This window comes from Telopea speciosissima, chromosome 2, assembly GCF_018873765.1.
Source record: "Telopea speciosissima isolate NSW1024214 ecotype Mountain lineage chromosome 2, Tspe_v1, whole genome shotgun sequence".
NCBI classification, from domain to species: Eukaryota; Viridiplantae; Streptophyta; class Magnoliopsida; order Proteales; family Proteaceae; genus Telopea; species Telopea speciosissima.
This window is the reverse complement of record NC_057917.1, coordinates 80,478,012-80,763,967: the sequence shown is the minus strand read 5'-3', so window position 1 is coordinate 80,763,967 and position 285,956 is coordinate 80,478,012. Positions and strand designations below refer to the sequence as shown.

Genomic DNA, 285,956 nt, shown 5'->3' with positions numbered 1-285,956 from the left:
CCCGGGCTTCCCGCCGCAAGGTGTTGATTGGATTTACACCCATAGTTCAAAAAGTCGGTGAAATTTCGAATATTTCGGTAATTTCGAACCCTCGAGACGAAACATTATATGAAATGTTGAAACCCAAAACAGACAATGTTTCGACCGATAACATAAACTGACAAGAAAACTGAAATAATAAAGGAAACTGACTCAAAACAGGACTGTACCTATAGAATCTTAATCCAGCCTAATTAAAACACTTAATAACAATTAAAATAAACACTTACTTAACTAATTCCATATGCCTAGCCTCTACCCATATTATAGGCCCATTAAAGTGGCCCATTACAAAGAAAACACATGGGATCAAAGGGCCCAACACATACATATCCCAACCCAAAGCTTACATTTAATAAAATAAGCCCATTCAGGTGATTTACCTACACCAAAGGGCTCTCCCCCCCCCCCCTCCCCAAAAAAAAAAGTCGTCATTCACTCATTCCCAAGCATAATCAAAGGGAGAGGTTTTCCTTGACGGTTCCCAATATCTATCATGAGGCAGTTTGACAGGTGGACCCACAGTCCCCCAGTTGATATATCAAGTATCAGACCAAACGGAGGTAGTCAAGGGGCAAAAGGGCAAAATAGAGCTATGGTTGGGATATGCTAGGTTTACTGGGAATTCATTTTGTTTACTACATGTAACTAATATTTGTTAGTATGTCCTGCAGCAGCCCTCGGTTGGATGGAGAAGTTTGCCCTGATTTGGATGGCTCATATGCAAAAAGAGGCTTTATTAAGCCTAATTAAGTTATTGGCTAGGTTATTAATTGGTTTTAACCATAATGGGCTTAGTTATAAGGGACAAAATTTAGAAAAGTTTTTCAGGATGATTTGGTAAATTTCTTTGTAATGTAATGTCAGCTCCTGGTGGTGCATATCGTGGTCCTACAAGCAGTACGACCCATAGTTATCAAGGCGTCGCCTTGAGCACCTTGGGCGCCATGGCAGGCGCCTTGCCGCCATGATGGTGTCGCCTTGATTTTTGACCCTCTAAAACGCCATGGTCGCCTTCCCGCCTTGATAACTATGGTACAACCACCTCATCCCTATTAAGAGTCCTGATAGAGTTAAATATTGGCTATATATAAATATCTATGTAACTACATAAATAATGAATTCAAGTGATTGAAATAAATAGATGTGCAATTTTTTAAGTTGTGTGTGGGTGGTGCCTTTGATTGAAACAGCAAGGGAGTTCCAAGTCTATTAGTTCTCTTTTTCCAATTGATATCCCATTGGAAGGGGGGGATTAGGTAGGATGAACCCTAAACCCTCCAAGACAGGATCCCAAGCAAACCTAAATCAAAAAGTCAACCTTCTCAGATGAAGGTCACTTTAGGATTCAATCACAAACAAGTAGTAAGAATGTCCTTCAGAAGAGTAGATTAAAAGTAATTTAAGAATATAAAATCTGAAAAGGACTTTCAGCAGATAGAGATTCTTAAATTAACTCAAACCAAGAGATCAAAAAAGCCCTCAAAAATTCAGGTAGAGTTTCAGTCAGGATGTGTTAAACCCAAAATCTGGAAAAACTTGAATGGCCAGATTTAAAATAATTAGTTCTCAAGTCTGGATCAGAAAACCAAGCAAATAAGGAGATTTTGGGTACCAGCAGATCTGCTGGTCAGAACTGCTTCAAAACCTTGGTCGAGTACTCCTCTTCGGAGGGCCTTGAACTTCCCAAGATCTAATCCTAATCTGATCAGTAAAACAATCTCAGGTGCAAGAACAAAGTTGACTGAAAACTGGGTTAAAACAGGGGTATCGCTAGTAGTTAAATCTGAGAGTTATTGAAGTTTGAAACACCAAGAATGGAAGACCAATAATAATCAGTAAAACAATCTCAGGTGCAAGAACAAAGTTGGCTGAAAACTGGGTTAAAACAGGGGTGCCGCTAGTAGTTAAATCTGGGAGTTATTGAAGTTTGAAACACCAAGAATGGAAGACCAATAATATTCACAGAGCTGAGGATAAAATCTAAGCAACCCAGAGAATGAAATCCAAGAACAGAAAGACTAATCGATGAGTTGTTGAAACAGTACCTTTATTGCCAGAAACAAAGTATAAGAGAGATAAATAGAGGTAACAATGGCTTCTCACCAATGGATCAGATTCTCACTGTCCAAGGCATCACACCCAAGGCTTCTTACCTCAAACCACTGAACTGCACTGCTCCATTGAATAACCTCCAAAAAAAATTTAACCTCAAAATAAATTGTGTGCAAGCCAATGGCTTTTACAATCTATTTAAAAAGACACCAAAAGACTAATCTTAATCTGAGTAGCAAACTAACTCCTATTACTAAGCAACATAAAGAATCATAATAAGAAAAAGAATCCTAATCCTAAAAGGTAAATATGCCCACACGCAAGTGAGAGTTCAACTAAAAAAATATACTTGAATTAAATAGAAGACTACTAAATAACTAAGCCCACGAATTGGATGGACTTAGCCACCATCGAGCTGGGCCTGGTTCTTCTCCTTGTTCCTGCATAACCCGTCATCATATCTCCATTATTATTTAAGAAATATGCATTCCTATCTTTTCTCTGTTACATCTTTTTCACCTTCTATTCTGTTTAGGTCTCTTTTTCTTTTCAGGTTCAAAATCAATTAACACCTGATAGATCTCTTGCTGCTTTGTTTTTTCTTACTGTTATTTCTATATAGACCTGTCTTCTTATCCTAACCTCCTAATCTTCTTTCCAAAGCATCTTTGCTTTTCTTCTTTCATTCTGGTTTATTTCTGATTTAATTTATCAGAGTTTATCGATCTGAATTGCGAAGCTGGTTTCTAGTTCTTGCTCTTGATTTTTACATCTGAAAGCCAAGATAAGATCCCTCTCTGTACATCGAATTCTCTTTCCATATCGGAAATTTTTCCTAACCCTCTCTTTTATCATTTATTGTAAGGATCCCTTACCTGCAAGCTAAAATTAGGATATGTTGATCCCCTACCTGCATCAATATTTGTGCTTGCATGAGCATGCATGTGTTATGTATATAAAAAAACAAGAGAAAACCATAGCAGAAAAGTAGAAGGATAAACCAAAATGTAAAATTCTCTAATATAAGTCAAGCCGTCAAGGGCAAAAGGTTTCTGGGTCCGCACAGTATAGGTAGTTTTCCTGGAGTGGACGCCCGATTTTGCCACACGAAAGAACGATGTGGCTACTCCTACCATTGAGTGTCTAATGCTCCGGATTTTCCACGTGTCAAATTTCAGAATCAAATTCAGTTCTTGTTCAAAAAATTATTTATCCACCCATGTCCCCCTTTGGATAGTCTGCCATGTTAGAGCCATAGTACTATATCTCGCGATATATCGGTATCTCGGGCCTACCGAGATATCCGAAATATCCGAGATATCGTGAATATTCCCGAAATATTGCATTTTTTCTGCAATATTTCGGGGTCCATCTCGGGGTATTTGGCCATATTTAGGCTCGAAACTTCATGGACAGCCTTATTTAAGCTTAATAAACACATTTAAACCATAAAATTGTAAAAATGTGAATTCAAATTGGTGTTTTGGGCTTGCACCCTTGATTGACATACGGTCGCCGACCTTAATGTATAAATAGTTAAATACACATAGATTAATGAAATCACAACTTAAGTTACAAATTACAAGTGCTAAACTGCTAATAGTAGTTGCTTTGTGCCTCCCTGGATCAATCCCACTCATGCCTCGGAGTCGACGTCCATTGCTCTCTGCTTGAATGACATATGTGGACCACGGTATAGAATCGGAGAAGAAACGAGTGTAGTCATCCACAAGTGTCACGTAAATGGAATCATCAACGATCAGAGGTAACCTATCCTAGGATATAAACTAGGGTTACCAATCGATCCATCCGTGAAGAAGATGATCCACCGTGATATGATGTTGGCGCCGCGCAAAAGGCGATGGCATTGGCTGCATGTATGGCTGGTGAGGTTGGTAGCTAGGTCCGCTAGGGTATGCAAAGATGTTATCTACAAAAGATGATCCAAGATGTCCTCGGGACTGGGATCGTAGTCATAGTCCCCTACCCCACTAAACGCCCTATGATGATGATCCATATCCATATCCACCGTAAGGTTGTGATGCACCATAATCCGATGCCAATGGAGTGGCATGTGCGCCAAAAGATGGGGCACGCCAATGTCGGTCAGTCCTCCCTCCCTATCACCCATACTCAAACCACCAATGTAGCTAGATAGGTTATCAATGTCCATGCGATCGAGTTGAATGTGTTTGTCGAACCCCTACGCTTCTGTTGTATGTATGTAGGGGCCTCTCGAGGTGGGGGTGGGGGGCACGTGCTCCGTGGTCCGTATCTTGTGTGGCATGATCAAACTGTGTCTCTCCGGTGAATCGGAGTGGGTCTCACAGTGTGCCAATCCTGGGCCTCCTGGCCTACCACATAACGCTCTCGCATGTCGTCATATTCTTCACCAAAGATCACCACCACCAACATCACCACCACCAAAGATCACCATCACCACCACCAAAGATCACCATCATCACCATCATCATCATTTGAGGACTTAGACCGCCTTCATCATCAAGAACATTGCTACCAAGGTGGAATGGAATGGTATGGGAGGCTTCCTCGCATGTATCCGACCCTCGTCGCCATATACTCGCCCTCGGCACCAATCTCGGAAGCTATCGTGGGGTCGGGCCTACCTCCCTCCTCATCCAACACTGGCTCACCTCTATCCTCACCCAATCCACAATAGGGTCCTCATCGCCTGAAATCACTTGAAAGATGTCGGCTAGATCAATGGTGCCCCTCTGTCCTCATGTCCCATGCGTATGTGTTGCGGTTTCGACCTCGGTTGTGTGCACATACACCATGTCGGATAAGCGTTGAGACCCCAATCATTGCGCTCTTGGGTGGATGAGTGCAAAGGTACTCGAGTTCCTCTCAACCGGATGCGAACATGTTTGAGCGAGGACTTTAATTGCTATTCTTCTTAAGTTTTCAGCCGATTCCCCTTACAACACCCCACCATTCAATTGCATTACAAGTTTACAACAAAAAGACATGTGTCGAATGTTGTTTCAACTTTCAACTTTCAAATTTCAATACATATGTAATTTAAAACTTAAAAGAATTACCGCAGATCACCACGTGCTCGCCTTGTATCGCAGCCTCGGTTCCAAAACTTCCCAATGCATCCCTAAATACCTTGATCTATACCCATGTGGAAAATTAGTAAGTACTTCTTCACTACTTATTTGAAAGCATCAATAAGTTGAGTTTCCAAATGAACTCACTTCATTGTTGCAAATTGCTTGAGTGCACCATCCGCTCCAACTTCTTCACTACTTGTTTCCAAACATCAATAAGTTGAGTTTCCAACCCAAGCCTATTGTTATATTGATACTTAGGGTTCAAGTAGTATCTGAAATATGACATATAGAATAGAGGTATTGTAAATGCATAGGTAATTAGTAAATAATAATACTATGAATTAGTAAACATAAAACAAATTTACTTCACCACCTTATACGGTGGATGCATAAGTTGATTCTCCCAATGAGCATTTATGATATCTAAGAAGTGTTTTATCATGCGAGGACCCACACTATGACACTATCTTTCATCAAGTCTATTGCAAAGATATAGGACTGGCATGGTTGGGCCCTTCGAGTCGAGTCGCATGTAGAACTTGACATGGCTCTAAAACTTTCACCACTTTGCTTAGTTTGGTCCGAAGTCCTCGAGATGACATCGTTGTTGTGCTTCCCTCCCATTTGCAGTCTTGGAACCCTTCCATTGAAACCACTCCTCGAAGCAAACATGCTTCTACGGCCTTCTTTGTCTCAATGCTTTTGAGGGCAATGTAGTTGGTGGCAAATCTTGTGATGCCAGGCCAACCAAGTCACCCCCACATTTTTCCCTCGATAGATTGAATGCATAGGAGTGGTTGTATACAAAGTTGGTGACTTGTCTTGCGTTCAACCACAGCCTTCACCAACTTTAACTTTCCCATATCTTTTAGCATTAAGTCAATGCAATGGGCTGCACAAAGAGTCCGGAAGAGCCGTACTTATTATTGTTCATCATCTTCTCACCGGCCACTTGAAGTTACTTCCATTGTCCATTACAACTGGACAACATTCTCAATACCCACATCTTTTTCCACTACTTCCTTTAACAATCAGAAATATATTTTGCATCCTTTATCTCTTTGGATGCATCCATGATTGAGAACATTGTCCTCCCATCACAATAAACCATGAAATTGATGATGGACTTTCTTTAGGCCACCATCCATCCGCCATTATAGTCACCCCATATGTCTCCCACATATTCCTCATCTCACTAATGTACTCATCAATCTCACTCTTTTGTTGAGGTAGATAAACATTCATTACCTCGTATGGGGTGGGGCCCTTGAATCCTGGGCGCCACTGCAATGGTATCTATCATGGTATCATAATGGGGCCTTGTGCATGATTGTTGCTTGGGATGGTATGGTATAGCATCCACTTAGCTATTGATTCTTTAACCAATCCCTTCATCCCCTTCCATGCTCCTTTGATTAAGGTTGATTGCTTCATTTCTTCTTATGCAATTTAGGATCGGATGTTGATGGTGGTACTTGTCTTGGTAGAGGTGTTGGGGTTGCCCTCACACTTTGTGATCTTTTAAAAGGATTCAAAGTTTTAGGACCTCCGAAGCTGCCACTCCTCCACTACCCCCTACTCTTTGTCTCTGCTGATCATCTTGAAAACTTCCTCTACTCCCTTGAAACAGTCACCTAAAATCCCTAGCCTCCTCTGCTTGTTTGTATGTCATCGAGTCTATGATGTCATCATCGGAGGAGGAGGAGGAGTCATCATCATCATTGTATCGTCTTCCTCCTCCCATCGAACTCCTCACTGTATCCTCAAGTTGTTCTCTTATCCTTTGCTTGTCTCGCCTCTTCCTCTTCTTTTTTTCCCTCAAACTATCACCAATCTCCTGGCTACTTCAGAGGGACCATATGACAACCTACAACATCTTTAGATCCTCCAATGATGTTGTTTAAGTCTCTGGACCCACCTCCCATAAATTGCATGTACATAATAATTACATATAGATTTTCTCTTATCCCCATCAATGGGAGTACCATGTAACCATGCAATGTCACCCTATCTTTGGCTGGTTGGTCTCTCTTGTTCCCTCTGTTCTCTTTGTTCCGTCCGCCCCTTTGTTGACTACTTTCCCCACCTTTGCTTGCCCTCGCACGTTGTCTATCACGATCCGCCATAATGATACTTGTTTACTCGAATGTAAGTAACACAATAATTAAAAAACTTAATGTAGATGCACTTCAATTGACACTTTTAGATTACTAATACACTTGTATAGTTATTTAATATTTTTCCCCTAACCCTTATATTTTTCACAAAATTAAAACCAATTTTTATATATAATGTTAATATAAGTATTGACCTAACACAACAAAACTATGAATTAGTAAACATAATATACATGTAATGCATCTCAAAACATATAGAAATAATTTTCATATTTTTTCATTATTTTTTAAACTTAAAACTCATATTTTTCCTTATTTATTTCTGTTTTTTAATTTTTTATATATTTTTCTTAATTTTCGAAAATTAAAAGAATTATTTAAGAGCAGAAAAATAAATCCGAACATCGTGAAGCCGTAGATCGCCATTGGTGTCTAACATATATTTAATTCATTACCATCTAAGTCATATTACCCCTAATTATTTCCTATTTTAGTTGTAGGAAAATGAATTTTAAAACCAGAAAAAAATAAAAAAATACATATGGGAAAAAATTTCGACACCGTGAGGTGTAGATCGGCCTCCGGTGTCTAACATATATTAATATCATCAACATCCAACAACATTTGTACAAAGTTTTTAAAAAAATAGTTTTAGAGAAATATAATTTACCTTAAATAATGAAAATAGGCTTGGATGATGAGCTTAGATGACCCTCCGACGTCTTCCCGGCGACAAGGAGCTTCAATGAGGCTTGGAAGGGAGGAAGAAGAGAAAAATTTCATTTTCAGCAGCTCTCGGTCGAAATATCGACCAAGAGCGCGAAATATGAAATTTATAAGGATTTTGAATGTGACACTATTGTTCACTTTACAATATCTCGCGATATATCGTGATATCTCGCGATATATCGTGAGTTCCACGATATATCGTCGAAATATCTCGATATATCGACAGTTATTGTACTTTTTATTTCGACATTGTTTCGTATCTCAGTCATGTCGAGATTCTCAAATATCGCGATATATCGCCGATATTTCGCGAGATTTTATACCATGGTTAGAGCTCTATATGATATACATATTGTTTCCTCCCTTTCCTATAAGGTCGGCCTTTTAGAGGAAGCGGTTTCTACAGTTCTTATTGGAATGCAGTCTCTCGGTAGTCCAAGTATTGGCATCAACCTTTTCATAGTTTTTGACTTTTTTATGATTTATTTTGTCACTTAATCAATTCTGTCCAGGCTGAAACTTGACATGTCAGTAGGGCACCAAGAAATTTTCAGCCACATTCAACCTGCTATGTGGCAGAACCAGGTGATGCAGATTCATCACCAAAATAAGCTTATTTTATTAGGAATAAGTCTAGTGTTGGGTTATATACATGTTGGGCCTCTAATCCCATGGGTTTTCAATAGGCTTGTAAACGGATCGGATTCGGCTCGGATACGGATCGGATGTAATCGGATTCGGATATTTTCTGGTCGAATACGAATACCTCTAAACGGATTCGGATGCAGATCGAATTCGGATTTTCGGCCATCCGTTTACACCTCTGCCTTGTGTAACCCGAACCTTCCTCCCCCTAGTGGATACAATTCACTCTCAATCCATAGTTTAAAATCATGATTCTATTTTTCTCATATTCTAGAACCTGTTGAATCTTCAAAAACCTCAAATATCATTATTTACTTAATTTTTTATAATTAAGTATTCGGATTCGGATTTTTATCGGAGTATTCGGATTTTTGTCCGGATATCTCTAAACGAATTCGGATGCCCCTAAACGGATACGGATGCGGATCTTCGGTTACCCATTTACAGCCCTAGTTTTCAATGTAATAGGTCACTTTTATGGACCTAAAGCATGGGTAATTAGGTTGCATACGGGATTAGCTTCTATACTTAGTTTATTTTCATGTTTTAGTATTTTAAATTGAAGCAGTCCAAAACTGGTTTGAACTAGTGGTTCAATTTAAAGGATTTTACTCCTCTCCATTTCCAGATCCATAATTTCCTCTAATTTCCACCCTGAGAATGCGACACGTGGCGGGGTGAAATCCAACGGTCCACTTTTAAAACCCTCAAACTAACCAAGAATTAACCACAGTTTGTGTAACCCAGGGACTAACCAGCTTTGGTAACTAAACTCAGCCTTAAACCGTGGTTACCTCAAATTCAAACTCAATACCATGTTCTCTTTCTCTCTCTCTCTCTCTCTCTCTCTCTCTCTCTCTCTCTCCTATCTTTCTCGGTAATCTCTCTCTTCTCGATTCTCTCTCCTCTCTACCTCTGCAACTATGCGAGAGAGCCTGCAAGAAACAACAAAATCGGAGGGGATCTTTTGCTCTGCGAGAGGGATGAGAGCCTGCCGGAAACACAAAATCGGAGAGGATCTTTTGGTCTCCCTAGATCTGCAACCTGTAATCGCTTTTCTGTCGAAGAAGTTCTCTTCGGACCGCTCTCTCCTTTCTGGATCTGCAACCTCGCGAGGCCTCTTCAAGTTCGAAGGAAGTCTCGCCTTGCCCTTGAAAAACCTCTGCAACCTCGCTCTCTTACTTTGCGCCTTGCCGGGGAACAAGTTATTTTTTAGGTAAGTGATGTTTCCTTTTTAGCTTAAGCCAATATTTGTATTTTTATGTTAGTTTTAGTAGCTTAGTGAATCAACTATGTAATAGCTTGGAGATTAGGTTATTACCCTTTACTGTTTTATTGGAAATTAATTCATATATTCGAACTTGAAGAGGCCTCGCGAGGTTGCAGATCCAGAAAGGAGAGAGCGGTCCGAAGAGAACTTCTCCGACAGGAAAACGATTACAGGTTGCAGATCTAGGGAGACCAAAAGATCCTCTCCGATTTTGTGTTTCCGGCAGGCTCTCGTCCCTCTCGCAGAGCAAAAGATCCTCTCCGATTTTGTTGTTTCCGGCAGGCTCTCTCGCACAATTGCAGAGGTAGAGAGGAGAGAGAATCGAGAAGAGAGAGATTAGCGGGAAAGATAGGAGAGAGAGAAAGCAAGAAAGAGAACGTGGTATTGAGTTTGAATTTGAGTTAACCACGGTTTAAGGTTGAGTTTAGTTACCAAAGCTGGTTAGTCCCTGGGATACACAAACCATGGTTAAGTCTTGGTTAGTTTGAGGGTTTTAAAAGTGGACCGTTGGATTTCACCCCGCCACATGTCGCATTCTCAAGGTGGAAATTATAGGAAATTATGGATCTGGAAATGGAGAGGAGTAAAATCCCAATTTAAGTGACTTAAGTCACCTTTCATTTATTTGTTTTAGAATTATAAGTTTGGGTCCACACATCTCCACGAATTTTAGAGAGAGAGTGTTTTGTATTTAGACACAGCCTAGGATTCATACTCCTAGGCTGCATAGGAAATTAGGCCTTTTGGCTAATATAAATAAAGGGATTGTGGGGGGGGGGTGCTCACACCTCACAATTCTGAAAATTTTCTCTGCTTTGCAAGCTGCTGCAACTTGTCTTCTGCCTTCAAAGATTGTCTTGTGTTTAATCAAAGCTGGTGGGATTGGTTTTTGATCCAATCGACACCTTGTGGTGTGAAGCCAGGGTGGTTCTTTTGAAGTTTTTCTTTTGGTGTTTTTGTGCAAGATTCAATTTTTATTCAAGTTTCTCCATTCAAACAAGCTGCTGCCAAGGATTCTCTGCAACAACAATAAGTTTGAATCATCCCATCCCCAACCCTTCTTCTAATCCTCTAAACCACCAAACCCTAGCATTCCCCCATCTCCAAACCTTTTTCACGTAACCTAATTTTCTGTCTAGACCAAACCAACCATCAAAACCTGTCCATATTTGGATCGAACAACCCCCTGCCCCATAGGATAACTCGATCCAAGTTGCTGCCCACTTCACTCATCCTAAATTCTAGATTCCCTCATTCTGCCGATTCTAATTAACAAGCCTAGACTTGTTAAAACTTAACAAGACCTTCACTAATAGACTCCCCAACACTGACTTGACCTAACCCTACCATCAAACCCTGACCCTAATTTCACAATTTTCGCTTATTATGACCTAGCCGAATTACCTAGTTCATAGCAGATCCTGGTTATTGACTTCTTCTAGTTGGTCTCCTACCAATCTAGAACTACATTACCAGGTGTGCAGTCCGGGAAATACCCTCCAGACTGTGCAGACCAGGAAAACTGAAAAAAGTATCGAGATACAAAAAGTAGTACAAAATTAAAATCCTTACAAATATAATAGGAGTGTGGTCACAAACATTCAGGCTTTTCTCTGACATATAAGGTTTTCAGTCAGACACAGGTTAAATTGTGAAAGTCCAAAAGCCGTGAATTAATCCAATTTACACGAATAAATAATGCAATGAAGGGAGGCCAGCTGGCAGATCATATTTCCACTAATGAAACGAATTCCCACATTGCAATAGAAATCATTGTCTACAACGTTAGCTGATGCTTTAATATAGACTAATTATGAGCCAGAAAATCCAGAAAGAGACTAGTATTTACAAAACCACAGAATAGAGAACAGACGGAGATAGTTTATATCTTGGAACAGAATACTCAGAATGACTCAAAAGTCAGGTCGAGTGATCTATTTTAATAGAAGAACATACTTGCAAAACTTGACAGATTTCTGATAACAGAACAGGGAGTTATAATAAATTCCTAATGCTACTACGAAAACCAATACAGGACTAGAACAGAAATTTTTAAGAAAAGAATCAGAACTTCGGAGAACAAATTATCAGAAATTTATATCTCAGGTTCGAATCAAATCAGAACAGTAATCAGCGAGAGAATTAAAGAACACAACCAGAAAATTAAGTGAACACAGAGTGCCGCAGATGAGTAAAAACCAGAAGATTTTACTAACCTGTTATTGAATAAAGTAAGATAGAAGAGCTGGAATCCACCTGCTGTAGTTTTGGCATCCACCAAAAACCACCCCTTGAAAACCCAGTTGAACCTGAGAATCCACTCAGAAAAAAAAAAGAAGTGAATCCACAGTATTTGAAAGAAAGAAAGAAAAAAGAACGTCCCAGTGCACGAGGCCCCCGCTATTGCAGGGTCTATGAGAGGCAAATGTGTGCAACCTTACCCCCAGCTTTGCAGGAGAGGCTGTTGCCAAGTTTTGAACCCACAACCAATAGGGTTGTATTAGCGCAACTTAACCATTGCGCCAAAGCCCGCCCACTAATCCACAGTACTCGAAAAAAACTTCAATAATATTACTCATAAATCCGCGTGTGAGGCCATAGGCCACTACATCCATACATAAATTCATAAGCTGACTCTCTAATAGTCCTAAAATAATTTGGAACTCATACTACCATTTCGAATAGTAAAATCAGACATGTATTTAACACTCCTAGTCAAACTAGGACTCTAAAAACAGAACATAAACTTAGAATGTAATCTGGACTCAAATTCCTAATGATTCTAGGACTCAACTCAGCTAACTTCTGAACATAAAGAGGACTCAGATAACATCCTAATTGATTAATCTTTTAGTCCTAACTCCTACCATATTTAATCCCATTAAATTGCCAATTACAATAAAAACCATTGGACCAAAGACTTATTTACCCTAAAACAAGCCCACTTTTGTGATATCTCTGGCATCATATCTAGATTCCTATAGGTTGTAAGAATGGAGGCACCAAGATTAAGGATACAATTCCCATGATGCTCACATTCCCCTACATTTGCTGTTGCTAACGTAAATAAGTGCGATTCTCCGCTGTTTGGATTCTCGCAATCCAAACTGAACCTAAGAGAAATGAATTGAACTATGTCAAGCTGAGCAGTGAGAGACATTAAGCCAGAGGATGAAATAGGCACAGGCCCTTCTATTCATTGAATAAGCTAATCCATGAAAGAAAGAAGTCTAGATTTCCAAGATAAATTGGCAGGGCCCGTGTCAAGCTGGCTTAAATCCAGGGCCAACAAACAGAATATACTAATTACTAAACTAACAGAAATGCCATGCATTAGTGTTCCTTTATAATAAGTAAATATACAAATATGAAATTAATGGATCATGTATCTTCTGAGAACAGAAGCATTATTGTCTTACCAGGGATGGCCCTGTAGAAACTCCTTTCAAGATCTTCTTTGTGCTTGGAGAGATAAGCAGCTTCCCCCATATAAGCCAAGACTAAGCAAGGGTAAACAAATCCCACAAATGCTAGCTATCATCAACAACATGTTGTAAGGTAATAAATATTAGAAGAAAACTACATAAATGCAGCTAATTCTGTGAATAAGATAAAAAGGAAAGTCATACATATGCCAGATAAAACAAAACTTAAGAACGGAGTTCAGAAGAGAAAATTTTAATGTCAAACTTCACAAAATCAACAAAATTGATAATTGTTGGAGCTTATAAAAAAGTAACAGCAATAATTGTAGGACTTTTCAAATTTCCTTTCCTTTCTTAAACCAGCAGAAAAATTTACAGAACAGCAGATTAAAAAATGTTACCCTTATAGAAAGATGGGAGAAATGACCAAGATCAGCAAACATAGCCTCAGCACCTGATAAAATATAATTTCCATTGTCAGCCTAACTGAGAAATAATTAGTTTAATTTAAAAACATGGTTAAGTTTAGTGTAAGAATACAAATCAACCTGTAACACACAGAACAACACCTCCAAGTGAACTCCACCCATCTTTTCCAGCTTTTCTAAAGAAGTTAAAGACATAATATGGTGACAGAGCAGTGACAACATTTGGGTTCCAACGTCTTATGTTATAAATGCCAACTCCACTGATGCATAGAAGCCAAACTACCAAAATTGGAGCAAAAAGAAAGCCAACCCTGTGTGTTCCATAGTGTTGGAGAGCGAAAAGGCCCAACAAAATAACTGAGGCAATAAATATGGTATAATCTGTATTGGACAGTGTTAAGCGAATTTCAGTTACGAATATAAATTTCAAAAAGCTACATAATGCCCTACTATTCCTAGGTAACCATGCAAAGCCCCCCCATTTTTTTTTTAAAAAAAAAATCAGAAACAGAATTAATAATACTAAATCATCATGACAATTAACAAGGAAAAATATACCTAAGATATACAAACTTCCAAAATAGGGGGGCTTCAATCATCTCAATTTCCTTCTCTCATAGAAATAGAAAATGATTCTGAACTTACTCTCATGTAAATGTGGAACCTTAATTCGCATACCATAAACGGCAGAAAGGACTGGAACACAGAAACAAAGAAAATTATATATCATAAGTTTCTGCCATCACAAGGGCTTCCATAAAAGAATTTGTGAGAATAACACAACCAATAGAAATCTCAGATCATAACACAAATTCAAAACATTTTTAAATTTTCAAAAAGGGATTGTCTGAATGATCTCTGTAGGTATATTTAGAACATGTAACCTTCTTTTGATAGCCTCTTGTCTTATTCCCAAAAGTTCTTTAAGTTGGGAGTAAAAAAGAGTTTTCAAAACTACTTGAAAGTGACTTACCAATATGTCATTTCCAAGAGTTGTCATTGTCTCACATGCCTTCCGAATACACATGTAAATAATGGGTTTTACCCTCACTAAATGCTAAGGTGTTGGATGACTTCAAACTTCGGTATTCAGGAGATCATAGTAATACAGGCGGAGTAGGCATAATTGTGAACAAAGATCTAAAGAACAATGTAGTAGAGGTCAAAAGACTGGGAGACAGGATTATGTCTATCAAACTGGTTTTGGAGAACGAAGTGGTCAATATTGGTTGCGCTTATGCACCCAAAGAAGGATTGGATGAAAGTAGTAAGTGCCTTTTTGGGAACACATGGATGGTGTAATGCAAGGTTTTGGCTAGGATGAATCGATTACTATTGGAGGGGACCTGAATGGACATGTTGGGAGTGATTGTAGAAGTTATAAAGGTGTCCATGGTGGTTACAGGGTTGGGGAGAGGAACAAGGAGGGGAACTCAATCCTAGACTTTGCAGTAGCTTATGATCTTTCCATTGTAAACACTTTCTTTGGAAAAAGAGAGGAACACCTAGTAACCTATAAAAGTGGGAACCATACCAGCCAAACAGACTTATTCCTAACAAAAAGGGCAGATAGAACGATGTATAAGGACTGTAAGGTTATTCCTGGGGAGAGCCTAACCACCCAACATAGACCGGTGGTCCTAGATTTATGTCTTAGTGCACAACGGACAAGGACAGAACCTATGTACCCTAAGATAAGGTGATGGTGTTAGATATATGGCCAGAATACCGTGGGGGTATTCTGGACCTCTTTTCTTTGTTATTTTATTAGTTTTGTATTATATGGTTTAGTCCCACATTGCTACCATACAGATGTTTACTGTTTTATTACTCTTATAAATAAAGAGTGCTTGGGATGAATAGATCATCCAAGCTTTCCCTAATTTTAAATCTGTCCACATGGTATCAAAGCAGATTTCGAGTTAGGGACAAAACCCCTCCTTCGAATTTCAGTTTTCTTCTCCCTCTCTCTTTCGATCTTCTTCTCTTCAATTTCTCTCTTTCTTCTCCCTTGTTCTCCATTCCCATATCGGGCAGCACTGATGAGGTGATCATACGATCCAGTTGCTGCCCCCATTACCTCTTTTATGCACTATAATTCTGCTCGATAAGGACCTGCCAAGCCTGTCTGCGATATTGGATCTTCAGTTTTTTTTGGAGCTTGCTTCTACAACAACTACAAGGCATTAACTCCTTCCTTTGAAGACCACAAACTGCAGCAGGATTCCTTTTTTATTGGTTCAGTTCTTATCTACAGATTTGAAGACCTCCTTGAGATCGATCCTACTATCACAGGGTTTTTTTGCAAAACCCTAACACCTATCGATCTTGGAGTTGTTGCAGCCCAGTGTTCCTGATTTTTCTGCAGGCTGTTTCTTCCAGTATAGAGGGTTAATTGACCTCAGTTGAAGCCATTTTTCTGCAGAATTTTGGACTCCTTATTATCCTCATCGATTTCAGCAATTCAGGTTTTATCAAAAAAACCCTAACATTATCGATATAGGACTCTTCACTGCTGCTGTCTCTGATTTTTTGGAGTTAGTTCAGCCTTCACTTGAAGACATTATTGGACTTCTTTGCGGCGTATGGGTGACTCTCTCAATTCTTCACTACTTGAGATCAGCCACCTACCGATGGTCACCACAAGACTGACTACCACAGCTTCACACCAAATCCTATTAAACTTGATGGCTCGAATTACCTTTTATGGTCCAGATTTGCCTCTTTTGCCATTGCTGGCCGTGGTCTCACCAGCCATATTAATGGCACTAGTGTTCAACCTACTGCCCCAGGCCCTGCTCAGGACAGGTGGCTTGCTAATAATGGTGTTCTCATGTCCTACTTAATTGGTTCAATGACTACAGATTTGCAGCATAACTTTCTTCTTCTAGACACAGCTGCACAGATTTGGGCTGCTTGCAAGGAAACCTACGGGCAGCTTGGCAATGATGCCCAGGTATATGAACTTAGGCAGAAGGTCCTCCTTACCACTCAAGGTGAACTTTCATTTTCGAAGTACTATGCTACTCTACGCAGTCTGTGGCAGCAATTAGACCACTTCTCTGACTTCCACCCGTTTACAGTTGCTGATATTGCTTCCTATAAGAAGCATGTGGACAAGATCAGGGTCTATGATTTTTTGGCTAGCTTGAATGTGGAGTATGATCCAATTCGTGTTCAAGTGTTGGGCCATAAGCCTTTTCCCACACTCGAACAATCTTATGCATTGGTTTCATCTGAGGAGAACCGTAGGGCTGCCATGTTGCACCCGCCTATTCGATAAATCAGCTCTCGAGGCTCTTGCCCGGCCCCTTCGCACCTAGTGGCACTTGCTTCTCTTGGTGATTCTACTACGAGGGACTGTTGTTTGTGAGCAACATCACAAATCCTATCACACCAAAGAGAAGTCTTTGAAACTTCATGGGAAACCGGCTGATTTTGAAGCTAAACGGGCTGCCAAGACAAAGATAAAGACAAAGACCAAGGCCCATCAGACTGAGACTGTTACTGCAGCCCCTACTATTGACACTAGTCTATCCCAGGATGATCTACAAGCCCTCCTACGTATGCTCAGGACTTCCGCTGCTGCGCCTCTACTACATCGACTCTGCCAATTCCTCGGCTCCTTCAGTTCACATTTTGCCCGGTCGGGTATTCCATTTGTAAGTCATTGTGCTTCTGTGGCTTCCCATCCTTGGATCATAGATTCTGGAGCTACAGATCATATGACTGGTTCCGCTAGTCTGTTTCACAGATATTCTCCCACTTCTGGGAAAGATAAGGTCAAAGTGGCTGATGGGTCCCTTTCTTCAATATCTGGAAAAGGACTCATCAACTGCACTTCCACTCTTCCCTTGTCTTCTGTTTTACATATCCCTAATTTTACTACTAACCTTCTTTCCATTAGTAGTATTACTCGTGATCTTAAGCTGCAAAGTCACTTTTTTCCATCTCATTGTGTGTTTCGGGATCGGACTGGGAAGACGATTGGATTGGGTAAAGTGCATGGTGGCTTGTACCTTGATGACGCCGCTTCTCTCCACCACCATTGCCTTCTCCGCTATCAAAACTCCTTGGTCTCTTCTGAACTTTACCAGTGGCATTCTCGGTTAGGTCACCCCCCTTTAGGAATTTTAGCTCATTTATTTCCTAGTTTGGTCACCCTACATACTAAGGATGACTTTTTTTTGTGAGGTTTGTGTTCTGGCCAAACAGACACGTTCAACTTATCCTATTCAAATAAAAGGAATTCTTCTTGTTTTAATTTGGTACATTCTGATGTTTGGGGCCCTAGTCGCAAGCCCTCTATTTCTGGTCATCGCTGGTTTATCTCTTTTATTGATTGTCATTCTCGGAACACTTGGGTATATCTTTTGCACACTAAAAATCAGGTTTTCTCATGTTTTCAGCATTTTCATAAGATGATTCAAACTCAGTTCCAGGCTACTCTCCAAATATTGAGAAGTGATAATGGAACCGAGTTTACTGAATCACAATTTCAAAAATATTTGGCTGATCATGACATTATTCACCAAACTAGTTGTGTTGATACCCCTGCCCAGAATGGTGTGGCAGAAAGAAAAAACCGCCATTTGTTGGAAATGGCCCGGGCTTTGATGTTTGCGAGGAATGTTCCTTCTCAATATTGGGGGGATGCGGTTCTCACTGCCGCCTATCTCATCAATAGGCTCCCTTCTCGGGTTCTTAATTCCCGTACCCCCTCTGATATTTTACTGGGACATTCCTCCTTTATTGTCCCTCCCAAAGTATTTGTGTGTGTGTGTTATGCTAGGGATACCAGATCTCCAGGCAAGCTTGAGCCTCGTGGGCTCCGTTGTATTTTCTTGGGTTATTCTCCAACCCAGAAAGGTTATAAGTGTTACCATCCCCCTTCCCGTCGTACCTTGGTGAGTATGGATGTTGTTTTCCATGAGACCCTTTCTTATTATTCTTCACCACCTCTTCAAGGGGAGGGTTCTAGTGAAGATGTGCCCTTTGAGATTCCTCCACTAGAGGTTCCTCTGGCTGCTGTCCAGCCTCCTTTGACGGCACCCACGGCTGCTGCCCAGCCTCCTTTGACTGATGCCCAACCTCCTTTGGATGATGTCCAACCTCCTCCGGCTGTTCCTCCCTCACCTAATGGGAATCCTTTACAGGGGGAGACCATAGAAAATAGTGTTGTTAATGTTCCTATTCAGGGGGAGCTGACTCCAGTCCAGAGAACTATTGGTGAATTTCAGAAGAGAATTGACAATTCCAACATACTCACCTACACAAGGGGAGAACCAACAGAGGGCGTTGCAATCCACTTTAGCACCAATACCCATCCAATTGCGGCTCCAGATCCGAGATCCTCCATCTCCTGGTAATCCCTCTTCTTCCGACCTACCTATTGCTCACCGCAAAGGTACTAGGACTTATACTTTACATCCCATATCTCGTGTTGTTTCTTATAGTTCTCTTTCTCCATCTTTTCGTGCTTTTGTATCTTCTCTTTCTTCTGTTTCGATTCCTAAAACTTGGCAGGAAGCATCTACAGATGGAAAGTGGAAGGCAACAATGTTGGAAGAAATGAGAGCACTACATAAAAATAATACATGGGAGCTTGTGACTCTTCCTCACGGGAAAGAAACCGAGTTGGATGTAGATGGGTCTTCGTGGTCAAACGAAGGTTGATGGTTACGTGGATCGATATAAGGCACGCCTGGTTGCAAAGGGTTCACTCAAACTTATGGAGTTGACTATCGGAGACCTTTGCACCGATGCGAAGCTCAACACTGTCCAAGTGCTATTATCTTGTCTTGTAAATCTTGGGTGGGATCTTCAACGATTAGATGTAAAGAATGCCTTCCTCCGTGGGAAGCTTGAGGAGGAGGTATATATGGACATTCCACCAGGCTTCTCGATGCAGGACCAAGGGCGAGTCCGTAGATCAGCGTGCGCTTTATGGGCTGAAACATGACCTAGGGCATGGTTTGGCGATTTCACAAGGCTATGATTTCAGCGAGGTTATAGGCGAGTAAATGCTGATCACACTTTGTTTATCGAGGCAGTTGGTGACAAGGTAACTCTTCTCATAGTCTATGTGGATGATATTGTGGTCACTGGTAATGATGGTGATGCTATCAGGGATTTGAAGCTCCTCCTTGGCCGTGAGTTTGAGGTCAAAGATCTTGGTCCTCTGAAATATTTTCTAGGGATAGAGGTTGCTCGCTCTTCAAAGGGCATCTTTCTTTCTCAAAGAAAATATGTCCTTGATCTATTGACTGAAACAAGGCTGCTAGGCTGTCATCCTTCAAATACTCCTATGGAAGCTACTACAAAACTTAGGGAGAAAGAGGGTGAGCCTGTTGACAAGGGTGTTTATCAGCGGTTAGTGGGCAAGTTAATCTACCTTTCTCACACACGACCTGACATTGCAGTTGCTGTGAGTTTGGTGAGCCGTTCATGCATGATCCCTATTCCTCTCATATGGATGCAATCCGTCGTATTTTGAGATATTTGAAGTCTGCTTCTAGGAAAGGGAATCCTTCTATCTCCCACGGGTCACCTTAAAATTGAAGCCTATATCTGATGCCGATTGGGCTGGTTCTCCTGACAGAAATCTATCTCTGTTCTTGTTCCTTTGTTGGTGGGAACCTTGTCACGTGGCGAGCAAGAAGCGAGAATGTTGTGGCCGGTCTAGTCTTAAGCCGAGGTTTCGTGCGATGGCCCAAGGAATTTGTGAACTTCGTGGCTTAGAGGATTATTACAGGATATCGGTGTTGCTGTCCATCTTCCCATGATGCTTTATTGTGACAATAAAGCAGCCATTAGCATTGCTCATAACCCTATCCAGCATGATCGTACTAAACACGTGGAGGTTGACCGACATTTCATCAAGGAGAAGCTTGAGGCCGGCCTCATTTGTGTTCCTTTTGTGAAGTCTCTTGATCAACTGGTGATGTGTTCACTAAGGGACCGAGTAGCAAGTCGTTTCATCCTATCTTAGTCAAGTTGGGCATGCATGATATATATGCTCCAACTTGAGGGGGAGTGTTAGATATATGGCCAGAATACCGTGGGGGTATTCTGGACCTCTTTTCTTTGTTATTTTATTAGTTTTGTATTATGTGGTTTAGTCCCACATTGCTACCGTACAGATGTTTACTGTTTTATTACTCTTATAAATAAAGAGTGCTTGGGATGAATAGATCATCCAAGCTTTCCCTAATTTTAAATCTGTCCACAGATGGAGATTAAAAGGGGAGTCCCTAAGGATATTTACTGATAATGTGATCAAGAAAGGAAAGTGGGACTTTGAGAGAGACACCAATGCAATGTGGAACGAGATGATGACTTGTATTAAAAGGGTTGCCAAAGATGTGCTAGGGGAAGCGGTAGGCGTCAAGACCCCTAGCGAGACTTGGTGGTGGAATGATGAGATCCAAGCAGCCATTAAGATCGAGAAATATTGTTTTAAGACATGGCAAAGGACTGAAGGAACAGAGGATAAAAAAAAGGTATAATGATACCAAAAACAAAGACAGGAAGATTGGGGGGATGGTTACGGTAAAGAAATATGAGGATCTCTATACCAACCTAAACACAAAAGAAGGGAAAAAATTATATATAAGATAGCTAAGATGAGAGAAAGGAAGAGTAGAGATTTCGATTAAGTGAGGTGTATCAAAGGTGATGATAGAAGAGTGTTGGTAAGGGATGAGGACATTGTGAAGAGATGGGATGAGAATATTTGTGACCTATTGAATGGAGATATGTTGAGTAGAGACGACCTGAACGATTTCATTATTCAACAAAACACCACCCGTCATAGATATATACAAAGGGTTAGTATGGAGGAAGTTAAAGAAACCTTAAGAAAGATTAAAGTAGGCAAGACACCAGCACTGGATGAGATTCCAATAGAAGTGTGGAAACCCTAGGAGGTTGTAGGGTATATTGGTTAACCAACTTGTTTAACAAGATCATGAACACAAGGAAGATGCCAGATGATTGGAGGAGAAACATTGTAGTCCTAATATACAAAAATAAGGGTGATATTCAAAACTGCAATAACTATAGAAACATAAACATAGTTATCAAGGCGGGAAGGCGTCCATGGCGTTTTAGAGGGTAAAAAATCAAGGCGACACAGCCATGGCTGCAAGGCGCCCGCCATGGCGCCATAGGCATCCAAGGCGACCAAGGAGCCTGGACGCCTTGGCGTTGCCATGGCATCGCCTTGGTGACGCCTTGATAACTATGAACATAAAACTAATGAGTCACACTATGAAACTTTGGGAGAAGGTAATTGAAGATTGAGAAGAGAAACTCAAACTTAGAGAACCAATTTGGCTTTATGTTAGGTAAATCCATGACAAAAGCTATCTACCTATTGAGGAAGCTCATGGAAAGATATAGAGGTAGCGAGAAGGATCTCCATATGGCCTTTATTGACCTGGAAAAAGCTTATGACCGAGTCCCTAGAGATTTAATCCGACATGTTCTAGTGAAGAAGGGTGTCGAGTAAATAAGTGGATGTAATTAAAGATATGTATGAGCTCATAGTGACTAGTGTGAGATCTGTGGGAGGTCAAGGCAAAGATTTCTCAATTACGATTGGGTTACATGATTACATCAGAGTTCAGTCTTAAGCCCTTATCTTTTTGCACTTATCATGGATGACCTAACCAAGGGCATTCAAGACAAGGTACTGTGGTGTATGCTCTTCGCCAATGATATTGTTTTTGGTGGAGAAACAAGAGCAGGAATTAACGCTAAGCTAGAGCCATGGAGATCAACCTTGGAAACAAGCGGCTTTAAAATTCGTAGAACATAGACGGAGTATATGATGTGTAATTTTAGTCACACTCCAATGGATATTGGCGTGGTGCGAATTGAGGAAAGAGAGATACTGCAAAGTGACAATTTTAGACATTTGGGGTCCATCATAAATAAAGAAGGGGACATAAAAGATGATGTTTCACAAAGAATTAAATTGGGATGGTTGAAGTGGAGAGGTGCGTCCGGAGTGTTGTATGACCGACATATTCCTTGAAAGTTTAAAGGAAAGTTCTATAGGACTGTGGTACGACCGGTTATGATGTATGGGGCAAAATGTTGGGCAGTTAAGAAGTGTCATATTGAGAAGCTATGTGTAGCAGAGATGAGGATGTTAAGATGGATGTGTAGAAAAAGTAGGAAGGATAAAGTAAGGAATGAGCATATTAGAGCTGACTTGGGAGTTGCCCCGATCAACGACAAGCTCCGAGAGAGCCATTTGAGGTAGTATGGTCATGTTCAATGGAGGCCAACGGACGCCCCAATAAGGAGGAGTGATATGATTTCGATTGAAGGAACTAAAAAAGCTAGGGGCAAGCCTAAAATGACCATAGGAGAAGGAGTGAGGAAGGACATGCATAGTCTAGGTCTTGTACCATGTATGACCTCAAATAGAGCCTATCGGAGGGCAAAACCCCATTTAGTTGAGATTCTCCTGACTTATTGGGTTGTGTCTCTTTCCTCTTACTGTCATCTTTCATTTTTCTTTTTTTTTCCTCATTTCACATTCCTCTTTACCCTTCTCTTCATTCTCCTTTGTTTGTTTAGACCGCAATTTTACCTACTTTGTTTTGTTTGGATCCATGTAGCTGACCCATTAAGTTGGGATAAGGCTGAGTTTGTTGTTGTTCCCTCACTAAAAGGAAAAAGTGTGCTAGACTAAGAAGGGAAAAAATAAGGCTACAAATTATTTAACACCTTAAAGGGTGTCAATAAGAAAATCTCTTTTAAAAATAATATGATTGAATGCACATTGTCAAACCATACCAACAGTAAGAATAAACAAAAAGGCAAAAACAATTAAACACTTTATAACATAACCATTTATAGATCCTAGGACGATATGGGAGTTTTTGGTTTTCTTAAAGGCTGAAGGGAACTATATAAATGCTTTGATCATGCAACAGAATCATACCAGACATTGATGGAGTGAGGACCCCATCACCAATAACCATGCTAGTCCCTAGAAGCACAACCAGAAGCAATACAATACGAGATCCACGACTCTTCTCAAAGAACTCCTTCAGACGTCCACTTGTTCTTGTAACCTTGAGGGAACTTCCAGTGCTACAGTCAGGTATATGATCATGTGCAGAATGGGATGTGCTCAGAAGGCCCAACTTAGAGTGCCGACAGAGTAATGAATACAAGGCAAAGGTTCCACCTATGGAAATAAAACCTTATTATGTGGAGAAGAAACGCAGCCAACAATTTTCAAAGTAAACAAAATGACAATAAACGATTATGCAAGTCTCTGTAAGCACCTTCTCCATTGTCATCTGCTCCTAATACAAGTACAACGTATTTGCACAGTGGTATTATAGTCAAAGTCCAGAAAATCAGAGAAAGTACCCCAAAAATCTCTTCCTCCTCCTCGTGAAGATGCAACTTGCCTGAGAATGTGCTCGTGAAAACAAAGATGGGTGATATGCTAAGGTCGCCATAAACAACCCCAAGACTCTGGTAGGCTAGCAATAGAGTGGTCTTGTGCAATTTCTGGACGGTAAGGTAAACACGAGACAGTTATATTCTTTATAAATCAAAATGGTCATTGTTTTTTTCTTTTTCTTTTTTTTTGGCGGGGGTAATAAAAGGTAATTGAGTTTATTACTGAAAATACACACACACACATGAAAGGAGAATACCATCAGAAAAACAGAGTGACTGAATAAATGGGATGCGAAAAGAAGTAATTCAAAGAGAGAAAAAGAAACCAGATCATAAATGTTTACAGTATTTCCTTCTCTCCCCAGTTGGAGGGGGCTACCCTAATAAAAGGTAATTGAGTTTATTACAGAATTGCAAAAAAATTCTCAACAAAATTGAGCAAACGAATTAAGAACAACATCCAGAATGGGATGGAAAAAATCTCTTAGAGAAATCAAAATCATTGTTGCAGAGTATTGATACAGTTCACAACAAACACAGAGACCCAAATTCACAAAACATACAGAAAGAAAATAAGAATAACTTAACCAAAAAAAACCTAAGAAACAAATTGAACTTGAAAACAGAAGAGTATTATCCACAATAATAAGATTCAGTTCAAACTTTTAAAACATGAAATGCACAGAGAATTACAAACAACCATGAGAAACCATAACTTCAACTCGTTACTAAAATGGGTGAAACCAATTTAAAAAACATGAAAACATAGTAACAATAAACTACGACTTGAAAACACGCAACATAACGAAACAGTAAAATGAAAAAAAAAGAACTTCCAACAAAGTAAATCATTTTCTAGAATGCAAGTTCGACATGCAACTATTCGCGAGAAAGTCTAAAAAGAACTATAACTAGAATACTTTAAAAAAAATCAAGAGTCCTGAAAACCGATCCAAAATGGTTAAAAAAAAAAAAAAAAGGAAAACCGCCATGAATAAAACTTCACATTTAGAATCCACTATAGAAGTTCATAGTATCTGACTATCTGGTTTTTTTTTTTTTTTTTTTTTTGGGGTGGGGGAGTGGGAGGTGGGGAACACTCAGTCACTCACCCAACGAGAATCCCGACTCTGACCACCAGACTCCGGATCCATTCCCAGTAAACCTAAATCTTCTCCCCTCTCTCCAGAATGAAAGCTGAAACCGTAACAGTATAGATTCACTAGCCACGCTTAAAATACTCTGTTCAGACGAAGCGATTCGTACGAATAAGAACTTTTTTACTTTCCTCCCAAGATTAAACTGGTAACCAACTTGTTTGCGAGAACTCAAAAGAATCAATGGATTTGGATTTGGGATTTGGGAATGAGGAATGAAGATTTGAAGCTTTTTTTTCTTTCTTTCTTTCTGAGTTGATTATTCCAACTTAGATATTCTCCATATGGCCCTAAATGGCAGTCAAGCCAGAGCTAGAGAGAGAGTATATTGTTTCTAGAGAGAGAAGTCTTCGTCCAGTCTTCTCTTCTGCTATGCGTCGTGTTCGTGTCAAGCAAAGAAAAGTGGATTCTTTTCTGAAGCGCCAAAACGCCCTCCTTCCTCTTTTTTCTTTTTTTAATTTTTTCGTTTTTCCTTTAACCGCCCAACCAGGTGAAGCAGGACACTACACTTGCAATTTCCCAAGTTCCAACTCCCAGAGCAATGGTCTTCAATGCCAAGTGTTATTAACATGCAAGATTAACCCATAGGCCATAGCATTAAGTGGAAACAACACTTTTTTCACGTATTCAAAATACTCTGCAGTATCGATGAAGTGGTGATGCACATCCGGTGGCACAGCAGAGGTCATGTGTGCTACACTGCTACCTGGCCTCTGCTATATTATTTTGTTTTTCATATATAGATAAGATCGATGCTTTGGCCTCTAGATTATGTATGCGTGCATCAATCAATTGGGTAGGATACGCAAACATCACCTTGGGTGGAATTTCCATTTTTTTCATGCAGATAGCGTTGTATTTTCGTACGCTTATGTATAAGCGCATAAGCATACAGAAGACAGGCTTTAAATTAATAGGGCATGAAGTACAAGTTTGCCAACTGGCATTTCTATAATTTTTGCAAAACGTTCAATCTCCTTTATAACTCATCTACTTCTGTTTTGCATTAAAATTTGACCAGATAAAAAAGGCTTGCAGTCCTTTATTACATGGATGCAGTCATGGCTATCTCTTTTGTTTTTTTGTAAAAGAAGTCATGGCTATCGATATCCATCAATTGATGAAAAAGTTTGGTATTATGATAATAAAAGCAATAACTACATATAAGAGTGTTAGACGGTTCGATGCAAGGATTTCTATGTGAAATTAAAATCAAATTATTCATAAAACGGTTTCGATTTATCGATCTTAAATGATTTTTGTCACCGTTTTAAATACTTGGTTCCTAAACAGTCTGTCTGTTTTACATTGAATTTAAGATAGATGAGGTGTCCTTAGATAAACTATGGTTCAAAATTTTATTATCCTATCTCATTTATATGGCTCATCCATTGTAAATTAAACTTTATTCTTAGTTGATAATCCGAGTAAATCGGCCAATTAATCTTTTAGATTCCAACCACTGAGTTATTTGATTAGTAATCCGATCCAATGGTGTCAAGTCAAAAGGGTGTGTAGAAACTCAATTTTTTCAAATCATAAGGCTCCAATCTATCATATGGCCTAGCTTCTATTACCTTTATTTTTATCCCTTCTTACTTTCAATGGAATCAAATTGGTCGTGCTCAACAAACTTTTGGACTTTTATTACGAAGCATATAGATCTTCCTTTTGGATTGAAACTTTATTTGCGAGTTAAAGAAGGCTGAGGTTCACTTAGAATATTCCCTGTAATTCTATGTCCAGTCTAGTTCCCCTAGTGCCCCTAACAATTGGGGCACGATGACCATTCCACCCTTGCCCGAACACTCTACCCAAGTGGGGTCCACCCCCCTCTTATTACAAGCACTAGGGAATTGTACCAGACATGGAATTGCAGGAGATAATTTTCCGGTTCACTTATGGCAAAATCCTGGCTCGACTAGGCTTGGCATGTTGTCACTTTATGGAGGCATAATATTGGCTAATTGTGAGCGAGGTTTCAGTCAAGCCCAAAACAGAGATAACTTGGATCTCGTTTCTAGGTTTTGACATTAGTTTTCGACTAAGCCTCATTGGGTTTCGTTTCAGTCAAACCCAAAAACTAGATAACTCGGAGATTTCAAGTGGTTTCGACAAAAAAAAATAGGCAATTATTATCATTACCCTATACTTAGCCTATATTTACTAAAACTACCCTATCTTAAACTTGCTTTTTAACTTTTACATCTCCTTCTACCCCTATGTTTTTAAATACACAGATTACCCTTCCTTTGCCCGTAGTAACCTGCTAATCTATTTAACCTATCATTCTTCTTTTATTTTTTTACTATTTTTATGATTAAAATAGTAAAAAATGAAAGCACCACCCCCTTCTTCTCTCTCCCGTTTTTTATTCCATTCATTTTTTTTTCAAATTTTCTATTAAATTAATTTTTTATTCAACATCTCATCCTTGTTCGTATCGTGCTACCGATATAGTATCGGCACGATATCGATATTAGTGACTAGCAAAACCGGTACAAACCGCCTGTATCAGGCGATACGATACCAATACTTAGAACTATGATTTGTTCGAAGAAGAACGATAAAGATGAAATGTTGAATAAAAAATTAATTAAATATAAAAATTGAAGAAAAAAACAAAAAAGAAAACGAATGACATAAAAAAATAGGAGAGAGAAGAAACGGGTGGGTGCTTTGATTTTTTATTATTTTAATAACAAAAATAATAAAAAAAATAGAAGAAGAATGGTAGGTTAAATAGATTAGTAGGTTACTAGGTGAAAAGGAAGGGCAATATGGGTATTTAAAAACATGAGGGTAGAAGAAGATGTAAAAATTTAAAAACATGGTAGTTTCAGAAAAGAGGTTTAAAGTATGGTAATTTTAATAAATATAGGCTAAGTGTAGGATAGTTATAGTAATTATCCAAAAACAAAGCACTTACTTGCAGTAAAGAGAAAGAAAAGTATAGATGTAGCGCGGTCGTCCCTTTTAGCTCATCTTTGTGTAGGCTTGAAAGTGAGACAGTGCTTCCGGCCTTGCATGGGCTAAAAGCCTAAAAGATTGCTTTGGGTTCATTAATGTATATAATAAGATTATTATTGAACATTTAGGTTCATTAATGTTCTATCTACTTTGCTCTTCACTCCTTCCTTATTCATCTCTAAACATATCTATATTCACATTTCATTCTTTAAGTCAAGGGTCCATAGCAATTAACCAATCACCTTCCCAACCTAAATTCACATTAAATCCCACTCTTATATCTTAATATGTAGCGATGATCGTTAATTTACAATCCCACTCTTTCATTCACTCTTATTATAAAAAAAAATAAAAAATAAAAACTCTTCCTGATTGTGTCTCTGGCATTGATCAGTCAACCCAACCCTCCCTCTGGTCGATCGGTTTTATCTTACATAACAGACTAGAAGTTTCATTCCGAAGTTCGAATTACTTGTTTGATATCTCGGATCAGACGTCTTTAATGACCTAGGCTTTGACTATTTGTATTGAAAATAAAAAATTTCCTCTACCTTCGCTATCAACTTAAACCCCCCTCCCCCATCTAACGTTTACATTGTATTCTTATACTACCCTCTAACGTGCTTTTATTATCGAACCATCATTTAGTCTTTAAAAATTCAAGCTTGAAGCCTCACACAACCTTTAGTTACTGCGATGTACTCTATCAAGTTGCCCGAGAAAGATAGTATCAGGATTGATCACGCCAGGTGCGGAAATGGTGAAGTAGCCACTTCCATTCCAAGGATGAAACGCAAGAGATTTAGGAAAACCAACCTAACCCAACCCAGAGTAATTGTTAAGAACCAGCTACTTTGAGGGTAGCAACTAGCAACCTCCTTAGACGGAGAGACGAAGAAAGAAAGTTGATATTTCTTGATGAAAGCTCGTCCTCATTACATTCTTATATTATCCTCTAACATCCTTTCCATTCTAAACCAAGGGGTGATTTGAGTTTTTTCAAAAATCAGGGGGTGATCTAAGTTTCATTTGAAAATCAGGTGGTGATGTGTAATTTACCTTATATTTTATAGTATAACTTAAAACAGGATCGGGTCAGGCCGGGCTAGGCCAGGCTTAGCCTGAGGCCTCAACCCTAATTCGAACCAACCCTGATTCAGGGTCAGAAATTTCCAACCTTGACTAGCCCTCAGGGCCAAATATCTCAACTCAAATCCTATTCGGGCTCAGGGTGGACCAGGGCAGGTTCGGGCCAACAGGGCCAAACTTGCACCCCTATGCACAACTTATAGATCCCTCGCCCTAAAAAGCAATAGAAATTTCCTTTCGCTTTACCTGGATGATCAATAGCCACTCATTTTGATAAAAGTCTTTATAGACTCCTCCTCGGTATGATTAGAAGAGCCGTGTGGTATTACTATATGATGTTACTATCAAATACTACTTACCCTAATTTCATAAAGAAAATTTGTAGCAGTTTGTATCAAATGTAAATTATAAAATGGGAGAAAGAACATTATTTGCTGTGTGCGATGCGTAGCCCCTGCGCATAAACACAGGCTGCGCACCATACGCCGCACGTGATCAGGGAGTGTTTTATTTCCCTTAAAAAATAAATCACTTTTTTTTGCCAATATTCTCAATCCATATAGGTATCAGATAGCATTGTTCCAGTAATATCAATGTGTATCGGCCGATACGTTACCCATCGTTTAAACTATACTCAAAAATAACTTCTATTGCTTCCTTTCTCCTGGAGTCGTGCAAAATTCGTAGCGTGTAGGACTATTTTGTCAATTAATAAGTTTTATGGGATATTTTAGTCAATAGAATCTGAACCGAAAGTTCCGTTTTTTATTCGTGGTTCGCGCTAATATTTCTTCGCCTGGATACTACTATGCTATCTGTCGCCATTTTTTAAAATTTGAGATTCTAAATACAATTCGATCTGCATGTAATAAAATTTCATCGAATTTGGAATTTACTTCCTCCATTGATCTCTGCTACTTTTCTAGGGCATCGAATCTCATATTTCCCTCCAATTATTGCCTTTTTTTTATGCGTATCTTTATGCAATTATACAAGAATTTGTTCTAGAAGTTGCGTTTCATCTGTTTAGAACCTCAAATCCTCTTTATAGACACGGTTTGATCAACAATTTTGAGCGGAAAATTTTGTTGAGGTCTGCGAATTAGAGTCGGAGAAGATGGGCTCTATGCATCTGTTTCTCAACAATTCAGTTTCACCAGTTGCTGATCTTCCTCGTTTGTTTAAGCTTGGTAATGGAAGACACTTTGTTCGACCCAATGCTCGGAGAGTTTCCGCTTCTCTTAATCTGGACATACAATCTCCAGTTTCTGCGAACCTGGACGATTCGAGACTAGGGTTTGGGGGGAGTAAGGGGGTTATGGATATGGAGGCCAGTGTTCTTGTGGGAACTTATGCGAGAGCTCCAGTTGTTCTGTCGAGTGGAAAGGGATGTTTATTGTATGATGTTGAAGGGCGAGAGTACATTGATATGACTGCTGGCATTGCTGTGAATGCACTTGGCCATGGTGACCCGGATTGGGTTAAAGCGGTGGTTGAGCAGGCAAATCTTCTCACTCACGTGAGTAATGTCTACTATTCCATCCCTCAGGTCAGATTCAGATATCCATCTCTCTCTCTCTCATAGGCTCTCGTTGATAAAGATTTTAAGTTACTATTTTTTTTTGTTTTAATTTAATTTGTTGTGTACTAGTATGTGTAGATGTGGTTGATGAAGAAAAAAGGACTAATTATTTGATTGAAATGTGAAGGATCAGTTAATAAAGATTAATCAGTTCTTAGTTTTTGTTTCTAAATAAAATGTAATTTTCCTCATCTAAGTGTTTAAAAATTTTAATTGAAAAATCACCTAAATCATTGTTTTTTATGTCAAAGAAATATTTCCTCTTCTTACCTAAGTCCTCGCAAAATTCTATTTATTCCCCCCCCCCCCTACTGATGCTTTACGAGGTTGCATGCCATTTTAACCTCCGTAAATAGTTCCTAAAGAGTCAGCTTCACTTTCAAATGCTTGCAAAGTTAATTATATGATATCAAAATTCTATGTGATTTTACCAGTTTATTGTATCATACAAAATTATGGCTCTGCAGATCATTCATTACCTCTATTAGTTGCCTTACCAGAGCTTTTTTTTTTGCACCTTCTGTTAAACGAAAGAAAACTGTTTAGTTGCAGCTTCAACTGTTTACCTATATTAATGTTGTGTGGTTCAGATTCTAGGATGGAATCTAGAATCGAAATAGATATTATTTTAACTATGAAGTTTGAATGGAAACCAAGCAACATGAAAGAAGAAAAGAAATATATGGGAGAAAAAGGATCAGAAAACAGGGTATCCACCCAGATGATTAAGAAGAAGAATAGAGATGAAATCAGAAAGACATAAAAGATCCGAGAGAAGAAGATTATCAGAGGAGTTTGGAGAGAGCACACTTGATAGAATGACTCAGATTAGCCAAGTAGAAAGAGAGAAAACCGGTCACATGACCAGCAGCTCAGCAGCATGCCAGCATATGGAACTCACAAAACTTGTATTAATTTCATTGTAAGTGATGGCTGGGGGTAGGTACATACTCTATATTTATATCTATTTGCTAAACAAAATTTTAATTCAGGCGTGGATTCGAAATCATAATCTAAAACTGATACAAAGTTTAAAATTAAACTGGACTCCAATGCCAATTGACTGCCATTAAAGATCCCAATTATAATTAATTTCTGTTTAAAAATACCCCCAATAAAAAAATAAAATACCATAATTATCCCTACTAGATCTAGAGGCCTAATTTGAGCCTGGTTCTTCTTGGCTTGGGCTTCCTTATGGGGTCTTTTTTGTCCTGCCAGGTTAGTAATTTAGTGCTACTACATCATTAAGTCCACAAATTTATAGTGGTTTTACACACACACACACACACAACAATATATGAAAAAACATGGGATTGGTGCCAATACTTCCTAATGCTATGCGTACATTAGTTGGTGGCTTGGACAATCCGATCCCATGGCCTGCGGTCATAGGCCTTGGAATGTTGAGTGACCAATGGGTTGTACAACTGAATATGGCCACTACTGTCCAGATGATTCAGATAAATTATTGGGTCAGCCACCCAACATATGGTAGCATGGTAAGTATTTTTAAAAAAATAAGAAAAGGGAATGTAATGGTGCTACTCAAACCTCCCACCTCACATTGAAAATTTCAGGCTTAATGATGACTATTACAATTTAAAATCTCATTATTATAGTCCTTTTTTGTAAGATTTCACCAGAAACCTGTTACCTGATTGGACTGTCCAGACATCAAGTACCAGATCCCGACCTTTTTTCCATTTGTACTGGTACTCCATGCTGCATTACCGTATACAAATGGGCAAGTGAAAGAATTTTGTAATGTTGATTGTATCCATGGGAGTTGAACATCCATAGCCACGTTATTGCTTAGTGTTTTAATTTCTTCCATTGTGCTTGTATTTTAGACCAGCTTTCCACAAGCATCATCAAGGAAACTTGGGAATTGTGTAGGATTTTTTTTGAGAATTTAAAAGTGAACTTATAATGTTTTATTGTGTATAATTAAATGTTGAAAAAGATAGTTGAAAACTCAATGGAGTCAACTATAGCGATCTTGCTACTGTGAAAAAATATACTAGACGGCAAACTCGCTCAATTGGTTGAAATTTTTGAATTAGATTGTGCCCTGCTCCAACAATTTCAGGACATATATTTTAACATCATACATCTTGAACAAGAAAGAAAGTTATCCTTTATTTTTGGACTAACATTTGTAGTTCTATGTGGGGTTTTTTTTTGGTCAATTGGCCTCACTTTAGTCTTATTCAGTGTTGTGTTTCATGGTGGTTAAAATGCAAATATTATGTTTGATGTAGGTGGAACTTGCAAAACGTCTAGTGGAGTGTTCTTTTGCTGATCGTGTTTTTTTCTCGAACTCTGGTACTGAGGCGAATGAAGCAGCCATTAAATTTGCAAGGAAGTTTCAAAGATTTTCTCAGCCTGATGAGAAACATCCAGCCACAGAATTTATCTCTTTTTCCAATTGCTTCCATGGGAGGACAATGGGTGCACTTGCCTTGACCAGCAAAGAGCATTACAGGTCACCTTTTGAACCTGTCATGCCTGGTGTGACCTTCCTAGAATACGGGAACATTCAAGCTGCAAAAGAAGCAATTAAACGTGGAAAAACGGCAGCAGTTTTTGTTGAACCTATCCAGGGTGAAGGGGGTATATACAGCGCCACAAAGGAATTCTTGCAATCATTACGTAATGTGTGTGATGATGCTGGAGCCCTCCTGGTCTTTGATGAGGTAAATGCTCATTTTTTTTAAGGATATTTGTGTAACAATGAAACTGGAAAGTTCCTATTTTAGGAGTCAAATTGAGAAGATCTTCTAGGCTATGTTTGGATGCCAAAAAAAGAAAAGAAAAAACATAATGAGACAAAAATCATGATGATGCAATGATTGATTTTTCTGTGTATCTCTCTCCTCAAACTCTCTTCTTTTTTTTTTTTGAATTTTTTATTTTCTTTCCTTGACATCCAAACATAGCCCTAGGTAAAAAGCAAACCTGATCATATGGCATTTACTTGGTTGATCTCTTATGTTCTTCTAGAAGGCACAGAGTGGTGGGGAAAATGTTCTTGAATTGAATGGTTATATATCGTATGGTATAAGTTTTTGGGGATGAAGTGCATGCAAGCCTTTAAACTGCCATGTGGGATCCAAATTTGATGGACATGTTATCCACATCAACATCTGTTCTCTGACCAATCTAACATTATGTGTCATTAAAGAGGTTAAAGAAGTTGGAAAAGTCTAGGAAGTGAACTCAACATAGAGCCCAACATGAGCTCAACAGGAATCTTTGAAAATTCAAGGGGGGGGGGGGAGACCATACATGGTGAGCATATGATTGGGACTTGGATAGGCCACCAAATTTGATAGGTAACCTATCAGGGGGGACTCCAAATACATCCAATGGTCAGCATTGCCAAATTATCAGTCACATGGCTGAAAAGTAGCTGATGCATTATCCAACAGCTGATAGAAAAAAGTGGAAGCAAAGAACCTACAGTTTAGGTTGGACCTAGTTTGAACCAGTTTTCTGCTTCAACTCTGGTCATGTTCTGGTTCACCCAAGAAACCAAAAATCATGGGTTGGCTTTAGGAGTATTTATGACCTTTGTTTTATTATTGTAATGTTGCTTTAGTTGGACTGGATTAGATTACTATAAATCCAGTCTATTTCAGGTCTCTTTTATTTATTATTTTATAGAATCCTAGTTAGTTAAGACTACCTCCAAAGCAAGCTATTGGCCAAGGGAGTTTTAGGCTTAGTTTGACTCTGATTTGAAGTTTTATCAAAATTTATATAAAGGTTATGCCCTACCCATGAATTTAGTAATGAAGATGAAGCTTTGGCTCAGTTATCTGTGGTTTATGGATCTAGGATCTAGGTGTGAATGCTGTGGATTCAGCAAGGGTACTGTTGGGTTCCAACCCCACGTCAGGTGGATTCCTGATCATATCTTTTTCCTTTCTTATTCTATTCTTCTCATCAGCAGGAAAAACGCTGAGTTGTTGTTGTCGTTGTATTCTATTCTTATCGAAATCTGGTCAAATTCTCTCAATTTCTTATCTTGAGCATTCTTGATTGGCGCAGAAGTTTGATTGCTGGGAGCTTGAGCGCGCTTATGGGTTGCACGCACCTTTCCCAAATAGGGGCCTTTAGCTATAGTGGGGCCCTTGATTCTTGCTATAGCTTTATTTTCTCTTTAACTGTCCCTTAAAACGGATTGATTTTCTAGAGTCCTACTTTCAGTCTACTTCTTCAAAATCTTAGCTTTCTGGTTTGATACTTTGAATGTGATTTCATATTACTGTTTATGGGTTTATACTGCTGTTAATCATCTAATCTGTCCTTCCATCGATTCTGTTTTGAAACTTTGAAAGCCTGCGATCGGTTTAATGGTTTTCCTGAGTTCTCACTTCTCAGTGTCCTTGTTCCATTAGGAAAACTCCATAACTTTGAAACTGGCTCTCAGATTTGTCTCATATTTTACAATTCTGTTCTCCCTGTTAAGATAGCCTTTCGACCAGGATTTCTATCCCATCAGACGAGTCTTTAGTGAACCATTAAATTTTGCAGTTGCTGGTTCATTGTTCCATCCCTGCGATTCTGGCTTTTTGTTGAGGTTTCTTAACCCTAATCCCTAGGTGACCTTGAAAGCCCATCAGTTGAGCCATGCTGGAAACATTTTATCTTAGTATTTGACTTCCAGATCATTATGGTATGAACTCTAATATTGTGGGTTCATCTCCCCTGCCACATGTAGAGCAGATTCAGTGAGCATACTTTGTTCTTGTCTAGTTGCCCTATCCTTAATGGATAAGAGTCATAACGTACCCAAACCAGTAAGGGGGGGGGGGGCAGGTGCTGGTTTAAGCCGCCCTATTGCCATCCATAGGTTGATAAGAGATGTTACTAGTGAAACTGTTTTATGTCTTATTGGAAGATAAATTTCTCTCTGTTTCTGTTTCTAATTTTCTATTTTAGATTTGATTCATTATAGTTCTCTTCTAATTGATCTTCTTAAAACTTGCTGGACTCTCAACCCATTTTGGTGAAAGGTCTCCAGGCAAACTGTTCAGTTGGTCAATAGAACCACTCAACTCTTTAACACCTTTTGACAAAGCAGGTCTTTGGAATCTTTGGGAAAAGAAAGGTGACTTTTTTCTGGCTGGTTGGGGGGGGGGACATGAAGGGTAGATCACTGTTTTTTGTGACTGGTTCACTTGGTTGACTTAGTGATCTGGCTGGGTCTCATGACATTGCAGCTTTGTTTTAGTTTTTGTATCTATCAATTGATTTATTTTATTAGTCTAGAGGAGTCTTTATATTGTTTCCCTTCCAGAATATATTGTAGAGATGCCTAAAACGGCATGCATGCATGCAATTTACAGTTGTATGGAAATGATTGGAAGGTGTGTACATTTGTTTGAGGATGCATTCAACAGTTTATGTAAGTAGTTTTTATTGTCATGCTGGGAAGTCAAATGAGATATGCTGTTCAGTAAAGAATTTCTCTGCCTTCTGAATTATGGTTGCATCCTTACTGTTAAAACTACAGCCTACAGGCATAGTTTTTGCATTGTATATTCAATTGGTGTGTTTTTGCTTTTGAATTGAAATGGGAAACAGAGCCTAACCTATTTATGTATGTACATGAAACTGTGAAGATGGATTACATGAGTTGCGGCTGATTGTGTGGTATCATGGGAACTCTAGGCAACTGTAGGGTTTTGTTTGTCTTGTCTGGATTCCAAATAGATCCTTTTGGTTCATAGGGATGAGTGGCCTCTGTGCCATTCATTGTTCTTATGGAAAATCTATGTTATTCCTACCAAGAGTCTTTTCTTGGTACTGAAGTGAGACCTTTATCACCGTCTCTTTGTTGACAATGGACATCAAAATCTCTCTCTCTCTCTCCCGCACAGTTCTATGATAGTTTTGTGTGGAGGTCTAAATGGTTATTGTTCAAAGAATTTGGTGGTGATTCGACTAATCTATGTGAACATACTGGGTTTAACCATTTTCCTATTGTCCATTCCTCTCAGATGGATGGGCTGTCATGAAACAAATTATCTATCTGGCAGTTTTCATATTTTCACCTTTAAGGCACATCTGACAGGCATATCTTTTCCTTTTCTGTTTCTTTAGGTTCAATGTGGATTAGGCCGAACTGGGTACCTCTGGGCCCATGAGGCACATGGAATAGCCCCAGATATGATGACACTTGCCAAACCTCTAGCTGGAGGTCTACCCATTGGTGTCGTCCTTGTGACTGAGAGAGTTGCTCTTGCCATAAATTATGGAGACCATGGAAGTACTTTTGCAGGTGGGCCTCTTGTATGTAATGCTGCCCTTGCTGTGTTGGATAAGATCAGGAAGCCTGAGTTCCTAGCCAGTGTCTCCAAGAAGGCCCTGTACTTGAAAGAACTACTAGCTCAGAAGCTAGGAGGAAATCCACATGTGAAGGAAATACGAGGCCTTGGGCTCATTGCTGGGATAGAACTGGATGTGCCTGCAGCTCCACTTGTAGATGCATGCAGGAACTCTGGCCTTCTGATTCTAACTGCTGGAAAAGGGAATGTTGTGAGGCTTGTTCCTCCATTGGTTATATCTCAACAGGAGCTGGAATCTGCAGCTGAGATTTTGTCAGAGTGCATGCCTGCACTTGATAAGAGCAAGTTGAAGTAATAGAAGAAATACAGATAGTCAAAGTTTCGTTACAGGTATAATGTTTTACCTTCCTAGTTTATAATGTTGGAAGTATGTATCAATGTTGTAACTTGAAATAGTGAGATAAAGGAGACCAGAGCGTGATTTTCTAAGTGTCAATATACAGATGGATGTCTAATATGGTGAATCCAAACCATCCATTTTATAGATGTGCATCCACATTGGCCATATCTTCGGTTCCTCTGCCCAAGGCAACTGAATTCACTTTGGTTTTTTGGACCATTCCCTTTTAAGTCTGGGAGACTACCCAAGATCTGGGATTGAATATTGTTTTCAGCTCTAAAGGCTTTTTTATCTATCCACATTAACATGTATTGCTCCATTAGTGAGTTTCTCAACTGATGCACTCAAGTCATCAGCTTTTGAGATCGAAGATTAAACAGCAGAGCACCTTCTTGAAACTGATTTATTGATCTGTTTAAGAAAAATACAAGAGTAGTTGGGGAGAATTGTGGCTCCTAATTCAGACTGGTTGATATTTTGTTGTCAGGTTAGGATGATATAACTTTTTTTTTTTGATGAAAGGTTGATTTGAACATTAAACACCAAGTTAAGGTCTCAGTACTAAGTACATAGAAAAAAGGTCTTCAAGTACTGAACCCAGACCCTAACTCTTCTTAAGTTTTCGATAGAAAATGCCTAGTTGCCAACCCAAACTTGTATTACTGGATTGGGTTGGTGTGGTCAAGAATGGTGGCCTGCCCTATCCGTTCTAGAATGCCATGTGGAAGATAATTTTTGCCAAGTATATTGTTTTGTACAACCACCCCTCATGGTTATAAATAGGAGGAAAACAGAGATTAAGATACTGATGATGATGAAGATGGTTCATGGATGATTTATACTGCAAAGGCACGTAGGGTTGTAACTTAACTAGTTATTGACCATCATCCTTATAAATGGTGATTTGGTAGCCACACCATAACGGTGAGCTTTTTTTGGATTAAAAGAAGAGGCAAAGAGAGTATCTATTCTTTTCTTTTGGGGGTGGGGGTGGGGAGAGTTTCCACCACCCCAGTTTGGGGGATTTTGTTTTTTTTGGTTAGCACCCCAGTTTGGGGGATAGCCTCTTCTCTCGAAACAAGTATTCCTTTGCGAATTGAAATGATATTTTTTTCATTTTTTATCAGGTAAAAGCTAACCCATTCAACCTACTATTCGCTCTGAAACTAAAGTGGGGGGCGGCCCTAGTGTTAAAGGCTCTGAGCTCCCTGGTGGAGGATACTTCGATGGAGGGAAATTGCAGTGCGACCGGTGCAAATTGATTTCTTTTGGTTATTCTTGATCTACCAATCATAATGAGGATCCTACCTACTTATATGACTGATAGAATCGCTATTTAGTGGGGAAACTTTTTCCCAATTATTTTTTTTAATGCGGTGGCCCTGGTTTTGAAGGCGCTGAGCTCCTCAGCAGAGGATAATTTGGCTGGGCAACATTACTTGATTTTAGTGATAAGCTGCTATTCTTTTTTTTTTTTTTTTTTTTTTTTTTGCGTAGACTAAGCTGCTATTCCAATTATTATATTTCGTAAGCTCACTAACCTTCGTATAAGAGGGATGAGGAAGAATTGATTGGGGCCCACAATACCCATTGAGTCCAAGGATCCAAGGACTAGGGATGCAGTACCCACATGCCAACAATCACTTTTCCTTAATAATGGCAGTACCCTTTTAATACGTTTCCAGCACCATGAACCATTTTTAAAGGAAGCAAAGGGATACAAAAAAGGTTATAGTACTTCTGAAGTGTAACGCCTTTAACATGGAAGCCCAAAGAGGATCAGGGGAGGTTAGTAGTCACAAAGATGGCTTGAGAAGAAGAGATTGGTTATGAACAACACTAGTACGGAAACTAAACAAACAGTCAGTTTGGGCTTACACAGAGTAACATGAAAATGGCTTATACTTTTTTTTCACCCACCATTTTACCTCTCCAAAATGCCATGCTAATAGAGTCTAATTGTTTGCAAATTGAAGAGGGAAAAGAGAAACAAGACATCAAGTATGGATTCAATGTAACACCGATTTAATGAGGACCGAAATGACCGGCTTGAGAGAGAAGAGGGGTCTTCCAATTAGCTGGTCTATTCTTAACCCTGTCAACCAGATATGAAAAAGATATTTCCATAGAAGTATTTTAATGAATCTTTTATGTTTTTCTTGAGTTGATTCAGTTTTGATGGTTTTTTTGTCTTTGGGTGTGACCATGTTGGTTAATATTTTTTCTAAAACATATTACCTTAACAAGTAGTGATTTTCTTTGTAATGAGGTTATTTTTCTGTCAAATTAATAAAAATCAAAACCAGAGCCCATGGACGTAGGCAATAAGGTGGGCCTGCAAATAATAGCAGAAAAGATCAAATATAATGCACCATCGATTCAAAAGAGGGTTTAAACAATCGGCTGTAATCAGGATCCGGTAAATCACGCCCGATCCGAATTGGTGCCGCTGATTCGGATTCGTATCAGCCAATTCACCTGATACAATTCTGATTACTAAAACCGTGTTGTGGAGATTTTTAAACTACTAAAATTTTCTGCCCGATCTTGGTTCTCCTTTCCCATGGCATAAATATGAATCTGTTTATTACATAAAATAAGAAATAGATCAATTTCAAACCACAAAACTAGCAATTGAGAGAGAAATTGAGAAGCCATTAGTTTGTTTTACTTACCACCTGAGATTAACCCTTTAATTACTTTCAGATTCCTGCTATTTACACCACATAAAAAAATCCCTTACTGTAGCGAACGGGTGGATGGGAATGTCAATTCCTATCCTCGACGTGGAACACCCAAGCTGCATGACCTGTTTAACCCATGAGCCTGTTCAGGGGAACCGGCTCTGATGTTAATTGTCTGTGATCTCATCACCATGGTCACCATCGATGGCGTCTCGTATCCCATTACCCCACTCATGTTCTGATTCTCACCTTCTCTGTTGAAGACCATGGTATGTGTTGCTGAATCCCCCCTTGTTGTAGCCCTCTGCCATGAGTGTGAGCTCAAGCCTGAAAGCACATAAGCCCTTCCTGTCTCCTCATAGAGTTCTTGGCTTGCCATCCTATCCCTTATCTCCTTCAGTTCAGCTTCAAGCCAGTTGCACAGACCATCCCCTGCTTGAGCTGATGCTGAAGCTAATAGGGCTGATCTCCTAGCTGCAAGAATGGATTGCGCACCCTCAAGATTTCCCTTCTCAGCCATGCCCTGAGCCTCTGTGATACCTTCTGTGACCCACAAACGGTTCCGTTGCCGGTCAACCTCTAAGCTCATTGTGTTGTCCTCTGAGGATAGAACCCCCGGCCGACGTATCTCCACTATCTTACTCTCTGCCTGGACAATCTCCTGTGATAGTGGGTCCTTGTAAGAGCACTCCACAGACAACAATGGTGTAGTTGGCACTCTTTCCCCACACTCCTCAGCCGAAAACACAGGGACAGAGACTTGAACAAGGAAATCTTTCTCTTCATCAGCATACAAATCCCCAACTTCAACTAGACCCTGCTGGCCTTGGTTTAAAATCTCACTGGAGTATTTTCCTGCAGGTATTGAGCCAATGCACACCCCTGGAAAGATTGAGCTCACTGTGAGTCGCAGTTCCTGAGCCACTACACTGAGAAGGCCACCAATGCATCTGGCGAAGGCATCTTGTATTATGCTTGCAGATTGTATGAAGGAAAACGTCCCACCTGATGCATCTGATATGGCATGCATGGCAGCAGCATCATGATCCAAGCCAAAGCCAAATGTATGAACTGGGAAAGGTGCTATGCGTCCCTCTTCTCTGGAAGCACTATTATTAGGACAGATGGAAGATGGCAAGAGGCTTAGATAATCCAATACCCGTCTTGAATTTGGAGAAGCTTGGTTATGTGGGCTCTGACGATGGTTTTGATTGCTAACATTGTAGGTATCCTTACCATCAGAGAGGACGATGATACTTGCAACTGGGTTCCGCTCACGCCGTTCCTCAAGAACCCGGACTCCTTTTTTGAGCCCTTCAACTATGTTAGTCCCACCAGTTGATCTCAGGGAATTTATCGCCGTTGTAGCATGATCACGGCCAGTATCAGACATCCGGCAAAGTGGAAATATCCGTCTAGCAGTTGACGAGAAAGCAATTATAGCAAGGCGATCTGCAGGTCCAAGGTTGCGTATAACAAAGCGGACTGCACGCTTGAGGAGTGTAAGCTTTGTACCTGCCATGCTTCCACTGACATCAAGCACTGTTACAAGGTCAATAGGTGTGTGGTCATGGTGGCGGGTGTTATCAGGGAGGGCCGGTGCCTTTACACCTATAAGCACGGAAAATGCATGGCGGTTCGCTGTAGCCGGTACAGCAGGGAACTCAGGAAAGGCCCTGACAGTTGGAACTGGGTGGGCTGAAAGTGAGGGAGAGGTTGAGTCTGGGATGGGGGTATTTAGTAGGGGTTCATCATCAGAGAAGTGGTGGGGTTCAGCATAGAGCAAAGGCAGTTGTGGAAGTTGACGATGGAGGGAAGCATGAAATTCATCTAGAGGGGAGTCCAAAGGTGCAACACGAGCCCGTCCAATGCCGTTCAATTGAGGATCAATGACACCAGTGGGGGCTTGGAAAGGGATGTCTTTCCACTTGGAGCGGCAAATGGGGCAGAGTTGATTTCCATGCTTCACACTAGAGGCAATGCAATTGAAGTGGAAAGCGTGGGAGCACTCAGCTGTGAAGATGGCATGTCCTTGCCCTGGTTTCATGTTCCCTAAGCATATAGCACATGTTCTCTGCACCCAAAAGCAATTTTCATAGTACTGTCAGAGCAATTATCATAAGCCTAAACCTAGACTTCATCCTGCAACATTATTAGGAAAGCTTAATAACTATATACAGTCACTGACTGTCTAAAATGCCTTTGGCAACAAATACTCCATTATATTAATAATATCTTCGACAGGCATACATTTTGCTGGGTCTTGATTAACTTAAACAATGCAAGCATGGCAACAATGTACACTCCCATAGGCTTAAAATATACTTTGCAATATCAAATGCAAAAAGAAAGTGCATTGATTCTGCATAAGAAGTTAACAATTTTAACCCCTTCCCCTGTTCATAATCACAGGAAGTGCATAGAACAAACAAACTTTCAACAACAGATGCTGTAGAATCCCATTCTTAGAGTTCCACACTTCAAATTTCGTGCAGAAGATATTTTCATCAACAAGTGGATTTTCGAAAATAATGATTTAATGCAATTCTTCTACCAAACAAGCTCTAAAACCAACAGCCTCCTGACAAGATTTCTCAAAGTAATGAGTTGACCACTGAGGTTTGAAAAACTCAAAGATTAAAGTATCGGTATTGGGCACTGCATCAAAAAGATGATTTAAAGAAACGTCTCGGAGATGCATTAGAGAGACGGTTAATACGCTTAAGATACACTTTGATACACATGGATATACTTAAGATACATGTAAAACTACTGCTTAAAAGCATAATGCATCATAAATAAGTGATAAATAATTCTACTCAACCAATGGGAGGTTGGGTCCTGAAAGGGCCTCCGCTTTGAAGGCTAGACTTTCCACCTTGCCTTAATTCCATTTTCTCAAAATAAAAATCTATTTTTCTACTAAGAATTTAAGATACTAGCGTACAGCAAACTTTAACGGTCCAAACTCTGCAAGCAATATATAAGTTTTAAATATTAAACATACTACTAAGAATTAAGTAATATACATTTTAACCATTCTACACCACTAGTAACATATTAAGTAATACATAATTATATTAATAATGAATATTTAGCAATTGACATGGTACATTATAGATCACAAATCATTCATGATGGATCACATCTACCAAATTATGCACTTTTCAATTTCAGATCATTTGCACCCAAAAAAAAAATTTCAGATCATTTGGCGAGAATAAAAAAAAATACATTATATTTTAGTTTCCAAACAATATATAAAAAACTCAAAGATAGGAACAATTGAACATCCACAAAATATTCAAGAACATAAAATATTATCTATTTACAATGGGTGGAGGTTTTGTTTGGGAGCACAACCCCAACGCTAGCACAGGCCAATGGGAGCAAATACAACAACATCAACAGGGGTGAGATTTCTGCTTTTCATGAGGAGCAGGGTGGTCTTTTCATCCTATCTTGTGTCTCCATGCAGGAGGTACACTCCCATTTACAATTTTACATGTTACCACTTAGCAGAGTGGCTACCCCGTGGTATGTGCCGCTTTACTAATCAAAATCCTCTCTGGTGTACGCATCTTCCAATGTCAGTGCGGTGCAGTGTGGGTACCAGAGCTCGACACCTGACAGATGCTACATCCAATGGTGCTAAGCTCGATTGACCCAAGTTTTTTTTTTTTTTTTTTTTCTTTGAAATTGGAGAGCTATAATAAAGGGGGGGGGGGGATAGGCCCCAAGGTGGCTTGAACTCATGACCTCTTATTTGAGGAGTTGATCTTTTGCTAACTGAGTTGACCCCAAAAGGTCAGATTTTTTTTTTTCCCCTTCTTCTCAATCTCGACACTGTAGGATATTGCATCTGGCAAGTGTCAAGCTTCAGTGCCTGCACCGGCAGATGCGGGCACAGGATCTTTTTCCCCATATTTAAAGGCATTTTTTGACCATTCCAACAACTATAAACATTTTCAATTTTGACCAAATAATCTGTTTCCCTTGGATTACCACATTTAAGGGCAGTTTTTGACGATTCCAAGAACTAAGAACATTTCTAATTGACCAAATAATATCTTAGATTTTCACCCAACAGTTTTTGACCACTCCAAGAACTAAGAACATTTCTAATTGACCAATATTATCTTACATTTTCACCCCCCAAAATAAAAACTTAGATCATGGAAACAACATTTTTTTTAAAAAGACAAAAAATTCCATGCGATATTTGATCGTAACTCGATCTCAACCCGTCCAAATAAGGCTTCAAGACAATGAATGAAAGGGAGTTTCTGTAATTATGACACAAATCAAGGACATTTATTACACACAGTGGCAATAATATTTTAATGCCCACCAAATCCAAATTCCCCACCCAATCTCACCCAGACTTTCATTAAGATACGGAAACCAATTTACCAAAAAAACCTTGACACGTTGGTTTCGCAAATCCAACGCGCGCGCAAATCCCCACACGGTTGAGAACTCGAGATTCCAATTCCCAAGTAACCCTTGGGTCCCACATCGTACGGGACAAACCTTTTCTGCCTGTGTCCGGCGATGTCATTTCCCATTATATCAAGGGCTTTTCCGTAAAATTAAGAATCGGTTTGGCGCACAAAAAAGCACAGCTGGCACATTTTAACATTTCACCACATCGTCGCCGGCCAGAAAAGTAAAAAACAACCGCCACAAAAACGAGATCCCTTTAAAAAAATTCGAACAATAAAAAATTTGATTTGATTAAAAAGATTAATAAGAAAAGAAAACGAATTCGAATCGCGAAAACCAAATTCCATCCTCCAAACTAGAGATTATATAAGGAAAAGCGACTAGAAACAAGAGGAAAAGAGAAGAAAAAGAGTTGGTATCCGAGTTACCAACCTTGGAAGATCTGCCGCTGCAGCTATTCGCTCTTGAAAGCCTTAAACCAGATGAAGATGAAGTCGGCGTCGAAGCTCGGAAATCTTTCTCAGAAATTTCGGACGAACGAGCAGCTTCAAGTGACATCGAAGAAGACTGAGAAGAAAACTTCACAGACAGAGATTTCTTCAGCTTATTCCATGTATTCGACATACCTAACCACCTATGGAAACCAGATCAAAAAAAGATAGTGAAGTTTGTTGTGGAGGATTAGGGTTTCCGGAGATTTGCAGAGTTAGGGTTTGAATCGCACATGGCGATATGGATTTGAAGAGAGGAATGGAAGAGGAAGCCAAAGCACAAAATGAGAAAGAATTGATTTGCCTTTCGGTTTTCTCTCTCTCTCTCCCTTCCTTTATTAATTATTAATTTTGTTTTGCTCTTTATTTATGTATTAAAATATTTTTATTTTCCAACGTGGGCTTTAAATAGTATCGGAAAAAAGTGCGACAAAAGTGAACTTTCTAAAACTCAGAAATAGAGTTAAATCTAAACGGGTGGGCGGTTGAAGATTGGAGTATTGTTTGGCACAAATTAACTGGGGAAAGAAGATTTATTAACTAGCAAAACTGCCTAATTCTGATCTGACGGCTATGAAAGAGTGAAATGTTTAGAATTGTATTGACTTTTTTTAATTAGTGGGTCCTATATTTTAATCTGACGGGTAAGACAGAATGAAAGGACATCAAATATGGTGGGGTTTTGCAATAAAGTATATCAGTTCTTTTACGAAAAATTAAAAAGAAAGAAAACGCTAGCTTGGTCGCGGGCGGCCCATTCGCTAGATACAAGACCGCGCGAAATGACTGTTGCACATTCAAGGATTTTTGTATTTTCTTGAATGTGATGTACATGTGATGTTAAATGGGAGTTTATCCACATCTAGAGTTCTGGTGCCACACCACAAGATATGTAGTGCATCCCGCGCTACAGAGGAATCGGATCTAGAATCATCTACTTCAAAATGTTCAAAATCGAGATCAAACTTGGCCAATTTTGATCCAATGAATTCCAATTTTTTTGTAACAATAAAAATTGAATTGATGGTACTGACATATTCAAAATCTGTCTTCTAAACCAATGAGAATGTGAGAAATATAATCTTCTTGTAACACCCAAATCAAAACGGGTATGTCGGCAATTCAGTTTTTCAGATTTGGTTGAAGTTGGTCGAAGTGGGAGAAGACCAAATAGAGAATTTATATTTGATGAGCAAGCAGCCTTTATTTTCGAGGGAATGGGTTATGCAAGTTGGTACCAGTATCGACACCTGTATCAGTTTCGGCTAATTTTAATACCTTTACCAATTTTAATATCGATACTGTTATGGATCGATTGTATTGGGTCGGATTAGATCATTTTACCCTTTAAAATACCAATACCTTGGTTTCTTAGACTATTTTATACTCTCCTGTTTTGATACCACCACTGTTATTGTATCGACATGGTATCACTATTAAGTATCAATCATACTGATATGTATTGGACGATACGGCCAATACAATACTACGATACTGATACTTAAACCCGTGATCGTATCTATGTTTTGATTTGAGATTGAATTAGCCTGTTAGGAATTGGTCAATGAAATAAGGCTATCAATCAATACAGTATCCGGTATTTGGTATATACATTGCACATGTACCTCATACCAATACTATTGTGTTTTCACTCTTTTGTCCATATTGATATTGTTCCAAATATCAACTCGGTGCAAATATCTCATACCGATATCGTATCGAATTTATTCGATACAGTTTGGTGCAGATAAATTGATACGGAATCAATATACAACATGCAACACACATTGACACCCTTAGTTGTACCCTAGAGTCGGATGTGACTCTAGGGGCATAGAAAGATCAAGTTCCAAATCAGTTCTGTCTTTATCGCCATCGGATGTGACTCTAGGGGCAGAGAAGGACTTCGAATAAGAGACAGAAAGATGTCCCACGGTGAAGAGAAACTTTCTCCCTAGACTAAATCTAATATTTTTTTAGTTCCGTACTCAAATTTGATTTGAGTCTTATTCATACTTAACTTTCTAATAAAGGTTTAATTTGTTCAACTTTCAACATCTCACAACAATATATGCTCTTCTATGGTGAGAACACACCAAAGTTGGACATAAGATGATGGATTTGATCAAATTAATTTTTCATTATTTTCTTTTTTAACCCCATAGAATTTAAAAACCGAACCAGAGGGTTTAATTGTAACCAGATACTATTTCAATCTTCAGTTTCAATTAGTTTGGGTTTTACAGTGGAAAAGGAACAATTAAACAAGAAACTAGGGGTGTCCATCGGGCAGTTCCTCGTGTTAAACTGGTTTTAGGCTGGTTTTGGGTCAAATAAAAAACCAAATCTTTAAGCCAAAGATTGGTTTTCGGTTTATGTTTGATTCGGTTCGATCTTTTATCGAGTTGGCTCAACGGGCCGTTCTCTTGCTACTATGGGTTTCAGTTTTTCATATTAATTACTTTTTTATGTTTTTTAAATTGCTTTTTCAGTTTCGGTTCACTTTTTCATTTTCAGATGGTCTAGTTTGGTTTCAATTTTGATCAGTCTCATAAACCCGAACCATAACCAAACCGATAGGGGGTTTTGTTCAGGCTGAATTGGCCGATTTCAATAGGGTCCGATCGATTAGCAGGACAAGGCCCACTTATAGTTTGGTTTTTGAAATAAAGGTTTGAAAAATTGCATTAGAAATTTTCCCTTTAAATGAAGTGTAACAAAGAATTTCAACAGGAACAACATTTCTATCACGTAGAGGTGATGATTTGATAATTTTAGTTTTTGATAAGTTAGAAGATATCTTGATGTAAGACATATTAAATTTGATGATCTATTTCAATCATATAAGTTATTGTGTATGTGATTTTTTTCTTTCTCCCTTTTCAACTATTTGTGTAATTCAAATTAGAAATAATTGCTTTGTTTTTTCATAATTTTTAAGTATTTTATTGTATACTTAAAAATGTCAACTTAACCTAAAAAATAATCTATCAAAATGATGATGTAGAAGACATGTCCACGAAATTTATGTATCAATAAGCATTGCCACATGACTAGAGAAGGTAACTATGACCAGCTTGTCCATTGCCTCAATGATTTAGTGATTATATCGCTTATCATGAGGTCAAAGGTTCAAGTCTTGGTGATGGGATGTTATAAAGAAGGTAACTATGTTAGAATGCTTTAGAGACATTAATAGTACCAAACACATCACTATAATTTGGTATTTCAATTTAGTCTTATGATGTTTCAAATTGAAATTGTCGTTCGGTCATGCCCAAAGCAAACTGTATTACGTCTTATAATTAAAGTAAGGAAAACAATATTTGCCACAACGTTAGTGTGCAAATTCTTGCACACACCATATCGCATCCCTCACTGGACCCACTTTCTCTCTTCTCATTAAAACCCTTTATTGGACATTTTGGTTTCCCACCCCATTGGTGGGAAACTGTACTCTGGTGACGTGTCGTACGATCCCTCTCTCTTAAGTTAATTAATTATAAAAAATATAAAATTAAACTTGTAGGGAGGGTTTTTTTTTGTGTGTGTGTGGATTGAATAGAAGTCAAATTAAGGAGTTATTACCTCCAAGAATACTCTTAGAATTTGGATAATCTTCTTATTGATGGGTATCATGTCAATACACTATCATAATTCTAGAACCCAAAAGTTTATGCCTCTTGAGCTTGCACGCACTCTCATAATGATGTAATATGCCTTTTCTTGACAGAAAAGAATTTTCTTTTTTAAAAGAAACCATAGAAACAAATGTTGAAGAGGGAGGGCTTCCCATGATGTCAGTGTAAGAAGGTTCTGCACATTATACAAATGAGGGTCTAGAGAATGTTATCATCTATATGGGATCCACATGGAAAATAATATCAGAATAAGCTCGAATGTTTATTATATGAAAGGAGTATATAGGAATCTACTCAAAGGAGGTGCATGCTTCTTTTTATCAAATGTTGAATACTACCAAGTCTTCTACCCAAAAAGAAAATAAAAAAAAATACTACCAAGTCATCACTTATTAAGGTAAAGCTTAGTCAAATGAATCAAAGTTCAGATTTCCAAATATTAGATTATTGACTTTCATTATTATCCCCAAAAAAAATAAAAAAATGAATGACTTTCATGGAACTAAATTTGGTTCATATAATATATTTAAAAAAAAAATAAAAAGTTGGTTCACATAATACAAGTCATGAAATTGTATAGTTCAATAGCTAAACTTCAAAGTAATCTTATTTACGACTCTAGATATGTAGTTCAATAGCTAAACTTTGGTTCATCCAATTGTTGTTTTTAGGTTTTTATTTATAAGTGTTTATAATTAGGGGATGGAGTTTATACAGTCATCACAGTATGATCCAAGAATGATGATTCCAAGACACAAGCGTGATAAGTGTTTACAACTAGGGGATGGAGTTTATACAGTCATCACAGTATGATCTAAGAATGATGATTCCAAGGCACAAGCGTGAGTGTATACACTTATGTATATTTGATTGGATCATTTGAGAATATTGAATGGAATATTGTCAGATGTTTAAAAAGATTATCATTGGTAACTTATGATCGATTGCTTGACTTGAGAAGTATTTATTGTAACAATTAGATATTATGGGTTTTGGTGTAACAATGGTTGATGTCTCTCGGACTATAAATTGATGCGGTGGATTCATGATGTCAACTTGTATATGAAAGAGATGCATAATGATCGCCCCGCTCCTTATAAAAAGTGAAAATATGGCCCTCCCATGATGCTTCTACGCGCACTCTCATATTGGCCCCCATGCATACAAGGCCACGATCCCCCATAGAGAACACTCCTCCATTCTTTACTCCAATCCATATTCTTCTCTCATTGCCTTATCTACCCATCAGATACTAGATTGCCCAGCGATAAGCCTCGATCAATCAATTTAAAGCAAATTACTTAAACTTCTCCTGACCCTTTTTGATAATGTAGGGATCCTCCCCTACCCTTTTGACAACTAACCTTCCCTACTTTTCAAACTTGGTGTCATTTGACCCAAGTCCATTAGTAATTTAACCTTGAGTTAAGGGATAAATTTGAAAAACCAAAGAAAATTGACGATGATACTTTTTTGCCCCATAGAAAGTTACCCTATTGCCTTTGCACAGTTTCCCTTTCTTCTTCTTTCTTCTTCTCTGCTACCTTCCATGTTTAAAAAAAAAAAACCCTGAACTTGCAACTCTAATCGATCACCCAGAGACAAGAGAAGCAGCAACACACGACGGCAAACTTTGTTGTTGTCCCTCCGGCGACCTCGGCGAACCTCGTTTTCTGGATCATCGTGGAATTCTTGTTCACTAGTAGAGATTGGCTGCGGAGCATGATCTATCGAGTCATGCTTTCGAGTTGACCCGGAGATTGAAGAAAAATTGGTAGGATTTATGGAAAACTTTGAATCAGGGAAAGGAAAAAAGGCAAAAAAGAAAAGAAAAAGAAGACTTCTGAAAAGATGTAAAGGGCGGAGATTGATATGTATTGATATTTCCAGGTTCGATAACAGATTCATCGTCATTAATGTTTGATGACATGTTTCTGGTTTCCCTGGAGAGAGATCAAGCAACAAACAAAATACTTTATCAGATTCTCCTTCTTCCTTCTTTTGTAATTTTAAATGAAACTAAAAAGTCCTTTCAAGTAATTAAAGTTCCAAAAACAGAAAATCAATCAAGAATATGTCTGATGTGTTAAGAGATCGGGTGAAAAAACTGTAGCAGAATATAAGATACGGATTTGGGATAGGTAGTACAGCAAGATCTACAAGAATCTGCTGAGAGAAAGAGGTTAGATTTGGGGATCTTCCATAGGAAAGCTTAAAAATTTTTAGATGGTAAGGGAAGAAAAAAAAATCGCTGGTTAAATGAATAGATTTAAAGGAAAATATCACGTACCTCCCCTGAGGCATGACTTATGTACACTTTCATCCATGAGGTTTGGAAAATTTCAAGTACCTCCCTTACTTTCCAAACTAAGTAACAAAATTACCCACTCTGTTAATTATAGACGTTAAACATTAGACTTTTGATTTAAATGGCCAAATTGCCCTTGGATTTGGAAAAAAACATAAATTCAACCATCTTCGCCAAAATAGATCAAAATGCCCTCATCTTCCCTAATTTCCCCAAAACCTGAAAACCTAAACCCATTTTAGGGTTTCAAAACGACGGCAAAACCAGAGGGCCAGAGGGCCAGAGGTCTGGATGTTACTGGCGAAAGATTATCGTGCTCCGATGACTGCGATGCCAGCATCAAATGCTCCCCTGTAGATTCCAAAATTGGCTGGCTTCAACCAATTTCTGCAAAATCTTCACTCCAACATGGCCAGAAAGGTGGCCAGAAAGGAGAGTGCGCCAAAGAGATTTTCAATTCTCAAGCTTTTGTTTTACAAATTAATGGTCCCACCTTGACCTTCATTTAAATCCTCTCTCTCTCTCTTCCTTGTTCTCTTTGTTGCCCTGCGTTTTTTTTTCCCCTCCTTCCTCCACTTCTGCTCACAGAACTTTAAACAAGGAAAATTGGGTCTTTTTTAAACAAAGCAGAGAAAGCATTATTTAAAAAAGCACAGACTCATGCACATGGCCACCCTCCAGTCTGCGCAACCCTCTTCCCTATTCTCTTCAAAGACACCAACCATCAGATGAGATGCCTTCGAAGTCTCAGATCTATTGCCAACGAAAGTGAGAGGAACCGGAATGGGTTTAGGGTTTCAAAATTGCAGGTGAAAACTTGTAAATTGCGGTTAAACGTAGCAGCCATATGCTCCACAACTTCCGGTGAACGACCTCTAATGTCCAGCGATTAAAATCCTGGCCTGAGATGCCGGTATAACTGATCAGCTACTGTGAATCAGGGAAAAAAATCTTTTAGAGTTTTCAAAAAATAGAACTAGCTGCCTTTTGCTGATTCTTCTTCTTCTAACTGATAACAGCCCTTACCAAATTAAGTTAACGAGACTCCAGAACGCCGAGAAGGGAGTGAAGAGGGTGGAAAGTGAGAAATTCTCTAAAACAAGAAGTACTTTGGTGGAGATCCAGCGGGAAAAAGGAAAAAATTGTGTACTTGTATTGCTTTTTTCTTCTTAATCCTATATTTAAACATCCTTATTTATGCCCTCACTCCATTAATCATTCCTTCTTATTAAATTACTTCTTCCTATTCACATTTCTGAAAATTGAAACTCATAGAGACTCCATTGTATATTTGTATTTGTCGAAGGAGAAAGCAATAGGAAGATTCACTCTCTGAAGAACCGCTTTATTCTTCTCTGCAACATCTCTTCGGTATTTTGATTCAGTTTTTGGGGGTGGGGCTGGGTTGCAGGAAAGATACTGGTCGCTGGAACATGGTTATTACTCACCGGGGATCTAAAGGTCACCCGTGAGCTAATTTGGCCGTGGTTGGCGCCGATAAGCAACGATCAAAGGGGATTTTCCCCTGTTTTCCTTTTTGGTTCCTTATTTCACGTTGAGGATTGAAAGGTTTCAAACCCTAATTTGGGGAAGAAGATGAGGGCAATTTGGCCATTTAAATCAAAATTCTAACGTTTAACGTCCACAATTAACGGAGTGGGTGCTTTTGTTACTTAGTTTGAAAAGCAAGGGAGGTACGTGGAATTTCTCAAACCTCACGAGTGAAAGTGTACATAAGTCATACCTCAGGGGAGGTACGTGATATTTTCCCTAGATTTAATTCTCCATAGATCGTCGGGTGTGGATCGAAAGAAAGACAAATTTTGGTCATTTATAAGGATATTTTAGTCACAACAGGTATTTTATTAACACCATTAACGAACTGGGATTAAGTGAAATCAAGTTTGAAAAGCAAGGAGATCTGAATAGTTGTCAGACGGACAGCTCTCCTAAATTGTCAAAAAGGTCAGGGGAGGTCCGAGTAATTTGGTTATAAATTTATCATCCAATATTGAAGAGGTAATTTGCTCAATTGAACGGTGGCTTTCAAGTAGAGTACATGCTCTAGGAAGGGTTTTTTTTTTTTTTTTTTTTTTTGAGAAAATTACATCTCCCTCCCCTGTACTTTGCCCTAATTATATGTTTCTCCCCTTGGTTTTCCCATCTTACACCCAGACCCCCTCTGGCTGACGGTGTTAGTTTACTGTTAATTATAGTTTTGAAAAGATTATTTTACCTTTATACTATCATCTTAATCTACTGTTAGTTATAATTTTGAAAAGACTATTTTACCCTTACACTATTATCTTCTTCTTCTTCTTCTTCTTCCTGCAACCCCACCGGCCCCACGCCCCTGCAATCCCGTCCTATCGTCAATGACATCGCTGATCTCACTGCCACAACCGGTATTCATTATGGTTTTGCGGAACATTCATGATGGAAGAGGCTTGAGCACTGGAACATTCAAACAACAGGTAAAAGTGAAATCAAGAATAAAATTCAAGCTTTGCCTCCATCTCCTTTCTTCAATTCCCTATCCATATTAGAATGGAATGACTTGAATTACCAACATTTTTCGTTGGTGCTTTGATCACGTACCCACTCCACTGTCTATAGTCTGAGAAAGACACCTTGCTAGCTGATCCGATTGATGGGGAAAGAAAAAAGATGAGCTTATGTGTGAATATTGAATTTACTGACTCGTTAATCTCCAGCCATGAATTGATCTATTTCCCTAAGATCAACAACTAAAGGTTTCAACTCTAAAACATCCTCTTTAAGGGGGGACACTCTTCTTTCTGTCCTCTCCTTTTTGTTCAGATTTTTAACAATCCTCATCTTGTGCAGCAAAATAAGTTGGGAAAGAAGCAAAGAAATATCTAGTTTATTGTAAATAGCATCCTTAATAAACACTTGGAACTTGGTCTCTGACCCACATCAAGGTCCTTTTTGGATGTATCTTGCAGACCCATACATTTTGAACAGTGCACTGCTTCCCATCCATGCGCCCAAGCATTTTTTTTGCCTTTGAAAACCTTTCCAGGATCATCTCGTTGACCAGTAGAATCAATACTTTTCGATCGATGAGCTAATGAAGTACCATGAGACCCAGGCATTCCTGTAAATCCCCATCTTTTCATACCACCCAGAAATCCTTTCCCATGAGTAATCCCTGTTACATCAACATATTGGCCCGGAACAAAATGACGAACAGTTATCGGAGTACCAACAGGAAGAAATGCATCTTCTGTCACCGAAAACTCTCTCACCTTCCTCTTCAATAGAACTCCTTGAGCTCTATAGTGACCCAATTTAGGTTTCGTCAAATGTTTCGCCTTTTTCTGTCCGCACCCAACCTGTTTGTGATTCCTTCCTTCTCGATAATCACAGGCTGAGCAGAGAATCTCTAAATTGATAACTACTGCTAATTATTGTTGTTGTTGGAGCAAATGAGAGAAGACTGGGACGAGAAGTGAGGCCTCTTGAAGTAGCAGACATAGCAACGAAGCTAAGAGCAATGGACAGAGTTGAGATAAGGCATTCAAAGTGCTCTTCTCACAGAATCCATGGCAAGAAATTCAGTGGAAGAAGAGGAATTAGGGCAACCTTGTCGGTCTTAAACTAAACTTCCCATCTCATTCTCCAAACCAGCAAGAGCCATGGCTACCTGTATATTGAAGCAATTTTAGGTTAGAAAGGAAGAAGATGGGGTTTTGAAAGAGAAAAAGGTTGAAACCAGAGGAAGAAGATGGGGTTTTGAAAGAGAAAAGGGTTGAAACCAGAGGAAGAAGATGGGGTTTCAGACATACCTTCTCCGTGCCTTTCTTCGCTAGCAGCATAGCATAATACTCAGGCAATGGTAGGGGTATCGTCGCCGGCGATTTCAAAGTTCAGAGGTTGAAGATGAACTTGGGAGATAGGAGAAAGGGCAAGTCATTCTCTTCTTATTTTCGTTTTTTATTCAAAGGGTAAATGGGTCATCTCATAATGATCCAAGGTTAGTTTGGTATTATAAAAAATCTAATACCATATCAGCAGACAGATACTAAAGGTAGGGAAGGAATTAATAATTTTTTCAAAAACCATAGGGGAATTGAATGTAAGGTGGGAAAATAAAGGGGAGGAACGTGTAATTAGGACAAAATAAAGGGGAGGGGATGTAATTTTTCCTTTTTTTTTTTTTAATATATAGGTTGAATGATGGTCATTAGCACTGAGGCAGTTCACACTTCACATGGACGAATTGGTCATTTTGAATCCTATAAAATCACTTACCCTTTCAAGCAACCTTGGGGGCCCATTTGTTGAAAATGGATCAAACCAATGTTCCCCTATGGGGGGGGTACAATAGAACTATGTTTGAACACTTATAAAGGAATGCCTTACCTCACCCTTAGCTTTATGGTTAGACATCTTAAAAGTCAAACGTGAATTTGATATCATATTCAAAGGAAAGTCAAACGTAAATTTGATATCACATTCAAAGGCTTCCATGAAATCTGCATTTATCTCATGGGCTATGACTCAATTTGCACATGAAGAACTCTTGGTGTGAATTGTGTTTGTATTTTTGGTCATGGGTTATGAGTCATTTTGCACATGAAGTTCTCCTATATATGTGAAGTCAAACATTCCTTTGTCCAAGCCACCAAACTATGTCCCAACTTTGACCTATACCACTAATTGTGAAATGCATGGGTTTTCAAAAGAATGGAGGGACAACAATTATTGGAGGTCTTTTGATTTGGAATTTAATTATAACTTTGATGAATCATGAACCAGTTTAGTCAATTAAAGGAGCTCATTGCACCTTTTCCTTTTTGTTTGATCAGCTCTTTTTTTTTTGACATTATAATACTTTTATTTTAAGGGAAGAAGAAATACAAGTCGTCACTTGTCACTTCCCTCTCATATAATTAGTTTCGCTATATACTGTTTCATTATGTACTATTAGCTTGACATTTTAGATGTCAATATAAACGGACAACATATAAATCTCTATCCTTGTTTAATGATATTTTCTTTATTAAAAAAATAAGACATGGTGTTGAGGGCAAATTGGGAATGCTAATAGTGCTACCTTTAGTTAGTCTCACCTTCATTTCATGAGAATTGAGAAGCACTTTAGGTAAGGTTTACTAAGATTGGTGCAGTTTAAACGTCAAGGGGCTAGCGCAGCTGGCTTGGAGGGGACATGAGACTCCGTCTCAGGAAGCAAAGTCTCGTGATCAAACCTTCGCCGCTGCATAATTTCTTGGGGCCACCCGCCTGAGGTTCACTAGGGCCCAGAAACTCCTGGTTCGTGCGTGGCACGAGGGTCATGTACGAGCCCAGTGGGACTTAATCGGCCTAGAGTCGGATACCCGACCAAACTATGCTTGGGAGTTGGGAGAGGGATATTCATCTTTTGAGCCAAGAAGAGAGAGAGAGCATTACAAACATAGGCATTGGGCAATCCAGAGGGGTGGTACGAACCCAAGCAGAGGCCTAGTAGGGCTGGTTTGGTAAGCCAAAACCGATCTTTTGGTTTGAGCTCTCCCAACCCAAATCCATAGTCGATCTCCTGTTTTCTAAGCTTGGGCTCTGGCTCTTACTCTTGATTGGGCTTCGGGCTCGGGTCAAGACTTGTTTATAGAGGCCCATTTACAATTTTACAATAGAAGATAAAATAAGTAATTTAAAGAGTTTATGCAGGCCTATATCATCGTATCATCATAAATTTCATTTGAATCTCCTTCAGATGATTTTAAATCATGATAAGTCTCTAGTTACTAATATCACAGTGGATCCGTTCCAACCGACCCACAGAATGAACATATTAGAGAGAGAGAGAGAGGAAACCTTCCATCTTGTAATCCCAAGATCTTTCCCAAAGTTGGCCGATGTGGGATTGGAGTGTGAGAAGTCCGAGTCCATGACACTAGGGAGCGGTAAACCGTGAAAGTTGTAGCTTCATTTTCATATCTGTTGTCCCAGCTGAGCTCTGCTGTCAACTAGTTATAATCAATACAGAAAACAATGGGATTTGATCTCTAAACAACGCCATGCTGCTATCAACTAGTTATAATCAATACAGAAAACAATGGGATTTGATCTTTGAACAACGCCATGCTGCTATCAACTAGTTATAATCAATACAGAAAACAATGGGATTTGATCATTGAACAACGCCATTTGCACTTTTATTTTCCTCATGAATCTGACTTGTGATTGATCGAAATCATAAAATTGTTATCAGTCATAGACCCATCAACCTCTACAACATTGCATACAAAATAATCTCCGAACCATTAACAAACATTCAATTGGTTTTGCTATTTAAAGTATTTAAACATAACAAATCAAACGTGAGATACCTTTTAACATAGTTTTTCCAAATATTAGAAAAATGTAATTTACCTCTTGTCATGGTGGTGGCTATCATTCCAATAAAACGTTGACTTAACTCCTCTCTCTTAACAAACATTCAATTGGCTTTGCTATTTAAAGTATTTAAACATAACAAATCAAACGTGAGATACCTTTTAACATAGTTTTTTCAAATATTAGAAAAATGTAATTTACCTTTTGTCATGGTGGTGGCTATCATTCCAATAAAACATTGACCTAATTCCAAGAGAGAGGTTGTTGGTTCGACTCTTCCCTCATCAAATGATAGACATCCTTATTTTCCTCCCTCCCTCCACCTTGAGCTGGGCCGCCACCCTGGCTGCTTTCTTGGGCTGTCACCACTCCTAATGGCGGATCTGATGAAAAAAAAAACAAGAAAAACTTTGTGGGTCTCATGTAGCTAACACCGTCCCCACGTCACAGCTGGTGTGGCCGTGTGGGGAGCTATCTCCCTTTAGTTTTTAATTTTTTTTTTTTTTTTTTTTTGATAAACTTTCCCCCTATGGTTGGGTAGTACTTACATTAATCATAACTATATTAACTATTATTTATATTTACATAAATACCCTTAAATGCTGATGAGGTGGCAACGGGTGGGTCTCATAGCACTCCGAAAAAATCGGCAGAGAGAGAACTTAAAAAAAACAGAAAAGGGAAAAGCCTTGCAGTCAAAGTAGATCCGGTTCCGGTCACCGTACGGCGTACGCCTATTGAGTTAATGGCGATAATGATTATATTATAATTACTCTGTTTCCTTCCTTCTGAGAGAGCAATTCTGCCGTAGAAGAGTGTTGATGAAAGCCTTTCCGGTGCGGTGCGAAAACCTATTGTGGAAGCTGGGAAACTATTTACAGTAGAGCCATTTCCACATATTAATCTGCGGCTCCCTATTTCTAGGCAAGCTGCGGTCCTACGTCGGTTCTCTCTTTCTGGCAACCCAAGTTATTCGCATAACGGTAAAGTCCTCTCTCTCTCTTACTCTCTCATTCGGGCTCTGCAGAGAGATTCTGGCACCTGCAACTTGTTTCTTTTTTCCTGTGAAAATTTCAAGTCAAAATTCATGGATTTTTATACTTTTTTTCTTGGTAATTTTCAGTTCTTTAGTTCTTCTTTCTTCCTTCACGTATAATTTTCATTTTTGAACATGTAAGTTTGAGAAGAATACAAAGTTAGCTTCGCTCTTTTTTGTTTTTCCTTGCCAAAGTACAGTTTTGATCTTATTTTTCCTACTTGCATTGAGTTTTCTGTTATTCTTTCCCAGTTGCATTTGATTTATTTATTTTTTGGTTGCTTGTGGAAGATCTAGGGATTCTACTGTTGAAAATATTTGTTTCCTCCGTAATGTTGTTGCTGATCCAATTATTTTCAAAATTTATGATTGTAGTTTTTCCTTATTTAGTTATATAAACTTTTGGTTCTCATTTCAAAATTTCCTTGTATCCATCTAAAATCTCTTCTTTACAGGAATCTCTCCACCATATCAGCAAGATCGTAGAGAAAAATCTCCATGATGAATTGCTATTCTGAGACAAAGTTCACATCCGAAACAATCTGAGAAAAGAATAAATTGCAACAGCTGTCCAAGGCATTAATCAAATGTGATCAGACAGCTTTCCAGTGCACCAACGTAATGTGGCCTGGTAAATTTCATTGTGTTATGTAATCTAGTCCATATTATTATAAGCTTCTATTTCAATTAATTTGTAGTTTACCAATACATTAAATATTTCAACTTCTAGACCAACAATCATGAATTCCACTTTGATGCTCTAAATTCAATTTACTAATCCCTGGTTGTAGCTTTTATTTTCATATCATTTGAACTGGAATCAGTGTTCATTTTTTCATCATCAGAGGCTTTTTATGTTTGGTGTATGCTTATTAGCTGCTCCCCTGTATATAAAGATAAGTAATAGTACTGAGTTCTCCCATCAGTTGGTCCTTCTGGGGCTCAACTACTTGTCTTGACTGAAGATGCTTTGAGCGGTTAGAGGAGTTGTTTGGGGTATACACTATACACTGTGGCAACCAAACTGAAAAATGTGGACAGTAATTTTATTTGGAGGTTGTCATTGGTATATGGTCCTCACAGTCTAAGAAAGCAGGGTGACTTATGGTTTGAATTGAATGATATTTGTCAATCATTGGATGACACCTAGTGTCTCAAGAGTCTATAACAAATTAAAATCCATGTCCTTTGAACTGGGCTAACAACCACTACTGATCTGTGAGGAAAAATAATGGGAAGCTGCAAGCCCGAATAAGATAGAACAAGGCATAATCCCATGCAATAAGGAGAATATATATATATATTTATAGCTTAGACAAACCACGAGCTAACTTTCCATACATGAAAACCTCTCTGAACACATCAATTGTCATGAAAACCACTAGACTGACTGCCAAAACGTTAACATATAAGTGAGGTAACATAAAATCACCCTCTAGCTTACCGCTTATACTAGGCGGTACCTTCATTGCAAGGCCTTAAGCTAAGCAGCATGTAATATACATAACCACTTATACTAGGTGGCATGAAACCCTCATTGTGACCACTTATCCTAGGTGGCACACACACACTGCTTATGCTAGGCGGCATGCAACATAACATCATGTATACCTCATCCAGCACCTTACCTCCTGATGGAAAAGGTTACAGTCAAGTCCAAACCAAGAAAATCATAAATCATCCATCTCTTACATTCACATAAAATCATGCATTATCATTTCTTAGGTGACAACTTTGTCAACATACCATCTCACATGCTTGAAAAATCTTTACATTGAAAATCACAGCAAAACATATAAAATGGCACACTTGAATATTCTTAAACAAGTAAAATCATGAAATAACTTATCATAAAATATGAATTCACGTTTCTTTAAGAAAACTCATTGTAAATCGTAGTATAAAACATAGAACCATATAACCATAAATACATAGGTGACAACAGGCCATGTTCCACACAACCCCTATTTTCTCTCCCTCTTCTGTTTTTTTTTTTTATCCTTCCTTTTCTCCCTCACGGCCTCACCTAAACCATGAGCCCTTCCTCCAAAATCTTAAAATGTGGAGCCCCTCCTCCTTCCTACTCCTCCTACTCTTTTCCTTTTTTTTCTCAACACAATTGATTACATAGGACATGTTTCCTTCTTTTTCTTAATGCACAATCACAAAGACTGCCCATGCGTATAGGATGAGTCCTATTATTCTTAAAATAGGTTTCTTGTAGATACTCGATCAGCATAGGATATTTAGAACCCAAATAACCATAGGTTTCTAGGCTTGGATTGACATAAGATTTCTGAATTCAGTTGGACAAAGTTGACCTTTTAAAAAGTTAGCTATTGGAAAACAGAAATATAGGAGATGAGGGACCTTCTACTTTTCCAACAACCTTCCCAACTCAACACTAATGGCTGAAACTTATTGTCTGAAACAAAAATCAAAGAAGCTTCTAAGTTAACAACTCCATAAGCTGGCTGAATTCTTAGCTAACACAGCTGAAAGCTTCTGGTTTAACTTTCACACTTGCCAAGTCCAAATGGCAATTGATCTTCACCTCAAGTGCTGGCCAATTCAAGGTCTAAACCTGCCAAGAAAAAGAGCTGGCCGAATATCATCATAAATCGCTGGACCAAATCCCTTTCATATAGGACTTGGTAAATAATAAACCAAGCTGGCCCAAAAATTTGATTGGCTCATGGTTAAACCAACCTCTCCTGTGTGTACCAAACATATACACACACCCACATACATATACTTCATTTTATAATTTGTGCCATAACATGTATACCATCTGGGTTTTCCAAAAATTTGGGATGTTACATCAATTCAGTGACAGTTTAGTGGAACTAAATCAAAATGATTACCTAATGGGAGTACATTTGCTCTTCACAACCCAGATATAACCCCCCCCCCCCCCAAAAAAAAAGAAAAGAAAGAAAGAATTTTCTTCATCCCTGAGTTTGAAGAATATCATATCAAAATATTTATTTCTTTTGTCTTGCACCATTCAATTTTTTGTTGATCATTTGTGATATGATAATTTGGCAATAAAGAAGATGCATATTATCAAGCCCACCTGAATTAACTTTACTTTCCCCCCTACATTTTGATTCATGCGGCTTGTATCTCTTTGCTTTGATTTTTAATACTATTACTTTTGTGTGTTCAGCTGGACGGACCAACATTTTTTAACTGTAGGAAAAGATGAAGTCTTGCTAACTATCCTCCATGTAGAGATGATCAAAAGAAAACTCTTTTTATGATAGCAGGACCATTCCATGTCTTCAACTTTATGACCAGGACAAGGAATTGAATCTTTTGCTCTTCATCAGTAAGGATGAAGGGAGGAAATCTTTATAGATTGAGAGGGAAAAAACTCTCTTTTATCCTTTCCGTTCTCATTTGCACAACCATTCTTCTTTGGGCATGGGAAAAGACTCCCCTTGTCACTTCGTTACTGCCAGCCCAAGATCAGTTTGTGATGCCATACTCAGGTTTGTCTTAGTCTTCATCCATATTTTCCTGGTCTTTACCTTCATAGGGTATTTTCATTTTGTTATATATTATACAACCATCATATGAAGGGTTGGGGGTAGGTAAAATTAATTAATTGAGAAATAGTGAGTATTATATAGAATATGTTTTTAGTTTTGTTTTGTAGAGTTTTTAGTTTTGTTCAGTACAGAAAGCCTTTGAAAAGAGATTCCACACTGCCAATGTGCCACCTTGGTGCTAATCTTGCTTTTGGCTATTTGTAAATCCAATTAAAATTATGTTTAAATAACCTTTCACTCTCTCAATTTTAGAGGAAGCAAGACTCTAGTAATCATAACTTTCATTAGAGATAGAGAAGAAACATGCATAAGGTCTATTTTCACTTTTGACTAACTTCATTTTATCCAAATTTTCATTCTTATGTACAATAGATATGTTATTCCAAAAGTATGTGATTTCCATCTCCTTTAAAGCTTAAGTTTAGAACTGCTGCCCACATGACATATCATGTGGAAAATCATCTGTGTTATTATCTCATTATCATCATTGTCATTATTGTTATTTGTCAAGGTTTTCTTCACAACCTCTAAAGGCAAGAAGGTCACTGTTGGATGAACCGTGGGTCAGAGAGAGGGAATAAAATAATGGAATTGCTTGTATTAATGAGAGAAAGGCCCCTCTATTTATAATAGAGGGGAAGTTACAAATAATCGAAGCTAGGCGATGTGGGACTAAAACCCACATAGCCGACATAAGCTAATAACACTTAATAACATAAAATTAACCCTAAAAGGACCAGAATACCCGGTATTCTGGAGTACATATATTCTAACACTCCCCCTCACGCTGGATTTTACAAATATGAAAGAAGGAAGATCCAGCGTGGACTAAAGAAAAAAACTCTCTCCATAACAATGCTAACACTCCCCCTCAAGTTGGCGCATACAAGGTAATAATGCCCAACTTGAATAAAATGGGAAAAATAAGTTGTAGCAGATTCCAGCTTCAAAATGAATGCAGCTCCCAAATAGACCTTCAAACTTGGACAGACTTGATCAGCAAAAAGGCATCTCTCACCAATCTTTGTCCAATAATGAATCTCTGTATTATAATCTTGAAGATAAGTAACTAGGGTAGTTGTCAGATGAGTCAAGTAGCAGTAAAAAACAAGCAGTGGAAGAAATCAACCCAATTTGTAGAACCTCATATAGGCAGGTAATAACCAAACATCTTCAAAAATAACCAAACATCTTCAAAACTTTTAACACCAGCCTCCCGCTTACGACAAACCTAACCCAATAACAAAGTAGATACCCTTTGGCAATGGTGAAACTTCTGACCTTTTTGGCAATGGTGAAACCTCTGACCTTCTATGTATTGCACCAAGTAAGTGTCCCTGCATGTTCTGCTCTCTGCAATGGCTGTAGGTATACCGTATATAATCCCCCCTCACGTGTAGTGCACATGGACATAAGAGAGATGATTGCAAAACATAACATTCCAGAGTTTGGCAATGGCTGCCAAGTGTAATGGAAAAAGAAGAAAAGGCAAACAAGAGAATACCATGATCTTCCAAAGTGTTTATGGGGAATGCCAAGGTATGTTTCGGGAGGTGATGAAGGAAAAATAGCAGTGAGATACTGAAGTAGGAGCAAATGATGCAATATATAAAGTTCCAACCATCTTCCATCGATCAAACAAACACTTTTGATAGAAACCTCTGCAGGGGAGAAACTCCTAACTCCAATGGTCAAATTTGAGAAGTATACAGATCTGATTTGAAGTAAGGAAATGCTCCATCTTTCAAGGCTTGATCAATCTTCAAACAAGAAGGAGCAATTGTGCGAAAAACTCCAAGGTAGAAACTCCCACATGCTAAACAGTACTAACAAAGATATCCGGACAGCAGTTGAAGAAGCTTCAACAAAAACTGGATCAGATCTAAATCAGTAACAATGCTAGGATTCAAGCTCCAAAGTAAGCTGGATTTGAACCAGAAAATCTCCACATAACTGAATAGGTTCGTAGGTGCAGCCAATAACCGTAGAACACACTGTTGTAGTCCCAAAGAAGCTGATCTCCAAGGTAGCAGATTCGAGTCTTCCATAACAAAAGAAATTCGATCTCCAATAACAGGAAACTCAGTCACAATCATAGGGCAGCAGTATTCCACATGAAAGCAGCAGTAACACATCAACTAGTCATGCTTACAGAAGCCAATCAATAACACCAGCTAGGTAGGTAGTGGAGCTCAAAATAACCAGCAAATCTAAGATAAATAACCAGATAAATCCATAGGCAGATGAAGCAGCCCGCCATAGAGGAATAAGTAAGTGAACTAATGTATAAATTGAAGAAACCAAGCCAACAGAATGAACTGTAATTTTTACTAGAAAAACCTGATGAATGATGCTGAATAATGGGTTGAATACTCTTCTGATGTTTATAAAACTCTCCTAAAAAAATCAGCAATAGTGGACTGCCCTAACCCTTAGATCGATTATAGCCAGGGTTTTGTAAAAAATCCTGAAAGTGAATATCGATTGTAGGGAAGGGGGCTTCAACAAAAGTGAGGATGACTTGTCAAAGGTGCAGGCTTATTGTAATACAGGCTGACCTCAACTGCTGGAATGGATCTCCAGTTCGAATGACCAATCTTCTTGGTAATTGAGACTTGATCTTCATGTGGGAGAAATACCAAAAATCGCAGAAAAAGAGGGCAACAGCTATCTTGTGCAGTCGACCTTCTTCAAGCCATAAATAGTTGAAGTAAAATGTCCTTCTTAATGGTAGAAACACCAAAAAATTCCAATAGCAGCAAACAACCCTAACCCTAAAATCGATATGGGTCAGGGTTTTGAAAAAACCCTGAAAAGAAGGATCGATTGGGGTTAGGGGTCTTCAAACACTTGGAAAGAGACTAATACTGAGGTCGAGTGATCCTTGTAGGTGGAGTAATCATCCCTCCAAAAGGCAGCAAAAATTGAAACCTGTAACCCTGCTGTCGATTTGAGTTAGGGTTTTAATAGGGAACCATAAAAGGCAGGATGAGAAGAATTTGCTGTAGGGAAAATCCAGCCATCAGATTGTGTTCAAACTGAGGTCGATTAGGGCTTGGTTTAGTTGGGAAATATCCCTGAAATACTGGCTACATTTGACAAGGGAAACCCCAACATCGATTGGAGTCAGGGTTTTGAAAAACCCTGACAAGGTGAAATCGATTTGGGGATCTAGGCTGGAAAAAAAATAACAATTGATGGAGATAAAGAAAAAGGGAAGTTAGGTTTAGGAATAGGGTAGAATAGGGCTGGAAAAAGGCTGCATAGGGTGTTCCTAAATTAGAAGATCAGGTTTATAGAGATCTGATCTCAAAGAAGGGGAACTCCAAATCGCAGATGAGGCTTCCAGCAGGGTTTTTTAATAAAAAACGATAGAAGAGAAAGGGGGGCAGCACTAAATCATCGATATTATGTCTACCTCATTAGTGCTGCCCCTGTTTTTGGGCTGAAAGGGAGAAGAACAGGAGCAGGAAAAAACGAGAAAAGGGAGAAGAGGAGGAGAGATCGATTGGAGGAAAAGAAGGGAGAATATAGGGTTTTTCTCTCTAACCTAGATCAGACCAGCTCTGATACCATGTTGGATGAACCGTGGGTCAGAGAGAGGGAATAAAATAATGGAATTGCTTGTATTAATGACAGAAAGGCCCCTCTATTATAAATAGAGGGGAAGTTACAAATAATAGAAGCTAGGCGATGTGGGACTAAAACCCACATAGCCGACATAAGCTAATAACACTTAATAACATAAAATTAACCCCAAAAGGACCAGAATACCGTGGGGGTATTCTAACAGTCACATCGATAACCCTAATATCTGCTGTTTGGCAACTTATTTGGGGCTCAACTTTTGTGGGGATGTTGTCCATATCAACATTTAATCATGTGATTAGTGTTTTGCCCGTTGCATTTACTTGTGGCTATACAGAGCTTCAAAAAATTGTTGGGAATTCAATTTTGGATTTATTGGTTTAATGGCTGGAAATACAAAAAAGCAAAGTTAATACATGGTGGGCCATTTATTGGCTATATCAACCTACATTTTACCTAAGAGATGGCTGTCAAGGCGAACTTCTTGTGATGTGGCAATGTAACAGACATTTCCCATTTCTGTTATTATTATTGTTGTTGTTCCTGTTTGACTTCAGAAGCAAATTAAGAAACTTATACCAAATTTAAAATATTTTCTGCTTTCCCATGTAAATATAATACAATCGAAAAACCAGAGGCAAAACCCGTCCTCGAAAGCCTATATATTTTTTCATTATTTGAGCATGAAAACCTGCAGTGTAAGCCCAAAAATTTAAGAAAAACCAAATTCTCAAATTGATTTGTTCCAAATTGCATCTCTTAAATGAATCCTTTTTAATTCTGTAAGATAATATTCCCAAGAAATAAATCAGAAGAGCAAAATAAAAAGGGTTGAGAAGCATTTGAGTTTAATAACAGAAAAGAATCTTCGTTTGAGCTTTGATAGAAGATAAAAAGGCAAAGCATAGTTGTCAAGGCGATAGGCAAATCAAGACTGTCAAGGGGTGAAAAAACTTAAGGCGACCCAAAACAAACCGCTTGGATGCCTAGGCGACACCTTGACAACCTTGAGGCAAACACATGAAAAGAATGGTAGGTTAACAGAATTTGGATGTTTTACAATGCACACCAGGTCTATAATCTGGAGAATTGGGGGGGGGGGGGGACAGTTAGAATGAGAGGATGTTCTAGGGTAAACTTCTGTGGATTTGACATGAAAGAAATATCTTGTTCTTTTTCCGTTTATTTTCTGGTTAACCAAGCCAAGTTTGGGCCCTAGATGCATCCCTTCCAGTTTATATAGTCATGACTCAATGACTCATGAGGATCTTGTCCTTAGGAGGACAGCCTTCTGAGGCAAAATTTTCAAATGGATTTTTTGTCCTGAGGATGAATCCTAGGCATTCATTCAGTCAAGCAACCATCATCTTTATAATATAATATACCAATCTTGGGATCTTGACGTTGGAGGTCAGTAGTACTGCTATTGGGGAAATCTCTTAATACAATCTGAAATGATGAACAAAGCCTATTTTGATATTACATGGGTTGGAATAATCAATTTTGTGGGTTTCTTTGTAATGGGCTATATTTCAATTGACCTATAATATGACTAGAAGGTAGGATTCTGGCATTTAATTATTTTCCTCGTAAAATTAGGACTTTGTTGGTCCTAGTTTTGTTAGGATTTTAGAATTCTAGTTTTCCTTGTCACTTTAAGAGTTCAGTTATGGTTTTTTCAGTCTATAATTGGTCAGATAAGTAGTGGTTTGAGTTGTATTTGGATTAAGACAAATTTCTAAGAGTCAAATTCAGATTTTAAGAGTTTTATATAAGCATATGTTTCCTGCCCTCTGGCCATATGAGATTATTTTCACAATTTCAATAGAAATTTGTTTTTTGGGTACTTTAGCTTGCCAACAACCAGACCAGCTGTGACTGGATTTAACCTCTGTCGGTTTTCTCTTTGTCCTCTTTTCTCTTCTTTTTCCTCCTTATGATACCTTCTTCTTATCGTCTACCGCTGTTACTATATTGCTGCTACTAAGAATTATCAGACATTCATTAGCAGGTCAGATTTCTTCTTTCTGGTTTCAGTTCTTTTAAATTGTGCCGCCCATTTTGTACACCTGTTCTGTGCTGCTATCAGTCTTCTAGTTCAGTCAATTTGAACCTCAAGTCTGTTCTCTGGGTTTGCTTTATTTATCATCCTTAAATTCTGGTTATAGATCTGTTAGAAAGTTCCTATTGTTTTATTTATTTTTGGTTAAAAAGTTTGGGAAAGGACTGAATGAAGATCCACTTGAAGCTGCAAAGCCTCAAGAGAAGGTTCTCACTGACTTAAGGAAGCAAAGGCGGTCAGATTTGTATTTCTCAACAATTTTGTGAAGAGGAACATATAGTTGCTAACATTGTTCCAGTAGTTTGAGAGATGTTCAAAGTTTTTGTTGCGTTGAAGGATAGAGTTGTTTGTGTGGTACTGATGTGTTACTCGACTCGAGGTTGAGTCTTTTCCAACCGCTTGGCGAAGGGGGGAATAATGCAGTCTGAAGTGAACAACAGAGATTATTTTGATATTAAATGGTTTTTGGGTTTATTAGTTTTGTGGGTTTCTTTGCAATGAGCTATTTTAATGGGCTTATAATATGGCTAAAAGTTAGGCATACGCAATTTAAGTCTTCTCCAGGTAGCATTAGGAGCTTAGAAGTCAAATTGGTTGTTCTGTCTAGATTCTGAATTTGTCATGTGCTTTTTCAAGCTATTATCGTTCAGATATTTGAGTTGTATTAATTAAGCAAATTTCCAGTCAAATGAGTCAGTGATATATGAGCTATATAAGCTGTCCTCTGGCTATATGAGGTTTTTTTCTTATTTTTTGAAATAGAATTTCTGTTTTGTACTTTGCTTCTAAATGAGCAGATCAGCTGTTCCTGGAGTTTCTGTTCTCCTCTGTTCTCTTTTATCTTCCCTTTCCTTCCCACGATATCTCTCCTCCTTTTCTTCTACTACTGTTTGCTGCTGCTAAGAATTATTAAACATCCATTAACATGTCAGCCTTCTTGTTTCTTGTTGCAGTTCTTGTATTATGTTTGCCAGTTTCTACGCCTGTTTTGTGCTGCTATCAATTTCTTCTAGTTTCAGTCAAGCCCATCCTTAGTCTGTTTTCTGAGTTTGCTTTATTCTTCAGTTGCTGTTTCATAATTTGGAATATGGACCAGAATACAGTCTGGTCCAATTGGATATCCAGGAAGCCTGAGTCTTTTGTTAATTGGGCCCATTACTGGCAGGCCTATTTAGGATGATAGGATCTATGATCCCTTGCCCTAGTCATCTCTATATCTGGTGAGTAGATAATAAGCTGTATAATAAGAGTAGGCATGCCTATGCCCCAACCACGTTTATCACTTGAGCCAACATTCAGAAGTTAATTGCAAAAATCAAGTGAGACAAATCTAAGCTGATAATATGTAACTATGATTTTCATGTGAATGAAGAAGCACCAAATATAAGACATGTTTCCGTTCTAAATCTTAGAAAACGAAAAGAAGGATTGTACAAAGCTGTATCAAATGTAGCTTGTGCCATGGAATACATAATTTCTGTGTATGTTTCTTATACATTTCTTAATCTTCAGTGTTACTATATCTTGAATTGATATCCATTTTAACTTCTTCAGTATGTGGATTTGTTGGTGGAGAAATATTCATTAACCTGCTTGCGTTTGAACATTAAGATGTGTTAGCAGCCACATAAGCTCTTTCAAGATCTTTGACCTTTTATGTGCTGTTGCAGAGTATCTAGTGGATTCTCATATGAAACCATCCCAAGTTATAAACCCCATGGAGCATTTTGAGGAGGGCTTTTCAGATGCGATCGCGACAGGAGAAACAAGAAATGAACCGTTGGTACAAAATTTTTCTGTGCCACCAATAAGTCTAGCTACCTCAAATTCCACTAAAAACATAGAAAATATTCGTGATTTTGCAAGATCCTCTGCGGAGACAAAAGGTATTTTGCATTGCTCCAATCACTTTTCCCCCTTGTTTAAGAGTGTAGGTTCATTGTTTGGTAGAAATGCAGTTGCCTTTATTCAATCTTCATGCTCGAAGGGGCAAGAATTTCATTTACAAAGGAAATCCATCTCCTCAGGCATAGAAGAGTTCCAGTCCCCAGGTATAGGATGGCCTTGGCTCATCTGGCTAGCTTGTGGGGATCCTCCACCACGGGGCCACCCTTTTTTTTTCTTTCGTTTTCTTTTGATTGATAATAATGAGTTTTTCATAGTTAAAGAACAATAGAGTACAGATCATAGTGTATAACTACAACAAGAAAGGCCCAAGCCTGAGGTCCCACAAAGGGAACTAAAGAATAGGATACAAGGGTTCCTAATTACTCCCTGCCAGTTCAATGTCAACCGAATTAGCAGATTGCATGCTCCATGACAAAAAAATACCTTGGTACTGGGAAAACATTGCTTTCCTAATGAAGTGTGTTTTTAGGGACCACCAGAATGATCTTGCACCCATCTAGCACTGTAATCGAGTCTCATTCAATGATGGTTTCTAACCAGCCATTAGGTATGGAGACTTTTCTATCCATAACAGCTGAGCTGTGATTGAATTCGAAGTTCAAACAGGACCAGAAAACCAGCGCAATACTGCTCTCATCTTTTCTGAACATGCCACCTATACCAGCAGGGTCTGGATTAGCATTAACCATAGAGATACCATACACATTCAATTTGAAGATGCTAGAGGGGGTATATCCAATGGTGCTGATTCTGCAAAGGAACCATCCTAGAAGAATCCCCAAGGACCAGGGTCTCAAGAAGATAGTGAATAGAAATAACATGAAAAGCCTCCAGAATAGTGACTCATGTTGCTGCCCTCAACATAATGATCTCAATCACTTCTTAGAAGGATCTCACCTAGCAGCTTTTGGGCTGGCTCATTAGCGTCTCTGGGTACATAACCACCTAGAAGGACTGGAAACTTTCCCATCAAACCTCTGATGTCAAACAAACATAATAGTTGTAATCTCTTGAAGCAGACTTTGACAGTCAGATAGTATTCTCAGCCTTGTTGCTTGCTTTTTAAGAAGTTGTTTTCAAGCCTAACCTCACTACAAAGGCTTCAACTTCATTGCAGAAAGAGGAGGGGGGGGGGGGGAGGCTCAGTCGCTTCCACCACCAAGTGCACCTTATAGCATCCATCAAAACCACCCAAAAGCCTTCATTGCCTGTTTCTGGATTTGATCTCATATGTTGAACATGGGGTGTCTTTTGGGTTCAAAAATCACTTTCCTTCATTCATCAATTGTTTTGCCCACAAACTAAAGCCATCTTTGAAATGGAGGAGATTGCCTCTTGAACAATTTCAAAGTTACCTGGGGCACAAACCGAGCTCTTTGAGCCCAAGGTGAAACTGCAGAGGCATGCTCAACCCTCTCTGCTAGCTCTCCACATCTGGGGCAAATATGACTTCTAACTACAATCTTTGAACAAGGTTAACATTCACTGCAATTGCATTGGAATTTGCCTTCCATACAGATTTTGAGCTTTGGAGGAAGAGAAGCTGACCATATAACCTTCCAAAGCTTCTTTGGGATATGAGAGCATCTAATATGTGTTTTGGTTGTTGGGTCTGATCATTTACCAACAATTTGCGGGCAGTAAACTTTGAACGTACATGAGCTTTTGAAAGTTGTAACATAGGTTAGGAGGACTGACGAGTACCTTTAGTTGGAATGGTTCTACCTCGTAATTTATTTTTTTGTTTAATTATGGGCCCAATAGATTGGGTTGTTGGCAGGGTTTTAAGTATCAGTGCGTATTGTATCGGTTTCAGTGAGTATCGATACAGTACGGTACCGATATGATACTTAAAAACAAAAACCAATTGTATCTTCCCTGTATTGACCAATATGGTCCAATTCGGGTCGATACAGTCTGATATGGTCAATACAGGTAAGATACACTAGATACGCCTCCTCTAAACCTGCAAAACAGAAACCTTGAGTGAGATATGAAACCGAGAGCAACTGAAGACCTTGGAAACTTGTTTTTCTCTTCGATCTTAGTTGGGGGAAATCATCTAGCATAAAAAAAATGACCCTAACCTTCACCATTTCAATGAGTTTTGGGGATTCACAGTGCTTAAATCGCGAATTGGAGCAGATCTAGGCAAAAAAGAGGTAGAATTGCAGATCTCTTTTATTTATTTTTGGTTATACATCCCTAGATTAAGAAAAGAGACTCAAATTCTTGCATCAAACTAATAGATATTTATTTATTCCATGATAAGGTGTTTTATGCTTCAAAATTGTATCTTGCATGTATCCTAAGCACATCCATGCGTTTCTTGAGCATTTTCATGCGTATCTTTAGCGTATCTTGCATCTCTCTAATATGATACGATACGTCTTTAAAAATCACCCTTCCGATACGATACCCGATACCGATACTTTAAACCTTAATTGTTAGTTTTCCTTTTTTGATTAGGTCTTGATTTGCTAGTTGTGTGTGCCCCAAGTTATCTAGAAGGTTATGTCTTGAAGAAAGTTTTTAGTGTCCCTTTTTTCTTAGTTAACTTTTCCATTTTCGAATTTTGAGTCCATACAAGTTAACCCCTATCGATTTTTGTGGATTTTGATGATTTAGTTTTTGGAAAGTATTTTCTGGTTAGCAAATTACATGTGATAAGCCTAGGTGGCTCTCTTTCCCCACAGTGAGATCTTCCTCTTCCTTTTTTTCTCTCCCCTCTATTCTAGTCGCAACAAAACCAGTTGCTCTCCTTCCCCAAGGTGAGATCTTCCTCTTCCTGTTTTCTCTCCCTTCTATTCTAGTTGCAACGAAATCAGCATCTCAGTCCAACGAATCCCAAGATATCATCTTGCTACTGAGATTAGCTGAAATGTATGATCCTTATACCATTAATGTTACTTTTGAGAGACTGAATTGAAATTCTAAAATTACCTAGAAATAATGAAGTGCACACATCCTGCATATGATAGCTAAAGAATAATGGCGGTATCAAAACAAGTTGGAGTGGAGGGTGGTGGATCGATATTAAACCTTTAAGCTACAGCTAATGAATGTGAGATAGAGCTTGAACTGGAACATAAACAAGCTGGGTCAGACCAGTTAGCATGATGGGTTAAATCTAGATTGATCAAATGGCATAATATACCATTTCTATATTTTATATATATCCTGCTGCAGAGCATCTTGGGCTCTGAACGTCGGTGTTTCTTCTTTTCAATTTCCATGTACAACTCAAGGGAAGTCCTGCATTTGTGGATTTGCTGTTGCGGTTATCTTTTCCCAAGTTTCATAATGGGGGAAAACTCATTCTCGTGGCCCGTTTCGGAAGTCCTTCCTAAACGGTCCATTTTAAACGACATGCAAGGTGTCATGTATCTTTATTGGTTGGCATATTCAGAGGGTGATTTTAAGGGACGTCTCGGAGGCGTATCAGAGAGATGCTAAGATATGCTAAAGATATGCATGGAAATGCTTAAGAAATGCATGGATATGCTTAGGATACATGAAAAATACTGTTTGATGCATAGTACACATTAAATAAGTAGTAATTACTTTTAATTAGGTCCAACCATAGAACGTTAGGTGGTCGGACCCGATATCTGCCACGTGGCAGATTAGTTAGAGCCCAAATTTTGTGTATAAATATGCTCCATAATACCGTGTTTACCTATAAATTTTGAAAACTCAATCAGAGTTCACCTTGTGGTAGTATTAAACTTTGAAGATTCATTACATTTTGAAAAACAAATGGATGGTTAACAACACAAGGGAAATATGACAATACATAGGTGGGAAAACGTTGGAGTTTTGTTGTGAAAATTGGCATATAACCAATCTAGACCATGCCCTTCTTATTCAACGGTTGAATTTTCCATATCATCCTTCCATGTGACACATTAGGTGAGAGTGCATGGAAGCTTCCATGGGTGGCAGACCACAGAAAAAGTTAACTAAATATAAGACCAGTGTGTTTTCTTCTTCGTCTTCTTTGCCAATGCCTTGGTGGTGGTGGAGAGGTGACAAAGAGAAGACACATAAATGAAATAAGTGTGGCTGAAATGAGGATGTTGAAATGGATGAGTGACAAAACTAGAAAGATAAAAAAAGGAATGCCTCTGTTCTCAAATTTCTCCAAATATGATTTGCACCCTAAAATTAATCTTAGTACTTCCATATTTCGACTTCTATCTTTATTTCATGCATCAGAAATCCGCATAATCAATGAAAATATTCTGATTTTCTTATGTATGCCTGCAAATTGACTCTATCCTATATACCATTTCTTTGCATCATAGTTGTCATGCCAGGCGATCCTAGGTGCTGGAGGAGGGAAGAAATCAAGACGACCAAGGTGCCCTTCCAGCAAAGGGCACCTGGACGCCTATTGACAACTATGCTTTGTATGTATGTAATATTAACGTTTTAACTCTTTTTCCTCTCCACATGCCTAAGCATAGGAGAAAGATGGATCTCTGGTTGAGTAACCCAGGCTGGGTCGCACACCTAATACTGCCATGTGGAAGGATGATGATACGGCAATTCCAACTATTGGATGTCTAAAGAATAGTCAGTATTAGCCATGTGTCAATTTCCAAATACAAATTCAATCCTCATATGTAATGCCTCACTCCCATGTATGTCCATGTACCACTCAGTTGTCCCCTGCATCCTCTTGGTAGTCCAGTATTTTTCAATGCTTTCTTTTGCCTTTTTTTTTTGGATAATAAAAAAATAAATTAGATAAAAAACAGAGAAATGTCTGCATTGTTTCCTTGGAATACAAAATTCTGCCTTTCTTGCAAGGCATATTGAACCACTTTCCTTTGCCACTTGGTCAGCTCAGATCTGGCTGAAACTTGAGATGCGAGCAAGGGAACTTGGGATGTACCTGTCCACTAAATTTCAGCTCCATATGACCCGTCGTGTGGCACAACTAATCTTAGTTGTGTGAGCCAACCAGAGAACCCACTCCTGTACAACCTACTGTGTGGGTGCTCCAACTTGTCTGGTTTGTTGAGGACTTCTTCAGTGCTTCTTATGTTTATCCGTTCAGCAAGGCAGTCTGGGTTTGAGATAATCCCTTCCTCCCTACCTTTTGGTGATGCTACCATAAACTATCGAAATATAGAATCTAAAGTTCTGGTGGCAAATTGGAAATATTCCTTTTACTTGATGAACTTTGAACTTTCTGAACCTTTCTGTATTATTAAGGATGGTAAGGAATCATCTTAAGGAAAAAAACATATGAAAGAATTGAGATTGGACTAACCTTTTCTTTTCCAGCCATGTCATGAGAAATGCCCCCAAATTTGTCCTTAGATAAGCTCATTGTCCATATATCTCTTGTTACGTTCTAAAAGAAAATGACATGTTTGTATTTTCTACGGATTTCAATGAACTAATTTTCTTGTTGATATTGGTTTGGTCAAAATACGGATCATATTTGTTTTGCCTTTTGATTTGCGAGATTTGCTGACAATTGTTTTAGCTATAAAAAATGCCAGTGATTTTACTCATCGGTACAGTTTCATCTAATTTGATCCATATTAAGGGCTTTCATTTTTTCGTCAATTCAGTTTGTAACTATGCAAAGGGTCGTTGGGTTGCGGATAACAGGCGGCCATTGTATTCTGGATTTGGATGTAAGCAGTGGTTGTCAGGAATGTGGGCTTGTCGACTGACCCAACGTACAGATTTTTCCTATGAAGGGTTCCGGTGGCAGCCAAAAAATTGTGAGATGCCAGAGTTTGAGGGATCGGCATTCCTGAGGAGGTAGTTTCTCCTTTATTCCATTTGCATTTCTTTTTGCTTTTGGGTCTACCCTCATTAATGAGAAGTGAATCTTAGCCACTTTTGTATATTGTGATATGCCATTCATTTTCCCCCCTTTCTTGGTCCAAACTTATGAGTTCAGGTATTCCCAGTGCTCTAACATTGATCATGGACTCCAGGATGCAGGACAAGACTCTTGCTTTTGTTGGGGATTCCTTGGGAAGGCAGCAGTTCCAATCTCTCATGTGTATGGTAACAGGTGGTAAAGAGAGCCCAGAAGTCCAAGATGCTGGACGTGAGTATGGTCTTGTCAAAGCTCGTGGTGCTATTCGCCCTGATGGTTGGGCTTATCGGTTCCCAAGCACCAATACCACCATCCTTTATTATTGGTCTGCGAGCCTCTGTGACTTAGAGCCCCTGAATATCACAGATACAGCCACCTCCTATGCTATGCATCTTGACAGGCCAGTGGCTTTCTTGCGCCGCTACCTTGATAGGATTCATGTTTTAGTTCTTAATACAGGACACCACTGGAACAGAGGGAAGCTTAGAGCTAACCGGTGGGTGATGTATGTGAATGGCATGCCCAACAATGATAAGAAGCGTGCAGAAATTTGGAATGCCAAGAATTTTGCAGTATATAGTGTTATCAAGTGGGTGAATTCACAGCTCCCTCAGCATCCACAGCTTAAAGCTTTCTTCAGGACCATCTCACCTAGGCATTTCCGTAATGGAGATTGGAATACTGGGGGTAACTGTGATAATACCATTCCATTGACTGGAGGGAGTGAAGTTTCTCAAGATGAGTCCAGTGATCCTGTTGTTGAGCATGCTGTAAAGGGCACAGGGATTAAGATGCTGGATATAACTCCTCTCTCTGAGTTGAGAGACGAGGGTCACATGTCCAGGTACAGTAACAAAGCGATGGAGGGTGTTAATGATTGCCTGCATTGGTGCCTACCTGGCATTCCTGACACATGGAATGAAATCCTTGCTGCACAGGTGTAATCTCCAAGTGTTTACCAACTGGGTTCCTGAACCAATTCAGCCCAGCATCTCTTCTTCATCAATAGACTAGGCGTACTTGATGCAGCATTTGAGATCCTTTTTCATTCCATTCATTGATATGAATCGATTTTCACCAAAATGGTGAAATAGAGAAGCACTCAAGGTCCAGTAACGTTTACAACAGAAATAGATATCTTTGGAATTGCAGAGGTGTTTTTGAGTCTGCAGAATTAAGAATCTCAAGAGAGGTCTTGTTGCAGAATTGAAAGATTCTGCTATCTACCTGTCCTGTGTGCATGACATAAAAAATTTATGGAAGAGGACATTCTGATGGTTTCCTGTCTCTAATTTTGTCATACATGTACTCTCTTTTTTTGCGTAGGGTTCCTCCCTCCCATCTTGTATGTTCAATTTTCCTAAGAAGCATTTTCATGTTATTTTGCATATTTTTTGGGGATGACAATTAAACAAGTGAGATCATAAGAAATACATACAATCTATTGTTCAAAGACTGGAGAACCATTGAAATATATTCTTCGATAAGAAAATAAAAATAGGAAAATGAACAGATTTTTTGGATTAACCCTTGGGAATGGCAAGGTCGAAATGCAACTTCATGTCTTAGAAGGGAATTGATTAATTCCCCAAAAGAGTTGATAAAAACCAACTGTAAAATATTAAGAATGACTTAGTTATGTATAAAAAGTTTCGGGCATTGTTCTCTGTGCCGCAACGCAAGCTGCACCCAGGCACATGGGGGTGGGCGCATTAACCACCCTGCCCCCTTTGCATAGGCCGCCCATGTTCCTGGGAGCAGCCTGCGCTGCGGCACAGAGAATATTCTCCCAAAAAGTTTATATTAGAAAAAAAAATAGTAAAAATTGGTAAAGTAAGATTCTCACAGTTTCAAATCTCACAAGATACCTATTTTGGCATGTGGATAGATGGTGTGTCCATTCCAACCATTGGACTGATAAGATATTGATCTAGATTAACCATGTGTCAAATTTCTTGAGTCTAATTGGATCAAATACCTTCCTTTCAATAGGCATGCTTCCTGTGTATGGCTGTGCATGTGTATTAGTATTTTAACCATTACTATGTACTCTAAACTTTGAGCAGAAACAGACAGTTTAGAGAAGAAAAACCATGAAAATGGACGACTCAGATCTGTCTTTCGACTTTCAGAACATCACAATGTTATGACACCAATAACTGACCAAAAAAATTATTAGAAAACATAAGAAAGTGAAATGAAAATTTTTTCTTAAGGCTGAAACTGCATAAAGAAGATTTTATTATGGGAAAAAGGAGCCTATCTAGGAGCGTGGCTCCTTCACCCAGACACAGGCCCTGGTGAATTGACAGCCCCTCCCCCATGAAAGGTGGAAATCTCGTCCCAATTGATGTTTCCACGTGCACTCCCATTAACCCCCGTGTTGGCGCAGGGGCCACACTCTTGGACAGAGAACTCTCCCACAATTACTGGGGAACAACTTTCAAGAGCCAGAGATCCTAATATAAGTAAGGCGAAATGTGCACGGACCTATCCCCCCTCTCACAATAAGGGGTCGAAAAGACAAACCCCCTCCCCTAATCCCCACCTCTCTCAATAATATGCAGTAGAAGTGATGATCCAGCTCCTCTCAATCAACCTTTTCAAGTAAGATCGAGTTTTCCTCAAGACACAGTAAAGGAGGAATTCCTTCACTGACGACCATCATTGTGGATGGATGGGTGCCAAGGAACATGTAAAGGGCATTTTGGACTTCCAACAAATAGGGGGAGGGGAGGGGAGGGGAGGGGAGGGGAGGGGGGGTGGGGATGGGGAATAATAATGATGGTAGATTTGTCAGGTGATAAAGATCCGATTTGTCGGTGCCTCCTTCACTATGATCTGTAGGTGAAAGAAAACTGTCTTTTCAAGTTTTTTGGTAATAGAGACATAAGATTCTTTCTCTTCTCTAGTAATAACCACCCTTGTGATTTCAAGGTTCATCTTAATTAAAACCTAGGACATGCAAGCGAGTATCTATTAAATTAAACAATTTAGTCTTAGGTGCTGTGAGAACAATATGATCAGCCTGGTGAAAATCTTAGCATATCCTTTAAAGATATTTCGGTAAAACAGTTGCAGATAACTAAATAAGAAATTTTGTAGACAAGACCGACCTAGGGACTTAATGGATCGAATTCAAATTAAATATAATACTATTCATATCTGCATCTGATTAGCTTTCGAACAGATTTGGATAGTTTCTGGAAATGGATTCCTCTAAACAGATACGAACACGAATCAAATATGGATTTTCAACTTCTATTTACATCCCTATTGAAGATTGGAGAGTGGAGTTGCGAGTCTAGAGAGAGCGATGATGCGCTCTCACTATCTACATTGAACAGTGGAAAAGATGAAAATTCTAAAAGATAAGAAGGCAAAGGACTGGATCCATTACCCCACTAGAGTAATATTTAAAATTAGGGACAGGATCCATTACCCCACTAGAGTAATATTTAAAATTAGGGTGAATCACACATCACCCCCTGGTTTTCAAACGAAATTTAGATCACCCTCCGGTTTTTGGAAAAACTCAAATCACCCCTCTACAGTAACGGTATTAGTCTGCTATTAGTTATTGGTGTGAAGGGACTATTTTATCCTTGTACTAAAACATTAAAATTAAATTTACAATACTACCCTTCAAAATCTATGTTTGGATGTCAAGGGTAGTTTAGAGATTTAAATTTATTTAATTGGCTGACATCATCACTTAACAACATAAAACTAAAGGTAGGGACTAATTTATCATATTGAGGTCTAAACCAGGGGGTGATTTGAGTTTTTTCAAAAACCAAGGGGTGATCTGAGTTTCGTTTGAAAACCAAGGGCTGACGTGTAATTTACCCTTAAAATTAAATAGATATCCTTATGAATTTTTTATTTAATTTCTTGTCCAATTACTTGTAATATACTGTAAATTTGACAAGGTTACTATAGTATTACAAAGAATTATTTATAAAATTATTATCTATAAAATCACTGTTTAATCTTATTCTTATAATCGTTCTTAAACAAATCGCATAATATCTGGTCTAAAATTGAAATATCCATATCCACTTTTGATTAACTTTTGAACGGATTTTTTTAAAATATATATTCCCCTGTATGGATACAACCACAAATCAAATACAAGTTAACGACTATCCATATACATCCTTTGTAGAGCTCAAGGTCGCTTGCTCAAATGTCAAGTTTCAGCCCTGTTAAAAGTGATGTCCTTCCATTCGAGTATCCATTTACATCCCTAAACATAACAAAGCATTGAAAAATTCACAATTATACCAACTATCGTGAGGATGCATCGATATACACAAGAGTTTATGTGTATGCCTTTATATGGACAAGTACATGATGACCTGTAGCCAATCTATAACGGATCTGGCTCTCCTCCAGCCGTGACAGGAGCTGGCGGGTCCAGTGTTCAGACACCACCCAAAAAAGGGGGGGGGGGTTGGTCATTTCACAGGTTTTGCTGTCATTTAGCGGGCCTGGACCCTCCAACCCCCGACACGGCTGGAGGAAATCCATTTCCATCTATAACCTTCCTTAGACATCCAACGGTCAGAATTGCCACAATCACAGTTTCATGTGGCAGAACGACATGCGCACAACTGTTTAGAATTCCATCCAACAATGTGCAACTGATGGCATGCCATGCACATGAATGTAGAGATACCTGAAACATTCTTCAACATTTTTAGCTTTAAATCCAAACTGTCAGATCCATTAACCTTTTCACACCATATGTAATGTTTGGATGTTTGGGAGTTGGACCACCCTGATGAATCAAAAATAAAAAAAAATTAATAAAGAAAAAAGAGGGGGGGGGGGGGGATGCTATGACAACGAAGTATTATGTGCTTTTCCTATGCTTTTACTGGTCAAATTTGAAAGTGACAATCTCTGCTCTATGAACAAGCTGCAAGCTAATGGAACCTGCATTATTTTACAAAGATCCAATCCATCTCACGAGCTTCTGCAATTTAATCGAGGACAGATGGTATTAGCTTTCATGGTGGACTTTGATCAGGATTATAGGAACTGAGACACCTGAGGAAATATCAAGAACCTAGGAATCCCTTCAAGTGATTCATGCATCCACAACTGATTCCTAAGTGAAGTTCCTGCAAATCAAGTCACTAGAAAAATCAGTTACAGGAAGTGGTCATAACAGCTGGTGCACCAAGTCAGCAACTGCATCAGCCACAACTGAAAAGGCATATCTCAACCATTAAATTATTAGATGGTGCTTATACTCACCTTAGCCCAAATGCTGGTTCTGGTGAAGAGAATGACATTATCTGACGATATATTCCATATTGGAGGATTTCTTCCAATCTTAAAGAGGAATTCACAGCTTTTGTGTGTCATTAACCCTAGTAGAAATCTTGATTGATACATCATACAGTGACCAATTGCATAGTCAAATAATTGATATTGTAGATCATAACAGCCATGAAATCATGACAAGGAATAGTATTCACTTCACTCGCCGTACACCAACAGTCCTTACACGGAACCGATACTGAGGTTGACCTTCATCGTCTTCATCTTCGTCATCCTCACTTGAATCATCTTCAACTCTGTCCCACCGTGAATAGTCCAGGTTAGAATGTCCCTTTGGTTTTGGGATTGCTTCCCATGCTCTGGAATGGTCGGGTGAGTCCTTGAGGCTTTGAGTTTGCGAGGTAGGAACTTCGGGATCAGAGCTGGTGCTTGTAGATTCAGCTTTCTGATTACTGCCTGCTCTTACACCCACTGGTTTCCCTTTCTCTTTCTCACCCTCCTCCTCTTCCTTCTCTTCCTCATCATCTTCTTCTACTTCTTCTTTTTCTTCTTCTTCCAGCTCAGGCGTCAATGACTCTTCTTCAGATTCAGGTATTGGAGCAAGCGACTTTACTCGAGGAGAAACCATATTCAATTAAAGTCATATCAGAGAAGATTGATTATTAAACTACTATTTTGACTTCTCCATTATTCAAAACAATAGCTGATAAATCATGCAAAGTTCAAATGAAACTATGATGCATCCTTCATCACATGAAATTTAGTATCTTTAATAAAGAAAAGTTTGGATTGACAACGCATAGCTTAATAAGCAGGTCATGTTTAAGATTAAAAATACGGAATTCACTCACAATTAGAGTACCTGACACAGTTTCATACCTCACTTTGTCATCCCTCATCAATCAAACCCACCACAACTCCAGCTATGAATGTAGAGCATAGGGGCTCAACAACCACAGGACTGGACGTTTATAAGACAAAAAATTTGATATCGGAAGAAAAAGATATGGCATACAGTCCAACAAAATTAATTTTTGGGACATGAACATTATAAACTATAATTGCTGGGTAGAGGAACCCCACAACATGGCTGCGTGGATGTTGTCATGAACAGGTATAGAACCATAGCATGTAAAAATAATAATATGCGCAGCATACATGATATGACCAAGAATCTTTTCTTTTTTTTGGGGGGGGGGGGGGTTTGAAATATGACCAAGGACCAACACTATCTATTTCACAAGATTTATTTCATATCATATATGCCATGATATTTTATTACAAATGAGGAATGAAATCATTTCGTATGGTTTTGCATGGTGTTTGGATCTGTAAGTCATAGTCTCATCTGGATCCATTTGGACTGTTCACCAAAATGTAAATAAAACAATGAAATGAGACCGTTTAACGATTTCAAGAAGTCTACTATTTCTCTATTTATTGTCAACATTCAAAAAATGATGATGGAGATGAATCCATTGTAAGTGATGGAACCAATGGGTTGACAATATGCAACACCAAACTGAAAGGATTTTATTCCTTATGATTTCTAATGCAACATCACTTACTCGTTTGCTTTGTTACTGCAAAATATACATAAATGGCATATTCTGAGATTTCCTTAAGGCCCTTTTTAGGGAGAGGGTTGGGCATGCCGCTGGTTTCCTGGAGCTAGTGGCTGTGCCCAACGGAGGATGGGATGGGGAGGGCAGGGAGATCATTTCCATAGGGGGTGGGAGAGAGAGAGACTCAGGATGGGCACAGTGCCGCCATGCCCAGCCTTTAGCCCCCTTTTTTATTTTGTTGTAACATTTTCACAGTATATAATATTTTACATGAAAAAATTAATCTATATAAATTTTTTCTTGTTTATCAATGTCAATTATTATATTTTACGTCAAAACAAACAGCAGATGATCCTATTTTCAAAGAAAATTTTCCTTTCCACCTTTTACATGGAAACAAATGGAAACTAAAAATTTCCTGAATTTGGCAGGATGTACAAAAGAAATATCTAAATGGTGCTTGGAGGAAACTAAAGAAACACCATGCTTGAAGAAAAGCTCCAATATCTATGTGTTCTAGCTTTCAAGAAAAGAAGTCACATCCTATCTCCCAAATTAGTGTGCACCCATGTCAATATTTTGAGCATCCTAGATTGCAGCCTTATCGTACAACTTTAACTGGCCTTCTGGATTCCTTACACAGCTTATGCAGAATTTACATTGATTTTCATTTTTTTATGGGGAAGCTTCATGGTCAAACCCCCAGTGGCATACATCGCAGAGTCCACAAGCAGTGTCTTTGGTTGGTAGTTTAAAGCATGATAGATTTCAGAAAGAAAAAATTCAAGCAGAACAGAGGAGCAGAGGCTACCAATTGTGTCCTTAGACGGGCTTCCAGATTCCGATAGACTTCTGATGATGGGTTCAGCTCCATGAGCCTATTAACATCAAAGAGTGCGGAGTGGTATTCCCTGAGGGTGACCAGAGTCTGTGCCCGCAACATTAAAGCTCCAGTGTGTTTGTGATCCAGCTCAAGCACTGAAGTGCATTCTTCTGCTGCCTAATATGACAGTCATACCATTAGTAAAAGCAGGTTAATGGAAGTTTAAAAGATTCAACACAAACATGAATAAATAAATTCAACAAAAACATAAATAAATAAATAAGTCTAGAGAGAAATGCAGGGATTAGACTTCTTCATTTTTCACCTCTGGAATAAACAACAAATAATTAATATCCCTCTCTCCCTCCACCCCCGCCCCAAAAAATAATAACAATAATAATAGTTACAGATCTCTCAAGGATTTAATGATTTAATTAAGATAATTGAGAATTTTAGATATTAGATGGTTACAGAAGAAAATAAATACATCACAAATCTTTCATCTTTTATTTAATTTTTTTTTTCACCCAGTTTTGATACTCCATTTTTCGCAATGCAGTACATTTGACTATAGTAGATTAAGAGACTTAACTCCGTAAGAAAAGTGAAGATGCCTCTAAACTAGCCACCTTTGTCAATCAATCAAATAAAGCAGTTAAAAGATTCTCTTTTCCCCTCATGAAGTTGGAGTTCTAAGGATACGAAGAAGCTGGTTTGCAGCAAAGAATGAAGATAGCAAGTGCCCAGAGCCCATAAGGCCCAATCTCCTTTCAACCTTTTGTTCAAGTCACTTATGTCCTTTTTCTTCCCTTGGTACATAGTACCATCTATAGGGCCCTAAAGGTCTCAAAAGTACTACACATCTATCCCGCTCATTAATTCACTTTAGCGATTAAGAAATTAGAAGTAGAAATGTATTATTTCTCTGCTTTCCCGTCACAATCCCAGATACAAGTCTAGGTTTTTCAATAGTAATGTCGATTTGATAAAGCCTTTCATATTGCGACAATTCTAGGTTTTTCAATAGTTATGTCGATTTGTTATCCAAGACCCTGCGGTACTCTATTGGAATTAGGCTTGCTGTTGTTGATCTCAATAAGAGGAGTGTCCCCATCATGATGTGGTTATGTTATGTTTCCTTATTTTTCCTTATTAGTTTGTGACTAGGATTGCACTCTTGAGTATGATTCCTACTTAGAGTCTGTTAGTTATTTGCTAATAATATAAATACCGGAGGGAGGACTTACAGTAGAGAGCTCTCTGGTTCAGCATAGCTTCTCTTCTTCTCTCTTCTACTTTGCACGTACTGGTTTCAGATCCTGATTTGCAACTCATCTGATTTCATATTCAGCCTTCATACATGACCTAAAACCTGCTCTAAAATCAACCCAGCTAGTTTTCCAGTCCAGCATTCAAATTCCCACTACCTATCCAATCATATCACCCATCCAGCCCTGTCTTATCCATCTTAGATCAATCTGCCACTAACAAGAATCCATAAGCCAAGGACATTTCTTTGTCATCCTGTCTCCTAAATAGAAATCTAAATTCCTTATTTAATCCTTGACCAGACAACCTTAAGAATCAAGATCATATTCTCTTATTCCTACATCATCTTACTATTAATGAACACTCCCCACTTTCCAATGCTCAATCCCACATCAAAACAGGATCCCTTCAGCAGTGCATAATCTCAAATGCATCATTCACTGGATCATGTATTGCATCTTAAATAACTTTATTTTGTCACTGCTACAGTGCTTTCCGTTGTTTCAGCAAGCTCACTTACTAATATTTCACTTGATCATAACAAAATACACTTGCACCAAAACAACAATTACCTCAACCTGTCTGTTGAAAACAAAGGCTACCAGTCACCAAAATTTCCTCAGTTCTCAAGGCTGTCTTTTGTTCATCCTGATCAGCAGAGACAAGGCCTGATTTGGTATGATTTCTATTTCAATTTCGGATCTATTTCATGAAATAGTCAATAAAGAAATAATTTATCAAGAAATTGAAATTGTTTTGGTTTGCATCAAAACAATCAGGAGAAGAAGAGGGTGATGTTTTATCTTTAACATGAAATTACTGCTTTGCCCATTAAAGTTACCATTTGCTCATTAAAGAGCAAGAGTGAAATCAATTTCGATTTCAAAATTGAAACAACTCTCCTCAGTTATTTCAGAATTTCTATTCCATTTGATTTCTATTTCACTGAAAGAATGGGCAAAAATCAAACTAAACAATTTCCAAAATGAAAATCACCCCATAAAATTGAAATAGAAATCATAGTCTAAATCCAGAAGAATCACAATAAAGAAACTGCAAATTTCAATAAATTACACGAGACGGGGCACGATTAGGACCTTCTTGAAATCCTGCAGTTTCAAATAACAAGCAGCTCGATTGCTGTGTAGAGCGATCTTCTGCGCTTTTGTCTTCGCCATAGTGAGGGCTTCGGTATAAAACGATAAAGCCTCCTCATACCTTCCATCACGATACATCTGGTGAGCTCTCTCAATCTTATTCAAAGGTTGTGTTGCCATGTAAACGATACTGAAGCGACGAAGCCAATGAAACCAATCTGGTTCTTGGATTTCGTGGATTTAAGAAAAACGAAACTGACAGAGGAGATCAAAAGGGACCAACGAGAAAGAGAATCAGATATAAAATCACAAAATGGAGAAACAGAGCTGAGATTCACAATTTTGAGAGAGAGGCGCTTGCTGTTTTTGAAAGAGATTTGGCGTTTAGCCGTTTCATATATTAATAACATTTCCTTTTTGTCTCTTCTTCTTGTGATGGATAACATATGGGAGTATGAAACTTCCGTCCTTTCTAAATGAAATATCAACACCTATCAAAATGGGGAATCGGATCGGTGAATCGGCCGATTCGGTTAATCAAATATAAAACAACGTTTCTTTTCGTGTTCGTGCAACCCGAAACCCCTCAAAGCCTTTCCGTTACCTTACCTCTGCTTGGTCTCTGCTGGAGATCCCCAAAAGGCCAAAACCCTCGCGACTAAAGCGTCGTCTCCATTGTCGCCATCGCCATTGCCGCTTCGTCCTCCGCCGGACGCCCTGGCAATCTGGCATCCCGGCTCAGTGAGGTACTCTCTCTTTCTTTCCCTGAATTTTCTTTCTTGCTTCTGGCTGTCCGGATTCTGTAAATTATGTTTGGTTTTCAATTATTTGGTCTATATGGGATACTGAAAGATCAGATTTTTTTTTACTAAGATTATTGTACTGAGTATTCCTTGTATACTTAATACTGAGATTGCTTGTAGAATCAGATTTTTGTTTTGCCTATTAGTTTTCTGTGTATACTGCTTGTATGGCAATTATACTGAGATTTTTGTTTGGCCTATGGGTTTTGAGATTATTGTTTGTATACTGAGATGTTATTTGGCCTATGGGTTTTCAGAGTATCATCATAGGCTTAGGACTCAGAGTATTGCGTGTATACTCCCTGTTGCAACCCTCGCTTGACTGATTCTTCATTGCCTCTGTATGCCCCATTGGGACTCGGGTTGTAGTGGGAAATCTGCATTGCCTCTGTATGGGAGATCCTCAGCGCCTGTAAGGTGATGGCTGTCAGAATTCTCCTCTCGCAAAACAGGAGCCTATATCGTCTCCTCTTTCAACCTCTTCATTCCCAAATCACCCAGAGCCATAGAATTGGTCTGTGTATGATCTCAGCTTGTACTTCAGATTTGTCAGTCCCTGCATTTGGTTTTAGATTATCCCTATTTCAGAGACTTTCTTCTCAAACAATTGGATTGGATCCAAACATATCATCAGCAGAGGACGTGAATGAGATTTGCAGAGTGCTGAGTGATTTCCGTAGCCTACATCATGACATAGAATCTGCACTTGCTTGTTTCTCAGGAAAGATTTCAAGTGATTTGGTTGAGCAAGTATTGAAAAGGTGTAAGAATCTTAGTTTCTCTGCACACAGGTTCTTTCTGTGGGCTAAAAAATTGCCGGGTTTCATTCATAGCACAGAGAGCTACCACATTCTAGTTGATATTCTTGGCAGTAACAAACAATTTGCTCTGATTTGGGATTTTCTTTCTGAGATGAAAGATGGAGGTCATGAAATCAAACCCAAAATTTTCTGGATTGTCTTTCGAGCTTATTGCAGAGCTGATTTACCAATGGATGCCATCCGGGCTTACAAGAAAATGCAAGATTTTGGTCCTAATCCGAGCATTGATGATCTTGACAAGCTGCTCTTCATGCTTTGTAAGCGGAATCACGTGAAGCATGCGCAAGAATTCTTCGATGATGTTAAATACAAATCTGCACCAAGTGAGAAAACTTACAGCATTCTGATGAGGGGTTGGGGTGAAATTGGTGACTCTATGGAGGCTTGGAAACTGTTTGATGAAATGCTTGAGCGGAAATGTCCTATAGATGTGACTGCCTACAACACTTTGTTGGATTGCTTGTGCCGAGATGGAAAGACAGAAGAGGCGTATAAGCTCTTCAGGGAAATGGGGTCTTATGGCTTTCAGCCAGATGCTTGTAGTTACTCTATCTTCATCCGTGCTTATTGCGAAGCCAATGATACTCATTCGGCTTTGCGTGTTCTCGATAGGATGAGAAGGTACAACTTGGCACCGAATGTGTTTACTTATAACTGTATTATCAAACTATTTTGTAAGAACGATCACGTGGATGATGCTTATCTGTTGCTAGATGAAATGTTTGAGAACGAAGTGAAACCAGATGCATGGAGTTATAATGCAATCCTTGCATTCCATTGTGATTGTTATGAAGTCAATCAGGCTCTTAAGCTGATTAATAGAATGGATATAGATTCATGCTTGCCAGATTCCCATACTTACAATATGGTGCTAAAAATGCTGATCAGGGTCGGAAGGGTTGATCGGGTAACAGAAGTTTGGGAGAGTATGGAGAGGAGGGGTTTCTACCCTTCAGTTTCTACATATGCTGTCATGATTCATGGGTATTGTAAGAAAAAGCATGGACTTGAAGATGCATGTAGATACTTTGAGATGATGATTGACGAAGGGATTCCCCCATATCTTAGTACATGCGATTTGTTGAGAGACCGTCTCTTACATTTAGGATTATGGGAGAAGACACAGATACTGGCCGAAAAAATGCGGCAAAGCACATCATGTTCAATTCAGGAGCTATCAAGCTCAATGGAAAGCAATAAGGCTACTGCAAGATTGAGAAAATTTGAAAGAGAAAATTAATGTGTTTGACCTATTGAGATTGTGGAAAAGCTGGATGTTTGCATAACAATCTCTTCATGGAGTAGATTTTTTACTCTATAATTGGATCTGTCTCAAGAAGGCTCGTCATATGTTATGTGTTATGCCCTTCACCCAACATCAGCTGCATTGCTTTTGTTTTGGCCAAGCTCTTTCTGGCATGGATTTAGTACACGGTATTGGCTCCTATATGCATGGTTCATCTATATGCCCCATTCTTTTATATTTAATATTTGATCTGGATATTTGGTCTAAGTACAGTATTTGGTATGATGTATTGAAAGTACACTGCCCATATGTTCATGCGGAAATGGACACATGATTATGAGAATGGCTCGGATGGAAAAAAAAAAAATTGGGTGTTATTTTTTACATGTCCAGCATGAGAGGATCAAGCTTGGTCATTTATTTGGGTTGATGAGTACAGGCACGGATTACATGCAGACCACGACATCCATGCACGTCCCTATGTGACGACTCATAGTCCAGTTATTGGAGATGTCCCCATGCTTTATGTTGTTTCCTGTATAATCATCTTTTTCATGTGGGTTCTTATTTTAACATGCATTGTTATTCACATAACTATGCGAATTTTATGCTGGAATTTCAAATTAAAACTAAAGACATGGACAATATTTTAACTTCATTATGTACTTTTATGAGGCATTTTTCATAATTATTACCAGTGTTCTTATTAGTTTGGTAGTGTGATATGTGATAATGTCAAATTTTTTTTTTGGCAGTTATATAAGTGAGATGTTACAGTGGCACTTTCGTAATTATGTCCATTATCATTGGTCCAGTGGTGTTATATTAGAGGTTCTGGCATTTTAGTAAATATAGATGAGTGTTGGAAGTGATTCTGTTAAAGTGCCTGCCAAACACCATTCTATTTTCTTTCAGTCTCAGAAGCACTTTTTTTGCCAGGTTACCAAACGCTAATCTACTCCCTAATTACTCTCTATGAGTAGAATCAGGAAAAAGTACTAATGGGCCAAAAGTACTTTCTGAGAGCAGAATTGTTACAAAACACAGCCTAAGGACACTAGTGTTCAACTAATGTGCTTCTCCTCTCTCATTCATGCAGGCCTATACATTTCATGTTAAGGTCACATCTCGGCTGCTCACAGGGACCTTCCTTGAAAATCTTGATTTCAAGCAACAGTTTCATACGACGGGAAGGCATTGTACATGCAAATCACTTGTTTGTGCACAGAGACTTGTTCTCCCTAAATGCTCTCCTCAGTGCCCATGTTCGCAAGGGCAATGCTCAAGCTGCATGGGTTCTCTTCCATCAGATGCACCGCATGCACCTCAACCTCGATGCTTACACTTTCACGTCCATTCTTGGCGCATCCTCAGCTCTTTCAAATGTGAAGGGAGGCCAACAGGTCCATGCCTTGGTCATTAAAACTGGCTCAGAATCTGAAACTGTTACAAAAACTGCCCTTGTTGACATGTACTCTAAGTGTGGCCTCTTGAGTGATTCGGTTCGTGTCTTTGAGGAGGCAAAGTCCAAGGATGCCATTGCATGGAATACCATGATTTCAGGCTTCCTCCGCTATGGCCTTGCTTGGAATGCCCTTGAAGTTTTTGGAGCGATGTGGAAGAGTGGGATTCAGTTTACCAGCTTCACACTGTGCTCTGTTCTGAAAGCGTGTGCCTCTCTGAATGCTCTTCAGCAGGGGAAGCAGGTTCATGCTTTGGTGATTGTTATGGGTAATGATTTTCTTGTTCTTGGTACTGCTCTCATTGATTTCTATTCTAACTGTGGATTAATTGGGGAAGCCATGAAAGTCTTCTGCCATTTGAATTGCAGGAGAGACAATGTTATCTTTAATTCCTTGCTTTCTGGGTGCATTCGAAATCAGAAGTTCAATGAGGTGTTTATGCTTATCAGACAGATGAAACCAAACTGCATTGCTCTTACTTGTGTTCTCACTGCTTGCTCAGAAAAATCAGATTTATCAACTGGAAAGCAGGTACACTGTTTGGCAATACGTCTTGGATTTGAATTGGATACCCAGTTATGCAACGCTTTGTTGGATATGTATGCAAAATGTGGAAAAATATCTGTTTCTCGTGCTCTGTTTGATCGAATCCCTTATAAAAGCGTGGTTTCTTGGACCAGCATCATAGATGCATACGGAAGTAATGGGCATGGAGTTGAAGCTTTTGAGTTGTTCAAAGAGATGGATGAGCAGAGCAGTATTTCACCCAATCCTGTGACATTTCTTGCTATTTTATCTGCTTGTGGGCATTGTGGACTGGTGGAACAAGGACAAGAATGTTTTCTTCTGATGAAGGAGAAGTATGGGATTGATCCGGGTCCAGAGCATTATGCTTGCTTTATTGACCTTTTAGGTCGGGCAAGTCGGATTGATGAAGCATGGGATCTCTTACATGATATGGGTGAGAGGGGCACTGAGCCTACACGTGAAGTATGGGCAGCCTTATTGAATGCTTGTAGAACTAATTTAGACATCAGGAGGGGTGAATCTGCAGCAAAACAGCTACTTGAGCTACAGCCAGAGAAGCCTGGAAATTACATTTTGCTTTCGAACTTCTATTCTGCCATTGGGAGATGGGATGTTGTGGAAGAATTGAGGGGTATGATGAGGGAAAGAAGACTGAGGAAGGAGGTGGGGAGTAGCTGGATCACTGTTGAATGTTGTGAGAAAAATATTGATTGCAATGGATCGGGAAAAAAGCTGATCTAAATTTAGTGCAGGCTGCGCCTTGTCATCTGAATCTCATTAACTTTGTACATGATCCATGCCATTCCCATGAAGGCTTGCTAACATTGCACCATCTAAGGATACTACTGGGATCAACTTGATTTCAACCAGCAAACTTGCTAAGGATTCTAATTGCTCTCTCTTGTTTTCTATGTCCATTCTTGCCCTATACAGGATTCTCACTCTAGGATTGTGATTGGGAAGGGTAGAGAACAGAGCAGCTTATATTATTTGATCCCGAAACATAGAAGCACAAGGATGGCTGATACTACTTCTTCACCTCATCACCTCATCGGCTACATAGGCGCTTGTGATTGGAAAGGATACGTAGAGATCGGGATGACCTATATCATTCAAGTATCAAAATTTCGACCGAAGCCTTATCAATTGCAATCAAGTTTGGTAATTATTCAATCACATTAACTATAGATAAATGGCAAAAGTTATATTTTAATCAAGTTTAGGGGGAAAACTCAAAAGAGTAATTAACAGGTATCATGCACCCTCACTCTTTCTTCTCCCTGGCATGGGGGTCCCCTGCATACGCATTGTGCGATGCCTCCTCCTATGCTCTTATTGGCTTGGCACGGGAGATTCTATCCCACACCGGTAGTGTGTCAATCCCCTGCCCTTTCTTTATATATCATATTCTCTATATGCTTGAAACTCATTGTTCTTTAATAGCCTGCATTGATTAGAGATCCCAACCCAACACAAGTGAAGGTTGGGATCTCTAAATGGCATGGATTCTGAGCGATGCCAATGGGGACCAAGAAGGGAGCAATGCTTGAAAAAATGGAGAGTGGAGCCCTATTGGATTGACTAAAGCAGGTTTGCTAGTCCAACTTCAGGTTCAAATTTGAACCACCGGATCTTGGCCTCAACCCTGTTAAAAATTTAACAATCATGTTACTCATGCCCATCTTGGCCCAAGTTGCATCCCTTGACTCAAACAAACCAAACAATTAAAAATCAAGGACATTCATTTTGGCATTTTCTACTTTGTGGGTTTTCATCTAAATAAAAAATGTATAATGGCTCTTCTCTAGAGATCTAGTGGGAGAATGAGTCAGGAGTCGAAATCCTCCGGCAAGGTCCACACTCTCACAGGCTCAGACCCAATTCTCTCCTCTCTAGACACCTGAGAGGATCCTTACAATGGTAAAGGGCATGGTTTTCATGGACGCTGATCCCAAAATGGAACCGTTGGATGGGCATCTAAATCTGTCATGTGAGAGGGCATGATTTGATGTTTTCGATGAACTTTTCACTAGGGTCTTTTGCCTCAGACTATTTTCTTCCAATGGAAAAGGGCGCGAATTTGATGTATGTGTGGTTTTATATGTTTGATTGCAAGGGAAATGCAAATATTTTTTTTTATCGGAAGTACAGTTATTCTCCTTCACTTCCTTCTATCAAAATTTGTAATAACCCATTTTTGTTTGTAATTCTAGATTGTGCCCGGGCTCACTTCAAACAAATATGAGCCCAGCCCAGTATGAAAATTTCATTTCGGGCTACCAAACATTGCATTTTATTCAATAAAATTTGGGCGGAACCTGATACAGCCCAACTTTAAATTTCCTCCAAAAGCATTTTTTTTTTGCCGGGTGGGGGTGCACGTAGAAAAAAGCATTGACAAAATTTTGCTGCTACCCGGTTCACGCCCAAAGAAATGGAATCATAAAGGGTAGTTTGGAATCAAAACTTTTTCATGGGAGACAGGATTTCGACCTTTGATAAGGGGAGGGGCGGTCATTTCGTCCTCCATTGTGTCTAAGCGTGGGTGGTACACTCTCTTACAGAATTTTTCTCCTATATTTCTTAAAGAAAATGGATTGCCAACGTGGAGGGTGTACTAACACTCTATTCTCTCTCCTCCTCAAATAAAATGAAATCTCTATCCCATATATAGGGAACCATTTCACTGCTAGTTCCTCATTGGTGCACTCCCTAGAGAACACTATCCTCGTTATTTTATTTATTTATTTATTTTGGGTGGGAGATCTGACATTAAATTATGAACAGTAAAACTTAACACTTAATTTATGTTCTTGAAAAAAAAATTCTATTCTTGCTCTACAAGAGAATCCATAACATAAAACTCAAGTTGACATTTAATTATTTTGCTAGAAGAAAATAACATTAATAGCTTTTAACTCAAAACTTCAAAGTTCATAAAACCCTAACTCATACTAATAATCTGCAAATAAAAAGGAGAGGAATAGGTATAAGGTAGTAGCAGTATTAATTAATTAATTGGGTGGATTGCTCGATCAGTTTCTCTCCTCAATCTCATTCTTCCTGGTTCATTCATTCAGTGTTACATAATGTAACATCCGTTTGGATTATCTTCATTGAATGTCTCTCCAAATCCTTGAAGCGTCCTACATTCTTCATGGTTATAGCTGCTGGGCTGGTGCTGGTGGCGATGATCAGAACCTCCATTAATGTGACATTTGTAATCCTCATATTCACACCAAAGACGTTCAAAAAATTTATTTTGTACTTCAAAGTAAGCAAGATTTGAATCCACTATTCCATAAGAAGATGATGATCCAGATTCACTTTTCTTTTCTTCTTCTTGTTCTTCTTCATTGACTTTCTCTTCTTCTGTTTCTTGAATTTTCACTTCTTTAGCACGTTTCTTCTTACCTTCAAAAACAATAAGATAAAAAACAGATCCAAGTAAACATAGAAGATGAGGGGAGAGAGAAAGAGCACAATAGAATAAGAAAGAACAAGCAAAGAAAGGGGAAGTCATTACCTTTGCATTTAGAACAAGAGCCAAACAACCTATGCAAACAACCCATTGCTCTCTCTCTCTCACACATTCTCAGAGCCATTGTAGCTTTTATAACTTCATTAGAAGAGAGTTTTGGGAAGTGAATCAGTGAGAGAGAGTCTCTGTAGGTGAGATTTGCTATCCCAACCTTCTTTTTTTATCCATTTTTCTTACTTACTTTTGTATGTTTTACCAATTTTTTTTCCTTGTTAGATTGAGTAGGGTAAATGGGTTTTATAGTAACTTTGTTTCTATTCATGTAAGGGAAGGAAGAGAGAATTCAAATTAATAAACCCAATGCTTTAACAATTGATTTTAGCAAGTTATAATTTTTTTTATTTTGGCGACTTATAAATTTAACTTAGTAAAAATAAATAAATAGGTAAATAGAAGAAGGAAAGTGGGGCTCATCTAGAGAGAAAGTTTTGTTGAGTTGACATAATTGTTTATACTAAAGAGAATCTCTTTCCGAAAACCTTTTATACTTTCTACCTTTCATATCTACTTTCTTGGTACCCAAATAATGAAATTTTAGAAGGAAAGAAATAAGGATAAAACTGGAGCAAATCAATTTATGGTAACAGTTCATGGATGGTCACAAGCTTCTACCAACTTGGGTTGGACCAGTTCAAGAACTGATCACTAACTTGGCCAAGCTTAGTCCCAAATAGGGGTTCAAGTTTGGCCCAGTGAGCCCGAGCCCACCTGAAGCCTACCAAAAATCTCAGGGCTTGGGGTTGGACTTTTCACTCAATGGGCTAGGTTAAGGATTGGGTTTGCAACTTTGCACTAATGTATAGATGTATGGCAAGATAATCTATATTTAATATATTAAACATAGAAAAATAACTATATCTGGTCGTGTGGCTCCTGTGCCTAGACACATGAGTACATTAAAGTACTGCCCTGCCTCTCCCCCATGAAATAAAAAATCTCATTGGCCCCCATGCTAGTGCAGGTGCTACATGACCAGACAATGATCTCTTGCCCATTATACATATACATATTTAGGTTAAGAATTATTTTTCGTAATTTTTGCATAAAAATAACATGAAAATGACAAAAATAGGACCAAGGCCACTACGTCTTGAGTCCAATATAGCCAAACCTGAGCCAAGATAGCCAAGCCTGAGCTGAGTTATATAATTTAATTTGTAGGCTCAACCCAATACTGTATCTGTGTATGTGAGTATGCATATACGTACTTTTGGAAATATGTGTCCATCGTGCCCATAGTTATATGAGGATTGATGATTTGGTATGTTTACTTGTAAGGGTGTCAAAGTTTAAACCGATTGAACGAAACCCTTATCGATTTGGTTTCGTTTTGGAGATTTATGGAATTGGAAGCCACTGAAACCAAAATAGATCAACTAAATACACCAATTGAAAACCGAAAAGCTGATCTCCGAACCTGATAAAAATTTGAGACTGGTCTGATAGTAACCTAGTAAGAAACCCAAAACACATTGCTAGTGTACCCTTCACAGTTGGCTCAGAGAACATTTTTCCTTACGTATATTTACTATGGGCAAGAGAGTGGTGCCTGGTTGCGTAGTCTGCACCGACGCAGGGGCTAATGAGAGCATGTTCAAGAGAATCAACATAGATGTGAGTGGGGGAACAATTTTGCACACTCCTTTGTTTGAGTGTAGGTTTCATTTGATCAGTCAACATTCTTTTTCCCATTTACTATATATTTATGGGAAGTAGTTTTTTGTGCAGCAGTGTGGCCTATGCCAACACTCCCATGTGTCTATCTCTCTCTTCCTCAAAACAAGGGGGCAAATGTGTCTTTTCAGATAGGGAGGAGAGAGATAGACTCATGGGAGTGTTGGCGTAGCCTACACTCCTAGACAAAGTTCTTTTTCCCTATATTTGTATAGGGCAGAGTAAGGCAGGGCAGGACTGGGCTGGGCTGGGCTGGGCTCAGTGCAAGGCAAAGCCCAGGTCCAAACCAACCCAATATCGGGTATAGAAATAATACGGGTTCGGGCTCAAGCTGGCCAAACTTGAACTGCTATGTTTAAATGCCCAGCTTGGGTCGGGTTGTTGAGCGGACATGGGTAGATTTCCAAGACCCAAGAAGAAGGGTCTTATTTCTAATTTCACAAAGATGACCGATGGTAGTATTGCGTATTTACGTGACAGAAGTCAAAGCGCCATTAGGACTTGGAGTTATGAGTTCTCCGTATGGAATTTGGATTTCCTTTCTTATTTATTTTCTCACACGACGATTTCCCATTAGAAATCTCCACCCTAAACATCGAAACCTCTCTCTCGTTTCTGGATTTTCTCTCTTATCTTACCTTCTTCGCTTCTTCATTGTGACTCTAATATCCTGTTCCCTCGTACCCTATCCCTTTCTCCCAGAATCGAAACCTGCAAATCAAATTGGCTCGAGATCTGATTTAGAAGGTAAACGTTCCCTCTTCAGTCACTGATGTGGCTGAACCTTAATTGCATTCAACAAGTATCGAAAGAGATCTCTCATTTGAAGTTCCGCTGGTTTATATTGCCCAAGTCAAGTGCCGAAGGTTGAAGAAGACTCCAATCGTGGATTATTTCTAACTTTATTTTATATTTGTTTTCAAAAGTACCTCCCTTTTTTTACTGTAATTCTGTTCTGTCTGATACCTTATAATTGCTTTCAACATGGTCCCCCATACAAAATATATTAAAGACCTTTCAGTCTTAATCCATATCCACCTTCCAAGGTAGTCCTTTACAATTCTGATTATTTACCAGATTGCTACTCTCCTTGCTACTTTTGATATAGTTACAGAATTGCCATTATTTCTAAATCGAAAATTCTGTTATTTGTAATTGTATAATAGTTCTGTTGTTTTCCCTTCTCTCTGGTAAGATAGGTAATGAAAAGGTACAACATAAACCGTTTTTGCCCCATTGTTTTGAAATTTTCTGTTAATCTATGTTCACCCTTTATGTATTTCCCCCCCCCCCCTTTTTATTGGTTATCAGATATTGTTGATGTCAAAGGATTTGATATGACTTTTGGTCATTTGGATGTTATAACTATCAAACTACTATCATTTTTTTTTTTTTTACTTTTCAAATTTGTGTTTGGATATTGCTTGAAACTGTTCATAGGGTTGTGAGTCTTGTGACATTGTCAAGAAATTTGATAAGAAGTTCAAAGAAACCTCAAGCATAAAATAAAAGAAGAAGTTGAACCTGAAATTATTGAGTTCTTATGCCTTAGTTAATGACATATAAGAGCATTATTGAAATTGAGAAACTGGCTTTAAGCATGAGGTAATAAACTGCCTGGTAGATATTGTTCCTGAATATAGCTAATGGATTTTGTTTTGTTGTCAAACCAATGACTCGATTAAGTGACTCCTATTATTATATCTTAAATATATTGTGCTTCTATTGTCAGTTTTTTCACACATTTGTCTTTCCAATATGCAGGACTGCACTTTTTTCATACGGAGCTTTATAGTGAAGGCTTAGTGCAATAATTGATTGAATAGTTTCAGCAGGATGGAGGACTGGGGTAATACTCATGTTCTGATGTATTTGCATACTTGTTAAAAACTTATTGCATGTATCTTGTATCTGTAATTGTATCTTACGTCATTGGATTGAAAAGTGATTTGACTTGACCATTGCATCGATTATTGATTTATACATAGGAGAAAAATATAAATACTAACATTTTGTTGTACCATTTTCTGTAAGTGACATTTTCCCTTTGCAATTCCCTCCCCATCCACCTCATAACATTATTTTTATTAGAAGATTGTGCCCAACAAGTCTAAACTGCTCATTTGTTTTCCATGGACTCTTCATTTGAGTGTGTCTCTGTGTTGTTTGTGGAGGGTGTATTGCACACTGTCTAGTACCTAGTAAAGGGACTCGAGAGTTGGGAAACGGTGTTTTATGATTTTATTCCTACAATATTGAGGTTATTGAATAAATTCCTGTGTAAATTAATGTATGAGTTATGTTAATTTATCTTTACTTTCTCTAGTTGGACTTGATATTTTATGGACCTTATGGCTTAAACCTTTTTCTTGATAATTCTGTAATGAGTTATTGATGTTCTAACTTTTACAGAGGATGAGGCAGTACCTCCCATTCTTAAGAAGGAGCAACCCAGGAATATGTGGGATGATGAAGATGTAGATGAGAATGATGTGAAGGATTCGTGGGAGGATGAAGATGAACCTACTCCGGTATGAGACAGTTCTTATATGCCCAACTCGTGCATTCCCTTCCATCCAGTTTATTGGGGTTGCAAAAAATACGAAGAATAAATCTTATTAGAGAAAACTTGAAGTCCAAGTGAGTTAATTAATAATTTGGGGTTTAGGAACATGGGTGAATCAAAGAAGCTTTATGAAATCATTTTGGAGTACACTGAAACTCTGCAATACAAGTCATAGGAGGGGGAAGTTGAGGAAAAAAGAAATCAATTTCTCTTACAAAATGTGGGAGTGAGTTGTATTAGATGCAAATGAAACTTTCTTTCTCATCTCTTCATTTGTATTTATAATTTGATTTTTCTGCTGGAAATTCATCTCTTTCATCCTTACTGGTTCTAATTAAAACCTTGTAGCAATACTCTAGAATCATAACCTCCCAATCCAATTACCTTCTAGTATGCATTGTCTCTGGCTTCAGAGTTCAGACATCCTCAATCTTCCATTTCATTTTCTGGTTTATTACTCAAACCAACTTACATTCAATCAGCAAACCATATTACACCTATACCTTGTAAAAATCCCAATCCCTAATCTTTCTTTTTTGGTTGTGTGTGTGTGTGTGTGTGTTTAAATTTAAGTCAATTTGTTGGCCACAAAAATGATGTTACAGTCATTGATGTGATAATGAGTATGATATGAAAATGCCATGATGTTTATCAATACCTTTATCTAACATGTTTTTTGAAAATAGACATCTAATTCTGTGATCAATTCCTTAATCTAGTGTGCTTTTGCTGATGCACTTTTATTAATAAACTGTGCTTGTCATATGGATTTCTCTGGAGAGTTGTACATTAGTTACTGTCCTTTAGGCAACTGACTACTTGGCTATTCTGTCAGAAAAGTTTTAATTTGGTTATTGCAATCTCCTGCAACCTCCTGCAATGCATCTTTCTGAGAAATCATATGGTTAGGGAAGAACATGCTTTAGTATAGCTCTCCATTTGAAATTAGTGCCTTGCAAAAGTTCTTACTTAAGCATCATTGGCTTTAGGCACCTGCACCAGAACCTCCTGCAGAAAAGGTGTCAAAAGAACCTGCGACAAAAGCTAGTGACAAGAAAGGAAAGGCTGCCAAAGTATCGAAACAAGCACCTGCTTCAGTGCCCCTTGATCCTGTGGCAGAGAAGCTTCAACAACAAAGGTAACATTCCTTCTGCTGTTCCTCTTGTCATTCAGACTGTTTTTCTTGCTCCTGTAATTAGGGTTTAGATATGGAGAGTTGAAGACTTGGTGCATTCATGTAAATTAAGGTGCCAAATATCTGCACATACAATGACTCGCATACAAGCTAGGAACTAGTTATTTGAAAATGGAGAAAAGGAGGAAAAAATGGAGCTTTGAACTTAATAACATGGAGGATGGACATTTGAACACCCTTTATGGACTTGATAATAGGGAAACTTAGTAATGGACCTGATGTCATCCATTGACAGAGAATAACACAAATACACACATACACATGACCCAATAAATTTGCATGGTGTGGAAACCAGGTGATATGGAGCGCAGGCTAAAGAAAAATTCAAGGTGGACATGACATCTGTTTTCCACAGTCAACTTCATCCTCATAAGGTTAATGTGGCTCATGACAATTCAGTGGGCTGATGATTCTTGACCACTAAGTCAGTCATTCACTACTTGAATGAGGCATGGTGTTAAAGAAATAAGACCAAGAAGGAGTGTCTCAACTTGCTTGACTAAACAGCCCTTGCAGTCAGGTGAATTTGGTCATCACCCAGAATTATTTTCAGTGCATGAGTTGTCTAACAAAGCTTGCTTCTTGTTCAGACTGATATTAGTGAGCCATGGATGGGGCTTTCCCATCTTCTGAACAGTACCTCAATCAGTTCCCTGTAGAAGTGACTTTTTTGAACAATTTTTAGAGCACTCTGTTGATCTGTGGATAAGTGAGATTGGTCTGAAAGTTAAGCTATGACAACATAATGCTGTGGGTTACATACATGTGCACTGAATTTAAGATAACCGAACTGTCATGTGGCAGTTTGGTTAGATTAAGTTCTTGCCCTTTTTGTGCTGGATAACTGCCTCCAAATGTTATTCCGGCTGATGAAACTCTATTGACACTAGATAAGTGGAAGCATCAGACCGCTTGGAATAATTTTATTTTCTATGTTCGTTCTATTTTGTAACTGTGGAACAATTTATTTGCAATAATGTTATTTGATTCAGGAATAGGCATTTATACACACATACAAATAGGCAGAACCATGAAAGAGCTCCCAAGGTAGTTCACTGATAATGGTCCAGTGGGACTGGGGAGGGGGGGGGGGAGTAATTTGGTGCTCATAAGGCATTATATGTTTCATTCACAAATGGTGACTGAATAATAGAGTTCACAACAAGTGTGCCTGCTTAGGTCTCGTTATAGATCCCCATTATGTTCTGTTACTTCTTCACAGACTGGTGGAAGAAGCTGATTACAAATCCACCACGGAACTTTTTGCTAAGAGAGGTGACGAGAAGACTCTTGATAATTTCATACCCAAAATCGAAAGTGACTTCATAGAGTATGCAGAGCTTATTTCTCAAAAAATCAGGCCATGTGAGGTATGTTCAATTTGTTTTTTTATAGTGTTCCCTATTCTATTGTATTATCTGATAATGAAGCAATGGTATGTTTCATTGGTTAATCATGTCTTTCAACATATTGCAGAAAAGTTTCCATTACATCAGCCTACTCAGGGCAGTGATAAGGCTATCATTGACTACTCTTAAAGCAGCAGATGCAAAAGAAGTTGCTTCATCGGTATCAGCAATTGCTAATGAAAAGCTCAAGGCAGAGAAAGAAGCCAATGCGGGTAAAAAGAAAACAGGTGTGCATCTTCAGAGCAAATTTTCTTTCCATTCTAGTTGAGGTATCTGTAAATTAAATCTCAGTGATAGCCTGCATGACCACATGGCAAACTTTTGTGTTGAGTGTGTTAAACATTAGCAAATGCCTTGGGAAATCCATTCATGAGATCTATCGATTGAGTAGCTTAGATTTCCTATCTTCATTTATAGTTTGCCACCAATTTATATCCTTAGTTATGAGTTCCCTGAATTGTTGAATCTGCGTTGTTACAGGTGCAAAGAAGAAGCAGCTTCACGTAGGTAGACCAGATGATGATGTGGTTGTTAATTCTTATGATGCTCTGGATGACTATGACTTCATGTAATCCCTTTCAGAAACTATTTCTGTTTCATCTTTTCTCCTGTCTACTAGGATCCAATTTCTCAAACGTGAATCACAGATGAGGATCCTAAGGCCTTGTTTTCTCCAGATTCTGGAGATTGATTTTGAGCTCTGTGATTTGCGGGGCTTTTTGTTTTTTGGGTGAGGAGAGAGAGTTAGGTTCATCATACAATGTCTTGGGAAAGTTTCTTTCATGTTTATGAACAAAATTTAATTTTCTTTAACAGAGAATAGATAAGCTAATATGATTTTAATTCATTTTGTAAGTAATTTTTCCCTTTTGGTGCTAACTTTGTAAGTATTACAGTACATATTTTAATTACATTGAATATATTAAGTGAAATGTTCGCTTCTTGGACCAAAACCATATATGAATTTGAGTATGAATTTTGACTAATGATTAGTTAATCTAGACTATATACTGTGACATGTGGAATTGCCATATTATTAGTCAATGTGGTTCAAATTGATGGACGGCCATTAAAAACAGTTTTTTCCTATTTATTTATAGTGAAAATGTTGTCCAAGTCACTAGGGCAGGATACGCTAGCACTTGTGTCTATCTATCTGCTCCTCATGTAAAATGTCCTTATTGCCCTCCTATGTGCAATAAAAGTGTATAGGGTTGGTATTGGTGAGGTTAATTGTACAAACAGGAAACCCACGATTTCGATGGTCTCTCTCCATCAGTGTCCATGTGACTCCATTATATTTGACCTAGGATTGTATATTTTTTATACTATTTTTCCACTTTTAAAAGAGAGATTCCAAAATTCACTTTCGAAAAATATGTATATATAAATAAATAAATGGAAAATGGCATCTCCTCTATGAACACTTTCAAACATGTAACCTCCAATATGCTTTACAACTTTGTATGAAAATTTTGAAGAGCATAATAAGAATTTCTTCATTGAACAACTGGTTTTCAAGAGTCTAAGACACTACATAATTATTAAGTACAAACTAAATCTTGATTATCTTTCTACTTCTACCCCACAAATGCCCTATAAGGTGGTGCATCTACGACGATGTAAGGCAAATCAAAGTTGATACCTTTAATTGATTGATTACATGGAAATAATCATTTTAAGAGTGAATGTAATTCCACCTCTAAAATTAACCAATGTAACCCGTAAGCTATTATGACTCCTACCAAACATGTTCAAAGTTAGCATAGTCAAAGGCATCACACGATATAAAATGACACTCTTAAGAAGTTTGTTTATAGTTATGGTAGTTTGCCCCCTCATTGTCTCCTTGACACATCTTGTTGAATCTAGAATCTACACCTTGGCAGTCAAATCATTTTATATGCCTTGTTAAATGGAATTCCTCTTGTAAGAATAACATCTTTCACATAGTATTTATAATAAACATGGTATAAAGTAAAATTATGTTCTTAAAAGAAAAAAAATATTACTTTTCACTTATTAGAAAAATTAGATGGCTGCTGGATTACCATGGATGGGCACTTGGGTGGGTTTACCTGAACCCACTCTAGCCTAACCCAAAAACAATCCTATATTGGGTTTGGTTGGGATTGGTTTGAAACCCTCGATAATCCAAAACTTTTAACTGATCCGAGAACATATACACTTACTTGACATGTATGTGTTATATTGTGATACTATTTAGGTTGTGTTTGATATGCATTCTTAAAATATATTATGGGTCTAGAATATATTATGAAGTGAGAAAATAGAAAAGAATAAGATTTCAAAATGCGTTGTAATTTTGTAGAGTTAGAATTTATTCAAAAAATGCATTTCAAATACAACCTAAGTAATTACTGTAGATCCAATAATGGTAACAATGGCAATGTTGGAGACATGATATTGTAGTCATATGTTTCTTTTTTAGGATTCAATATTCTTGTTTTGATTCCAATTATTCTACCCCTAATATTTAGCGAATTCATGAAAGACTGCTATGCCGAGCGAGATGACTGCTTAATACCTTCATATTCTCATATCATGATATGCCTTCTGTTTTGGTAGATAGTTTGGTGTCATAGAGAGTCAACTTTCCTCTATTTTAATTCTGTAGTGGCTCTTCTATATGATCAAGATGTAGCATCTATGGGAAATCTTTTAAATATGAATTGATGCAGATCAAATCGATGAATCGGTTGTGATCGGTTTTCTTTTAAGATAAATTGAAAGACAACTAGCAATGGAGACGCAGGGATAAGGAATAAATGGAACCCCAAGCCGAAAGGGAGAGAGGAGAGAAATATGGGTAAGAGAGGGGATATAGCGTGATCTAATATGGAAACCTTGGAACAAAAAACTATTTAAAAAGTCGAAATGGACCCCACGTATTGGATAAACATTACTGAGTTCACAAAACTAGATATGAACCAGCTCTTGGATCAAATCCATAGTTTGAATCGTAATTTGAATCAAATTAGGTCCTACCCTAAATAAAACCAAACCAGTCTTGCATCATTCATACTCTATATTATTTAGGATGGATCATTGTTCTCACATGTAGTAACAACTCTTCGCAAAACTAGTTGAGTTCAGCAAAATGATGTGGCGGATTATTTTAATTCTTTTAAAGTTGTAGGTAAATTTTGAATGCTTGGCATGAAGAGTTTATTGGGTCAAATACGCAAATACGAAGAAGAAACCAAACAAATAATCAAAAACAAAGAGAATAAATTTAACGTTGTACGACATGAATACCTACATCCACCTAAGTGATTAGATAATTTTCCACCAAGCCAAAAAAAAAACATTATAACTGCATGAACAAGACAAAACTCTTAAGAGAGTAAGATTGTTTTCTTAACATCAAAAAGAATCTCTTGTAGTTTATTTATTTATATATTTGGTGATAAATCAATTGTGAGAATGATGCATTGTATTCCAGCTTTTGCTTGGAAAGATTTCCCACTTGACTAATAAATTGCTTCTGTTATGTTGTAAGGTTGGATACTCCATTTTACCTTCTTTCTCTCTTTTCTTTTTTATTTTTTTATTTTAATGATTGTCAAAAAAAAAATCCATGGATTTCACATCAATCCATTTTTTTTAAATGCACTCTCAAGGATTGAGGATTTTTTTCAAGAGATTCTAAATCAAGGGACTGTAAAGTGTTACTAAAAGCCAAAACAACCATAACGGATCGAAAATTCAAATCAGCAAAATGGAGATTTTCAGGGAACAACGTATAGATTTATATAGATTGGGCTGGATTTCGAAGCTATGGTTCTATGCATTGGTGTATCGGTCGATACATATATGTATCATTATAATTCGATAATAATACGATTGGTACAGACCGGGTGAATCGGGCAAAAAGTGATTCAGTTTTGAAATTATTGATTTGTACCGGTTTTAAGAGTGTAAATTTAGACCTGAAATTGAAATTGAAATCGACCATTTAAAACTGAATTTGGTTCAGCTTTAATTTTGAAAAGTGAAATATCATTCGGTTTGGTTCAATTTCAATTTTAGGCTGAGACCTGCCTGTTTGAACCAACCTAATAAAATGTAATATGTATAAACCGAACCTACAGTCATGTCAATTTATCTATTATGTGTTTCTTTGTTGAGTCACGCAACAGTAGTTGAAAGACACTAGATTTGACAAACAATGTTTTTTCACCAATCTTAGGGTTCACAAACCCCAATAGGGTTTTAGTATAATTTTCAAAGTACCATCTTGATACCTTCTCACGCCTATTCTACAGCCCGCGGCAAATGGATTCCCATTCATCGTGGTTAAAGGAAAACATGGTCCTTATCGTAATGTATCTTCGTAAGGTTGTAATTTTCTATCAGTAGGTTATTTCCACTTAAAATGAATTTGAATCGAATTAGCAAGACCATGTACACGTCGAATGAAAACAAATTAATTTGATTCGCTTTTGGTTTTGAATGCTATCTGGTCGCATGTGGTGCGCAGACCCTTCACCTAAACACTAGGCCTCGCGAAATGATCATCGTGCCCCCATGGAAATGTAGAAATTCCTGAGAGTACGATGATCATTTGACACGGCCTTGTCTCTAGAAGTAGAGATTGTGCACTGCACACGACTTGATAGCCCTCTCTTTCTCATAATTCAATTTTTAGTTTGTAAATATTAAATCTTGAATCGAATCGAATCCAAATCGAATCAATTGACACCCTTTTTTGACTAAATGCGTAGACGGGTCAAAATTGATAACGGTCCCATCATCCCAGTTTAAATGCCAGTTTGGATCGGGTTTTATAGCGGATACGGTGAATATCCAAGACCCGAGAAGAAGGGTCTACTTTTTTTTGGGGTAAGAAGAAGAAGGGTCTACTTATAGTACCTACTGATTTCGAAAAAGAATACCGGACAGTAGTACGGCACAGAAATCCAAGCTCCGTTAAGGGTTTTTAGTTCTGAGATTCCATTTCTCGTATTTTCTCTGGCACCTAATCAGAAACCCTAACCCTAAAAACCGATTCAGACTCTCGACTGCGAGAAATCTCTCTCCCTCGCAGGTTTCAAATTTGTCCTTTAATTTTTTCTTAATCAAGTTTCGGCGATTCAACGAAATCGAGTTCTGAGGTAAACGAAAGCCCTAATTTTTTTATTCTCTTTCTGAATTTTATTTGTTTCGCTACTAATTTCTGTATTATTTTTCCTCTTTAAGTGTTAGGAATTGTTGGCATAATCCCGTTCGGAGCTCTCGGTTGAGGTGAGTTTTCGGTAACACTTCCACCACCATATCTCTTTATATCTAACACGATTAGTCGATGTTTCTCTCTGTTAAATAGCTGTGGCTTTCCGCTTATGCTATAGATCTAAGTATCTAACTATGCGTAACCTCTATTTATTTCTCACTCTCTACCCGTAACTCTTGAGAAAATCGAATATCTGTTATTTTCTAATGGTAAAAAGTTCTGTTCTTTTTCATTCTCTCTGGTAGGAAATGGATTATGAAAGATAGAACATCAACCGTATTCGTCCCCTTTTTTTGAAAATTTCTGTTAATCTTTGTTCACCCCTAGGGATTTTACATCTGTTAATTTGTTTGCTTTTGGTATTCATCGCTATAAAAAAGAAAAACATAAAAAGCCAAATCAAGAAGGGATTGTTTTTTTGCGTGCCATCCCGCCGAGGGCTTTTGTTTAGCTGATTTTTGCTCCATTCCTCTATTATATTTATTTTCCCCCCTTTTAATTGGTCATCAGAAGTTGATATCAAAGTCTGGATCTGCTTTGAATTTTTGTCTTTTGGATGTTATGATATCCAACTGCTTGCACTTTTCTTTTCGAATTTGTGTTTGGATATTCCTTGAAACAGTTAGTTGAAATTGAGAAACTTGCTTTAAGCATGAGCTAAGAAACTGCCCAGCAGAAAATATATCCGAATATAGATAATGGATTTTAAGTCATTGTGAAAATGATGACTCAATTGTGTGAATTCTGATCATTATATCTTAAACATATTGTGCCTCTTATGTCAGTTTTTTTCACATATTTGTCTTTACATTTTGCAGGACTGCACTTTTTTCTTTACAGACCTTTACAGTGACAGCTTGGTGCAATAACTGATTGAATAGTTTCAGCAGGATGGAGGACTGGGGTAATACTCATGTTCCGTTTTATTGGCATACTTGTGAAACACATAATGCATATATCTTGTATCTGTAATTGTTTCTTTTTTCATTGGATTGGAAAATTGAATTGACAAGTGGTTGGACTTGAACATGGCAATAACTCTTGATTGGCACTTGATGTTTCCTTATGCTTGTCTTTTGTATCTGGGATAAATAAGCATCTAGTGTACATAGGAGGAAAATATTCAATGCTAATATTTTTTTCTACCATTTTCTGGAGGCATATGAATGATACAATTTACTAGATACTACATATTCAAACATTAAATATCGTTATCATTTTAGTTATATAACATTTTGTGACTGAAATATTTTTTTCTCTGTCAATATGAGTTATAGGAACCAGATTTTTTAGGTTGTGAGGTTAGATCTCATACATATGTCAAATTCTTACTCTTGTTCTGTATCTCTGCAGCATATAACTTGGCTCTGAAGGATGTAGTTTGATCCCAGTTTTTATTTTGCGGACATAATTTGTTTGTGCTGGAAGTGGCTTTCCATCATCTATGGCTATGTAAATAACTGAAAAAATTTTAAAGTAATAAAAAATCTATAATTATTTCGCATGTGCTTTTTTGGGGTTTTTTTTGTTAGAATTTGAAGCCACTTTTTTCATACATGGGAATTCCTATAGGGGCAAGCCCTATTTTCAGAACTATTTGGAATCCACTGAAAGGGCGATGAGGAGTTTTGCAGGTTGGAAGAGATCATCTTTGCTTTTAGGTTGTTTTACTATGATAGACAGCATGCTTGTTGGTATTCCAGTGTATCTCATGTTCATTCTTTTGGTGCTGGCTTGTGGCCAAGAAGATGTCGAAACTTTTACAGACTATTGTTTCGGGACATAAAGGATGGACATGTATTAAAAATTCACTTTGTTCCATGGAAGTTTGTTTTGTAGACCCAAGTTGGTGAAAAGTATTGGAATCTGATTGGTTAGTTCAGTTTGATGATAGAACTTTCACTTTTGGCATAGTATGATAGAGCTTTTGCTTCTGGCATAGTGGTCCCAGTGGGAGGCCTGCACTACAGGCTATTAGCTCAGTGGTAGGGTGGGCCTTCGATAATTGCGCTGTTGTACCTGGCCTGCACTGCTTGCAAAGTGACTTGTTGCTTAATTTAGAGATAACAGGTCATCGGTGGGAAATAACATTTTTCATATATGGCACAAGGCAGAATTTGAAGGGTTGAAAGAGTACACCATATCTTTTACAGTACAGAGTCCCAAGTATGGATTGGATGGAGGGTAATGCTTTCAGAGGAGAAATTAATCAAGGAAAACTATAGAATATAAGTCTCTTATTGAATCTCCTAGTAGTTGAGAATGAAGTTACATGTTTAGTATTATAATATGTTTGGGCACCATCTTTAGAGGACATCTATCGATGAGAGAATCAAAGGCATGGATGTTTTGCTTCAGTAGATGCAGGACCATTTTATTTGTCTCAAATGTTCGTTCTGGATGTATGGAGATCTGTGGCAGTTCACTTTGTTATCATATTATGACTTTCTCCCCCTTAAAAAGATCTTGTGGGGTATACGATAGCCTAGAAGGTTTTTGGTGGCCTTTGTTCCTTGATGGAATAATTGAGCAACAAGTGTATTCAACTAGCTAATAGATGTGACATTTAGGGGGAAACTGTTCCTCACCTATGCATTAATGGTGACCATCATTTGAGAGAGGGTTATTGTTTAAGGAACTCCACATTGTGGCTGGAGATTTCATGCATCTTTTGGGCGATGCTGTGGTGTTTAAAATGATGCATGAAAAGGGTGTTAGATGTAAACTACAGAGTGCCCTCAAGTCATGTGCTTATGTTGGCTTTTGCTAATAGACTGGGCTTCTTTTGCATGAGAATTCTCAGTTGTTAGCCCTATATGCTTTCATAACAGTTGCATGTGGATGAATGATTGAGCTGTTTGCGTGTATACGAACTCCTGCTGTTATGACTTTGTGTTGAGGTGATGCTTTTCTGTCATGTGTATGATGTTCCCACCCATGTTTAATGCCTTACCTTGCTTTATGGCATTCTATAGGGTTCGGCTTTTGGACCATTAGGAAAATTGGGGACTCTACCTTGCTTTGATGTTATATTTATGAATGGCGAGAAGGAACCGACACGAATCCCATTTCCATGCCCGTGTTCGTTAGATTGGGAGGGTTCATTGTATATGACATACCCATCCCCATTTCATGTCGTGCCTGACAAATTTACCTTGGGCAGGTTAGAATGTCCCAGTATTATAGCCACCAAACATCAGAGATAGAGCATGTATCAGCCAAAGAGAAAGGACACTGTTGTTCAAGTTAATGACAGATCCATCCTATATATGAAAAAGCTGCAGTCATTAGTAATCTCAAACCCTGTATATCAAATTATCGACAATTAAGATCTTTTCTTCTCCACAGGCAAAAAATTGAACCTTCTGGGAGTTTTTTTTTTTCACTTTCAAATCCTTTTGTAATAACTAATAGAGGTTGCTTTGTCTTGTGCTTCAAGGAATATTTCACGTAAGTTTGTGAGGACTTTATCTTAATTTCAGTCAACCACTTCAATTTGTCTTTGATGTGTAGGTATGAATAATTATATCAAGGCAAGCATTTCATTTATGGAAGGTTTTGAATCTCCCAGTCATTGGGTTAAGTGGAAAATCTAGACTCCTAGACAATCTCCATCACCTGAAAAAAAAAGGAAAATCGTAATTTTGTTCTTTTGTATTGGATTTCCATCCAGCAAGTCTAAAAAATCTTACCAACCTAATCTGGAGGGATTGTTCTCCATATTGTGTTTCAGTCCAGCAATTAACATTGTCGTTTTGCTTCAGCTGTAAGTTCATTTAGCCCTTTGCAAGGCCCTCCCCAGCCACCTCATATCATTATCCTTATTAGGTAGTTAATCCGGAAGAATCTAAACTGCTCCTATGTTTTCCACTGACTCTTCAGTTGTGTGTGTGTGTGTGTACGTGAGAGGTGTTTTGCATTCTTACTGTCTAGTAACAATAGTAAAGGGACTGAAGAGTTGTGAAACAGTGTTCCATGGTTATCTTCCTACAAAATTGAGATTATTGAATAAATTGTTGTTTAATTTCATGCTTGAGTTCTGTTAATTTATTTTTACTTTCCCTATTTGGAATTGATATTTTATGGTCCTTATGGCTTATTCTTGATAATTATGTGATGAATTAACGATGTGTAAGTTTTTTACAGAGGATGAGCCAGCCCCTCCCGTTATTAAGAAGGAAATACCTAAGAATATGTGGGATGATGAAGATGCAGATGAGAATGATGTGAAAGATTCTTGGGAGGATGAAGATGAACCTACTCCGGTATATTACAGTTCTTATATGCCCAACTCATGCAACCCCTTTCATCTGCATGAGAAAATTGCGTTGAAGTAGATGTAACACATCAAAATTAAGCTCGCAAGTGTAAATCTGTAATTCAAGAACTTTTTATGTCGTATAATTGTGATGCTTTTTTGGAAAATATAAATCTGGATATACATGGGCTTACAAAAAGTATGAAACAGGTGTTGTTTGGTTTATGTGTGCTTTCCTCCTTTGAAATATAGAAATGATCTAGGAGATGTGGGACATGTCAAACTAGACTTATAACGAGTCTTCAGAAAGTTGAAACAAACGAAGAACTTGATTGTTTTGCAAAACCATGGAATAATAGTTATGTTTTCTATATTATATTTAACTGATTTGGACTCCTAATTTGTATCCAACTGCAATTTTAAGAACTGGCAAGCGTTCACTCCATGCTTGGGTAGATAAGAATAGAAACTTGAAAGTATGCTATTAATCTTACTCATATTCAAATAAAACTCCTAAAATATATACCCTGTCTCAGTTTGAACCTTGATATTTTCCCATAAATTTTCCCATATAGCTTGAAATGCAACTTAACTGAATGTTGGGCGATAAATAACCACAATGTAAATAAATAAGTGTAACTGAGATGAGGATGTTGAGATGGATGGGCATTAAAACTAGAATAGATAGAATAAGAATAAGAAATGAGCTTATTAGAGGTAATTAGGAGTAGCGTCAATGCATGATAGGTTGAAGCAAAGCCATTTGAGGTGGCATGGATGTGTGCCATGAGGATCTTTAAATGCATCAGTATTTAGTAAGGACTGATGTGATCCTTTTTTTTTTGGGGGGGGGGGGAGCAAAAAAAGCTAGTGTCAGGTCGAAAATAACTGTGGAAGAAGCCAGAAAAGATATGCATGGATTAAGATTAACAAATGTGGCTATGACTAAAGTTGAATGGAAATAGGACGTGTGTGGGTGATTTGGTGGGACAAGGCATAGTTGAGTTTGAAACGTGTCATCGTAGGCTTGTTGGAAGTTAATTGAATGAGCTTTCAGATAGTAACAAGTTTGTGTAGCTCTTGTGGCATAGAGCATCTTATACCCTTTTTTTTGGAACTTATGGAAGGAAATTGAAAAGAAACTAAAGTAAAATGGTTAAAAGTTAATTTTTTTGGTAGGGTTCTTTTATTCCCTCTCAAACTTGGCACGATGCCCCAGAACTTCCCTAATTTTGCTTATAATGCTATGCAATGTTCTTATTTGGAAGTTGACTGAATGAGCTTTCGAATGGCTCCAATACGAAAACTTGTATTCTCCCCCCCCCCTCCCCCCACAAAAAAAAAGGTGTAGCTCCTGAGGCTTGGAGGGTTTAATTTGCCAACAGTAAAATTATATTGGCCCATAGGAAAAATAGCCAAAGAGAAGTGACTGGAGAAATTTGTTACAGATAGCAATTTGCTTGCAATTATTCCATTGACAGAAATTAAATTGCTGTACACATTATCCATGTTAGAATTCTAATTTAGAATTTCTATATTTTTCAGTTCATTTTATTCTTCCTTGTCATGAATGTAGAATTCAAGTTGGAATACGCGAGTCTTGTGACTTTATTTTTGGACTCTCTTCCGTTAAATTCTTATCGTTGGGGCTTGCTCAGCTAATATCAAGGATTGGCTTATTATTTTGTAGCTCTTGAAACTTGATGTACCTTTGTAGATTCCAAGGATTTAAAGATTTGTATGGGAGGTAGGATTATCCTGGACCAACTTATCTGGATTGTTCCACTCGTGACAGGAATGCCCTCCTCATGATTTAGTGCTGTCTTGTGTTTCGACAACCACAGTTGACTAAGAGTCATTAAATGTTTAATGTTTAGGGAATGGAACTGATGGGACTGATTTACACAGCAATTCTATAAAGCTGCCATTTCTCCAGCCTGAACAGAGAATAAACATTGTGAGGAGTGAATTCAATGAAAACAATGTATAAACATTGTGGCTCATTTATTATCCCTTACTATCCAAAACAAATCTCTTATTTATTATCCAAAACAAATTTTCCCCATTCTTGCTAAATAAGTCTCTAAATGCTGATATGTATAAAAGAAATAAAATTCAATTTGTACTAGAGGTCCAAGTTTGACTTATCATGGCTAGACTTCCTCAACTTGCTAGTGGGGCTTCTATAAAACAATTTTTAAAGACTAAAGCATACCTCACAACTGGACTTTTTTAAACTAAAGTGAAATTTTAGAGTTACCCACTTACCCGTGGAAGAAAACCACTTGTTACCCCCCAAAAGTGACTTATTTTTTGGCCTGGAAAGGGGCCCTTTTTAGTGGAAAAGTTGGGATTAGAAACTATGGACTCAGGCCTACGAAGTGGATCTGATTTTTCCAGCGATAGGAGAGCTGCTGTGTCAGAATTTAATTGATCTCAATCATCAGTGAACTAGTCAGCAGTTTTTTCTGTTGGGTTACTTGGTTTGGAAAGACTCTGGGATATCTCAATGGCTCTGGACCTCTGATAATAATCTTCTGTAGGATTCTTTTATTTTTCCAACTTGGGGCTAATGAGCCCAAAGAGAACATAATTTTCATATTTAGAAGTAAGAAATCTTCCACCTAGTTTATTGGGGATGCAGAAAATATGGAGATGAACATTATGATAGAAAATTTCTTAAGTCCAAATGAGTAAATTATTAATTTAGGATGTAGGAACATGTGAGGAATCAAAGAAGCTTTATGGAACTTTTTTTTTTGGAGTACAACGCTAAAACTCTGCAATTCAAGTCATAGGAGGGGGTCATGAGGAAAAAGAAATTAAATTACTCTACAAAATGTGGAAGTTAGTTGTATTACTTGGATGCGAGACTTTCTTCTCTCTTAATCTATATTTTTAAATTTGATTTTTTACTGGAAATTCATCTCTTTCATCTTTACTGGTTCTACTTAGAACCTTGTCTCAAACTAGCAATACTCTAGCATCATATCTTCCAACCCAATTACTCTCTAGTATGTATTGCCCCTGCCGTCAGACATCCCTCACTCTTCCACTTCATTTTCTTGTTTATTAGTCAAACCAACTTACATTCAGTCAACAAGCCATATTACACCTATAGCTTATAAAATCCCAATTCTTAATTTTTTTTTGGGGTGAAATTTCAATTTGTTAGCCTCAAAAATGATGTTACAGTCACTGATGTGATTATGATTATGATATGAAAGTGCCATGATGTTTATCAAAACCTTTTTCTAGCATGTTTCTTGTAAATCAATATCTAAGTCTGATCAATTCTTTTATCTAGCATGCTTGTGGTGCTGCACTTTTATGAATCAACTGTCGTTGTCATATGGACTTTTCTATAGAGTTGTACATTGGTCACCAGTCCTTTAGACAACTGGCTGCTTAACTACTCTGTCAGAACTCAAGTCTTAATCTGATTATTGCAATATCCTGCTATGCATCTTTCCGAGAAATCATATGGCTAGGGAAGAACATGCTTTAGTATAACTTTCCATAAGAAACTAATGCCTTGCAGAAGTCCGTACTTAAAACATTATTTGCTTTAGGCACCTGCACCCGAACCTCCTGCAGAAAAGATGTCAAAAGAACCTGTGAAGAAAGCTATTGAAAAGAAAGGAAAGGCTGTTGAAGTATCAAAACAAGCACCTGCTCCAGTGCCTCTAGACCCAGTGGCAGAGAAGCTTCGCCAGCAAAGGTAGCATTCCTTCTGTTACTTCTCTTGTCATTCAGGCTGTTTATCTTGCTCATGTGATTAGGTTTAGATATGGAAACTTGGTGCATGCATGTGAAATGAGGTGCCAAATATTCCACACTGACACTCACTCACATTCAAGGTAGGAAATAGGAATTGGAAGTGGAGAAGAAGGATGAAGAAATGGAGCTTTGAACAATGACATGGAGGATGGACATTTGAACCCCCTTAATGCACATGATAATAGGAAACTTAGTAGTGGACCTGATGTCATCCATAGACAGACAAAACACTCGCACAAACACATGCACATGCCCCAAAAAATTTGGGTGGTGATGGTGGTAGTGTGGAAACCAGGTGATATGGAGAGCAGGTTCAAGAAAACATATATGATGGACCAGAGTTCAGTTTTCCACACTGGACCTCATCCTCGTAAGGTTAATGTGACTCATAAGTCTTAACAATTCATTGATATGAGAATTCTTGACCATTAGGCCAGAAATTCACTTCTTGAATGAGGTATAACCAAGAGGAGTGAGTGTTTCAACTTTCTTCACTAACAGTCCTTGCAGTGAGGTAAATTTGACCATTTCCCAGATTTAGTTTCAGTACAGGAGTCGTCTAACAAAACTTTGTCCTTGTTCAGACTGATACTTCCTGCCTTTTCAACAGTATTTGAAACAGTCCCAACCAGAAGTAATTTTTTTGAACAATTTTTTTTTTAAAGTTTTAAAGCGATCAGTTGATCTTTGGATAAATGACAGTGGTCTGAAAGTTAAGCCATGTCAATGTAATGTTGTGGGTTACCTGTGCACTGAATTTAAGATCTAACTGAACTGTCATGTGGTCGTTGTGTTAAGTTCTCGCCCTGTATGTCCCAGATAGCTGCCACCCGCCCTCCCCTCAAAAGTTACTGCGACTGATGAAACTCCTTTGACACTAGATAAGTGGAAGCATCAGACAGCTTGGAAGAACTTTACTTGTTTGTAGGTTCCTTTTGTAATTGTGGGAAAATATATTTGCAATGATGTTCTTTGACTCATAAATAGACATTAATACAAAATAGATACAAATCCGCAGAACCATGGAAGAGCTTCTAATTTACTTCATTGATTACGATCCCCTGGGACTCATTGGGCTATTAATTTGGTGCTCATAAAGCACCATATGTTCCATTCTACAAATAATATCTGAAGAATGGAGATTCACAGTAGGTGTACCTTCTTGAGTCTCACTACCTAAGATCCCCATAATGTTCTGTTACTACTTTACAGACTTGAGGAAGAAGCTGATTATAAATCCACCACGGAACTGTTTGCTAAGAGAGGTGACGAGAAGACTCTTGATAATTTCATACCCAAATCCGAAAGTGACTTCATAGAGTATGCAGAGCTTGTTTCTCATAAACTTAGGCCATATGAGGTATGTTCAATTTGCTCTTTTATATCTTTTCTATTATGATATTCTGATAATGAAGCAATGATACGGCTCAATGATTAATTGCGTCTTCCTACTAATTGCAGAAAAGCTTCCATTACATTGGCCTACTCAAGGCAGTGATGAGACTATCAATGACTTCTCTTAAAGCAGCAGATGCAAAAGAAGTTGCTTCATCAGTAACGGCAATTGCAAATGAAAAGCTCAAGGCGGAGAAAGAAGCCAATGCTGGTAAAAAGAAGCCAGGTGTGCATCTTCATAGCAACTCTTTTTTTTCATTCTAGCACTCTATGGAGGTATCTGTATATTAGGGCTGTGTTTGGTATGCATTCTTGGAATGCATTCTAGGTCGATTTTGCATTCTCGGACGATAAAATCAAATATTTTTATCATTCGAGAACGCAAAAGCAATCTAGAATGCATTCCAAGAATGCATACCAAACACTGCCTAGATGTCGGTGATGGCTGCTGCATGGCCATGGGTAGAGTCCAATCTCTTTCAAGGGGTCCACACACTAGGTTATGACTTATGAGTCCATTGAACTGTTAACTCCGTCATGTTGCAGGTGCAAAGAAGAAGCAGCTTCATGTAGATAAGGCAGATGATGATGTGGTTGTTGATGGATATGATGCTATGGATGACTATGACTTCATGTAATCACCCTTCCAGAAATTATTTCTGTTTGATCTTTTCTCCTGTAGACTATAGGATCCATTTGCTCAAAAATGATTCATAAATTTAGGGTCCTAAGGCTTTGTTCCCTCCAAATTCTGGAGATTGATTTGAGTGTGATGATATGCGGTTTGTTGATTTCGAGAAGAGTTAGGTTCATCAAACCATGTCGCATAAGGAAAGGTTTTTTGATGTTTTATGCACAATTTTCAATTTTATTTAACATACTGAGCTAAGCTAATATTTTTTTAATTTAATTTTGTAAGTAATACTTTTTCCTTTTGGTGCTTTGTACGTACTACAATAAGGCTGTGTTTGGTGTGCATCTTGTAATGGATTCTGGGTCTAGAATGCATTCTAGAATCCGATTCTTCTTATTTTTACTTTTTTTTATTTTGCTTCAGAGTACATTCTACATCCAGAATCTATTTGAAGAATGAGTACCAAACATAGAGATGCATGGGAGGATATTTGAATGAATTTTGAGTATGAAATTTGATACATGATTAATCCAAATCATATCCTCTGTCTCAACATTTAGAATAGCAACATTACCTCTCGATATGGTTCAAATTAATTAAAAATTAACAGGAAACTCATGATTTTGATGTTTACTTTGGAGGATTTGGCAGTGGACATGGTCCCCGTCAATGCTTCCATACTCGTTACTCGTTATCAGAATGCCACAACAGAGAAATATCAAACAAAGGAATTGTCCTAAAAGACAAGAAAGGCAATAGGTGTGGCTCAATCACAACTTACTGGGAAAATAGTACTCAACTCTAAACTACGCTTTATATCCACTGGGATTGCCGCCTTTACATGGAGGCAAGGCAGTCTGTGTGTCTAGGTGTGGGAGCCATGCAAGGTGCACGACTGGATAGCACACTATGTCAACACTCCCATCAAGCCCAGGACTCACATGTTAGACCAAGTAAAGGCCCAACTAATTACATACCTACGATCTAGGGATATCAGATTGGACGAATTAGAGGCACCCATACTAGGGGCTTCCATCGTAACTCTAGTAAGGGTTACGGACATGTTAGGCATGGAAAATTCTGTGGGAAAAAGAACACAAATCGATCGTGTGATTCCTGCATACGTGGAAAATTCTGTGGGAAAAAGAACACTAATCGATCGTGTGGTTCTTGCATACAGACACAAGACCACATGAAATTATTGTTCAACCCCCATTGAACTAAAAAATTCCATTCAATCAGAGCACATGCTCTTATTTATATACTAGCAAAACTTTACGTGCCTTCTATACACACAAATAGGATCTTGCATACACATGCTTTGAATCCCAAATTATAAACATATGGGAACAAGACATATGTTCACCATCGAATTCCTGCAGAATATAATGATGAAGCCATGGATGCCGTACTTGTTCGTATCGCAGCAAATCCTTCGAAGCAACGTCTATGTGACTTGGTCATGTGGGCTAACAAAATAGATAGGGTATAGATAATATATATTATTAAAAATATCTTATAAATATTGCACTATTACAACTAATATTTTTCAAGATTGTAAGTATTCATAGTACTCATGCAACAACCATCTCATACTCATGAGAGTACCTTTCTTAAGTGTTGTCCCCATTCATTTATCATACAGTGATACACAAGTTAATAGGTCCTCGCGCGGCTTCTTCTATAGAAATCCTAATAAATGTCAAAATGTTGGAGTTTACTATGTTTGATAGAAGATTATATGTTATTTTCTATTAATACTATGGGCGAGTGGAGGAACTTAGAGAACTTTTTTTTTTTTTTGGGTAAAAGAGGAACTAAGAGAACTCACCAAATATAAGGGTGGAATGGATTTGATGGTAACCACTAAACTCAAAATGAACAAACAACCCCACGGCTTTTTCGTTAGCCCTCGTTTGTTTAAAGGGAACTTGAGACGAAAAAATATTGATGTGACATTTCAAAATCTTATTCTAATCTTATTTGGTTAACCTAGGATGGTGAACTTACAAAAGCTTAGAGAACATCATTAACTATTTCTACTGATGTAGCACTTCAAAATCCCACCCCTATCCTATACAAAGTTATTATCCCATAACCCTATGAAGGGTTCGGATCTATCCCCACCCGTCCCCATGTGGATAGCAAATCTAAACTCTGGGAAAATTAACTTGAACATTTTCACCTAACGAACTCCCCACTAACATGTGGGTCCCATCTTCCCAACAATCCCACCCACCTTTTCCTCTAAAAAAACCAAAAGTGGCCTAATAGAAACTTCATATGACAGTTCATTGTAATAAAGTTAGTCTCAAATTGACAATAATGAATCATCTCAGAGAAAAAAGATGCCAAAAGAAGAGGGAGAAATTGGTATTAAAATCTTCTGCAATATCGGTGGGGCGGCAGTGCACATCCGACAGCACAACAAACGCCCTGTGTGCCCCACTGCCGCCCCGTGGGTACTGCAGAGGATCCTGATCCGGAGAATTGAGGGTGTATATTATCCAAAGTGTCATCATTTTCCTTTCAAATCAGAAATCATTCTCTACAATCAATTTTATTCTCCTTACAAAGAGTTCCCATGGCCCATGGGTGGGTTTATACTTTATAGTCAATCACTAGCTGGTGTGAAATGGAAGAAACCGTATCGACCAGATACTGCTTATAAGTCTCGGCATCCTTAGCTAGCTCTGGATTCCTCCTAACGATGATGTAGATGATAATATTTTTCTACGCACAGCCGCCATTACAGTGCCGTGCGAGATTTCCCACACTAATAGCGTGGATAACACTCTCCATATAATTATTTTCTACACGGAAACGACGGGCGGATTCGGTCGTTACTGCTGAATTCGTGAGGTTTAATCATTTTATTTTTCAGGAGTGGTTGTTAGATCAGATGTGTGTTTTTTTCTAATCGTTTCTTACTCTCTCGTCATAAGTGCAGTACACAGAGCTTTAATTCTACATTGTAGAACTTTATTTCGGTCATTTGAAGAGCATAAATAGTTACGGACTTACAGGGGAGGGTGTAGGTTCTTCTGTTATGAGCCTCGTTTCCCTGAAAAGTCTATTTTTTTTTTTGGGTTTGAGTTTCAGGCATGATGAATCTGTGAAATGTTGAAAAGTTTGGGGAGCAAAGGAGATTGAGTTTGCCAGAACTGACGTGAGTGAACCAAGTGAAGCTCTCGCTGTCAAACGATGTCTCAACTATCTAACTTCTATCTCCTTGCTTACAATTCTCTTCAATTCATAGGATGGTCTCTCTGTCTCTCTCTCACTCTCTCTCTCTCTCTCTCTCACACACACACACACACAAGAACACTCACATTTGTCACATTTATTGGCAGGGGACTTTCTTTATTTTGGGTTTTGAGAAGCTTAATCTCCACCAAGTCCTTCCATGGAGCATATGCTTCCAGTGGAGATTTCATCTGTAAGTTTCTGCCATTGTTTTTGGATATTGTCTATTCTTAATTTTAATAGACTAGAACTAGGTTCTGATTATTTGTTACTGGTGTTTTTTCCCCACCCTCTGATGAAAGGTTTTCTGCAAGCTGTTTCATTCCTGGAAGTTCTACATGGGGCCATTGGTAGGAGTCCTCAACTTAGTTTCGATTTATTTTATTTGGTCATCTTTTTACTGTTTTGCAACCATATCAGATCGATGAAGGGGTACATAAATCTAATTTGAGCTATTCATTTTTATTTTGTCAATATTAAGGCCTTGTTCGTAGTGGGGTGCTGTTTCCTCTGATGCAATGGGGTGGGAGAACGCAATTATTATTTTTAATTGTTCGTCAAATCGTGGAGGTATTTATCATCGTTCTGAATTCCTGGTTGCTTTAAACATTCTCCGATGCATTTTGAGGGGAAAATGAACTCTTATTTTGTTTACTGGTCAAATTCTATAAACAAGGATGTATGCATAGTTTTTTTTTTTTTATATAAAAAAAAAATAGAAGAAAGAAAGAAATACAAATATTTCTATAATTTCCTAAACTTCTGAAAATATGGTTATCATTACCTACTAATCACACTGTATTTTTTTTTTTTCTTTTACTCTTCTACAGGTTCAGGAGCTGCCCTCAGTTTTTATAACTTTTGTGGCATGGAGTCTAAGTGAGGTATTCACTTCTTTCCCCTTTTCCCTGTTAAGTATCTGCAGTCTTTTATCTGTGAGCAATGATGGTCTTCTGTCTCATCAATATTGATATTCTTAATTCTGTTCATACTAAGTATTATAGAAATCCCCACAATCTGAGTTCTAGTTGATGAATTTGGAAATGAAACGAAGGTCACCACCCTGGCATGAAGCGGAATCTGTTTGAAATCATCATCTTTGCATGCTAATAATCCTGATGCCAAGAGTGTGCTTTGATACAAAATTCATAAACGTATACTGATTTAGTAGAAGCCTCTACATAAATGACGGCTAAACCTTACAATAGAGTATGTTATTCATTTTGTTTTAGGGAATGGTGATTTTGGCACTGCCAATTCCTAAATAGGTAGTACCGGTGTTGTTGAAGTTAAAATTAGGGGTATGTTAGCATCCCAGTCTTGGTTTTCCTATCAAGATCAACCCAAGGGGAATCTAGTTTCCCTTTGAAGTGAATATCTTAAAAAAAAATATTATCCTATGCATATATTTGTTTTAGAAATTGAGAGTGAATTATCCTTGCTTGCTTTGAACTAGGATTAGTGGAGTTTGGTGGTTCATTTAGGTCAGGTGTTGACACATGTTATTAAAATGTGCGATGTACATGCAGGAATCATAGAGATGAAAAAAACTACGTAAGTTGAAGAAACCTGTCTAGAATCATCAATTCTTTTCACTTTTATGCTCAGTTGCAGTAAAGTTATCTCTTTGATTATGGAAGTACCAATCACATACTTCAATTATATGTCAGACGAGACAGTCTATCAAACTTGTAAAGAATTTCTACCTCTATTCTGTGTAATGTAATTACACAGTTCTTGTCCTGTATCCGGTTGATGCAGGGTCAATGCAGGATGAATGTAAGAATAGCTACCATTTTACAAAGCCTTTGGCTTTGTTATTTGTATGCCAGTTATGTAATAGATCCATCTGAATTGTCGACCCACAAAATGAAACCGAGAAGGGTTAAATTACACTCATCTTGTCAGGGAATATATTTGTATGAATCAAGAAGGGTTGATAGATTGTCATTTGTGTGTGCTAAGTGGTATTCTAGTCCATAAACATTTTTCACCAGTATTGGTGCAAGTTAGTGTGCTTCTTAATTTTTTTAATGTTAAATCTTCTTGCTTTTTCATCTCATGAACTTCTGTGCTGGAGGACTTTGAAAGTCCATAGGACTTGGTCTAGGTATCTCTATTTAGTCTGATTCATTGACAAAAGTAGAAAACTAGCTTTTTATTATCAACTTTTTCATTTGTCACTTGCTACAGTTTTTAAAATGCACCTCTTTCATCCTCTTGATACTTGTTTGGGTTCTATTTTCTGTTTCATTTTTTATGATTTATAACCTTTTCACTTGTTACAGTTAATCAGATACTCGCATTATGCTTTAAGTAATCTTGGGAATTGTCCATCATGGCTCACCTATCTCAGGTTTGACTCTACGTCATTTAAAGAAGATCGACATATGTCTATTCCATATGTGTGAGACTAACAGTGCTTTCCAATCATCAATTGATGCCTTTCTTCCTTTTTACCTAAGGTACACTGCGTTCATTGTTTTATATCCGATCGGTGTAGCACCTGGAGAAAGTGAGCCCAGTAGACTCCCATTGATGTTTGTTTATAATTATTTTGACAAATTTCTGTGTTTCCATCTTGCATTTTTTTTCGCTCTCCTTTACTGGTTAAATTTTGTAAATTGTTTACCAGGTTCTGATTATTTCTCATTTGAATGCAGTGTGGCTTATGTATGCAGCTCTTCCATTTATAAAGAAGAAAAACCTCTATGCAGATTTCTTTAGTGGATTGCCTTTCAGCTTTTATTCTTCTGTCATGGTAAGTCAGGAAATGGATTTGTGGAAATGCGTTTTTATTTACAGAACAATCTGCCATATATGTTGTTACTAGAGCTTCTTGATATTAAATTGATCTAATAGTTTTGAATATGTTAAGACTTTTGCTTGGAACATATGATGAAGATTTTGTGATATTTAATCAACATACTGTGTATCACATTAAGATTGTCCAATTAAGTTTATGTTTGTTTGTAGATTTGCCACTGTTGGGAATTGGGGTTCTCTGCATTTCACATTTCATATGCATTAGGGTTTCTAGTTTCTGGCCCAGGCCAAATAATTTTTGCCTGGATACACCTACAGAAGCTACCCAAAGACCTAATACATTATGACCAGGCTCACATGTATGTCATATTCTCCGGGCTGCCAACCCAAGTCAAGCATTGCCCGGTCTTCATTATGCTCAAAAATGTTTTATCTTTCCACCTGATCTGTTACAACTTACAACTGCTTATCCCAAAAACTCGAGTTGTTCAGTAAGGACTAACACAATGTATATCCACACACATCAACACCTTTTCGCACATGCAGAGCCACATACACAGCCACACCATCATGTGGCACCAAGGGGCACAAAGTGTAGGGGCACAACAACACATAACACAAACTCTTTGCACTTACAAGGGATCAAACATCCGACCTCCTGGCTCTGATACCAAGTTACAACGGCTTATCCCAAAAGCTTGAGCTATTAAGCAAGGGCTACGACAATGTATATCAACACACATCAACATGATCATGATACATGCTGTTTGGTTAGCTCTTTTGAGAGAAGCTATTCAGGAACAGATGGAACACTTTCTACTTCTGGAACAAACATAAAACTATAAGGTCATTTTCTCGTGGGTATTCATGCATTCAATCTCTATAAGCTTTTTCTTTCCCTCCCTCCCTCCCCCTTTTAGGGTAAACAGTCTAGGTAACTTGGACTATAAAACAGTATATTTACTTACAAGATTCACACTACACAAGTCGCCTTTAAAGTCAAATTTAAACTTCCTGAAAAAGGCGTACCCAGCGCACGAGGCTCCCATCACTATGGGGTCTGTGGAGGGGCAGATATGTATGCAGCTTTACCTCCACTTTGTGGAGGCTGTTTCCCTATTCGAATCTGCAACCACCAGGTCGTGATGGAGCAACCTTACTGTTACATTGAGGCCCGCCCTCTTAAAGTTAAACTTACTATGTCTACTTTTTTGATACAGAATAATTAACAAATTGATAGGCTAATGAGCTAAAAATACCTCGACCTTAGCAGAGGTTAATGGATATTTCATCTCATATATTAGAGAGGCAATTGCATTACTTTGAGTAGAATATATTTCAAAGCTGGCCTAAAATTGTTAATCTTATACATATAAACAAGGGATAAAGTTCTCTGCACTGGGGGCACAGGGTACGCCCAGACACATTGGGGTGGGCGAAATGACCAGCCCACCCCCTCCAATGACCCAAACCTCCCTGTCCCGCCCCATGTGTCTGGGTGCAGCCTGCGCCCAGATGCACTTAGAGAACGTGTGCCCATAGAATATACAACTTCAAGATGTGGCCATTTTTCATTTTCCTGTCAGGGACTCTTCTTATCTGAAGTTGTGGCCAGGCTAAAGTTACTAAAATGCTGTGCTAAACACTACCCAAAGCCAGTCCAGCTGTCAAAGTGGTGCTCTTTGTAAACTCCATAAGATGCAGTTGTGCCATGGAGAAACGTTATTTCCTATCTTGTCAAAGATGCAACGTGTTTCCTCCATCCTTGTTGATCTTTGCATATATCACATTCGTTTGGGTCTTAACAATCTTCATTTTATACTGTTTGATGTAGGCTTTGCTTGTATGCTACCCATTTATGTGGTTGAAGCTTTACTTGCACTTGTTTAAGCAACGGAGATTGAAGCTGCAAAAGCTTCCTGAGAAGAAGAAAGCTTGAAGGTTTGGATATAGATTCTTTCAGTTATAAATTCTGATTAACCTATGTAAAGAAAAATCTGATCATCTTTGCTTTTGTACGAACAAATGTAGATGAAGTAACTTCCAGAGAAATGGATCTCTTCAAATTGAATATTGGCATGATAAACTTTTGTATCATGTTTTATATTAGTAATAAATCTTTTTATCATGTTTATATATCTGGAACTTTCAGATTGACCAGTTATACTTTGGACCATGGAAAGAGAACTCGGTCGAAACCAACCGAAACCACCCAGAGATCTCGGTTTCACAAGAAACTAAGACAAGTTAATGCATTTTTAGACCATGATTACTTTTAGTTGGTTCAATGCATTTCTAGACCACATAATGATAATTTTTTCCTTGTTTTGAATTTGCATGAATCTATTTGTGTCCTGATGACCTTTTTCTTGTTGCTCTTGAAGGTTTGAACTATGACTTCCCAAAGATGATGAAAGTAAGAGGAGTAGTGATTACCCTAGTAACTGTTGGCTAGGAATGTTAATTAGCCGAGCTAGCTAATTGGGCTGTTGGGCCTGCCACACCCATTGGCATCGCCTAAAGCCAGACCCCATTATATCTCCAAGTAATGTAACAAACAACATTAAGCGATGCTATTCTCTCGACCCTGTTTAGTGCATGCTACTGATACTCAAAGTGGGTTCTGTAGTGTTGTTTAGCGGTCTATACTTGTGAAGTAAAGGTAAGACACCCTATATGTCCCTAATCAAACTGGACATATTGCGTCTATCCGATTTAGGGTAGCAACACTATACCCTCAATTCCAACTTTATAACTCACAAATATTAATTCAATGAATCAAATCACTCTTCTATACTGGAGCATCTAAAGGCCTCCATTGAGTAGGGTCATGCTACCTCAAACGAATTTTTTGTAGTTTATCATGTATCAAAGCTACACCAAATAAGCTCTAATTTGATCATTTTTTACTTTATTCTTAGTTTTGTCACACATCCATCTCCAAATCCTTATTGCAGCTACACTGAGTTTATCTATATGATGCTTCTTAACTACCCGACATTCCACATCAGACATCAAGCAAGTCACATGATTGTTTTATAAAATTTTCTTTTAACTACTCTTCCCCTCGATTATCGGCTAAGGATGCATGCCAATAAATGACTTGACTACAAAATATAAGAGAAGATGCCAATACATAGGAGTGAATATAATTGAAATTGAATATGAAATTTGAGGCGTCGCCAATCAAACAATTCCCTAAATATCTACTGTGTGGCAAATTAGGGGGCTGGCATTTTAGTGAAAGGTAAATACATTCATTCTTACTTATATGTCAAGCTTGAGTTTGTTTTAACTCTACTGATTACCCAAAATAAATAGTAGAGAAAAAAAAAATATTTGCCTAACTATGTGCAACATGCTCCAAGACACAAGATCACACAAAATGATTGCCCCTGTCCATGAAATGAAAAAAATCCCCCCCCCCCTCCATTGATGCTCATGTGCATGGCTCTCTTGATTGTGCAAGGGCCACGCAGTCTGGTAACGTTCTTCTGCCCCTTAAAAATACACAAATCTGTTGAAAAAACTTGTTACTTTACAAATTTCTCAAAACTCTGTGGCATTCATATATAGAGAAAAGCTATGTCTCTTCATATCTTCTTCATCATCTAGTCATACGTTTGCTTCTACACACAAAAGGATGAAATTTTTTGTCCTCCAATGGCTTAAGCTAGTCCAACCTATTAGCTTTAATTAAGGCTAAGCTTTGGTGGGTTGTAATACACATAGGCACGTTGTACCAACAGCCAACTTATTCCATCCAAGGCTTAAAAATAAGGTTAATGGTTGTAATATTTTTCTTATGTAAATGTTTATGGCAATAAGCTCTAAGACGTGCTTTTCAATATTTATTTTATTTATTTATTGGGTAATTATTTTATTTATTTATTTATTTTAAGTTTTTTTTGTACGAATTTATATATATAAAGTTATAAAAATAGAAAAAATCAAGAGCATCTTCTCCATTATTTTCCCTGCACTCGCGTTACCAACCCTTTCCCTTTTTATTTATAATAAAACAGAATTAAATCATAATGGTAGGTCTGCCCTTATCCTAAACTGCTAATCCCTTTGAAAATATCAATTAATTGAATAGCCAAGTAGATCTTAAACAAATGTTAATGGGGAAGTATAGGGTGCCAACCGGTCGGTCCTAGTTAGTTTTGATCACGCCTAATCGGTCCCCGATCACCATTCTAAGCTCAAATATCGGGACCAGACCATTTATCTAACCGGTCCCCAGTCCAAACTTTGACTGAATCAAAATCGATTAGTCAGTTAGCATATCAAACCAGCTATAAGGCATCGGGCTCCTCTCCAATGAGTGTCCAATGAGGCATCTAACGACTGGGCTGCCTGAATGTCCGTTGGACCCATGCAAGGACACATCCTGGCGTACGCCCACTCAGCCCAACCACTGGATGCTCATTGGGCACTCAATGGGGGTGGGGTGCTCATTGGAGAAGAGCTGGATCCGGCTAAGTTCATATTTGGACTATCAATTGTCTAATATATAGCATAAGGACGGAGTATACTTCGGGGAATGAACATATTGATTCAATTTCAATTGGGTTCGTTCGATCGGTTTTAAGTTTCGGTTGGTTGTTGGTCGATCTATGATCAAAATCAAGATTGTCTGCTAGCATGCGATACGCAAACGACGTGCCTATCCCTCTCCCTATTAATACTTAATTAATTAGACATGAGTTGATTCCACAATTTATGTGTGTACATGATCTCTTTTTATGTCCAGTATTTTTCAACTAAACTTTTAAAACTTGTTCCGTACTTTTTTTCTTTTTTCTGAATTTTTTGGCTATCCTGAAAATGTTCAACCGTATTTTTTTATCTGTCTCATTCAAATGCTAAGTCATTTTAAACACATTATACCGAACATAATTTTTTGGCTATTCTCATTTTAACTAACTTTTTTTTTTTTTTTTTTTTGGTAAGACTCATTTTAACTAACTATGATCTATAGTAATAAGCATAACAATATGTTGAGATCAATGGCATTCTTTGTAGTTTTCACAATTTCGAATCAAATTTCCAATAATATTTTCATGAGAGGTAGAATCTCCAAACGATGAGTCTGAGAAGGAATCACCAAGCATAATGAATCAAAGTCGTGGGAAGGGCAGTTTGAAAAATATTAAAGGAAAAAGAGGATAGGAAGAGAGAATGTCGAGAAAAATTCTTTGTGGGTGAGTGTACCGCCCACAACCAAACACAATGGGGGTGGGATTGCCTTGTCCCCTATGAAAGGCAGAAACTCCACCCCTATGATGCTTCCACGTGCACTCTCATTGGCCCCCGCACTCTCCCACTAAGAATGTTCCCCAAAAAAAAAAGATTATGGAGGGAATTCACAGAAGATATTTTTCTATTTTTATTATAGAGAAATTTGACCACCAAAATGGATGTAGAGCTCACGATTGGATCCTTACTTTTTCATTATTAAATCCATAAAACTATATCTATAGATTCATGTATTTCCCTTCTCTTCTATGAAATGAAAGCCTTTATATCATTTTCCTAAGAAATAAAATAAAATAAAAAAATTAGATGGATATGGATCCTCTATCACATAGAATGATAACAATAGTGGCAATTCACTAACTGCTGTGACATTTGACAATTAATATTAATAATTAAAAAATATTACATAATATTAATTACTCCTTCCACTAACCAAATAGAAAATCAAAGTCAAAGACGCGCTTTTAAGTGATAAAGACTATAACCAAACACCCTATAAATGAAACTTTTGCCAGCAGAAACATGCAATATATGCACTCTCTGGTGAGTGGTGGAGGGCTTGGAAACTTTGGTTTTCCTATTCAATACAAAATCTGGTGGAAGGTTTAGAGGCTTTTGGTTTTTTCATTCAATCCTAAAATCTCTGACTCATTCAATTCAAAATTTCTGAGGTTAGCTTTTGTTCTCTATAAACTCCTAAAGAAGCTTCTTTTGAAGGGTTACTTATTGTTCTTATCTTTTACTTCTCCCTTCCCATCTTTTGGTTCTCTTATATGATTTTTTTGTTTCTTTTGGATTCGAATCCAACTCTCCACCACCACTTCTGATCATTGATTGAGAACTTTCTTTATTTTTGCAGGTTCTCAAATCTCCTGCATCTAGCTAGACTGGTTTTCTGGTGGGAATTTTGTAAGTGAAAATTTGTGTGATATATGCATTTGTGAAAGTTTTGTCTATCTTCTCTTTGTTATCTCTATATATAAATATTAGAAAACAAAAGATGCCCTTCCTTATATGAATTTAGCTCACCTCCGGGGAGCCCAGCATGCCCAAGGTGCTGTCAGCCGTTTAGCTGTGCCGCACATATCCCTTCCATATATGGGCCTAAATTTATGCAGATAAAAATAGCCTTGTTGGATTATTCAAGCTGCATTTGGTATGCATTCTTGGAAAGCATTCCAAAAAATCATCCCAAACGCAAATTAAATTCAAAATGTTTGATGTACGATTTCAAATGCTTTCAAAGTATAGTTGTATAGTTCATTTTCTTTATCCATGATTTAGAGTTGAGATCTTAGGGGTGGATTGCCCAGGACCCACAAAATGTTGAGCTTGAGAAGATGAGATAACAAATATATGTTAAATCAATTGTGGGTCTAGATGTTTAAGATGTGGGTTGGAATTCTACAGCTGTGTTTGGTATGATTTCTTAGAATGCATTATCGGCTTAGAATGTATTTCAAGAATGCATATCAAACGCAACTTAATTAGATAGAATAAATTAAGCATACAAAAATTTGGAAAATTCTGAAAAGGTTAGGAACTTTTGTACCCAAGTCAAATGACACTAGATACTTAAGGTTGTGTTTGGTATGCGGAATAGATTCTGGGTCTAGAATGCCTTTTGAAGCGAGAAAATAGAGAAGAAATGGGTTTCAAAATGCATTCGAGACCCACCAAACACAGATGATCCGCTCTCTCTCTCTGTCTCTGTTATTGTATTTTTATGACTTTGTAAATACTCTTACAGGAAGGGCCATCATCAGCATTGAGGTTGGGAACTCTTAAGTACTCAAGATTCAGGAGAGGCAGGAGGGTTAATTTTTCTCTTTAAGATGCAAATTTTTGTTAGATCATTCAATGGGAAGATCATTACATTGGATGTTGAGAGTTCAGATAAGATAAAAAATTTGAAAGTTAAATTAAAGGAAAAGGAAGGTACTCCTTTGGAACAACAACGCCTGAAACTAGGTCCTAAGTACTTGATGGATAGCCATAGCCTTTCAGATTACAATATCCAGAATGAATCAACAATTGAGCTTGAGCTTATACCTTCAGAAGAGAAGACATTGGCTGACTGGTTATATAATAACCACAATGAGTTAGAAGAGGATAGAGCATTAGCATATGACAACATTCAGAGCAAATCCAAATTTAGGTATCTTTGTGGATGTACTGTGATAAGAAGGAGAAGAAGGTTGAAGAATGAGATATAAATTTTTCAAGAATTTTCATTGCCAAGACAAGACAGTTTTGTGTTAGAAATCAAATTTTTTATTTCTTGTTTTCATCTTTGTGGGTTGAAGAATAATAAATATTTAAATTTGAGAGTATGGTGATGGATTGTATAATTTAATATAAATCATGTCTTCTTCCTTTTTTTTTGTCCCTTTTTAATTATGAGTGGTTGTGTGTCTAATCATTATCTTAAGGATGGTGGTCGTGAACCTTAAAAAAAAGGAAGAGAGTTTTATGTTTGGATTCATCACTTATCAAATTTCAAAAGTCAATTCAATCACATCCCTTCTCATGTATTGATTATGCATTCATCATTATTTTTACCGTAATAATGATGGATCCTCGAATCCAGAAGACACATTATGCAGAGGTAGCTGGATTAACAAACACTAATGTTTGGAGAAGGGTTTTAAAACTAGGAATTGGGGGTGGAAATGGTCTCGATTCGAATCGGGTCTTAATCGGCTTCAATTGGCTTAAAACAACTTAAGAAATTGGCTTAAAACAACTTAAGAATCAGTAGATCTCACGAATATTCCAACGATTCTAGAGTTTTTCCCCTCGAAATTGATCGTATCAAATTGCCAAAAAATGGGATCGGTATCAGCCGATTCCCAATCCGATTGACCAATTTTTTAATCCCTGATTTGAAGAGTTTTGGGGATTGTTGACTGGAGAGCTTCAATCCATACGATGGCACACATCCCGATGCACTGGCATATGGATCGAGACCTCCCCAGCTGCATGATGTGCGCTGCACACCGTGCCGTATGGGAAAGGAGCTCAATCCATTGTTGGCCCAGTCTATTGAGCAATACAATTACCTTTGACACATTAATTGGTTAAAAGTTTAACAATCACAATCACATCAAATCTTGAACAAAACAAGATAATCATAAATAGAAGTAGAAAGAGTCTAACTGGGAGCTGTGAATTCCAACAGTTTAGTATCCCTTAAACACTAATCCCTAAATAGTCCCAAGGGGTTAGCGCAGCTGGCTTGGAGGGGACATGAGACTCTGCCTCAGGAAGCGAGGTCTCGTGATCAAACCTTCGCCGTTGCATAATTTCTTGGGACCACCTCGTCTGAGGCTCACTAGGGCCCAGAAGCTCCCGGTTCATGTGTGGCGGGGGGGAATTTAGTCGGCCTAAAGTCGGTTACCCCTCCTGTATAAAAAAAAAAATCCCCCTAAATAGATAAATCTGTGTTTCACTGAGTCGGGTTACTAATTGTTTCCACTGCAGCGTTAACGTTCTTCTTCTCCTCGGCTGATGATTTACCTTCTTTGACAGCTTGGTTGCCGGAGTTGGAGGTGACGTTGACGTTGGGCCATTGACGGCATTGACAGCGTTGTCCTTCTGGGATCTGCTTATAAACCGAGGCCGTATGCCTCCCACATCCGGCCCATGTTGTCTTTCCACAAGACGAACATTTCGTTGCGAAACACATCCTTCTTTCCTTGATGATCGAGTTTGTAGATGGCAGAGAAAGAGAACTGTTTTGTAGTTTCTTATATTCTATCCGAGAGCTTTTGCTCTTCTCCTGTTTTCCTTGTTGATGGAGCCTTGGTGTAGCTTGTTTATGTGTATATAAGCATCCAATGGAAACTTCTTAAAATGTTCTTCTCATGAAAATTGTTGACTCTGTCGAACACATTACAAGGTCATTAGGCTACTTGGACTTTGATCAAGCATTACGTACGCATCCAGGGAAGGGGCAAGGGAGGCATCTAAAACACTGCACAATATGTATATAATTACTGACCAGAATTGTTATGTTTGATCTAATGGTAGACCAGGTAAAAGTGTCTCTCCTATGAACATCTATTTTCGATCGGGATTGAATCAGAATTGATTTGAATTGGTCACCAAAACCCTAGAATCGGGGCTTCAAATATGAAACCCAATGATCCAGACTCAAAAACCTTAGAATCAACCGTTTTGGAACGGTCAGAATTGGTATTAGTCATGGCCAATTCTGATCCGAAATGTCATATTTGATCAATCCGATTTTGAATTTTAAAACGGTGAGTCAAATAGCAAATCTGACGATTGGATGCCTAAATGATGGTATAGATATAGCATATGTCCAATTTCAAAATCAAATTCAATCATTTATCGACTCCACCTCCCCCTTTGAGGTCACCTGCCAGAGAGGAAACTCCCTGGTGGTGAACATGGGTTTCCTCTCTGGCGGTGAACATGGGGGCCCAGTATCTCTCGGAAGGCCGGATACTTCTTGTTCTGAAAAAACAAAAAAATTCAATCGTTTATCCCATGTATAAGTATGCATTCCCATATATATTTATGCACAATTACTGATACTATAATCTCTATTGGATCACTTTTGTTTCATTCTCTTTATTTATTAAAATGGAAAAAAAAACGCCACCTGGTCGAGCAGTGCAAGTCACCCCTGCGCCCTAACATAGGGGGGCATGCAAAATGACTGCCGCATCCCCTGAAACCTTAGAAATAACCAAGGGTATGACGATCATTTTGCACACCCCTCTGTCAAATTATAGGTGTGACGTGTTTGGCACAATTGACCAGATGGCATTCTTTCACCCTTATTAAAAATTTCCCCTTCTTCAAGAAGATCTGGGTCAAGAAATGAGGACCTTTATCTCCCCCAGTACTACTAGGGGTGCTGTGCGCATCGTGCGGCACAGCACCGCCCATGTGTGCATGGTGGGCCCCACTATGCACACATGGGCGGTGCTGCGCCGCACGATGCGCACAGCACCCCCAGTAGTAGTAGGGGCGATAATTTTCCAAGAAATGACTGGATCTTTATCACCTCCAGTTTGCTGACCGGCCCAGTTCCCCAGTTCCTCTAACAAAGGGGGGCTGAAATGACCTCTCTACCCATGCCCAAACACCCTGCCCGGGTGGGGTCCACCATCCCCCTATTAGAGGAACTGGGGAACTGGGCCGGTCAGCAAACTGGAGGTGATAATTTTCCAAAATGACTGAAGTCTACCCAATAACAAAAAAAATTGACTGAAGCCATTTTAGACTATTGACTGGGTCAACTATACTGGCAGGTCATATAGTCTTGGATGGAGCAAGTTTTGAGCCGTGCCAAGCCTAATCTTAAAAACCACTCACGCTCAGGTTGTCCTTAAATCCCAGTTTTAACCCAAACCATGGTTTTAGGTATCGGGTATCATCTAGTTTAGTTTTGGTACCGTTATCATATTAGTACGGTATTGATCGTATCAAACGGCTTTACCCTGATACCGATACCTACACAAGTTATGAACCAATCTTACAATTCCAGTCTGCCCATCATCCCCCTTCTGGAATGACCACTGCGAGTGAATGGATTAATGAGGACTCATGTAGACTCTGGGGCTTGCGCTGAGGCTCTCCACGCTCTCACTCGCCTGCACCATGCAGGCCTTAATGCCGTCCACAACTTCACATTCCCAATTGCACTTAAAGCTTGTGCTTCTCTCAAAGCCTTGAAACAGGGCCAGCAGATCCATGCCCTCGTCCTAATCCTGGGTTTCCAATGGAACATCTACTCAGGCAACGCTCTCATCTCTATGTACTATAGTTGTGGCAATACTCAAGCAGCAGCTAGAGTGTTCGACCATATGCCCCAAAGAAATACCGTTACTTGGAATTCTATAATGAATGGCTGCATCCACAATGGCCATGCCCATGAATCTTTCTCCTACTTTCGTAGGATGATAATGGCAAAATCGTTGCTTTCGTCGTCCCTCGAGCAGTGGCCTGACTCGGTCACTATGTGCACGATCCTAAACGCTCATGCCCATCTTGGACCCGTCGCTCTTCGTAGCGGCTGGGCTGTTCATGGGTACATTACTAGACAAGGACATCGAATTGTTACGAAACCAGATACAACGAGACCATTTGTAAAAAATGCTCTGATCCACATGTATATTGAGTCGTTATGTTTGACATATGCAGAAAAAGTTTTCCAAGGGATGGCTGCAGAAGAGAGGGATGTGGTTACTTGGACCACAATGATTTCTGGGTATCTGCATTACAAACTGGAAAGTCGAGCGCTAGCGACATTCCAATCCATGTTGTCGGAACACCATGGAAATGCAAGCCTTGATGCGGTCACTGTGGCTGCGGTAATTCCGGCTCTTCGGTCTCTTCAGCAGGGGAAAGAGATCCATTGTTTTGCAATCAAGAATGGTCATGGCAGGCATAATATGTTTGTTATCTCGTCTTTGCTTAAAATGTATGTTGAATATGGCGCCATTGAGTATGCCACCAAGATTTTCCAAAGAATTAAGGAGAAAAATGTCGTGGTATGGACTGCCATGATCATGGGTTATGCCAAGCATGGCTTGAGTGAGGACTGCTTGAGACTGTTCGATGAGATGCGGCTGCAAGCAGGCGTGATGCCAAACGAACTAACCTTCATGGGTGTCCTTACTGCATGCAGCCATGCTGGCCTTGTTGAAAAAGCTCAAGAATGCTTCAAGTGCATGACCCAAGAGTATGGGTTGATGCCTGATTTGCATCATTATGCAGCCATGGTTGACGTGCTTGGTCGAGCTGGAAGGCTGAGGGAGGCTCTGGATCTCATTGAGGCCATGCCAATGGAGCCAAGCTCACCCGTTTGGGGGTCTTTGCTAGCTTATTGTGGCCTTCACCAAGATATGGACTTGGGACAAGAGATAGCCAAGATTGTGTTGAGCATGGAACCAGATAACCCGGGGAATTTTGTGCTGCTGTCCAACATGTTGGCCCAGGAGCAGAGATGGGATGATGCTAGCATGGTCAGAGAGACCATGAAATGCCTTGGGCTGAAGAAGGTGCCTGGTTGCAGTTTGGAACACAACCATTAAACATGCTAGATAGTATTAAGTGTGAATGAGGTGGGTGAGCCTTGGTGCAACAGTTAAGTTGCACTATTGCAACCTGTCGGTTGCGGGTTCAAAACTTGGAAACAGCCTCTCCTATGAAGCAGGGGGTAAGGCTGCATACATTTGCCCCTCCCAAACCCTGCAGTAGCGAGAATCTTGTGCACTGGAACACTCTTTATTAAGTGTGAATAATAAATTGTTGTGGACCACCTATGTGGTCTTCTAGTGGAAGATGAGGAAAGCTTTTTACTATGAGTCTCTTACCCTTGTTTTTGTCTGATTCTACAAAAACACCACTAAACTCACTGCTCTCCAATCCAATGGACCAAAACATCAGAGGTCTTTGTCATATTTTTCTGGCAGCATATCCGCTTTCCTTCATTTTTGTAATCATAAACGTGATGAGGCTGTAAGACCTACAATGGCTACAAAGGGAAGGTCGTCAGGATTTGTTGCTGCAAGTGGATTATCCAGACTTCGATAGGGTTAATGGATCTATTGTTAGTGTTTTAACCCTTCAGAGGTATGGTCTACTCATCACCGAATCTGGCTCAGTAAGGATTGCAAGTTGCTACAGGTGTTCAAAGTGAAGGACCTGCCCTCTGCCGATAAAGGGCAAAGGAATGCAGTCCATGGAAGTGTGGCACCAAGTGAGGTATTTTATTTGTTTTAATGGATGGCTCAAGGATCATATTGATTGGAAATGCTCTTTGCCTGTTTCTGTAATTTGTTTGTTTTACCTAATTACTTTTGGGGTGGAAATGAACTTACATTTTCTTTTTGCAGGGGACTAGTTCGAAAAGTACAACTATTTGGATTTATGCTGAACAGTTTGAGAGTCTTCTCCAAACATGACATGGATGCTCGGACAGGATTCAAACATCTGTTAGGTTGGCTCACCATCATTTTCATAATCTGATTTTGTTACATCTTCAATTATATGTTTAGAATTTAGCTTTGGTATTCTCAGTTTTGAAGCTAAGACTATTCTTAGAATTGGAGGAGCCTAATTGTGATCACAAATAGCCTTTAGCTATTATCATTGCACATAATAGTTGCTTTTGATTTTGGTTGAATACAAGTGTGGATTCCATCTTTTTGTGCTCTCTTTTACATATTATTTTCTTCAATTTTGATTGGCTTTACATATGGCTTGTTTTTGCCTTGAAATATGCCATAACCCATGATTTAAAAAGGAAAAGGGGGAGGGGTGTGGAATGAAATAAAAGGGAATCTGTTTATTATGCAAGTAAATTATAATTAATAAATTTATTATTTTACCATCATATAAATACAAATTAAGAAAAAATGAGAAGTCGAAGAGGGAGAGTTTGATTTGCGCAAATCCAAAATTGAGTACAGAATATAGACCTAAGGGGTGAAGACTGGAGAGAGATTGAAATGGAGAAATACAATGGTGTTAGAGGGAGAGATTGACTTGTAGAGAGAGAAAGATGTTAGGGTTTAAGCACAAGGTTGCTTAAAGCATTACACCCTAAGTATCTAGTTTGGAAAACCCAGATTGCTGCCTCCAGCTAGTATTTATATGAAACTAGGGTTTAGGTCAAATGGGCTAATTACTAGATTGCCCCTCACAACCTGAGTATAAATACAAGTAGGATTATATTAGAACATATGAAGGGATATTACATAAATACCCTTACAAAAGAGAGACAGAGAGATCAGACTAAGGGAGAGATTTTTCAGAGAGAGAGAGCGTGATAGGAAGAACAGAGATGGGGGTGGGTAAGGGAGTTAACTGAGCTTTAGCTCCTTGACGGGTGAGGACTGGAGGGGGAAGGGCTTGCTCTTAGCAAGTGTTGGAGGAAGAAGATGGGCTGAGGTGCACGTATGATTCTCTATCAGACCGGTTCAACATAGTTGATTTTCTTGAAGGAGGGGCTCCTTAGAGGAAGGGAGACCTTGACAGTGGAGATGCTCCCTAGAGGAAGGCCTCCCTGATCCCAAACATGTTCAAAAATAAATGCAATGAGGCTTTCTCTAAGTTGAGGCCTTGAATGAACCTGAGATGATTATGGCCAAACCTCCAGTCTTAGAAAGTAGGCAGCCCCCACCTCCACTCTCTAGGAAGGGATAGAGAAATTAGTATTAAAAAAAGGAAGAGGAAGGGGTTCATGCATGATCGAACATGGGGAAAGGAATCATTCGTCAAATAGGGGGGATGGTTTTGGTCATTTTGACACCCTATTGTCCTCATTCGATGTTCTGTGTGCACCGTGTATGGTGCAGAGTCGTGCACAGAACCTTTGGCCAAAAAAGAAGGAATGGTTTGTGTCATCTTGTTGCAGGGCCAAAATAGAAAAAGGAAAATAATAAGACACATAAATCAATCATTGTGTCATCATGGTTTGTGTCAGCATGGGGTGTGGCCGTGCTCCCTCTCTACCATTCTTAGAGAAGCCTCTCCGTTATAATACTTATATATACATGTATCATCAGTCAGAGTTTCAACCAAATACATAGGGTTGGAGCATTATCCAAAGATATAAAAAGTTGAGGGGAGAAAGATAGACACAGTGCCCACTTATGTTGATATCTTACATGTCAAGCCAATAACAGCGAAAATGAGAGTTTGGTAGATGTCGATACATCATACAACAGAGGTTTATACCTTTAATGAGGAGAGTGATCAAGAGAGGGAATTACACATTGACATTATTTATAGAAATACCATATTTTTAAATATATAGTTGGAAAAGGTTCTCTAAGCCACTAGAGCAAGGTATGTTTGCACCTGTTACTATCTCTCTTTTCTTTACATGAAATGACCTTGCTACCCTCCTATGTATAATACCATATTGTCACACCTCATTGATGTGCTTCCTTATACAAGTTACTCATAAGACCTCTCACATATATATAACAAGGGAAAGAGAACACTACCTGGTCGTATTGTGGTGTGAGGCCCCTGAGCCCAGATACAGGGCCATGCAAAATGATCTTCACGTCCTCAAGGATTTCCTCCTTTTCATGAGGTCACGGCCGTGCATCGCATGCAACTAGGTAGCGTTCTTTCTCCCATATAATAATAAAGATTAATGAAAATTTTGTGTTTATCACAAGTTTGGAATTCATAAGAATCTTTGACCCATTGGAGCATTACTCATTTCGGGTCAAGATTTGTCCAATCAAATCAAGGAAGAGGGGAGAAGCTGCAGGCTTTGCTCAGCTAGCAAGGACCAGGTCCCAGGATTGAACCACACCCCACCCTCGCGAGGCATGCGCCCATTCCCCTCCTTGCATGATATGCGCTCCCTCCCCTGCTTTTGTCACCCCTTCTGAGGTCAGCCGTCAGCCTATGAGACTTTGATGTAATGAAAAAGCATTGGAATCTTGTTAATAGCTATCTTGAGCTAGCTGATGCTACAGAAAACTTTACTAGTGTATATTTTAAATGGTGTGACTATGAGGGTTATCGTCCTCTTCTATCCTTATAGTCTTTTTGTTTTTGTCTTTTTTTCCATTAACAAAAAAAAACGTATAGTTTAAAAACCTGCAAAATTCATTAAGTAGAATATGGAAGGCTGATCTAATTGGTCGGACAATTGCATAAACAGATTGCAGCTTCCTCAAACAGAGCAACCAGGCTGGTTGGGCATCAATCTTAAATACTGGAAAGGACACCTATCATATCTTCTTTGATCACGGAAATCCAGATTCAGCTGAAGAAGCAGAAGGGAGAGCAATTGAGCAAGGAGAAGAGAGCAGAATGGAGAGCAAAGTGCATAGGGATATGGACAGACTCGGATTGCATGGAGCACTGGCTTAAAAAAATAGAACCAGAGGCCTTGTGGCCTTGTCTCCTCACAGACATTGTCTTTGCTCAATAAATTTAATTCTGGAGCAACTAGGAAAGTTAGTAGAACGGCTGTTAGATTATCAAATGATTTGGCATGTACGGCAAGGACTTATTCAATAACAGGATCTAGAGTAGGGAATGTTCATGATAAATGTATGATGATTTAGTTGTAATAAAGTTAATTAAAGAATTTAACCAACAGACCAATGGGGGAGTTAGAATATTTAAAGCATACATGAACAGCCTCACTCCAAAAAAAACCTATCGAGTTAGATATATTGAAGCTCAGATATAACTATTTAATACTGTTATAAATATTGTACCTTCTCAAATATAATTTGCACTTCAAAAGGGACATCCAGCTACATGAATCTAAATATTTATTTGTTTGATTGATAGAGTTAACCATTACATTTGTTGACATTAACAGTATGGGAAATGCTAAGAACCAGCAGATGAGGCTGCATCATCTTTGTGCTTGATCATACCCGAATCAACAAGGATAGGCACCTCTGCTGCAAGCCATGGTGCAAGACCTAAACAAAGAGCATGTGCAATACCGAACCTGGGACTGCCAAAACCAAAAACAGAATTAAAACTGTCTAAATATTCCTCCCCCTCCCCCTTCAAAAAAAAAAATAGAAGAACGAAAGACAAGAGGAGTGTTAAAAATCAGCATAGGTATTATGTCTTTGGTCAAAAAATACCAGTGAGATGAGTGTGTGGTTCCCTGTCACATGGACGGACCCTCATCTGTCGGAGTCTATCATGTGACAAGGGAGCGTTGCTTGTGATGGGGACAAAGTCTATAAACAATTCTGACAATTACTTCTAGCTAATTAACTAAACTAAACAAAACTGCGAAATAGCAGTGTTACCATTTTAGTGAACAGGGTTCAGGTAGTGCAACTTTAGGAAATTATAAATGTCGTTAATACAAGAGAAGACAATGCAAAACCCTAATTCAAAGGGGGGGGGGGTGAGAGATAAGAAGCAATGTGTTTTAAGAAATCAAATAAGAACACTCCCTTGATTTCTCCAAAACATATTTGTAATCCCATCTCTAGAGACTACTGAATTCGGTCAAAAGAAAAGGGGCAAAAAGTAGCAAACCACCCATAAATATATAAATTTATGGGATACTAAAGAAAGTAAAGCTTGTTCTACATCTCGCTAAAATATTAGAAGATGGTGCAAAAACAAAATTCCAAAACGGCAATATGTTTTAAGTAAGCAATCAAGAATATTCCTTTTATACTCCAAAACATGTTTTTCAATCCAGCGGGGGACCATTGCTTGAGAACGGCCAATTTTGCACCAAAAATGCCGAAGATTAGGCCCTTCTCCAAACCCCTCCCAGGACCCCACATAGGCGGGACAACCAGCACTGGGTAATGGCCCTCTATATTTTCAATCCAGAGACTATAATCAGTCAAAAGAAGACAGGAAAAGTTTTGCAAACAATACAAAACATATATAATTTAAGGAGAACCAGAGAAAGAAAAACTTGCAATACTTCAATTTCATGCATTTTGATGTCATGTGTTAGAAAATTTCAATGGAACTGATGTCTGAACGTACCAGTTTTTGGCCCACAACGGCTTGAAGTGCACAGTCAAGCAGATCTTCCCACCCCTATACATCTGAACATCCACAGGCCCAAAACATTCAGAAGATAGGGGGAAAATGTAAAGAAAATAAATGAGTGTAAAGAACATAGTAAGATTATTCACACCAAATAGAAAAATAATGAAACTATTATGCATAGAAACTTGATAAAACCCAATCCAGCCCAGCGCTTGGGAATGGAAAATTTTGGTGATCCTTAATCAAACAGGAGGCTGGGCTACACAAATACTAAGAGGCAATTTATCACACACACGCACGCAGGTGCAAACAGTCATGCACACGGCCATATAACTATATTAAGTTATGGGACCCTATTGAATTTGATGATACTACAAGAGGAAGGTTGGTACATCAGTTCAGGAGCCGGCACTGTAAAAACTTCAGCCTTAGCGTGGATCCTAGAGCTTTGAATAGAATTGATTGGCAAAAGAGGATACATGTAGCCGACCCAATTTAGTCAGGATAAGGCTGAGTTGAGTTGTACAAGAGAACAGGGAATAAGGCCAGATGAGGAAGGAGAAAATGAAGAGCATGCAGGAGTAGCATTTTTGCCAATTAAGGTGCTGGCTCTTGTTGAGAGGGGTGAGCAGTTTCGGCATAGTGTGAAATCTTCATTTTTTGGTAGAGGCAGGGGTAATGGATCTAGGTGTAAAGGGGCTGTGTTGTTATTCATGTATAGGGCATTGGTTGATTTTTCAATGTTGTTTGCTTTGCTTTAGTGGGCTGAGTTTAGTTTGAACACAGCATCTTTTTCCCAAAGGCTAGCACACCTTCTTTTTTTAACTTTTTTATCGCCCCTTTCTTCGCTTTGGGGTAATGCAGTTCTAATAATCCTAATACTAGCTTAGTATTTAGGCAATAGGAATCTTCTGTGACAGAGAAGAAATAGGACCCAAACTAATGTACCGAGTAGGAAATACCAGCCATTAATAGTGATGTCAATATGATACTAGAAAATAGCAGAATTTTCAAGAAAAAATAGGAAAACAGATGGTGCAAGGTGAAACCCTAACGCTGGTTAAGATAGGGGCAGAATTTGCAATAGGCTTTAATGGGCAGAATAGGCTAAATAGAAAAGAAGAAACAGTGATACCAGGGACGATATGGCAACAGAAATAGATTATATACTAAAGAGATAATAGAGAAATTGATAGTTCAGCAATAGGGTGGAATAGGATAAATTTGTAAGTCAAAAACTAGTAATTGTTAGGCTAGAAACTTGGGTCAAGTGACCCCTGTAATTAGACCTTTTGACAGTCAAAGAATGGCAGATTTCTCTGATTGATAGAAGGGTGCAATTGGGAATGATAGGGGTTTTAACAGAGACAGAGCAGGGAGTCTGCATGTGGATAACAGAAGGTACAAATCTAGGGTTTTATGGACTGAACTGAAAGATAATGACTGCCGAGGCATGGCTCTAAAATATAAAGCAAACCGAACAATATACAGGAAAATATTAGGAAATCAAAATAGCCAAATTAAGTACCAATGACAATTCTGATTTATGTAAAATAGATCTATAACAGATTAAGAATATGAACTTTCTGACCTGATTTGGTTGGAAATTAGAACTAAAATACATTGAGAACAGAAACCAGGGTGGGAAGAAAAACAAAGTAGAAGAAGATAGGATTCCACCCATGAAATTGGTTTGACAATCTACCCATTCCCTTTGGAATCCACCTCAAATGTTCAGACCACGTATTCATACGGTTTGCAGCAAACAGACTCCACACCTCCTAGACCCCAATAACCCAAAGTTCTAACAATTTGATTAAACCCAACATAATGAAGAACAATAAAAGACAAAGAAAGGTGAAAACCTTACCTTGTGAGTCTTTCCATCGAGTTCAGGGAGCTCGAGCTCAGGAGCGGTAGATGGATAGGTCACGGGGATATCGAATTGCAGATCAAACTCGTATTTGAGAAGATTGTGAACGTACCAACACTTTCCTGTCCACCTTGTCCCCTCAGGATTTGCGGCAGTGATCCTGAACCAGTCGTTATCGTTGGACTTGTTCATCTGAGTGTAGGCTATCAACCCTTTATACTCTTCCTTCAGCCTCTGCGTCCATGCCGCTCCGTCCCTTGGACCTGCCTTTATCGTCAATAATGGAATTTTGGTCAGTGTCGACTTCGTATTCGGATCCCAACCCTCCATTGCTAAACCCTAACTTTAAGCTTTCTGTGCTTTTTTCTCCACACCCTTCTCAGCTGCGTTCTTCTCACGCCGATCTATCCCAAACGGTTTCTGCTCTCCTCTTTTTGTTTTTTGTCTGCCAGAAGAAGGCAGTGGAGCCGGAGCTAATGGGCATTTTTCTGAAACGGATTGACCCGAAATCCAATAAGGGTTGCTCTGCTGGTCGGTTCATGGATTTAGAAGTTCACATATCAATCCGACCGATACAATCGATCAAGTATTTGTATCGATGACCTATACCGATATTGATATGAATCAGCCGATACAATCAATATGATACAAATTCCTAAAGTCGTGGCTTAATTGTAAATTGTAATGGAAAAATCTGATTGACACGCCTTTTCACATAATGAGTCGTGTGATTTACACTATACTCTTCATTACTGAACAAATCCATCTCTCCCGCCCTCTCATTGGTGTGGTTTCTCATTTTGGCATCATGGGAAACCTGTACCTATTCTATAAATGTAAACTCATTTTGGACGCATTTTCATCACTTGTCTAGACTCTAGAGATTAAATGTGATCAATAAGACAAATATAGTGTATCTATGATGGATCTACCCATGTTGGTAGGGATGTAAAGGGATTGAAAATCCGAATTCGATTTGCGCCCGTATCCTTTTAGGGGTATTTGTTTCCGTTTAAGATATCCAGGAAAAAATTTGAATAACCCGGAATAAAAATTTATCTGATATGAATAGATATCCAAGTAATAATAAAAAATTAAGGGGCAAGAGATTTCTACTTGGTCGCATGGTCTCTACACAAGCGTCTGGGCCAATGGCTGAGCATGCCTGGATATCTACCCAGAGGGCAGAGGCTTCATCTCACAGTGCCCTGTGAGAGAGCAGAGGCGTCCTCTCACAATACCCTGTGAGAGGGCGTAAGAAACACCACCAAGCAGAGATTTTTTTCCCAAAAAGAAAATAGCTAATGATCTTGAGGGTTTTTTGAATATTCGTTTAACAAGTTCTAAGGAATGAGGAAATGAGAACTATGAGATAACGACAACTGAGAGACATGGATTGAGAGTGAATCGTAGCTGCCGGAGGAGGAAGGTCTTGGTTACATAAGTCTGGAATGTAAATGGATGGTTGAAATTCGAATTACATCCGTATCCGTTTAAGGATATCCATGTTCGGTCATGGAATATCTGGATTCGGTCACATCCGATCCAAATTCGATCCATTTACATCTCTAAATGTCATTGCGTCACGGTTTGATGAAGTGGGTCAGAATAGGTCAAAGGGGGTGACCCGTACTAGATTTCTAGGTTTTAGGCCGATTCCAACTGAATGTTGATCCCACTTACTTGAACCTAATGGTGCCTCCTAGAAAAACAAAAATGACTCCAAGATGAGCAATTAGCTATGAGGTTGGGTTAGGAGTGTAGAAATGAGATCCTATACACAATATGTAAAAAAATAAGAGAAACAGAAAGAAGAAACGATCACACAATCACAACACAAGGATTACGTGATTCAGCAAGATGCCCACATCCACAGAGAAATGAGAGTGATGTTCATTAACAATGGAAAAAGGGTTACAAGCTCTCCCCCTCACGCCTCAACCCAATTTGACAAAATACAATACATCAACCCTCAACAAGGAGTTCATTATGCCAATGTAGCAATCAAGGATCATTTGTCTTTTATTTGATATGGTCTTAGTTAGCGGTATCGGTGCCATATTGGTACCATTACCAATATGGAGACCCTTTTGCCCTTCAAAATACCGATACTTTGGTTTTTTGGACCATTGTACCTTCTTATGTATCGATACCATTGCTACGATATCAATATCATATCAGTGTCAGCCACCAATAATAACCATACAAATTAGCCAATACGATCGACACGATGTGGATATCTTGAACCATGAATTGAGCTCCACACCTAACCTCACCATCAATTTGGCAAAATACGAGCAGGCCTCCCCTAGGGCAAACCTTGTTACTGCAACTACATGCCTGTAGCCCATGATCCTTCAGAGATAAAGCATCTCTTACTTGAAGTTCTTCTTATACCTCTAGACCTTCACCTTCATTCAGATTAGCTCATATTCTGCTGTGGGCAGAAGAAGCATAGATTTCAATATATTGAAATTGGGAAAAGAACTGTGTACGGGAGTGTGCCCTACGCCAGCACTCCCATGAGTCTATCTCTCTCTTCTCTATATGAAAAGACACCTTTGCCCCTTTGTTTTGAAGAGGAGAGGGATAGACATATGGGAGTGCTGACGCAGGTCACACTCTCGGACAAAAAACTACTTCCCATTGAAATTACAAAATTATCCACCCTGTTATCTATAAAGTTCAAGAAAAAAATTAGGTTATATAACAATAGTGAAACATTTCACTCCACTCTCCATCATGAATTATAGGACGACCCTTCTTTAAGTGTAAAATTTTTCATTTTTCTTCTCTTCAATTTCCTTGCAACCAAATAAACCCATTAATAATTCTTCCCGAGTTTTCCAGCCAAGGTGTTGATGTCATGACGAGCCTTTCTAGGTCATTGGATATTTTATGCCCTCCGCTGATTAGGCCTCAGTTTTTCCTACTTAATTTTGTTTCGATCTATGTAGCCGACCCCATTAAGCTGGGATAAGGCACGGTTTCTTGTTCTTGTCGTAGAAATTTCTGACAGTTGGATTGGTTTAGTCACGATACGTAACGCAACGAGGGTTGGTTACACGTATCATTTTCTCAAATTTTAAACCCTACTAGTCATTTTCCCAAATGCTTTTAACGGTTCTTCCACTCCGTCTCCATTCCACAAAGCTGCGTAGCTTAGTACTCTGTGTGTGTGCGTGTGTTCGTTCGTGAGAACAAATCTTAGCAAAGGAGTGATTTCTATGCTTAAGCAAAATTTGGCAGCTCTGCACGTCCGCTTGTTCTCTGAATCTCTGTCTATGTGAAGCAAGTAAGAAGTTTTATTTTACTTCCTTTTTAATCTTTTTGTTCTGTAACTTGAAATTGAGGCTTTTTCTGCAACATTAGCTTCTTCTCCCACTACTTATAATAGTATATTGGCTTAGGATTTTTCCTTTAGTTGAATGTTTCGATTGTGTGCCATAGCATCGCTGCTTTAGATTAATAGTCATCCTTCCATTACTTTAGATGAATGAACCGCATTGCAGCACCTTAAGAAATTTACTTTGGCTCATAGTTGATGGGGTTGATAAAATAATCTTTTGCCAGTTTTCCGGACTTATGCTTTATCTATATTTTCTGCTTTCCTAAGTCTCATTCGACCATGTCCAAACACACTAGATGCATACACTCTCTTGTCTCAACTCTCAATGTTTCCACCAGATTCCACTTTGAGAGTAGTCTCCCTGTGAACTTTTTTGGGCATTAAAATCTATTTATGTCCAGTTATTTTATTTAAATATTACATGAATCTATGGGTAGAGTCAGTAATGTAGTCCTAGATAGGTAGAAGGCCTACTAGGAGCCAAACAACAAGATCAAACAACAAAAGGGGCTGCTTGTTTGAATGGACAGCACTAGGATTTAGGTCAATTCCTAGGGTTTGGGTTGGATATTGGGAAAGGGGTTTATAGGGTATTAATGGGCAGGTCTAGGGGGTCAATATGGTATTAAAATAATAGGATTTGGGAAGGTTTTAAAATTCTGCAATTCTGGACAGAATTGAGTTGCAGATTTTAGGTTTAATGGAGTGGGGGAATGAAGGGGTTGTAGTGGAGACTAAGGGCTGTGTTTAAGGTCGAGTGTAGGGAGAGGTGTGGAGAATATAGGCTGGAAGTATGGTTCGAAATTGATGGCCAGATCTATAGTTATGAGGGAGTCCTAGTTGAGGTAGGAGTTGCAGGTTTAACGGAAATTAGGGTTTGATGGATGGAGTGGGGTGTGGATTAGGTTAGAGGATGAAGAGGGGAAGGATATATGTAAAAAACTAAGATTACTTACTAGTTTGATCTCCTTCAAAGGCAGCAGCAGCAGCTTGAAGAAGCTCGATTGAATAAGAAGAAAGGCCTCCCGATCTACAAGATGCAAGGAGTCGATCGGAGTCCACCAATCCCTTGAACCTTGATATTACTCACAAGGCACACTCACGATGGAGCAAAGGCAGCAAGCATAAAGCTAATTTTTATTAATCAAATTCGTATGTAATGCTGGCCCCCCTTACAAACTTATATAGAAGACTCAAAAATAGACTTAGACACTAAAAAGGAATGGCCTAACCTTATCCCTAACCTATTAGGTAACTTAAACCAACTAGGAAACTAAAATACTAAAATAAATTGACTCAAAACATGGCTGGATTTATAGAGTCCTCATCCAGTCCAACTTACATCACATGACCACTTAAGTTGTCACATGACCACTTAACCAAGTCACATGATCACTTAAATTGAACCAATTGGATGCAACCAATTTGAACCGGTTCAATTAAGAAACATAAAAATAAACTAAGTATTGGGCTAATCCCGTATGCAACCTATATAACCATATTTTAGGCCCATAAAAGTGGCCTATTACATTAGAAACCCATGGGATCAAAGGCCCAACATGTATGTAACTCAACCCTAGACTTATTCCCAATGAAACAAGCCCTATTTGGTGATGAATCTGCATCAGTCAGCTTCTTAAGCAAACTACTTCTGAGCTTCCTTGAGCAAACTACTTCCAACTTGCATAAGATACAAAAATTATGCTCCAAGGATTTAAATGGGACTATTGATATCTTTGGGTTTAACAAAGTATAACAAATAAAAGCATGCACTGAGTGTGGTGTGTGTTGTGTATACCTGCCATTTCACGGTCCTAAAAGTAGGTTAACGTTTTGAAATTGGTGTGTGGTTTGTGCGATATCACTATCGCAAAAAAAAAAGAAGAAGCATGCACCCATTGATATTTGATCTCTGTGTGTGTGTGTGGGTAGTTGGGTGGGTGTATAGTTTTCTTCATTATATCCCCGAGAATATCAATAGTCAATAAAGAAATACATATGTAATCCCTATTTCCTGTTTGCATGTCTGTGTATCAAAATCTGGGTCTTGATTTGAGATAGGTAGTATGTTGAATTGTTGAGGAAGCTCATATTGTTGAGGTTGGAGATTAAGAAGTGTTGTCCAATTATCTGAATGGATGGCAGTAAGATGTTTACTTTCGAGTATGATTTTCGATTCCTTGCTTCAAATCCTTTAATTGATTGGTTCTCTTAGAGTGCTAAGTTTTTGTGAAAGTTTCTAATCTTCTATGAATTCCTCTTTTCATTTTGCAGTTTAATGAACTAAGATCTTCCTTCCCCCTTTAGATTGTACAGAATTGAAAGATGGAACAGAGATTGGCTAACACTTGGTGCATGACAGTGAATGAGAAGAAATTCATTGAGACTGCTCTGCTTTCAGACCTCAGAGTTGATGGTCGTCGCCCGTTTGACTATCGCCACTTAACTGTTAGTTTCGGAAGGCATGTATGATTTCTTAACATAGAGATACTCTCTTGGTTTTATTAGTTTCTGCCCCACTGCATTAGGGATGGCAATGATTTGGTTCAAGTGGTTGGGGCTTTCCTTTTTGGGTTAGTTGTCTTCAATATGGATGTATACTAGCAACCCGATTTTAGGATATTTGTTGCTTCACTGTTATCTTTCAAGATTTACATTTAATATCATTTGAGAGAGATTTAATTGTGACTGCATCACTAGTATGCTTGAATTTTGAAGTCCTGAATCTGTCAATTCAGCAGTCTAACATCGTTAAAAAAGCATAATTCTATGAAGATGAACATATGAATGTCACGGAACTGTTAATTGACCAATCCCCAGCTTCCAGAACTGGCACATTCTTGTTGCAAGTGGGAACAAGATACATGTGGATGGATATTGCTTTGAAGTATCCAAGTAACTTGTGATACTAATTTGTAATTTTTTTTGTGCGTCTCACATATGTGGCACAAAAACTGAGTTTTTTCAGCGAATGATGACTCAAATGACTTGCACCATCAGTGTAACAATTAGCTAAGAATTGTATTATACTGCAGTCTTTGTGGGCTGGACTGTAAGAGAATGCAACTGTGAATATCCTTGAAACTTGGATGTTATCATGTTGCTAGTCTAACCATGAAAGATGAGGTGTTTTTTTTTAAATAGAAATAACGTATATCATTTCATTTGATGGTTGATAACCATTAAAGATTAGTTGTGGCATTATTACTTTGGAACTTCTGGAATTGCTTGTACCTTTGCATCAATTCTCCTGCAAGATATGTTTTGCAGCATACTTTACAGGTCCTTATATTACCTGGTTGTGGAGTCCTAGTAGTGCTTTGGCTTTCTGGATGCAATATTTCCTGTAATATCTGTGAAAGAAGAATAAGCATTTATGGACATTGGCCTGCTTGTGAAGGTACTCATCCTTCATCTTTTTCTCTAATAATTGTATTGAATCTGCAGAGAGGATGGTTCATCGGAGGTGCAACTGGGTCAGACTCGTGTTATGGGTATTGTCACTTCTCAAATGGTACAACCTTATCGAGATAGGCCAAATGAAGGGACTCTGTCAATTTATACTGCATTTTCACCAATGGCTGACCCTTCATTTGAGGCAGGGCGACCTGGGGAGTTTGCTGTGGAACTGGGACGTATAATAGACCGTGGTCTAAGGTGAATCTTCTCTTCTTTTGTAAATGTTTTGAACATCATGCCATAAGGTTGTCATTACTCATGCTGCTGAAAATTTTGGTAAGAGAAATGCATGATGGATTTTGTGCTTTTGCTTTTTCACTGATCTTACTGAGAAAATATCCAAAATATCATAAAAGCAGTGAACCTAAAAAATGAGCTCTAAAACCTAGAAAATTTGTACACCTAGAGTCTAGCACACCTTAAGATCTCATAAATGTGTGCTGTTGTTTCTTCAGTAAATACTTAGAAAATACTAAAGAAGAGTTCTCGACAGAATAAATATTTTCTCCCAAATAAACTTAGTCTTAATGTTTCAAATGACCCTTTCTAAAATATCATTGAAATTTGAACCATGGGTATGGGAATCATTTCTACTGCATCTCAGGTTTAATTTTATGATCCTCCTAAGGATTTATTTTTCCCCCTTCTTATTTTTACCACTTGCAATTTCTTATAGAAATACGGACCCTTTAAAAGTTTGAAAGTACCCTTGCAGGGAAAGCAGGGCTGTGGATACAGAATCACTCTGTGTTGTTGCTGGGAAGTTAGTATGGTCCATCCGTGTTGATCTTCACATTTTGGATAATGGAGGGTATGTTGTGAAGTCTATCTATTTGGACTAATTTCCATTCTCTTTGATACCACACTATAGTTATGTTTTTCTGGTCTCAGGAATCTTGTTGATGCTGCTAATATTGCGGCTTTGGCTGCACTTCTGACATTCCGAAGACCTGAATGTACATTAGGAGGAGAAGATGGTCAAGAAGTGATAATTCATCCACCTGAGGTTTGCTCTTCTTACATTTTCTCTATTGAGGAATGAGATCTAAGGTACCTATGTGGTAAATTGTCAATATCAATTGCATAAGTGTAAATTTTTTTTGGGTGAATAAGAAAATATATTACAAAAAAGGGAAAGAATACAAGAACTCCCCAAGAAAGGAAGGGAGAAAGAGTGGAACAATACAACACAAAGCCCCGCCTCAACTATGAGGAGCACGGGGAAGATACAAGGAAAAAGGAAGACCAGTTAATGCACTAGGGAGGATAACTGGTAACTTGCTTCTGATGTCAAAGGAGATGGTGTCCCAAATCTGCTGGAAGGATATGGAGTTGGACGTCCATCTTCTAAGGTTAGGCTCAAACCAGATATGGTAAGTGGCGGCACCAAAGGCCAGCTTACCCACAACATCATAGCTGGAGTTGCCAGCAAAGGCCATATCCACCTAGTTCCATTCTCTATCGAAGGGCAGGATTCTTCTCCTCTGAGGTCAGCACTTGGCGAGAAGCCCCTTCCAAATAGAGAAGGAAGATGGTTGCTAGAAAAATACATAGGTAAATGGAGGTACGAGGGTATTTCTCTAGAACTTGACATGTGGCCAATCCAGACCTTGACCAATCTATCCTAATGGACTTGCCATTTCATCTTGCCACATAGTAGAATTAGGTGGACTATCAAGGGAGGTTACCCTTGGCAAGGTTGTGTATATCATTGACAGTTGTAAAGAATAATTTAAGTATCCAAACTACAATTTCACTCCAAGATTTCTGAGAATACAAGTGGGTGGGAGAGAACAGAGTATTTTCATTTTTAGAAACCCAAAACAAGGGAAAATGAGCTCTATAATCTTGAAAGATCCTATCAATCCAAAACAAAATTTGACAAGGGCTAATTGAAAATTATGTCCTCAAAAAACTGAAATTTTAGAGGTGAAGCTTACAATATTGATGAAGATTGGGGAGTGGGGATTTTCAAAAATCATGGTTTCTAGGTGGAGCCAAACATGGTCAACATCAATCAATTTATTAAATTTTATGTAGAGTATTCTCTCCTTCAGCTACTGTTCTATGTGTGAAGTTTTCTGAAGAGAGAGAGAGAGAATTATGGTTGTGTGACATAATAGAGACTGATGGATGCTCTTGTTGTGGCATTTCAAAGTTAAGAAACTAGTATCAAGCTGCTTGATTGTCTTCTATTTTTAACTATGCATATTCTTTTGCATTTTGATAGGTGAAGGAGCCTCTTCCACTGATAATACATCATCTACCCATAGCAGTGACCTTTGCATTTTTTGGTGATGGTAACACTGTGGTAGGCATACTGAATCCTAAAACATGTCCTTTAATACTCGGCTGGTCCCAGTGAAATGCTTAAAGAGTTTGGATCTGTTTTCTCGAATTAGTCTTTCTGACTCGGTGGTTCTGTGTAGGCAATAGATCCTACTCACTATGAAGAAGCTATAATGGGAGGAAGGATGACTGCTACTTTGAATTCCAATGGTGATGTTTGTGCAGTCCAAAAGGCTGGTGGAGAGGGTGTCATGCAGAGTGTGATAATGCAGTGTTTGCGTATTTCTTCTGTTAAAGTCACTGATATAACAAGCAAAATAAAAAATGCTGTGAGTTCTTTCTGTATACAACTTTCTTTGTCCAGTCTTCTGGTATTTATTTCTGGAGAATGATGTTTTATGCTTAAAAAGCTAATTTTTTACTTCCCAAATGTTTCTTGATCGTCCTGAATAGTGAAGCTATAGAAAGTATTTTTATGCTTACTCAAGTTTTCCCTTCTTTTTCCCTTGTCTAATTTGTCATCTATTTGTGGGCTGAGTTTAGGCTCTGAATGCCATAATTGATGCAAATTGCTTACCAGAGTTTGGAGTTTGAACAAAAATATTTTAACAATCACATACAAAATGCTCAAAGCATACAAAAATGTAAAATTGTCAAGTATGATTATAGATTATGTTAAAGTACCTGTACAATATTATTAAGGCATCACCTTGGCACGAAGGCATCCTGTGGAGGCTAAGGCATTAGGTTGCCATGTTTGTTGGATATGGTTCTTGCCTAGGTTTTCCTAGGTGACCGAGGCTTCATGGTTGCTTTTTTTAGTTATTTTGGCTTGGATGGGTACCATAGTTAGTGTCTGTAAGTTTTCTTTTTTCTTGTCTTTTTTTATTTATTTATTTCTATTTAATGGTGCTCAGTAGTCTGCTTTCACTTTGCTGCAAGCCTTCAATACTGTTGTGTCGTTTATTTGAATTGTAAATACAAAAGTACCGGTAGTGCTTTTGTTTTTGCTGAGTGCTGAATTTAAAAGTGAATAAAAAATGATTTGTTTTAGTAGTTGATCAGTCTTCTCAATTCTCATCGAGGTGTTGGTTTCACTTCTCACCCATTGAGTTTGTTCATTCCTGTTTCACATCTGAGTTTTTCAGTGCAATTGTTTAGGTTGAAGCACACAACACAGAAAGAACACTTAGGAAAATTAAGCGTCACCCAACATCAGTTGCCATGGATGTCAATGGTCCTGATATCAGAATGAGAGTGCACCAGGAACAATCTGTTGTAAAGAAGGAAGCTGGTATGCATACCACAGAGAGATTAAAGGAAAGACCAGAGGAAAGCTCTCTCACTGTGGGAAATGGTATGGAAAGTGAAACCCAAGCATCTCAACCTGTAACCAATGCAAGAGGTGGTGATATTAGTTCCATGAGCCATGAACTAGGTACGTTTCATGCTTAAAAATTTTGTTTGATGTTACTTTGAGTATAAGAATAAAATCTATTTTGAATATCTTCATGTAATGTTAAATATCTTGGAAGCCCATATATTGAGTGGTATTGTGAATGTCAATTCCAAACTAGCCAAAAAAAAAAACTTTCGATACCGCAATCCAGTACTTGAATAATTCTGACTTGGTTGACTATAAACCTCGTTGATCATGCTGTTGTGCTTCATCAGAACTTAGAACTGGTTCTTTGTCTTCTTTTATTCCTTTAGGGATCATACTCAAAGGGCATTGATCTAATTCCCATAGAACTTCTCTAGCTGTATCTGGTATCCAAGTTTAATTTTTTTATTCTTTTGTCCTTTTCTTTTTGTGTTTTTATAGAAAAAGAGACACCTTTTCTTTTCTTACTGCTTGATGTAAATGTAATTTCTGGTTGTTGAGTTCCAGTTAGAATCTAAGAGAGAGAGAGAGAGAGAGAGATTGCAAAGTTGTGCTTTCTAGCCTCTTAAGAACATTTTTATTAAGTGGGTTTCAAACTGTCTGTATAGGCAGGATTTTGATGCTATATTGGTTTTATGGCTGTTGCTTTATTTTCAGGAAGGCATATAAACTTACCTACCTTTTTTGATACACAAAAATGTACTAGTTGTTGCAGATATTAAAAGATTTGCATGTGATGCAGTGACACAGAGACGAAACAAGGAACAAAAAGTATCAAGACATGATAAAAGGCTTACCAAAGTCGAGGCCGAGGAGCCTGTACTAGATGTTTGTGATAATAGGCCTGCCCCAATTGAAGCCAGTGGAGCACAAAAGAGTGTGAATGAAGATAATACTTTGAAAGATGCTGTGAAGCCGAAAAACAAGAGGAAAAAGAAAGTATCTTCCACCTCATGAAGTTAAGACTGACCATAGTTGTAAAGGCAACCAGGCAACTCAAGGTGCTGGAGGGGGCTTGGACATCTAGGTAACCCAAGAAGGCGTAAGAGGCGTCTGTACACCTAGTTGACGGCTTGACCAATATGAAACTGACCAATCTTTTGATAACAGTGTCATCTTATTGAAAACTGGACTGGATATATGCGTGACACATTATTGACATATTTCTTAGAAGGAAACCTAGTTAAAGGATTTTGTCTTTGCTACAAAAAAACTGGATCAATCCATGTAATATATTTTTCACAATATAGAAGCATTGTGGAATATATTTCACTTCCCAGAGAAACTTTCCATATTATAATGGTGAAACGCAATATAGAAGCATTGTGGAATGATTTAATGACCAACAGATTTTGCTTTCCTTTACCAAAAAGTTTAGTGAGAAACAGCCAGCAAATTCAAAGGCAAGGGGAACAAATTTTAGAGTTATTTCATGCTTACAAAGTCTCATCCATCTTAAACATGCACTTGAAGATGGATTAGGCAGAAGATGAATACAGTTCCTCCATCATAAATTCTCAATTTTGCCCCTCCATCAGTCCGTATCCCCATGGTTAAATACCTCTTTTGTCCCTTAAAATTCACTTTAGAGAATTCCCCTAGATGTGTGAAATCACCCAGCCGTTGGATGCCTCATTGGAGAGGATCCTTATCCCTCTTTTACTCCTCTCTATTGAGTCTCTTATCAACTCTTGAGTGTAACAGTAACAACGATGGCCTCACTCTTTTCTGGACTTGGCTCCACTCCTCCGAGGGCATCTCTCAAGGACCATCCAGTGAGCTCTGTGAGGGTGACAGGTGGATTAAGCAACCCAGATTGTGATCCGACAGCCCTGATTAAGCTACCCAGATTCAAATGTTTTTCACCCATTTAGCTCAAATGCCTGGCAGATTTACCAAACCCGATTCTGGGTAGCTATTATCTCTATTTCCCTCCTTTTCCCTCTTCATCTTCCTCGACTCAAACCTGCAAGAAGATTTTGGTTGCTTAGCCCTGACTACTCTGCAATTGTAGAACATCGGCAACATCGGCGGAGATCAACAGTAAGAGAAACGATCGCTGTGGAATAAATGTCAACGGAGGCACGAGCCCAGCACTGATGTGAAAGATATAAAAGCAAAACATATCTAAAGTTTGTACCATAAATATAAACCCACAGAGAATTCAGAAAGACCATGATGAGGCAATGTCAGGAATCTTATTTTTTCTACTACTGATAGGGCTGGCTGGATCATCAACCCATGTCTACACACTAAGATGTCCAAGGGAAATAAGTCTAACAGATCTGCAATCAGCATTCATTAATTGAAGGGCCTAACAACAAAGATCGGAGATCCAAAGAGTACAATGGTTCAAATGTTAAGATCTACACATTAAGCCGCTGCCTTCCTGGGGACTTGGTGGCCTTAGAAGGTGACTTTGGCTCTTTAGTGCCAGTCTTCTCAGACTTCTTGGACAACAAAACAGGGTTAATGTTGGGAAGGACACCTCCGTAGGCAACCAGCTAGGAATTTCCCAAGGTCCTCGTCGTTCCTCACTGCTAACAGTACATGCCTTGGTATAATTCTGTTCTTCTTTTTGTCCCTGGCTGCATTTCAAGCCAACTCCAAAACCTATTCACCATTGAAACCCAGATCACATCAAAATCACAAATCAAAGAGAATACACACAAACCAGAATCTTCTCAGAGGTTTGAGTAGAGGAAGACGAAGAGGGAAAAGGAGGGAATAGAAAACCAGAATCGGGTTTGGATAATTCTGCCGAGCATTTGAGCTAAATGGGTTATTCAAAATTTGAATCTGATGTTTAATCTATTTTCTTTGCGGTGCTGTGCTGTATCACTTTCAGTATTTGTTGAAAGGATTCTGAAGCATATTAGGCCATCATACTACCATCTTCCGGACTTAAAATAATCTACTGAGTATGCTTCTTGTCTTTATTGTAAGCAACAGGTTCTCTGTCAAACATTCTTTGACTGCTAAATGCATAAAAATCCTACTTATAGTATGAAATCTTGCTTATTTTTTTCAGGGTATGGAAATCTTAACCTTCAAATACCACACAAGTTTCTTAGGTACCTGACTTTTTATCAAAGTGTAGGCATAAAATGATTAGGTCTTGTGTGGATCTGAATCTAGATTGGATTTTTCACTGGCGGGTATGAATCCTACTTGCATCCATAGCTAACCAGAAATCCAAGTGAATCCCAAATATGGATTTGGTTTGGATGTATATACTTGATTGTAAAAGGTCCTTGTATACTACATAAATAACGCATGAGCTTCATGATGCAATGTAAATAAGATTTGAATGAATGACTTAGACCATAGTTGTCACAGTGACTAGGTGACCCAAGGTGTTGGAGGGGTGCCTAAGCTACAAGGCGCTCGCCTAAGTGCCCTAGGCATGCAGTATTTGAATATGTAATATAGCAATGATAATTTTATATCAATATGAGAAAACCAACACATAATAAACAATAGGATTGGATGATCATTGTGCAAAGAAGAACATGATTAGTTCTTGAACTTAAAAAATATATATATATTCCTATAGAACTTCAACTCATTGTACTTCAGTTTCATTTACTAATCTTTTTTCGGTGGTTCTATCTATTGACTCAAAATCAACTACAAATCTGTGTACTTATCTTGGGTATCTAGTTGCATATTCCCCCACATATGAAAGGTAGATGAATGCCCATATGTTCTTGTCTACAAACTTCCAACAAAATTTAGATTTATAGTTGAGTTTGCAAGTAAATACAACCAGAAAATAGGGCTCATGTTCTCTGTGCCGCAGCGCAGGCTGCGCCCAAACACATGGGCCTGCCACTCAGGGGGGCAGGGTGGTCATTGCGCCCACCCCCATGTGTCTGGGTGCAGCCTGCGCCCCCCGGCACAGAGAACATTCTCCCCAGAAAATAATACAAAGTAATTAATATTATGCATTCACACGTATCTGAGACCTAAAAATGAAAGAAAAGTAAAAAACATTGGGAAGAAAAGATTGCACTTCAAAACAGGCATATCCTCATTAGCTCCAATTCCCAAACATTACTGGTACTGAGGAGAGAGGTGACCACGTTCAACAAACTGTATCATAAGCTTATTTGCTTCTTCTGATTTTCCTTCCAATGTCAGTTTCTCACTTACTTCTTTGCATAACTTTAAATCTGGAACCAAATTCCTATTGAACATTCGACATGCTACTTTATATGATAATAACGGATTTTTGTTACTCAAATAACTCTTCATAAGCATGTGGCATGTATTAGCATCAATTCTTGAAGCTGTTCTCAAGACCTTCCCCAGGAGTCTATAGGCCTCATCAAGGTTCCCGAAACTACAAAGCTTCTCAATAACTTGATTATAAGCAGTTCTGATTTCCTGCCTTTGAAGCATTTTCTCTAACAATTTCAATAAATCTTCCACCCTACCCTTCTCACAATACCGATGGATAACTGTTCTGTACGTAACAGGAGTAGGATCTATGCCCTTTCTAAGCATTTTCTTAGTAAGCTCAGTTGCCTCTTCAAACCTACCTTGCCTTCCCAGTGCATCAATGACTGTTGTATATGTGACCACATCAGGATGTTTGTTACTTAGATACATGTCATCAAGCAAGGAGAGAGCAGCTTCCAAGTCATTTTCTTGACAAAACCCATGGATCACAGTTGTAAAGTTTACCACATTAACAGCACATCCCTTACTCAAACACTCTTCCAGGAATTTCTTGGCTTCACCTGCCTTCTTCTCACGACAAAAAGATTGAATTAGTAAATTAATTTCAACAGGGGTTGGGAAAAATCCTTTTCTCACCATCTCCCTTACCAACTCGCAGGCCTCAGCCAACTTCCCTTCCCTACGAAGCCCATGCATCACAGCACTATATGTGATGGCATTTGGAGTCCACCACTCCTCCTCACTCATGTTCATCATCTGTCTAGCCTCTAATGAATTGCCAGTCCTACAGAGCCCATTTAACAATGCAGTGTATGATACAGTATTTGGCTTGCAACCATGTTTATACATTTGTTGAAGCATCTTCTTAGCTTGATCCACCTTTCCTGTCCGACAAAACCCATTGATAACAGTAGTATATGTCACCACATCTGGGTTGCAACCCTTGATGAACATTTCATTCACAATTTCTTTTGCCCTATCCATCCTCCCATCCTGACAGAATGAGTGAACAATTGCGCTATACCCAACCTTATCAACCCGAAATCCTGTCTCTTCTGCCTCCTGCAAAAATCCAAGAGCATCATCCGCATGCCCATGCTTTGAGAGCATGTGGATAAGAGTGTTATAAGTAACCTGGTCCAGTAACAAATGGCTATCCTTCACCATCTTGTCTAACAGTTCCCTCACTTCCTTGATCCTTTTCTCTTTACAAAGGAAACCCATCACAGTATAGAAACTGATCTTATCCGGAGAGCAACCTTTTAGAGGCATTTCATCAATCAGCTCCAAGGCATCTTCAACCTTATGTACATCACACAATCCCTTGATCAAGCAGTTGTATGTCACAACATTAGGGATAATCCCAACACGCTGCATTCGATCCAAGAACCTGAACGCCTTCTCCAACTGATTTCCCATCACAAGAACATGAATTGCAGTGTTACAGATCGATAAATCAGGCTCACACCCTGCTTTTTGCATCAGGTTCAAAACCCGCATTGCATCTCTCAACATGCCAGCCCGGCTGTATGAGACCATCACATACCCAAATGCTTTAGGCCAACGCTCAATCCGTCGTCGAGCCATGAGTCGAAGAATCCGCTTTGAGCCTTGGCAGAGTTTAGTTTTGCTAAGGACCTCAAGCATTGCATAATATACCTCTGGCGCATGCCGGTACCGCCATTGACGATCAGCCCAGTAAAAGAAGTTAAGAGCAACACGCTCATCAGTCAGAGATCGAAGAACTGCACAGACTTGTTGGGGTTTGAGGCTTCTCAGTAAGTGCCTCAGCTCTCCCTCGAGCTCTGGATTCCATGCCGCCCGAAACCCAATTAATCTACAAATTTCTCGAACTAAAGGGTGTCTGGATACATCTTCATCATATTCTTCAACTTTCTTAGGATCTTCCTTTTGCTGTCTATTCTTATCAAACAAATCCAAAACCCTAAAATCATCCTCCTCATCTCCTTCTTCTTCGTTTTCAATTTCATCATCTAATGCATCATCCTCATCATCAGAACCATCCTTGATATCAAAATCACATTGTCCAAACAACCCTTTGTTGTTTCTCTCTTCAATTCCTTCCTCCAATCCTTCCGCATCATAACTTGCTGCAAATGGGGCACAAAAACTATGCCTTGAGTTGAAATTGGGATTAAGGGTACCAGAAGAAAATGGAGAGACGAATATGGTATGTTCATTTAGAATAGTTGGGGCAGTGACACCATTAATGAGCCTTTTGGGAAGCTCTCGACCATCACTGAATGCACACCAATGGATGAAAACCCTAGAATTATGAGATATTTTATGTACTCCTTGACGAACTTTAAAACTGGGGAACATAGCAGGCATTCAGACCTAGTTTTGTTGTATTTCTTCAAAATGATTCTGCAGAGAATTGCACTTTTCTGGCTCCGAATTCATTGGAGAGGTTCCAGGCTCCGAATTGTATTTAACCTAAATACACGTGATCTGCCCCCATTAGAACAGCACCGCATTTCAGAACTCCATTCGCTACTTCTTACTTGTTGACTGCCTCTACAAAAGGTATGTCTCAAGTCCACCCTACATGCTTCTGTGTTTTATTCAACTGTGTCACATTTTGCCCATTTACGTATCAAGCATTCAAGCTTCCCAGGGTACTTTTGAGGATTTTGTTGTAGATGGAGCTGTTTACCCCATATGAAAGAAAAGGAACTAAGACTAAGTTGTATGTTCAGTATTCGTTTATGCTAGAATAATCTCTTAATTGAATTTCTCAATGAGGTTCTGGCTTGGTTGTTTTCCTTAATATCAGTGTGTATGAGAGATGTTAACATGTTACATGAAGTTAATACTTTTATACTATAATCAAGTTTGATCAGTGTTAGGTATATTAGGTAATAATCTCTTAATTTATATAATTTTTATTCTATGCTGTAATTGCATGATGCTGTACTGTATCATGCGACGGCTCAGAGACCATGTGCCCCATGTGAGGCTCATTATGCTATATGGCTTCTGCAGCGTCGCACAATGCAGACAAGACCATACTATAACAACAGAGGTCCAGAGGAAAACGATTCAAAATTACGAGTATACTGCCATTTTTTTTCTTTTTTTTTGGATCTACGCGTTTAAAACCGTTGTTTGCTCGTGTTTTGTTGACCGTATCGTATGCCGTTTTTCTCCGTGTAAAACCTGTATTATACGACTCCATTTTTGCTAACTAAGGGACAGGCCGATTCAAAGCGGCTTGAATCAGATCGCCTCGCGTATTTGCATGATCCGATTCAATCTTTTACACACTGGTTAGGACCACTCTTATCAAAAACACGGTTGCCGTTGCAATCGTTTAAAACACATTTTTTGCCGTATGATTGATAACAATACGGGGAAAAATCCGTTTAAAACACGTTTTAGATGTGTATCCGTTTTTTAAAGGGCAAGGTGCAGTTTTTTTCTTACTCATTAAAAACAAAAAAAACCCTGCACGACCCTAGTCAGCAGTCCACTACTCCCGTTTCCTTCTCCCTTCCCGGCCGCACCGTTCCCGGAGATCAACTAAACCAGAGATCAAATATATGGAGAGAGAGAGACGCAGGGGAGAGGACGAAGGAAGTGGGGAAATTCCGAGCGGCGCCGGCGACTGAAGCCATTTCCCTTCCCTGCGGCGATACCTTCGTTCCTGAAACTTAAAACCATGCTGCCCTGTGGTGATACCTTCGTTGGTGGAACCTGAAACCATGCTGCTCTGCTACCTTCGTTGCTGAAACCTGAAACCATGCTACTTTGCGGCGACTGAAGCCATTTCCCTTCACTATGGCCAATACCTTCCAACGTCTGAGATTCGAAGAAGCATTTCCCTTCCTTCGACTCACTACCTTCCATTTTCCTGCGGCGACTGAAGCGATTTCCCTTCCAATGACTCAATAGGTATGTCTCATTGTCTCTTGCTTTTTAAAAAATTACAGAAGGCATAGTTTTTTTTTTTTAATTTTAAAGGATAATGCTTGAAGTATTTCCATTCACGATCTGGGGGATCCACCCCTTAGTTAGTAAGTTTGGGAACGGCAATTGAACGGAGCGGATACGCACGGCAGTTAAACGGATTAGGCGGTAATAATACTTTTCAAAAATCCGCTTCATAAAATGCATACGGTAATAATACGATACGCGTTTAATACGGATATAATACGGCATAGACGGCAATAATACTTTAAAAAACGGACTATATTCATTATATAACATGCATTCACCACCTAATAAACAAAATAATATCATGATTTTATTAACTAAAATAAACACAATAATATAATATGCTATATAACATCTCTAAGATTATCATTTAACATACCAAAATATCAATAATCTACAAGAAATGAATGTAGATTGTCTAAAAATGACATGAGCAAGTTGAAAGACCGGAGAAACAAGAGGAGAGTACAAGACTTAAGTGCCGCTTTGTTGAACGGAGATGGCGAGGATGATTGGAGATGGAGGGCGGCTACTTTTGCCGCTACTACGTTGGATGTTCAACGCAAATCGAAAGGGACGAAAGGGAAAGTGAAATCGTTTCCCTAAATTCTAATCTTTTGGATAATTTTTTTATATAAAAAACGTATAATACGTGTATTATTCGAGTATAATACGTGCTTGCTTAAAAACGCGTTTTTTTATAAAAATACGGGAAAATACGGGACGGGAGTATTATACGTTTAAAAATATAGGAACGCGTATAATACGCGTATGATACGCGACTTTACTAACTAAGGCCTGTCCGTAAAGCTTGTCTAGAACTTTAGGGTTATGCCTGATCTTGATCGGCAATATTTCAAATCAATTTTTGGCTGATTCTGAGCTGAATTGGATCGGAAGCAATAGCCTACTAATTAGCCTTCCTTCAGTAGATTGGTCTTTGTGGGGTATGGAGAGCACTGTTTCAGAAATTGGAATTAAATCGGTCAAATTGGTTGATTCAGAACTAAATCCACCGTTATCAATCTCAGTTCCAGACATTTTGGAGCAGCCAATTCTACGGGCGTTGATCAAATCACTAGGTTTTCAGAATTGAAGGACTTATTCTAAGGTTTTAGAGACTAATTCCAATCCGGATTGGAATCAAAAGGGACCAGTTCAACCCTGATTTCGAGTTTAAAATTCTTAGTTGGATAGAGGAGTTCACAGTGTATTGAATGTAAATCTTCTCCAATTCCCTAAAGGTGTTGAGAGATATTTAGTTATAAAAAAGGGATTTTTAACAAATGCCCTCTTGAAAATGCCTATTTGTCCAATGCCCCCTCATAATTTTTTTAATTACAAATGTCTCTCTAAATTCAAAATATTATAACACTTTGGTCTAGTCCGTTAATTTACTTTGGTCTAATCCTTTAATTTAGAATGCTAGATGTTAGTTTTAAGAAATCTAATGATCAAAATGCTCTTTTAATAAAAACCCACCACACTTAAAGAATAAAATGATCAAATTGTCCTCATCTTCCTCAAATGGTTTAGGGTTTGAAATTGAAAATCAAACCACAAGCCATTTGGAGAAGATAAACCCTAAAATCAAACCTTCAAAATTAAAGTTTCAATGAAGAAAGTTTCCCATCAATCAAGATCAGGGATGAGGAAATTTGTTACTGAGATCGTTTGCAGAGATGTAGTAACCATGATCAAATCCCAAAACTGAATATCGTTTTCAAATCATTAATCTCAGTATCTGCCACTTTTTCTATCCCATTGACTTGTTGGCTTCTTTCGATCAAACTATGAGTTGAATTTTTTTGGAGGGGTGGTGGTGGGAAGGGGGGCGGGGGGGGGGGGGGAATTGGGGCAATCAAAACTTGGAGAAATGCCAAGGATACTGCCCTCATCCCTTGCGTCCCCTGTCTATAGAATCAGGCAATCATAATGCAATTCTAGAGTTTAAAAATGGTTGCCCTGAGCCCCTTACTCTGAATGCAGGTGGGCAACAGAACCAGGAATGTAGAGTGATCTCCATTATTGCTCAGCCGGGAAGAAAATAAAAATATCATTTCTATGCCTTCCGTATGCAATGAAGATTGACTCAAAAATCATTTCCATTTGCTTTCTAACATCTAAGTGTTTAACAATAACCAATAACCACTGGGTTATCTGGGAAAACAGTGGACTCTATGTTTAAATGAATTTCAGAATTCGATTTTATTATTTTTAGTGTTCAATTGGCATCGATGTCTGTAACCATGCAAAAGCCAGTGACCCACTTGATCATTTGTCGCAAAGAAGAAGAAGAAGAAAAAGTAACCGATACCCATTAAGAATCCAAAACTCAATGGTCAAAGACATTGAGACCCAAAGGAGCATCATCAGGAATGTCCTTGGCGAGATATAGAGGATACCATTCCTCTCGCCAATCGTAATCCACAGCAGCCTTTTCTCCAATTTCTTGTTCCTCCACGGTAGACCCTAAAAGAACCTTGTGATCATCTTCTGATTCTGTTCCTTCCTCCTTTCCATCAACAGATACAAATCCACCTACACTTAAATGCCACAAGGTTCAATGGTGAAGGATTTGGGAGACAATGTTGAAAAAGAGTTTTTTTTTAAGGTTTGATTTTAGGGTTCATCTTAACAAAGTCGTTTAGGATTTGATTTTTAGTTTCAAACCCTAAATCATTTGGGGAAGATGAAGGCAATTTAGTCATTTTATTATTTAATTTTAATGAGTTTTTATTAAAAGAGCATTTTGGTCATTAGAATCCCTAAAACTAACCTCTAACGTCTCAAATTAACGGACAGGATCAAAGTGTTATAATGTTTTAAAATTAGGGGGTAATTACAATTAGAAAAATTGTAAGGAAGCATTTGGACAAATGCGCATTTTCAAGGGGGCATTTATTAAAAACCCTAAAAAAAAAAACCAGAGTAACCAAACCCGAGCCCAACCAAGCCCTCGTCGAGAAGTGAAAACCCTGGTTCTCACTACTTCTCCATCTCTTCTTCCTGCGGCGAGTCGGCGACTGTGGTTCTTCAGGCCGGCGATTGCAGCAGGTTAAGGTATTTTCCTGGTTCTCATTTCTTCTCCATCTCTTCTTCTCCTCTCCTGATTTTTGAATTGGAAAACCCTTTCTCATCCCCTCCCTGATTCGATTGTGATACAAAAAAAAAAAGAGTTTGAGATTTTTTAATCAACTGTGGAACTTCTAGCTACTTGTTTGAACTTTGAAGATACCCTCCTCTCTGCCGTCATTCTGTTAATATTAAGAATGATCTTATATTCGAATAGTCTACTAAGTATCTCAGTTTTAGAAATTCTCTGGTATTCTAGTGGGAGAACTCAGTCATTGGCCTTATTTATTTAATGGGTCTATATAAAGAACATTAGATCCAGAAGGAAAACAGGAGATTTACTAATGAATTAGACAAAAAAAAAAAATTTATTGATCTTTAGGGTTGTTCAACACTAATTTCTACAAGCTGATTGATTTATTGATTTCAATCACAATGACTGTAGTCATTCCCATTATTGGTTATTGCCACAAGATACAGAAGATAGTCAGTGCAATGTAATTATTATCTAATTTTGAATTCCAGTCCGGCCATTTCAATTTCCTGCAAGTAGCTCATCTGGGGCATCATAAATTATATGTCTTCTACAGGCAATGGGGATCTCATACATGTAGTGCAGTTGCAAAGTGGATCCTAATTACAATTAACATGCCGATATCCTTATTTGCTGTCAATTGTGAATTGTGATATAGATGTTAATATCCCTAGTGGATGTTAACACTTAACAAGCTATCCAAGTTTCAAACCTATTGTTAAACTTGTTACAACGTAATGATAATGGAAATTCAATTTAGAAACACTATATCATATATATGGGTTAATATAGGAACCAAAGTTTGGTTATTCTTTCATTTCAGCTATTATTATTGGATTTTAAGAGGGATATGATCAATATTCATTAAGATCGTAATGTGGTAGTCTATCTAATTCCTTTCAATAATCCCTTTTGATTGGTCATTCTAAGTTCTACAATGAAGAATGAATCCAATCTAGGCTTGGTAATCAATCAAACTATATATTTAGGCACATTAGTAAATGCTATTATTGTGTTTATTAGGTGTACATGCTTGTTGCATAGTGAATATATGCCCGTATTTTTGCTCTCGGATTTTTACAGAGTGACCGTATTAAACACGTACCGTATCAATGCCATATGCGTTTTATTGCGCCGGATTTTTGAAAAGTATTATTACTGTACAACCCGTTTGATTGCCGTACGTATTTGTTCCCATATTATTGCCGTTCCCGAACTTACTATGAGCTTGATTGACCCATTTTTTTTTTTTTTTTTTTTCTTTTCTTAACGAGCTTAGCCTAAGGTTGCAGAGATGCACAATGTTATGTTGCTTTCTTCTTATTAACTCTTTCATCATTTATATAAGTTTTCTCTTTTGATTCTTTTCAATCATCCCTTTTGATTGGCTATTCTAAGCTCCACAATGAAGAATGAATCCAATCTAGGATTCTAGGCTTGGTAACCAATCAAACTATATATTTAGGCACATCAGTAAATGCTATTATTGTGTTTATTAAGTGTACATGCTTATTGCATAGTGAATACATGCCCGTATTTTTATAGAGCAACCATATTCAAAACGTATTAAACACGTACTGTATCAATACCGTTATACTATACACTTTTTATTGCATCAGATTTTTAAATAGTATTGGCGTACGATCCGTTTAATTGTCGTACGTAGCCGTACCTTTATTATTGTCATTTCCGAACTTACTAACTATGGTCCAAACATTAATCGTCCGATTGGTTTTAGTCTTTGAATGGTTTTTTGATATGGTCCGATCGGTTTTAGTTGGTTCAATCAGTCCATTTCATTTTTTCACTCCCTGATTACACAAGCAAAACCCTATAGAAGGAAAGGAAATTGTAAAATAGGACTACCCTCGCCAATTCTCCTCCCTGTGGGTCTAGCTCTACTTCTAACCATCCGGACAACGTGTCTAATCACACAGCGTCCCTTGGTACAAATCTTCAATAATTTGTTGGAACAGAGGATCCATAGCGAGCATGTTCAAAACCCTCGTTCTCTGAAGTCGTGAACGTTTAATTCGCACTATGGAGCAGCAGCAGAGAAGAAATCGACTTTCAAGTTGGGACACAAGCTGGTGAGTCTTCTCACTGTTCACTACCCCCGTAGGTGCATTCGTCGAAGATTTGGGCATTAGGTTTTCATCGTAGCTTCTAAAATTTATGCTGAGAATTACAGTCAATGCCTGCCTTATACTTTTTTCAAAATTGTTTTCAGCTCGCTTTTACTCTGACTGACCGACCTTTCATGTTGGAAAGTTCTTATTGATTAAAGCAATTTATTATGGATTATCATAGAGACTGTCGCTTCATGTCTGAGGACTTACAAATTACAATCAAGGCTGAATTGGCTTTCTCTGGTCTGTTAGGGATAGAGATTTGCGTTGCACAATGGAGCTATTTGTGTGATGTGAGTGGGAAAATTGGTGAGCTGGGTATCTCAGGATCTTTAAGACAATTTTTTTTTCCCCTTTCAAACTTGGGACTTGCTCTGAGACTTTGATGTGTATACAAGAAGAAAACATTTAAATATGGTTGATTGGGGAAATAAATCTCTTTATGTATATGTTGCTGAATGGTTTGGAAATATGTTTAGGAACAACTGCTAATTACAATACATCATGACATTACTTGTATGATGAAGATATGAATCACCAACTAACTTATGAAATTTTGATTGATAAGAAAATGGTGTAAAACACATCTTTTACTGGTAAAACAGTTCATGTTTAAGGGTCTTTTTGGTATCATTTTTTATTTTCATTTTCTGACAAATTTTCATATGTTTGGTATTTTTTTTAAACTTGTTTTTATTTAAAATATATGAAAAGACCCAAAAAATGATAATTGCTCATTTTTTGCTGAACTTAAAGTTGCACACTTGCACATGTTCTAATGGCGTTCTTTTGAGGGTAAAATGGTAAATCGACCCTTATTTTATAAAACTCTGTACTCACACCCTCATCCCGCGGCTTTCTCCCTGTCTTGTTCCATCATCGTCCGGCTTTTCTGATGATTCAATCTGCAACTCCCTTCAGGTAACTCTCTCTCTCTCATTATTTCCTCATCCTGCGGGTGTAGTGTTTGGGTCTTCCTTTCTCCTCCATATGTCGATAGTGTTATTCAACAGAGTTCATCATCTCCCGCTCCGATGGCAGTAGCACACTAGCACCTTTCCAGATAAAACTTGTGCTACCCACTTGGCCTGTATCAATCAAAAGCATCATCATAATTATATCAACTAACCATTGTAGGTAAGCCCACAAAAGATAGCCAAGGAGCCAAGCGAGGTGGAAAAACGTGCTTGTATAGGGGGCCAACTCGATTATCCTCGACAGTCACAATTCCATTTTTTTCAAGAAATGGGAAATTGTATTTATACCTGCACAACTTTGGTAAGTCAAGACAGAAAACATAAAAGCACTTAGTTGAAGTAGTGATGTTGCTGCACTTTAACCCCCATCAGCTCCACCTATCCTCCAAATCAAGGTTCTCTTTCTTAACTTCTAAGATCATAGGCAAAATTGAAACTGTAGAACAAAAAAAATGAATTACAGAAATTACAGACAAGTAAAACTGAAGATGGGTGATGGGATAAGAATCCCCGTTCCTTACGGTTTAGAGTTGATTTTGGGAAAGAAGATGGGTGATGGGAGAATTTCTTCACCCACCACTAAAATATATATGGGCTTTGGGCCAATTTTTCTAAAAAACAAAGCCTAATTTCAATCTGAATTTCCATGACTTGGGTCCATTTATTAAAAAAGGTTATAAAAATTATTTACACATGGGTAGTTACCAAACTTATTTTTCATTCTGCAATCTATTTTGTTTAGTAGTTACCTAACAGTTTTTATTTTTTGATCAAAATGGTTTTCAGTAATGATTTTTTTTTAATAGACCAAAAACAAAATGAAAAATGATACCAAAAAGACCCTAAGTAACTGTTTTTTGGAATTCAAGAAAGATGGACAGCTGTTGTCAAATATACATGGAAGCCTATCTTCTAAAATTTTGCTAAATGGAGTATGTTTGATCAGTCCGTTCTATTATTTTCAGGTTAAGAGTATGGTAATTCAATCGATTGTATAAACAGTTGCAAGCAGGCTTTTCTGCACAAATACATTTCCAGGTTAACATTTATCCAAAATGCCAATGAAATACATATAAAATGCTTTGTGGAATAGGGTGTGTAGCAGTGATATAGTTAATTGTGAGATAATCTTTGTAGAAGTTATCTCCAAAATGAATATATATAGCGCATTATGATGTGGTGGATGTTATTAGATAGCCAGTGTTATACTTTCTTCATGGTTACATTTCTGGAAGAATTATTTAGCAAAGAACAGTTGGCATTATCAATTTACAGTTAGGAATGTTTTTCATTTTTTGGATCTGTGATTGGTATCAATTTGCTTGTCAATAAGTCAGTAAACTTCTATGCGACTATACCCATGTCTAATTCTGATATTGTTTTTGCAGTTGAGCTAGCATATCACCAGTCATTTAAGACCCTTAAATAAGGGGTCTGTGAGCTTTTGCCTCCTGCTCTCTTTGAAAACTCGGTAGAAGATGTCAGTTCTTATTGTGACAAGCCTGGGAGATATTGTTATAGATTTGCACACAGATCGATGCCCCTTAACCACCAAAAACTTCTTAAAGCTTTGCAAGTAAATGGTCTTCGTCCTTTCTCTCATCCTTAAATGTTCTTGTTTTGCTGTATCATTGTTCAATCAAGCTTGATATCATGGTAAAGATGAACCTTCTCAAATTAGTGACTTTAAGGTGATTGATGGCAGTCCTTTGCCAAGTCTTGTCATCTAGATAAGTAGGGGTCTAAAGATTCTCTTATTTAATTTCATTTTCCTTCCTTCTTGGTCGTGTTATAAGGAAATGCGTTTTTTTTGGACTACTTGTTTGCATTTTGGTATGATGTTCTCACTTAATGGGTAAGATTTTATCCGTGTGAATGTTCAGTTAGCTTATCATGAATTCTCATGTCACCCGATGTATTGCATTTAATTTTTTTTCTTTTTTCTGGGGTGGGGGTGCAAGGGTATTCATTGAAATCCAGGGGCGCTTCCTTCTGGCAGTTTTAATGAATAAACTGTCATGGGAAGGTAGAAGTTTGTCTGAAATAAGTTCACATTAATCAGTTAATTCTTCATTTATCTATAGTCAAAAGTTGCTAACAATTAACATATCACAACTTTGTATCTTAAATACAAATTCTTATAGGAACAATATATTGTCACATTAAGACAGAGGTTAGCTTATTAGCTTACGACATTCTCCTGTATTACAGTATGTTGATAGAGGTAGATTGTTTCTGGATGGGAAATCATATTTTGGCGTAGTATTTAGCTGATGGCTTATGTTTCTGTGTTTTAATCATGGGTTTGAAGAATCTCGCATTAATCATTAGTTGCAGTTGAAAACTTATCATGTCCAGATTTTTTTATGGGCTTTCATTAAAGATAACTGAAAGTATAGAATTTTATGAGGGGGGGGGGTTGAGGCTTTAATCCCCAAGAAAACAAGGGGCCAACCACCCTAAAGATTTCAGACCTATCACCTTGATCTCTAGCTTGCTCAAAATCATTGCAGAACTCGTCTAGGAGACTCAGAAAGTGTTAGAATGTGTGATTTCTCCAAATAAAGCAGTTTTGTCAGAAAAGACAAATTTTTGATAGGATATATGGGCCAATGAGTGTGTGGAAGATATTAAATTGCTTGAGTGAGAAAGGCTTGGTTATTGAACTTGATTTGGAAAAGGCATAAGACAATGTTCCCTTTGATTTTTGAATTTTTTTTTGGAAGTGAAAGGTTCAGTGTGAGATGGAGAAGGTGGATAAAAGGATGTAAGTGAAATTTTCACTTATCTATCTCTCTTTTGGTATACTCTTGCGTAAAAACACTCCCAATAAAAAAAAAAAGGATCTTGGAAAAGGAATTAAATCTCCAGTGTGAGATGGAGAAGGTGGATAAAAGGATGTAAGTGAAATTTTCACTTATCTATCTCTCTTTTGGTATACTCTTGCGTAAAAGCACTCCCAATAAAAAAAAAGGATCTTGGAAAAGGAATTAAATCTCCATTGGTGGTAGATAAAGTCCACTTTTATTTTTTTCCCTAGCTTCCCTACTGATTACATGTTTGACTTTAGGATGCCAAAAAAGGTGGTCAGTTCCATTTAAGAGATCATTTGAATTTTTTTGTGGGAACCTGAGGAGAGAAAGATGGATCAGATAATTGGGTGGGAATGTGGGATACGGTTACTGTGCTAGTTAAGGAAGGGAATTGGTGATTGGAAATACTGATACACAGTTTGCTTTCCAAATCGCTCTGGAGATTAATAAATTAGCTGAAATCTTTTTGGCACATTATGATTAGATCTTTGGAGATATCAGCTAAAGGATGGAATACATATGTTGCTAGGAGATTACTCTTAGAGGCCCCCTTGGAAAAGCATAAGAAGCCTTCTTCCCTTATTTCCTGTCGGTTTGAACTATGAGGTGGGCAAAGGGGAGAATATCAGATTTTGGTTGGACCTTTGGTGTGCTCAGTCTACTCTTAAAGATGACTATCCTAGATCCTACTGTTTATCTGATTTTAATTAGAAAAAGATAATAGATTGTGTGGAATTTGCTGAGAAAGGCACACTTTGGAACTTAGATAATAGAAGGGGTTTTAGGTACTGAGGTTCATAGTGTTTAGTCTCTTACTGAATACTGATAATTGCCAAGATGTTTTCCTTAGAGATGCCAAGATAAAATAAACTAGACTTTGAAAGCAAATGGTTTCTTCTTCTAAATCTTTAAGTTCTGGCACATCTTTTGTCCAAAGGACCCAGACCATCTGTGAATGGCATATCCTTCCTGAGTCATTTGGAGGCCTCATGCTCCATCCAAGTGCAAAGCTTTGTGTGGGCGATCTCTCACAAAAAGATTCTGATGGCCCATGTGGGCCAACAGAAAGGGGGGTGGAGGGGGCAGGTGCCATCTCCCTATGTTTGTTTCATGTGTTTTGAGAATGGGGAATCAATTGATCATCTTTTTCTTTTCTGTCCTGTTGCCTCTAGATTCTGGAACCACATGAATGCCTCTAGATTCTGGAACCACTTTTTGATGTCATTTCAAATAAATTGGGTTTTTCCCAAGGACATTGTGGAGTTTTGTTGGTTTTGATCTTATGCACCTTTCATGAGGAGAGGCAAATTTCTTTTGTGAGGACTCATAATTTTACTAGAATGACCCCTCCACTCCGACTCAACAAAAGCATTTGGGAGGGGTAAAAAGTCACAGTGAAGTGATCTGCTTCACTAGGTATAGTGACATTTTGAAGGACCCATAATTAAATATCACAATCGGATTTCCTAACTACTAAGCAATTCCCAGCTTGCTTACTACAAATGCGGGCTCAGTTCCAACTTCACCTGTAACCTGTTTACCATCAACCACCAACCTGCTCAGGTATCATAAAAGTAGGGGGAATCTTTAAGATGTACAAGGTGTAGAAATAGATTAAGAGTTTCAAATTATAGTTTGTTTTACCATTAGTTTCTTTCCCCTGTAGTTTTGATTTTCTTGTTGTTTGGTCTTGCATAGTGGGATATGAATGTTCACTCCTACTGTTTTGAAGTACTTATTTATCAAGACTTACATCTAGCGTTTTTCTTGTGATTGCAGGATTAAGTATTTTAATGGGTGTCTGTTTCATACGGTTCAAAAAGATTTCACAGCACAGACTGGTGATCCTACTGGAAAGGGCACTGGTGGTGATTCCATCTACAAGTAAGGAACTTCAAATGGTTTATATTGTTATTGTTAGAATATATGTACTCCAGAATACCGTGGGGGTATTCTGGTCCTTTTGGGGTATTTTTATATTATTAAGTGTACTAAGCTTATGTCGGCTATGTGGGTTTTAGTCCCACATCGCCTAGCTTAGACTATTTGTAATTTCCCCTCTATTATAAATAGAGGGGCTTACCTATCAATACAACAAGTAATTCCATTATTTTATTCCCTCTCTCTGACCCACGGTTCAACCAACATGGTATCAGAGCTGGTCTGATCTAGGTTAGAGAGAAAAAAAACCCTATTTCTCCCTTCTTCTCCTCCAATCGATCTCTCCTTCTTCTCCTGTTCTTCTTCTTCTCAGTCTATAAAGGAGCAACACTAATGAGGTAAACAGAAAATCGATGATTTAGTTGCTGCCCCCCTTTCTCTTCTATCGTTTTTTATTAAAAAACCCTGCTGGAGCCACATTTGCGATTTGGAGTTCCCCTTCTTTGAGATTAGATCTCTATGAAAACTGATCCTCTAATTTTGGAACACCCTATGCAGCCTTTTCCCATCTCTATTCTGCCCTATTCCAAAACCTAACTTCCCTTTTGTCTTTCTCTCCATCTGTTATTAAGTTTTCCAGCCTCAATCCCCAAAATTGATCTCACCTTGTTAGGGTTTTTTAAAACCCCGACTCCAATCGATTTTGGGGCTTCCCTTGTCAGATGCAGCCAATTTTTAAGGGATAATTCCCAACTAATCCAAGCCCTAATCGACCTCAGTTTGAACACAATCTGATGGCTGGATCTGTCCCTACAGTACAATCTTCTCATTCTGCCTTTTATGGTTCCCTGTTAAAACCCTAACTCAAATCGACATTAGGGTTACAGGTTTGAGTTCTTGCTGCCTTTTTTTGAGGGATGATTACTCCACCTACAGAGACCACTCGACCTCAGTATTTACCTCTTTCCAAGTGTTTGAAGACCCCTAACCCAAATCGATCCTTCTTTTCATAGGTTTTTTCAAAACCCTGACCTATATCGATTTTAGGGTTAGGGTTGTTTGCTGCTATTGGAGTTTTTTGTTGGTGTTTCTATCATCAAGAAGGACATTCTACTTCAACTATTTATGGCTTGAAGAAGGTCTACTGCACAAGATAGTTGCTGCCCTCCTCATAGTTGTCACGGCGTCATGGCGATCCAAGTCGGTGGAGGGGTGTCACGTCGATATATCGACATGTTGTCCGCCATGGCATTGCCATGGTGAGCATGTCGACCATGCTTTATTTTTTATTTTCTCTATTTTTAATGTATTAATAGATGTATACTCAAGCCATGTTTTATTTTTTCTCTATTGTTTCTCAAGTTTTAAGAAGAAAATTCAGAAATCGAAGAGGGAAAGAAGACAGGAAGAAGAAATCGAAGAGGGAAAGAAGAAATCGAAAGAAATTGAAGAGGGAAAGAAGAAATCGAAGAGGCAAGAAGAAATCGAAGACAGGAAGAAGAAATCGAAGAGGGAAAGAGAGACAGGAAGAAGAAATCAAAGAGGGACGCCATGGCGTAGGTCGCCATGCAACCCTCTCCAGCGCCAGGACGCCATGACAACTATGGCCCTCCTTTTCTGCGATTTTTGGTGTTTCTCGTACATGAAGATTAAGTCTCCATTACCAAGGAGATTGGTTATTCGAACTGGAGATCCATTCCAGCAGTTGTGGTTAGCATCTATTACAATAAGACAACACCTTTGACAGGTCATCCTCACTTTTGTTGAAGCCCCCTTCCCTACAATCGATCTTCACTTTCAGGGTGTTTTACTAAACCCTGACTATAATCGATCTAAGGGTTAGGGCTGTCCACTATTGCTGATTTTTTTGAGGAGAGTTTTGTAAACAACAGAGGAGTATCCATTATTCAGCATCATTTATCAGGTTTTTTTTGCACAAATTACAGTTCATTCTGTTGGCTTGGTTTATTCAATTATCAACCTATTTTTCCTTATTCCTATATGGCTGGCTGCTTCAACTAGCTATGGATTTGTCTGGTTCTTTATCTTCCATTTGCTGGTTCTTTTGAGCTTTACTACCTACCGCGCTGGTGTTATTGCTTGGCTTCTGTAAGCATGACTGGTTGATGTGTTGCTACTGCCTTTATGTGGAATATTGTTGCCCTATGATTATGACTGACTTTCCTATTTTGGAGATTGAATTTCTTTCGTTATGGAAGACTCGAATCTGCTACCTTGGAGATCAACTTATTGGGGACTACAACAGTGTGTTCCACGGTTGTTGGCTGCACCTACGAACCTATTCGGTTATGTGGAGCTTTTTTGGTACGTATCCGGCTCACTTTGGAGCTTGAATCCTAGCATTGTTCCCTAATTCAGGTCTGATCCAATTTTTGTTGAAGCTTCTTCAATCCATTACTGTCCAGATATCTTCGTTAGTACTGTTTAGCATGTGGGACTTTATACATTGGAATTTTTGCACACTTGTTCCTCCTTGTTTGAAGATTGAGCAAGCTTTGAAGAATGGAGCATGTCCTTACTTCAAATCAGATCTGTATACTTCTCAGATTTGAATATTGGAGTTGGGAGTTTCCCCCCTGCAGGGGTTTCCATCAAAAGTGTTTGTTTGATCGATGGAAGATGGTTGGAACTTTATATGTTGCATAATTTCCTCCTACTTCATTATCCCATTGCTGTTTTTCCTTCACCACCTCCCAAACGTACCTTTGGCATTCCCCATAACCACCTTGGAAGTTAATGGTATTCTCTTCTTTACCATTTCTTCTTTTTCCATTACCCTTGGCAGCCATTGAAAAATTCTGGAATGTTATGTTTTGCCCTATCTCTAAAATCATCTCTCTTATGTCCACGTGCACTACACGTGAGGGGGGATTATATACAGTATACCTGCAGCTATTGCAGAGAGCAAAACATGCAGGGACACTTGGGTGCAAAACATAGAAGGTCAGAGGGTTCACCATTGCCAATGGGTATCTACTTTGTTATTGGGTTAAAGTTTGTCATAAGGGGGAGGTTGGCCTTAAAGTTTTGAAGATGTTTGGTTATTGCCTGCCCATATGAGATCCTTAAAGTTTTGAAGATGTTTGGTTATTGCCTGCCCATATGAGATCCTACAGTTTGGTTGTTTTTTTTTCCGCTGCTTGATCTTTACTGTTGCTTGATTCATTTGCCGGCTACCCTAGTTTCTTATTTTCAAGATTATAATTCAGAGATTCATTATTGGACAAAGATTGGTGAGAGATGCCTTTTTGCTGATCAAGTCTGTCCAAGTTTGAAGGTCTATTTTTTTCAAGTTCTTGAAGGTCTATTTGGGAGCTGCATTCATTTTGGAGCTGGAATCTGCTATAACTTATTTTTTTCCATTTTATTCAAGTTGGGCATTAGTACCTTGTATGTGCCAACTTGAGGGGGAGTGTTAGCATTTTTATGGAGAGAGTTTTTTTCTTTAGTCCAAGCTGGATCTTCTTTCTTTAGTATTTGTATAATCTAGCTTGAGGGGGAGTGTTAGAATATATGTACTCCAGAATACCGTGGGGGTATTCTGGTCCTTTTGGTGTATTTTTATGTTATTAAGTGTACTAAGCTTATGTTGGCTATGTGGGTTTTAGTCCCACATCGCCTAGCTTAGACTATTTGTAATTTCCCCTCTATTATAAATAGAGGGGCTTACCTATCAATACAACAAGCAATTCCATTATTTTATTCCCTCTCTCTGACCCACGGTTCAACCAACAGTTATCCTAGTTAGAAGCATGTCTTCGCATGTGAACTCGAATGGCGTATTAGTAATTTTATTGGAAACCATGTGCTTTTCACATGAAGATATAGAAATGGATATGTTATGTATTTATGTTAGAAGTATGGGTCTTGTTAATATTATAGTAAAACAACATAAGAGGAAAAAAGAGGGCCTTAAACATGTGGCCTTTAGGAGCCCACATAAACATGTGTTATTTTATGGATTAAGGAGGTAGAAAAGGAAAAAATGGAGCTTATAACCAGGAAAACTGATTCTTTTAATGTTGGTAATAGAAAAGATCAAAAGAAGATGTTGGAAAAAACGAAAGTTGTGCTAGTTTTATTTTTATTTTAATGTTATCAAGGAAAAAGGTCAATGTACTAATAACATCAGTAAAAAGAAGGTTTGATGAGAGGCCCATTGCTCAAATGAGTACTATAAGTATAGTATTTGCACATAACTAACGTGCAATTATGCAGATACCTGGTTGTTTTTATTAGCAAGTGGAGGAGTGATGAACTATGTATAAGAGAAAACTGGGAAACACCCAAAGTTAATTAAAGAAAGGGGGGAGGGGGTATTACAATTCTTAGAACTAGAGTTGGAGATCTTTAGGAGAACAAAAGCTAGTGATTGGGCACATGGACTATCATCATACAGGCGCATGCCAGGAAACAAAGCTTACTTTCAAAGAACTAGAGTTGGAACATTTGTTATCAGCTCAACCAATTGCTTACTTTTTTGGGGGCTTCCGCCTTACACACGGAAGATTGGATTGAAGAAAGCTGGGATTCTTGCCTTCCTACCCGGAATGGACTGTTTTGACTACTTTGTGCTTTGAAATACTAAAAAAAAGATTATTTGGTTTTTAGTTTTTTCATTTAGATAAGATATGCACATACTGTTCCTCCTTCATTGATTTGATTCTTTTGATAGATCCCAGGATCCATATTTGGAAACAATCAGATACCCAGGAATTAGATACTTAAGAGTAAGAATTTATATTCGATTATTTCACATCGATCGGAATCAATGCAAATCAAATGGATGTAGCGAATAAATAGAATTAGGATGCTTCTACCTCTCTCTGCCTGCCTTCCTTCGTTGCTTCACTCTAATCTGCTCTACCTTGCACTGATCTTCCTCTGCTGCCTTGTCCATTGTCTGTCTTCCTCAATTTGCTACCTCTTGCTGTCTCTCTTAATCCCATCTGCTAGCAATCTTCACTGCTTTGGTTGAAATATTTGACACTTTGTACTCCTGCCTACCTGGAAATTTTGAAACCAGTGTCAAAGCAGGATCCTTAGCCCATCCTTTCTTTGAGCCTTGTCAATGATTGAACTTAAAGATATGTACTGAGTGCCATTTGATGAGTCACTGAGGGAGAGCGATGCAGATACTTGGCTGGACCGGTTTTACCCGTTGGGATTCCTAGATTACAAGGAACAGAGTCCAAACCTGGTTGTTGGTTCAGTAGGATAGTTAGGGAGATTTATTTTATTTAGGAGAATATTATGTAATCTTTTAGTGTGGGTTAGCTATTAGATTACGTAAGGGATTAGATTGAGTCTAACTTCCTTTCTATTTCTATTTAGTTTCCGTAGTAGGAGTCTTTTTCTTTTATATATGTACGCAATTCAACGTAATGGACTGAAATTTGAATATGGAATATTGAATATTGGGGTAGGAACTGACGGTGTGAGTGTTGCGTGCTCCCTTTCTCTCCCCTTCCTCTGCATACAATTGTACTATTCTTCTTTCTTCTCTTTCTTCGGTGTTCTTCTCCCATCTTCCCTCTTTCCTCTTCACTCTCATCAGCTATCTCAGCCCATCATCTTCTCACCCATGGTATCTCACTAGTGCAACATCTCACAACTTCATCAATAGCTCTTTTTTCTTCAATATCTCTCTTTTTCTGTTCAGCCACATGCATGTATTTATAATAAAACCTAAGACAACTTCTAGGAATAAAAAATCCTAAAAGCAACTAGACTCTAACTAGGATTCCCAATTAGGATTATTTTATTTTATTTTATTTTAATTAATTAATTTTTTAAATAAAAATTTATCCCAATTAGGATTACAACTCAAATAGGAAACTAAATAAATGTCTAATAAAAAAAATAACACCAAAAATCAACTCCCTAAGCCAGCAGTCCATATCGGCCCCCACAGCACTGTTCATGTGAACAGTAACTCCCCCCCTTTTGTCTTCTTCATGCTTCGATCTTCATCAGTAACCCTTTACAATTCTGGTTATTTACAAAATTGCCATTACCCTTACCTTTTGAACTGTTGATCGTCTAGGTGGGCCCATAAGCGATTCGAACGAGGGTCTTTGAATCCTGGATTGCATTAGAGAGGGATATAGAAAGGATTAACTAATGAAAGAGGATGTCATTGCTAGTAGTAACGACTTGTCAGTTGTCACAATCCATTGGTTCATATAGAATCCATGTCCTATGTATATCAAAAAAAAAAAAACAAAACATTTTTTTCTTGCTTAATCTCATATATTTGTTCTGTATCTTGTTGTCCTTTCAGATTTCTTTATGGTGATCAGGCTCGGTTTTTCGGTGATGAGATCCATCAAGATTTAAAGCACTCTAAAATAGGAACTGTTGCCATGGCTAGTGCTGGAGAGAATCTTAATGCTTCTCAGGTATGAGAACTTTTTTCCAATAGGACACATTAGTAAATTTGCATTTTCCTAATCATTGAAGCAAAATTCATGGCAGAGATACAGAAATGGGGAATGAGAACTCCCTACAACCATAGCAGCAGAACGTTTGAGTGCTAATTGCTCCTACTTTCCCCCTCTCCCTCACATTTATTTGATATGAGAATAGTTTAGTTTTATGAGATATTCCAAATTTTAAGGCATCATTTGGATATGTTTCGCTTGTTTCTGTTTATAAATAGGAATAAAAAAAAAACAGAAACACTGTTTTTGTTCTGAAAACTATACCATATCCCAGACGGAACCAATTTTTCGAAACACATAAGTAGAAACAGTGATGAGGTTCAGAGGTTATAATAAGATCTACAAGATCACAGAGGTAGGGAACACACTTAGAACCAGGATCCAAATTGAAATTTTGAAGGAAAAAATGACAAACTGGACAAAACTTCAGAATGAATGCGATTTCAGAAAATCACATTAATTATGTGTTTACCAAACACTACCTGAGGGCTGTATTTATGAGTAAATAATTTACTGATTTCAGAAATTAGAAAGAAGAAGATGAGACAGTAAACTGGATCTTAAGAAGGTGCTGTAACTTCTCAAATAGCATCGCTCAGGTCTATTTGACAAACCCAAACCAGAAAATAGAATTTTAACGTAGTTTTGGATGCTCCACAAAGTCGGGGTAAGGCTGCATACATTATGACCCTCCCCAGACCCCGCAGTGGTGGGAGCCTCGTGCATTGGGTATACCCTTTAATGTAGTTTTGGGTGGAAAGATGGGTTAGTTGCAGAAAAAATTCATAATAAAGCTAGCTTGTATGATAGGTCTATAAGGTGATGGATAAACTGGAAAACAAGAGTAGATTCTAAGAGAGAATAGCAACCGAGTAGTAGTTACTAAGGTCCTGTTTGATAACGCTTCTATTCCACATCAATGTTTCTGAGTCAGAAATATATATATTGTTTCTGTTCATTGGAAGTATTTCTGCAAGTTAGAAGTACTTGTTGGGTAACATGGAAACACTTCTGATGTAAATCGGCTATCTAAAACCAGCCACAGGTGTAGGGATTCCTCCGTACACTAGTAGTAATGTTGGTGTAGGGATTCCCCTACACCAGCACTAAATCGCGGGATTAGGTTTAGAGTTTATTTAGTTTTTATTTAGTCTTTTATTTGAGTTCTATTTGGAATTGTAATCCTAATTGGGATCTAGCTTCGAATCCTAGTTGGGAATCATAGTTTTAGTTTGAGTCCTAGTTTAAGTCTGTTTCTATTCAGCCATGATGCTATAAATATGTAAGATCTCTTGAGATCCCCCACGATTGAATGATAAGAATTTGTTTGTGTAATTGAAATCCTAGTGAGAGGATGAGAGGATGAGAGGCTGAGAGAGCCATCCCCCTATCCCCCTTCCCAATTTCATCTCTTCTCCAATCTTCTTCTCTTTCTTCTTCAAAGTACTGTTCAAGAGGGTGACTCGATCACTGTTTGAAGCAGATTCAGATCACAGTTCTGTTGGGAATTTGGGTTTTCTCCATTGAAGCTCGATCTGCCTGTTCCTCGAAGTACTGTTGCTGCAACTTCTGAGTTTTACTTCAATTTATTGAATCTGGTTTGGAGCACAGCCTGCAAGCATTATCTTCTCTTCTCTTTTCAGATCTGATATTCAATTGGTTACTGGTTTGTTTGAAACCCTAAGTTTCTATTTTCATTCTACTTTCTAATTCTGTGATTTCACCATAGCTTCACATCAGACCATCAAAATCCATCCAAACTTGGACCGAATCTTCGTCACACCTAGTGGGAAACTCGATCTTGGTTATAGCCCCAACAGACAACCCTAAACCCTAGATTCCATCATTATTCTCTTTCCAGAAACCCAGAAACCTAACCCTAAATTGCTGCAATTCAATTCCAGCACACTTTCCCCACATTAAAATTTAACATAACCTTAACTGATAGACTCCCCTACATCAACTTAACCTAACCTTGCACCAAACCGTAGGTTCCACCAAACCCTAACCCTAATTTGACCAAAATCCCAATTTTGGCCTACTGATTTACCAGTTCATAGAAGATCCTGGTTACTGGCTCCTTGTTGGATTATCTACCAATCTAGGACTACATCAACTTCTCTCTTTGCTCCTCCTCTTCTCTGTCCGATTTTGCTATCACCCTCTTCACTGACTGGAAAAACCCTAAAGTCATGAGACAAACTCCATTATGCATACCAGGGGACAAAGATGAAGATGAAATGCAAAAGTGTGTAATTGTGCATCCCCATCACCTATTTGGTCCATCATCATCATCATCGTCTGTGATGCAGTGAGGGAACGATAGTTATCCAGGCTTTGTTTTTTTCTGCCCATTGCAAGCGCAAGTGTGCCAAGCAAGTGTTTTGTTTTGGACTTTTGGGTGGGCTAACATTAAGATATCACAAATGAGGAAGTCGAGAACGTTGCTGCAATTTTTTTCGTCTTTTTAGGTTAAGGAGTAAATCTATTTCCCTGATTCCAGCAGGTTCATTGCTGTAAATGCCAAGTGGCAGTTGATGTTGGAAAGTGGAAAAGCCTCTGAATTGACGGAGAGGAGGAGAAGCAGTTTATAGGATTATTATTGTCTCTTGTTGTTTGAACAACCAACAGTCAGTAAGAGTGGCGCAATCAGATTCAGACCATCTCTCAATGTGACAAACTCAAGAAGTCGATTCCTTGGAACTTTGATTCCCTTTGTAATTCGTAAAATTCCATTCATGATTCACTTCCCTACCAGTACCTGCAGATGAAGGAATGGGGATGGGGATGGGTGGGGGAGAGGAGGGAGATGAGAGAGATGAGGAGAGTGGGGGGATGAGAGAGACGGGGTAGTTGTAGAGGGCCAGGGTGGGCCGGAATTGCGAAGTGCTAGGTTGGAGAGACGGTTTTTTCTTTTCAATTGTGTTTTTGAACACAGACAAATTTAATTTTGTTTCTCTGTTTCTCAAAAATTGTGTTCCAAATGTCTGGTTCATCACAATAGAACAGAAAAATGAACTGGCATTACCAAACATATATTTGTTCTAATATTGTTCCTTCGGAACAAAAAAAACACAGTAATTGATGCAGATAAGTCACCTAAAGGGCTTATTTTATTGGAAATAAGCCTTGGATTGGGTTATGTAACCGTGTAGGTGTTGGGCCTTTGATCCCATGGGTTTTCTTTGTAATGGGTTACTACTTTAATGGGCCTAAAATATAGGTAGAAAGTAGGAAAACAGGATTTACTTCATTAGTATAGTCAGAGTCCTGTTTTGAGTCATTTTCTTTCATTACTTTAGTTTCCTAGTCAGGTTATGTTACCTTATTGGTTAAGGATTGGGTTAGGCCTTTCTTTTTGAGTGTTTGAGTCTGTTTTTAAGTCTTATATATAAGTTTGTAAGGGGCTACAGCCTTGTACTCGTGATTGATTAATGAGATTGAGAAAAAAAACATAGCTTTATGCTTCAGCTCTGCATCAATATGCCTCAACTCTAGGAGGGATCAGCTTTCCCCATATTTCTCAGTTTATCTTCCTTTTTTTTGGGGTCTACTAGACATCTCTCTTCGGATATTCTTTGGGGCTAATTGATTGATTCGAACCAATATAGATTATGCAGAAGTATCAGCACCCACCTCATTAAACCTGTCACTTGCTTGTACACAATAAGTGATAGACTTTTAGGCTGTTTAATCATTTATCTTAGTGGTTCTGTGATGGCATAGGAACTAAAGCTTCCTAGTTCTTTTCTGAATATGCATATATTAGGCTTGGGGAAGCTATTTTTCTTTTTATCACTTGATAGGCTTAGCTAATGCTGCTTTTTGTCTTTGTTAACAGTTTTATTTCACATTACGTGATGATCTTGACTATCTTGATGGAAAACACACTGTGAGTCCTTTTACTATTGATTGTATTTTGAAGGCTTTAGGTCTTGTTTGCCTGCCCCTACTTGCATGCTTGTGTGCATGTGGTTGGTTAGAAGGGTTTCTGTTCTAGTATCAATTTATCAAACTCATGGGGTTTGACTAGTATTATTCCATGGATACAGGTGTTTGGAGAGGTTGCAGAAGGTTTGGAAACCTTAACAAGGATAAATGAAGCATTTGTGGATGACAAAGGAAGACCGTACAAAAATATCAGGTTTATTCTTATGCCATACCTTCAGCTGGTTACTGAAATTTTGTTATATTTTTCTTGATTTTTTTACTTGCCTTTTGCTTTTAATGCTTATGATTCATGTTTCTCTTTCACTGTAACATCACAGAATCAAACACACATATATATTGGATGACCCTTTTGATGATCCTCCACAGCTAGCGGAGTTGATTCCTGATGCTTCCCCCGACGGAAAACCACATGATGAGGTAGCTTTTTTGCATGATTAGGTTGTTCATTATGGTTATGGTTGGTAAGAATAAAGTTTCATAAAGAAACATGCTACTATGCGGTACAAGCTCTAAATCAGAGCTATCTTATCCAAGAAAAGATAGTTCCCACCCTCCCTCTTGATAGGCCAAGAGAATTTTTTATTAGAAGGAAAAGAGTAGATACGAGTTAGCTAACTGAAAATTATTTACACATTCTTTACGGAAAGACAATAAACTGAAACCAAAAAGCTCCATCAGGCACCGTTCAAAGAGAACCTAAAGATGTAGTTGCACTTTCCGATCTAGATTTACCCAACACGAAATGAAATGTCTAAATTAACATACTACTTGAGAAACACCCAAAACTTATACTTTGACAATGGAATCAGAAATGGAGAAAGGCCATATATGAAGATCCAAACCACCAATAACGCCCAAAAAGGAAACCCCAGTTTAATGCTTCAAGCCTTCAACAAAATTGACACCGTACTCCTGTCCCAACGAGACTGGCCTCTCTAGAGTTCTTTGATGTCCCAAATTCTTTGTCCATTTTGGTTTTTAATGCAGTATGCATTTCTTTCATTCCCAAGTTTCCTTTGTTAGTGTCCTATTAAAACTTAAGAAGTGAGTAAAACAATAAAGAGATTAGTGGGGGATAATATTAGAAACTTAAAATAAAATTTGTGGGTAATTAATGACAGAACTACTTCACCTTAAAATGTTAGATTTGTCAAAATGGACAGTATTTGTGGGAGGGGGGGGGGGGAGTATTTTGGAAGAGATATCAATATTGAGGATGAGAAGAATCAGCTATCCTTTCTAACTCTTTTTTTTGTAAAGGGGCTACATCTGATTCTTCACTAGCTGTCAAGATCTCCCTGTGAAGCAATGCTAGTAACTGCTTCCAAACACGATATCCTTTACTTGTGCTTGCACTGGCTTGCTGCTGATTGCTTTTATGGTCCCCCTTTGCTGCTTGCTTCTCAAGAATAGGCTGCAACAGTTGTTGGCGGTTGGCTTGGGCAACTTTCAATCTTGGTTTCATGGCTGGTACATTGAGTGGATTAAGTACCATAGGCTTCCCCTTGAAATCAAAGAAACATTAGTTCTTGGTACCTTCCATCAGTACATTGTTGTCATACATCCATGGTCGTCCGAGTAGGATATCAGTCAGTAGGATGGGTATAACATCACACCCAACTTCTTCATATTCTCCCAATTTCTACGGCACCGAACACCTTTTATGGACTTCCAAGGCATCGTCATTGAGGAGGAAAACTTTATAAGGTTGTGGATGAGCCTCTGTTTTCAGCTGTCTTTCAATGACAAAGGCTTGAGATACAACATATACACAGCTTCCACTATCTACGATCACCTGTGATGTCAACGGTCCACTAGCCATTAGAGTGTAGAAGATGCAATGTCGTGGCCAATCTTCACCTTTTGCTTCAATGACCAGAATTCTATTCACCATGTTGACTTCATAGATCTCTTCAGTGTCATCATCTATGAGGTCGTCGTTATTACCATCAAGGGCTGCGTTAACTGCCCAATCATCATGGACTTGTGGCACGCAAACCTGTACATCAGGGTTGGCTTCCTTAGCGGCAAAGACTGAATTTGACTTACCCCGTTGTGCATTGTTGTCAGCGGCAGATTTTTTGGGGCCTAGGCGGCTGTCGCCTTATAGGTATCAAACACCTTGGCTCTTATTTATGCCAAATATCATTTAAGTAATTTAATTTAATTAAGATATTATTCATAAATAAGCAAATACCCCTATTTGAATCCAATGGAAATAGTTAAAAAAAAATCAAAGTCCGAAAGGATAAAAAGTCAACCCCTAGTTCAATAACAAAAATTAGATTTTTGGCGGTAGGTGAAATTTTCAACTTTCTAATGTTGGGGGTTTTCTCAAAATCTAAAATTTCCATAACTCTTGATATGGTAAAGCATTGTTAAAAACCAAAAGAGCAGTAAAATGTTAAATCTGTTTTGACAGCATTCGCGCACACCAAATAAGGTTTGATAGGAACATAACTCCTTTAATATAAATCAGATTTAAGCAATCTTGGATTTGTTGGAAAGCTGGTTTTGTGCTCTACCTAATACAAAAAGTCTCATGTAAAAATAATATCATTGGACCAGTCAAACTTATTAGAGAACAAGAACATTTCTCTAAATCGAGATCAATTTAATTACTTATAGATTAGATCATATTTTCTAAGAACCGTATAAACCAAATGTGAGACTAGATGTACCATGACAATGACCAAGTCCAAGAACAGTATAATCCAACTGCATTTTTTGATTGTTTCAAACTTCCAATAGCTTGCTTTTTCAGGTCTGCTGTCTTCTAGTTCTATGTTGATTTTAATAATTTGATGTGGCTTAATATTGATTTTGATGACTTAATGTGGCTTAATGTTGATTTTTGACAATATAAGGTATATATTGTAACATACTAAATAATGTTAGAAAAGAGGGGAAACAAAAAAATAGCACTTGGGCACTGTCTAGGTGGCTGCCTTGTCGCCTAAGCGCTTAGGCACCCCTCCACAGCCTTGACAACTATGCCGTTTTGGGCAAATTTTTTTGTATAATTTCCAAACCTATTACAATGATAACACTTCGTGGCACTTCTGTTTACCATAGGAGCTTTACCCTTATCTGTTGTAGCTTGTGAAACTCAGGTAGGGCTAACCGATTTATTTGTTGTGAAGCTCTTCCTGGCATCTCCAATTGTGAGTTAAAGCATTGAGGTGCTGATTTGAGTAAATCTTCCACTTCTAGTGCCTTCTCAAAACAATTGTTCAAACTGAGGATACGGGTCACACCCATCTTGTGACGAATATCAGTTCGTAACCCCAATTTGAAGTGAGATAAGAGATGGTCATCTTCTTCATCTACACCTGTACGTGCCAGAAGGTCATTGAACTTGTCTTCCACAGTTATCGACCCTTGATGAAGAGTGTTCATCTGGTCATGTAATCTCCGTTGAAACTTTGAGGGCAACTACGTCTGTTTCAATATTTCTTTCATGATGCAGATACACTACCTTGGACCAACCCAAACCCAGTTGGGTAGCCAAACCAAGGTGAACCGGGTCCCAACCATGTTCTGGTTCAGCAGGATATTTAGAATTAATTCTATTTGGGAAATATATGTAATCTTTTATATTGGGGTAGCTATTAGACTTATAGTGAAATTTCCAATTTGAGTTTCTATTTTAGTTAGTCTAAGTTTTAGGAAGTAATTAGGAGTCTTTATTTTTAGGAGTCTTTTATTTCTCTTTATATATGATGTAATTCCCCATCGTTGGAGACAGATTTGAAGAATGAATTGAATTTATGGTTTGAGTATCCTGAGTTGTAGGCTCTTGTTGACGACAATACATCTTGTCTTCATGTGTACACCACCACTTTCTTTCTATCCCTGTTAGCTTGGTACAGGCCAGCTTCATCTTTCGCTCTCCTGTTAGATTAAACCAATCAAAGTAGTCATCAAGGCCTCGAGGGCACACAACCAGTCATAGAATACCTGTGGGTCGTGTCTCCCGTTGTTCTACTCCGTTTCCAACTTCACTTTGTGCTTATCATCACTATGCCGTCGGTTCAAGTCACGATCATAATATGATGTAGCATCATCTTCTTGGAAGGTTGGATTGTTGATGGTTCTTTGTGTTCTTGGAAGAGGTTGAGGATGGTTGACTGTAGTTTGCTGTTGTCCTCTCGTTTGTGCAGTGAACGAGTCCAAGCACTGCTCCATACTGGTCAATTCTTTCATCCAACTTTCGAACTGTCTCAAGTGATTTCACAGCCTGATTTGGGGCATTAGAACTTCCCTCTGCCATAGTTCTGATACCAAATTAATGCAAGACCAGACCTGTAATAGTGTACTAGACCTAATCTCACAATAGGATCTCAAGAACAAGTCAAATTCCTCAAGGTCAGCAAAAGTCAACAGAAAAGTCAACCTTCTCAGATGAAGGTGAAACTCTAGTATTAATACCATTCAGAAGATGAGAGATAATGATTGGATAGTTTGAGAATAATTAGAGAATTTCAGGTATGGGAGAGAAATTTCAGAAAACATCAAACTGAAATTAAATCAAATCAGCAGGTTAGATCTTCACCAAACTCAGGTCAAATCCTCCCCTTGTATAGCCTTACTAACCCCCCCAAATATGTGGCTCTAATCTAATGGTTAGATTAGGAGTAATTAGAAGAACAAAAATTCTGGAATTCAAAAGTTTCTGGTTTGCGTGATTTTTAAGTACCAGGCTAACTAGTGTTAAACACCACCAAAACAATGTCGAGTTTCCCTCTAGGAGTGCTCTTTGATACCCCAAAGTTTGAAGAGAATCTGATACGTAGAACCGACTCAGGAAATAAAAGATTAAATTCTCAAATTGAGTATTAAACGGAGCATCCGCAAGATAGTAAATCAGATTTTAGTAGTTGAACCTGATCTTTGATGGAAGAAGTATAACAGTAATTGAATGATCAAATAACTCAGTTGAAATCAAAGAGAAAACTTCAAATCAATCGAACAAACTCAGAATAGTGTGTATATGGCGGTAAAACAGAGGAGGAAGAAGAAGAAACCTATCTCAGGTTTAGGGTATCTCATCCTCTCTCTCTCTCTCTCTCTCACACACACACACACACACACACACACACAGATTCTTAAGGCCAAAGGTAACTCAAAACTTCAATAATCAAAGCATGTCTGTGGCTAATGCCTTACATTGCTTACATAGACTGAAAATAAACTCCTATTCTAACTAGGAAAACTCAAAGCAAACTCCTACCATGAATAGGAGTACTTCAAAGCTATTACAACTGTGCTGAAAAAAAAAACAACCACTAACTAACTATTCCTACTTGAACGAGGAATGAAAATAAGCTACTACTAAGCCTAATCCCGTATGCCTACCTTGTACCCACATGTTAGGCCCATTAAATGGGCTCATTACAAAGAAAAACACATGTAATCAAAGGCCCAATACATACATAACCTACCCAAGGTTTATTTCCAATAAAATAAGCCTTTCTGCATCATGGCCCTACCTAGGCGACGCTGAGGCGTCGTGGCAGGTGGTTGGTACATTGCCTCTCCATGTCGCTGTAACAACTATATTGAATTGATCTAAATTACCATGAATCCATAATCTTCTGTCCTCTTCTTCCCTATTGGATGTTTCTGTTCCAAGCCATGTAACCACAGACCTATGGATCTCAATTTGAAACTAGGTGGTGAAGGCAGTAAAATGTTGAAGAGAAGCATAGATATCGGCTTTGTATCGCAATTCGACTATTATCAGGCCAGATATGTCATTTGTAGTCATAGTAATTAGTTCGTTCATGGAAATTCCAAAGCAAGCAAGTTCATCTAGAATTAGAGGCAGTATATTGATTTTTTTGAGGTATATCTTAGGAGTTCGCTTGGAAAGGGATTCATTTATCAGTCTCATCAACTTTTTGTGGTAGATTCTTTTTTTTTTGGGGGCTTGATCAAATATGTTGGAATTTACTAAAATAACAGTCATACAACTTGAGGTAGTGAATTGTGATAGTTTATTTCTGCAACAAGTTTTCTGTTCTTGATGAATTTATGATTTTAAAAAAATTCTAATCCTGATTGGAGTCGAATCCCATCTCTTCATTTTTCTAGGTTGATTTGACTTTGAATTGTCATCTTGGTCTCTCTCTTGACAATGATTAGACATATTAATAATTACTTCTTGCCTTGTGATCTCTCTTCTCTGATGATCCATGTGGTTAGATTGATGATGATGTACGGCTTGAAGATGACTGGGTGCCTATGGATGATCAAATGGATCCAGCAGTGCTTGAGGAGGTTCTTCGTGCAAAAGAAGCACATTCTAGTGCAGTTGTTCTCGAGAGTGTATGCATCAGATGGATATCTTTGAATTTAAGACTTTGATGCTCAAAATTTGAGCAATTTTTCATCTAATAGAATAACTGAGATTGACTTGTCTGCATCACAGATTGGTGACATTCCTGAGGCTGAGATAAAGCCTCCAGACAATGTATTATTTGTTTGTAAGCTTAACCCAGTTACTGAAGTAAGTGCTTGTTTTCTCATGACTTGTATTGAAAGTTTACCATGTTAGGAAATGTAACGACTCAACAGAGATTCATCTATTACAAGTTTAGGAAGTTTATTTAAAATATTTTCTGTTTCAGTTTTCAAATGCAGCAGCAATTTCTATTCTATTAGGCTATTAGCATGACAAGCTTTGTTGTCTATTATAGTAGTAATATATTTGAACGCTGTATAATTAAAAATTCGATGTTATCTTTAAATTGATGCAGGATGAGGACTTGCATACTATCTTTTCACGTTTTGGAAATGTGATATCGTAAGTCATGAAATATTTTGAAGATCAGATTGGTTTCTTTTCTAAATAATTTAAATATTGTATTTATACCTTATGTTATTTTTCTTCTCACATCATAACTTCACTGTCTCAGGGCTGATATAATTCGTGATTTTAAGACTAAAGAAAGTTTATGCTACGCTTTTATTGGTGAGTTTAATTCATTATAAATACTTTTATTTTTCATTTTTTTTGGGTGGATAACTTCGAGTCTATCTGATGCAACCTCACCATTAAGATCCAGCATCTTGATTTATAGGTCCTTTGAATTAACTTGCTGATATTTCTCTGCCTGTTTACTTTAAGTTGTGATGCACAAGGGTTTACAAATCTCTTGATCCGTCCAATTGATTGTGAAGTCAACATGTAACTGAGAGTTGGTGGCCCAAGAAGTCAAGTTTCCTGAAATAATTCCACGTGGCTTTTGACAAAGGACAGATGGTGTGTTTCTTCTACAAGATGGCAATGACTATCATGTAGATAATCTGATCAGCTTATTAATCTGCCTTTTGTCGTCTCCATCTTAACACTCAAAGGGAAAATTGCTCTATGTTGTATACATTTGGCAAATCTTTCATGGTTCAACAACAACAACAACATCCAAGACATATCCCAACTTAATGGGGTTGGCTACATAGATCCAATCATAGTTGTTAAGGCGTCTACGCGAACCAAGGCGATGGAAGGGGAAAAAAAACAAGGTGGCACCAGCAAGGCGACAAGGCGTCGCCTAGGCGGTCAAGGCGACAACAGAAATCAAGGCGAGAGAAAGGCGCCTGGACGACTAGGCTTGACAACTATAGATCCAATAAGAGACAATAGATTAAAAATAAAGTAGTAAAAGGGGGGGGGGACAACATGGACACAACTACATGGATCATGGATGTCGATATAATAAAATTAAAGAAGTAATAAGGGGGGGGGGCATACAACTTCGACACAAACTCTAGAGCATCGACCCTTCTTAGCTACATACCGCTTCTTAACTGCCCAACATTCTGCTCTAGGTCTCGAAGAGGTGTGAATACAAAACAACATCACAACAACAAAGTCCAACTAAATGGGTTCGACCGCGTGGATCTTTGATCTCCAATCAGCTCTATTTGAGGTCATACTAGGAGTAAGGCCTAGCCTAAGCATGTCTTTCTTCACCGCTTCTCCTAAGGTATTAGGCCTGCCCCTGGTTCTTTTGGTTCCCTCAATTGGGATCATGTCGTTTTTCTGGACTGGGGCCCCTAAAGGCCTCCCCCATACCACTTCAATTGACTCTCTCTAAGTTTATCATGTATTGAAGCTACTCCCAACCCTGCTCTAATATGATCATTCGTTACTTTATCTTTCTTAGTTTTCCCACTCATCCATCTCAACATCCTCATCTCTGTAACTCCAAGTTTATTTATATGGCACTTCTTCACAGCCCAGCATTCCAACCTGTACATCATGGCTGGTCCAATGACAGTCCTATAAAATTTTCCTTGCAGCTTTAAAGGGATACGCCGATCACACAGTATTCTAGTTGCGCCTTTCCACTTCATTCACCCTATTTTAATCCTTTGGGCAACATTGTCATCTATGCCGCCTTTCTTGTTAACTATTGATCCCAGATATCTAAAGTGGTCACTTTGCGGGATCTCCTTCTTGATGCAGGTTCATCATAGAAATTGGCTTATTTCTTTAGAAATAGGCCTAGGGTTGGGATATATATATGTTGGGCCTTTGATCCCAAGGGTTTTCTATGTAATAGGCCACTTTAATGAGCCTAAACTAGGGGTATATAGGTTGCATACGAGATTAGCCCAATATTTAGTTTATTTTTATGTTTTTTAATTGAACCGGTTCAAATTGGTTGCATCCAATTGGTTCAATTTAAGTGATCATATGACTTGGTTAAGTGGTCATGTGATGTAAGTTGGGCTGGATTAGGATTCTATAAGTCCAGCCAGGTTTTGAGTCTATTTCTTTTAGTATTTTAGTTTCCTAGTCAGTTTAAGTTACCTAATAGGTTAAGGATTGGGTTAGGCCTTTCCTTTTTAGAGTAGAAGTCTATTTTTGAATCTTTTATATAAGGTTGTAAGGGGGCAAAGCCTTGAATACGAATTTGATTAATAAAAAATATTGTTTTGCTGCTGCTGCTTCTCTCTTTAGAGACTGTCTTGTGTGTCATATCAAGAACCCCCCCTTGTGAGTAATATCAAGGTTGAAGGACTGGAATCCCCAATGACTCCTTGCATCTTGTAGATCGGGAGGTCCTCTCTTAGCTTTTCTTCAATCTGCTACTGTTGGAGATCAGTGTTAATTCAAGTAAGTAGTTTTATAATTCTGCAATTTCATTCCTCTTCTTAAGCCTCCACTTAACCCTAATCGATTCCCATAACCCTAGCCTCACTCTAAAATCTGTCCAGCCTTATCCCTCCACTCGATCTCAGTTGCAGCCCAATCTGTCCATCAAAACCCTAAATCCAATTCTGCCCTAAATTGCAGAATTTCGTAACTCATCCAAACCCTAACCTAACCTTTTTATACCAAATTAACCCCCTAGACCTGCCCATTAATACCCTATAAACCTCTTTCCCAAAATCCACCCCTAAACCCTAGATCCTGAAAACACTCCATTTTTACAAGGCCTCTAACCCGAAACCCTAGATTTCCAACTTCATCCAAATCAATCCAAACCTACACCAATAGACTCCTAAAAACCTGCACATCATTACCAAATAAAACCCTAGCTCGAAACCTTAACCCTAACCCTAATTCTACCCTAATTAGCCTAAGTTGTCCCAATCGGCCAGCCTTGTTTGGTGATCCTATTACCCTGGTTCCTAGTGGGACTACTTCTACCTAAGACTACATTACTTCTCCTGAATATTCACCACTTCATTATGAAGTGGTCCAACATTTCCTTTAAATCATTCCAGATTGAACTCTATCGTCCATCAATAGGATAAGGAATTTTGGTCACTTTTAACATTAGCAAACCCACTGATGTGTTGGGTACCATCTTGAATGCATGCAATGATGTAGACTATTATACTGAAATCTAGTGAAAAACTGATTATTAAATTGGAAACTCCTAAGATTTGAGTTCTTGAAATTTTGGAAGGACAAGGAAATCCCCACTGCCTCTTGATTTAATTTGAGTGAAAGGAATTGCTACAAACTTTCAGTTCTTGTGTACAACAACTATGGTTAACTCTTTTTTTCTAGTGAGTTCTGTTACAGGGTGTTTGTTTACTTTGTATGGTAATGAGTGTTCCACCTTCTACCTTACTTCCCTTTTCCATGAAGTTTAGAGAATTTTGCTTGAAGAGATAGGACTAACTGGGTAATGCCACAGTCCTTGCCAAGGTTGCTTGACATTGGGAAAGGTCATTTTTCCAGTTACTGGGATGAACTTTGGTGATGTAGGTTCATCATAGAAATTGGCTGAAATAGGCCTAGGGTTGGGTTATATACATGTTGGGCCTTTGTTCCCAAAGGTTTTCTATGTATTAGGCCACTTTAATGAGCCTAAACTAGGGGTATATAGGTTGCATACGGGATTAGCCCAATACTTAGTTTATTTTTATGTTTTTTAATTGAACCGGTTCAAATTGGTTGAATCCAATTGGTTCAATTTAAGTGATCATGTGACTTGGTTAAGTGGTCATGTGACAACTTAAGTGGTCATGTGATATAAGTTGGGCTGGATTAGGACTCTATAAGTCCAGCCATGTTTTGAGTCTATTTCTTTTAGTATTCTAGTTTTCTAGTCAGTTTAAGTTACCTAATAGGTTAGGGATAGGGTTAGGCCATTTCTTTTTAGTGTCTAAGTCTATTTTTGAGTCTTCTATATAAGTTTGTAAGGGAGGCCAGCATTGAATACGAATTTGATTAATAAAAATTAGCTTTATGCTTGCTGCCATTGCTGCTGCTCTTTGTGAGTGTATATCCTTGTGGATCTCAAGGTGGATAGGCTGGGTGGACTCCTGCGACTCCTTGCGTCTGTCCAGTACCGAGAGGTTCTTCTTCTTCTTCAATCGAGCTTCTTCAAGCTGCTATTGCCTTTGAAGGAGATCAAACCAGTAAGTAATTTTAGTTTCCTGCATATATCCTTCCCCACCATCCATCAAACCCTAACCTCCATTAAACCTGCAACTCCTACCTTAACTAGGACTCCCTCATAACTATAGATCTGACCATCAGTTTCAAACCACACTTCCAGCACACAACCCCCACACTTCTCCCTACACTCGATCCTAAAACCCAGCTCATAATTCCCGCTCTATCCCCTCCATTAAAACCCAAAACCTGCAATTCAATTCTGTCCAGAATTGCAGAATTTTAAAACCTTCCCAAATCCTATTATTTATATGCGATAAAAGCACCCTAGATTTGCATATTAAAGCCATATAAGACCCATTCCCAAATTCCCATCCTAAACCCTAGAATTAACCTAAAACCTAGTGTTGTCCATTCGAACCAGCAACCCCTTTTGCTATTGATCCTGTTATCCGGCTCCTAGTAAGTCTCCTACCTATCTAGGACTACATTACTTGGCCTTTCATTCTGGCAGCTGTCACTTGGAGCCTTTGCCTAAAGAAATACTAGGGCTTTTGATAGCTACTCTTGGCCTTCTTACAAGGTAGCCTACAAACAAAGGCCAAGGAGAAAATGGTTATGTCAAGTGTTAAGTGCCATGTCTATTGCAGAGATTAGAAGGAACTAAATCCCTCCCCTCCCCCTGTTCCTTGTATAGTATAGAGGCCTTTCCTTATAAACCTGTCTTATCAATGGGGCGGTGGGGGGGATCCTAAGATTCAACTCAAATTGTCACACTTAATTCACTCTTAAAAATTGCCTTTTTCTTGGTATAATCTCATGAAGCATGACATATTATGTCCTGAAATTGTGCCACAGCTACTTCTGGAGATAGTCTTGAGGACTTCTAGTGAACTAAATAGAGATTAACAATCTGTCCAACTGCCTATCAATTGGAGGGACTTGATTGCCAAGTGCATTGTGTATTCTGTTTTTTTTTTTTTTTTTTTTTGGTGACATTGTGTATTCTGTTGATAGGTCAACAAAGCTCATTTCTCTGGTGACTGTAGAAAACGCATGTTGTTCCTTTCTTTCTCTTGTATTTCAATTTGCATTATTACTAGGCTATTCATTTAATTGTGCTGCTATTTTAGTTCCCCATCTAATCCACTTGTACATTTAGTTGTGCTTTGTTGCGATTTCCATCAATATTGATAAAGATTTAAAGAATGATGTAATGGATGTTAAAAGAATTGGTGATATGATTATATCCATCAAGTTTGTGTTGGAGAAAGAGGTGGTCAATATAATTAGTGCTTATGCACCCCAAGTAGGATTGGATGAAAGTAGTAAGTTACAATTTTGGGAACATATGGATGGATTAGGGCAAGGTTTTAGTCAAGGAGAAAAGATTATTATAGGGGGGTGATCTGAATGGACATGTTGGGAGAGATCATAGAGGCTATTAAGGTGTACATGTAGGATATGGTTTTGGAGAAGAATGAGGGGATTTCAGTTTTAGATTTTTCTCTGACTTTGATTTATCCATTGTAAACACATATATTGAAAAGAGAGAGGAGCCTTCAAAAGTGGGCATAGTAGCCAAATAGATTCTTTCTAACTAGAAGGTCCGATAGGTTGTTATGTAAGGACTGTAAGATTATACCAGGAGAGTGCCTAGCCAGTAACCACACAACATAGATTAGTGCTCATGGATATATGTCTCATTACGCAGAATCATAAGAAATGTGAGCTTATTTGACCTAGAATAAGGTGTTGGAGTTTAAAAGGAGATACCTTGACTTTATTTATTGATGAAGTGGTCAAACAAGGAAAGTGGGACTGTGATGGAGACACTAAAACGATGTGGAACAAGATGATTGCTTGTGTTAAGAAGGTTGCTAAAGATGTCCTAGGTGAATCGAAAGGAAAACGTTATTCTTTCTAGGGAGACTTGGTAGTGGGATGATGAGGTTCAAGCTGCCATTAAGACTAAGAAAACTAGTTTTAAGACATGGCAAAGGACTAAGGATGTAAATGATCTAAAAAAGTATAAATTAGCCATAAATGAAGCTAGGAAGATTGTGGGAAAGAAAGGGCAAAGAAATATGAAGATCTTTATAAAAGTCTGAGCACAAAGGAAGGGGAAAAAGTTATCTATAAGATTAGCTAAAATAAGGGAAAGGAAGAGCAGAAATTTTGACCATATTAGATATTTAGATGTATTAAAAGTGAAGATAGGAAAGTACTAATAAGGGATGAGGACATTAAGAGGAGATGGAAAGATTATTTCTACAGCCTACCAAATGAAGACATTTTGAGTAATAGAGTCTCGAAAGACTGCATTACCTATCAAGGCACCACATGTCGTAGATATATACGAAAAATTAGGGTGCTTGAACTTAAAGAATAGCTTTAAGGAGGATGAAAGTTGGCAAGGCACCAAGGTTCAAATGGGGTCCAAATATAAGTGTGGAAGAGCTTAGGAATCTGCGGTTTATCTTGGCCTACCAAGCTGTTTAATACGATTATGAGCACAAGGAAAATGCCAGAGTAATAGAGGAGAAACATTTTGGTTCTGATTTATAAAAATAAAGGTGATATTCAGAGCTGTAGAGGATGGGTCTTGGTGCAACAGTATGGTTGCTCCATTGTGACCAAGTGTTGACAGGTTCGAGTCTCTGGAACAGCCTCTCCGCAAAGCAGGGTTAAGGCTGCATACATTATGACCCTTCCTTGACCTCGTAGTGGTGGGAGTCTCGTGCACTGGGTGCGCCCTTTTTGTATTCAGAGCTGCAATAACTATAGAGGCATAAATAATGAGTCATACTATGAAATTATGGGAGAAAGTTATTGAAATTTACCTGAGACAAGAAACTACTATTACAAAAGGCCAATTTGGTTTTATGCTAGGAATATCTACGACAAAAATTATTAGTATTTACTTACTTAGGAGACTCATGGGAAGATATAGAGATTTCAAGGAGGATCTCCATATGGTCTTTATTAATCTAGAATAAACTTATGATAGAGTCCCTAGAGAGTTAATCTGGCAAGTACTAGTGAAGAGAAGTGTTTCAAGTAAATATGTGGACACAATTAAGATATGTATAATGGTGTGGTGACTAGTGTAAGAACTATGGGGGATCAAGGTAGTGAATTCCCAATTTCAATTGGGTTACATCAAGGATCAGCTTTAAGCCCTTATCTGTTTGCGCTTATCGTAGATGAATTAAAGAAAGACATTCAAGATGAGTTTTCTTGGTGTATGATTTTTGCCAATGATATTGTTTTGGTGGATGAGATAAAAGCATGGATTAACGTCAAGTTGGAGCTATGGAGATCAACCTTGGAATCACAAAGTTTTAAAATAAGTAGAATGAAGACAGAGTATATGGTGTGTAACAATTATACTAGGACGGATAATGAGGTGGTGAAAATTGATGAGAGAGAGATTCCGCAAAGTGATTATTTTAGGTATCTTAGCTCAATCATAAATAAAGAAGGTGATATAGAGGATGATGTTTCACAGAGAATTAAATAGGATGGATGAAGTGGAGAGGTGCGTCCAGAGTGTTGTGTGATCAGTGTATTCCTTTAAAACTTAAAGGAAAATTGTATGGGACAGTCATACAACTAGCTATGATGTATGGTGCGGAATGTTGGGCAGTTAAGAAGCATCATATAGATAAACTCAGTGTAGCAGAGATGAGGATGTTGAGATGGATGTGTGGCAAAACTAGGAAGTATAAAGTAAGGAATGATCATATTAGAGCTGATTTGGGAGTAGCTCCAATACATGATAAGCTACGAGAAGTCGTTTGAGGTGGCATGCCCATGTTCAACTGAGGCCTTTGGATGTTCCAGTATGGAGGAGTGATTTGATTCAGATTGAAGGAGCTAAAAGAGCCAGGGGCAGACCTAAAATGACTGTAGGAAAAGAAATGAGGAAAAACATGCATAGCTAACGCCTTGTATCAAGTATGACCTCAAATAGAGCTGATTGGAGGGTGAGGATCAATGTCACCGTCCCCATTTAGTTGGGATAAGGCTGAGTTGTTGTTGTTGTTGTATTTTGTAATGTTCTGCCATTGCTATTAGGATAACTTGGAATATGTATTGAGTTTAAAATTGACTTTTGATGGATAAGTGGCCAAGTATGAAAGATGAACTGAAAAATAAATGCATATGAAGAGGGTGGGAGTAGCCCCAATACGTTATACGATAATCAGCTGAGATGGTTTGATTATGTACGATGAAGGCAAATGGTGAAATCCAATTCATGCCCAAAACTCAAAGTGTATTAAAGCAGTATGCTTGGATGTATAATTTTGAGCTTCAATACCTAAAACTCATAGAGGGTGAGCCTTGGTGCAACGGTAAGGTTGCTCCATTGTGACCAAGAGGTCACGGGTTCGAGTCTGGAAACAGTCTCTTTGCGAAAGCAGAGGTAAGGCTGTATGCTTGGATGTATAATTTTGAGCTTCAATATCTAAAATTCACAGAGGGTGAGCCTTGGTGCAACAGTAAGGTTGCTCCATTGTGACCAAGAGATCACGGGTTCGAGTTTGGAAACAGTTTCTCTGCGAAAGCACAGAGGTAAGGCTGCGTACATTATGACCCTCCCCAGACTCTGCAGTGGCGGGAGCCTCGTGCATTGGGTACGCCTTTTTAATGTCTAAAATCACACTTCATTTTTATTCTTTATTTTTAAGTTGTATTGTTGGAGTAGAGATTTCTGCTTTCGTAGGCACCATTGGGGAATGCTGTAAAGATGAACAGAAAAGAAGGTTCTATAAACCACAATTTTGTAGGTTGGGTGTCAGATGTGATGGTTTGGCTACGTACCAATAAGTCAAAACTCAAAAGGTGAGATATTATTCGTGTGCGTTATTCAAAATTTTAAACCAGACTGCATTAGATCTAAAATTTTGGGGTTGAAACCCCGATCTCACATTTTATACTTATTTTTTTTTAAATAAATAATGTTGGCGAGTGGAGATTGTTTGTGTACGCACCATTGGACAATCATGTAATGGATGACCTGGTAAAGAAGGGTTTGCAAACCATAAGTTTGTACTGGGTACCATTTATCTTGGTATTGTTCTGATTTTACTTGTTTGCTTTTTAGTTTAATTGCCCATTTGGCCATGGCTCTCCGTCTATTACCCTCTCTCTTTTTCTTTTTCTTTTTCTTTTTCTTTTTTTTTTGGGGGGGTTGGGGGTGGGGGAGGAGAGGAGCGAAAGGAAGTAGAACAGGAAAAGAACCATAATTTTAACTTTGTTACCGATTTGTTGAGAATCTTTGTGTGTGTGTGTGTGTGTCAGAGGGTATTGTGTGTAAGGATATTGAGAGAATATCCTAATTGGCCAGGATAATGGTCATTCTTTCTAGAGAGACTGTGCTGTGCATGATAACAAATGATCATCCTGTTTCTCCGAGTTCTAAGCATTAAAAAGTAAGCACCAATAATTTGTTTCCGAAGTATTTTTCTGAATTAGCATCATTAGTGGTTGAAATATGGAGAAAAGATATCAGTCTGAGAATGCTAGAAAAAAGTGTGTAGGTTTCCGAGATAGCAGCCGAATCACATTTCTTGTTTGTTCTTCAAAATTGGTTCTTTTAGTCCTAGGCCTGAATAGATAGTGACTTTTGATATTTCCTTAAATCCAATTCCAGTTTCTGGTTTAAAAACTCATACCCGAAGCTGCAAATCACTCCTATTTCAACCATGAATTCTGCTGTTTAGATTCTTAAATTTGGGTCTTAGAATTTTAGGTTTTATATGTCTTTTGCTTTTTCATTTTATGATATTGAGTATGCAATTTAGTAGTGAAAAGTCTCTTTCAGTTAAGTAGCAGATATAGCCAATATTGTGGCCTATAAAAGGAGCACTACAGGATGTTCTAACCATCAGTTCACAATTTCTCCAGCAAAGCTTGTTTCATATTCCACTTCTCTGGTTATAATTATTTTCTTTTGTGTTTTTTTCTTTTTTCAGATTATAAGACCTTGCTTCAAGTTTGTTTCTGTGTTAGCTTCCATTCGGTAGTATGGTTTACTCTGAAGACCATGTGAATACTTGTTTAAATGTGCAAGCCTCTTGGATGTATAGTGAGACTTTAGCTTTGAGGCATTTTTCTAGAATGTTGTCATGGTCAACAGCTTTAAGAATATTGCACTCGTTTTGTTTTCTCATTTTCCATTCTTTTTCCCTTGACCTATATTTTTTTCTGCGTATCTAGGGAAAGCTAATATTTGTGATATTCATTTGATTTTGGTCTATGTCAAAGTTCTATTGGCTGAATTTGATAACAATTTTTTTGTAATATTCTTTCTTGCCAGAGTTCGAGACCAAAGAGGCTTGCGAAGAAGCATACTTTAAGGTAATACTAGATGATTATTTTTTGGTTCGTTAGTTTCTGAATTCTACTTTGCCTGTATGCACTCTACATCCTTTTCACATTCATATATTTAGTAATTATCTGGTTCATTTGCATGTGTCTGTCTTTCCAGTGCAGAAAAAATATGGATTTTAAAAACCAAACAAACCCAAAAAAGGAAAAACTGTAGAGCTGCCAGGTATTAATTTTCATAGGATACGTTTGATGAGAAGTAATTCTTTTCTTTGCCAACTGCATTCTGCACAGGGTCCATATTCAAGAGATTGCAAGTTATTGTTTGGTGGTCCCTGAATGATTTCTTTTCAGCCCAAAATCAAGTCGGTTAGGTTCAACCTATATGAAGGTCCGGCTGATTTTATCTTGGAGTTATAGTTGTGATCAATTGAATAATGGGTTAACCCTTAGATTGCAGAACTTAGTAAAGTATGGAAGCAGTATTGGTACACATGACAGTGTTCCATGTACTCTTATCAATGAGGTGCAGTATTGGTTATTTTAATTTACTACATAATAAAATTAAACAGTTAAAAGCAAATTTGACATCATTAATGTAAAATAAACAATTTCTTAGTCAAGGAAAGAAATTTTTGAGGGGCGAAGGGAGACGACAGAGAATTATAGGGCCTGGTGGGAGAGAGTGCTTGAGCATCCTTGACAATCTGAGAAATCTTTGAGGGTCTCATGATCATAGTTGTCACGGCATCTAGGCGACCCTAGGCGTTGCAGGGGGGACAAAAAACAAGGTGAAACCAACAAGGCGCAAAGGGCGTGTGGACGCCTAGGCGTTGCCTAGGTGATGCCTTTACAACTGTGCTCTTGATTATCTTCTGAGAAGATTAAGATAACCCAGTGAGCACATATGAGCAATGAAACTTACTTTAGGCCGCCGACTCACCTGAAAGATTAGTGTTATCAAAACCTGAATTCTGAGAATGCTTGAATGATCAATGAGATCAGTCAAGCTCTCTATTTATAATAATAATAATAAAAGAGATTACAAAAAGGAAACACTGTTCATGGCACTGTTCACGACACTGTTCACGTGAACAGTGTCACAGCCCAAATTACAACTCTACCCTTGTTCAAAAGTACATAAATAAAGCATAAATAAAATACCAAAAGTACCCTTATAATATTGGGTAAGTGGGTAACACATCTCAACACTCCCCCTCAAGTTGGGGCATAGATATCACACATACCCAACTTGACTAGGCTAGGATAAAACAACTTTCCAGGCAGTCCCTTGGTGAAGACATCAGCAAGCTGATCAGAAGAAGTCACAAAGGGAATACAAATCTGTCCATCTTCTAATTTCTCCTTGATGAAATGCCTATCCACTTCAACATGCTTGGTACGGTCATGCTGTACCGGGTTGTGTGCTATGCTAATTGCAGCCTTGTTATCACAATATAGCATCATAGGAAGGCGAATAGGAATACTCAGATCGTGTAGCAGACCTTTAAGCCAAAGTAACTCACAAATCCCTTGTGCCATAGCTCTAAATTCAGCTTCGGCACTAGAACGAGCAACTACATTTTGCTTCTTGCTACGCCAAGTGACAAGATTTCCACCTACAAAGGAGCAATACCCAGAAATAGATTTTCGATCTGCAGAACCAGCCCAATCAGCATCGGTGTATGCTTCTATCCGTAGGTGACCATGTGAAGACAAAAGAATGCCTTTTCCAGGAGCTGACTTCAAATAGTGTAGAATGCGAAGAACAGCCTCCATATGTGAAGTGTAGGGATTATGCATAAATTGACTCACAACACTCACAGCAACAACAATGTCTGGACGAGTTTGTGAAAGGTAAATCAGCTTCCCTACAAGCCTTTGGTAACAGCCTTTATCTACAGGCTCACCCTCATTTTCCTTGAGACAAACAGTGGGATCCATAGGAGTATCCAAAGGGTGGCAGCCTAGCAAACCTGTTTCAGCCAACAAGTCTAGGACATACTTTCTTTGGGAGAGAAATATGCCTTTTGAAGATCTGGCCACTTCAATCCCAAGAAAGTATCTTAACTTCCCTAGATCCTTGATCTCAAACTCCTGGCCGAGGAAGGTCTTCAACTGTCTGATATCATCACCATCATTGCCAGTAACCACTATGTCATCCACGTAGACTATAAGAACAGTGAGTTTTTCACCAACCCTCTTAATAAAGAGTGTGTGATCAGCATTACTCTGTTTATAGGCCACAGAAATCATGGCCTTGTGGAATCGACCAAACCAAGCTCGGGGTGACTGTTTCAGCCCATACAATGCACGCTTTAGCCGGCACACTTTTCCTTTATTTTTGTCACAAGAGAACCCTGGTGGAATGTCCATATATACCTCCTCCTCCAGTGCTCCATTTAGGAAGGCATTTTTAACATCTAGCTGCTGCAAATCCCAACCAAGGTTGACAGCACATGATAACAACACACGAACTGTATTCAGCTTTGCAACAGGTGCAAAGGTCTCCTGGTAATCAATGCCGTATGTTTGAGTGAAACCCTTGGCCACGAGTCGTGCCTTATACCTATCCACAGTGCCATCCACCTTCTGTTTCACCACAAACACCCACCTACATCCAACGGTTTTCTTCCCAGGTGGAAGAACCACTAGCTCCCATGTGTTATTTTTTTTCAAAGCTTCCATTTCTTCCATTATGGCTGCCTTCCACTTTCCATCTGATAGAGCTTCCTGCCAATTGTTAGGAACACGAACAGAAGAAAGAGAAGAAATAAAAGCATGAAATGATGGGGAAAGGGAGTCATAAGACACAACATGAGATATGGGATGTTGAGTGCAAGTTCTGACACCTTTGCGAAGGGCAATAGGCAACTCAAGAGAAGGAATATTACCTGGTGGAGAGGCAGGTTCTGGATCCAGGTTCGGCAACTGGATGGGTACGGGAGCAACAGTTGATTGAACCTGCTTATGTTCCTTTGCATAGGTCTTCATTTTGCTAGCATCAATCATACCCTGAAATTCACTAATGGCCCTCTGGACAGGAGTCTGGGCTGGTGTGGTTTGCTCCCCTTGTACAGGAACCTCTCCCCCTGACTCAGGGGGAGGAGGAGGAGGACTAGAAGGAGGCTGAACGAGCGAAGTAGGCTGAATAGATTTAGCCTCATCATGAACCAACTGGAGTGGAGGTGGGGAGTCTAAAGTCAACACATCTTCGCTAATACTCACCCCTTGAAGATGTGGGGACACATAGTAGGAGATACTCTCATGAAACACAACATCCATGCTGACAAAAGTCAGGCGGGATGGAGGGTGATAGCACTTGTACCCCTTCTGTGTGGCAGAGTACCTTAAGAAAATACACCGAAGACTACGTGGGTCAAGTTTGCCCGGGGACCTTGTATCCCTGGCATAGCAAATGCAACCAAAAACCTTAGGGGGAACAACAAAGGAGGAAGAGCCAAGTAATAGCTCAACGGGGTCTAGAGTTAAGGACCCGAGGGGCAGCCTATTAATTAAATAGGTTGCGAAGAACAAGCATCCCCAATAAACGGAAGGGACATTACGGGCAAACAGGAAGAGCACGAGCTACCTCCAAGAGGTGGCGATTCTTCCTCTCAGCCACACCATTTTGGGCGGAGTATCCACACAATCGGTCGATGGAGGATGCCATGGGCAGCCAAGTATTTTTGGAATTGACCTGCCATATACTCTCTCCCATTATCACTCCTTAAAGTCTGAACAGTGGCATTAAATTGAGTTTGAACCAGCTTGTGAAAGTGCTGAAAACAAGAAAAAACCTCACTTTTATTGTGCATAAGATAGACCCAAGTGAACCTGGAATAGCAATCAATAAAGGTGACATACCACCGATGACCCGAAAGTGAAACTTTTCGACTAGGACCCCACACATCAGAATGAACAACATGAAATAAAGAAGATGATCTTTTATTAGAAGTTGGATAATTTGAACGTGTCTGTTTGGCCAAGACACAATGCTCACAAAAAAAATCTTCTTTATTACATGAAGTACTTAATGCTGGAAATAAAGTAGATAGGGTACCTAAAGGGGGATGTCCTAGTCTAGAGTGCCATATGTGTAATTCAGAAGAGAATGATGCTGGGGAACAGCCTAGAAGGTAATGCCTGCGTAGATGTAGGATCTCCATCAAGCAGGTACAATCCGCCATGTACTTTACCCGATCCAATCGTCTTCCCCGAGTCCAGTTCCTAAAAAACACAATGAGTAGGAAAGAAGGTCACTTTACAGTTCAAAGATTTGGTGATACTACTAATGGAGAGAAGGTTAGTGGTAAACTTGGGAATATGCAACACAGAAGATAATGTCAAAGAAGGGGAACAACTAATGGATCCTTTCCCGGATATGGAGGAGAGGGACCCATCAGCAATCTTAACTTTGTCCTTACCAGAAGCAGAAAAGTAAGTGTTAAAAATCGGAGGAACTGTCATGTGATCGGTAGCTTGAGTCTATAATCCAAGGAGTGGAAACTACGATGCACGAGTGACCAACAAAGGAAATACTGCATGGGTAAAGAAGGAACCTGAATTGGCGCAGATGTAGTAGAGGCAACAGGATGAAGTCAACGGGCCGGAGAACTTGAAGTTCTTCCCGGGAGAAACCGATGTCAGGTAGTGGGGCTGGAGCTACACTTTCGGTGTGATTGGCTTTGTTTTTAGACTTAGCACGACCTCTTTTGCTCTCAAAATCAGCAGGCTTCCCATGAAGGTTCCAACACTGAGCCTTAGTGTGATAGGGTTTGTGGCAATGGTCACACTTCACAGGCTCTTTAGCAGTAGTATTAGCAGCAACAGTATCAGCAGAAGTATCAATAGTGGAATCAGCAGTTTGTAAGGCTGATCTTTCAACCTTAGGAGTAATCATCATAGCAGCCCTCCTTGTCTCTTCACTGTGGACATAGGAAAAAGTTTCCTCCAAAGTGGGGAAAGGAACCCGTCCAAGAACCTGCACCCGAATAGGATCATACTCATCATTAAGTCCAGCCAGAAAGTCATAGACCCGAAACTGATCTACATATGTGTGGTGGCAGTAATATCCGCAGCAGTAGTAGGCTGAAACCTAGCATAGTGATCTAGCTGTTGCCATAAGCACTTGAGGGCAGCATAATACTTAGTGATTGTCATCTCCTTCTGAGTAGTGTTTTGAAGAGTTTTCCTGATCTCATAAATCTGAGCACCACTCCCTGAACGACCATAAGTACCCTTGACAGCAGTCCATATCTGAGTAGCAGTGTCAAGGAGAAGATACTGACTAGAGAGGTCAGTTGTCATGGAGTTCAGAACAAAGGACATCACCATTGCATCATTGGCAGCCCATTTAGTACGGGCAGCACCTTCTTCAGTGGGCTGTTTGGTGGTACCAGTAAGATGGCCAGTGAGTCCCCTACCAGCCACAGTCAGGGATAAGATCTGGCCCAAATTAGGTAGTTGGTACCATCAAGCTTGATGGCTGCAGCATAAGGAAGGAAGTCATTCCTAGTCTGATCTCCTCCAGAAGTAGCCGAGGTTATCTCTTAGTCACCCTTAGGACAGCTAGACAGATGTCGAACCTTGAGGTGAACAAAAAAAAACTGATCTTCAAAAAAACCTTGCTAGGCTGAAATCGATTATGAATTCTAAAATTCTGATCTGCAGGAAAAAACTGCACTAATTGGTGTGAAACAGTGGTCGATTGCAGCAGTATGAGTAGGGAATTAACCCACAAAAAAACTCCCCAAACAGCAGCCCAAAAATTCCAAATCGATAATGTGTCAGGGTTTTACAAAACCCTGACAGTTGAGATCGATAAGAAGGGAAAAAAAGGGGCTGAAGCTTTGAGGTCTTCAATTGATAATAATCCAAGTATGATAGATGTTGTCTGAAGCCCTGCCAATGATGCTCCAAAAGAAGTAATCGATCTTCCAAGAGTTGTGAGATCGATTTCCAAAAAAAGGTTGAAGCAGTCCAAATCGCAAAGAGATAATTGCAGCAGCTATCGATCAACTTTTAGGGCATTAAAATTGAGGTGGATTGGAGGGCAGCACTCGAACCATAATTGGATCACCTCATTAGTGCTGCCCTTGAAGGGTTGAGAGAACCAAGCAAAGAGAAAGGAGAGAGAGAGAGGAAGTCAATGAAAAGAAGGGAAGAGAAAGAATCGATGGAGAGGGGAGAGTTTTGAAAACCCTAGATCAGAGAAGCTGCTCTGATACCATGTTATCAAAACCTGAATTCTGAGAATGCTTGAATGATCAATGAGATCAGTCAAGCTCTCTATTTATAATAATAATAATAAAAGAGATTACAAAAAGGAAACACTGTTCACGACACTGTTCACGTGAACAGTGTCACAGCCCAAATTACAACTCTACCCTTGTTCAAAAGTACATAAATAAAGCATAAATAAAATACCAAAAGTACCCTTATAATATTGGGTAACACATCTCAACAAATAGTTCCACTGGACCTTGAAGCTATGGTGCTATGCTCAAGAAACCTTCATTGCGGTTCACCAAGGTCAAGGGTGGATCAAGAGCACAACTGGGCTTCGGTGGTTGGGATAGTGAGAGAGATAAGCTGAGATGCGGGCAAGAGGGAAGGTGGTCGGGCGTTAGGGGGAGGTACCTGGAAACTCAGAGACATGCATAGTTATCAAGGCGGGAAGGTGAACATGGCGGTTTAGAGGGTAAAAATCAAGGCGACACTGCCATGGCAGCAAGGCACCCGCCTAGGCGACCAAAGAGCCTGGACGCCATGGCGTCAATGGAGACAAGTGGTTAATGTGAGGGAATCAGTGGAAGGGTGGATAGAATTGGGAATGGTGTGGGAGAATCGGAAGGGTGGGTGATGTGATATGTCCAAGAGAGGGGAATCAGAGATAGTCAAAAATGGTGGGGAGAAATTATTGGGGGAGAATGGTGGGATTGAGGTTGAGGTGGGTGTCAGGTATGGATAGGTAAGTAAGAGAGATTTAGGGGTTGGGGGAAGTGGGTGGTAGATCGAATCTAGGGTGGGAGGCGAAATTGTAGTTAGAGAGAGTCGGGGGTGGAGTTGAGATAATCAGGGAAGGGTGAGAGGGTGAGGTGCGAGAAAGTCGGGGGTAGGGTTGGTATTTCAGGGAAAGGAGAGGGGGTGAGTCGGTGTTCTGTGAGAGTGTGAGTGGGACAGAGAAAATCGTGGGTGGGAAAGATTGGCAGAGTTAAAGAAGGGAGTTAGGTATGGAGAGGTGGGAGAGAGATAGTTGGAGGTGGTGTGGGTGTGTTAGAGAACTGTGTCTGGGGAAGAGAGTTGTTTTATGGGTCCTGAGTAGGGTAGATGGTGTGGGTGTTAACTACCCGGTTGAATCCTTACCGCCAAGGATCTTCACAATCGAGCTCCACCGAAAAACCAGGTTGCTCAGACCATCGTTCACTAGTCCAAGTGCTTTGTGTGTGGACTAGCCGTTAAAGGGATGGGATATCGGAGACCACCGTTTGCAAGTCCAGGCCTGTCTTTCAAACACAATAACTTCAAATATCTCTTTAGCGAAGGTTTTCCAGCCGATTCTACAGTTTGAACCGAAACACAACAACAGGTCTGCAAATCTCCAGAATCAGATCTCCGCTGAGATCCAACTACCGACCCTCCTCCAAGGAACAGGGTTCCATGCCAGAAACCTGAGAGAGAACGAGAGAGCGAGGGGCTCTCTGGTCCTGCCGGAGGTCTCTCTGTGCAGAGTCGACCGTTAAAGCGAGAGGGCAGAGGGCACCTCAATTATGGATAATCAGTAGTTTATACAAGTTTTACCCTCCCATCTAATTATGGATCAGGAATATATATTTTAAACTGCCTCTCTAAAGAGGTGTCTCTGGTGTGTATGTCTTTGTTCTGCCATGTAATGAGCTGATGTGGCCAATCCGAGCAGTGGATAGCATGAGCACTCTTTGAACTGTCAACATGTCAAATTTTTTTCCCAATCTAAAACACATGGCCCCACCATCTTGTTAGTTTTATGCTCTAGTATTTTTAGCCATTAAATCAATGGCAAGCTGATTTGGCAATTCTATCTGTTGGATAGGAGGACCATTTGGATTAGTCATCTGTCAAATTCAAAGCCAAAACGAATAATATGACACACCATATATTGAACTCTTTCTCTAGCCATCCAAATTTCAACCAAAATTGAGCTGTTGAATTTGTCTCAGTTAAATGCTTTTGAGCCAAAATTTACCAAATGAGTTATGGTGATGTGAACAAGCTGTATACAAATTTTGGGTGCCAACTGCCAACTAAGCTTCCATGTAGGGGATAAATGCACTCAAAGGGGCCAGTCTAGAGATGCATCTCTGGACTGGTTGGTATAGAGAACCCTTTGCAATCATGGGCTTACTATCTTACTTATATTTTCCAATTGTGAATTGTGAACTATCAAGTTATTTATCACTGGGGCAATGACTATTTAATTGAATTGAGTGACCAATTATCACTATCCTTGATGATGATGTTTGAGAGATATATCCCCCTTTTCGGATATCGATGGGTTCTATATTTGTTCGCTCAACCTCTCCCTCAAAAGAGTGCATGTACAGTGACATGGATAAATGTATTGAGATTATTGGGAGCATTTTGATCCATGAGGGAAACTATAAGTTCTAACTGCAAGGGAGAGCTATATTGCCTGATTTCTGTTGCAATTTCCATTTGATAGTTTAGTCATGGTGATAAACTTGTTTTGTTTAGTTTGGTATATCTTATAACTTTATTATTGTAGATGGATAATGCATTGATCGATGATCGAAGGATACATGTGGATTTCAGTCAGAGTGTTGCTAGATTGTGGTCCCAATACAGGCGGAAAGAGAATCAAATGGGTAAAGGTAACAGTTGGAGTCTACTTGTCATTTTCATTGCTGCTATTATAATCTTGCTCAATTATCCATGTGTAATTCATTGATGCCTTAAGAGCATTTCTTTTTTATTTTCTTAGGTTCAGCCATGTTTATCTTCTCTATATCATGATGTAGTTTGCTTGATGGTATGTTACAAAATCAGTGACCCAATGTTATGCACAATATAATTTTCTGTTTTTTTTTTTTTTTTTTTTTTTTTTTTTGTGCATATGTTTATTTTGTTTTTATTTGTTGTCGACTGTAGTTCAAACTTCTTGGTATTGCCAACAGATGTCATACAAACAGGCATTCAACACAGACCCCATAAAAACAGATTCATGCTGAGTAGAATCAAGGAGCCACCGCAAGGGCCAGGGCCAGCAACTCAACCCATTTTTATAATGTCAATGGCCTCTCTCGCCATGCTTTGTCTAGATCCCTCCTAATAGGAAAGCATTGATGTGCTAGGACGGAGGCGGGCGAAGCGCCCTGTGCAATAGCAAGAACCACATGCAACTCTCCGTATCCTGCAATATATCCAAGTCGTCCTCCCTTCACATGAGGGAGCCATCCATATTGACACTGACACACACATACCTGGGGATCCAGGGATATCACCTCGCCCGCTAGGATGAAAATTTGGCTACCCAACCCTTTAAAATTGGCACAGGTGTCATTTACCTCCTGCAATGAAATGCCACACACCCTGCTTTAGATCTTCAATGAGTGAAGAATAGAGGACCAAATCTGTGAGAATTGGCATTGCAAAATAAGGTGGTTCAGGTCCTCACTGGCAATTGACACCTTGTGTCAAGTTTGTTAAGAAGCTAATGATTAATGAATGCGCTGTTTGCCACAGAGTCATGAAGTGCTTAAATACAACTGAATAAATAAGACGGTGGTCATTAGGATCGTAAAAGAGCAAGATAATTAGCAAATATGACTATTAGATATATTGATGAAATGCGAAGAAAGATGAAATTAGGGAAAAGTAAATTAAATGAGGCAAAGAAGAGCTCAAAGTCTTGTGTGCGCATTCTTAATCCCGGTTGCCACTTCAATTCCCACTTAAGGCTTATGTTGCTGGACAGGGTCTTGTAGATTTCCTTCTCCTAGGGCTCTTTTTTGTCTGCCCCCTTTCCATACTGTTTTGATAACTTGAAACTTTCTGTTTGAAGGTTTAATTGATCTTTTGTAATCTTTTTCTCTTGGATAGGAAGTGGTTGCTTCAAATGTGGTGCTCTTGATCACATTTCCAAGGATTGCACAGAAGGAAATGGTACCAAGCAGCTACCTTCAAAATACACATTGAAAGATGAGAACACTCAGCGAGGAGGAACAGATACTGCAAGGTGCATAGCTTCCCTTTGTATATTATGCATCCTGTTGTATTATTGTGCCTATATTCATCAGCATCAATCTATCTGTCCATCCCTCTAATTTGGCTGAAACATCTGTTGTAGATATGATATGGTATTTGACGGGGATGCTCCACCAAATTCAGAACAGCTCAAGTTGCAGCAAGAGTTTAAACCAGAAGACCAAAGGCATAGAGATCGTGAAAAGAAAGATGGGCATTGGCATGATGACAAAAGTAGACGGTACATAGAGGATGAGAGGAAGCGGGATAGTAAAGAAAGTAGAGACTTCGGAAGAAAAGATGTGGAATATCATCGAGATAGGTCAGAGACGGAGAAGCACAGAGAGAGAGAAAATTACAAGGGACATGAAAGCCGTGGAGACAGGAGGGATGAGCGAGATTATAGGAAAAGAAGTGCAGATGGAGATGATCGTGAAGAAAAGGACGATCAGCGAGACAGCAAGGATGATCGAGATTATACAAAGAGAAGTTACAATAGAGATGGCCATGGAGACAGGAGAGTGCAAGATTATAGGAAAAAAAGTGCAGATGGAGATGATCGTGAAAAAAGGAACGATCAGCAAGACAGCAAGGATGATCGAGATTATACAAAGAGAAGTACCAATAGAGATGGCCGTGGAGACAGGAGGGATGTGCAAGATTATAGGAAAAGAAGTGCAGATGGAGGTGATCATGAAGAAAGGAACGATCAGCGAGACAGCAAGGATGATCGAGATTATACAAAGAGAAGTACCAATAGAGATGGCCGTGGAGACAGGAGGGATGTGCAAGATTATAGGAAAAGAAGTGCAGATGGAGATGATCATGAAGAAAGGAACGATCAGCGAGACAGCAAGGATGATCGAGATTATACAAAGAGAAGTACCAATAGAGATGGCCGTGGAGACAGGAGGGATGAGCGTGATTATAAAAAGAGAAATATCGATAGGGATGGCCATGGAGAGAGGAGGGACGAGCGAGAATATAAAAGAAATATTTGCAATGATCATGATATAAAAAATGACCGTCACATGGATAGAAGGCATCGAGATGACAGGAGATGATTGCATGAGCTGGTTAATCTTGTTTCGTTGCCATACAGATGGGAATCCGTCTCTTGCTCCAATCAAGGAATGAAATTTGTATACCAATCCCCCCCCCCCCTCCCCCTTCCAAAAAAAGAGTCTCAGAAAAGGGTAAAAACTAAACAGAGTGGAGGCAACCCAGGGCATTGGTTATTTGGCTGTTTTGGATTTTTCATTTTAAATCTTCTGAACTTCTTTTAGTGTTCCCTTTTTTTATTACTATTATTTTTTTAGTATCTTTTATGAATTTCTTTCCATTCAAATCTAAACATGATGAAATAGACTAATGAGATTATCTAATATTGACTACCTAGTGGAGGTGAAGCTTTGGTCGATGCCCATAGGTTACATGTGTATCGATCAACATCTATGTCACAAAAATATTTAGTGTTAATATCGCATATAAAGGTTCTTAGCTGCATGTGCATGAGTTGGAAAGAAAAGAAATCACTAGTAGTCATTTTGTCAATGGATAATCAATTCATATATTCATAACTTCATACTCAATGATTTTTTTTTTTTGTTCGGTATTCAATTTGGAAATCGGTCAGTTTGATGCCACACAGTTTTCAATTGATCCCAATACTATCATTCCTCCATCCAAAACCAATCCAATAAAGATCAATTCGGTTCAATTAACTAAGTTTTGATCGATTTTATCATTTGGGATTAGGTTTTGATGTCGTTAAAATTCCTCCACACATATTTGTCGTAGTCTCGTAGGTAATCCTCTCTCCGGATTTTTATCCTCTCAATTTACAGTCGGTCAATTTCTGTCAATTTCCCTGTTAGAATGTCGAGAAGTGGTTACTTGAAATCGGACGGTCAGATTTCAATCCCCAAATTTTACCCACCCAATCCTAACCTAACCCGAGTTGGCGAGATACCCGTTTGTTTCTCCTCTCTCCCCTCTCACTCCTCCCTCTGTCGATGCCGAGCACAACCCTGACGATGACGATGGAAGATGACTCAACAGGATACTCTAAGATGGTTTCGCTTTACTTGGTCTTCCGGGAATGAAATTGGAATCACACATCGAAGGTGAAGCAGAAGGGAAAAAAGATGGAGAGGAGAAGAGATTATCCAAAGAAACAGAAAGAGAGCACTGCAAATTTGGGCACTGCAATGGAATTTGAAGGACATTTTAAATATATGAAGTGTCATTATAAAGCATAAGTGGGTTTCTTACAGGAACTAAAGTTTAAGGTAGTGAGTAGTAAGGAGGGTTAAAATACAGATCGAACTTTTAAGGGTAATGGGTTACATGTTCTAAAGAATTTTTAGGTTAAGTTTTTCCTTAAATCTGATGATCAAAATCAATTTCAGATGAGTGTTTCTTAGAACAAATGGGCAAAATTAATTCCTGGCTTGGTTTCTACATGAAAGATTGAGATTCTTCAAGGGTTAAAATACAGATCGAGAATTGGGAGCTTTATTTATATATTTTGAATAGACGGAAGATCGAACCGGGGAGGGGGCAAGGTACCAGCCAGGAGACTTGCACTCGAGACCTCCTAGTGAATATGGGCATGATCCGCATCACGGCTCACCAACTAAGCTAGGTAGTTGGTGGGTTAAGTTACGGTTGGATGTGTGAAATTTAGGCATTGAAATCTGACCGTCCAATTTCTAGTATCCACGTATCAACATTTTTTAAGGGAGAAATTGACAGAAATGAGACGATAAAAATCCACCTCTCCCTTATTTTCATATTCATTGTCGAAAACAGAAAACCTAGTTCCCGTGCGTTGTGCCATACCAAGAAAGATAGATGCGGAGGAGAATGGGAGGGGGATCTCCTTCGGTCTTCAATCGTAATATGCTTCTTCGTCGCCTCGAATCCTGTAGGCACAAGTCGTCGAGCGTCGAAAACATAGTGGAGTACTTGCGTTCAACGTTTCCTGATTACAGACGAATCAAGCAACAACCCTTCTCCAAATACGTCCAGCAAACTCTTGAGTTCCAACAAAGAAGACAAAATTTCTCTACTTTCACGGAAGAGACTGACTCCAGAGCATCCTCCCCAACCCCTGCTCGTAAGAAGCTTAAGAGAATTAAGCAGAGAGAGCAAGATCGTCCTTTGACCTCATCTGTGGCATCATCCTCTTCGTCCGGCAATGACGATGAGTCGGATGGTGCGGTTTCCATTTCTGAAGGTGCAGTTTATGAAGAGAAGGTGGAACCGGAGTTCGATTTGATGAAGTCAATGCTTCGTTCAAGTTACAGTGCATCAAAGAATATCGATACAAAGGTTAAGGCTGAGGAGAAGAATTTGGAGATGGAAGTTATTAATAAAGAGAAGAAGATTGGTTTGATTGGTAGAGATGGGATTGAGACGTTGGGTGTGAGGAAAGAACTGAGTAGTAGAGATGGTTATGAGGTGAAGGGGAAGGATAAACCGAGGTTTAGGGATCTCGGTGGGATCAAAGGGGTTTTGGATGAGTTGATGGTGGAGGTACTTTTTCCACTTTACTATCCGCAGCTGCCTTCTTGGCTGGGAGTGAGGCCCATAACTGGGATTTTGTTACATGGACCGCCTGGTTGCGGAAAGACACAGCTTGTTCACGCGATTGCTAATGAAACTGGGATGCCCTTCTATAAGATTTCAGCTACTGAAGTTGTTTCTGGTGTGTCAGGTACTTAAATCCTTTTATTTGGCTCATGCTTTTCTTGTTCTTTCCATTTATCTTCCACCAGGTTATGTTGTGACTATATTTTGAGGGTAATGTCTAATATGTGGAGAAACCCATTTCTTAGTTAAGTCAATGACCTTCATAGCGAGAACCTGTGACCTTCAACTCCACTTTTCATCTTTCCTGTGACGGCGTAATTGCTGTTGTTTTCTAGTACGTTTGTGTGATTCCATTATGTATCCATCGTCAGGTCTTCTTGCTGCTCTATGCAGTATAGATTTTTAAAGTGCTGTGCCAAGGTAATGGCTCCTTTGCAATCAGGAAAACTGTTGGATGGTGGATGGTCTTGATGTTTCGATACAAGGCTGTTAGGCTTCGTTTTTTAGTATGAGCTACATTGTTATCTTGCTTCATTATTGAAAAGAAACTGTCTACCGTCCATGCAACATCTGGTACGTAATGACATCAATAGCCTCACCTTCTGGGTAGCAGCACACTTGTTGAACTTTCTTCCCTTCAGGTTGCCATCCAATAGTTTGATAGGATAGGAAGCAAACAAGTTACCTAACTAGTTTTACTTTATAAAGCCTCAAAGAGAAGGTCTTCCTACATAAATAAAGCCATATACCAATAGCCGTGTTGGTTTGGACAAAGAATTAGAAACCCTGGCGATCTCGCATTGCCAGCACTACTTTATGCCTCATGGGGTCACATGAAAAAAAAAGGGCATACCCAGTGCGCGAGGCTCCTACCACTACGGGGTCTGGGGAGGGACATAATGTACGTAGCCTTACCCCTGTTTTCATCAATGTACTAAAACTCGGGTCTCGGTACCAACTTGGCTCTTGGAAAAACCGAGACGAGTCGAGATCTCACCGAGTTGGTGCATTTTTTTTTTCCAACTCGAAGCCTCAACTTTGGATCAACCCGAGATCTGGACCCAAGATCCGAGATCTTGCCGAGATATGTCGAGTTAGGTAAGGTATTTAAGTGGTAGGTGGGTTAAAAAAATGGGTCGAAACCGAGATCCGAGATCTCGACGAGATATTGCACTTTTGAGACTTGCAGGCAGTCTTGTCTCGGCTTTTCCAAAAACCGAGAAACTCGGCGAGATCTCGCGAGTTCTAGAACTATGGTTTTCACAGAGAGGCTGTTTCTAGACTCAAACCCGTGACCACTTGGTCACAATGGAACAACCTTACCGTTGCACCAAACCAAGGCCCGCCCTCTATATCAAACCAGCAAGAAAAAGTAAAGGCGGAGTATGAGGAGATATTTCCATATCAAATGGATAATGGATTAGAGATGGTTAGCAATGGACCTGTGTAGAAACCATTGGCTCAGAAGTCTAGCCATCCAAAACTTTGTTAGTTGACAAACTGAGTTCTGTATCAATCTGATGTGAAATGTGGTTCTTTAATGGAAGAATTGCTCTGCCATATTATCACCATAACCTTTTTCTAATCTATATGGAATTCATCTTAGTTTAAGACTTTTTTATGGAATTGCCTCTAGGGTACCCACTATGGGATAAAGTACACTGTATATTACAGGATTAACATTAGATCCATTTGAACATGATTGACTTATAACTCCTGGCCAACCAGGGGATAATTGCATGTTATGTTCTTTATGAGTTTGTTAGTCCACAGGTCCAGCATTTCTGTCTTCTGTCATTACATGAGTTGCGTTCAGGAAAGCAAGAGAATCATAATATTTACGTGAATGTGTATTAAGTTATTGCACTTATTAACATGACCTTATAATCTTTTATTTCTCCCTCATGGTTGATTGAGAAATAAACTTCTTCTAAGGGTAAAATTATCTTATAAAATTTACTATATGTGTACATATTTTCAAGCAACCAATACCTTCCATTACAACGTAATATGTGCCTATTTTTATGGTTGCGCCATGATCAATGCCTACAAAGCCTTCAGTTTATTTAGTTTGTTAATTGAAGTGCAAGAATGTGTTCTACCAAAGATCTAAAACAAGCCAAGTAGCCAACACAGTAAATCAATAAATGTAAATGCCTCTTTTTACTAATCAATAAACACAGTACACCAATAAATTGGAGCTAATCTCTTTTGGACTCATCCAAGTCATTGATATGTAAGACCTTATTGGGTATTGAAGATTATATGGGGTAGTTATTGCAGTACTCAATTGCAGCATGATTTGTCTCTTTGGCTGAATTTGATATGGTTCGGTTCCAATGGAAGTTTATAGGATAAGGTATGTTTACACTATATTCATGCTGATAAATGCTACCTATTCTTATCAGTTTTGTTACCATTTCTGCAACTTCTAAACTGTATAGTCAAGCCAAGTCTAGAAGAGGAAATAAAACTAAGTATGGGAGCTTATCCCGTATGCAACCTATTTACCTATATTTTAGGCCCATAAAAGTGGCCTATTACATTAGAAACCCATGGGATCAAAGGCCCAACATGTATGTAACCCAACCCTAGACTTATTCCTAATAGAAGAAGCCCAGTTTGGTGATAAATCTGCATCAAACTGACAAGTCAGGAGGGGAAGGATCCCCAGGCAAAGATTCTGATGAAGTAGGTGGCGGTAAGAAGGATCAACTGGGGCCGTTGAAGTCGACTTTGGACAGTGCTTGTAAATTTACAATTTACACCTGTGGATGTAAATCAAACAGAGAAGATTTGGGAGAAACCTCAAAGAAAGGAGATTGGTTATCAAGAACAACATATGGTAGGCAAGTTATCAAATAGCATGCAGTAAAGAACGGCATCACTCCAGAAATACTTGGGAACATGCATATGAAACATTAAAAAATGAGCGACCTCCAGCAAGTGCCGGTTTTTTCTGATCAGACAGGATTCTATTGGAGAAAATAAGTGCAGCTAGTTTGATGTATCATGCCATAATCTGAACAAAAATCAGATATTTCACGTTGGGTATATTCTAAAGCATAATCTAAACAAAAAACCTTAATTGACATCAATTGAGTTTTTATTTCAAATTAAAAGTGTTAGAAAATAGATAAAATTTCAAAACGATTCTTTAACAGATATAACCACATCATTTGAGAATGATCGTCTACAAAAGTAACACAATTGACAAAACTTAACGGACTCTTGACATGACAGGGACCTTAGACATCAAAGTGAACTAAGGAAAACAAAGAAGAACTGCGAGGAGCATCACAAGACGGGAATGAGGTATGATGATGCTTTCCAAGCTCACATGCTTCACACTCTGTTTCTAGGCTTCTTTGTCTGATTTTAAAATCTGTCAATTAACATAGAACACAAACTGATAAACCTCTTTGTACTTAAAGCTGTAGAGTATCTTTGATGAGTAGGTCTAGTTTGGCCTTTTCCCATCTAAGAGTTGCTTCTACTGTGTTACATCATGGGTGGCAAAGGACTGAATTACCCTTTGTTTGGACGGTGCTCCTTCGGTAATTTCTTTATGATTTAGCCATTAGGCATTTAGGCTTTTCTTTTGTTGCACACTAGCCCTAATGAATATGATTTATGTTTCTTTAAGATGTGGGATGTGCTGCTTAAATTTTGCAGGTTGATGCTGTGACAAAAACACGTGGAAAAGAAGGTGGTTGGGTTGTTGAGCAGCTTTTGAACCAGGTTATCCTCTCTAACTCTCTCTCTCTCTTTCTCTCTCTTGGGGCTGAGAAATGGTCTTTGTAGTTGCAGTTGCTCATAGAGCTAGATGGTGCTGACCATCGGCGTGATGTTTTCGTCATTGGTGCTACAAACAGGTGTTTTTTTGTTCAATATTTTTTTTGAGATCTTGCTGCTTTTGTAATAAACGCTCTTTTCTTCCCCATCCATCTGGTGCTTCATTTCTTGCTATGGTGGTATGAGCAGGCCTGACGTGATGGATCCTGCTGTCTTACGGCCTGGCAGATTTGGAAAACTTCTTTATGTACCTTTACCTAGTCCTGATGAACATGGACTGATATTAAAAACACTTAGTCGCAAGATGTCTATTAATTGTGATGTTGATTTGATGGCCATTAGGCGGATGGAAGCTTGTGAAAATCTAAGTGGTGCTGATCTTGCTGCAATGGTATGTTAATGGATTTCCTAAGTTTATTTCCCTGGATGATGTTTAATTTTGACTCTCAGATTTTCTTCATATGTGATTTATAGCTTCTGGCAATGTCTTTGAACTTTGGTTGTGCTTTGTTTATTTTTTGCTTTCAAAATCTCTTGCTAGATGGATGAAGCTGCAATCACTGCACTCAAAGAGAAACAAGCATCAGGTCCAGGCAATTCAGCTGCAAAACCTTTGACCATTAAGGCAACTCACATCGAGCAAGCATTGAAGAACTTATCTCAATCTGTCTCAAAGGGAAACTCTGCTGCAACTACTAGAGTACTAACAATGTTTTTTTTTTAAGAGGATTTACGTCTAGGGGTCTAATCTTTATCCCCTCCTCATGGTTTGTTCTTTTTGATTGGGATGCAGCAAAGGCACTACTATAAAGTTTTGTCACAGAGCTTCAGAACGGCATGAGCACAGAAAGTACTATTTTGTAGTGTTTCAGTTCATCACTTATCACCTATGACAGGTGCTGTGACCACCCTAAGCATTGGAGGCCCCTGTATCATAAATGTTATTGTTTATTGCCTTTGATGAGAGTTAAAGATATAGTTTGTGGTTGTGGATTGTACAGTGTCCCGTAAAAACACTTGGTTTCAGAGACTAGGTGGTAGTTTTCTTACTGTTTGGAACCTCTTCTATTTATATCTTTATCAAAATATGTAATAATTTATTTTATTTTCCTTTTATTTCATAGAAGAATCGTTGGAACATGGATGAATATTCTTTTTAATTCATGGAGCCATGTTTTGAAACCCCTTATTTGTTTTTCATTGTAACTAAAAATGTACTTGTTAGTTTGTGGGAGAAAAATACCATTTAGAAGGGTGTGTTGTGAAATTGAGCCTCGTCTGATGTAGTAACAAACTGTAGATTAGCCTTTGAGTTTTTGCATGGCTACAAGTAAGGATGTCAATTGAGCACCAAAACCGGAAACCGCAATGGAACGGCCTGCAAAAAATCGGAACTGACACACTTGATAGCTTATTAGGCTAGTTCTAGATTTATTGATTAGGTATTGGTTCAATTTTGGTTCTATCAATTAAGTTATTGGTCTCTTAATGGTTCTAGAACCGATGGACCAAGAAGGAACCGGTGGAACTGGAACAAATCCAAATCCAAAACCTATACCTATATATTATATAATATAATAATAAATCCAAAACCTATACCTATATATTATATAATATAATTATAATTCTTCAGGTTTAAGTAAATGAAAGATAAGGTCAAACCTTTTATTTTTTTAAGTTTTACAATTTTGACTGGTACCTCCTCTCTATTTTACCAAAAAAAATTGATGGTAGATTATAATATCAACGAATATTTGTAGCATGTGTTAGGGATTTTTTTTTATTTTAAATTTGGACTGTTTGGAATCGATTAGGAACTGGAACTGGCCCACCCATTAGTTAATGGTCCAAAAATCAAGGTTTGGAATTGATTAGCTTAGGGGTGTAAGTTTGGCCTTGTCAGCCTGAGCCCGAACAAGGCCTGGGCTGGATTTTTTAAACTTGAGGGCAGGTTAGGATTGAAATTTTTAGGCCTTGGGTCAGGGTTGAGGCTTCAGGCTAAGCCCAGCCCGGCTTGGCTTTGTGGGTTATGCTTTACAATTTATTGTTTATATTTTACAATTTTTGTTTAGTATCAAATGATCTATTGATTTACAAAAAAAAAAAAAGGCTATTTGTCTATTGAACAAAAATATTTACACTTCCTCTCGACAATAGTTCTTTCACAACCAAACAATAATAGGATTTGATGCTTTCCGAGACTTGAATGAATCAATGAACTCCAATATATCCACACACAAATTCTATTGTTCTTGGGTTCACAAACCCAAAGGAGGGAGTGAGGCAGCACAAAATCGTGAATTGTCTGTCTCCCTGCCATTGTTTTCTTTAATATAATCCTTACATATTTTCTTGTTCTGGTTTTTTCATAAAAATAAAAAAAATAAAAAATAAAAATCTTGTTCTATTTTTCAAAATAAAACAATGAAGTATCGATGAGAGAGAATATTCTCTCACCTTCATCTTCTTGCGCACTAAAATCAGTGACCAAACATATTAAATCAAATTTGAGAAATTTACACATACCACCCCTGAAGTTTGATGAAAGGATATTTTTACTCCCTAGTTTTGAAAAATTTTGCGTACCCCCTGAGGTTTGCAAACGGTAACAGATTAAATTAACCTATTCCGTCAATTCATGATTAAAACTATTAAAAATTAGACTTGAACTGACGAAATTATCCTTACCAAAAAAAACACCAACAATTCAATTTTCCCAATCGATTTTGAGGAAGATGAGTAGCTAACCATCCCTAAGCACTTTTCCTTCATAAAATTCTAGTTTTATTGTAAAACCATACAAGAGGGATCTCAAATCTGAAATATCAAGCACAAGCGCAGGTATTCTCCACCGCCAAAAGTATTTCATCAGCGATCCTGAAGAGTGCTACCAAGTACTGCAAGATTGGTTTTGGAATCGAATGCTTTGGGGGTTTTCATATAAAGCGTTTTTTATACATCTTCTTGTTCTTCGGAGGGGCTCTTACTTGACATTCGTGTTCTGAGAGTATTTTCTTTTTCTGCAATTCTTTATTTCCATACCTTTTTTACCTAATTTGTTCTAAGAGAGATTTTTCAAGAAAGGGGGTCGATTGATTTGCAAGTTCTACATGCCATCAGCTATAGAATCAGCAGGAGCTCTCTGGACATGATTTTAACACTGCCATGGGCAACACAACAACCACCATCAGGGCCTGCCCGTATTTCAGATAGAGTCTTCTTTCTCTCTCTCTCTCTCTCTCGCGCACCTTCGAAACCACATCAGAATACGAATCAAAGGCATTAGAAACTAATTCTCCATGACTTCTGAAAGCCCTAGTCTCAAATCTTCAGTTTATCTGGAAGATATGGAAGAACTTGAAAGGGTATTCAATCGATTTGATGCAAATGGTGAAAGATGGTCCTCGAATTGAACAGTTCTGAGTAATATGGAGTAGTTGGGTGAAAAGATGGTCATCTTCATGTGTTCTTTTGGTGAATTTTTGTTGAGTATTAAATTTTTTTCCAAGGGTTACTGATGATTACAATCCAAATTTGGTGCGTCAGTCCAGCATCTAATGCAAGCTTTTAAAAATTTGCCATTTTTGTGCTGCCCATACATTCATATCTCTCTCTCCCAATCCCCCCCCCCCTTGCCCTTCTTCTGTTTGTGTTTATGTCTGTATGAACTTTGATGAGCATGTGACAGCTTTTTGTTTGTTTGCTTTGTGAAACAACTGTGCAGATTGCCCTCTTTGGTAGTCTAATAAATGGGAAAATTTTCCGGGAATGGGTGAGTCCTGCAATGCTGAAGGCTTATCAATGGCAAGTGAGTGTGCATTGACAGTAACATCTACCCAAATTTCTTGACAGTAATGAGCAAAATTTGTTTCTTTTGATTAACAAGTTAATGGAGGCAATTGAAATTTCAGATTAATTCCATGGAGACAAGCTACAGAGAAACCTCAGACATTTACGATGTTGATGGAATCAAAGGGGTATCACTCAACATTGTCAATAAGCTTCCTGTATTCAATGTAATTCACAGTGAGATGATGGCAACAAGTGATGAGATCTGTTGTACAATTTGCTTGCAGGTAATAATAAATTGTTGTCTTTGCAAATAAATTAAGTAAATTTGGATTGAAAGGGTATTCAATCGATTTGTCCACGGAGCTTGGCAACGTTCTCAATGCCCTAGGCTCTGAAAGTTTTCCGGAGAGAGATTCACCGCATGATGACAGAGATCAACACCGACGGAGATGGCTACATCGATCTCAAAGAATTTGTCGATTTCCACCGTGGAAGTTCCATCGGTGATGCAGACGCCGGTAATGGGATGAATGAGCTGAAAGATGCATTTGTAATGTACGATAAGGATCACATTTCTGCAACTCTTCTTCCCCAAAATCGATTGGGGAAGATGAGTTGCAGGTTTTTTTTTTTTTTTTTTTTAGCAATTCCGTCAGTTCAAGTCTAATTTCAATTTGTTAACAGTGTTATTGTTATCGTTGCAAACCTCGGAGGATCAATTTTAAACGGGTGAAATATCTTTCATCAAACTTTAGGTGGTATGTGTTTTCCATTAATTTCTCAACCAAATAGGATGAGTTGTTACTCTGACCTCACCTCCATCTCATTAATGTCATTCGGTAATACACATTTAATTTTAAATCAAATAGTATGACTTTCAAGGCCATGTTTGAGAAATGTGTTGGAGATGTCGTATACCATGTCCAAGTATACTTGATGAGCTTGTATCGCCAAAAAAAAAAATTGCCTACAGTGAATGACCTTATTATATCCCAAAAAATTAATCTACAGTGAATGAGCTTGTATGCCAAAAAAAAATTACTCTTCTAGTGAATGAGATTGGGTGAAATTGAACACTTGGTCATCGGTGCTTGCGGGCAATAGTTTTGTTACTCAAGGTTCTAACAATTAGGGGGTTTTAAATGTCATTTGAATTCTTAAGTTAACATTGTTAGACTTAAAAGGAGACATGTAGTTTTGAAAAAACATTGGAGTGGCCTCAGTTTCGGGCAAAACACAGGGGAGCTAGGTTTGAGTAATTTACTCTATAAAATTTTAAGGGAAGGTTTGGGCATGGGGTGAGGAGAAAGAGAATGTGTGCGTGTGTGACACATGGTAGGGAGGGAGAAAAGAGACAATGTTGAGGTCAAATTGTGATTTTATGGGAGATAAGTAATTATAGGGATTTGCTATAGAAATGAAATGAGAGAAACTTTCCAATTACTTTGTTAGTTAAGATAGGTTTCCTAAGTAAATATGATTTCATAATAAAGACATAGTTTCCTTAGTTTCCTTATACTTTTGATAAGAGAGGAATTATAGGAGAGATTACAACAAATACACATTGTTTGATGGCAAAACGTTTCAAGTGATAAACAAAATCTTTGGTAATGTCGTTCTCTTAAATGTTATGTTTGGGGTACCTTTCCTTCTGAATACTTTCAATTTTACCCATCAATATTATGTTTTGTGATGACGCTTTTTTCTCATTTTTCGGCAGTTTTGCCGCAACACCCATGTGAATGGGAACGATAGATAAACAAAGGGAGAGAATAAACCAAATCATTTTAATGTACGTATATCTTTTCTACAGGTCAAAGCATCTCTCCATCGGTGGGGAGAAGTTTCTAGAGGTGTTGGTATGGATAAAGTTGAAAATATGAAAAAAAATACCCCAAACATTCAAACATAATATATCAAACTTGAGATAGCTCAAATGTAATTTCTCTAAACATTGAATACCTCAATTGTAATTTACAACGCCCCCACCCCCCCCCCCCCCCCCCCAAAAAAAAAAAAAGAAGAAAAAAAGAAAGTGAAAGAAATCCAAACCAAAATTTTCCATATAAGATCCTCTGCTACCAATTTATTGATTAACGCAACATATTTGATCTCGTTGGTGTTCATTTAGACCCATTGCCAAGCCCAAAAATCCCAATATTTCTCATATAATGCAATGGGAGTGAATAAAAGAAAGCTCATTTTTTACAAGATCAAACCCAAAATTGTAGAACTGTTGAGCCATATTTCCAATGACAGATACATCAGTAGAATCACTAGGAAGGAAAGCCAAGCAAAACACATCTTCTTCCACTTGGGTAAACAAACTCCATTTCCCCAAAACCAATTTGGCATTGTCCTTAAAATGGAAAGTCACAGTTGGAAATCCATTCAAATCCCTAATAAAATTCCCAGAAGAGCATAACCTGTTTGATTTTGCAAATGGAACTGGGTTGCACTTGAACTTCATTAGATACACAGATAATTCATCTGTTACCTCATTATATCCTTCTTTTGCTAGAATTGTTAATGGTGTACCACTATCAATGATCACTCCACCTGAGCCTGAGTCTTTCCGATCGAATGTTCCTGGTGGAATATTAAGCCTTTCCGAACCAATGCTAATGCCGATCAAATTAAGATAATAGAAGCGATCAAATATGAAAGGAGTTGTGAAGCCACTAATATGTGCATCACCAAAGATCAAATTACCTTTCGACGACGGATCACTTAGATTGCCAAAGCAATAGGAGAATTTTGGTTGTGAAATTGAACTTAATTGAGAGACTATTGATAAGTTCATTGCAGCAAGGCCTAGTACTCCAGCTGATTGATCACCAATTATAAACTTGTCATTGATTCCACAAACAAAAACCAGATTCATTACTGTCTCTTCAACACCTCCATCAGAGTTTATGAAAGCTAGGGATTCAGAAGCAGGGTTGCCAAAGCTCTCATCTTGATTACCATATTGAGTATGGTAAGTGCACCCATTAGGGCTTTCTCTGCAATGCCCATTAGAAGCAAGTTTGAAATGTGATGAAGAGCAAAAACAGGACAATTTAGTGTAAGTTGTAGATTTGGTGTAGTCAAAGCACTGGAGGCAAGGCTTGCATTGGATCCACAAGATCCCACTACTTGTGTCTATAGTAGTGAATATATCAGAAGCTGGAGCTCCAAGGGGGATTTTTGCAAGGTAATCAAGGCTACTATAGGGAATCACATCAATTTTGAATTTGTCAATGGAAGAAGAAGTGATATGGGAAGTTAAATAGGTATAGCGAGCAATTGAGGATTCATATGCTCTCTGAGCTTTATTGGAAAGAATGGTTTTGGGGTTTTGGAATGGGGAGAGGAGAGACTCGCGGTGGATGAGCTCTACGTTGAAACGGAGAGATCTAGGTTTCGCAACGGCGGTATTGGAGGTTATGCAGAAGATGAATGAGATGAAAGTGGTGAAAGAGAAGATGAAGAGTGCATGAACTCTGAAAGCAGTAACCATTGTGAAAAACTTATTTTGGAAGGTTACAAAACTTAGAGGAATTGAATGAGGAGGGACACTACACATATATTTGATATCAATCTAAAATATAAAATGAAGAAAAATATAGGATAACAAGGATTAGAGAGAATCACTTAACTCTGAGTCGATCTCTCGGGAACTCAGTCACCACTAGATGATCACAAACACTCCGTAAGTGAGTCTCACCATGACACACTTGCAAGTTCCAAATTAAACTATAAATTATCAATTCTACTTTTGACAAAATCAAAGAATACATATATGCATGTGAAAGGGAAAGAACAATTAGAAAAGAGGTATTAAAAGAGAAAGAATTAGTGGATTTTTATGCTCAATTACTAAATTGGGAATCCTTAAGAGTCAAGGAACAAAATAGAAAGAAACTCTATCTAAAAGTAGTGAATTTTAATCCTCTCAATTGCGGTGCGGTGCAGTGCACCATATTTGAGAATCCAACTGTAAAAACATGGACAGTGACGTCTTTTTATCTTCTCAAAATGAGTTGCACCGCACTTGGGAGGATAAAAAGGACCAGGATTCCAGCTACCTAGAGAGTAACTCTCATGATATTGCATTAATTAGAGTTTCCTTAATATAAAGGTTAATTAATGTCTTCTCATAATCCAACTAAGCAATAATTAATAAAGGCAACTGCAGGAGCTAAATGTAGATGAATAACTTTAACCATGTTGCCTAAGCATTAAAAGGATTCCTAGGATCACTCTTGCTCTATCTTGGATTTCTCTCTCTCTCTCTAACCTGTTCACTCTCCAACGGCAATATTTGAAATCTCCATGAAAAAAGACACTCAGACAATGAGACAAGAAATGATGTAAGATTCCACTTTGGTACACTCAATGTGCCGATGAGATGAGTTGCCCGAGCTGTTGGATCGAATTCAAGACAGGGTTTTAGTAATCGGTATCCGCCGATATCGATCCAAATCGGACAGATTTCCCCTTGTTTCCTTTGAAATATTTTATTTTTTTTTAGTTTTACCCATCTGTACCGATTCATCGATATAGGATCGGTTAGGAATCTGTACGAGTCTCCACTGATACTGATACGAATCGACCGATACGATACTATGGATACCAATTTGGGCCTATCAGCCTTGACCCACCCTAAGCTCGAACAGGGCCTTGGCTGGAAAATCCTGAGGGTGGGTTAGGGTTGAAAAGTGCAGGCCTGGGTCAGGCCAGGGTTGAGGCTTTGGTTTCAGCTCGGTCCCAGCCCTGTTTTTTTTATTTTAACCCTAAAATACTAATAGTGTTAGCTTTTTAGGGTTTTCTTTCATCGTTTCAGCGTTTCTTATTCCTATTTTCGACTATTGAGGTTGAACGAGTACCGAGGATTGAGGCACGGACTAGCAAGGTTCAAAATCCAGGTATCGGACTCAAGATCGGTCATGGCCGAAACCTTTTTGGATCGGGAGCGGATTAGTTCAAATCGACCAGGATCGGTCAAAAAAACCCCCCCAAAACCTGTTGGTATCGGTCAGTATCGATCAATATTGGTCAAGATAATATGAAAAACTAAACAAAAACTTAAGAACTTTGAAAAAATAACAAAATATTCAGTTGGATCGGTCTAGGATCGGATCGGATCGGCCGATCCAACCGAGTTGGGCGATCCAATCAAACCTTGTTGTATCGGTCAAATCTTGGGATCGGCTTTGATGATAACGATCCGATCCGATACCTCAAACCATGAGGACTAGAGGGGGGCTGTGTTTGGGCACAAAGGCCACATGATCAGACAATATTCTTTTTCCCTAAAATTTGATTTCGTTTGGGGAATAGGTTCTCTTAGGGGGAGATGCTAGCACTCTCTCACTCTCTTCACATGAAATGACCTCACTGCCCTCCTATATACTAAACAAATCTGCCCACATTTCATTGGTGCATTCCTCTATGGGTTCGTCTAGACAGTCCTCTCCCTCTCGTTTAATACTAATACATACACAGTTTTAAGTATGTTTATCGGGTCGACAGTATCGACCAATTCGTTTTGGATTGACTGTGATTGATAATACTTGATCGATACAGATCATATATCATATTATTTATGAAAAAAATAGTTATCTTGTATAAACTGATACTGCTCCCGATACAGCCAATATACTGTGTTAGATCCGGACTATGGGCAGAATAATATAAAAGTATAAGCAACAGTGCGAAAATATAAATGTAAATATCCAAATAAATATACGTACTTGTAACTCGTAGAATATCGCCAAAGAAGACAGAAAATTGGATCGAGTCGTATCTAGATGACACTCTCCTTAAGGTCTTTAATCGCCCCTTATTAGTGCAGACCGGGTGTAGTGCGATTATACCTCCAAGATGAAACGATCCACTGATCACTAAAGACAACACTCCCAAAGTGATTACAGAAGGGGTCCGAAAGTTATACTCAACACTCTTTTTTCCAGAGGCAGAAAAGACGGACAGAAGCAAAGAAGGAACTCTCTCTGATAGAAACAGAAAAACATAGAAGCAAACACTCTCCTTAAGTTGCAGAAAGCGGGTACAGAAAAAGTGAAGTATACCCCTGCCAATACCCTTGTATTTATAGTATACGTAGAGGTAGGTTCTAAAAGGTACTGTATGTATATAGGCATCTCTATATACGTACAGGTACTTCAGGTGTCTCCTAATGTATGTACAGGTACCAGTACATACTCGTACAGGTGCTTGGGTGTCTACACGTACGGATAAGGTACATGTATTGGTAGATGCATAGTATGGAGTGGTTAAAAACGAATGTATAAAAATAAGATATTTATACATTATCCACACCCGGACTCGGACTCGGCCCGGCTTGGTTCGGCGCGCATGATTTAAAAGCAGCTCGGACCAACCCCCACACAAGTGGGAGGACACACTTCTCTCTAAAGAACCCTATGTCCCTTAAGGACTCATGGATACTTATAAGCAAGTTCACATCCTTGAAGCTAACCAATATGGGGCTAAACAACATTGGTTCTTTTACAAATGCAACTCAAAAAATGGAGGAAAATGAAAACTCAAATTTGAATAAAAGTAGACAATGACAATGACCTTTTAGGTAAGTAACAAAGACCTTTTAAATCTTAAGAATAATGATATTGAATCTTTTAAAATCCAATCCAACATACCGGCATCCAATACAATAAACTACATCCATGTATTTAATGTATATATTTTGTGCGCTCGGATGTGTTTGGGTGCAAATACACGCCACAGAGCAGGACCGGATGATGTTCCTTTTACCATATGTTCTTGAAAAAAAGTTATTGTGCAGCCGTGGTGGGAGCTGTAATGGTGCAACATCGTAAACGACAGCAAAAACAGGGTAAGATAGTCATTTCACAGGTGGGTCCCACCTGGGCCCCACATGTGAAATGACCATCCCCTTGTATGTGGGGTGGTTTTCGTGCTGCACCTGTGCAGCTCCTGCCACGCTGCACCAGAGCCAAGTCCATGTTCCTGTGTTTTACCTTTTACGTGACAATTGAAGAACGGGCTGTGTCTGTCCGCCCCGACCGTAATTGAGATTCTTTTCCCGCCTCAATCTGAAGCCTAATAAATTGAGGTCTTTTCCCGCCAAAGAAAAAAAGTAGAAAACAATCCGACAGATCATGAAAAGCATAAATAAGCTCACCTTCTCTTTTATTTGATTTCATTTCATAATTTCCAAGTACCATCGATCGAGGAGGCCCAACGAAGTTCCATCAAAGGTCCATTGAACATCTTCCAACCTCTCCAAGCCCGATCGAAGCTCCACTGTACATCGTCGGCGAACTCAAGTAAGCTATTGCCTTCTTCTGCTTCTTCCTCTTCTTTTCCATCTTTTTTTTTTTCCGATTTTACTGTCTTTATGCGTTGTAAGCTACGTGATCTTCTTCTTCCTTGCATTTTGCTGTTGCAGAAACCCTAAATCCAATTAGCAGAGATTTTTCTAATCTCACAAAACCTTGAGTACAGCCGAAGGTTAGAACTGCGACCTGTTCTTCTTCTTCTTCTTCCTCTGATTTTCCTTATTTTTATTGGGTTTTACCTTCCTTATGCGTATTCTGTTGCGATTTCATAGTTGTTTCATCTTCTTCTTGTATGGATGGGTTAAATTGTGTATGTTCATTTTGCAGAAATCCTATAAATCCAAAGTTCGAGGTGTTTCTCTAATCTCACAGACCCTTGAGTACAGTCGAAGGTTAGAACTATGGAATACTCTTCTTCTTCTTCTTCCTCTGGTTCTTCCTATTATTTTCCTTCTTTTTCTTGGGTTTTACCTTATTTATGCATATTCTGCTGTGATTTTGTTTCATCTTCTTCTTGTATTGTATGGATTGGTTAATGGTGTAAAGTTCCCATTTTTCCTAATCTCTTGAAAGAACCCCTGTACAGTGCCAATTTTTTGTTTTGTTTTGGGGTAGGGGGTTGTGTTATAAGACTGTGAAGTTGAGCATCTTTCAACCTCTCCAAGCCTGATCGAAGCTCCATTGTACAAAGGCAGTTTTTATAGCAAGAATATCCAATGATAAGAACCCACTATTTTCACACAAATTTATTGAAGTTCAAGACATTACAGAAGTACCTCACTGCAAGATAAGGGATAGAGTTCTCTTAATAAGTTGGTTTAGATGATTTTGAGCAGTGTATTGATGCTTCTAATTGAGTTGCATGCACATGCTTCTAGATATTTTTGATGTTTTTTTAATTACCATTTGGGGGGAGGGGATTGGAACTTCAAATAGGGGCAGAACTCAAACTGAGGGACCATAACAATTTGATTACTGAAGCTCTCATCATGTTTACTGAGAGGAGGCCTCACAGTGACCATATCTTACATTAACAACTTTCAATAAGCTGCTACAAGGGACACTAACCTGCATTTGATGACAAAGAAAGAGGAGTTCCTTAGAAGGAATACTGAAACAACTATAGTTAGAATTATTGATTTGTTTTTGTACTGTATAACTTATTATAGTGATTTACCAATAGAATGATGTTGCAGAAGCCACAGTGTACATAGCAAATCTGCTCTTGTAGATTGGAGTAAGCTGTTGCATGCAGACGTTTTTTTTTTGTTTTGTTTTGGGGTAGGGGTTGTATTATAAGATTGAAGAAGGGAGAGGGGAGGGGACGAAGAGAAAAGGAAGAAACACAAAAAGATTTTGACTCTTATGATAATTGGAAGATGGGATTTATATGGGCTGTAAGACACTAATTAGGTATGATTATTATTCATCCTATATGTTTTTGTTTGGTAAAATAGCTGAAAATCAATGAGTAGGTCTGGTTCAGGACAGGTAATATAACATACAATTTTTTGGTGTCTATTGTCCATTGAACCTCTAGTCCCTTATTGCAATTGTGCAAGTGATATTGTAGAAGTAGGGATCCCTGTATAGAATTGATTTTGCTCTCCCCCCCCCCCCACCCCCACAGTCCCGCTTCCTCTGTTCTGAGATTGGCTAGAGCTTTTAAGGATGAGTTCTACCCAAGTCCCTAACTATTGTTCCCTTCTCCTCCCAGCCCTATGTACTGGCCTTGGTTTGTGGAAAGGATTAGTAGATGTGCCTAATCTAAAAAGCTAGAGCAACCTTCCGTATCATCACTTGCAAAATCAAAAGAGAATTTTTGATGGATTAGGCTCATGGACCTTGTCTCAAGAGGATTATGTAAGATTGGCCGGCTGAGATCTGGACCATATGGTTGACTGTAAATCGGTTTGAACAGATGACAACTCATGGAGCTTGTCTCAAGAGTGAAGATTGATTTTTTTTAAAAAATTTTAGTTTTGTGGTTATCTGGATATTGTCATTAATTTTGGATGGTCATACATGATCATGGTGGATGTTTTCATCTTAATTTTAAGTAAGTTTAGTCAAGTAATAGCATTTTTGTAATAATCTATTACGTTGGTAAAAGGTGTTTCAGAACAGGTTTTACCAAACGGAATTGTGTTGTTTTCTTTTTGTTATAAAAACGTTTCTAGAACAAGTTTACCAAACACCATTTTAGAGCCCAAAGACGTGTTTTCAGCACAGGAACGGAAAAAAAATGACAAAGGTAAAAAACAACCGTTCTGAAACAAAAGCATTACCAAACGCAGCCTCAGTTTCTCTTATTTTATGCTTCATCTCATTTTTCAGGTACCACCTCTCTCTCTGTCTGGATCTTTTTATTAATAAAGGAAAGAAACACAAATTTCAGTAATTGCTTCATATTGATAACCCTGATCTGGTGCATGAATTGATTGATTAATCTGTTCAAATACCTGATTGTTGGCCCAATCTATTATCAGGTTGGTTCATATCTAGCTGTCTAATTATATGTGATGGTGTGGATTCATGAACTGTTTGGTTTTACTCTGGATGTGTTATAATAAGAGATGAAAATCCTAATACATCTACTTCTCCAACTTAGAGACCTGTCTACACATATCTTGATTTTTTATGGATTATTTTTCAGTTTTCAAACATATGGTGGATTGGCTTTTCATTCTTGACTTTACTATTATGGTCTATTGGAGTTCTGACAAAATTTGCGTAATTATGAACCCACTATTTTTAAATTGTAATGTAGGATTCCTTGTTTTATATCTATAGTGTCCATTGAAAAGTATGCCATCATTTGCATTTCTATGGTTTGAGTCTGTAATTCATCTTGTCAATGTTGTACACTGTACAAAGATGTCATGGATGCTGTCTTGCTCAACTGCTTCAGAAGGAGAGAAAATTTTAAGTGTAGTAATTAATAAGATAAAGTGTTCTCTGCTCTTTTCATGGCATGTGGTCAGGTGTACTGGGGGTAGCCCACTAAAAAAGGAAAATGGTGGAAAAAGTTAAAAAGTGTCCCAGACAGCTGATCAGGCACATATGAAAATGTTTTTGATGATTTTGAACATTTTACATGTCCAGTCTATATTATGCTTTTCTGATGGTTGTTTTCTTACTTGTCCTAATTTCTGTCCAAGGTCAATTGGGATATGCCACATGCATGCTCTTTCAGAATTTTGAGGGCTTTGTAAGTATTCCCTCACCCTATATCATTGCAGTTGTCAACCCTCTTATCTATGTACATAAATGTTTCAAAACCAAACTGATGTGCTTCATTTTAAACTTACAGAATGTATAAATTTACTGCTCTCTTATTCCATGCCTGGTTTGTGTCCTAAAGATTTTGCAGTTAATATCTTACAGAAAGCAACTAGTTTTCCCATATGGGGTTTGGAAGTGAAGAACGGTATATGAGGAGGTCTGGGTAAAATTTCAAGTCAATTGGAATTGCTTTGTTTTGAATAAGAGGGTTTATTTTACAAATAGATGCAAGTTGGAGATAAGGGTTTAAGAAGGGGTGAGCTTTTGAAACTGGGGTTAGTCTAGGATTTAGTTGGGTGTCGGGATTCAAAACAGTTGTAAAGCTTGAAAAAATCAATGTTTGGTGAGCTATTTAGGGTGTTAGGCTTCGACTAAAGTTTATATACAAATAATCTTTTCTAGCTTGCATTATCTGGACCAAGTTGGCCAAATGGGCTCTAGATTGAGTGGGAAGGTTGAGGAATTGAGGCTAGTCAACATTTCAATGCTTTTTGATATTTTTGTTGACTTTATCATTTTAAAATGGTGAACAGAAATGTTTTATTGAAAGCATGTGAGAACTCTCTCTTTTTTCTTTCTCCTCTCCTCTTTCTCTCCCTCCCCCATCAGCTGGTAATTTTCTTTCCCTAGCACTGAAACACTACTGCCTTCATTCTCTTCTTCTTTCTTCTCCTATCAGTCTACTCATGTACTAACTTGCAGAACCAGCAACTCAGATTCCATTGATTGGTAATCTCTATTACATCAGTAAGTTCCAGATCTGAAAATAAAACTGAGTTTATATTCTGTTCTGTTCTTCCTGAATCTGGAATTCTACTGATCTAATTATTTCTTTCTGACTTTAGATCTGAAATCTATTTTTAGTCCTTCATTCTATATTTGTTTAGATCTTTTTTCCATCTATCCTTGGGCCCGTGAACTTTGCGAGATCCAAGTGTTGGATAATACTGCATCACCATGATTCCAATCATTTTGCTTTATCAAATGTCTCATATTCGATGCATGTAACTTTTGTTTCAAGTGCTTTACTGCTGATGTACAAAGTATATTTTGATCTATAATTCATTTTATTCGAAAATTTTCTTTATATAACAATTGTTTCTATTCTTAGAAATATTGGGCAACTAGCATCGCCAAAGCCATTGAAGTTCCCCTTGAAGTATCCCAACAGGACATCTTTTAGTAAAATTCAAATGGAGAATGGCCATCATATTATTTCCAGGGGTGCCTTGATTGTTCTAGAAGGTCTGGACCGTAGTGGGAAGACTTTGCAATCTACTAGACTACTCTCTTACTTAGAGGGAGAAGGAATTTCAGCTGAGCTTTGGCGGTTTCCTGACAGAAGCACATGTGTTGGGCAAATGATATCTTCCTACCTCTCCAACAAATCACAATTGGATGATCAAACAATTCATCTTCTTTTCAGTGCAAACCGTTGGGAAAAGAGGTCAGAATAAAATCTATCTGTTATTGCATGGAAGGCATTAAGTGTATTACTTTGTTTGCATTAGGTGTGTTACATTTATGTTTACTCATCTATAAGCATGCAAATTTACTGTCATGTGTTCCACACTGGTTTCTTGACTTTCTTCCATCCAGGACTTCCCATAGCAGTCATTTAGTCACCGGCATGGAAATTATACCAGTGAACTTTGTCCCATGTTGCTGATTCTAGTGCTCTCTCCTAACTTCCAAGTCTGGACTTCACCTTTTGGCCTCAACCCACCATTTTATCTGGAAAGCCTGTTGCTAGTTTACTCACAGAACCAGATCTCACCTTCTCCCCTCTCCCCCCCCCCCCCCCACAAGGCCTCAATCAACCATCATAAGCAAAGAAACCTTCCTGGACAGATTCGGCATAGATCTTATTGTTCCAACTTGCTTGTATATGAATCTGCAGAACCAAATCCCATTCCCTGGACAGATTCAGCATAGATCTTATTGTTCCCAACTTGCTTGTATATGAATCTGCAGAACCAAATCCTATTCTCTGCCACCAAATTTCCCTACATCAAACAAGAATTTAAAATTGGGACGAAAATGGTGATTGGTGCTTAATTTGTATCTGGTGCCCTCTTTTTGGTGAATTGATGAGATTGGAATAAGAACAAGAACCAGTTGGTTAAGCATCAGCAGCCGCCGTTGCTGCTGAGTATTAAAACATGAGCTTTTGGGATCTCCTTTTTTAGGTTCAGGTCTACTTGTCCACAAATGTGCACAAAAAGCAGTACCCAGTGCATAAGGCCCCCGCGTTCAACAGGGTCTGGGGAGGGTCAAATGTACGCAACCTTACCCCTGTTTCCAGAGAGGCTGTTTCCAGGACTTGAACCCGTGACCAAGCATTCAGGAAGTAAGCACCTGACCAACGTGCCAAGCACGACCTTCCTTGTATTGAAAAGTCAAAGGACTAAAATACAATCGATACATTTCAAAACTTGACACAAGATTATTTCATTTTGAAAAGGGAAAAACGAAGTCAGCAGCTGCCACCTCTAGTGTCCAATTCAATAATTAGTAAATTTATCTGTATATATATGCGTGAGTATGGGAAAAACACCAATATCCATGGCCCCTAAAATTTTCCAAGGCTGTCTGCAACTATGAATGAATTGTAATGATGGGGAAGCACCATTGGACATAAAATATTATTTATCCAACATTGATATGTTTACAGGTCTTTGATGGAGACTAAACTACGGAGTGGAACCACACTTATTGTTGACCGTTACTCTTACTCTGGGGTAGCTTTCTCGTCTGCCAAAGGACTCAATATAGAATGGTGTAAGGTGAAATCTTTTACCCATAGACCTTTATGGTCATGAAGCTTCTTCTGTTATCTGATATTGAAAATTCCTCCTCCCCCTGGTTTTCTTACAGGCTCCTGAGACGGGGTTGTTGGCTCCAGACCTAGTGTTGTACCTTGACATACCACCAGAGGTACTTGGTAAATGCCTTTATTACTGTTATTCTTTGTGATGACTTATGAGGAATAAATGGTCTGAGTATTGGAACCCGATAGTCAGATCTTTGAGACCAAGAATTTGCTTGACTTGAAAGCAATGAAGATTGTTTTATGGGAATTCTAAAGTATTCTAGTTGAGAAAAATCCAAAAAAGAAGCCCCTATTGTATGCCCTTTACCCAGTGTTTTAAAGGTCCTGTTGTACATCATGTTGTTTGAAAAAAGATTTGTTAGTAGCTTTACTAGGTTTCCACTTAACTGTTGGCAGCCTGATTGTTTAACTTGTGACCTCATCGATAGATAGGAGTTGGCAGCAGTGACATTTTGATAAAGTGAAAGCTTTGGCTAAAAATAGTAGACTACAACAGTCATAAGTTACAACTGTTAATCCAGCCACGTAATGCAGTAGGCCCCACACCGTAAAGCAGCGGGACCTGGTGTATTGAATGGCAGGATCGAGTGTCATAAGCTCTGCTGCTCTACTGCTAGCACTCCTCAACTGGGGCTATCTAATGTTAGCTATTCTATTACTCTACTGTTTAGATGTCGTGGGACTCCCCTCACAAAACTCAGTTCGTTACATCTTTTCATTTAAGCGTACTTCTATTGAAAAAATATCGGCGTTATTTTATTTTATGATTGGAATTCTTTCAGAAAGCAGCGGAGAGAGGAGGTTATGGAGGTGAGAGATATGAGCAGTTGGAGTTCCAGAGGAAAGTCGCCCAACATTATCAGATCCTTCATGATGCCACATGGAAGGTAAGATCTTTGGTTCCAATTAGCAACCTCCTATTGAGAAAAAGGAAAAATCAGATGTCAGTTTTAAGCTTGACTTCCATTATTGCTTCTGTGGTCAGTGCCTCTATGTTGTTACCCGGGACCTGCATCTATTAAAAGATATAGGCCCTTTTATTACTGAAATGTAGTGTATGCTTAAAAAATTTATCGCTTTAGATTTTTAATCTTGGTCAAAAGCTAGGAGATGCATAACAAACTCTATTTCGATTAGAAGATAAAAAAATATCACAATAGCTCAGAGTTGTGCTTATTGATAGACCAGAGTCTAATTACTATTGGTTATGGTCAATTGCTTATCTCAAAAGCAGACCCTGATCCTTAGCTGGCCAAGTTGTTTGGGTTGTCTTGCATGCCACCCCTCCTATGACTTTAGCCATTAGAAGTTTGTCTTTGGTTCTGCTCAGTTGAATTTTCCTTTAGTTTTTGACAATAATATATGGGAGAGGGTTTCCCATACTGCTAGCGTGGGAAGGAATCTGCTCGCCGCACAAATTAGTTTTCTGAAAAGGGTATCATCCATGTGGAGCCCGCATTTTCAAAATAGATGAAATAAAAAAAAAACGTGTGGGAACCTCACTTTTTGTGAGAGCATGTAGGAAAGAATCCGCACACGGATTGAGATCTTTTGCCCATAATACAAACAATCTGACTTGCATGTCAATCCATGAATTTCATTTATAAAAAAACATCTTTGAGTATTCTTCCTTGTTAAGAACTTTTTCTGTTTCAATTGCAGATTGTTGATGCTTGCCTCCCCATAGAGGATATAGAGAAACAGCTAAGAGAACTTGCAATGGATTGTGTTACCACCTGTCATAAGGGGAAACTTCTCTCTCAACTCTGGCTAATATAATATTTTTTTGGCTCGATGCTGCTGTGAGAATAGTTGAATGTGAATGTGGTTATGATTTTCATGCGGTTGTCTCCATATTACAAGCCGACTGCCTCAGTATCTTATACTATAGCTGTGATGTCCAATGGAGTTATGGATTATATATCATAAACCCGCTCCTGTATTTGCATTCCAAATGTTATTTTGGCATTGCTTGCGGATGATCATGTATGAACACACAAAATACCTACCACCTACTATTATGATTGTGTAATGGAGCTTTTGAATTAATAATAGGAAACTGTTTCTGCTGAAGGTATGTTGATCTGGTTTAATCACCATGAGGAAGAAAGGAATAGGTTACAACCAAGCTCATATGATTAGTTTTGAAACTGGAATCCCTTCTTTTGGTTGGGGCTGATGCATTTAAGTATCTTTATTCCAGGGGTACATGAGGTGTGTTGGTTTTGCAATATATGCTTATACTGCACAGACTTTAGGCATTTCCTGTTGATATAGGTGCATATGAGAAGATTTACCGGACTTGTACCACACATGCGTGCACTCACTCACTTGCAAAAAGGAGAAAAAATCACATGTTAGCTTATGGGATGAGTTTGTGCCATTGAGCTTGTTTGTTTCATTTAAAGCTCTTTAATTAATTGACCCTAGTAAGCTTTGTAATCTCTCATTTTCTGCTAATGATTTTTTTATGCTTGGAGATGGTAGATTACTTAAGAAGTACTCATAGTGGTGATACACTCTTTCCTTGGGGTGATAAATCTTTGCAATTGAAGAATGTCTCTTTGTTCTTGAGATGATTAAGAATTTATTATTTGTCAGCCAACTAATGAAATAATTATCTTGCAATTTTGAATTGTCTGCCGGTGTAGAGATGTGTATGAGAGGTCACATGCAAAGTAAGAATTATTTTCAAATTGGTTTCAGGTTTTTATGATGAATGTTTAGCATCAACAACCTTAGCCATGTTCAGTTTGCTGGATTCAGGTTTTTATGTATCGAAAACGTCACAAGCGGTACTGTTGTTCACTTGTTTGTATCGAACGGTTTAAACTTTTATGGGTTTGTGGTTTTACTTTTCATCTCACCTCCCTATCTCGACTTTGAGGGAGCTTAGAGGAACACTGTGACCTCCTATTGTCCAGTGTTCTAGTACTCCGGCAAGGAGGCGACTCAGGTAAGGCCTGCGGCCTCGCCCTATCTCACTCTCCCCGTATGACCGCTCTATTGGCGTTTTGATCTCTCTGAGATTCTTCTTTACTGTAGTGAAGTGTAGCTGAAGTTTCCCAATATTTCACTATCTCACTCTCCCCGTATGACCACTCTATTGGCGTTTTGATCTCTCTGAGATTCTTCTTTACTGTAGTGAAGTTTAGCTGAAGTTTCCCAATATTTGACTTTTGCTAGCATGGTAAGGTTTATTGTGTCAACTATGTCTGCCCTTTTATCCACCAGCATACAATTGCTCATTTTCAAATCGTCCAAAACATATTATTGTGTTATGTCTCTGATATGGTAATTCAATCTCTTTGCATTTTGGCTGCCTCTACTTCAGACCTATATGCTTTTTGTTGACCCATGAAATCATTCATTCTTTTAAGAAGAAAATGAAATTTAAATTTATGAAAATTAAATTAAGCATATCCAAGGCTGTATTTCTACTGTTTTGGTAGCTTTAGTTGTCAATCTGTAGTTTATAAATCTGATTGATAGCTATTTAAGATGATATTCTTATTCTATTAAAAAAAAAGGGGCTAGGAATATCAAAGATTCCCTAAATATTTCTAACAAGTTTAAAGGACAGATAATCAATTTTAGTAAATCTTCAATTATCTTTGTAAAAATGTTAATGGAAACATTTTTAAATAAATTGGAAAGTATTCTTAGAAATGAAATTTATGTCTGATGATGATAAATGCCTAGGTTTCTCTGGATCTTTGTTCCCTCCAATTCTCTATCCGGCCTAGTTCCCCCAATGCTTGTAATAAAAGAGGGGGGGCAATGACCATCATACCCCTACCTAGGTGGGGTCCAACCCCCTTATTACAGGCATTGGGGGAACTGGGCCGGGCAAGGAATTGGAAGAGATAATTTTCTAGGCTTCTCTATCCAATTCAAAAAAATCAAATAGGCATCTCTTTGACCTATCTTGTCAATAAATATAATTAATATTTCTAGTTGAAAGATTCCCCTAGTATCACAAGTTAGAATAACCACGACAATAAAAAAAGTTAGCATGGCTGTACCTTTCCCTTAATTTTTATATGGGAAAGGGTTCTCTGAGCAAATGGGATAGGATGGAATCTCCCAAACCCTCCTACACTTCTTATGTGTGTAAAAATCCTTTGTTGCGTCGCAGGATGGTCTCTGCTGTGTCGCAGGATGTGCACCGCACACTTTGCAGTATGGCAGAGGATTTGGACTCTACTTATGTCTCCACTTTATTGATCATCCAATCGCCTTCTTTGATCTCAGTTCTTCAATCAATCTGTGCTTATTATAAGGAAATGAGAGAGTGCACTTTCCAACCAATGAAGGGGTGGGTGATTGAATATCTTATAAGGCTTTCAATAAAAAGAGAGAGAATGTAGGGTCTATATAGATGGGATGTGAGAGATGGGATGTGAGAGAGCTTGTACAAGAATTTGCACACCCGCATCGTGGTCCTCTTTTTTCCTAATTTTATATCAATTTAAAAAGATTTCTATAATATTTTAGAAAAAAAACAAAGACAATGTTGCGATAGTAAACCTCGGGAATTGGGAGCTGGGTTTTAAAATACGTGATTGCTGATCGGAATCGGTGTATTCGAGAAATATTCTAATGATTCTGGTGTTATCCAAGAATCGGTTATTTTTGATTTGCCAGAAATCGGGACCGGTGACCACCGATTCTGATTTATGGCGATTCTTGGAACCATGCTTGGGACTTGGGAGGGAGAGAAGAGTTTCAGTTACGCTCGCTTTATCCGCTTCCCCAAATCCCAATACTGCCAGTCTGCCAGTTCGTGGAGGAGTGGCTGCGTAGGTTAAACGCAGTTCGCAGTTCGCACCTCTGCAACCCCTCTCTCAATTAAAAGCCAAGGCATCAATTGGGAGTGTCCGAAGCTCCGATAAACATTTCAATATGGATTTTGAGGTAAGGGCCGTGGCAGGGATTGAGAGCTGCTTCGTCTCCCTCCCTGTCTCTCTGATCCAAACCCTTCAATCCACTCGTGGAGGCTTTCTTCCTTCCCTTCTCGCGCTTGAGCTCCGATCTACTGACAACCGTTCCTGGCACGTAGCCTGGTCTGGCTCGGCATCAAGTTCTTCGGCGATTGAGGTACTGTAGTTCCACACTTGAATTCTTAAATTGAAACGCCATTAGTGCTCTGAATTTTACTGAAATTTGTAGTTTCATTTTGGAAGTCTAGTGTTCTAGTTATATTTGATGTGTACGATATTTTCAATCATGATTGTACATTTCTTTTTGGTGTATTGTTCAAATTTTGATACTCATTGTTATTTTGTAACTTTAGTTCGGGTATTAACCCGCATTGGTTGGGAAATCTGGATGAGGTTTTCAAGAGAACGGAAAAGCTGTGCTTTGTTTAACAGAAAAATTTACCATTCATTCACTGCATAGGTATTATAGATTTAGTTCCTTTCCAAGAATTTAGTGCTTGCCAGAATGGTGCTGGAGTCAAGAAGAGCAGAAATTGGACTGGATAACATATGTAAAGTGGTACACAACGAGTGACATGTTTTAGGCAACCTGAACTGTTGGATGAATTGGGTGCCCCTTGAATGGGCCACATGTCTAATTTGGTGTTCCAACTCAACTATATGCACCCACCTTGTATTGGACAACTCTTATATCTTTAGATGATAAATTGTCTTGCCCTTTCTTTACTCGTAACCCATGTTTTCATGGTTTGGTTTTATTTGGCTTGGATTAGGTGGATAGAGGAGGGGGTTGGGCCTACCAATGTGTCAAATTTGGGTACAAGGCAAGTTGCCATGTGGCACTGTGACAACTTTCCTATAAAGTTAACAAGCCACCGCTCTACACCGAAACAGAGAGGAGCTGGTTCATTAAGAATCATAACACTACGCAGAGCTTTCAACATTCGCTATGCTACGCGCTACGCGGTGATCTACGACCACCCTGCCTTCGATACACACAGAGAAGTCCATTTTCTCTTAAAACGAAAGAAACACTCTTTCTAAAAAATCCACTACCTGACTGCTCGCCGCCCTACTTCAATGAAGTGCCAAAGGCTTGTGCACTTAAGTAGGCGACCAGTCTGGGTAAAACAAGATGAATCCAAGGAAGAGGAACTCATTGGGATTCGTATAGGTCATTTTCTTGTAGGGGGTCCTATTTGGGTAGGGAGGCTCCCTCCGTCAGGCCTTGCTTGAATTTATATCGAGAGTGGGGCTTGGGTTTATTGCCTGTAGCCGAACGCTACATACTCGAGCTTTGCCCTGCCCACCTCCCTTCTCGTGTTAACACACTCACGAATGAAATATCACATATGTATACTGACTCGTTACTACTACTTGAACCTTACCTAACCGAGCTATAATACAACCAGATAGTCTAGGACCATTAATCGATCAGCTAATCCGATCAAGCAAGAGAATAAGAGGAAATATTAAACACTACGCAATTAGACCTATGTGCCTTATCATTTAGGAGGTCTTATTTCATAACCTTCGCAACCAAAGGATCGAACCAGAAACGAAGGCTGTAAATGGAATAAAGACGTCTTTCCCGGCTTTGGAATTTAAATTGTGTTAAACAGTCATAAGCTGTCTGTTAAGCTTGGCACAGCACAATGCCCGGTTTTCCCTGTTGCCTCCTTCCCATAAAATTATTTTGGTAATTTATAGAGTAAAAACTAATCGTGGTTCTAGTAATTAGGATACATGGACTTGTTATGATTCACCTTTGATGTGAGGTTAAATGTTACCTTTCAGGGGGGTTGGGTCAGTGTGATAGGGGATTACATCCATCCCATGGGTGACAAGTTGGGGTAGTACCTCAAAAGTGAGTGCAAAAATGATAGTGAAAGTATGAAATGCTAGTAGATTCCATTATAACAAGATGGCATTTTTGTAACTTTGATCCCCTTGCCCTTTTCATTTGCACCTGAAACTTTACCAATAAGATGGTTGAAGTGTCCTTTATCACATGGACTTGCCCAAAGCTATCTGTCTACCATGGCAAGATTTGACATTTGGGTGAATTCATAACCTCCGTGGATGAACATTAAGATTTCCCTGAAATATAATGTATTGGAGTTTTTGAAAATTATTGACCTCTTAGTTTCAGTATAAAACATGTATAGACTATTGGTGTCTATGGTACTAAATTCAATATGAGGCTGCCAACATTAATATTATATCATAGACACAAATTTGGGCTTATGTTGGTCGTGTTCTAAATTTTTTTGTTTTCATAACATACCTTCTTACCCATTTCAGTTATTTGTGGTTGTTTTCAAATTTACTCACTCTTGTATCTGATTGAAATTTTCTGTGTTTGATCAGGTTGCTCAACAATTGGCTGAGTGCATGTCTCTACCACATCATTTGATGGTGCAAGTGAGAGCCGTTTCTAACTTGCCGAAAGCTACACTAGTTACGATAGAGCCCAATACTGAGGATGATTGGGAGGTTTTGGAGCTCAACTCGGAGCTTGCAGAGGCTGCTATTTTGAAACAGGTGCCTCAAATTATGTCTATCAACTGATTTATGCAGTACCAGTGGCCAAATCAAGCTTTATTAGCCCTATTTTTAACTGTTAGATACTGCTTAATTCAGTAGGGTGTCCCTTGTATCATAAAGGTTTGCTTTTGATTTTCTTTGGCTTCAGGTGGGCTCAAGCCCGCCGAGCCAAACTTGCCCTCCTACTTGTAATTACACGTCTGTTTATTCAACTCATTTGAAGGTTTGGAGCCATTCAGGCTGTCTAGTTTTCCTATTGAATAGCTCTCCTATTTGATTGGGTTATTTTGGTAAATGAGAGTCTTGAAGAAATCAAGTTTAAGTGGATTTCTTTTTGGAGGTTTTGGGTTACTTTTCTATTGTTTATAGATTTCTTCCAACAGAGAATCCAGTTGTTTAATTAAGGAATCTGTCTTAAAGGTGTAAAATGCTTAGTCTATAACTGCTATCAATTTGAATGGGTAAAGTCATGGTGAATGCATATTGCTATTATCTGATTATTTTTAATGAATAGATGATGGTTATGGACTTATGGTTTTGGATAATAAATGGATCCCTACATCCCACGGTTTGATGGTCAATCTGTATTAATGTTCATGTTGAACAGATTTCCTTTCTCTTCTTTTTCTGATTTTATGCATCAGTTAAAATCTTGTCTTCTTCAAATCTTTTATTTTCATTTATGCTGCAAACATGCGGAACTTCACAGAAGCTTTCTTTTACTATATGCAGGTTGGTATTGTGTATGAAGGGATGCGATTTCCCTTGTGGTTGCATGGCCGCAACATCATAGTGTTTCTTGTGGTTTCAACATCTCCTGTGAAATCGGTAGGTAAGATAATACTATGGCATCCTACTTCATATTTACATGATAATCTATATGCATCTTTATTTTATGGCAGGGTATAGATTAATAACTCTTTTAAATATCAAAAAAGAAAAAGAGATGTTAAGCTTGGAACTTCTTCTATTTCAATTATGTAACTTATGTTTTTCTCATAACGGTATTCTATACTCTCCAAAAATAAATTTATTTCCCCTTATGGCATTTGTGAAATTGTTGCTACTAAGGTGCTCTGTGCTCGTATTTATCTGAAAAACTGTCTTAAGAAAATCTGTGAGAAGTTTGTGAGTGTAATTTATTTAAAATCTTATAGTTCAAATTTCATACCATGTGTAAAAAATTTACAATTCTTAGGGGTTTATGTGGTAAAATGTTTGGGGACAATGTGGTTGTGGAGATCATGTATTTGGATCAACTCAGGGACTCATCACCCTAGGCAAAGGCCTACCTCCACAAGCCTAAACTCATGTGGATGTCTCTCCAATGTTGGATGAGGCTCTGCTCTCCACATGTGATCCACGAGACCATCCCATCTCATCCTATCAGCACACATTCCATCAATTCCAAGATTCAAAACAAGAAGTAAACTCAAGCATCAAGATCTTGATCTTGAGTCATATTATTTGCATTACATATTGCATTTGTGGCAGCAAAACCATGACAAATGAGGCTCTCTATTCACCAGTAGAAGAGAAACTATTTTGGTCTCTATGTTGGTTATTTCTTAATCATTACTGATTCTTTTGGGTGTGTTTTGCAGTGCAACTTGTGCCAGGATCTGAAGTTGCAGTTGCACCAAAGAGACGCAAGAAAACCATGGATACCTGCCAAGATTCTTACATAAAACCATCAAGCAAGGAGCAATTGAAAAAGGCATTATTCCGTGTTCAAGATCCAGGAAGGATATCTGTCCACAGATGTGAGTTCAATGGTGTTGAGCTGGGCGTTGTGCTCACTTCTGCTGTTTTTGTTCATCCAGAGACCGCTAAAAGCGCATTGTTTCAAAACTTTCAGCTGGTTATCATATTTCCTAGATTACCACCAAGCCAGAATATGAAGACTAATAAAAGCAATAACCCGAGAAAATGGGGTTCAGCGGTGAAGGAAGAAAACCCTGAGTTGCGGATCGACAAGGAGAATTCTAGGCATATAATTGTTCATCTGTTACTTTCAGATTCAGTGGCCAAAGGACATATAATGCTTCCTCTGTCTCTTCGTCTGTATTTAAGAGCTGACTTACATTCATGTAAGTTTGTTTTACACAAATCTTATCCAGATCCGAATAGGCTCCATTTTTCATGTTCTTTTTCCAATTTCTTGTTTGGCATATCATGTACTCTCCGTTACCGGATTTGGGTTTTGTGATTTTGCAAGTAGAGAAGTCAGAAATCTGCAAGTAAGTAATGGTGGCTACGAACCTCAGAATAAATGTTGGTCTGATGGTTATCGTAGAAAAAAATTAATAGCATGTTTGTGCGAATGATGCCTATTCATTATTGGCCCTTGTTTGGACAGGATATTGATTTTACTCACAAGTCACAATATGCTTCTTGTGACAAGGTTTTCATCTTGCTGTTCTTTACTTTGACATGAGTCAAGTGCATTCTTTACTGAAAGGAATTTGAAAATCCACCAATCCCAAAAATACCTGTACAATACACCTCAAGAACTGTTCAAAAAGAGTTCTCTACTAAATGCTCCTCCAGTCAGTTGTAATTATGTATTTGACTGATATTTTCCATGTTACATTGTTTACCGTTGTATGGATGCACCTACAATTCTTGCCCTGAGATGGTCGAAGATTTGAAGAAGAATGTAATAATTATCTATTCCGACAGTATCAGGCTGCATAACGTCCATAATAGGACGGACTTTGGTGAAGTTGGCAAGATAATAGACTCTGGAGCTGTGCATGTTGGTTGGAAGAAGCCTTTTCTGAGAAAAGAGGGTTATTCGAGAGCTTGGCGACAAGGGCGGTAGAGGTGGGTGAGAAGTTTGGCATGGTAGTCCTAGGTGTTGAGTAGTTTGGGTAATATTTTTCAGGTAGTGTAAAATCTGTGAAAAATTTGTGGTCGATGGGGGTATTAATCCTCATGATTGGAAGATGGGAGGATCGAATTTTAAAAATGTCACTTGGCAAGGGAGGAAAATTGCTTCCCAGTGGGGCAGAGATCCAAATCTTCCTGGTTCTTGCTATTTTGGAGTTTTTTTTTTTTTTTTTGGGGGGGGGGGGGAGGGAGTGTGTGGGGGCAATGGGGAGTGGTTTCTGGATTTTGTGGGTGAGTTGGTTTGGGTCTTTCCCCATGTGTGATGAGCGTTTGTAGTGCATATTAAGTTCTTGGTGTTTGGGTTTTGTTCGGGGTGGTGAGTTTTCTGTTATTTGTCTTGATTGCTGGGTGCCTTTGTATTGAAGCCTCTAGGTTGGTGTGATTCTAATTTGGACTTTCTTGAACTTGAATCAGCTCATGGAATGGGTGCATATTTTCCTCAAATATGACGCTTTCTTTGGGTGCCTTGGCCTCGCCTAGCAGCCTAGGAATTAAGGCACCTGGAAACTTGCATGACAACGATATTCCATATGATGGTTTGTTGTTGTGTTTTGAGACCAACAACTGTGTAGTACTGCATTGTTGATCATACAAATTGAATTATTGAATTATCATTTGCAAACACTTTTAGAGTTCATCTATGCTTTCAGTGTTGTGATTATCATCAAGTCTTTGTATTTAGTAAGCTACTAATGTTTGCAGGGGTTTGTGTAAGAAGTTGCGACCTTGATCCAAAGAAGGATGCTTCTTTATTCACTCTTTCACCTTGCCGGTTCAAGTTTCCTCGGAAGGATAAGACCCTCAATGACATTAGCTTGTTCGAAAGCAAAAAAAAATTTAAGACTAAATCCACACCTTTCGGAACTAGTTTGATTGATGATGCAAATATGATGGATTGGTCAACTCATGAAGATTTTATTACTACTCTTTCTGGTAGTTACTCTAAAGGTGAAAGTCAACAGGCTGCTTCCCAGTCTCCTATTTCAAAACGACAACAAAGTCTTCTCCAGGCTTGGTTTATTGGTCAACTCAAAGCAATTTCGTTAAATACGGGAATGCATGTTAGTTCATTGGGGTTAGGAAATGAAACCTTGCTTCACTTTGAAGTAATGGGTCATAAAATAGGGAGCAATGGAAACATAAAGGCTTTAACTGAAGGTCCTTTAGATAAGAGAAAAATGACTAGAGAGCATCCTATTGAACTCTTATTTCTATTGACTACACCAGAAGAGCTTTTTCATAGGGGTCAGATTGGGACTTATGAGCTTACTCTCAAAGAGGAAAAGAAAAGCATTGATAACCTTGAAGGGTTGGAATTGTCCTTCGGAAAGTTGGATTTGGGTGATCCTGTATTTCTTCATTCTGTCAAAGAGAGGACATTTGATAAAAATTCAGATTTGACCATTTCTTCCTTAAACTGGATGGAGACAGCTTGTTCTGAGGTTATGAACCGTAGGTATTTTCTATCAATATAGTATGGTAATACTAGATGTGCTTTTTGGTTCTGAATTTATATGAAGCTTCAAATGGTGATGCACTCAGCAAGTCTAATCATTCATTTTTGGTATTATATGTATGGGGACGTCTGGGGTTTCTGCGGGGTCCTTAAAGGGACAGTCTATTGTCTTCATGTGTATGCATGATGCATGTGTCAAGGTGTGGATGACATGGGAGATCTTCCAAGCAAAATAAATGAACTGTTTTCATGTTTGTAAGTTGGAACTGCTTGATCTGCAACTTTTTCCTCCTTACTTTGCCGATCAGGATGAGGATAGTGAATGGTCCAGGAAGAAATAAAAAAGTAGAAAAAAGGTTAACAGATATGATAACTATGCCAACTTATGAGATTGGTCTATGGCATTGAAAAACTTCAGGATGCATCCTGTTAAAAAGAGGGCCCTAACCTTGGCAGGTGCTACATGTACAAGTTTTGGTGATGGTAGACTGTCCCCTTTTACTCTCTGCCAGGGACCTCGGATTTCCCCATATTTATATATACGTATTTTTCTTCAGGGTTGACTCTGCTATTATCTCCAACTATTGGGAAGCTTTTTAGTTCTTTCAATCTTCCTCTACCTGGACATATTCTCATATGCGGACCTCCTGTGAGTTCATCCTTTGGATTTGACGGTTCCTTGCTAGTTATATTTTGTTTTTTCGATCAGACTTGTTCTCGTGCTTTGGCTTTCTGTTTTTTGGGTTTCTTTCTTTTTTATGCATATTCCGCATCTTGTACATGGATAGTTTTTATTTGTTGATGAAACTGTGGCTTTTATAACATTCCAGAATTTACTTTTCACTTTCCATAGTGATGTTGATGGCCTATGTCTTGAATTTAGACTTAGCAACTTTTTGATTCTTATCTCCTGTTTTGTTTAATCTTTATGGGTTCCTAAAAGTTCCAAATTTCATTTATAGCATCTGAAGCAAGAAAATGGTTTTATGTTGAATACAAGTGGAATTTACTTCTTGTCTCCAACTTAAATGTTTATTTTCCTTTTATAAAATATCTCATGTTAAATAGAAATCATGAAAGCAATCTGGGTCCAGCCGGAATTGTGGGTATCTTAAAAATCGTGAAGGTATGCAATACTTATATACTCTGGTCCTATTGGCTGATGTGGTTCAGTGACAGCTCAGCTGAAAGCAGCTATTCAAGATCTAGATGTTTCCTTATTGGTTGGTCCATGCAATCATTGAAGGGAACTCTATATTGATGGGTTGATGGCTTCAAGCATTATGGGGTAGCTATTTGCCTCTGATTACGAGAGCTAGATCTCTATGTGCTTAGTGAAAATTTTCATTTGTTTGGAGGTCGATGTCAGTAGTGTCTTAGCATATGAGTTGGCTAAGATGGACCCCTAGAAAAACCTTGTATTTGGGTCCTTACGTTGTTGTGTCGCTCTTTTGTAGGTTCTTGGTCTTTCCTGACTGTTGTTGTTGCTGTTTTTTAGCATTGTTCTACAATTTCTTCTATTAAAAATTTTTGGTTACTTGTATAAATAATTCTCAAGTACTATTTGTTTCCACTGCTAACTTCTCGAAAAATCTGTGACACGGACCTTCCAAGATCTTAACTTAGCTGTAAACTTGAGGTTTTTTTAAACTGCATACCTAATCAATTCTTGAGAATTATTGGATTTTATTTGTTAGGGTTCTGGAAAAACATCTTTAGCCAGGGCGGTTGCAAAATCCCTCGAAGAGCATGAAGAGATCTTAGCACACATGTATGGAACTTTATTAATTTTTCTCTACATCTATATCATTTCTTCCTATACAGCTTAATTGAGATGCATTGCAAAAATCTTCATATGTCGTGTCAAATTGTACCCCATGATGTGCATCAGTACATCTTTCTGATTTACTATGTTATAAGAGGAAGTAAAAAAGATTGAATTTTGGTAGATTTTCTCTGATTGAATTTTTTGCCCGCAGAGTTTTTATCAGCTGTTCCAGTCTTGCTCTTGAGAAGGCCTCAAGCATTCGTCATACACTTTCTAGCTACATATCTGAAGCCCTTGACCATTCACCTTCTCTTGTATTCTTGGATGATCTTGATAGTATTTTTTCATCATCTTTAGACTCCGAGGGATCTCAACTTTCTGCTTCGACTACTGCACTTATGGAATTTCTTACGGATATTATGGATGAACACGGGGTAAGATTTCCACTCTAATTGTTTATCTAACATTTTTTTCTGAAATAGCTGGCAGTAAGATCTCAAGGACAATATGCTTGCCACAATCTATTGTCATAGCTCTGATATCATTTCATACATATTGAGCAGGACAAGAGACAAAGGTCCTGTGGAATCGGCCCTGTTGCATTGGTGGCTTCTGCACAATCTCTTGAGAATCTGCCCCAGTCGCTGAGCTCTTCAGGTTCTCATTAGTTATTCACCTTCTTGTAAAAGTCAAATGTGAAAAGAACAATGATAAATAAATGACAAGAAATAAAGATAAAAGATAAAAAAATCAGTAGGCTTGTTATTTGATGTTTTGAATACTTAATTCATTAATTTGGCATGTCTCAGGGAGGTTAGACTTCCACGTGCAGTTGCCTGCACCTGCTGTCTTAGAACGTGCGGCTATATTGAAGTATGAAATGCAGAAGCGTTCCTTGAAATGTTCCGATGATATCCTGTCAGATGTGGCTTCTAAATGTGATGGCTATGATGCATATGATTTGGTATATGCTATTCCAGAAAAGTACTGAAATAATTGTAGATCATTTTCTCTAGCATAACTTCTGCCTTCATCTTTTAATCTTTGGTTTTATGGCACATGCTTTTGGGTTTGTACTTAATCTAAGTTGAAAAGGTTAAATATCTTTTGGGGAATTGAAGCTTATCGTATCTCCTCTTATTGTCTAAAAATTTTGGCTCTCTTTCCTCAAATTCATCCACTTTAAATGGGAACAACATCTAGCTCTCTCTCTCTCAACCCCCCACTGTGCTCAAGCATATTTGTGGAGAGAGAGAGAGAGAGAGCTGTGATCTGCTATTTTAGGTGAAAACACTTTCTACCTACCATGTAACCTCCGTGCTTGGGTGCAGGAAATATTGGTTGATCGGGCTGTACATGCTGCTGTTAGTCGCTTTTTATCTTTTCATTCTGCTTGTGATGAATGTGAAAAGCCTGCTTTGGTAATGGATGACTTTATGCAAGCAATGCATGATTTCCTTCCAGTAGCTATGCGTGAAATTACTAAATCTGCTTCTGAAGGTGGTCGTAGTGGTTGGGAAGATGTTGGTGGGCTTATGGACATCAGAAGTGCTATTCAGGAGGTATAAATTTGCTTTTGCCTGATACTAAATTTCTTCCATACTTAAATTACCATCATATTGTGCGAGGACAGAATCGCTATATAAAATGAACATGCCCAAGGATTTCTTATTAATTCTTTTTTATATCAGATTTTTGACATATTGACTACTCTCTTATATTTTCTTATACACATACAATTTTACTTCTTAAAAGTTGGTTGAAATATACGGGAAAACACTTGAAATCTTAATTTAAGATAATGAAATAGAGTTGGTGTGAATCTGGGAAAAATGCCTAGCAGTCATTTTCTATCACCCAGTGTATACAAGTTGCATTGTATATAGGGATTCTAGTTACAATATGAAGATTGAACACCCTACTTTAAATATGAGCAGGGTAGAGATGTGGATTGCATGCATTTATCTGGTGCAACCTTTTTTTTTTGAACTAGTCATGCAGTCAGACTAGGAATTTATACTTACGTTACTGAGTATTAAATTTGTGATTTTATCATAGCAAATTTTCAGTTGAAGAGGGAAACAATAAGTATCCTATTTCTATTAGATTGGAAATATGGAATGATCAAAGTGGTTCAATCAAAGAGCAGAAGAGAGGAAAAAACGATTGAAAACATGGAAGAAGATCTTGAAAAGGCTCTATAAACTTGGCAATCCAGTTGCCTGTGGTGCCCCATTTCTGAGGACTCTTTACTACGGAGAGTGGATGCCTTCATCTATGTGCTTGGTATAGGTTACCATGTCCTTGGGGCGAAGGATGCTTGACTTTGGTCAGAAGGTTGAGGAGCTTTTTCTTTGTTAAGTCTTCTCTTTTGTTTTTGTTACTTGTGTAGCAGAGATGAGAGTCTTCTGTATCTCTGACGTATAGTTGTTTGCTTTGGGGAGTTTTGAGACTGAAGATAAATTTTTGATAAGAGAAATTCAATGCTGTGGGAATGCCCTGACCAAGGATCTTTTTCTAGAACTAGAAAGATTGGTAAGTCAGGAGTATACCAATCATCAAGCATGTCCTTGAGGTAAAGTATTGATGTAGGTTGGGTCCAATGAACCCAAATATCCCAATGTGATGGACACACAAGTCTCAATTAGCAAGCATAATAAGTTTTCGTGGAGAAATTTTGAAGATATCAAGTCCTTTCACAGAGTCCAGAAAAGGAAACTGACCCCCTTATAGAGGTGGTGTCAAACCATAATAAATATGCACAAATTTTTTATTATGCTATTACTAGACTCAAGGGACAATCCTAGAGTATTAATTTCACAAGGAGTAAAGTGTAGTAGTCAAGGTGTTGTGAAGGCAACCAGTTGCCTTATGCACCAGGGTGCCCACAACTGAAACCTGATGCTCTTGGCCTCCGCATGTTATAAATTTCAGTACATTCTCATTTCTGTAAAACCTAACACGATGCAGAGAAGAATGGAAATCGCAAACACAATCACGCAATGCGCACACAGATTTTACGTGGTTCGGCAAGGTTGCCTACGCCACGGTGAGATGCGATCTGTTTCACTATCAATGGAGAATAGGGTTACAGTCGCTTGTTCCTCACACCTCTCTCAGATTTGCAATACAGAGAAAGAACTCTCGCTATAGATTTATAGTGAAACCCTATACAGGAAATTTACCGAAATACCCATATAGTCCTTAAACCTCATCAGAAAGTCAAGACACCAAAACCTCAACAATTTCTACCCTTTTCTGTTTCTATGATGTCACGTTACGGTTTTACGTCATCCAAAGTTAATGAAACTCTAGATTTTAAGATAGACTTAGAGGACTTACCAACGAACAAAACTTTGGATATATGCGCAACATGACAATACTGAAATCGTATGCATGGATTTCTCAATCAGTTGTTCCATCATTCATGTAATAATTCCAATGGGCAATGGGGTTCTGGTCAACTGAGCCTTTACAATCACTCCAATTGACTTCAAATCAAAGATAGAATTTCTGGGGTTTTACAGTAACCTGTCCACAGGTTATGTAATGGTATTAACAACCAAGAAAACTAAGGAAGACCTCCAAAAACAGTAACTCTTAAATCTCTATATTCCCTAGAATGCTTTCTTTTTACATGATTGGATCACTAAATAAGATGGAAGGATGTCAAAACAACAACAGAAGCTTTGGTGGACCTTCTTGTTTAGTTGTGTAGGCGAGAACGTGACTTTTGCAGACTGGAAAATAAAATTTTCATAGTGCAATCAGATGTTGGGGACGTGATTGATAAAATTAAAATCAGAATCGCACACTGGACGAGAGCTGATGAGCTGTTTAAAGATATATCAGCAGAACAGCTCTTTAGAGACTGGTCTTATTTGCTCTTTATGAAGGATATAAGATCAAAGAGGATAATTCATTAGCAGCCCCTCCTGATGGAGTGCCCAAGCTAAATATAGATGGTTGTTCTCTGTGGACCCCGAGACTTCAGGTATAGGGGGAGTAGTTAGAATATTGGATAGAGGTGTGGACGATTTATTCTCAGGGCCTATAGGGGAGGGAGACTAGACTAGAGCAGAGTTAATGGCTCTTAAGACTAGCATAGATCTATTATTAAGCAATGGGTGGTCTCAAGCTATAGTAGAGATTCTTCTTATGTATGAAATGGATGGCAGATGAATGGGGTGAACCATGGTGTTATGCACACTTAATTAGCCAGTTTGTCAGTTAGCTACTCAAATCAGTATACTATTCTCATGGCAGTCTAGGAGTGCTAATGAGGTTGCAGATGAGTTAGCTAAGCTAGGGATTGAGGACCTTGGATTTGTTTTGGGAATTTTATTTCGTTGTTATTGGTCTGTCAGAGTTCTCCTTGTATTGGTTGGGGCATCCTTGGCTGATTTTCTTATCTGGGTTACTTTCATGTGCATTGGGTTAGTCCTCTTGTAGAAGGCTGGTTGTGTTGTCTTCTATGTATTTGTATTACTATGTACTCCTATGATCTTTTCAACCAATCCGATCCTTGTTACTTATATAAAGAAATCTGTAGAGCATATTATCAACTGTGTTATGAATTTATGATATTTATCTATTTCATCATCAAAGAACTGATTTAACATAAAGCGCTATTTGTTTATGCATTTTAATTCTTCTACAAGTCATAACTTGTTTTTATGACTGCCTGTATTTCTTTTAGTCAGTTTGAGCTCCAGTGGATAAATCTTCTATGTAACGGAATGTTAAAATCCATTTAAAAAAAAATGTCTAGGAAGTTACGAAATTAGTTTCTTGTCCTGTTTTGGTTGAGTGTCTTTTTTATTTTCTTCTAAGAATTCTTGTATCTATTGTGTGTGTTCCATTTCGATATATATATTTTTTGGTTTCTCTACTACATTTTCTCTTTATGTTATGATAACAGATGGTTGAATTGCCATCGAAGTTCCCCAATATCTTTGCACAAGCTCCCTTAAGGTTAAGGTCAAATGTTCTGTTATATGGCCCACCTGGTTGTGGAAAGACACACATTGTTGGTGCTGCTGCTGCTGCATGTTCTTTACGATTTATATCTGTGAAAGGGCCTGAGCTGCTGAACAAATACATCGGTGCTTCTGAACAAGCTGTAAGAGATCCCTAGCATTTGCATTATCATTATTTTTATTAGTCTGTTTCATTAGTAGTACAATATCTGTGGACCCGATTCTGAACAACTGATAATACTTGAAGGGCTTCAAGTTAAATACCATTGACTTCATGATAGGCCTGGTAGAGTATAGTGTACAGCAGCTGAGGTTCAATTAGGACTGGAGTTGAATAGGTTGAATTCGGTTTGTGGTGTGTGTTGGTATGATCAGGTGACAGATGTAGGTAATGCAGATACTTGGCGGAACCGGTTTGACCTGTTGAGGTCCTATACCACCAGTTAAATACCATTGACAGATGTTGGTTCAGTAGGATATTTGGGGATTTATTTGTTTATTCAGGATAATCTTGTAATCTTTATTTTTATTGGAAGTTGGATAACATAGGAAATTGGTTTCTTTGTTTGAGATAGTTACTTAGTTTACTACATTTCTGTTTTAGGATAGAGTTAGGAATATTGTTTTTCCTTTATATATTGGATATGAGCCAATGAAATAGATGAATGAGAATGGAATTTTGAGTTTCGTTGAGTGTGCCTGTGTGGCTTGTGGTTGTGTGATCTCTCGCTCTCTCTCCTTCCCCTCTCCCTTGCGTCCAATCGGGTTTCCCTTCTTTCTCTTCTTCTTTTTCTCTTGTTCCTTCATACTATTTTTCTCCTTAGTATCAATACCCTGTTCTGGTACTAGTGCTGGTACAGCAAGAGAGGCCCCGATCTCTCTCGGATCCCCTCCTCTTTTTGGGCTAAAAGTTTGGGGCTTTAATACCCACTCTTGGGCGATCCTTTTCTGCTAAACCTCAGTTTGAGAGCCTGCTGGATTGGGAAGTTTCACAGTCAAAGTTCATCTTTCTACCACCAGATTTAATTTTAGCACTCTTGCTTATTTGATATTTGTTTGTTTTGACCTGATTGATTGTTGATGGCCATCCATAGATCTTGGGGTTAACAACCTCTGCACAAGATTTCTAGTCGATTGGATGGGTATTGAGAGAGATTTCTCTCGTGGAATAATTCTGGGTTACTGCTGGTTTGAGGACTGAGGTTCTATCGTGGTTGTTGAAGAAGATTTGGTGTCAACATATTAATTGTCACCATATTCCCCTCTTTCCCTACAATACCCCTTCTTTTCATGTAAATCTATCTTATTTATTGTTAATGCCTAGTTTTTCCTTATTCTTTAAATACTAATCCCTTTTGTGTCCCTTCCCTCTTAGACTACCTAGCAGCCCCTTAAAATTTCTGGTTATTTACCAAACTACCATCCCCTTTTGAAATTTGGAGTCTTGTTGATTGGGTGAACCCATAAGTGATCCAAACCAGGGTTTTCGAATTCCGGATTGCATTAGTGGGAGGTTAAAGACTTGATGTTGGGTTAATTGGTCGATGAAAGGATGCTTGGCAGTTTTTGTTTTTCCATTTTAAAATAGCAGAAAACTCTCTTAAGAAACGGGTTCAGGACTAAAATAGTAGACTGGGAAAGAGTGAAAGAACTTGATAGCAGAATTCAAGGACAGACTTTTAATTAAGGAAACATATATTGGACTATCAGTTGTCAGAACGGATGGCTTTTTGCTACATTAGGATTGAAATCACACAGTTAAATAAGCCTAATGAATTCATGGGTTCAGAATTCGTTGAAAATGCCTGTCATTTTACATTCATGCATATGATACTCTAGTCTTTTTGGACTGGATCTGGATCAAATTCTGACCTAAATGATAATCTGGGAATTTTTTTATGCTATTAGTCTATTACTAGATTACAGGTTAACCTTCAAGAAAGAACTTAGTAATGAAGACTTGGTCAAAAGTGATGCAACTATCCTGGGTGTAGGGTGGGAGAATGACTCCTTGCCACATCACTTCGGCCTTCTAGTTGCACACTACCTCAAAAGTTTACTGAAACACCTGTGAAACTAAACTAAAGATAGATAAAATAGAAGTTAACCAACTCAAGTCATAGCCCTACTTCAGTTGATTCTCTTCAACGTAGGGCAATAATCCAGCCTCAAGATGAATTCAAGTGGGCCACACATTGCAAATGACCCTTGCCCCCTGGCTCATATCTCAATCAAATTCCAGTGGGTTTTCTAGCAGATCGTTGGACCTAACACTTGGGCCAAGGTAGTATGTACAACCTTGAGGACCGAATACCCTAGAAATAGTGTCCGATCAATGATCTGTCTGGTTGGCTTGTCCATACAAGGGAATCAGTCTACAGGCAGTACTTTTTTAAATGATGAAACCATTGGACTGGCTGTTGGACAAATATTAATGTTCTACGCTTCTCAAGAATCAGCAGCAAAACTAAATTTTGGGTTAACTGTTTCTTCGTTGTTCGTGTGGCACTTTTGCAGCCACAGTTGTCACGATGACAAGGTGACCCAAGGCAAAGAAGAAGAAGAAGAGTTACAGAAGATACAGCCAGACGGTTCCACTTCCACCCCTAGTTAGCAAAAACGTGTTTAAAACACCATTTTAAATGCGTTCCTGTTTTTTACCATTTTAAACACATTTTTCCATTTGTTTCCCAAACATACGGGAAAAAATGGCAAACGGCAAGAATTCCTGTTTTAAACGCATTTAAAACACGTTCCCGTTTTTGTGGTGTTTTCTAAGATCTTAGACATGTTGAACAATGGCTTACTTAATTGACCATATCTCTCTCTACTGAACTCTGATTGACGTGATTCTTTCGCCGACGTAAAGCTGAGTTGAAGGGTTACACTTTTCATGCTATAACCTTTAACTCATGTTCAATACCCAGACCCAAATTAAGCTACAAACTGATGTATCTACTGAAAAGAGTTTCTAATACGATGACGCCCAACTCCAACTGAACATGCATCATTCTGGGAGTGTGTTGGTTGTGTTGTCAACAATGAACAACACCATAGCCAAGCCACATTGTTCAACAGGACTTTGGGCAGGTTTTTTTTTTATTATTATAATTTTTTTTATAGTATATGAATTTGACATTATATTTTGGATGATATGTCTAGGAACTTATAATGGGTTTAGAATATATATATAAATGTGCATTGATGTTGGATATTATATTTGTTTTGGAACATCAGATGCAGGTATTCAGGTAATAATCCTCAATTTATATGAGTATACTGCCCTTTTTTTGAAATCTACATGTTTAAAACCCGTACCGTCCATTCCATTTTTTTGACTGTACCTTTTGGAGTTTTACGCCGTTAAAAACCCGTACCATCCGTTTCTGTTTTTTTTTTTCTGGTGTTCCTGTTTTTGCTAACTATGGTTCCACCTCTTAGGATGATTAATCTTCTCTTTCACTCTTCTTTTTTCTCAATTTTTTTTTTTAATAATTATGCATGCTTTCATGCATGACAGTGTACCCAATCAAAAGGTTAGAGAAAGCATAATTTTTTCTAACATAATAATTATGCATGCTTTCATGCATGACAGTGTACCCAATCAAAAGGTTAGAGAAAGCGTAATTTTTTCTAACATAAAAATGTAAAAAAAAAAAATCAAGAATGGCCATCCCCCAGGTCAAAAGGTGGGACAAGGCAGCCAAGGCAATGCATAGGAGACCAAGGCGGGAAACTTCTGTGCAAAAATAAGGCGAGAACATACCTAACCTTTGGAAAAGTGCCTTCTCGCCAAGGCAGCACCTAGGCAACTGACAACTATGTTTGCAGCCCCTTTGGGCTTTGCTCAAATTCTTGAATTAGCTCCAACTTCATCATGTCGCTAATAGTTACTGATTTCCCCCCCTGATCTCTCAAGTATTTTGTTTTTCTCTAGAATCTCACAAATTATTTAGTTGCATTTTATTAACTAAATCTTCCTCTTCATTTAAGGTTCGGGATATTTTCTCAAAAGCATCCGCTGCAGCTCCTTGCCTTCTCTTTTTTGATGAATTTGATTCCATTGCTCCTAAGAGAGGACATGATAATACTGGAGTTACTGATCGTGTTGTTAATCAAGTTAGTGTTTTGTTATATTCCTTTTGTTAAATTCTATTTTATGGACATTTGTTCTTATTGCATTTTCTTTTATTTTCTTGCAGCTGCTGACTGAACTAGATGGTGTGGAAGTCCTTACAGGAGTATTTGTGTTTGCTGCAACAAGGCTAGTGCTTTCAACTTTTGTTTTTCAAATAATTTACAATATGTTCACTGTGCATAGATTGCATTCACATGACTAAATTGCAGATTGCACCCTTTGCATCATTGGTCTTGCTTATTTGTCTTTGAGATGAATTACACTTTGCTCTTTTTTTTTCCTGATTTCTGCGTTAATGTTAACATGTGAACTGTTGTTGGTAGGAACAGTTTCTGACCATTGGATATCGACTCAGTCAATATAATTCAGCAAACCACTCAATTGCAGATTTCACCCTTTGCATCATCTATTTGGTTTCTCTTTGCAGCTCCATGAGTGCAAGCAGCACCTATGTTCTTGGAGATCCATGTCCCGATTTGACACAGGTTGTCATAATTGAGGGCAAGTCCTTGTTCTGATGCCACTTAATGCATCTCAAACATAGTGCAAATAGATATATCTATGATTATCCTTTCTGAAAAATGTAAAAAAAAAAAAAAAAGGCCTGCTGTGTTCGGAAACATGAATAATGGTCATTACAAGAAATTAACAGCATAACTAACTCAATAACTTCAATGAGTAACAAGTACCAACAGACAGAAATGACCCCGAGTATCTGGGGTAAATAATTATCAAAACAATGAAATAAGATTCCGAGAGGGTAGAGGGACAAAAACTACTACTGATGGAAAGCAAATGCAAAAGCTGTTAGAGAGAAGCTGTAGAGCTGGAACTTGGGAGAGAGATGATTTATATCAAGAGAGAAATATAGCCTATTGGTGATGTGGAACTGGGAAGGCTTAGCATACCAGGATCTATCTGGATGAGAATACTAACTTGATAGGGCTATTATGGGGTAGGTTATAAGTTAATAAATAGAGAGATTGTGGGTTTCAGGATCTGGTTCAGATCTGATATGGAGTTTACCTTGGATGATGGTGATGATGCTGGTGGTGGCGAAGATGAAGATGGATGAATGATGGAGATGAATAGATAGATGTAGAACTGGAGTCCCCCCGGTCTACCAGCTGTAGGAGTCAACCTAGGCCCACTGAAGGATTCCCACCTTGGCAAATGCTGAACAACTACTTGAGTCACACAAGCATTCAATCTCAAGAGAGAGACTCTATTGGGGGAGGGGAGGAGAAGAAGAGGCTGTTGTGGCCTCTTGGTTACATAAAAAAGTATTAAATGCACTCTTAGAACTCCAAACAAGAAAAGGAGTTCCAATACATTGATCCTATCTCCCATACATACACAACAAAACCCAATACATCGAACGTCATACATAGAAAACATAAACCAAGAAAATTAACTAACTCTCGGAATTCTGAAAAACACACTAAGAATACCAAAAGTTTTCTCCAGCAGTTGTTCCAAAATAATGGACCCAAGTGGACCAAAAAAAGAACCAAATAAAATAAAGAGAAAATTACATAACTAGCTACTTTTGGGTTTTCATTTATAAAACTGTCCACTCTATGTTTGAGTTAGCAAAAATAGACAAAAACAAGTTAAGGTTTACAAAACTGGACAAAATAGTGCCTCTCCCTCCCAAAATTACTTTTTTAGACATGTTTACCCCTGCCATTGTCTTCTTGCCCAGGCATCCTCCGTTCCCTGCAACCCACCCCAGTCCCCGCCACCGCCATTCTCTGCTACCCAAACCTGCCCCTCCTTTCCCTTCCCTGTGATTACCCAGGATGCCTGGGCGAGAAGGCAATGGCAGCGGTAAAAATGTCTAAAAAAGTAAGTGAGGGAGGGAGAGACACTATTTTGTCCAGTTTTGTAAACCTTAACTTGTTTTTGTCTATTTTTGTTAATTCAAACATACAGTGGACAGTTTGTAAATGAAAACCCAAAAGTAGCTAATCATGTAATTTCCCTAAAATAAACTCAGCAGGGCCAGGTCCTGGCCAGCCTATTCGTAAGGTCTGGGCTTGGCTTGGTTCTGTTCTTGGACCAACATGTGGACCAGGTTCTGGAAAAGAACCTTTTGAGCCAATTTCTACCCTGCATCAATTGGTGGCTGCTGCAACTTCAATTCTACATGCTTCCCAATTTGAGGCTTCTTGGTTCCACATCAATTTTTTTTTTTGATAAGTAATGATACTAGTATGACTCTCACGAGGACTCTGAGAAGGTATTGAGATTTGAGCCCGATCCAAAAGTGATAACCATATAGGGGAAAGAAACTGGACTCTTATCAAGGAATACCATTCCAACAGCACATTCTATGGCTCATTGCTTAGCAAGATCATCTACCATTTCACAGGCTGACCTGGCCATCAAGTACAAGAAGGAATTCGATATAGAAGCCAGGTGTTTCTGATGTATCAACAAGGTTTTGGAATATGATTAAAATTTGCAAAATCTGGGGTTTTTGTTATCGCCAAGGGCCTGCTGGAATTTCGAAGCTTGCTTATAAGATGAACGAACTACTGAGAACCATCACCCTCTATTAAGAGTTCCGTCCCCTATCTGTAGGTCCATTGCATGACCTTTATATTGAACATTTTTTTTTATCCTTTGGATAAAGGTCCATGATCAATATGCATTTATATATATTTTTTCTATTTATATCTCATAGTCCAATTACCTTCTATTCCTTGTATTTCAGACCTATAAGGTTATAACATAATGTGGTGACAAAGTTTTAAAATTTAGAAACTTAGATAACCAGATCTGGAAATCATGAGTGACGAGAACAAAGTCTGCTGTATTCACTCGACAATCATGGAAAAGATGGTTCAAAATGAACAAAGGCAAGTGCTTCTAAGACCCATATACCAACTTTATTATATTGACTTACAAGACCTCTACTTATTGATAAAACCAGGGAGAAATTTGTTCCAACGCTAAAATGAACAGAGTGATGGACATACAAGGAAAACTAAGTGTACAGTTATACTAGTCTTATGATCGAGCTTGTTGAACTTAATGGGCCTTGTGTTAGTATTTACCAGGTCCATATGATCCAAGAATGCTGCAGCCTGTGCATCTACATCAGCTTAGCAGCGTGATTTTCTAATCTTAATTCAATTTCTAACATAACACCCCCTAAAAGAAAAGAACAAGGACGATGAATGGTGCAACATAAGTTAAATGATAATAAGGATTTTTACAACAATATGAGGGACTTGGAACTTAGAAGCATTCTGTTGGAACAATCTAATACAGAACCAGTCTTTCTTGTAGAATTCATGTAAGAATACTAAGCTGGTCATGAACCCAAGGTAGGAGACAAAAGCATTAATGCCCAAGGTCAAATCATTGATTTTATCATAGCATTATAAGCACAGTCTATATTGCATTCAAGGTCGGCGATAAACATTTGTACGGCCACAATTACACCCAACATTGTGGGGTTATTGGCGTCTTTATTTTATTGATGACCGCATATGTGTTCAGACTAGCTTTATAATGTCAATGGTTTATTCTGAATCAATAGTCATTCTTATTTTAGTTTTTTTTTTTGTGTGTGTGTGTGTGTTTCTCTTCTTATATATTATTAAGTAGAGGTGACAAGTTTAGGTCTGGTTCATTTCTTTCCTTGCCAATGGCCCTTTGTCAAAATTTTATCTCAAAGAAAATTATATTTTTAAATGTTCTTTGGCCTTTGTTTGGTGGGACCCATATGAATTCTAATGTCTGCATTCTGTTTACTTCCAGTCGACCGGATTTACTTGATGCTGCACTTTTGCGACCTGGAAGGCTTGATCGTCTCCTTTTCTGTGACTTCCCATCACAGCGTGAGAGAGTGGACATTCTAACTGTTCTTTCTAGAAAGGTTAGTAATGCAAGAATTCGTGATTACAGTTTCATACTGGTGTGTGGATGTGATTGCTTTCTTTGGAAAACTCAAGAAGAACACAGCTTCAGGGTGTTAAATAGTGTCAAGACATAACATATGTCAAACAACTGGGATTAGATGCTTCAGATGTTTTTTTGTTGGCTAATTTTAAGCCTAACTTATCAACCAAAGTTGTCGAATCAGCTGAGACATTAACAGAAAATAAACTCAAAAAGTTCTAAAGTCAGTACAAATTATAAAATTTCTGTTTTTAGATTAATAGATTTCATACTACATATAGGGCTTGCCCTTTTACTTATATAAGAGAGAGAGAGAGCTTATGGGTATGGAATGCATATATTAACATTGTGTATGCAACATGGAAGAGATAAGTATGTCTTAAGAACAATGTTTCAATATCGGAAACGGATCAGGTGAATCGCCCAATTTGTATCGGAATCAACTGACCCCAATCCCGATTTTACCTAATTCTGAAAATGGTGTTCTGAAGGAACTGACCAATTCCCAGCCAACTTGAATCGGAATTGATGGAGACAGTCCCAATGCCTGATTCCAAGTTCTAAAACTAAGCTTATAAATGAAAACGCTAGGTTTCATGTAAAATTTCATCTTCAAGCTGCATATGCAATATTATATTTATGTTCTATCGTGATGACGATTCTGGCAGCTCATAGTTAACACTTAGGATCAGGTCAGTCGGAGCTGATTCAACCTGGAATCTGCAGCTAGCCAGTGACCAATCCGTCTAGTACTACATAATACATATTATGGTTGAGTTTTGAACCAACCAGACCACTTCTATTCCACCATTGCTTCTGCAGCCCTGTGGACTGGAGAGATTTTGGATAAACACACTGTCACCCTGGGGCTTAGGGGATATTTTCGACTGCTATTGTGCTATTTTAAGTTTTATCCCTATGTTTCCTTCTGTGTAATTGATGTTAGTCAACATTTAAATCAACATCAGGAGTTCTTGTTGTCTTCTTTCAGCTTCCACTAGCCAGTGATATTGATCTGGATGCCATAGCTTCTATGACTGAAGGTTTTAGTGGTGCCGATCTCCAAGCACTCCTGTCAGATGCACAGCTTGCTGCAGTTCATGAACTTCTGGAAAATGATGATAGAGATAAACCTGGAAAAATGCCAATCATTAGTAATGATCTTCTAAAATCTGTTGCTTCAAGAGCAAGACCTTCTGTTTCAGAAGTTGAAAAGCGGAAACTATATGGTATTTACAGCCAGTTCCTGGATGCAAGAAAATCTGTTGATGCACAGGTGTCTCTCTCTCTCTCTCTCTCTATCTATATATATATATATATATATATATATATTCTGTTTTCAAACTTCAAAATAAACTTAGTTAAAGAATTATCCTCTACATACAGGAGCATTTTGTGTTTATAGAGTTCTTATAAAGTACTCTTGTTTGTAATGACTTGTCTATGAACTTCTGAAGTGCCCCTACCGAAATTAAATTCTTTCCAGCCCTGATGGAAATGCAGCTGTTAAATATATACCTGCTTTGCCACTAATGGTTTAATTGGGTTTTAGTTTGAATCAGCATAACCTTTATTATATGGTCTATAATGCTTGTTCTTTTTTTTTTTTTGGTGAATTATTATTGTCACAAAGGTTTGTTTATTTATTTTCTTTCAAATGTCACAAAACATCTATTCTGCCACATGAACAGATGATATGTCCATTCTGACCATTGGATAGATAGAAGATGGTCTAGATTAGCCATGTGTCAAATTTCAGAGTCTAATTCAATCAAATACTCCTTTTTGCATTGGCACATATCCCATGTATGTCCATGCATGTGCACCAGTACTCTAGACATTACTGTACATTCTCCCAACTCTGAGTGGGAACAGATGGTTTAGATTAAAAAATATTAAAATGGATGGTTCATATTTGTCTTGTAATTTTTTGAAATATCTTCCATTGTTACGTGGATAACCACCCTAGCCCGGTCCTCATGTTGGCCTTTCTTGCATCATCCATAGATCAAATAGTGGTTATGATTATGGTCAATTGAATTGTGGATTCAGTGAGTCAAAAGCATGGAAACATATTGAAAGTGTCTTGTTCAAACTTGGGACCTGGATTTCTTTCTTCTTTTATGCATCGTATCTCCTGAAACTATTGATACATTTGGTGTTCAAATCAAGAATTCTAAACTAAGATAAAGAAGTGGTAAAGTATAAAAAGTGTTTCTGTCATGCAGTTCTCTTCTTTCTTGTGAAGAGGATATTATTGTCAATGTGTTGTTGCTTACATGTTTTTTTCATTTTGTATCCTGCCATGCATATCCTTACAGTTATCCATATTTTCAATCAATTAAATGCTTTTCACTGACAAGTTTATCATGTGCAGTCAAGGGACACTAAGGGGAAAAGGGCGACCCTAGCATAAGAGAATGGCTTGTACCTTAAACATTCAATTATCAAACATTGGTCAAGAAGAATGAATTGCATGGTAATATACTTTTAATCATTATTTTCATTTTATGTTGGCATTATTACTCAGCTGCGTCAAATAGTGTTAAGGGCTTGCTCAATGTGGACCCCATGGCTCCACTCTGGTGTGACAGTCCTTACTGGGAATTATGTAGACAATCCATTGTTTTCAAATGATTTGTCTGACCTTCCGAAGCTCTTGAAGGTACTCACTAGATGTACTCTTTCAGCTATGCCAGTTCTTAATGAGCCTGCTAGCTGTGATCCCTCATATTATGTCTTTTTGTTTTTTGGTAACCAATTTTATTGAAATGAGAAGAGATGTACTAAGCTGATATTACAACAACAGAACCAGCCAACGGCGGCCAGCTACCCACAATGGGATTACACTATGCAATAAGGTCCCAGGGATAACAGTACCTCAGTAACTCCCATCTTTGCTAACTCATCATTTGAAATTGAAATTCCCTCGAGATCAAAGTGATCTGGCTCTCCTAATCAGATGCATATACCTCCACAGTTCACTCGGAAGAACTTGGAGTTGGCTAATCATCAGCTAAATATCTCATATTCTAGCATCAGCCAACCCATTATCAAGTGCAATTACCATACCATGATGGCTGCCTTTTGTACTGCTGGGCTAAATAATCTATGTTTTCTCTTGCCAAGCTTCTAAAGCAAATCTAATTTTGTTTGGTGATGTCAATGCAGGAGGGTTTGATTGGTTAGGCATACAATTGGCTTCCATTTCTTGGTCAGTAAGGGTTTGATGTTGGCAATCATGTATTATAAGATGATTTTCTTCTTTCCTATTTCTGCCATGTAATTTAATGTAGGCTGTTCTGCCCATTGAGTATTGTAAAATTGATGCAAATTTCTTGCTAATAATCAAGTCGCATCTCAGAAATTTTGTACTTTAATTATTGGGTCTTCATTCTGATTTGTTTCGCTTGCCTACAATTGTACAAGTATGAAATAAATCTTGCATTTAGTTATTAAACCTACTGGCAACTGAAAATGAAAGGAATAGGGTTGATCAGTCTTCTTGTATTGCGATTTGAACAAGTTTTTGACTGGCTATTGTAAAGCTTTTTACATGTTTCATAACCCTCTCTTGAAAGATCCAAAGGATTCGAAGGCTGGTACACTCGTTGTTCAGTAATAGCCAACTACTATGCTCAAAATAAGTCATCCTTAAGTGGATAAGCTTCTGTGGAACTTAACTTTGTCACTATGTTATAGCAATATTTGTATTCTGTGTGCTAGTAAGAGCTAGTATGCTTAAATATTGGACAGATGAAGAATATTATATGTTTATGACAAATTCTCTTTACTATTTGTTGTGTGAAAATAAAACAGAAATAACATTAACTAATGCAAACTACATAAATTAGAGTCTATGACTGAGATTAAGTCTATCAGTATGGGCTTTCACTGCCAAGCCGTCAGCTAATAAAACATCAGTTCTGGACTTCTTAAAAAGCTCACAGAATCAAAGTAATTGAGGAACAAATGTCAAAAAGGGATAGATAACCCAGGGCCAGTTACTGGAACCCTCCTTGTTGAGTACTTGGAAGGATAAGCTGAGCATCTAACCGAATTTTTATGTGCTTATCTTCCTTTTACACTGCTCTACTGAGTCTTTATCTGATGGTAAAGCTTTTTGCTTCTTGTGTTGATCACTGGCACCTTCCTTGTTGAGTACTTGAAGGACAAGCTGAGCATCTAACTACACTTCTATTCTTCTTAAACATAATTTATATAAAAAAAATTTATTTCTCACCACCTTATATAGGTACTAGACCATTGATCATATAAAGCACCAATTGGGTAGTTTGCATGTTAAATTTGTGACCTATCTTAACTAGATACCTTACCATTTTAGTGAACCTTTCTTTCATGCATTTAAAGCTGTTAAATTTGGAATTAATCAATAAATGGCTGAAGTTGCAATTCTACTAATCAACAGATTGTGACAATGAGAATAGTCCATTTGTAAAATTTCAAGGCCAAATCAATCATATGACCAACTATGTATAATTTTTTTTTTTTTACCCGAACCATATAAATCAAAATCTTGAACAACATTTATCCATTTATTGGGGCACAAGGTGTAATGCCTTCAAACAGAAAGTATCTTGATTATACACTATTAGAAAGTGACATGAAATTTTGGTGGAAATCAATTCGTATATGGAGAGAGAATACAGAAAACTTGTGAGGAAGTGGGCCCACTAACTGGACGGGCTGGATCGAAAAAATGCACCACTTGGACTTGAGGGGAAAAAAAGCTTTGAGGTTATTTTTGTCTTAGTAGACTGACTTTCATAAGCATTCTTTGGACGGCTCAGACTGGTCCATCAATACACTGGTGGGCCTGAGGGCCAGCCTAAAACTGACGATCAAGAAATAGACTCAGACTTTGAATTGAAACTATTAGAGTTATTGTAGAAGCGGTACTTCGTTAACTAGGTTCAATTGGGTATGACTTCTTTTGTTAGATGGATCATCACTTGTGGATTAGGGATCTAATAATCGTTGCAAAGCACTGAGAGAGAAGATAGAGAAACTAGAATACACCATGAAGAAGGTCAAAGGGGTAGAGGATCAAATGATCGGTTTTGAGGTCCAAATGTAATAACGTCCTCTTCTCGGACCAGGTTAGGATTGTTTGACGAACCTCCAAACATGCACGTGTGGCATTGGTCCGTTCGTACTTTGTGGTCTATGCAAAGAGTAAGAAGGAATATGCACAATTGGAAGAATTTTTATCCTCTCCTGTTATTGCACGGTGCACTACTGCATCGTGCGGCTCTGCAGAGGCCATGTGGCACAGCGGGTCTCACATGGTGCACATGGCCTCTATAGCCGTCGCACGATGCATTACTGCACCTTGCAGTAACGGGAGAGGATAACGATTCCAATTGGGAGGGGGGTAGTAAAATGGTATCATCCATATATGGCCTACATGAGGCCCACATGGTCAGAACAGAAAAGATAAATGTCACTATAAATTCCGTTATTTATTATGTAAGGACGGTATAAAGGAATCTATACAAGAACGATGCAGCAATCTTTTTTCCATTATTAAATTATAATTTTTTTAATCAGAAAAAATATACAATAATTTAACAATTGTTTTATTGTGAAAAGATTTTATTAGTTTATATTACGAGAAAAACATGCTCTTAGATTAAATCACATTAGAGTGCCATCAACTACAATCGCTACTCCCTTTAAAAAAAACAATCACTTCTTTATAAAATATATTTTATGTGGCTCTTCATGACTAGTCTGGATTATCTACCCGTACCTGTACCCGTACCCGTACGTGAATGCTTTATGTATGATTTCGTGATAACACATATCCTCTTGCTTTCATAAATGCCTTTTTATACTGTCATTACGAATTCTTAGATAAACATATAAAGAAACAAAAGGACACATGTCATCAAAAAAATTTGAGTGAAACGTTCACGTATGGGCTGGTGATCTGGGTTCCTTTATGATATGGAACATAATGGAAACTACCAATATATCCTTGTCGGCCAATAATTGCAGTACTATGATGGTTTGGTGCCTTGTGGATCCACTCTTCTTGTTTTTCAACGACACACTAATTGGATGGCCAGATCAGAGGTTTGGAGAATGCACATTTGACATTAAGTTCGTTGTGTCTCAATAAACACCAACTACTCTTTCAACTTCACTTTTATCATTAAATGGTTTGCTGCTTGGTTACAACTACAATGCGTTTCAGCTAAAATGTCAAACCCAAAAATATTGGTATTAATGATTTAGGTTGAGCTTTTGCTGTATATTGGCTTGGCCTTATCACTTCTTAGATATGATAGGATTGGATATGTTTAATTATGGAAGAAGGTTCAGTAAACGACATAAGAGAGCGCACCAATGGGGGGTGATAGAACGGTTTCATATATAGGGGACGTTTATCATTTCATGTGAAGAGAGAGAGAGAGAGAGAGTGTGTGTGTTAGCATATCCTCTGCCAGCAGTTTAGAGAACCTATTCTCCGTAATTATATAGAGATATCATGTTGTTTTAGGGTTAAAGATGAATCATTATTTGTTTTTAGTTCCTTGGGATCAATTATCCATTGCACAATGCTCCCGTCATTGCGGGATTTGAGGAGGGCCATAATGTATATAGGCGTACTTTTGCTTTATTAGAGATGCTGTTTTTAGACTTGAACCTGTGACTACTTGGTCACAATGGAGCAACTTTTACTATTGCACCAAGACCTGTCCTCAATTAAAATTTTATATTTATACCAAAAAAATATTCCAAATAGCAAATTACCAAAATGATCTACACATAGCAGGTAGTACACCTCTCTCGCATTCTCTTTCATCATTGATACTTTATGACACTCTTTCTTCTTCTTAATCATGTGAGTCTTCTTTTGAAACACTTTCTCTCGTACATCCATTAGCTGGGTATAATAGTTACTAATACACACGTATTAGTCCATCCCCCTAACAATTAATAGCAAATATTTTTGGAATTCTCAATAAAGTTCATATAGTACAATATCCAGTTCATATAAAGCATTGTTCAATCCAGACCAGGTTCTACACCATGAAACATGCTTACCCCTTATAAATTTTATAACCACAACCGTTGTGTTAGGTAGGCTGGGCCAAGAACTTATTTCTAACAGTTAACGGCCCCACTGAAAGCCCCCCTCCCATAAAAAAAGAAAAATAAAAAAACACATGATATTATATTATGGTTGTACTCGTTTAATGTTTAGGGTAAGAGATTGCTGTCTAATCGTGTAGTGACTGCACTAGTGCGAAAGACAATGAGAGCACACATAGGGGATTTTGCATGAATGGGATTTTTTTATTTATTTTTGGAAACTGAACAGTAAATTAACGTGGTTGCATGTCTAGGTATAGTAACCACACGATCAATTATCGTTCTTTTTCCATTATTAGGGTTTAAAACACGAAATCAGGACACGGATCGGTCTATCGGCCAATTATTGGATCAATCCCGAAATCGGTGTTTTTAATGCCCCAACCTTGTTTCTATACAAGAATTAAACGAGCCCGGTGCCGAGAGGCCCAGTTGAATACCCTAGCTCATCAACTTCACCCACTACCTCTAGGCTCTGACCCAAGTTGAGGTGACCCATACTTTTTCTTGGAGGGAAAGTCGTTCAAAATTTTCCAAATTGGCTGGCAACTCGCCGTGAAAACGCTATTTTCCATATAGAGAGAGAGAGAGAGAGAGAATATATTTCGTCTTTTTAGTTTTACGCGTTTTGTCTGAACTCGTCAGTCTCAGTTATTGTCCGTGCAACAACTCTGGCAGTTTTGAATTTTCCGACCCTTCTCCTTTTAAAGGGTTTCTTCCATAATACAGTTGTTCTTGTTCTTCCGGGTTTTGCTCAATTTTAGGGTTTTTTTTCCCCCCCCCTTTTGTTTTGTTTCATTTCTAAGAAGAACAAGATGACACAGACGAACAGAAATAGCAATAGAGGAAGCGGCACTGATTTCCATATACCCGACGAAATCTTATCTGTGATACCAGCGGATCCATATGATCAACTCGATTTGGCGCGGAAGATTACTTCCATGGCGATTGCGTCTCGTGTGTCGAAGCTTGAGTCGGAATCTGGTCGGTTAACGCAGAAGATTTTGGAGAAGGATCGGTTGATTGGCGAGCTTGAAGAGAAGGTTTTAAGGCTCGAAGAGTCGTGTCGGGAGACTGATGAGCGGTTAAAGGTCGCTTTGGAGGAGAATGTAAGGATTTTGTTTATTTTGAAATATGGTCATTGGTTCTTACGAAATGAGAAATAGAATTTGTGTTGGGAGACTTTTGTTTTTTTTTGTTTTTTTTGGCTCTGATTTGGTCATTGTTTGTAACGAATTGAGGCTTTGATTTACGAGGATTGATAGTTGTCTCTGTATATAGGCCACGCTATCGGAGGAGAGAGATTCTCTGGCTATGACTTCGAAGAAACTAAACCGGGATTTGTCCAAGGTCAGAATTTTATTTTATAGCTTTCATACCGAGAAAACGTAATATAGTTATATTTATTTTTTAATTGTTCTTGCTCAACAGCTCATGTATATCCAATCATTTAATGTTATTCTGCTCGCAGGTGTGTGTATCTCATGTATATCCAATCATTCCATGTTATTCTGCTCGCAGCTATGTGTGTGTGTTTTAACTTTCTGAAGCCTACCAAGGTGCTTGCAGCACAAGAGTTGGCACCTCATACTTGTGCTTTGTGGTGTTTCTTACACATTGACAAATATGGAATAACACTTGATCACCCACTACCAAATTGGTTGATGTAGAATCAGGTTTTGTATTTGTTCATTCAATTGGAGTTCTTTTGGCTAATGGGAAAAAAATTACAGAAAAGAAGTGGTGCCATTTCTAATTGGGTAGATGTTTTACTTCCATAGGATTTGCTTATTTATGAGGCCCTTTAACTTAAATGTATATCTTTTCATGAGTATATGCTTAGTGATACTCCTATTGTATAGTTAATGTCCAGTGGGTTGTGAAACTATTGATAGTTACGATGAGAATGGTTTGAAGGCAACTGATCAGTTAGGAGAAACATTAATGTATAACTTGTGAGAATGCCACCCTGACTTGGAGATTCAACATCAATGGAAGTGGAAGAAAAACATTAGTGGTTGAGTGGCAAGCATTGTATGATGGTTGGATGGAGAACAATGGAGTAGGAGAAGGTGATTAATCATAGAGATTGGTAAAGATTTGTTTCTGTAGTGTGGATCAAATATTTTTGTGTTTTAACCATGGATTATTTGTCTACTTGACTTTTGAGGAGTTGCATGGTAATGGAGTCGCGGCCAACTTGGGTTAGTGGCTTCATTTAGTAGTTATTTTGAACAATATTCTTCCCATTGACCATACTTGAACCGGAAATTATTTATTTTCAGTCTTAAAGAAGAGCAAAGAAGCATCCAATATTTCATCTATTGTGACTTTGTGATTAGGATTTGATTTCACATTTCATTCAGTACGTTAGAAAGTGGATTCAAATAGTGACAGCTGTAATTTAGATATATGAGATTCTGGAGTCACGGGCTTAAGAAATGAAATTCTTTCGTTGCTCTTATTGTTGATTTCTAGTTAGAACATTTGAAGAATGGGAATTTCTTCTTCTGTGAGTATTAAAATATCTACCCTAAACACTTAAGAATATTAGATAAATCCCTCTATAGTTGCTATGGGTGAAAAATTCACCCTTGGTCTTTCTGTGGGATCTCTTGTCACTCCTGTGTTCCTAGCTGTTAGAATGCCAGATCATTTTGTCCATTATGGTAAAAAAAAAAAGCGTATGCGGAAGGTGATGCAGGTTCATCATAGATATTGGCTTATTTCTTTAGAAATAGGCCTAGGGTTGGGTTATATACATGTTGGGCTTTTGTTCCCAAGGGTTTTCTATGTATTAGGCCACTTTAATGAGCCTAAACTAGGGGTACATAGGTTGCATACGGGATTAACCCAATACTTAGTTTATTTTTATGTTTTCTAATTGAACCGGTTCAAATTGGTTGCATCCAATTGGTTCAATTTAAGTGATCATGTGACTTGGTTGAGTGGTCATGTGATGTAAGTTGGGCTGGATTAGGACTCTATAAGTCCAGCTATGTTTTGAGTCTATTTCCTTTAGTATTTTAGTTTCCTAGTCAATTTAAATTACCTAATAGGTTAGGGATAGGATTAGGCCATTCCTTTTTAGTGTCTAAGTCTATTTTTGAGTCTTCTATATAAGTTTGTAAGGGAGGCCAGCATTGTATACGAATTTGATTAATGAAAAAAGTTTTTGCTTGTTGGCTGCCATTGTTGCTATTCCTGTGCTCCTTGTGAGTGTGCATCCTTGTTCTATCAAGGTGGAAAGGGACTGGTGGAATCCGGTTGACTCCTTACGACGTGATGGCTGGGAGGATCTTCTTCAAATTCGAAGGTGGCTTTATCCTTCACAACTGTCGAAGCTTGCTGCCAGTGGAATCTCCAGTAAGTTTGACGCCAAAATTCTTCTTCTAATCCTCTAATCCTTTCCCCCAATTGATCCCCTTTATTTTTGGTTTGAATCCCATAAACCCTAACTCCATTAAAGCCCAAAACCTGCAACTCAATTCTGTCCAGAATTGCAGAATTTCCAAACTCATCAAAACCCTAACCTTTTTATACCATATTGACCCCCTAGACCTGCCCATTAATACCCTATAAACCCCATTCCCAAATTCCCATCCTAAACCCTAATTTTGCCCTAAAACAGCCCCTAATTAGCCCCAAACAGCAGGCTTGACCAGACCTTGCTTATATCTGGCTCCTAGTAGGATTATCTCCTATTCTAGGACTACATTAGAAGGGTTCTTAAAACAGGTGCTTAGGAACCCTTTCTCCTTTACATTTGTTCAAAGGCTGGTCTATGGTGTTTTAATTGATATTAATATAATGGTATCGATCCCTTTGTGGCTTTTACAAGAATATCTAATCTGAGAAACATAAATAACAAATTACTCCACTTACAACTTCTGATGGTTATCGATTTCAAAAGGAACTTTTTATATATTTGACTCTGAAATACCAACCTTGTGACTATTCAAACCAGAATCCCTACACCTACTCAGTTTGAGATTAGGGAAAGCAATGGGTGGCTTCCATCTGCTTTGCATCTCCTCCTGTTTGGCAGAAGATGATGTTGGTAGGAGAAAAAATAGAAATTGAGTGAGTGTGCTCTTCTTCCTTCTGCGTCAAGGTACATTCCATTAAAATCTCATTTTTGACGGGACTTTAAAAGTTTAGTATTATTACATATGATACCCTCATTTTAGTCAGCACTCAATTGGATGCTAATGGGTAAAAGGATCAATGATGGCAACACAATTCAGCAGCAATTGTGACGATTATCAGAACCCTTTGATCATATATCTTATGGTGGGAATTGGCAAGCAAACCCATTAAATCATTAATCATACAACGACATGTTAGAGAAACCAAACCTAGCAATCATTTGGGCCCCACAGAAGTTTCCAAGGGGTTCTGCAAGCTATGGCACAGGCAGCTTTTTCAAGGTTCTGGGTGAATAAACTGTATTATTGGCAAGCAAACCCATCAAATCATTAATCATACAACAGCATGTTAGAGAAATCAAACCTAGCAATCATTTGGGCCCCACAGAAGTTTCCAAGGGGTTCTGCAAGCTATGGCACAGGCAGTCTTTTTAAGGTTCTGGGTGAATCAACTGTATTTTTCATGTGTTTGGATTCATTTCTTTTGGGTTCCTGGTTGAACTCATTTGAATAGAGTATTGCTTTTTTGTTCTTAATTTCTGTTTTACCAAGGCCAGTCCGATTAGTTGCTATTTTTCATGTGTGGACTCATTTTTTCTTGGGTTCCTGGTTGAACTCCTTGACAATTGTGGACTGATTTGAGCAGACTATTGCATTTTTGTCCTTACTTTTTTACCAAGGTCAGTCTGATAAGTTGCTATTAGTTTACACATTAAGCGTTGGCTACTTCTTAAGATGGATTAATAATTTGGTTGACTGTTAAATGTCTTTAGTTCTTGTGTCTTTCTTTTGAATTAGTATTGTGTCTTCATTTTTGACTGTTTCAATTTGTGTAAGCAAATAAATAATTTTTTTTTTTTTAAGTTTTCATTTTTCTTTTGAGCAGTCTAAATTTTAGTTGTTCTGGCAGCTGGAGACATTCAAGCGGCAACTGATGCAGTCACTCAGTGATGATAATTCATCTGTAAGATTATTGAATTAGACTGTCATATCTATGTGTTCCTTGTGACTTAAAATTTTCATTTGTTGCCATATTCTGTCTCTCTCGATCTCGATCTTTATCTGTGTTTGCCTGTGAGTGTTCTTGGGCATGCATATCTTTTTTATGGTTGTAAATTAGTCCCTAAATGATATGATCTGTTTATAGGTTGTATAATGTATATAAATATTATATCAAAAGCTTAGCTTATTTCTTTCTGATTTTGTTTTGTTTAAGCAGCAAGCTGAAACTGTTGATATTGGAACCTGTGACCAGTCAGTTACTAAAAGCTATTCGTGTAATGGTATGTTGACATGATGGAACTTTTTATCTAGTGCAATTTTGATGAGGATTCCTAGGAACTTGTCGTAATAGTATGTGGACTATGCATATGAATATTTTCATACATCTTCTGGCTCAGATGATGGAGCAAATAAATACATGCCACCACGTGTTGTTAGTAGCTCTACAGAAACGAGGAACCTGAATGAAGATGGTATGCTGATTTACTTATTCTTTGTTGATTAATGCTGTTGGAGTGATTTTGCTCACTCATGACACCCCTCGAGCTGACTATTTTTTTACAGCCACCAGACATGTTGGGCACAAATACTCAATGACTCCATACCTCACCCCACGCCTTACTCCTTCTGCAACACCAAAAGTGATTTCCTCAGGTTGCTCTCCCCAGGTGTACTCTGCTGCTGGATCTCCAAAGAAGGCATCCGGTAGCACATCACCAACGAAAACTCACTTTGAAGGACGAGGAACATTTTCGTCATGGTATCCATCAAGCCAACAGTCCTCTGCAGCAAACTCTCCTCCCCGTGGACGCCCATTACCAGGTTTTTTACATCTTTTTTCTTTTAAATTTTAATGCTTGTTACTATGAACTGTAATGATCGTCATTGGATTTCCAAAAGCTGCTATAGGTACACGGCAAGTGCAGCCGTATGCATGTATAGGATAGACAAAACAAAACATTTGATATGTTGTTAATAGTGCTGATATCCAATGTTCATTGGACCATTGGTATGGATGTTCATTACTGATCTCAGTCCTGAATGTTCATCCAACTACTGGAGGGGTCATGACCAACCTACGTGGTTCTCATGCTTGTAACAATCTGAACTTCTGACCGTTTTTGATTTCCTTAGAATTGTTAATTAAATGTCTGACATTTCAAGAAACGCCAGATTGCTCATAAAATTGAGTCATCAATGTGGTCCAGTTCCAGGACATAGCTAGGGATGTAAGGCCTGGCTTGGGCCGGACAGGGGTGGGCCCAGTCCAACACTTATTTTTCGGAGGTGAAGGCCAGGCTCGGGCTAGCTAGTTCATTACGGGCCTTGGGCTTGCCGTGTAAGTTGAAATGTACTACATATAGCATTCCAGATGTGCTGTTAATTAAAAGTTTTCCAATGATATATTTGCTAGGCATATTAATAATGTGATGTATTACATGTTTTAAAATGTTTGATATGAACATATTATTGTTTGGTAAAAGGTTATGTGCACGGTTATACACTAAACTGTTGGATGAGTACGTCTCTTCCCCGTTCAACGGTTTGGTGCACGACCGTGCACAAAACCTCTCTCCCTATTGTTTATGATATATTAGTATATTTATTTATCTATTATCTGTCATAGTTTAATGTGTATACATACAAATATCAAATGAATATACTGATATTTGTATGGTTTACATTTTGGGCTCCGGCCTGACCGGACCATTGGGCTAGGTGGAGATCAGCTCAGTTTGGCGCAGAAAATTGGTCTCATTTCAGGGCTGGAATGATAGGGCTTTGGGCTGGCCCAGCCCGTTTTCATCCTCTAGACATAGTCCATTTGGAATGTGTTGCATTACTTGGATTCTCTCTGATAATAATTACATAAACCAAATGGTGTGCATGCCATTGTTAATGTATTAAACCATTTTGTTCTTCCTTGATCATTTATGAGCTTTGTGTACATTGCAATTGGTTTAGTTTATCTTTGCCTTCATCTAATTTGTCTCTTTGATTTGTTCTGTAAAACTTTTAGCACGAACTCCACGAATTGATGGCAAGGAGTTCTTCCGGCAAGCCAGGTCAGTTTCATATATCCAGTTCTCTGGTTCTCAATATCAAATGGAAATTGAGTTGCATTTCTCAAGATTGTTTTTGGGTATTTATTTCATTCAGGAGTCGTCTCTCATATGAACAGTTCAGTGCTTTTCTAGCCAACATCAAGGAGCTTAATGCTCAAAGACAATCACGGGAGGTATTTAGCTTTTTGATTTCCCCATTAGCTTGTCCCGTTTCTTTTCTGTTTTTTCTTAGTTGGATAATTTCAACTGTTGGATATTGACCGAAAAAAGAAATGGTTATTTCTGCATTCCAGGAAACCTTAACGAAGGCAGAAGAGATATTTGGAACAGATAACAAAGATCTTTACTTGTCTTTTCAAGGGTTACTAAACCGCAACACACATCAGAACTAACATACATTTCTCGGAGAGGGTTCATGGATCATAATATTAGGTATTGTTATCCCTTTTTTCTCTCCCTTGGAAATTACCCTTTGTAATATGCTTTGTATTTTCTGTGTACTTCTTGATACAGCCAGCCAACCTAGATTCTAGATTAGGAATCCAAGATCACATCAGCTGCTCCACAGGCTCATATCTGAAATTATTCCTGATAAACCAGGGCTGAAAAGGCGTGATGGGGAAAGAAAGAGAGAATACAGAAGAGATTGGAGGGGTGTTTTGGGACTGTGAACTACCATGGACAGGAACTTTGAACAATAAATTAGAAGAAAAAGAGAAGAGACAGAAGAGAGAAGCCTTGGCGCACTTCAATTAAAATTTCTTTAATTCAACTCTAATCTGTAGGAGGTTTAGTTGCATATTTACAAGAAAAAAAAAGAGAATCTCCTAAAATCTATTAATTAACAATAACCTCTAAATACTTAACTAATTAGAAATTAGAATTGTTGAATCCTAAATCTTCTAGATAACTTGGGCCCTACCCAACTAACCAAAAGAGGATTCTTTAATGACTAAAATAAAGCCAATTACACTACCTAATGGACTCCGCTACTACTTAAATATCTATTTTCGTAAGTCTCTTTAGTTCACTTTTGAGTTTTATAATTCAGCTCATGACGAATAAAACCCAAAAGCTCAAAACTCCATACCCAATAAATATCAAAATAGGACAACTTTTTTGGACTGGGCTTGAATTACCTCTATTCTTATGAAATTTGTTTTGTGAAAGAAAGGTGTTGATCCCAATGTGTTAAAATCTCATCGGATCATTAGAGTCAAGACATAATGGGTAGGTTTCAAATAGGAGTGGGGTGGGGGCATACCCGCACTAGGTCATGTAATACATTGGTTGGTCTGGCATGGTAAAGCCACCTCAATTATTAAACTGGTTTGGCTGGTTTGGCATGGTAAGCCACCTCAATTATTAAACTGGTTAGGCTTAGCAAAGACTGTGGATCTTCGTGGCCTAATAAGGGAGGAGAAAATTAAGGAGAGGTGGAAAGATTATTTTTGTAGCCTACTAAATGAAGACACTTCAAATAATAATGTCCCGAAAGACTGCATTACCCATTAAGACACCACATGTCGTAGATATATATGAAAATTTTGGGTGTCTGAAGTAAAAGAAGCTTTAAGGAGGAGGAAATTAGGCAAGGCAGAAGGCCTAGAGGAGGTCCCAATAGAAGTGTGGAAGAGCTTAGGAATCTGTGGGTTATCTTGGCTAACCAAGTTGTTTAATAGGATTATGAGCACAAGGAAAATGCCAGATGAATGGACGAGAAGCATTGTGGTTCCAATTTACAATAATAGAGGTGATATTTAGAGCTACAATAAGTATAGAGCATAGTTGTCAGGGCGTCAGGCGCCTTGGTCGCCTAGGCTGTCACCTTGTTTTTTCCCCCTCTCCAACGCCTTGGGTCACCTAGATGCCGTGACAACTATGCTATAGAGGCATAAATAATGAGTCATACTATGTCACTATGAAAATATGAGAGAGGGTTATTGAAACCCACTTGAGACAAGAAACTACTATTACGAATAACCAATTTGGTTTTATACCAAGAAGATCCACGACAGAAGCTATTTGCTCATATAGGAGACTCATGGAAAGATTTAGAGATTGCGAGAAGGATCTCCATATGGTCTTTTATTGACCTAGAAAAAGCTTACAGAGTCCCTTGAGATTTATTTTGGCAATTACTATAGAAGAGAAGTGTTTTAAGTAAATGTGGACATAATTAAGATATGTATGATGGTGTGGTGAATAATGTAAGAACTGTGGGTCAAGGAAATGAATTCCCAATTACAATTGGGTTACATCAAGGATCAACTTTAATCCCTTATTTGTTTGTGCTTATTATGGATGATTTAACCAGAGACATTCAAGATGAGGTTCTTTGGTTTATATTTTTTTGCTGATGATATTGTTTTGGTGGATGAGACAAAGGTGGGATTAACACCAAGTTGGAGTTACGGAGGTCAACCTTGGAATCAAAAGGTTTTAGGATAAGTAGAACAAACACAGTTTATATGGTTTGTAACCTTAGTTACATTAGGATGGATAATGAGGTAGTGAAAATTGATGAGAGAGAAATCTCACAAAGTGATTATTTAAAGTATCTGAACTCAATCGTAAATAAAGAAGGTGATATAGGGGATGATATTTCATAGAGAATTAAAGAAAAATTTTATAGGACAATCATACGACGGGCTATGGTGTATGGTACGGAATGTTGGGTAGTTAAGAAGTATGATTTAGTTAAACTCAGTGTAGCAGAGATGAGAGTGTTGAGATTGATGAGTGGCAAAACTAGGAAGGATAAAGTAAGGAATGATCATATTAGAGCTGATTTGTGAGTAGTGCTAATACATGATAAACTATGTGAAATTTGTTTGACGTGGTATGACCATATTCAATAGAGGCATTTGGATGCTCCAATATGGAAGAGTGATTTGATTCAGATTGAAGGCTCTAAAAGAGCCAGGGGTAACCTAAAATGATCCTAGGAGAAGTGAGGAAAGACATTCATAGCTTTGGCCTTGTATCAAGTATGACCTCGAATACAACTGATTGGAGGGCAAAGATCAATGTAGCTGACATCATTTAGTTGTGATAAGGCTGAGTTGTTGTATTATGGTTGACTTGGTTTAGTTTGTATAAATATTGAGGATAAATTATACTTGATGCCTTTATTTTTTCTAATAATTGCACATGCAGTGCATGGTATCTTGGCAATTGCACTCAACCCTTATCTTTAAGTTTCTCTCTAAGTACTGATTGAAAGAATTTTACCTAAATGCTCTTAGTTGTCATCTAATCCAGTGGATTTTTATTACTCATGACACACACTGTTGGAAATCATTGGATCCTCTGGATGATGGGAGCTGTTAGATGGTATCTCTCAACCTAAGTATTTATTTTTGACATGTGATCAAGAAGGTGGTAATTGTTAAAATGAATTGGAGATGGTGTGACAGATGATCAATTAAATAATGTCACATGGTTAATTAATGCAACCCGGGTTACAAAACCCTGCTTTTGATGGGCTTACTAAAGTGATAAAACTCTCAAATAGAAGGATGAGTGTCAATTTCGTAATTTCTGGGATGGTTTAGGATTGCTTTGGAAAAGGTAAAGAGAATCTGGGACGTGAAAGTAATTAAATTTAAGGATAAAGGATGAATCAAGGAACTTTTTAGAATATCAGGGTAAAACGGAAATAACCTTATGACAGGAGGGACTTTTGATAATAGTAGTAAGAGGCTGTTCTTATTTGTAAATAGGGATACCGTTTTCCTTCAAACCTCAGAACTGAACAGTAAGGATGGTAAACTAGTTCGATCAGGGAAGCTGTAAGCTTGTAACTTCCTAAAATTCAAACAGATTAGAACAGGGCTTCACCAGTAGGATCTTCCAGGCTTAGAAAGTAATTCCAAACCAGAAAATAGAATTCCAAAACAACCATGGAAGAATCTATGGTTGAGTTGCTGTAATTTCAGAAAAAAACAGAGTAGATCTTCTTTGTGGAAAGAAACAGCTGATTAAATAGAGAACTAAAGCCAGGATATAGTAGAGTGTGTTTGCCGAATAAGGAAGCAAACAGACTACTAATCTGTTGGATATGACAAGATTATGGATGCTGAAATCTAGCCCAAAACAGGGGATCCACCCAGCTTCGAAGAAGATATATTAAGGACAAGAAGGAGAAGAAACAGAGGAAGAATAGAAGAAGATAACGGAAGGGATTAAGGGAATCTGACCTGATACGGAAGAATCACCAGAAATAGAAGTGGGAAGAAAGAGCACCTTGCTGGTCTACTACCAATTTCAAGCAAACAGTATTCTGTAAACTTCTTTTAATTCAACTAAGTTTCGATGGTTTACATGCTGATATCATCATCCTAAAACCAAGAACTTGCACAGACTAGGACTCTTACTCCTATCTCCTAATTAACAGCAACTTATTTTAATAAAATAAAATTCAAATTACAAATAAGCCATAAAAGAAATTGCCCTAAATTTCCCTATCTATCCCTGCATGTATATACATCATTAATATTGGGTGGGTTGGATATAGCATGTTATTGAAGAATTTCCTTTGGGAGAGAGGAAAAAAAAGGACAAAGAAACAAAAAAATGCCATTCAGGTCCAGAATGGTGGTTAAAAGTAATTTTAGAGGTCACATGACGATTTTTAATGAGTGTCGGAAGCATTAAGAGGGTATAGTGTATGTTACAAGTGATTTCAACCAAAAAAAAAAAAAAAAAAAAAAAGTATGTTATAAGTGATGTATGTAGTCAGGTTCACTTACCAAATAAGAGAGTGCTGCAAGTCTAATTACATAAAAAGATTGTTCAAGGGTAATATACACTGAATTTGAAGTTATGCATGCTTCCTGATGCCTCCTAGTTGTAAATGTTCTGGTTTAGCCAGTCGGCCCCTGCCTTTAATAATTGGCAAGCTCAGATCAGGTATGTAACCCATGGCACCCTTTGCTCAACCTACCCAACTACTGTTACTCCTGAAAGGGGACTGGAGATATTGAGCTAAGGTTTTTCTGGTGGTTGATCCTGTTTGTGTGAAGCTGCTAGGATTGATCATGATTTGGTCACAATTCTGGTGCAAATATTACTTGAATCATCATCATTGCAATTGTTCTTACTTTTGTTATTTTACAATCATTTTACACCTCTGTTATGAAATATTTTCAAGTTAGAAGACAAAAGAAGCTGACATCCCACCTGTTTCTTACCCTTGTTGGGCATTTGAAAATATTTGGACCGACTGTTGGGTGGGTCCTGAGTATGGGGAGCTCATAATAGATTATACGGATCTGATTTGAAAACTTGTGCTTTGCTTTTCCCCACGCTGGTGTACAGGTTACTATTGCTTTTGAATTAAGAAATTCAGATGGTTCTCATTAAAAATAAAAAGAAAAAAAATCAACTGCACTTTTCCTGAGCTTTTCGTCGTGATTTCCTGATTGTTGGAAAGAGTTTTGACGTATTGTATCTTAAGGATCGTCTGGACAACATTTTTAGGTCATTTCATCAGTCCAAAGTATTTCTGTACTTCACTTAACTGTGGAAACTTTGAGCTTAATGATTTTTTAAGCTATTGATAGTGGAAGTGTTGAGCTGCAAATTTAGGTTGAAGGTGTTTGTTAAGGATGTTCTTTTCAACACCAATGTTAGATATAATAACAATTTATCTGTTTTTTGAGAACTTTTGTGAAGTCAATTACTAGGATCGGTGGTTGGTACTACTGCAAGTAGGTGCAGGTTCCCAGGAAGTCAAGAGATCGACTCTCCTGTCCTCACTTTGCGCCAAAGGTGCCCCCTTCTCCTTCCCCTCTCTTGTAACATAGCCCCTCTATTGTGTATCATAGTTGTCCCATTTATGGATGCAAGGTGAACGTTAAATACTGTGAACATTATACAAGTTTCTACATTCTATAGAAGTTTGCTGTTCAATTTTCTGCTTCATGTAGGTCCAAAGCCTCTATTTCATGAAGAGGAGTTTGTAATGGTAGATGTTAACTGTCCGTATTCCTCTTGCAGGTCATTGCAATGTTATTGTTGCTCACTTCTCGTGGCATTTGATTTGTCAAAATACGATGTCACAAGCAGCTTTTGTGTTGACAGATATTTCGAGTTTTGAGGTTCACTGACATTCTGTTGGCAAGCTTGAATTGGAACAGTTAAAACTCTGATTGAATTGTAATTGATTGAGGTGCAAAGCATTAGCATGAGATATGGAGGTATGCTTTGCTGTAAATAACTGTTCCTGGTTTCTCATGGCATATCTGTCCATTCGATTTCGGTGTACAATGTAAAAAATTGTAGTAGTTAATGATGTGTAAGCTTTCCTTCATATGGCACACCTAAGAGATTGAATTTTGCCAAATTTACTTTTGTGTATTTTCTTGTTAGTGTTACCCTAACTTGGACAATCAAATCCCCACTGGAAAATTGGACCCGGGTTCAGCTTGTCTAAGAAGTATATTAATATGTGATTAAGAATGTATGACTCATGTAGCTTCTTGGTTTGTCTAGTGAATGCTCTTATTATGTCATGCGGTTCGCGATTATGATAGTTGACAAACTGGGTGCATTTGCGGTGCAGCTACTTGGTCCCCATTGGTCTTTGATGGATCTAATTTACTGTTGATTTTGTAACTAAGCATTCTTATACTAATACTTATTAAGAATGTATGAGTCATGTACCTTCTTATTAATAAGCACTTAATTTTTGTAATTAAGCATTCTTATACCAATACTTGGCTCCATCTGGTTAGCTGTAAAGTGTTACGTAATTTAACTAATAACATAATAGAATAGTAACATTTTGGATGTCGCATGAAAAATTAATTCTTTTTTGTTTTTTTTAATAGAGAACAATAATAGACAACGAATATATAAATGTGGAAAAAATTTGCCAATGCCTAAAGAATGGAAAACAAAAAACCAAACTTTGGCCCTTGAGAATGAACACCATGAGTAATGCCTTCACTAGCCCAAAAAAAAAAAAATAAAAAAATGGAAAGTGCACTTTTAATTTCATAAGGTACAAGTACACTTGGAATTTAAAGGAGTTGATGAGTGTTCAGAAGGTATGCAGTTACTGGGAAAATGAGATCTACTTATTTGATGCTATAATGTCAAAACTCTTCATTCTTCAATGTTAAGAGAGATTTATAGGATGATTTAGTGAATTTGGGTGTTTATAAATTACTCATATTGGTAATGTAACTTGGCATGAAAATGTCATCTTCTTCATTGAGTTTTGTATAGATTTCTTCCCATATCATACGCCTAAGCTCTCAATCCTTGGCTTCTTGATTTATGTAATCCTTCGCCCTCCTTCGTTCTTTGCCGAGGGTTTTGGGGGGTGGGGGGGTTGGGAGGACGTATAGGGGATGGAGAGAGAGAGAGAGATGAGAAAGCATCGCTCGGGGCGAGGACACCGTTGCTGCTGTAGGCGACATCGACTAGGGATTGACAACGAGGGCAACATAATCGGAATGTTTCGGTGTTGGCTGTGTGTTTCAACCCAGACCTATGACAACTGGTAATGGTGTTTCAACTCCATGAACTGCTAGGATTCATTTAAATTATATCATCGGTTTAGATTAGAGTGGCGAGTTTAAGGGTGCGCTTAAGGTGGAAGGGTAGCGCTGCTACTACTCACTCTTTTTCTTTTCTTTTTTTTTGGTAACACCACTCACTCTTTTTCTACAACAATAGAATGGATCCGGATCTTCTACGGCGCGGATTGCCCGTCCTACCGTGCTATGCAGACACAAGGCGGTGTGCATTGATCGCCTTACCCCTGCCCGCATGCCTTGCCCAAACGAGATTAAGACGTTCATTGCCTATGACCCTGTGTCTGTGCAACACAGTCAGAATAGGGCAGCGCACCGTAGAAGATCTGTGTTGCAATAGATTTGACATACATGACATGGTGAACGTAAAAGAAGGGAGATGGACATGCGAAACTATTGGGTGGATAGAGTAATTTCAGGATTACTAAATTTGATATTCAAACTTAATTGTATGGCTCACTTTATATCGTACTTTTGTTACTTGCATTTTCAGTATGATAAATTTATCTTGCTTTTTTTGTTTTGACTTTTCAACTGATTTTCAATATCAATCTTGGTTTTGACTCAAAAATATATATATATATATATCAATCTTGGTTTGAAATTAAACTTGGCAAAATTATGCTAATATCCCCTACATTTGAAAATATATTACAACCGTACCCATTCCGTTAGCTAGTCGCTGTTAAATAGTGATATCAACAGAGGCTAACAAATTTTTTTGACGCAGCAGAGACTAACATTTTTAAAGACAAAAATACTCTTTGTACTATTAAACTACCCATTATACCCTTGCACATAAAAATATCAAAACCCAATCTTCATTACGAAAAGTAATGTTGATCTTCCCAGACGCTTAAAGTGAATAATCCTCTAATGTAGGGCACGCATGCACATGCGTGTGCGCGTGTCACCTAGCTTACCAGACTTTACTTACAAAAGCAAAACAAACCAGTTTGTAATTATACAAATGCCAAGGAACAACATCATTGTACTCTTAACATTACTTCTAGTAATATACTCTACATTGTTCTTATTAAAGAGAAAAAGGGAAAATAGTTTTAAACCAATTGGATTAAGCATTACAGTTCCGCTCTAAAAAAATAAAAGTGATATTCAGAGCTATAATAACTTTAGAAGCATAAAACTAATGAGTTATACTATGGAACTTTGGGAGAAAGTTATTGAAGCTTGTCTGAGAAGAGAGACTCATATCTCGAAAACGATGGAGGTTTTTTCCTCTCCATCGCTCATAGGTCATATTAGGTTACAACCATTTATTTTTTTTATGAAAAAATGAAAACAAATATAAATTAATAAGAATCTAATTTAATGCATTTCGAAAATAAAAATTTTGTCTTGATAATTGACAACGAAAACATCAGATATACGAAAAAATTATTGAATACATATAAAAAGAAAAACAATAAATGCATTTTTGGTGTTGAGAAAGAAATCACCATTATTAATGATTTCCCTCGCAAAAATGGAAAGAATGCATAAAAATGGTAAGATTTCATTAAGAGTAATTCAGTTGTTTGAACGTTACATAGGACTGACCTTATAGGAGTTATGCATTTTTGGCTTTGAGAAAGAAATCACCATTATTAATGATTTTCCTCGCAAAAATGGAAAGAATACATAAAAATGGTAGAATTTTTATTAAGAGTAATTCAGTCGTTTGAGCGTTACATAGGACTGACCTTATAGAGTTAGCTCTGTATTATAAATACCGAAGCTAAGCTTCACATCTTGATATGAAAACTAAGAATAGGAAGCAACCATGGAAGCTCCACAGGTGAGCTTTGCTCTTTTATCTTTCAACATTTCTCCTTATCTTTTGTGAGCTTTAGTTGTTGGAATGTTCTCTTAATATATCTATAGTTATGTTCATGTCCTAAGAAGTTAGACCTGATAAAATATATGTTAGTTTTATGATTTTCTCTCTCTCTCTCTCTCTCTCTCTCTCTCTCTCTCTCTCTCTCTCTCTCCACTTTTGATTTTGATTCATTCAAAATCAGTCGGGCATCGGCCGGAATCAGCCTGAACCCTAGAACCCTACCTAGATTAATCGATTGGAATTGACAGGAATCGAGATCAGGCTCAACTAATTTTGACTCGAATCGGCCGATTCGATCTATCTGATTCACATTTTTTAAACTATGAATCCATACCAATTTTATAAATTAGTTGTGTTGTAAGTATCTTGAATGTATCTAATCGAATGATGACTTTCTTTCTTAGATAACTCATGTCAGGTTTCACTAATCTACTTTTTATTTTTACTTATAGGCGTATACATCTGATTCGGAACAAGAGTTAGCTAGACTTCAAAAGGATTTGAAACTTATGCTGTTGGTACGGAAGGTAATCATACTTTCCTTTGGTGTTCTTCCGACTCATATTGGTTTTTTTTTTGGGTGAGAAATGCTCATATTGGTATCAATATCGATATCGATATGGACTGACACAGCTGATCAATATCGATATAGATCGGTCGCATCAGTCCATATTAGATCGATTCTTAATCTTCTCCCCACCCAATGCATCCACACCATGGATTTGGGAATCGGTATCGGATTGGCCGTATCGGCTGAATTGTGTTTGTATCGACAGTGGTCAATACTTATACAAATATATTGAGGTCAAAATAGTAAAAAACAAAAATTTTGGGGGTGGAATAATCTGATCTGACCTAATACGACCAATCTGTATCGATTCGATTTGGTATCAACAATAACCAATGCAGACACTAATACTATGAACTAAATCCCTAATCCACACCCATTCACTTTTCCTATGGATAAGAGAAATCTCTTCTGCACCAGTGATTTGTCCCATGAGTGAAGTCTTATAGTATCATTACACTTCCACGTTCTATTTACGAAGTTGAAAATACTCCTATGCGCAATTCATAGTGTGATCCCACGTGAAATCAATGATCCTACAGCAGATAGGAATAACTCAATGTGAAAGACTTATAAGGACTTGAACACCTTCACCATGTAGGCTAAAATTTTCATTTTGCCTTGTTCTTTCTTTTCTGTAGTATCTGATCACCGTCTGGAAGCTGAAGATCGAACGAATGCGTCGTGCAGAACTTCGTCCGGCAAGACTTTTGAAGGCCTAGTCTGCATCCTTCTAAACTTAATAAGATGTGGATTAATTCCATTGTGTTGGATTTTTTAAAATAAAGCCCTTTTAGACATGGATGCTATACTTTTTATTATGAAATTAAGATGATGATATAGAAAGCTGGATATAAATTTAGAAATGTTCTATTGAGTAGTAACCATAGCATGGATGACTGCCACAATTTTCTGAATTGGAATAAGATCAGCAAATCCGGTTCGCTGATTCCTGCTTCAAAAAAGCCAAGTTTTTTCTTGGTTTCAGGTTGATTCAGGCCAATTCTGATGGATCATAATTGGATTGCTCGATTACATCTCATGGTAGCTTTTTCTTTGGAGTTGTGACGGTGGGGAAAATGGTTTTGCTAATGAGGCAATCAAGCTGTATT

The 285,956-nt window shown here is 38.3% G+C and overlaps 22 protein-coding genes, 1 long non-coding RNA gene and 2 pseudogenes across 32 annotated transcripts in view; 17 read left to right on the top strand and 8 right to left on the bottom strand.

Annotated features, from left to right (window-relative positions):
- LOC122651714 (probable potassium transporter 13) overlaps nt 1–25,559 on the bottom strand; it is a 30,111-nt gene extending 4,552 nt beyond the window's left edge. Inside the window, exons 1-7 of the mRNA XM_043845213.1 lie at nt 25,329–25,559; nt 24,093–24,324; nt 23,744–23,992; nt 14,431–14,481; nt 13,906–14,166; nt 13,759–13,811; nt 13,352–13,466 (exon numbers count right to left, since the gene is read on the bottom strand). Of these exons, the coding sequence (XP_043701148.1) occupies nt 13,352–13,466; nt 13,759–13,811; nt 13,906–14,166; nt 14,431–14,481; nt 23,744–23,992; nt 24,093–24,324; nt 25,329–25,370 (1,003 nt within the window). The 5' untranslated portion in view covers nt 25,371–25,559. The remainder of the gene's footprint in view (nt 1–13,351; nt 13,467–13,758; nt 13,812–13,905; nt 14,167–14,430; nt 14,482–23,743; nt 23,993–24,092; nt 24,325–25,328) is intronic.
- Nucleotides 25,560–30,338: 4,779 nt separating this feature from the next.
- Nucleotides 30,339–37,728, top strand: LOC122651307 (acetylornithine aminotransferase, mitochondrial-like). The gene is made up of 3 exons (XM_043844646.1): nt 30,339–30,981; nt 33,279–33,713; nt 37,129–37,728. The coding sequence occupies exons 1-3, from the start codon at nt 30,550–30,552 to the stop codon at nt 37,666–37,668; spliced, it is 1,407 nt and encodes a 468-aa protein (XP_043700581.1). The 5' UTR covers nt 30,339–30,549; the 3' UTR covers nt 37,669–37,728.
- Nucleotides 37,729–40,206: 2,478 nt separating this feature from the next.
- LOC122651306 (E3 ubiquitin-protein ligase WAV3-like) lies at nt 40,207–45,567 on the bottom strand. The gene is made up of 2 exons (XM_043844645.1): nt 45,276–45,567; nt 40,207–42,471 (listed from the first exon to the last, which is right to left on the bottom strand). Exons 1-2 carry the CDS (start codon nt 45,465–45,467, stop codon nt 40,489–40,491), a joined length of 2,175 nt encoding a protein of 724 aa, XP_043700580.1. The 5' UTR covers nt 45,468–45,567; the 3' UTR covers nt 40,207–40,488.
- An 8,192-nt stretch (nt 45,568–53,759) lies between these two features.
- On the bottom strand, nt 53,760–55,122 carry LOC122651206 (annotated as a pseudogene).
- Nucleotides 55,123–58,610: 3,488 nt separating this feature from the next.
- Nucleotides 58,611–76,926, top strand: LOC122652577 (protein trichome birefringence-like 14). 2 transcript variants are annotated; one of them, XM_043846362.1, is made up of 6 exons: nt 58,611–58,629; nt 59,138–59,313; nt 61,852–62,176; nt 69,557–69,772; nt 75,383–75,578; nt 75,758–76,926. In XM_043846362.1, exons 3-6 carry the CDS (start codon nt 62,020–62,022, stop codon nt 76,584–76,586), a joined length of 1,398 nt encoding a protein of 465 aa, XP_043702297.1. In that variant the 5' UTR covers nt 58,611–58,629; nt 59,138–59,313; nt 61,852–62,019; the 3' UTR covers nt 76,587–76,926. The 2 variants fall into 2 exon arrangements, with proteins under 2 accessions (XP_043702297.1, XP_043702298.1); XM_043846363.1 differs by lacking the exon at nt 58,611–58,629 and adding an exon at nt 58,803–58,819.
- A 3,568-nt stretch (nt 76,927–80,494) lies between these two features.
- Nucleotides 80,495–81,072, bottom strand: LOC122649929. The gene is made up of 2 exons (XR_006331344.1): nt 80,908–81,072; nt 80,495–80,771 (listed from the first exon to the last, which is right to left on the bottom strand). It is a non-coding gene; the product is annotated as an uncharacterized LOC122649929 (long non-coding RNA).
- LOC122649928 (protein unc-45 homolog A) lies at nt 81,073–86,062 on the bottom strand. Of its 2 annotated transcripts, XM_043843193.1 has the most exons (4): nt 85,689–86,060; nt 83,311–83,499; nt 81,470–81,541; nt 81,073–81,436 (listed from the first exon to the last, which is right to left on the bottom strand). In XM_043843193.1, exons 1-4 carry the CDS (start codon nt 85,866–85,868, stop codon nt 81,128–81,130), a joined length of 750 nt encoding a protein of 249 aa, XP_043699128.1. In that variant the 5' UTR covers nt 85,869–86,060; the 3' UTR covers nt 81,073–81,127. The 2 variants fall into 2 exon arrangements, with proteins under 2 accessions (XP_043699128.1, XP_043699127.1); XM_043843192.1 differs by having other exon boundaries at nt 81,073–81,541; nt 85,689–86,062.
- A 759-nt stretch (nt 86,063–86,821) lies between these two features.
- Nucleotides 86,822–88,825, top strand: LOC122649481 (pentatricopeptide repeat-containing protein At1g52640, mitochondrial-like). 2 transcript variants are annotated; one of them, XM_043842658.1, is made up of 2 exons: nt 86,822–87,214; nt 87,434–88,825. In XM_043842658.1, the coding sequence occupies exons 1-2, from the start codon at nt 86,912–86,914 to the stop codon at nt 88,550–88,552; spliced, it is 1,422 nt and encodes a 473-aa protein (XP_043698593.1). In that variant the 5' UTR covers nt 86,822–86,911; the 3' UTR covers nt 88,553–88,825. The 2 variants fall into 2 exon arrangements, with proteins under 2 accessions (XP_043698593.1, XP_043698592.1); XM_043842657.1 differs by having other exon boundaries at nt 86,822–88,825.
- Nucleotides 88,826–89,400: 575 nt separating this feature from the next.
- LOC122649717 (pentatricopeptide repeat-containing protein At5g66500, mitochondrial-like) lies at nt 89,401–91,299 on the top strand. Its single transcript, XM_043842961.1, has one exon. It carries the CDS (start codon nt 89,671–89,673, stop codon nt 91,288–91,290), a length of 1,620 nt encoding a protein of 539 aa, XP_043698896.1. The 5' UTR covers nt 89,401–89,670; the 3' UTR covers nt 91,291–91,299.
- Nucleotides 91,300–97,485: 6,186 nt separating this feature from the next.
- On the top strand, nt 97,486–116,637 carry LOC122652172 (eukaryotic translation initiation factor 3 subunit J-like). Its single transcript, XM_043845849.1, has 7 exons — nt 97,486–97,613; nt 98,177–98,295; nt 99,320–99,468; nt 100,748–100,895; nt 101,002–101,161; nt 101,415–101,600; nt 116,354–116,637. Exons 1-6 carry the CDS (start codon nt 97,601–97,603, stop codon nt 101,504–101,506), a joined length of 681 nt encoding a protein of 226 aa, XP_043701784.1. The 5' UTR covers nt 97,486–97,600; the 3' UTR covers nt 101,507–101,600; nt 116,354–116,637.
- Nucleotides 106,127–116,539, top strand: LOC122652171 (eukaryotic translation initiation factor 3 subunit J-A). The gene is made up of 7 exons (XM_043845848.1): nt 106,127–106,202; nt 107,007–107,092; nt 110,335–110,453; nt 114,019–114,167; nt 115,439–115,586; nt 115,688–115,847; nt 116,168–116,539. The coding sequence occupies exons 2-7, from the start codon at nt 107,080–107,082 to the stop codon at nt 116,257–116,259; spliced, it is 681 nt and encodes a 226-aa protein (XP_043701783.1). The 5' UTR covers nt 106,127–106,202; nt 107,007–107,079; the 3' UTR covers nt 116,260–116,539.
- Nucleotides 116,638–119,351: 2,714 nt separating the features above from the next.
- On the top strand, nt 119,352–124,340 carry LOC122649485 (very-long-chain (3R)-3-hydroxyacyl-CoA dehydratase 2). The gene is made up of 9 exons (XM_043842667.1): nt 119,352–119,518; nt 119,609–119,694; nt 119,804–119,851; nt 119,983–120,071; nt 120,332–120,385; nt 121,790–121,857; nt 121,967–122,016; nt 122,165–122,262; nt 124,102–124,340. Exons 1-9 carry the CDS (start codon nt 119,460–119,462, stop codon nt 124,204–124,206), a joined length of 657 nt encoding a protein of 218 aa, XP_043698602.1. The 5' UTR covers nt 119,352–119,459; the 3' UTR covers nt 124,207–124,340.
- Nucleotides 124,341–129,364: 5,024 nt separating this feature from the next.
- Nucleotides 129,365–129,745, top strand: LOC122651205 (ubiquitin-like). The gene has a single exon (XM_043844513.1). It carries the CDS (start codon nt 129,365–129,367, stop codon nt 129,743–129,745), a length of 381 nt encoding a protein of 126 aa, XP_043700448.1.
- A 3,354-nt stretch (nt 129,746–133,099) lies between these two features.
- LOC122651204 (pentatricopeptide repeat-containing protein At2g13600-like) lies at nt 133,100–134,599 on the top strand. Its single transcript, XM_043844512.1, has one exon. The coding sequence runs from the start codon at nt 133,100–133,102 to the stop codon at nt 134,597–134,599; it is 1,500 nt and encodes a 499-aa protein (XP_043700447.1).
- A 4,119-nt stretch (nt 134,600–138,718) lies between these two features.
- LOC122651593 (ubiquitin-fold modifier-conjugating enzyme 1) lies at nt 138,719–142,323 on the bottom strand. Its single transcript, XM_043845036.1, has 3 exons — nt 141,895–142,323; nt 140,019–140,080; nt 138,719–139,008 (listed from the first exon to the last, which is right to left on the bottom strand). Exons 1-3 carry the CDS (start codon nt 142,225–142,227, stop codon nt 138,879–138,881), a joined length of 525 nt encoding a protein of 174 aa, XP_043700971.1. The 5' UTR covers nt 142,228–142,323; the 3' UTR covers nt 138,719–138,878.
- Nucleotides 142,324–144,501: 2,178 nt separating this feature from the next.
- LOC122651592 (exosome complex component RRP45B-like) lies at nt 144,502–153,401 on the top strand. Its single transcript, XM_043845035.1, has 8 exons — nt 144,502–144,512; nt 147,554–147,708; nt 148,694–148,903; nt 149,421–149,516; nt 149,597–149,711; nt 150,936–151,016; nt 151,135–151,323; nt 153,121–153,401. Exons 2-8 carry the CDS (start codon nt 147,572–147,574, stop codon nt 153,121–153,123), a joined length of 831 nt encoding a protein of 276 aa, XP_043700970.1. The 5' UTR covers nt 144,502–144,512; nt 147,554–147,571; the 3' UTR covers nt 153,124–153,401.
- A 2,989-nt stretch (nt 153,402–156,390) lies between these two features.
- On the bottom strand, nt 156,391–159,030 carry LOC122652419 (pentatricopeptide repeat-containing protein At1g09900). Its single transcript, XM_043846154.1, has one exon. The coding sequence runs from the start codon at nt 158,913–158,915 to the stop codon at nt 156,435–156,437; it is 2,481 nt and encodes an 826-aa protein (XP_043702089.1). The 5' UTR covers nt 158,916–159,030; the 3' UTR covers nt 156,391–156,434.
- A 6,657-nt stretch (nt 159,031–165,687) lies between these two features.
- LOC122651311 (peptidyl-prolyl cis-trans isomerase CYP59) lies at nt 165,688–210,435 on the top strand. Of its 2 annotated transcripts, XM_043844654.1 has the most exons (16): nt 165,688–165,719; nt 168,124–168,311; nt 171,328–171,432; nt 177,734–177,851; nt 181,735–181,785; nt 181,946–182,037; nt 182,162–182,261; nt 188,052–188,174; nt 188,278–188,355; nt 188,606–188,652; nt 188,765–188,820; nt 199,034–199,074; nt 207,812–207,917; nt 209,146–209,281; nt 209,393–210,277; nt 210,329–210,435. In XM_043844654.1, exons 2-16 carry the CDS (start codon nt 168,214–168,216, stop codon nt 210,351–210,353), a joined length of 2,061 nt encoding a protein of 686 aa, XP_043700589.1. In that variant the 5' UTR covers nt 165,688–165,719; nt 168,124–168,213; the 3' UTR covers nt 210,354–210,435. The 2 variants fall into 2 exon arrangements, with proteins under 2 accessions (XP_043700589.1, XP_043700588.1); XM_043844653.1 differs by having other exon boundaries at nt 209,393–210,435.
- Nucleotides 210,436–212,145: 1,710 nt separating this feature from the next.
- On the top strand, nt 212,146–213,018 carry LOC122651203 (cell division control protein 48 homolog C-like). Its single transcript, XM_043844510.1, has one exon. The coding sequence runs from the start codon at nt 212,146–212,148 to the stop codon at nt 213,016–213,018; it is 873 nt and encodes a 290-aa protein (XP_043700445.1).
- A 3,450-nt stretch (nt 213,019–216,468) lies between these two features.
- LOC122651315 (cell division control protein 48 homolog C-like) lies at nt 216,469–217,559 on the top strand. The gene is made up of 5 exons (XM_043844660.1): nt 216,469–216,627; nt 216,697–216,761; nt 216,871–217,072; nt 217,223–217,356; nt 217,471–217,559. Exons 3-5 carry the CDS (start codon nt 216,881–216,883, stop codon nt 217,520–217,522), a joined length of 378 nt encoding a protein of 125 aa, XP_043700595.1. The 5' UTR covers nt 216,469–216,627; nt 216,697–216,761; nt 216,871–216,880; the 3' UTR covers nt 217,523–217,559.
- A 2,411-nt stretch (nt 217,560–219,970) lies between these two features.
- LOC122651202 lies at nt 219,971–222,232 on the top strand (annotated as a pseudogene).
- Nucleotides 222,233–222,618: 386 nt separating this feature from the next.
- On the bottom strand, nt 222,619–223,998 carry LOC122651312 (aspartic proteinase CDR1-like). Its single transcript, XM_043844655.1, has one exon. The coding sequence runs from the start codon at nt 223,973–223,975 to the stop codon at nt 222,638–222,640; it is 1,338 nt and encodes a 445-aa protein (XP_043700590.1). The 5' UTR covers nt 223,976–223,998; the 3' UTR covers nt 222,619–222,637.
- Nucleotides 223,999–230,858: 6,860 nt separating this feature from the next.
- On the top strand, nt 230,859–235,970 carry LOC122651314 (thymidylate kinase-like). The gene is made up of 6 exons (XM_043844659.1): nt 230,859–231,009; nt 232,195–232,530; nt 233,758–233,869; nt 233,961–234,020; nt 234,699–234,803; nt 235,579–235,970. Exons 1-6 carry the CDS (start codon nt 230,972–230,974, stop codon nt 235,693–235,695), a joined length of 768 nt encoding a protein of 255 aa, XP_043700594.1. The 5' UTR covers nt 230,859–230,971; the 3' UTR covers nt 235,696–235,970.
- A 2,744-nt stretch (nt 235,971–238,714) lies between these two features.
- LOC122651310 (peroxisome biogenesis protein 1) lies at nt 238,715–264,011 on the top strand. 4 transcript variants are annotated; one of them, XM_043844649.1, is made up of 18 exons: nt 238,715–239,016; nt 241,230–241,403; nt 242,139–242,238; nt 243,011–243,496; nt 245,001–245,750; nt 246,312–246,403; nt 247,452–247,525; nt 247,734–247,956; nt 248,086–248,179; nt 248,332–248,486; nt 248,854–249,084; nt 252,444–252,644; nt 256,495–256,620; nt 256,704–256,765; nt 260,411–260,528; nt 261,543–261,827; nt 262,929–263,030; nt 263,723–264,011. In XM_043844649.1, the coding sequence occupies exons 1-17, from the start codon at nt 238,822–238,824 to the stop codon at nt 262,965–262,967; spliced, it is 3,405 nt and encodes a 1,134-aa protein (XP_043700584.1). In that variant the 5' UTR covers nt 238,715–238,821; the 3' UTR covers nt 262,968–263,030; nt 263,723–264,011. The 4 variants fall into 4 exon arrangements, with proteins under 4 accessions (XP_043700584.1, XP_043700585.1, XP_043700587.1 ...); XM_043844650.1 differs by lacking the exon at nt 241,230–241,403; XM_043844651.1 differs by lacking the exon at nt 238,715–239,016 and having other exon boundaries at nt 241,358–241,403; nt 242,139–242,234.
- A 4,388-nt stretch (nt 264,012–268,399) lies between these two features.
- Nucleotides 268,400–281,238, top strand: LOC122651313 (uncharacterized protein At4g15545). 3 transcript variants are annotated; one of them, XR_006331434.1, is made up of 11 exons: nt 268,400–268,782; nt 268,955–269,023; nt 272,732–272,785; nt 273,041–273,104; nt 273,222–273,296; nt 273,388–273,645; nt 274,844–274,889; nt 274,984–275,062; nt 275,183–275,321; nt 280,823–280,860; nt 280,977–281,238. XR_006331434.1 is itself a non-coding variant. In XM_043844658.1 (10 exons), the coding sequence occupies exons 1-9, from the start codon at nt 268,489–268,491 to the stop codon at nt 275,279–275,281; spliced, it is 1,038 nt and encodes a 345-aa protein (XP_043700593.1). In that variant the 5' UTR covers nt 268,400–268,488; the 3' UTR covers nt 275,282–275,321; nt 280,977–281,238. The 3 variants fall into 3 exon arrangements, 2 of the variants coding, with proteins under 2 accessions (XP_043700593.1, XP_043700591.1); XM_043844658.1 differs by lacking the exon at nt 280,823–280,860; XM_043844656.1 differs by lacking the exon at nt 280,823–280,860 and having other exon boundaries at nt 280,893–281,238.
- The last annotated feature ends 4,718 nt before the right edge of the window (nt 281,239–285,956 follow it).

Bases quoted from the DNA above. Each gene is read 5' to 3' on its own strand.
- LOC122651307 (XM_043844646.1), top strand. From the start codon at position 30,550: ATGGGCTCTATGCATCTGTTTCTCAACAATTCAGTTTCACCAGTTGCT. The intron at 30,982-33,278 runs GTCAGATTCAGA...TGTTTGATGTAG, and splicing joins TCTACTATTCCATCCCTCAG to GTGGAACTTGCAAAACGTCT. The intron at 33,714-37,128 runs GTAAATGCTCAT...CTGTTTCTTTAG, and splicing joins CCCTCCTGGTCTTTGATGAG to GTTCAATGTGGATTAGGCCG.
- LOC122651306 (XM_043844645.1), bottom strand. From the start codon at position 45,467: ATGTCGAATACATGGAATAAGCTGAAGAAATCTCTGTCTGTGAAGTTT. The intron at 42,472-45,275 runs GTTGGTAACTCG...TTTTGGGTGCAG, and splicing joins GCAGCGGCAGATCTTCCAAG to AGAACATGTGCTATATGCTT.
- LOC122652577 (XM_043846362.1), top strand. From the start codon at position 62,020: ATGAAGGGAGGAAATCTTTATAGATTGAGAGGGAAAAAACTCTCTTTT. The intron at 62,177-69,556 runs GTTTGTCTTAGT...GTGCTGTTGCAG, and splicing joins GTTTGTGATGCCATACTCAG to AGTATCTAGTGGATTCTCAT. The intron at 69,773-75,382 runs GTATTTTGCATT...TCGTCAATTCAG, and splicing joins ATCCTCTGCGGAGACAAAAG to TTTGTAACTATGCAAAGGGT.
- LOC122649928 (XM_043843192.1), bottom strand. From the start codon at position 85,868: ATGGCAACACAACCTTTGAATAAGATTGAGAGAGCTCACCAGATGTAT. The intron at 83,500-85,688 runs GTCCTAATCGTG...CTGTCATATTAG, and splicing joins AACTGCAGGATTTCAAGAAG to GCAGCAGAAGAATGCACTTC. The intron at 81,542-83,310 runs GTAGCCTCTGCT...CCTCGAGTAAAG, and splicing joins CCCGTCTAAGGACACAATTG to TCGCTTGCTCCAATACCTGA.
- LOC122649481 (XM_043842657.1), top strand. From the start codon at position 86,912: ATGGCTGTCAGAATTCTCCTCTCGCAAAACAGGAGCCTATATCGTCTC.
- LOC122649717 (XM_043842961.1), top strand. From the start codon at position 89,671: ATGTTAAGGTCACATCTCGGCTGCTCACAGGGACCTTCCTTGAAAATC.
- LOC122652172 (XM_043845849.1), top strand. The intron at 99,469-100,747 runs GTAACATTCCTT...ACTTCTTCACAG, and splicing joins GAGAAGCTTCAACAACAAAG to ACTGGTGGAAGAAGCTGATT. The intron at 101,162-101,414 runs GTGTGCATCTTC...GCGTTGTTACAG, and splicing joins TGCGGGTAAAAAGAAAACAG to GTGCAAAGAAGAAGCAGCTT.
- LOC122652171 (XM_043845848.1), top strand. The intron at 110,454-114,018 runs GTATATTACAGT...TATTTGCTTTAG, and splicing joins ATGAAGATGAACCTACTCCG to GCACCTGCACCCGAACCTCC. The intron at 115,587-115,687 runs GTATGTTCAATT...TACTAATTGCAG, and splicing joins ATAAACTTAGGCCATATGAG to AAAAGCTTCCATTACATTGG.
- LOC122649485 (XM_043842667.1), top strand. From the start codon at position 119,460: ATGTCTCAACTATCTAACTTCTATCTCCTTGCTTACAATTCTCTTCAA. The intron at 119,519-119,608 runs GTCTCTCTGTCT...ATTTATTGGCAG, and splicing joins TCTCTTCAATTCATAGGATG to GGGACTTTCTTTATTTTGGG. The intron at 122,263-124,101 runs GTAAGTCAGGAA...TGTTTGATGTAG, and splicing joins GCTTTTATTCTTCTGTCATG to GCTTTGCTTGTATGCTACCC.
- LOC122651205 (XM_043844513.1), top strand. From the start codon at position 129,365: ATGCAAATTTTTGTTAGATCATTCAATGGGAAGATCATTACATTGGAT.
- LOC122651204 (XM_043844512.1), top strand. From the start codon at position 133,100: ATGAGGACTCATGTAGACTCTGGGGCTTGCGCTGAGGCTCTCCACGCT.
- LOC122651593 (XM_043845036.1), bottom strand. From the start codon at position 142,227: ATGGAGGGTTGGGATCCGAATACGAAGTCGACACTGACCAAAATTCCA. The intron at 140,081-141,894 runs GTAAGGTTTTCA...GTGGATGTTCAG, and splicing joins TCGATGGAAAGACTCACAAG to ATGTATAGGGGTGGGAAGAT. The intron at 139,009-140,018 runs GTACGTTCAGAC...TGGTTTTGGCAG, and splicing joins CCGTTGTGGGCCAAAAACTG to TCCCAGGTTCGGTATTGCAC.
- LOC122651592 (XM_043845035.1), top strand. From the start codon at position 147,572: ATGGAACAGAGATTGGCTAACACTTGGTGCATGACAGTGAATGAGAAG. The intron at 149,517-149,596 runs GTATGTTGTGAA...TTCTGGTCTCAG, and splicing joins CACATTTTGGATAATGGAGG to GAATCTTGTTGATGCTGCTA. The intron at 151,017-151,134 runs GTAGGCATACTG...GGTTCTGTGTAG, and splicing joins TTGGTGATGGTAACACTGTG to GCAATAGATCCTACTCACTA.
- LOC122652419 (XM_043846154.1), bottom strand. From the start codon at position 158,915: ATGCCTGCTATGTTCCCCAGTTTTAAAGTTCGTCAAGGAGTACATAAA.
- LOC122651311 (XM_043844653.1), top strand. From the start codon at position 168,214: ATGTCAGTTCTTATTGTGACAAGCCTGGGAGATATTGTTATAGATTTG. The intron at 182,038-182,161 runs GTTTATTCTTAT...GTAACATCACAG, and splicing joins AGACCGTACAAAAATATCAG to AATCAAACACACATATATAT. The intron at 188,653-188,764 runs GTAAGTCATGAA...TCACTGTCTCAG, and splicing joins CGTTTTGGAAATGTGATATC to GGCTGATATAATTCGTGATT.
- LOC122651203 (XM_043844510.1), top strand. From the start codon at position 212,146: ATGCGGAGGAGAATGGGAGGGGGATCTCCTTCGGTCTTCAATCGTAAT.
- LOC122651315 (XM_043844660.1), top strand. From the start codon at position 216,881: ATGGATCCTGCTGTCTTACGGCCTGGCAGATTTGGAAAACTTCTTTAT. The intron at 217,073-217,222 runs GTATGTTAATGG...ATCTCTTGCTAG, and splicing joins GTGCTGATCTTGCTGCAATG to ATGGATGAAGCTGCAATCAC. The intron at 217,357-217,470 runs GGGAAACTCTGC...TTTGATTGGGAT, and splicing joins TTATCTCAATCTGTCTCAAA to GCAGCAAAGGCACTACTATA.
- LOC122651312 (XM_043844655.1), bottom strand. From the start codon at position 223,975: ATGGTTACTGCTTTCAGAGTTCATGCACTCTTCATCTTCTCTTTCACC.
- LOC122651314 (XM_043844659.1), top strand. From the start codon at position 230,972: ATGCCACATGCATGCTCTTTCAGAATTTTGAGGGCTTT. The intron at 232,531-233,757 runs GTCAGAATAAAA...ATATGTTTACAG, and splicing joins GCAAACCGTTGGGAAAAGAG to GTCTTTGATGGAGACTAAAC. The intron at 233,870-233,960 runs GTGAAATCTTTT...GTTTTCTTACAG, and splicing joins TCAATATAGAATGGTGTAAG to GCTCCTGAGACGGGGTTGTT.
- LOC122651310 (XM_043844649.1), top strand. From the start codon at position 238,822: ATGGATTTTGAGGTAAGGGCCGTGGCAGGGATTGAGAGCTGCTTCGTC. The intron at 247,957-248,085 runs GTAAGATTTCCA...CATATTGAGCAG, and splicing joins ATATTATGGATGAACACGGG to GACAAGAGACAAAGGTCCTG. The intron at 252,645-256,494 runs GTAAGAGATCCC...TCTTCATTTAAG, and splicing joins TCGGTGCTTCTGAACAAGCT to GTTCGGGATATTTTCTCAAA.
- LOC122651313 (XM_043844658.1), top strand. From the start codon at position 268,489: ATGACACAGACGAACAGAAATAGCAATAGAGGAAGCGGCACTGATTTC. The intron at 272,786-273,040 runs GTAAGATTATTG...TTGTTTAAGCAG, and splicing joins TCAGTGATGATAATTCATCT to CAAGCTGAAACTGTTGATAT. The intron at 273,297-273,387 runs GTATGCTGATTT...ATTTTTTTACAG, and splicing joins GAGGAACCTGAATGAAGATG to CCACCAGACATGTTGGGCAC.